Below are 275,057 nucleotides of genomic sequence, written 5' to 3'. Positions count from 1 at the left end.
CTGTCCCCAATACCCCTGTACCCATTGAATAGTCTCTCCTCAGTCCTGTTCGCCCAGGCCCTGCAAACACCAACCTTGTTGCTGTCTCCATGGACCTGCCTGGCTGGCCCTCTCACATAAAGGAAGCGTCCAACTGTGATCGCGTGTGTCTGACTCTTTTCTTCACACAGCACCTCGAGGTCCCCACACTGCAGACTTGGTCACGCCTGCTGTGGTCCTCCCTGCTCCTGTTCCCAGTTACCTCTCCCTGTGGATTCTCTCTAGCAAAGCGCCTCCTCAGCCCATGTGCCCTGAGCAGCATGGTTCCACAGTGGCACCTTGGGTCTCTCGATAAATTTTTTCAAAATCATCTGAAATCAAACCAACATCCAAAGTCCGACCTCCTGCATCAGGAGGGGACCCCACCATTTTGTCCGTGGCTTAGGGGTTATCAGGTCCCTAGGTGCCTTTTCAGAGGGACTGCCAGCTCTGCGAAGGGCAGCCTGCTCTCTCCTTCGCTGCTGCCATGAGAGCACCCACAGTCGTGTGAGGCCTCTGGGAGGCGTTCAAACTCTTTGGTGAGGTGTGGGTGAATCAATGAACCAAAGACAAAATCAGCTCCCCTGCCACAAATGGAACCAGATCTCTTGCACCAGCCCATGCCACCTTCTCCATAGGTCACTTTCTTTTAATACCCAGAATGACTTCCTGCCCCCAAAGTGCACAGGGAGGCCCCCTCTTCCACCCTCATGCTGGAATGCCACCCCTGACGAAAACGGCTAAGAGCCACTTAGCAGGGGAACCACTTGAAACCAGCCTGGACACATCCCCTGTCGGCATATCCTTGAGGGACATGTTGTACATTCCAGGGCTTTCCTCATGGAGATGTCTCAGGCAGCTAGTGGCCAATGGGAAGCTGGTTCTGGGACTCAACACTGAGAACTAATCATGGGCCCCACAGTGCCTGCCTCCCTTGGGCTCCCTGCAGAGTTAGGAGGAGCTCTGCCAAGTAGATTCCTGGCACGCCCTCTTCCACTAACCACAGATATGGTGAGGAGGGAGGGTGGGTGGGGGAGAAACAGCTCAAGGCAGCAAGGCAGTTGGAGATCCAGATTTGGGTGGGAGTCTCACACTACTTGGCAATTCTCTTCTTTCAGCAAGAATCTTGCCCAATATGCCCCATGGAGAAGCTTCTGGATTTCCTAAGAGAATGCAAGGAGGAGGATTGGCGGGAGGGGAGTCAGACTTGAGGCTTTAATTTGGGCCCGCAGTGGGGAGAGGAGAGTTTGGGTGTGAGGAGTGGTGAGATTCGTAATACTCAAAGTCTGGAAGGTCTTCCGGAAAGGTGAGAGACAAGGACACTTGTGGAAGAGCATGTGTGTGAGGCTCAGATGAAGCCATGGAGTTCAAGGGTTGGTTCTTCCCAGATGGGGCTACAGCCAGTGGGGCTCACGATCCATCGGAAGGTGTCATTCAGGTGTGAGTGGGGAAGATGCCTCTCTTTGGTTCGATAGTGATATCTAGATCCTGTCTCCACAGCTGCCTGAGAATTATAGGGATGACTTCACAGTGCACCTGGGACCACATTCCGCCATCATCCTGTGTGGATACGAGGTCATACATGAGGCTCTGTGGATCAAGCAGAGGCTTTCCCCAGCTGAGGGATCATTGCCATCACTGAGTCCACCTTCTAGAATCTGGTGAGTGGGGGACAGGGTGGGGACTGGGGACGTGGGGGTGCATGAGTCCTCTCAATCTTTCCTCCATGCTCCACCAATCAGGAGTGAGCTTCACCAATGGAAAGCTTTGGGAAGTCCTCCAGAGGTTCTGTCTGACCACCATGAAGGACTTTGGGAGGGGGAAGTGGTGTTTTGAGGAGAAAATCAAGTAGGAGGCTCAGAATTTGGTGATGAACTGTTTGGTGAGGATGAGCCCCTTGGGCTGGGCTGGGGGTCAGCAAGATGGGAACATTGAGGAAGAACATAACTGATAAGAGACTGGAACAGGGAGATGCAGGTGGATTCAGGGAGAGAGGGAAACAGAGTCGGTGAAGGGAAAAGGAGTGAGGAACATAGAGAGAGACAGAAGAGGGAGGGAGAGAGAAAAAACAAGACAGAGAAAAGCCAGGGAAGCAAAGATAGATCTAGAAAGAGAAATTCCAAGGAACAGATTTACACATGAAAAAGCTAAAGCTGGAATCAGGGGAGAAACAGAGGGTTAGTGAGTTGAAGGGGAGGGGGATCAAAGACAGAAGGTCACAGAAAAGAGATTGGACGGTCTCAAAAAAAGGGTCAGAGATGACTAGAGAGAGACACAGATGTGCAAAGGAAGTCAGACCAACACAGACACTGGAAGCAAAAGAGACAGAGAGGGACATAAAGAAAGGAAAACTTAGACTCAAAGGCCAAGTGATAGGTGGACTCTCCAGGAGACAGAGAAACCAACCTTATGGGGAAGATGGCGCCAGCCAGGTCAGAGTAACCTAGAAGGACAATGCAATGGAGGGGACATCCAGACCTCCACGATGGACCTCTCATGTCCAGGGACCTATCTGAACCTGGCCCTCCTCTTTCACTCCATCACGGCTGACATTATCCACTCCATTGCCTTTGGTGAACACTTCAATTACCAGGACCCCAAATTTCTACATCTGCTAAGTTTACTGAATGAAAATTCACCATCCTCAGCTCCTTCTACAGCCAGGTGAGGTCAAAGATTTCAGGATGGGCCAGGGATCTGGGTGGATGGACCCTGGGATGGAACTGGGTGCTCCCTGTCTAGAGCTCAGGAGCAAGAAGGCAGGAAGGGTTTGGATTTTGGAAGTGGAGGAGCTTATTTGATTCTCTCCCTCTGAGGAGAGTAACAGGCCCACAAGGCCCCTGCTAGCATCCACGGTACCTTTAAAAAAATTTTTTTTTAGTTGTTGATGGACTTTTATTTTATTCATTTATTTGTATGTGGGGCTGAGAATAAAACCTGGTAGAACTCTTGCCTTCTTTTAGAACTCAGCGTTAAGTGTTATATTTTTATGCACATTTTGTTTTGTCCAGAAACAAAATATCTAAATACACAGTGTCATGTTGCACAGATATACCTTTCAACCATACCTGAGCTAAATCTATAAGGGATCTCACGAAACCACGCAGGACACGGGAAATCACATAAGGGAGTTTATTAAACAAACAGAGTGTCTCCCTGCAGGGTAAGAGAGGAAATGAGAGGAAAAGAGAAAGGAAAGAGAAAGAGCAAACGTGCTAGAGAGAGTGGAAAGTGAGGAGGAGAAAGAAAGTGAATCAGGGGGAGAGAAGATGGTGGGGAAGCTATCTTTAAGAATCCTGCTAACGGGGACCAATAATGGAGAAGGATACTTGTAAGCTGACCAATGAACCAATAGCTAGCTAGGATGTTCACAGACTGACAGTAGTTGGGAGGCGGGGAAAATGGCTGTCCCAGAAAGGGCAGGGAGAGCAGCTTTCAGACTGACAAGCTAGGTTGTGATGCCACGGAAAGGGCGAGGGAGCAGCTTTGTATTACAGAATTGATGCTTTGGACACGGCTGATCTTTTTCATGGAGTTCACAGCTACTGATGAAATGAATTCCTCGTATATTTTTTCCCCTTTTTGAACAAATAACAAGCAGAAAGTCGAAGTGCAATTTAACGTTAATAAGAAGCTCAAGTAACACTTGGTCAAACTAGGTGAAACACAATCCATTCGTACAAATGAAGACTGGGATGTTGGATTTGTTACTCTCTGTGTAGTAAAGATAAGACAGACATTTATTATTGCCTGGTGTCTGCCAGACATTTCCCTTCCTATATATGATCAGAACTTGTTTGAAGTGGCCTTCGGGGTCTCAACTTTGCAAATATCCAATGATTGATAATGAAAACTGTAACCCCAGTGTCTGCCCATATGTCAATTCCGAATGTTTGCTCATCTTTACTGAAAACAGGCTCCCTCCACAGGGGGACAAAAAGAGAGTCATCTTGTATCCCCTTGAATGTGCCTACTGTCCGCTGGAAAAAAGGTGACCACCCTTAGTTGTGTTCATCAAATACAGCATGCAGAGCTCTGAAGACACAGCTTTCCCTTTTAATTAGTATATGTAGTATTGTTTACCAGTTTAGCTCCTTTCAGCACAGGAATGCTTTCTTGGGAATTATTGATTAGCATAGGCTTAAGACTGTCAAAGGGATTTCCAGAACAGTGAGTGTTAGAAACATTTTCTGCTTAGTTAGTCCTTTTGTTTGATGACAGTTATCCTGAATCATCATGAGTCAGACAATGAAAGTCCTCTTGATAGATGATAGATGAGTGTGTGTTTGTGTGTCTGGAGAGGTGTCCAAAAGTGTGACTTTTAAAATCTGTGGTGACAGTGGAGTACTACCGAGCCATAATGAACAACGACTTTATGGCATTTGCTGGTAAATGAATGGAACTGGAGACGATCGTGCTAAGCAAAACGCTCCAGTCCCAAATGATCAAAGGTAAAATGTTTTCTCTGATATGTGGAAGCTAATTCAAAATATAGGGGGGATTAAAAAAAGAAGAGAAGAAAGATTAGTGGAGAAGACCAAGGGGAAAGAAGGGAAGGAAGGAGGAATAGGAAAGGGAAAGACAGTGGAATGAGTCTGACCTAACGGTCCTATGTACATATGGGAACAGACCACCATGAATCCCACCATCATGTGCATTCGAAAGTCACTAGTTAAAAACATGTATAAGTGAATAGCAGAAAGTTCAGTAGAGACTAGGGAAGAAAACTGAGGGAGGGAAAAGGGGAGGGAAAGGGAAGATCTGGGGACTGAAGGAGAACACATCATATTCCATGCTTTCATAACTTTGTCAAAATGAAGCCTAATACTATGTATCACTTGGAAGTATCAATAGAAATAAATGTAAAAATCAGTGGTGTTTACAACCGTCCTGAGAGATGAAGCTGACTGGGCAGGAATGACATCAGATTGCTTTCCACAGCAGTCATGCAACACATGGAACAATGATTCCACAGCAATCTGATGGAACAGCAGTGTAGACACATTCCTGACCACAGCTGTGACCTTCTTCATCACATCACCTTTCATTCCTCAGGCCTCCCCTTGTTCTCCTCATCCCCAGGAGAGGTCAGGTGTGGCCACTGTCATTGAGACACACTCTGTGTACTTGTTCATAATTTGTACTATAAAAGGGAATGCAGGTATGGGTCACCTTGAGGGGCCTGGAGCAGAGCCCGGGAACTTGCTGGCATGCTTTTGGGGACAGGTGTTTGAAGGGTCCTTTGTGCAGAGTGTGTTCTTGGAGCCTTGTCAACCTTTCATATTCCATACCACAGTTATAGCACGTGGGATCTTGGCAGCAATCACAGTTGGTTGTGCCAAGTCGAATTTCACAATTTTTGTAGGAGGCACCAAGCTGACAGTTACCTTCCCCCAACTAGTGGATTTCTGCCCCATTGCCATGATCTACAATTTCCCAGTGTCAAAAGGTTCTGCTTTGCTGTTTGGATGTTGGAATGAGAATCCACCCATGGAAACATTTTGTTAAACCTACGTGTCTTAACAGTGGGCCTTCTCTGAGCCCTGGGCCAAGGCTTTTGAACATCTGTGGAGTTCCTCAGCTAGTCCCAGAGACCTTGCTCAGATGCAGGTTCTGGGTGTCAGGTCATAGGTCCAAGTCTGCATCATTTTCTTTGCCCTGAATGTCTGTGGCAGGAGTCGGCTGTTAGGTAAGTGCTCACTGCTTTCTGTCCACAGGTCTTTAGTGTGGATTTGCTGCTTCTGACATCACAAGTTCAGAGTTTCCATCATTTGTGGAATTGGCTGTGACCATCTCAGAGGTTCAGTCCGTGGTGGGCCACCTCCATAGCTAAGGACCAGAGGGGAGGCAGAGCATCATGATGGAAGGGCACAGCCAAGGAAAGTGTCTCCAGACCCGTCAGGGAGGAAGCAGAAAGCCCCTGGTGCCTTTTAAGGGAACTAGAAAATGGCAGCCCTCCCTTGAGGAAAACTGCTGCTTAAGTTCACTCATTATTGCACAAACCAGGAAGCTCTGCCCTGGGAGCTGTCAAGTCCTGGTGGCAGGCACACATGCAGGCTCCCGTTACCTGCTGACAACCTCTCCTATGTCTGGATCTGAGGTATACACGCCACCATCTCTGCACACATGTCACCCCTACTCCCTCCAGATGAGAAGATGAGTCAGGTTGGGTGTAGGAATTAGGTCTTCGAAATTGGATGACCTTTGGACGTAAGAGTGACTGGACAGCCTGCAGCTGGGCATGTGGCACCGCGTGTCCCCTGCATCATCCTCCAGTGTGACTCCGACCTGGCTGGTGCCATCTTCACTTGTGTGGTTGGATTCTCTGTCTCTCACTGGGTCTTTGCATCTATGTTTTTTTTTCTTCATTTCTCCCCCTCTGTGTCTCTTGAGCTTTGGGTGTCTGTCATTGGGTTGAGTTTCTCTCGTCATGCCTCTGAGACTGTGTGCATTCCCTTCTCTGCTCCTGTCTTCTGTCCCCCTTCATCCATACCTTCCTAATATTTGATGTCTTCCCTGAGTCTATTTCTAATGTCTTCTCCTTCATATACCCTTTAAGTGCAGGCCCCCAGTGGCCTAAGGACCTCCCACATGGTCCCACCTCCCACATGTTCCATCACCTCCCAAGGTCTCACCACCCTGGAGACCAAGCTTTAGACACTTGGGCTTTTGTGAGGAGACCCAAAGCATTATCCAGACCACAGCATATTGCTTTCTATCTTCATAGTGAGAGAACCACATTTCCTGACTCTTTCTGTGGTTAAGCAGAATACAACAGTACGCTCCTTTCTCTGTCACTTCTCTTTCACAGGTGGGTGGAGCTGTTGAGAATCAGGATTTCTCTGTGTCCAAGGTGGTCATTTTAAGACTTGAGGTGGGGGTGGAAAGGAATGCTCTTCTAACCGGCCATAACAAGGGTAAGGTCTTGTGCAGTGAGTGGTCTATGAGAAAACACTTGATCAAATCATCACTGCTTGAGGATGATGGGATCCTATACTTAGGAGATCCAAAAGATTCTACCAAAAGACTATTTCAGCTAACAAACAAATTTTGTAAAGAAGCAGGTTACAAGATCAACATACAAAAATCAATAGTTTTACTATATACCAATAATGAATCTTCTGAGAAAGAAATCAGGAAAACAATCCCGTCCACAATAGCCTCAAAACAAATAAACAAGCAAACACCCAGGCATGATTCTAATCAAGGAGTTGAAAGACCTCTACAATGAAAATATATAGCACATTGGAGAAAGGAATTGAGAAAGACCTCAGATAATGGGGAGACCTCCCATATTCATGGGTAGGCAGAATTAATACTGTTAAAAGGGTCATACTACCAAAAGCAATAAAAGACCCAGAACAGCCAAAGCAATTCTAAGTAAAAAAAACCAATGCTGGAGGCATCTCAATAACTGGTTTTAATTTATATTACAGATTTCTAGTAATAAACGCTACATGGTATAGGCATAAAAACAGATACATAGACCTGTGGTATAGAATAGACACCACAGAAACAAACTCACATGGATAGAGTCATCTGATCCTTGACAAGGTGCCCAAAATAGACATTGGAGAAAAGACAACCTTTTTAACAAATGGCGCTGGGAACACTGGTCATCCATATGTAGAAGAATGAGATTAGGCCCTTGTCTCTCACCCAGCACAAAATCTGCTCAAAATTGATCAAAGACCCAGGAGTTAGACCAGAAATCATGCAACTCCTCGGAAAAAATGTAGGGTCAACACTCCAACATACAGGCAAAGAAAGCAACTTTCTCAATAGGACCCTAAAGCTCAGGAAATAATGCCAATGAGTTAATAAGTGGGATGGCATCCAATACAAAGCTTCCACACAGCAATGGAAACAGTCAGGAATGTGAAGAGAGAACCTACAGAATGGAGAAAAATTTTACTAGCTACTCTTCTGACAATAGATTAATATCCAGGTTGTACGTAAAGAACTCAAAAAACTTAACACTGAAAGAACAAATAACCCAATTAAAGATGAACAAATGAACTAAACAGATGCTTCTCAAAAGAAGAAATAAAAATGGTCAACAAATACATGAGAAAATGTTCAATGTCATTAGTAAGAAGGGAAATGCACATCAAAACTAGACTGAGATTTCATCTCACGTGAGTCAGAATGGCAGTTGTCAAGAATACAATGATAATGAATGCAGAGTAGGTTGTGGAGAAAAAGGGAATACCTTACACTGTTGGTGGGACTGTAAATTAGTACAACTGCTATGGAGATCAGTATGGAGGTTCCTCAAATGACTAGGCATGGAGTCATACTATAGTGGAGCCATGTTTATAGCAGCACAATTAACAATAACCAAACTATGGAAGCAGCCTAGGTGTCCATCTGTGGATGAATGGGTAAAGAAAATGTGGCATGTATACACAATGGAGTTTTATTCAGCTATAAAAAGGAATGAAATGATGTCGTTTGCAGTGAAATAGGTGGAAATTGAGAACATCATGTTAAATGAAATAAGTCAAACTCTGAAGGTCAGGGGTTGTATATTTTCTCTTATATGTGGAAACTAGAGAGGAAAAAGAAAGGAAAAGTAGCAGTGGTCGGGATATCTCACAGAATAGAGAAAAGGGACCAGGGGGAAGCAGGAGGGAAGGAAAGGGGGAATAGTGGGGAATGATATTGGCCAAATTATATTGTGATATTGTGGTCATGTACAAATATGTAACAACCAATCCTGCCCTTCTGTAAAACTACAATGAACCAATAAAAATATGTCCAAAAATCCACTTTGCCACCTGTAAAGTTACTTTTTAGTTGAAAAATGCCTGTTTACAAACTACTTCCTGGGGTACAAAATACTTTGCAGTTTACAAATCACAGTTTTTTCCCTTGTACAAAGTACTTTATAATTTAGAAATAATTTTCCTACAAGTTTCTTTTTTTTTTTGCTTCAGAAATTTAAAAAAATTTTTCTTTTTAGATATACATGACAGTAGAATGTATTTTGACATATTGTACATACATGGAGTATAACTTCCCAATATTGTGCTAGTGCATGATGTGGAGTTTCACTGTTCATGTATTCATATATGAACATAGGAAAGTTATTCTGATTTATTCCACTATCTTCTCCATTCCTACCCCCACTCCTTTCCCTCATTTCTCTTGTCCCAATGTGGTGAACCTACACTCCTCCCTCCCTGCTGCTTATTGTGAGTCAGCATTTGCATATCAGAGAACATTTCAACTTTGGGTTTTGGGATTGGCTTATTTCACTTAGCATGATATTCTCCAATTTCACCCATTTGCCTGCAAATGCCATAATTTTATTATTTATGGGTGAATAATATTCCATTATATAAATATACCACAGTTTCTTTATCCATTCATCAATTGAGGGGCATCTAGGTTGGTTCCACAATCTGGCTATGGTGAATTGAGCAGCTATGAACATTGATGTGGCTGTATCTCTGCAGTAAGCTGATTTTAAGTCCTTTGGGTATAGGCCAAGAAGTGGGATAGCTGGGTCAAATGGTGGTTCCATACCAAGTTTTCTAAGGAATCTCCACACTGCTTTCCAGAGTGGCCGCACTAATTTGCAGCCCCACCAGCAATGTATGAGTGTACCTTTCTCCCCACATCCTCGCCAACACCTATTGTTGCTTGTATTCTTGATAATTGCCATTCTAATTGGGGTGAGATGGAATCTTAGGGTAGTTTTGATTTGCATTTCTCTTATTACTAGAGAAGTTGAACATTTTTTCATATGTCTATTGACTGCTTGTAGATCTTCTTCTGTGAAGTGTCTGTTCATATGCTTAGCCCATTTGTTGATTGGGTTATTTGTATTCTTGGTGTAGAGTTTTTTGAGTTCTTTACAGATTCTGGAGATTAGCGCTCTATCTGAAGTATGGGTGGCAAAGATTTTCTGCCACTCTGTAGGCTCTCTCTGCACGTTACTGATAGTTTCCTTTGCTGAGAGAAAGCTATTTAGTTTGAATCTATCCCAGTTATTGATTCTTGCTTTTATTTCTTGTGCTATGAGAGTCCTGTTAAGGAAGTCTGATCCTAAGCCAACAAGGTGAAGATTTGGACCTACTTTTTCTTCTACAAGATGCAGGGTCTCTGGTCTGATTCCAAGGTCCTTGATCCATTTTGAGTTGAGTTTTGTGCAGGGTGAGAGTTAGGGATTTAGTTTCATTCTGTTGCATATAGATTTCCAGTTTTCCCAGCACCATTTGTTGAAGAGGCTATCTTTTCTCCATTGCATATTTTTGGCACCTTTGTCTAGTATGAGAAAATTGTATTTAATTGGGTTTGTGTCCATGTCCTCTATTCTATACCACTGATCAACCTGTCTATTTTGGTACCAATACCATGCCGTTTTTGTTACTATTGCTTTGTAGTAGAGTTGAAGATCTGGTATTGTGATACCCCCTGCTTCACTCTTCCTGCTAAGGATTGTTTTAGCTATTCTGGGTTTCTTATTCTTCTAGATGAATTTCATGATTGCTTGTTCTATTTCTGTAAGTTACATCATTGGGATTTTAATTGAAATTGCATTGAATCTGTATAGTACTTTAGGTAGTATGGCCATTTTGACAATATTAATTCTGCCTATCCAAGAACATGGGAGATCTTTCCATCTTCTAAGGTTTTCTTTAATTTTTTTCTTTAGTGTTCTGTAGTTCTCATTGTAGAGGTCTTTCACCTCTTTTGTTAGATTGATTCCCTGGTATTTTATTTCTTTTGAGGCTATCACGAATGGGGTAGTTTTCCTAACTTCTCTTTCTGAAGATTCATCACTTATGTATAAGAATGCATTGGATTTATGAGCATTGATCTTGTAACCTGCTACTTTACTGAATTCACTTATGAATTCTAAAAGTTTTCTAGTGGAATTTCCTGGTTCCTCTAAATATATAATCATGTCATCCCCAAATAGGGATAGTTTGAGTTCTTCTTTACCTATTTGTATCCCTTTAATTTTTTTGGTCTGTCTAATTGCTCTGGCTAGAGTTTCAAGGACGATATTGAATAGAAGTGGTGAAAGAGTGCATCCCTGCCTTGTTCCAGTTTTTAGGGGGAATGCTTTCAGATTTTCACTATTTAGAATGATATTGGCCATGGGCTTAGCGTAGATGGCCTTTACAATGTTAAGGAATGTTCCCACTATTCCTATTTTTTTCTAGTGTTTTGAGCATGAAGGGATGCTGTATTTTATCAAATGCTTTTTCTGCATCTATCAAAATAATCATGTGATTCTTGACTTTAAGTCTGTTGATATGATTAATTATGTTTATTGATTTCCGAATGTTGAACCAACCTTGCATCCCTGGGATAAAACCCACTTGATTGTGGTGCACTATCTGTTTAATATATTTTTGTATGCGATTTGCTAAAATTTTGTTGAGAATTTTTGGAGAGATGTTCATTAAGGATATTGGTTTGAAATTTTCTTTCCTCGATGTGTCTCTGTCTGGTTTAGGTATCAGTGTGATATTGGCTTCATAGAATGAGTTTGGGAGGGTTCCCTCTTCTTCTATTTCATGGAATACTTTGAGGTGTATTGAAATGAGCTCTTCCTTAAAGGTTTTGTAGAACTCGACTGAGAACCCATCTGGTCCTGGACTTTTCTTTGTTGGTAGGCTTTTCATGACTTCTTCTATTTCATTACTTGAAATTGATCTATTTAAATTGTTTATATCCTCCTGGTTCAGTTTAGGTAATTCATATGTCTCTAGAAACTTGTTGATGTCTTCGAGATTTTCTGATTTGTTGGAGTACAGATTTTCAAAATAGTTTCTAATTATATTTTGGATTTCACTCGTGTCTGTAGTGCTATTTCCTTGTTCATTCCGAATTTTAGTAATTTGAGTTTTCTCTCTCCTTCTCTTTGTTAGTGTGGCTAAGGGTTTATCAATTTTGTTTATTTTTTCAAAGAACCAACTATTTATTTTGTTAATTTTTTCTATTGTTTCTTTTGTTTCAATTTCATTGATTTCAGCTCTGATTTTAATTATTTCTGTCTTCTACTACTTTTGGTGTTGTTCTGTTCTTTTTTTTCTTGGGCTTTAAGCTGTAGTGTTGTCATTTATTTGTTGATTTTTTCTTCTTTTATTGAATATGCTCCATGAAATAAATCTTCCTCTAACTACTGCTTTCATAGTGTCCCAGAGACTTTGATATGATGTGTCTTTGTTCTCATTTACTTCTAAGACTTTTTTTTATTTCCTTCCTGATGTCTTCTTTTATCCACTCATCGTATAATAGCATATTATTTAATCTCCATGTGTTGGAGTAGATTCTGTTTTTTATTCTGTCATTTATTTCTGATTTCAATCCATTATGATCTGATAGAATACAAGGTAGTATCTCTGTCTTCTTGTATTTGCTAACATTAGCTTTATGGCATAAAGTATGGTCTATTTTGGAGAAGGATCCATGTGATGCTGAGAAGAAAGCATATTTGCTTTTTGATGGACGGAATATTCTATATATGTCTATTAAGCCCAAATTATCAATTGTGTTATTGAGATCTATGATTTCTTTTTTCAAATTTTGTTTGGAAGATCTGTCCAGTGGTGAGAGAGGTGTGTTAAATTGCCTAGTATTATTGTGTTGTGGTCTATTTGACTTCTGGAGTTGAGAAGGATTTGTTTGACATACATGGATGAGCCAATGTTTGGGGCATAGATATGTATGATTGTTATGTCTTGCTGATTTATGCTTCCCTTAAGCAGTATGAAATGTCCTTCTTTATCCCTTCTGACTAACTTTGGCTTGAAGTCCACATTATCTGAAATGAGGATGGATACTCCAGCTTTTTTGGTGTGTCCATGTGCATGGTATGTTTTTTCCCATCCTTTCACCTTTAGTCTGTGGGTATCTTTTTCTATGAGATGAGTCTCTTGCCGGCAGCATATTGTTGGATTTTTCTTTTTAATCCATTCTGCCAGTCTATGTCTTTTGATTGATGAGTTCAGGCCATTAACATTCAGGGTTATTATTGAGATATGATTTGTATTTCCAGTCATTTGGCTCATTTTTGTTTTATGACATGCCTTGGTTTCTCCTTTATTTGGCTATTCCTTTAGGCTAGTTCCTCCCTTTGCTTATTTGCATCATTGATTTTCATCTCTTCCTCATGGAATATTCTGCTGAGAATGTTCTGTAATGCTGGCTTTCTTTTTGTAAATTCTTTTAGTTTTTGTTTATCATGGAAGGATTTTATTTCATCTCAAATCTGAAAGTAAGGTTTGCTGGGAATAAAATTCTTGGTTGGCATCCATTTTCTTTCAGGGCTTGATATATGTTGTTCCAGGCCCTTCTAGCTTTTAGTGTCTGGGTTAAAAAATCTGCTTATATCCTTATTGGTTTTCCCCTGAATGTAATTTGATTCTTTTGTCTTGCAGCCTTTAGAATTCTGTCTTTATTTTGTATGTTAGGTATTTTCATTATAATGTGCCTTGGTGTGGGTCTGTTGTAATTTTGTATATTTGGAGTCCTATAAGCCTCTTGTACTAGATTTTCCATTTCATTCTTCAGATTTGGGAAATTTTCTGATGTTATTATTTCATTGAATAGATTGTTCATTCCTTTGGTTTGTTTCTGTAAGCCTTCCTCAATCCCAATAATTCTCAAATTTGGCCTTTTCATGATAGCTCATAATTCTTGCAGATTCTGTTCATGCTTTCTTACCATCTTCTCTGGTCAACTTTGTTCTCAAGATTAAATATTTTGTCTTCAATGTCTGAGGTTCTGTCTTTCAGGTGTTCTATCCTATTGGTTATGCTTTCTATGGAGTTTTTAATTTGGTTTATTGTTTCCTTCATTTCAAGGATTTCTGTTTTTTTTTTTCAGTATCTCTAACTCTATTGAAATGATCTTTTGTTTTCCGTATTTGCTCTTTTAACTGTTGATTGGTGTGATCATTTAATGCCTGCATTTGCTCTTTCGTCTCATCCTTCAATGCCTGCATTTGATCTTTCATTTCCTCGTTTGCTTCTATGATTGTTTTAATTATGTACATTCTGAACTCTCTTTCTGACATTTCTTCTGCCATGCTGTCATTGGGTTTTATTGATATAGCATCTAGGTTTGTTTGGGACTTTTTCTTCCCTCGTTTTCTCATATTGGTCAGATATCAGTGGGACTCAGAGATATTGCAGATTTCCTCTATTGGCTTATAGTGTCCCTGTAGATTTCCAGTATATCACCTCCTAAACTTCAGTGGCCTGAAGTCTTGGAGGAACTTGATAATGCGTGCTTCCGTGCTTCCGAAGAAAGCTGCCCCTGGCCCGCTACTGAGTGTGGTATTGGGGGATGGGTGTGCTCAGAAAGCCTCTCACTAGGCGGGTCTTCTCCGAGAAGCCTGCTGTGGCCTGGGACTACCACCAGATGGAGCTGGGCTGCTCGGGAAAGCCTCTCGCTGCCCTGCCCTGGTCCGAGAGGCTGCCTGTGGACAGGACTAGGGCTGACACTGGGCACTGTGTGTGTGCGGAATGCCTCTCACTAGGCGGGTCTGCTCTGAGAAGCTGGCTGTGGATCAGGCTTGCAGCCGGATGGAGCTGGGCTGCTGGGGAAAGCCTCTCATCGCCCTGCCCTGCTCTGAGAAGCTGCCCACTGTTCCGGCCTGCTGCCCCGGCCAAGCTTTACCCAGTGGGAGCAACTCACTCCTCTCTGAGTTGTTCCGAGTCTCTCAATACCTCCCCTTCTTGAATCCTGAGTTCTGGAGTGACAGGAGATGCAGTCACCCTCTAGTCCACCATCTTGAATTCTAGTGCCGGGTTTTAATACAATAAAAATAAAATTGAAGAAGGCAGGAAGGGATGATTGCCTGCATTAGCCCTCTCCCATCTCCAGGCAGTGTAGTGTGAAGAGAAATGACTCTGCTTAATGAAGCCCAGGTCTTAGACTTGACCTACTAGGCACAGCAGAGAGTAGAGCTCTCCCAACCCCTACCTCCAGGTCAGTACTTGAGGACTGAGCCTCTGGACCTGCATGCATTAGTCAGGAGCTGACTGGCTCCATCACCCGACTTCCAGCCTTGGACAGCAGAGGAGGGAGTGTGTTTCACCTTCTGGATTGTAAGACATGACAACTAGCATGGGACATTTTCTTGGATCTCAGTGCTGGGCCCAAAACCAAGTGGGTCCTTTGTGGCCAAAGGACCATCTCCCCGACCTGTCCCTCAGACTTTGGCAGCACTCCTGGATCAGCACTAGCACACGGAACATCTAGACCAGTCCTGAGTTTAGGCAGAGATCTGTGTCCCAATGAGACAGACTGGTGATTTCACCTAAATTGCCACCATGTGCAGTGTGGGCCCCCACTACGTGCATTTCTGAGAGTGTGCATGTCCTTGCAGCTGAGACCCAGGAGTGATCCCACTTAATGTCAGAATGGTGGCCAAGGAACTGCCTTCATTAACACTATTCCAACTTCCAGCAGCATAGCATGATGCAAGAATCCATTTGCAGGAAGAAGGAGAGATTAGGAAGCCTAATGTTTTTTCTTAGATCCCATTGCTGGCCGGCTGAAACCTAACACTGCAGATCCCAACAGCATCTGTTCCCAGGGCAGTGCCAGTGGATGGAGCTTCTGGAACAACTGTGGGGCCAGGAAGAGACAAATGGAACAAGGCTGTTGGAATGCTATTCCAGCTGACATCACCTGGGGTTTGTTGCAGCAGTCTTGGGATAAAGCAGCAGGCCGCCCCTAGTGGTGTGGGCCCTGGTCCTCCCCACTGTTGCTCCTGGGCTGGGGGACCTGTGGGCCTAGAGTGTAACACAGCTTTGCAGTGTTTCTGTTCGCAGGTGTGGTGCAGGAGCCTGGGAGGGTCTTTCCACAGTGAGTCTCTGCACAGCTGGTGAGAACAGTGCAGTGTGCAGTCAGAGGCTGGTGCCTGCAGATGAGGTGTCTGGGTCTTCTCTGGCTGCAAGAAAGGCTTGTGGGATGGACTTCTGGTTTTAATCACTTCCCCAGTCCATGCGGTGCCCAAATAGCAACACGGGAAGAGAACAATCAAGGCAAAGCTGGCCTTAGAGTGCCATCTAGAATTGAAATAGTGGAGGTGACCACAGGCTTACAGAAAAAGGCAGCTGGCTTATGAAGACTGGAATAAATATCTAACCCTGCAGTGCCCAGATGAGGCCTCAGACAGCAAGCATCAGACATCTGGAAACCATGAGCTTTCAGGAAGCCTTGACTCACTAATCGAATGCCCGTCAGTCACAGTGAGGTGCCAAACTACTAGTGTGTCCAGTATGGGTGTCCTCTGCAACGGAAAAATATAAGCAACTGCTTTAGGAAACTCAGTGGGATTCAAGAAAACACACAGACCAATCCGCTACTCTGAGAAATTTAACAGAGATAACAGAGCAATGAAAAACATCAAACAAATCCTGGAGCTGAACAATATAGTTCGATGAATTAAGAACATGATAGGAGACATAGTTAATGGGCTAGAACAAACAGAAGAAAGATGAGTGAGCTCACAGTACAGAACAGCAATGGTAGAATTTTTTGCTGGATGTGGCAGCACATGGCTGTCATCCCAGTGACTTAGGAGCCTGAGGCAGGAGGACTGCAAGTGCAAAGCCAGCCTCAGCAACTTAGCAAGAACCTGTCTCAAAACAAACAAACAAATAAACAAAAAGGCAACAACAACAACAACAAAAAAACCCAGATTTTTTGAGTTTGGAATAAGGTTGCTATGCAGAATAACCTAAATATTTGGTCTTGATTCAGAAGCCCAACAGATTGCTAGACAAAAGCAAAAACTCAAAGAAAAAAAGCTTAATTCAGTACCTCACAAGTAGCATTTATATTTATAGCACCAAAGTGTGTTTTGAAATATCTCCTCTTTTGAATCCTGAGTCCTGGAGCAACATGAAATGCAGCCACCCTCTAGGGCACCATCTTGAAACCTCCAGTTTCTCCTTTAATTGACTATTTTATAGTGTAGTTCCTCCACTTGCTGGGTTTCACTTTTAGTGTATTTCTTTGTGAAATGTTTTATTTTGTATGTTTGTTAATGCAGGCTTTTTAGTTGTGAATTCTTTAGCTTTTGTTCTTTATGGAAGGTGTTTATTTCATCATCAACTCTGAAGCTTCATCTTGCTGGGTATAGCATACTTGGCTGGCATCCATTCTCTTTCAGAGTTTGGTATATATGATTTCAAGACCTCCTAGCTTTGAGGGTCTGAGTTAAGAAATCATCTGAATTCCAGTCAGTTTCTCTCTAAATACAACCCATTATTATTCTCTGGCAGCCTTTAAAATTGGATCCTTCTTCTATATGTCAGGAATTTTCATACTAATGTGCCTTCGTGTCTGTTGAAAGTTTGTATATATGGGTTTCTCTGTGCCTCCTGTATTTGATTTTCCATTTCATTCTTACATTTTGGGAAATTTTCAGACACTGTTTCATTGAAAAGTTTGTGGATTCCTTTGGTTTGTATCTCTGTGTCTTCATCTATCCTGACAAAACCTAAGTTTGTTCTTTTCATGTTAAACCATATTTCTTGGAAGTTCTGTTCATGGTCTCTTAACATCTTTTCTGCATGGTCAACATTGTTTTGATGATTATGTATTTTGTCTTCATTGCCTAAAACTCTGTCTTCCAAGTGATCTAGTCTGCTGGTGGTGCTTACCATTGAATTTTTAATTTGGTTTTATCAATTCCTTCATTTTTACTTTTTCTGCTTTATTCTCCCCACCCAGAATGTCTCTTTATTAAAGTGATCTTTCTTTTCTTATATTTTATCTCTTGTTTCACTCATTACATCATCCTTTATTTCAGAGATCAGTTTAACTATGAACATTCTAAATTCATTCTCTGACATTTATTCCACTATGATGTTATTGGATTCTGTTATTGAAGTATCTTGGTTTGTTTGAGGTGACTTGTTCCCTTTCTTTTTTGTGTTTCTTCTATATCTTGCCATTTTGAAAATCTCAAGACAGTCCAATTGAAAAGCAGAAATGCCGAGAGAGAGAGAGAGAGAGAGAGAGAGAGAGAGAGAGAGAGAGAGAGAGAGCGAGCGCACAAGAGAAACAGAGAGAGACTCCACTCTCCAGATACAAAATATATACCCCACAACCATTCCACAGTTCCCTCCTCCTCCAGCCACACCCTACCACTTCAATTAATCCCATCTGGGATTAATTCATTGATTAAGTTAAGACTCTTTCCTCCATTCTTCTTCTGAACCTTCCTGCATTGTCTCACATGTGAGCTTTTGAGGGACAACTCACATTCAAATCATAACACACATCAAGTACCTCTTTCTAACCAAACGTGGAAAAGTAGCTCTACTCGAGCATCCAGGCAAACTCACCCTCCTGATCTTCCACAAATTCTCACAACTACTGTAAGGAAGAACACTACCAGGATGGGATCACAGCAGGGAGATACACCTGAAAGTGCACAGCTGCTTGTCTCCTGCAGCTAGTAGGAAATAAATATCCTGTTGAAGCTTTTCCATGTTTCTCCATGTTGCACATCTGTGTGTGCTCTGATACGGACCCTAAATAGAGTCCAGTCTTTCTCCTTGCTTATCATTTCAATAAAAAAATAATATGTGGTGATAAAAGCAGATAGGAAATTAGGAACTTAAGGGTGAGTCTATTTAGAACAATACAAACATTTGAAATGGATTTTGATACTTCTTTCTTAGTAATTATCATTTCTCTTGGACTAACAGTGGTCATTTACCACTGGTAATACCCCTTCCTCTATTGTTTCCTTGCATCTTTCTCTCCCACCATCTCTATGCCTTCAGAGGCTGTCCTGAGTTCTTTCAGGGCTTCCTCTGAAGAACAAGAACTCTGCTCCAAGCTGAGTGGATCCTGATGGTGCTGCAGATGGGGGCTGTTAGCTCACTGTTCTCCTTGTGCTGAACGGCAAGTTCTTCTTCAATGTTTCCGGGTGTACATCTCCACAACCATGACAGACACACACATACAAACACACCTTTTTAAAACTTCACACTCCTTCCACACACAGAGCAACAACTGTACTTTCTAAGTTCACAGTCAAATGATCACTGAACTGTTGGCTCAGTCTCTGACCACATGACCTTATGTCCCAGACATTAGAAACCTGTATGCATTTGCTCTAAGAAAGGCAAACCACATTGATATAATAGAAATGAGATAGAGTCAGGAAGAAACATTGCAGATAATTTGATGATTTTTACCATGGAACTTGGAACTTGGAACAATTGAACTTTGTTTTTCTTTGGTGGGCTACTGATGGTTTGGCAGATCTCAGAGATGATGAAAGTGTTTCCTTTTGGGAGCTGGAATGGATCACCCTTCAACTGAATACAATTCTTCTTTGTTTTTTTCAGAAGGCCTTGGCATTTTGACTGCAGAGTGTGTGCAGGGCTGTACAGCAGTTGCTGTTCTTGGCACCTTCATGGCAGGTTGTCAGCACTCCTGTATCACTGTTTGTTGTTCTGCTTCCTCATGAGACAGGTTTGACCTTTCATTGGAAACTCCATGAATTTAAAAGTTGACACAATATGGTTTCAATTTTAACTATTAAGAACCCTACATTTAGAGTTTGCTTATGCTTTAAATTTGCACTTTATTGACTCAGTGATTTATGTCATTGTGTATGTATGTCCTCTACCTTGATAATTTCTCTCACTGATTCTTTAATTTGATTACAGTGAGGACACTAACCTTATTAGTGAGGTTGGCTAAAGTGATTCCACCTCTTGTGCTTGCCTTGAATATTCATTTTTTTAAAAAACAGTATTTCTTATGACATAAAATTATTTCTAACTTACCTTTTGTGATGAATAATTTTAGAATGACTTACTTGTGCATATGTTTCTCTCACTATTACACAAGGACAAAGAAGTGTGTTGTGGACATAGCCTGTACTTTCAGCTTCCTCCGTGACTGGTGATCCAAACTCTGGGAATATTGCTTCTCAATGAGGCGGATGCCTGAGGGAATTCACTGAAATGCAGCATTGGACAGTCAGACCCAAGGAGACCCAGAAATCCTTGTGTTTTAAAGAGACAAGAAAGAGTCCAGCAGAACCAAGCTGGTTGTGGTAGCAATGCTGGGTCACCACAGAGTGGAGGGGAAACACAAAGAGAAAGAGAAACAAAACAGAGAAATTTGACATAGGGACACTGGTAGGATAAAAAGGTGGTCTGAACTGAGGTGAATCAGAGGCTGCACAGCATGCTGGTGCTTGAAAAGTGTGCTGTGCTTCTCAACTTGGGATCAGAGAGCTGAGGGGTAACCAGTGTGTGGAGGTCGTGCCCAAGCTTGCTCTTGTGGGAAACTGGAGGTTGTTAAATATACTGCCAGATTGTCCCAGTCAGTGGTTTTGTGACGTAGGGTACACCTGGCAGAATACAACTGAAACGTTCACAGAGCAGAAGTATCTAAGGGAATTCAGGTCAGAGATAGGGAAGGGAGTTCAACTCACTTTCCTTTGAGTCTGGTGGCTGGCAAGGTCAACTGAAGAAGTTGGGAAATCAAATAGGTGGGCATGATTATATTGGAGACTAAGACTGGGAAGGCCATATTCACGGGTGATGGAGTATCTGAGGCCTGCTGAACCACTTCTAGTCAGGATTGTTGGATACCTTGCTTAGGAGTAGATTTATCCAGGAGGTGGTAGTAGGGCTATGAGCAATCCAGACCTCCAGCAGAGACAGGCATCTGCCTACCCTATGTCAGTGTTGATATAATTTCTCCAAAGTAAACACCACCAGACAAATTTAGAAGATTCTGATCAGAGCTGGACTCCAGCTACTGGAACTTCCCATTTAAAACTCTGCCTCAGTCCCACCCTGAGGGAGCATTGATCTAATCTTGTGTGGATAAAATGCTAACAGACGGTTCATCCCATTCCATTCTACTTTATACTGTTGAACAGGGAAACTGAAAGTCATTTCAGCCATTCTCACCTCCAGGCCACTTCAGCCAACAGCTTGGAGAGGGTTTCATAACCCCCATCCCTTGATGTATGGAAGGCATATCTGAAGAAGAAAAGGAAATGACCCTCTGGCATAGGCAATGAATATCCTTGTACACAATTTTGGTCACTTCATTGGAGACAATTCTTTCACTTTTCATTAAGAATTTTTTCTTGTAGTATTTACTGATTGGTTGTGTGTGTGTGCATACTTGAGCACACACCCTTTCTGGGAGACTTTGAGATTCTGGTGTGACACTGCAAGTTAATGGGGTAGATGTTTTGCACTTGAGCTACTCCCCCAAATTAGCTAAGAGACAGCGATCCTGACTCATCCTACTACACTTTCTTTTTTTAATGTTTTATGTTTCAACCATTTAGAAAAACTAGTTGATATATTTCTTCCCTCGCGAAACACGTTTTTATGGTTGTCAGTATTGCAGATGTCGTGGTAGATACCTGGGGTTTACTTTAGTGCTACATCTAGTTCACAACTGCTTGTTGTTGCTTTGTTAATTTATGACCCCATTGTTCCTATTTTTCTGGTTATTAAGAGTCATAGATGCCATAGTATGCACCTGGCATTTGCTTTACTGCTGTATATTGTGACTGCCATTGTTGCAGTTATTAATCTCCACTATTTCTGTGAGGTTTTGGGAACCACTGTGATACTAGAAGTTCATTGGGTAGTTCTTCTTCAGCTGAGCTACTTTCCCAGTCCAGCTAAGAGACAGTGAACTTTTTTCCATACACAAGCTAACCCTGCTCAAACAACAACAATAATTAACACATCACATAGTAGGGATGTAAACCCTAAAGCAATGACCAATTCTTGTTTCAGAATTTCTAGGGAGAGGCCTCTCTTCCCACTCACAGACATCTGCTCCTACAGCAACAGAAAAGAGAAATAACAGAAAGAGAAATACACGCTGTATGAAAGCACACTAATCACTACACACACTCACATATACAAGCACACACAAAACACAAAAGTACAAGAGAACTATGCTGCAAAACATTTTCCATAGGGAAATATACTGTACAATTCAAAACCATCGATATCCCAGAACACTTTACTACAAAATGGCTGTGTCTGAAAAGTGTCCTCACATAGTAGTGGAACTCAATCCAGTAGATCTCCACATAGAAATACAACAAATACTACAAAACAAGGTAACATGACACCTCCTAAGCTTCATTATTCATGAGCAGCTGACTCCAAACACATCGAAGTAAATAAAAGACTAGAAAAATAATTCAAAAGAACGACTATAAAAACTATTAATGAATTCCAAGAGAATATAGAAAAATACCCAGACAAATTAAGGAAGTCAGAAGAGGACATGAATGAAAAATTCAAAAAGGAGAAAAAGAGAATGAAAAAGAACCAAACCAAAATCTTGGAAAAGAAAAGTGTTGCAACAAAATTTAATTGAGAGTATCTTCAATAATGTTGATCAAATAGAAGTCATAATTTCCAAGCTGGAAGAGAAAATGATCTTCTTTTTATATACACATGGCATTAAAGAAGAGAGATAAGATAACCATGATCAGATATACGAGAATTCTGGGACAACATTAAGTGACCAAATGGAAGAGTTCTCAGAATTAAAGAGGAATCCAAGATACACGAGAATGGCCTGGGTAACCTTTTTAGTGAAATAAAAGCAGAAAAAAGATTGAAATCTTGGTAATGAGATGCACATTCAGATAAAGTAGTTTTTTTAAGAATTCCAACTATGGAAGATAAAAAAGAACCTCTCCATGATGCATTATGATTAATGTGCCTAACACACAGAGGAATAAAAGAATTGAATGGCCTCCAAAGAGAAGTATCAGAACACATCTAGAGGTATGTCAATCAGAATTACTTATTTTCTCAATAGAAACCAAAATCCAGAAGGGCTTGTGTCTTTTTTGAGACAGATTTCTCTTATTGAAATGTTCTGGGATATCAGATTGTTTTGAATTATTGAATGCATTTCCATGTGGGTTTGTAATATACATTTGCTAGTAGTTTTTTTCTGGTGATGAATGGTGTATTTTAATATAAGTTCTAAAACCCTGAAAGAAAAGAATTGCCAACCTGTATTTATATGTTTGGCAATACTGTCCTTTAGAATCAAAGGAGAAGCAAAACTTTCTAAGGTGGGCATAAAAAAATATGTTACTACTAAGCTACCACTCCAGAAAGTACCTAAAGAAATACTACAAATAGTAGCAATTAAAAACAAACTGCAGTGCTTGTGAGTAGACAAATATCTTTATAAGTTTGGCTAAGAAAATGATAAACAGGACTAATTTAAACAGAAATTAATCAAAATGATAGGACTTTATAAACATCTTTCTGTGATAATACTGAATGTAAAAGGGCTCAACTTCCAATGAAAAGCCAGACTTGTAGAATGAATTAAAAAACCAGACCCAAATATATGTTGTCAGAAAGTGATTAGTCTTATAGACAAAGACAAGCACAGGCTGAAAGTGAAAGGATGAAAAGTGATAATCCATGCAGATGGAGTCCCCCAAACAGGTAGAAGTAGCTATTCTCATATCCAATAAAAAATCTTTGAGGTAAAATTAAACAGAAGAGAGGAAGAAAGTCAGACCATAGTGGTGAAGAGAACATTCCAACAAGAAGCTTCGATAGCAAATATTTATGCCCCAAATGTTGGTATACCTAATTACATAAAATAAACACAGCCTCAGCATAAAGAACCAGATTTCAACACATCTCTATGACCAATAGATAGACCATGCAGACATAAAATTAGACCTAAAACACATTATATATTAGGTGGATTGAACAACATCTATAGCATATTTTATCCCAAAACATCCCAATTCAATTTCTTCTCAGGAGAACATCAATCACATTGGAGGCAAATCTGTGCTCCGAGAGCTCAGAGACTAGAAAAGGACTCATACAGAAACAGTGTGAGAGATGAGGGGGGAGGGAGAGAGTGACTGACCCCCAAGAGGGCAGATAAAAGTACTCAGACAGTGAGAGACACAGGAAAAGACAGGGAGAGAGTGTCCAGCTAACAGCAGTGTCCTGATGTCCCCAGTCACAGCCTCACTGCCTTTCTCCACCTCTTCCACCCCTGTCTCTGGGTCTCCCCTACTAGGTCTTTCCCATCCTCTCATTCTCTCTGTGTCTATGGCTGTCCCAAAAGAGGAGAAGTGAAGGAGAAAGACACTGAGCACCTGCAGGAAACACCACACCACCAGGCAGAAACAAACACAGGGCATCTTGTGGTCCAGGTGAAGTCATGATGATCAGACCAACCTTCAGAAAATGGAGATCATGTATGGAAATAGTTTTCAAGGCACAGCGCATGAGGCAATAAGGTCAGAAATCCTGGAGGGACGGGAAACAGAAGAGAGGACCCTACTACCATCTCAGGTTGTGACCTTGGCAGGGCCTCCCAATTGCAGTGCAGGAAGGAGGAACCCAGGGGAGTTCAGGTTACTAAGTTCCTAAAACAGTCACAACAATCACAAGGTAGCTAGTAAGACATGGAACAAAGTGGAACCATGAAACATATTTAATGTAAATGAAGTCAGAAAAAGAGAAACTAGGGAATAAAGAACGGATGGGACCAATAATTTGCATACAAATCATACCTAAACTCTATAATCATATTTAATGCAAATTATATAAACATCCATATCAAACACATTATTGGGGAAATGAATGTAATACCTAATACACAGCCTATAAGAACCACCCTTAAATACAGATTCATGATAAGTTATTCAGCAAACCAGGAATAAAGGAAATTCCTCAACCTCATGCAAGGTGCCTATAGAAAACCTGCAAGTATTGCCAAACTTAATGCTTGCCATGGTGTGTGTCTGGAATGTTCCCCAAAGCTCCACGGGTTAGGGTTGGTCCCCAGTATGGTGCTCTTGGCGGAGATGGAAACTCTAACAGGTGGGACCCACTGGGAAGTCTTTGAGGTATCAGGGTTTCCCTAGATTGGGAGCGTGGGACCCCTGCCCCTTCCCTTTCTCTTTTGACTGTTGGCCACGAGGTGAGTTTTCTGCTCTGCCTTCAGCTCCTGCCATGCTGCTCCAACCTCCAAATAGACCCTGGGTTTGATCCCAAGCACGTCTCAAAAAAAGAAATTGAGTTGTACATATGCTGAGCTGATTTTCACAAAGATGCAAAGCCAATTCAGTGGAGTAAGTACATTTTAAAACAAATATTTCTAGAAACTTTGGCATTTACATGCCAAGGGAGAAACTTTCATCCACATCCACACCTCATACAAGAAATGACTCACAATGGATCATAGAGCTGAAAGAAACCTCAAATATATGTTTCTGGAAGACACAGAATCAAACATTTTTTGGGTTAGGATGTTCAGGTATGACTTTCAAAGTACACTCCATGAAAAGAATGATAAGTTGAGCTTCAGTATAATCAAAACCTGAGCTCCTTAAAAGACACTGTTAACAGTTGGGTATGTCTGCAATCCCAGCTGCTGGGGAGGCTGAGGAGGATTGCATGTTTGAGGGTAGCCTCAGCAACTTAGTGAGACCCCGTCTAAAATATAAACATAAAAAATGTTCTCAGTGGTAATGTACCTCTTGTTTCAAACCCCAGTATCAAAAATAAATAAATAAATGAATGAAAAACTGCTAAGAAAATAAAGATGACATAGACTGGATGAAATATTTATAGATTCCCTATGTGGAAAGGCTTTCCTTGAGAATATAAAACTCAATAGGAAAACAAATAATCCAACTTATAAATAGACAAAAATAGACAAAAGCAAAGTTGTGTGTAGTTTTTTGGTAACAGGGATTGAACCCAGGGTTACTTAAACCCTAAGCCACATACCCAGTTCCCTTTATTTTCTATTTTGAAACAGGATCTTGCTAAATGACTTAGGGCCTCATCAAGGCCAGCTGAGTTTGGCCGCAAACCTGCAGTCCTGCCTTAGCCTCCCAAGCCACTGGGATTACAGGCATGAACCACCACCTCTGGCCCCAGCCCTTTTTATTTTTTATTTAGAGACAGGTCCTAAATGAGTGGCTTAGTGGCCTCCTTATGTTGTTGATGCCAGTTTTTTTTTTATTGTAAACAAATGGGACACATGTTGTTTCTCTGTTTGTACATGGCGTAAAGGCATACCATTTGTGTAATCATAAATTTACATAGGGTAATGTTGTTTGATTCATTCTGTTATTTTTTCCCTTCCCCCCACCCCTCTTTTCCCTCTTTTCCCTCTATAAAGTCCTTCCTTCCTCCATTCTTGCCCCCCTCCCTAACCCTATCTCTAACCCTAACACTAATCCCTCCCTCCCTCCATTATGTGTCATCATCCACTTATTAGCGATGTCATTTGTCCTTTGGTTTTTTGAGATTGGCTTATCTCACTTAGCATGATATTCTCCAATTTCATCCATTTGCCTGCAAATGCCATAATTTTATCATTCTTCATGGCGGAGTGATATTCTATTGTATATACATGCCACAGTTTCTTTATCCATTCACCAACTGAAGGGCATCTAGGTTGGTTCCACAATCTGGCTATAGTGAATTGATGAGCTATGAACATTGATGTGACTGTATCTCTGTAGTATGCTGATTTTAAGTCCTTTGGGTATAGGCCAAGGAGTGGGATAGCTGGGTCAAATGGTGGTTCTATTCCAAGTTTTCTAAGGAATCTCCACACTGCTTTCCAGAGTGGCTGCACTAATTTGCAGCCCCACCAGCAATGTATGAGTGTACCTTTCTCCCCACATCCTCGCCAACACCTATTGTTGCTTGTGTTCTTGATAATCGCCATTCTAATTGGGGTGAGATGGAATCTTAGGGTGGTTTTGATTTGCATTTCTCTTATTACTAGAGATGTTAAACATTTTTCCATATGTCTGTTGACTGCTTGTAGATCTTCTTCTGTGAAGTGTCTATTCATTTCCTTAGCCCATTTGTCAATTGGATTATTTGTATTCTTGGTGTAAAGTTTTTTGAGTTCTTTATATATTATGGAAATTAGTGCTCTATCTGAAGTATGATTGGCAAAGATTTTCTCCCACTTTGTAGGCTCTCTCTGCACATTACTGATAGTTTCCTTTGCTGAGAGAAAGCTTTTTAGTTTGAATCTATCCCAGTTATTGATTCTTGCTTTTATTTCTTGTTCTATGGGAGTCCTGTTGAGGAAGTCTGGTCCTAGGCCGATATGTTGAAGATCTGGACCTACTTTTTCTTCTGCAGGGTCTCTGGTCTGATTCCGAGGTCCTTAATCCATTTTGAGTTTAGTTTCGTGCATGGTGAGAGATATGGGTTTAGTTTCATTCTGTTGCATATGGATTTCCAATTCTCTCCAGCACCATTTGTTGAAGAGGCTAGCTGATGCCAGTCTTGAACTTGTGATCTTCCTGCCTCAGCCTCCTAAGCCACTGGGATTACAGGATGTGCCACCATGCCCCACATTGAAGTTCCTTTTTTTTCCTCCTTTCAGTTTTTATATATTTATATACCATGAAAACTTCATTGCACTTCAGATAAGGAAGAAACCCATCACCCTCTGCTCACAAGTTCCTTGTGTCTCTTTAATCCATTCCTTTTCCCTTCCCTGCCCCCATCACTAGGTCTCTTTTCTCTTTTCATTATAAATCAATTTGCATGTTGAGAATTGTACGTAATTGGAAACATGGAGTAGTCTTTATTGTCAGCCTTCTTTCATTCAGCACAATTTTGCTTTAAAAGGAAAGTTCCTGACAGACACTTCACTAAAGGTGACATATGCAGGGGAAGTCAGCAATGGAAAAGGTGCTCAGCATTATTACTATTTATTAATAAAGATAAAAATTGTAAAAAGTTTTCCCCACACTACAATCACACTGATTAAAATAAACAAAACCTTTGAAGGCAAATACTTTTTGGAGAGGTGAAGTTATTGGAACCCTCACAGTTGCTGGTGGGAAGATGAAATTAGAGAAGTACTTTTTTTGTGTCATGGCTTAGTAGATTCTCATGCAGTTCTTAGACCTATCATGTAACCCCACCTTCCTACAAGATGGCATTCACTGAAGAGAAAGGAATGCAATGTGCTTACCAATCCAGCTGGTAAACGTTCAAAAGCAGCTTCAATTCTACGAGTCCCAGGCAGAAAAATCTCCCTCATGTCCACTGAGTAGGGAGTGATCCCCCTGGGGTGTCTCCATACCCTGTTAAACGCTCAGCAGTAGAGAGGTACGAGCTGCTGATATTTGCAACAACAAGTGATCCTTCAACTAGCTACTTAGGGCTATTGTAAGAAATCTACAAACTTAGTGACTAAAATCAACCCAACTTCAATCTTTCACAGTTCTTGAGTTCACTAGTCTCAGACGAAGCTCATCGTACTAAAGTCAAGATGTTTGTGGGCGGGATTTCATGTGTAAGCCCAGTGTGGAGAGGTGTGCTTGCCTATTCCAGTCTCTCTGGCGTGATGACAACCCTGGCCGACCTGGATCCCCAGGGTCATTTCTTTATCTCCTGGTCCTTAATTTAACCATATCTGCAAAGCCCCTCTTGTCACATAAAGGAACAATCCCAGGTTCCAGGAATGAGGATGTACACATACATGGGTGGTCCTTCTTCCACCTACTGGGAACCTCGGAAGAGTGATATGGAAGGAGAAGGAGACTAAAAGGATACTGTATGATCCCATTTATAAATATGCAAGGACACATAACAAGGTGACCACAGCAGAAGAGTGGATGCCGTGGAGGGGTTGGAACAGGAGGAGGGAGGAGGTGCAGAAGGGAATGAGGATGGCTTAGAGCAGGTGTGCTCACCATCATGAATGTGGTCAAGGTTGCATTGATGTACGATATCTCAAATCTGGCCTAATTGTAGGTTTTGAATGCATGCGATGTATTGCACACCATTTATTACACAGTAAATCTGTAAAATTTTAGAGAATAATTCCAGCATCCTTTCAGAGATGAAAAGAAGCAGCTTTGCAGGTGCCAGCCCCACCTGACAGGCTTTAAAGGCTTCAGCAGCACAACAGGGCCGGTGGGGGAAGGTCAGGTGGACACAGGCCCTCATGGGTCCCTGAGCTGCAGGGACAGGAGGCAGCTAGAGCCTCTGTTCCTGTGTCTCTCAGTCTCCTCCTCCCTCTGGCTCTTCTCCTCTCTCTCTGTGAATCTTGCTCCTTCTCATTCTCTGGCTGTGTCTTTACATTATATACTTTTCTATCTTTTCCTCTTTATCTCTGTCTCTGAGATTCCTCCTCTTCCTGTCTCTGCCACTGATCCTCGCTCTCTCTTTTTAATACTGTATCTTTGAAATCCAGGGTCCTTAGTCAGAACCCTCAATTTTCTTCAAAAAAATCCTTCATTTATTTTCAGCTTCTATGAGTTTTACAGTGGAAATAACTGGTTGTCATAAGTCAATTGTACCCACATACTTGTAAGTTTCACAACAGCTGAATTGCATATTAAATTCTGCTATTAAAATAAAATTAAGTGTGAATTGGTTGGTCCACATAACATTTTGGGTTTAATGGCACGTGTGGCAAGGGGCTACCCCATGGGACAGTGTAGCTCTAAACTTCTGTGTGATCTTGGATAAGAGTATTGATTTGTGTTGCCTCCATCTCCTAAAATGGGGAGAACAACCGTACCTGAACCATTCCTAAGGGGTGAGAACTCAGTGGAAAGCACTCTTTGTTTCCCAATCAGTGCTTCCTGGGTCTGGAATGAGGACCCGTGGAACTCAGTGCCACCTGACCCAGCACAGCAGGAGCAAGATCCCGAGGTCATTCAGGTCCACGGTGGCATCTCTCCAAGGTCAGGAATGAGCAGGGTGCACTCTGCTGCTCCCTTCTTCCTGGGTCAGAAGAGTCTGGGGCAAGGCTGGGCCCAGCAGCTTGGACTTCAGACTCACATAAGAGCAGTGCCTTCACCTCAGCCTCAGCCATTGCATCTCCTCTGTCAGGCTCCTGGTGCGGGCGAATGGTTTGCATTGCTTAGTGAGTAAGGTGTAATAAAAGAGAGGGAAAGAGACAGGCAGATGTGGACACATTCATTCCTGTGTTGGTTAGTGAGGGCCTGACCTCCTGCTGGGGGCAGGGAGGGTGCAGAGGCACAGCGATGATGTAGACAGAACCAAGCACGTTGGACAGCACAAACTGGACCCAACTCTGGCTCCTAGAGTTCAGAGCCCAGAAGAGAACAGATTCAGAGTGAGCAGGGTGTGGGAGGGCAGAGAGGGCCACCAGAGGTGTATGAAAGTACTCGGCTAGTGAGAAACACAGGGGGAAACAGAGAGGAAGACAAATATCCAGCTTAGAGAGACACAGGGGTCCAAGAGGGATAGAGCTCTCCCCAGTTGTGTCCTTATGTCCTAGGTCAACCCTGCCTGGGTCTCCCCTACTATGTCTTTCTGATCCTTTCTGTTCCTCTCATCATCTCTGGGTCTATGGCTGTCCCAGAGGAGGAGAAATGAAGGAGAAAGACATTGAGCACCTGCAGACACACACGAAGGCAGAGACCAGGATTCACTTGTGCGCATGCACACACACACACAAACACAAACACACACACACGCACACACACACACAACACAGGACCAGCCCCAGCAGACACATACAGGAGTACATAGCACACACACAAATACAAACACAGGGCTTCTTGTGACCCAGATGAATTCACAGTGATCAGAGCAACCTTCCCAAAGAAACAACCACACGACAGAGGACTTGTTCTGAAAGCAGATTTCAAGGCACAGGGCATCATGCCATAAGGGCAGCGATCCCTGAGGGATGGGCCACAGAGACAGGAACCCGTGAGAGCCGCAGTGAGTGGCCTCAGCAGGGCCTCCTGCTCACCGTTTACACAGATGGTTCACAAACATGTTCCAAAATACCTATCACTTCTCCTATAGCCCAATTTCAGTATCGAATTTTAAAATTAATTTTATCTAAGTTTAAAATTAGAATCAAATTTAAGTGTCATGGAGCAGGTCACGTTGCAGGTGTTTGAGGCCCTGTGTGACAAGGTGACCCCACGTTGGACAGCATAGCTCTAACCCCCTGGGTCTGCTTGGGTGAGACTCTCAACTTCTCTTTCAGGCTCTTCAACTATCAAATGGGGATGACCACCACGACATGTCCCTCAAAGCGTAAGGACTCCATGAGTTACTCTCTAAGAGGAAGAAGCACTTGTTGTCTCCCCACCAGGAAGTCCTGGGCTGGCATGGTAACCCAGGCTTAGCGCCAGGTGACACAGCACAGCAGGAGCAAGGTTCTGGGGTCAGGAAAGTCTATGGCAGCACCTCTCCAATATCAGAGAAGCGAGTCCACTTGAAAAACATCACATTTCTCTGTCCTCTCCTCATGGGTCACTAGAGTGTGACTCAGATGTCAGGGTCAGGGTCCTGGTTCTGACAAAAGGTCTGCATCCCTTTGCTGCGTCATCACAGTGAAGAGATACTGGACTGCAGTGGAAACAATGAAGAGGAGGGAGAGACTGCAGAATGGGAGAGAATCTTTGCCAGCCACTGTTCTGATAGAGAATTAATATTCAAATTACACAAAGAACTAAATAAACTCAACATTAAAAAAATTACAAAAATCACAGCGGGCATGGTGGCCCAGGCCTGTAATCCCGTCAGCTTGGGAGGCAGAGGCAGGAGGACCTCCAGTTCAAGGTGAGTCTCAATAACACTGGGAAGCCCTGAGAAACTTGGCAAGACATGAGTCAAAATAAAATAAAAAAGGGATGGGGATGTAACTGAGTGGTAAAGTGCCTCTGGGTTAAATCTCCAAAGTACCAGTCTCTGCTCTGCCAAAACCTGCCCCCATCAAAACCCCAAAATCCCAAAACAAAAAACCCCAAACTCCAAAATAACCCATTCTATAAATGAGTGGATGGGCTGAACAGACACTTCTCAAATTAACACACACAAATGGTCAACAATCATATGAGAAAATGTCCAACCTCTTTAGCTGTCAGGAAAATACAAATCCAAACTACACTGAGATTTCACTCACTCCAGGTGAATGGCAGTCATCAAGAATACAAATAATACATGACGGCAGGAGTGTGGGGAAAAGACCCACTGATAACTGGTGGTAAGAGTGTAACTTAGTACAAGCACCATGGAACTCAATGCTGAGGTCCTTCAAAGACGAGGGATGGAACCACCACATGATGCAGCTCTTCCACTCCCCAGTATTTACCCAGAAGCATCAGAGTCAGCAGTCAGAGTGACTTACGCATACCAGACTCATCACAGTGCAATTCACAAGAGCTGAGTTATGGAACCAGCCTGGGCGTCTGTCAACAGGTAAACGCATAAAAAATGGTGGTCTCTGTGCGCAGTGAGATTTTGCTGAGCCACAGAAAAGAACTAAATTCCATCATTTGCAGGAAAAGGGGGTAAAACTTGAGAACACTATGTTGAGTGAGATAAACGAGACTCATAGGGACATGAGTGGAAGGTTTTCTCTCCTGTGGAAATTAGAGAGGAACAAAAATAGGGGTGAAGACTGAAGGGAAACCATTGGGCTATAGGAAGGGGAGTGGGAGGGAGGAAGAGAGGGTAAGGAGAAGTTTGGGGAGTCATATCGACCAAGTTACTTTACATGGGTGCATGAATGAGTTGCCATGAAGCCCACTGTTCTGTATGATTAATATGAACCAAAATATAAGGTTTATAAAAAGAATAATGTTCCCTTGTCTCTTCTCACTCATCCTTCATCCACTTTAAAGAGAAACAGGTGCATTTACTTTGTTTTATGTTTTCAGAATCATGGATCCAACCCAAGACCTCACCTGGTACCTCTGAGCCATGTCCCCAGCCTGAGAGATGTCCTTAGAGCAGAGAGGTGGAGAACCAGGCCCAGGCCTAGCACTGGGGATATAAAGTTTCTTTCTCATATTTGGCAAATATGGAGTGACCACCACAGAAACTGTGTGGGTGAAGGCTCACAGCAAAGATGAGTCAGACAGGAGCAGAGAAGCCTTCAAAACCTGGTGCACTCTTAGGGTTTGAGTGTCCCTGCCAAAGTTCATGCTGATAATTATTGCCACCATGACAGTCTTAAGAGATCACAGCTTGCAAAGCTATACAGAGTAGCGTCATAAGAACACATCCAATACGAGCAACAACAGGTGTTGGCGAGGATGTGGGGAGACAGGTACACTCATACACTGCTGGTGGGGCTGCAAATTAGTGCAGCCGCTATGGAAAGCAGTGTGGAGATTCCTTAGAAAACTTGGAATGGAACCACCATTTGACCCAGCTATCCCACTCCTTGGCCTATACCCAAAGGACTTAAAATCTGCATACTACAGAAATACAGCCACATCAATGTTCATAGCTGCTCAATTCACAATAGCCAGACTGTGGAACCAACCTAGATGCCCTTCAATTGATGAGTGGATAAAGAAACTGTGGTATATATATACTATGGAATATTACTCAGCCATAAAGAATGATAAAATTATGACATTTGCAGGCAAATGGATGAAATTGGAGAATATCATGCTAAGTGAGATAAGCCAATCTCAAAAAGCCAAAGGACGAATGATATCGCTAATAAGTGGAGGTTGACACATAATGGGGGGGAGGGAAGGGTTAGAGTTAGGGTTAGGGAGGGGGGCAAGTATAGAGGAAGGAACTACTGTATAGAGGGTAAAGAGGGGTGGGAGGGGTGGGGGGAAGGGAAAAAAATAACAGAATGAATCAAACAACATTGCTCTATGTAAATTTATGATTACACAAATGGTATGCCTTTACGCCATGTACAAACAGAGAAACAACATGTATCCCATTTGTTTACAATAAAAAAAAAAAAAAAAAAAAAAAAAAAAAAAAAACACATCCATAAGAAACTAGGGGAAACCTGAGTCTTTGCATAGTTCTCAACCCTACAAACACTTTGTTTTTTGCTCTATGAATATCTATATGATAAAGTTGTATTGATAATTTCGGCTCAGTAGGAGATTAATCAAAGGAGCTCATAGAAAAATATAACCATTATGATAATAGACTGTAATAAAAGTTATGTGTACGGTCTTTCTCTCAGAATATCTCATCTTAGTGTGCTTGCCCTTCCTGCGATGTGAGGTGGTGCAGCACGCAGGGGATGGGAAGAGGTGAGGTGAAGGACATAGAAATTGTGACGTAACCTCAGCTACTGATGAGCTGGTGATCAGTGGGAAGGTCATCACATGCACAGAAATGCCCACCAGCACCTTTGCATAGAAAATGTCCCCTCACAGGTCAAAAGCACACAAGCACACATGATAGCAAGCAGGCGTGGACAGATGTATGCCAGTATCATTGAGCAGACAAATCTCATGGACAGCTGTGCACCCAAACACACCCACACCCACAGGATACCCAACAACACATGCACCTTCACCCTCACATGCACTGTGTATCTCTTTCACAGAATCCCTGCCAACATGTAGGGAGGGGGTAGAGAAGAAGGGAGGGGACAGGTCACTGGGCCAACCAAGGAGGAAGTTTGTGCATCCAGCACCTCTGCTACCTTCACTCTCCTGGACGATGAGGAGAGGGAGGCGGGAGCAGATGGAGTTGCATAACTGAATGGGGAGGAGGCTTAGCATAAAAGGTCCAGCTGAGGCTGTTGCTGGTGGACAGCAGACAGACCTGGACCATGGAGCTCAGTGTCCTCCTCTCCCTTGCTCTGCTCACAGGCCTCTTTCTTCTGCTGGCCAGGGGCCGCCCAAAGGCCCGTGGCCACCTCCCACCAGGGCCCCGGCCTCTGCCCTTCTTGGGGAACCTTCTGCAGCTACAGAGAGGAGGCTTGCTCAGTTCCTTCCTGCGGGTGAGACACAGATGGATGGGTCCTGTGGTGGGCTGGTCTCTGCCTCTGTGTTTGGGGATCCCTCAGCAGGAGAAGCAAGGCCTCTTTCCAGCTCAGGGGTTGGTGGGTGGGGGACAGCAGGTGTGTGAAGGGCCCGAGCCTGAACCTTGATGGAGAGTGGTCAGATGGTCAGCTGCATCTTGCTCAGATGGAAGTGTGTGAGGGGCACTGTCCTCGAGAGGCAGGTGGATGTGCAGAGGTGTGGAGTGTGAGCCTTAGTGCACAGCTTCCCTCTCCTCTGCCACCCTCTGCTGTGTCCCTGGATGCCTGCCTGTCTCTGGAACAGGGGTAAAGGGCAGCAGCACCGGTCATATAGATATGATTTCTGCCAACAAGAGAGAGTGAAGGCTGGCCTGACTCAGTGCTGGGATGGAGGAGAGGCAAGGGGTGGGTCAGAGGTGCTTATTGATAATAAGTGTGATGCACCATACTAGGGTACACTCTGCATTGTGTACCAGGCTCTCTGTCACTGCTCCAATGTAAGCTTTCATGTGTAATTATTTACTTATTAATAATTAATCAGCATCCATGACCCCTCTTTCCAGTGGGAGAGCTGGAACCCTGACAGTAACTCCCAGCTCCTCTGTCCTTTTCCCCTGCCATGGAGCCACACTCCTGAATGAGCCTGTTTTTTTTTTTTTTTTTTTTTTTTTTAGTGCCTGCGGTTGAACCCAGTAGTGCTTAACCACTGAGCCACATCCTCAGCCCTTTTGATTTTTTATATAGAGACAGAGTCTTGCTAAGTTATTTAGGGCCTTTCTCAGTTGCTGAGCCTGGCTTTGAACTCATAGTCTTCCTACCTCAGCCTCTGGAGTCATTAGGGTTCAGGCAAGCACCACTGCACCTGGCCATATGACCCTCTCAAAGGGAGTTTCCTCGCCCTGCAGTCTTGGGCACCAACTGTGGCCACACTAGCTGGCCACACTCCAGCTCTCTGTGTCTTACTGCCTCCTGTCTCCATGAGAGTTGTTGATATGAGCAGTAGTCACAATTCTTTACAAATTCTGAAGGAAGTCAAGCTGACCAGGAAGTTCTTATGTGTCTAAAAGGAGGTTTCAAAAAGTCTTGGTGGCTTTGTAAGATAGTAGAGAAGTGGAATATGTTGGGAAGGGCCTTGGAGGAGTTTTTCACATCCTCTGGGGAAGGGTGGGTGCTGGCTGAGGTCTGCCGCCCCTGTTCACTGCAAGGTTCCAGGACTCTGGGTGCCCTGTGTGTTTATGGAGACAGTCTAGAGTATGCAAAATGCTTTAACATGTGGTTCTCACAGTTGGAGAGTTAAGGTTCTGTCCCAGTGACCCAAGGGTGTTACACCTGGTCCCTGCAGTGGCCATGTCTGGAGATGGTGAGTAAGGAGATCAGCACTGGTGGGACAGTGTGGAGTGGCCTGGATCTACTGCAGGCAGCTGCTCTCAGGAGGTTGCGTTGTTCCACTTGTAACTACTGTGATGACCGAATGAGTCAACCCAGTGCCCATGAATACCTGGAACTGTGGCATGTCCAGGGAGATAAGTGGCAGGACCTGCCCATGAGGAGTTGACAGTCTGGCTGCAGATATAAAATAACTGCAAGAATTAGTTAGGTAACGTTAAGGGTTCATCCTGGTGGCACTGAATACAAGCAAACAAGTAGGAGTCTTAAGATCATTCAGGGTCCAGAACAGGTTTATTCTGTCAGAATTGGACAGAGTGTAACGACTGCATGGAGTTAAGATCAGTGGGGAGGAAACACCCTTTCTGAGGGTGTTGGGGGGAAGGGGAGAAGGTATAGGCCCAGTGAATGAGGGCGTGACGTGAAGTAGAGAGGACTCAGGTGTGGAATGATGGCAGCCCAGGGAGCAATTGGCTGGTCTGAAGCTAGGAGCAGCAGTAAGAGAAAGAGTGGTCCAGCTGGCCGGGCAAGATGGTCCCTTGGTGTCTTAGTCTGTTTCCTCTTGCTAGAGCAACGTACCTGAGGCTGGGTACCGTATAGAGTAGCTCACAGTTTTGAAAGGTGACAGTCCAGGATCAGGTAAGTTCTGTTCAGCTTCTGGTGAGGGAAGCCTGAGCTATCTGACCACATGGTAGAAATGAAGAAATGGAAGTAGCCACATGCAGAAGAGGCCAATCCGCAAGAGTGGCCTCACTGATATCTCAGGAGCTAGCTCCTTCTCTGAGGGTGCCACCATGACCTAATTTCCTCCCCCAAGGCTGCACCTCTCCAGGTCCTGCCTCCTCTTAACTCTGCTCTACTGTGATCGACCTCATGATCCCTGGCACAGGAAATAGGTAAGAAGCCAGAGAGAACTGCCCCAGATGGAAAGCTCTGAATGCCAAATGCTGGTGAGCTCCTGGTGATCCCGAGAAACAAGCAGCACAGGTGGCCTAGGCACACTGCGTGTGTGTCTGCGGCCCGATTGGAACACAGTCGTCCATAGCCTATGAGCTTGCAGTGGTGCAATTCCAGACTGCCTGGCTCACCACCCTGCTGAGAGGACTGGGGCTTGTTGACACGCCCCTTAGAATAGTCTTCCAATGCTTCTGTTTGTGACTGGGGAAGCCCATGGCTGGTCCCCAAGGCAACTGGTGTGTGGAAGGTGGTTGTGTGGGCTTTTGTCCTCATGGGAGTGTTACCAAGATCAGCATGCTAAGGACGATAATATTCAGCTGGTCAGAGGGAGAGGCACAAAGATGCACTATAGTCTCCAACAAGTGTTGCCATTTTCCTTTTACTATCCACTTTCTTTTGGTTTCGATTTCATAGTGATGCTTCAATATTTCTACTATGATCAGCAAGGTTATGTGTGAATTTGCCCAGTTAGATTTTGTGGGGTGGTGATGAAAACATCTGATGAGAACAACTTAGAGGAGGAAAAGTTTATTTGTGGCTCACAGTTCCAGAGGTCTCAGTCCACAAATGGGTGACTCCATTGCTCTGGACCCAAGGTGGGGCAGCCAATCATGGTGGAAGGGTCTGGAGGAGCAAACCTGCCCAGGACGTGGTGGGGTTAGAAAGTAGAGGAGAGGGAAGAGGGCAGGGGGAAGGGACTGCAGGTCTAATGCACCCTTCCAGGACATGCTGCTAGTGACCCAACTGCTCTAACCACAGCCCACCTACCTACAGTTACCAGCCAGTGAGTCCATTCAAGCCAGGATCAGTGAATAGGTTACAGCTTTCATAACTGAATCATTTCACCTCTGAATATTTCTGCATTACCAGGAGATATTGTGGGAAATTTCACATCTAAAAGATAATAATTTCTGTTCTTTTGTGGGATTATTTCAGTATCAACAAATGACCACCTTTATTTGCTATAGAGGATTACCCCTAGGAATGCTCTACCACTGAGCCACACCTCAGCCCTTTAAAAAATTCATGTGTTTATTCATATTTTATGTATTTATTTATTTATTTCGAGTCAAGGTTGTACTCTGTTGCTTAGAGCCGTGCTCTGTTGCTGAGGTTGGCTTTGAATTTGCAACCCTCTTGCTTCATCCTCCGCAGTTGCTGGGATTAAAGGAACGTGCCACCACCCCTGACATCTAGGAACCAAAACAAAAACGGTTTTTGACACAGAACAGTGAGTAGTAAAGTGGACTCTTCTGTCGTCTTGTGATGATGACGCTTGCTATTTTAACTTGGACACTTGGTTGTCTTGGTTTTATGTCCCCCCTCTTTCTTTGCTTTTCTTGAGTCTGATCTGTTCCCTCTATTCTTTCATCTGCTCCTCCACATCTCTTGAGGACCTTTGGGTTTGACATGTCTGGTCCCCATTCTTCATTGTAGCAAAGCCTTCAGTTTTCTTGCAGGAAGAGCCCTGGGGAATTCGTATGAGGTCCTTTCAGGATTTTGGGTTGGTGGTCCTGGCTTCATGTTCTGAGGCATTCCTGGGGGACACAGACCCAGGCCTGCCCCCCTCTCTGAGTGCAGAGGCTGCGCGTGCATATCACTTCATTCTAATTGTTTTGCACGTATCACAAGGAATGAGCAACAATTAGTCCCTGCTGGATACAGACCCCCAGGATAGACTTCCCAGACTCATGAACTATAAGAAGTACATCTCACCAGTCATGGTGGTGCATGCCTGTAATCCCAGGAACCTCGGGAGGCTGAGCAGGAGGATCACAAGTTCAAAGCCAACCTCAGCAACTTGCTGAGCCCAGTCTCAAAATAAAATCTAAAACTTGCTGGGGATACGACTCCATATTAAGTGCTCCTGGATTCAATCCCTAGGACAAAAATGGAAACCGAAGAAAGAAAGAAAGAAAAGAAGAGAAAAAAGTACTTCTCTGTTCTCTTTGTTCTTTATCAATTATCCAGTCTCAGTCATTCTGAGATTCAATAAAAAAGAAAAAGACAAACAAAAAACAGACAAGCAATGTCAGGTAGACGAGCTATGATGGAAATAAAGCAGGTGACACTCTAGAAGGTGTGGGAGAAGTTTCAGATCACGAGGTCAGGGAAAGACGTGGTCCTGCTCTGTTTTGGACAGACCCGGAAGGGAGCAGATGTGTGGTAGCAGGTGCAGCAGGTGTTGTTGAAAGAGCCTGAATAGGAAGGAGCTCAGGGAACAGCAGAGAGGTTGATCAGAGCGGCCAAGGCATAAGGGGGCGACAGGAAGAAGCCAGAGAAGTGAGGGACCACGTGGTTTGTGGCTGTGTGGTCCAGGATGGAGACGGTGGTGTCATTCTAAGCGACATGGGGACATTGGCGGGCTTGTAGGGTCAGGGATATCAAGTAATTCACACTTAAATAGGATTGTTCTGACTTGGAGAACGGTGAAGCCAGGTAAAGGGGCGTATGAATGGAAGCAGAGAAGCCAGTGAGACTTTGCAGAGACCAGCGCAAGACAGGTTGAAGTAACCTCAGACATTTCTATGATTTATGACTCAAGTTTTTATTGCAGTTGAACATCATCGCAACATGTGCACAGCCTGCTGGGTGCAGAGGCGCACACCTGTAATCCCAACACTTCAGGAGGCTGAGGCAGGAGGATTGAAATTTCTAGGCCCGCTTTGGCAATGCAGTGAGACTCTGTCTCAAACTAAAAAATTAAAAGGGCCTGTGAATGTAGCTCAATGGTAGAGTGCTTACTGGCATGTGTAAGATCCTGGGTCCCATCCCCAATACCAACTCCTGCAGACCCAGGATGGGCACAGTTCAATGAGTTTTAATCACCTGAATACACTCATGTCACTGACATGCAGATCAAATACCAACAGGCCGTCCCGCAGGACACCACTCTGGTCCCCTTCTTGTGAATCTCCCCCCACTATCTGGAGACTCTGAGGGCCTGGTTTTGTGTGTTTGAACTCCATGTAAATAGAAGTGAATGTAAACCAAGTGTGCTTTTGTGTCTAATGGCTGCCACTGAGCATCCTTTCTGTGGTTTTCATAGAAGTCACTGGTTGTACCTTTAATTTGTTCATTCTCTGGACTGCATAATATTCCATTGCTGGCATCTCTTACTGTGTATTTACAATGAGAAGGCTCCTGTGAATGTTCAGATTGACTTTCTGGTGAAGACATGTACACATGTTTTGGGGCAGGTATTTGGGGGAGAAGATGCTGAGAATGTGCACATTTGGCTTCAAAAAGGACAGTTGACCTCCAAGGTTGATGGTTCTACATCTACAAATTCAACCAGTTGCAGATTGAAAATTGTGTAGAAAAAAATATTGATCATATAATAACTTTCTTTCTTGACAGCATTCTCTAAATAATACAGTACTATTTATATAGATTACATTCAATCAGGTTTATCAGTAATCTAGAGATAAGTTAAAGTTCACACAAGGATGCACATTCATTATATGCAAACACTACACCATCTTAAGTCCTTCAGATTAGCATTCGAGGGTTTTTGGGTTTCCACGGGCATCTTGGGACCAGATCCCTGGAGCTGCCAAGAGGTGACTCTACTGCCCAGAAGTTTCCCAATGGCTGATAGTATGGCTTTTACCATTTTGTGAGCACAGCTATAGGACCGTCACTGTCCCTTCACATCCACCAAGTGGGCGGGTCAGAGTTGTGAACTCAGGACATGGTCAGGAGGCAGAAAGCAGATTGAAGTTGGGTCACAGGAGGAATTTTTTGATTGAGAGGCCCAATCTCACCAAATCCAAGGGTACAGGCAGGATGATACTAGAGATATTTAATCACCTGTATGCTTAGGAACTGAACCAATCAGAGCAGACATGGCTAGACTGTGTACTGACCCTTGAGTGACTGGGTCCTAGGAAGGGCGATGGCAGCTGAGGGAGGAGGGTCTTGTGGGAGACACCTACGTACCAATCTGCATCTAAGCATCTCATGGTGTAACAACTGAGGTGTCTGGTGACTAATATCAACCCTGGTGTGGATGTGCTTGGCAGCTTCGAGAGAAATACGGGGATGTGTTCACGGTGTACCTGGGCCCAAGGCCTGTGGTCGTGCTGTGTGGGACAGAGGCCATACGGGAGGCCCTGGTGGACCAGGCTGAGGATTTCTCTGGCCGGGGAAAAATATCTGTCACTGATCCAGTTTTCCAGGGATATGGTGAGGACCTCGAAGACCCTGGGATGGGGAGGGTGGAAGATGGAACGTGGGAAAGGGGGGTCTGAGAAGGGAGGACAAGGGGTGGGGCCTGACCCAGTCTCCTTCAACTTCCTCTGCAAACCCTGCTTCACTTACATCCAGGTGTGGTCTTTTCCAATGGAGAACGCTGGAAAACCCTTCGGAGATTCTCTCTGGCCACCATGAGGGACTTTGGGATGGGAAAGCGAAGCATTGAGGAACGGATTCAGGAGGAGGCTCAGTGTCTGGTGGAGGAGCTGCGGAAATCCAAGGGTGAGAACCAGGGATGCACAGGAAAGAAGACATGAAACAGAGAGGGATGTGGGGTGCACAGCAATGGAAACACAGAGAGGTATGCATGGGCAGAAAAGGACAGAGACAGGGATGGAGAATCAGAGAGAGATGGGAATAGAGATGAATAGAGAAGGGATGTGGGAAACCAGGAGAGATAGGGGAAGAGAAGTGAGGCTTTTAGTGTCCAAGACAGACGAATGATTAGTAGGCTCTTACCTTGCATGCAGAAAAATCAATTTTTGGATTGCTCATATATGTCCACGTCAAAAATAGGACCTACATAAAAGAAAGCAAAGAGCAAGTACAGACATTTCCAAGTTATGAAGTGTGTTTCCCTTCCCTTGGGTGAAGTGCTGGTGAGCAAGGAGTCAGGAGCTGTGCTCTGCTCAGGGAAGCCCAAGGGCACTGCCGGGATTCTAGATTCTTCATAGCAGGGGGCATAGTTGGCAGGTCCACTGTCAGCTGTCCATCTCATCTGGACCAGGTCTTCATCATCTCTTATCAACACTTCTCGGGAGACTCTGAGACATCCATGTAGAAGCTGGAGGGAGTGAAAGGGACAGAGATTGATGAGGACAGAGGACAGAGTGACAGAGAGACAGGAAAGGAGAGGGATGGAGGGAAGAAAAGAAAGAGAAAAATGAGAGAGAAGAAGAGAATGAGAGAGATCAAAAGAGACAGAGGAAGAGAATCTGAGACAGACAATTGAGGGATAGACAGACAAGCCTCAGAGAAAGGTTCACAGAGGAATGAGAGAAAACAGCTGAGACCCAGAGAGAGGGTCACACTCACCTGAGGTCCTGGGCTCCCGACCCCTCCCTCTGCGCCTTGGAAACCAGGACTGTGCCTGCCAACACAGGCATCAGTGTGAGGCTTGATGAGATATGGGAAGTGAAGAATGATTCATGCAGGACCAGAGAGCCCCTGGGCTGGAGAGAAGAGAGGACGTGGGTGTGAGAGGGAGGGATGCAGCCATGGGGCTTTAAATCTGCACAAGGCATGGAGTGAACAAGGCCCTGCACCCTGCCTGGAGGCCTTTACTCTCTGAGCTCACACAGTCAGAGATGGGCTGAGAGGACAGTCAGGGTAGGATCCTGCAGCGCTGGCTCTGTCTCTGTGTACTTGGGTGTGACTCCTGCCCTTGGTAATGAGAAGCTGTGCAAGCTTCCATTACTCATCCTTCTGTCCACCTGTAAAGTGGAGGTAGTCATAGAAGAGCATCTCCCTTACAATATTTTGTGCAAACTGAATGAAAGCATAAGACCTGACACAGAGTCTGTGCCAGTGTGAGCTGTTAGGAATGTTCTACTTCAGAGCAGTAGAAGATGGGGCACCACATAGAGTGTCCCCAGGCTCTGGAGTCTCTGACCTGGGACCTGCTGCCTTGTCCTCCTAGGAGCCCTCCAGGACCCCACCTTCCTCTTCCAGTCCATCACCGCCAACATCATCTGCTCCATCGTCTTTGGAGAACGCTTTGACTACAAAGATCGAGAGTTCTTGCGGTTGCTGGACATGATCTATCAGTCATTTGCACTGATCAGCTCCTTCTCCAGCCAGGTGAGTGGCAGGAGGTGAGGAGGATGAGCGGGGAGGTGGGAAAGGGTGGTTTAATCTGTGGGCACAGAAATGCAATAGGAGCACATGGAGAGAGGGATGTTGAGACCTGGAGGAAGAGGTGGGGGAGGGAAAAGGGAGATGGAGAGAGAGAAATGGGAGAGAAGGGGAGGCTGAAAGACGGGGTCAGAAAGTCTCAGAAAAGGAGGGCTTGTCTGTTCCAGGATAGGCAGAATTGATAGGGTCCAAATGGTCATTGCTCTCTACAGAGCCAGTGCAATGCCCACCGACATGCCAGGTGGTATTTTTACTCAACTAGGGAAAACAATTCTCAAATTCATTTGGAAGATTAAAGACCCAGAATATCCAAAGCAATAATGAGTTAGAAGAGCAGCAGTGGAGGCTTCAGGATACCTGGTGTCAAATCACACTGCAGAGTGACAGTTAGAAACAGCATGGTGTTGGCGTTAGAACTCTCACCAAGACCTGTGGAAAGGAATGAAAGGCAGGAGACAACTCCACACAGACTGAGTCACCTGACACTTCACAAAGGTGACAAACATATAGGTTGGAGACATCTAACAAATGGTGCTGAGAAGACTGGGTGTCTATTTGCAGAACATTGAAAGTAGATCCCTATCTCTCACCCAAGACAAAAATCAACTCAACGTGGATCAAAGACCTATAGGAATTAGAGCAGAAACTTTGCAAGAACTAGAAGAAAATGTAGGAGCAGAAATCCAACACACTGGCTCAGGCATCGCCTTCCTTAACAAGAGTTCTAAAGCTCAAGATATAAAAAGCGAACAAGTGGGATCCACCATATGAAAACATTTCTGCACAGCAAAGAAAACTATTAAGAGCTTGAGAGAGAGAGAGCCTGCAGAATGAGTTCAAATCCTTGCCAGCTACTCCTCTGACAGGAGATTAATATCTAGAATATCTAAAGACCTCAAAAAGCAGCACCCTAAAAATAACTCAATGGGCAAATGGGCAAAAGATCTAAATATTCATTTCTCAAGAGAAAAAATAAAAATGGCCAACAAACACATGAAAAATGTTCAACATCCTTAGCAATCAGAGAAATGCAAATGAAAACTGCACTGAGATTTCCTCTCTCTCTAGGCAGAATGACAATCATCAAGAATACAAATAACAGAAATTGCTGGTGAGGATGTGGGGAAAAGGTCCACTGATGTATTTTTAGTGGCAAGGCAAATTAGAAGAAACACTTTGGAAAGTAGAATGGAGATTCCTCAAAAAATTAGGAGTAGAACGACCACATGACCAAGATTTCTCAGTCCCTGGCATTTATCCAAAAGCTCTAAAATCAGCATACTATAGTGAAACATGGATTCTAATGTTTGTAGAAGTGCAATGCACAGTAGTTATGCTATGGAACTAACCTAGGTGCCAATCAACAGACTAAGATAAAACAAATGTGGTATCTGTACACTGTGGAGTTTGACTCAGCCATAAAGTAGAATGTAATTATGTCATTTGCAAGTAAATGGATGGAATTGGAGAACATCATGTGAAGCGAAATAAGACAGATTCAGAAAGTTAAGGGTTGAATGCTTTTTCTTTCTTGAATGTAGAAGCCAAAGGTTGAGGGGAGAATGGATATTAAAAATGGGGGTGTCTGTCAAATACAGAAGGAAGACGCACACCTCTAATCTCAGTGGCTCCAGAGACTGAGGCAGGAGGATTGCAAGTTCAAAACCAGCCTCAGCAACTTAGTGAGTCACTTACAAGTCAATGAGATCCTGTCTCTAAATAAAATAAAACAAAGGGTTAGGGGTGGGGATCTGTGGTTAAGTGTCCCTGGGTTCAATCCCCAGCAGAAAAAAAGAAAGAAAGAAAGACCAACACAGCAGAAGGAAGTAGGTGAGAGGATGGAGAAGGGGAAGATCTGGGAAGCCCTAGGGCTGAAATCTACCAAATCCTGCTAGGTCTGCGTGCAAATACCACAACCAAACATACATATATATAAAGCAAATGAGAACTTAGGAGAAAGAATAAAGGAAAAGAGAGAAGAGAGAGGGACACAGAAGAGAAATTGATTCTGATGAGGGGTGGAGGAGGGAGAGAGAGACACAGAGAGAGAGATGGAGATACAGAAGAGAGAGAGAGGAAGACAGAGATTCCCCACTGAGGTGTTGGGGCCCTGGATGAGTCTGTGTCCCTGTTACCTGCTAACCCTAACCCTGGGCGCCCTCACCACCCCTTCCTTCTTGCAGGTGTTTGAATTCTTCTCTGACGTCCTGAAGCACTTTCCTGGCACACACAGGCAAGTCTACAAAAACCTGCAGGAAGTCATCACCTTCATCGGCCACAGTGTGGAGAAGCACCGCGCAACCCTGGACCCCAGCAACCCCAGAGACTTCATCGACTCCTACCTGCTCCGCATGGACAAAGTGAGGCCTGGGGAGGGGAGGGGGGAGCGAAAGGAAGATGAAGGGAAGGGAAGGAGGAACCGAAATGAGAGGGAGAGGGGACAGGGCGCAGGTAGATGGAGAAATACAGGGCAAGGGACAACAAGAAAGAGGGGAAGAGACCCTGAGAGGCAGAGGAGGCTGGGGGATGAAATCCGAGACACAAACCAAGGAGATGGAGAGAGACACCAGGCCAGGCAGAGTGAGGAGGCTGAGGGAGACAGAGACACGGGGTGTCCATGCTGAGAAGGAGGGGCCCCAGGGGCGAGACCCAGAGACAGAGGGAGGCCTGGCAGGCTAGGCGAGTCCTCAGTGGGCTCTGGCCCTGACCTGCCCCTCCCTATTCACCCTCCTCATCCAGGAAAAGTCCAACGTGCGCAGCGAGTTCCACCACAAGAACCTCACCATGACCTTGCTGTCCCTCTTCTTCGCTGGCACTGAGACCACCAGCACCACTCTGCGCTACGGCTTCCTGCTCATGCTCAAGTACCCCCATGTTGCAGGTGGGCCAGGGATGGGCGTGTGGGGAGGGTCCTGGGATCCCCTCTAGGGCTGCAGAGTGGGGGCTGGGGTCCTTCATGGATGAGAGGCAACCTGACATCCTTATCATGAGCTCTGCAGGCTCTGGATGGTCTCCCACTAAGCCAGTCCCATTGGTGATGGGTGAATGACAAGTCTGACAACCTGTTCTTCCAGTGCTTTCTCCCATCCACCGTCCATCTGTCCATCTTTTATTGCTTAATCCACTTGTACTTTCGCTGAGCGCTTCATGTGCAATTCATCCACATAGAATTTCCTTCATTTATTTGGATGAATTCATTCATGAGTTGATGCTATGCACAAGGAGAGTTGAATGATCTATCGGTCACTGGTGACCTGGCTCATTCATTATTCATTCAGTCTTGCAGGTCCCCACCCATTATTTTTTGAACTGGGTTTTTTTCCTCAATCCTTCTTTCAACCATCTTCTAATTCATTCCACATCCATTCTCCATCCAATCCCTCCTTTATCCACTAATGACAATTTCATTTATTCATCCCTCATTTTTCCTTCTACTCACCCGTACATTCATGTCTTTGTTTTACTTATTCACTATTTGGTCCGTTCACACAGTGCCCATAAATCTAACTTCCATGTGATTATTGATTCATTGCTTTGTCAAGAAATCATTTATTACTTGATAGTTTATTTGATCCATCTATTGATTGATATGCTGAACATACACATCCATTCATTGGTTTGTTTATTTCATTAATCATCAATCTTTCCATTCAGGAATAGATCTGTTATTTGATCATGCATTCATTTCTTTACCCAGTTCCTCTTGTATTAATCCACTGACCTAGTCCACTGTGATATTTATGAGGACTTGGCTCAGTGTTCACTTGTAATGAACACACACACACACACACACACACACACACACACACACACACATACTGGATCATTTTCTATTCATCCCTGAGGGTGCAGTTTTGCCAGGTGCTTATTTTGGATTTCTTAATCAAAAATTCTTTGTAAGGTTGTGGAGAATATGGGTGTGTATGTGCATGGGTGTGTGTATGTGTGCACGTGTGCCACATTCCTGAGGGTTTCTGTACAGGTCGGAGACAATTCATTAAATTACTTGAATGTGAAAGGGTTGGAAATCTGATGCTGTTGCTCTCTCTCCTCCCATCACCCCAGCTGTCTGCTCTAAAGTATATCAATGGTCTCAGCTTTTCCCATAGGATTTTCCCAGCTCACTGACCCCTGAAAACAGTGTCTCTGGGGAAATCTATGTGAAACGAGGCTCACAGTTCCCCTTTTTGGTGCAGAAAGGGTCCAAAAGGAGATTGAGCAGGTGATTGGCTCACACCGCCCACCAGCCCTAGATGACCACTCCAGGATGCCATACACAGAGGCGGTCATCCACGAGATTCAGAGATTCGCTGACCTCCTCCCCATTGGTGTGCCTCATGTGGTCACCAAGGACACTTATTTCCAAGGGTTCATCATCCCCAAGGTCAGTCCTACAGGCTGCCCATCTCTGTGTGGGCGCCCTCCATCCTCTCAGCACACCATCTCAACCTCTTGCGGGCTTTTCCATAGGGTCTCTGTGTTCTAACTTTTAGTTTGTTTTATCTATTTGTTTATTGTTTGTATGTGAGACCCAGGAAATGGCAGTATTTTTTTAAATGTAAAAGTACATTTATTCCTTCTTATATTTACCTTTTTTTATTTACTTATTTTTAAAATTTTAATTGAAAATCATAAATTTACATAGGGCAATGTTGTTTGATTCATTCTGTTATTTTTTCCCTTCCCCCACCCCTCCCACCTCTCTTTTCCCTCAATACAGTCCTTCCTTTCTCCATTCTTACCACCCGCCTTATCCCTAACCCTAAACCTAACCCTAACCCTAATGCTAACCCCTCCTACCCCCCCTTATATGTCCTAGTCCGCATATCAGCGAGATCATTCGTCCTTTAGTTTTTTGAGATTGGCTTATCTCACTTAGCATGATATCCTCCAATTTCATCCAATTGCCTGCAAATGCCATTATTTTATCATTCATCATGGCGGAGTAATATTCCATTGTATATATATGCCACATTTTCTTTACCCATTCATCAACTGAAGGGCATCTAGGTTGGTTCCACAATCTGGCTATGGTGAATTGAGCAGCTATGAACATTGACGTGGCTGTATCTCTGTAGTATGCTGATTTTAAGTCCTTTGGGTATAGGCCAAGGAGTGGGATAGCTGGGTCAAATGGTGGTTCCATTCCAAGTTTTCTAAGGAATCTCCACACTGCTTTCCACAGTGGCTGCACTAATTTGCAGTCCCACCAGCAATGTATGAGTGTACCTTTCTCCCCACATCCTCGCCAACACCTATTGTTGCTTGTGTTCTTGATAATCGTCATTCTAATTGGGGTGAGATGAAATCTTAGGGTAATTTTGATTTGCATTTCTCTTATTACTAGAGATGTTGAACATTTTTTCATATATATGTTGATTGCTTGCACATCTTCTTCTGTGAAGTGTCTGTTCATTTCCTTAGCCCATTTGTTGATTGGGTTATTTGTATTCTTCGTGTAGAATTTTTTGAGTTCTTTATAGATTCTGGATATTAGTGCTCTATCTGAAGTGTGAGTGGCAAAGATATTCTCCCACTCTGTAGGCTCTCTCTTCACATTACTGATAGTTTCCTTTGCTGAGAGAAAGCTTTTTAGTTTGAATCTATCCCAGTGGTTGATTCTAGTTTATATTTCTTGTGCTATGGGAGTCCTGTTAAGGAAGTCTGATCCTAAGCCAACAAGTTGAAGGTTTGAACCTACTTTTTTTTTTCTATAAGATGCAGGGTCTCTGGTCGGATTCCGAGGTCCTTGATCCATTTTGAGTTGAGTTTTGTGCACAGTGAGAGATAGGGATTTAGTTTCATTCTGTTGCATATGGTTTTCTAGTTTTCCCAGCACCATTTGTTGAAGAGGCTATCTTTTCTCCATTGCATATTTTTGGCACCTTTGTCTAGTATGAGAAAATTGTATTTATTTGGGTTTGTGTCCATGTCCTCTATTCTGTACCATTGATCTACCTGTCTATTTTGGTACCAATACCATGCCGTTTTTGTTACTATTGCTTTGTAATAGAGTTGAAGATCTGGTATTGCGATTCCCCTTGTTTCGCTCTTTCTACTGAGGATTGCTTTAGCTATTCTGGGTTTCTTATTCTTCCAGATGAATTTCATAATTGCTTGTTGAATTTCTGTAAGATAGATCATTGGGATTTTAATTGGAATTGCATTGAATCTGTATAGCACTTTTGGTAGTATGGCCATTTTGACAATATTAATTCTGCCTATCCAAGAACATGGGAGATCTTTCCATCTCCTAAGGTGTTCTTTAATTTCTTTCTTTAGTGTTCTGTAGTTCTCATTGTAGAGGTCTTTCACCTCTTTTGTGAGATTGATTCCCAAGTATTTTATTTTTTTTTCGATGCTATTGTGAATGGGGTAGTTTTCCTAATTTCTCTTTCTGAAGATTCATCACTTATGTGTAAGAATGCATTGGATTTATGAGCATTGATCTTGTAACCTGCTACTTTACTGAATTCACTTATGAGTTCTAAGAGTTTTCTGGTGGAATTTCCAGGTTCCTCTAAATATATAATCATGTCATCAGCGAACAGGGATAGTTTGAGTTCCTCTTTTCCAATTCATATCCCTTTAATTTCTTTGGTTTGTCTAATTGCTCTGGCTAGAGTCTCAAGAACGATATTGAATAGAAGTGGTGAAAGAGAGCATCCCTGCCTTGTTCCAGTTTTTAGGGGGAATGCTTTCAGTATTTCACCATTTAGAATGATAATGGCCATGGCTTAGCATAGATGGCCTTTAAATGTTAGGAATGTTCCCACTACCCCAATTTTCTCTAGTGTTTTGAGCATGAAGGGATGCTGTATTTTATCAAATGCTTTTTCTGTATCTATTGAAATAATCATGTGATTCTTAATTTTTACTCTGTTGATATGGTGAATGACACTTATTGATTTCCGGATGTTGAACCAACCTTGCATCCCTGGGATAAAACCCACTTGATTGTGGTGCACTATCTGTTTAATATATTTTTGTATGCGATTTGCTAAAATTTTGTTGAGAATTTTTGCATCGATGTTCATTAAGGATATTGGTCTAAAATTTTCTTTCCTCGATATGTCTCTGTCTGGTTTAGGTATCAGGGTGATATTGGCTTCATTGAATGAGTTTGGGAGGGTTCCCTCCTCTTCCATTTCATGGAATACTTTGAGGAGTATTGGAATGAGCTCTTCTTTAAAGGTTTTGTAGAACTCGGCTGAGAACCCATCTGGTGCCGGACTTTTCTTTGTTGGTAGGCTTTTGTTGACCTCTTCTATTTCATTGCTTGAAATTGATTTATTTAAGTTGTGTATGTCCTCCTCGTTCAGTTTAGTTAATTCATATGTCTCTAGAAACTTGTTGATGTCTTCGAGGTTTTCTGTTTTGTTGGAGTATAGATTTTCAAAATAGCTTCTAATTATGTTTTCTATTTCACTCGTGTCTGTTGTGATATTTCCTTGTTCATTCCGAATTTTAGTAATTTGAGTTTTCTCCCTCTTTCTCTTTGTTAGTGTGGCTAAGGGTTTATCAATTTTGTTTATTTTTTCAAAGAACCAACTATTTATTTTGTTAACTTTTCCGGGTGTTTCTTTTGTTTCAATTTTGTTGATTTCGGCTCTGATTTTAATTATTTCCTGTCTTCTACTACTTTTGGTGTTAGTCTGCTCTTTTTTTCTAGGGCTTTGAGCTGTAGTGTTAAGTCATTTATTTGTTGATTTCTAGTTCTTTTGTTGAATGCGCCCCATGAAATAAATCTTCCTCTAAGTACTGCTTTCATAGTGTCCCAGAGATTTTGATATGATGTGTCTTTGTTCTCGTTTACCTCTAAGAATATTTTTATTTCCCTCCTGATGTCTTCTGTTATCCATTCATCACATAATAGTGTATTATTTAATCTCCAGGTATTGGAGAAGTTTGTGTTTTTTATTCTGTCATTTATTTCTAATTTCTATCCATTATGGTCTGATAGAGTACAAGGCAGTATCTCTATCTTCTTGTATTTGCTAACAGTAGCTTTGTGGCATAAAACATGGTCTATTTTATAGAAGGATCCATGTGCTGCTGAGAAGAAAGTGTATTCATTTTTTGTTGGATGGTATATTCTATATAAGTTGGTTAAGTGTAAATTGTTGATTGTGTTATTGAGATCTATGGTTTCTTTATTCAATTTTTGTTTGGACGATCTATCCAGTGGTGAGAGAGGTGTGTTAAAATCGCCTAGTATTATTGTGTTGTGGTCGATTTGATTTCTGGAATTGAGAAGGGTTTGTTTGACGTACATGGATGGGACAATGTTCGGGGCATAGATATTTATGATTGTTATGTCTTGCTGATTTATGCTTCCCTTAAGCAGTATGTAATGTCCTTCTTTATCCCTCCTGACTAGTTTTTGCTTGAAGTCCACATTGTCTGAAATGAGAATGGATACTCCAGCTTTCTTGCTGTGTCCATGTGCCTGGTATGTTTTTTCCCATCCTTTCACCTTTAGTCTACGGGTATCTCTTTCTATGAGATGAGTCTCTTGCAGGCAGCAAATTGTTTGATTTTTCTTTTTAATCCATTCTGCCAGTCTATGTCTTTTGATTGATGAGTTCAGGCCATTAACATTCACGGTTATTATTGTGATATGATTTGTATTCCCACTCATTTGACTGATTTTTGTTTTTTGACATGATTTGGTTTCCCCTTTATTTGGCTATTCCTTTAGGCTAGTTCCTCCCATTGCTGATTTGCATCATTGTTTTTCATCTCTTCCTCATGGAATATTTTTCTGAGAATGTTCTGTAATGCTGGCTTTCCTTTTGTAAATTCCTTTAGCTTTTGTTTATCATGGAAGGATCTTATTTCATCGTCAAATCTGAAAGTAAGTTTTGCTGGGTATAAGATTCTTGGTTGGCATCCATTTTCTTTCAGGGCTTGGTAAATGTTGTTCCAGGCCCTTCTAGCTTTTAGGGTCTGGATTGAAAAATCTACTGATATTATTGTTTTCCCCCTGAATGTAATCTGATTATTTTCTCTCATGGCCTTTAAAATTCTGTCTTTATTTTGTATGTGAGGTATTTTCATTATGATGTGCCTTGGTGTGGGTCTGTTGTAATTTTGTATATTTGGAGTCCTATAAGCCTCTTGTACTTGGTTTTCCATTTCATTCTTCAGATTTGGGAAATTTTCTGATACTATTTCATTGAATCGATTGTTCATTCCTTTGGTTTGTTTCTGTAAGCCTTCCTCAATCCCAATAATTCTTAAATTTGGCCTTTTCATGATATCCCCTAATTCTTTCTGTTCATGATTTCTTACCATCTTTTCTGTTTGGTCAACTTTGTTTTCAAGATTAAATATTTTGTCTTCAATATCCGAGGTTCTGTCTTCCAGGTGTTCTATCCTACTGGATATGCTTCCTATGGAGATTTTAACTTGGTTTATTGTTTCCTTCATTTCAAGGATTTCTGTTTGGTTTTTCTTCAATATCTCTAACTCTTTATTGAAATGATCTCTTACTTCCCGTATTTGCTCCTTTTACTGTTGATTGGTGCGATCATTGAATGCCTGCATTTGCTCTTTCATCTCCTCGTTTGCTTCCCTGATTGTTTTAATTATGGACATTCTGAACTCCCTTTCTGACATTTCTTCTGCTGTGCTGTCATTGGGTTTTATTGGTATAGTATCTAGGTTTGTTTGGGACATTTTCTTCCCTTGTTTTCTGATATTGGTCAGATGTCAGAGGGACTTTGTGATATTGCAGAATTCTTCTATTGGCTTATAGTGTCCCTGTAGATTTCCAGTGTCTCACCTTCCTGCCTTCAGTAGCCTGAAGTCTTGGAGTAACTTGATAATGTAGTGCTTCCAAGGAAAGCTGCCCCTAGTCCGCTACTGGTTCCAGGACTTGGAGCTGTTTCTGTGTGGAAAGGCTCTCACTGGGGGGCCTGCTCTGAGAAGCTAGCCTGGAATGGCGCTTCCCGCCGGAGTGGGCGGGCTGCAGGCTGCTTGGGGAAGTCCCTGGCTGCCCTGTCCTGGTCCCTGAAGCAACCTGCGGGCAGGAACTCGCTGCCCTGGTTCAGGGACTTGAAGCTTGGTTCTGTGCAGAAAGGCTCTCACCGGGGGGCCTGCTCTGAGATGCTGGAGAATCTGGCCCTGTGGAGGGGCCCACCGCCGGAGTGCGCGGAGCTGCCTGGGGAAGACTCTAGCTGCTCTGCTCTACTCTAATACACCACCCGAATCCGGGCCTGCCGCCCGGGCAGCACTTCACCTGGTTGGGGAGACTCACCCCGTGGCTCTGTTTTAGTCTGAGTCTCTCAATGCCTCCCCTTCTTGAATCCTGGGTTCTGGAGCGACTGGAATGCAGTCACCCTCTAGTCCGCCATCTTGGATCCTCTAGTCCACCATCTTGGATCCTCTAGTCCACCATCTTGGATCCGCAACATTTAAACAAGTGTTTTTATTAGTGCATTAGAGTTATACATAACAGTGGGGTTCAGGGAGACATAACCATTCATACACTGAGTGTGATCTGATCCATTCTAGTACCCTTTGCTTCCTCTTACCCTCTTCTCCTCCTTCCACAGTTTCCACTCCTATTCCCTTCTGGTCTTCCTTCCACTTATTATTTTTTTTTAAAATGGTGCTTTATAAATACACATAAAGGTGCAATTCAGTGTGGTATATTCACATATGTGCAGAGCATAATTTTGTCAATTAGATTCTCCTGTTCCTCCTTTTTCCAGTTCCTCTTCCCTCCCCTTCAATCTCCTTCCTCTACTCCACTGATGCTCTCAGTTTTCATTGGACCTGCCCCCCCTTATTTTCCTTACTCTGCTCTAGCTTCTGCATATAAGAGAACATTCAACCCTTGACTCTGTGTCTGTCTTATTTCACTTAGTATGATGTTCTGCAGTTCCATTCATTTATTATCAAATTACACTCTTTCATTCTTCTTTATATCTCAGTAAAACTCCATTGTGTATATATACCACATTTTGTTCATCTGTTCATCTGTTGATGGGCATCTGGGTTGGTTCCATTGCATGGCTATTGTGAACTGCTCTGCTATAAACACAGATGTGCCTGCATCACTATAATATGCTGATTTTAGTTCTGTTGGACAAAGACCAAAGAGTGGGATACCTGGGTCACATGGTGATTCCATTCCCAGACTTTTGAGGAATCTCCATATTGCTTTCCAAATGGTTGCAGTAATTTTCAGTCCTACCACATTGTATGAGTATACTTTCCCCCCACATGCAGGCCAGCACTTATTATTACTTGTGTTCTTGATGACATGTCCTTTGATGTTTTAACCTTTCCTTAGAACACTGAAGTATACCCCATCCTAAGCTCTGCTCTCCACGACCCCCGTTACTTTGAAAAACCAGACGCCTTCAACCCCGACCACTTTCTGGATGCCAATGGGGCACTGAAGAAGAATGAAGCTTTTATTCCCTTCTCCATGGGTAAGCTGGACCTGCAATCTCTTGGCAGACACCAGAGGCAGGTCCCGTCCTCTTCTTGGGACAAAAAATGACAGGTTGTTGTTTTGTGAACACTTGTCCTATTTCAGTGGCTTTATCTGCACTGTCCTATTCCATCTTCTCAACCCTGAGAGGGGATGTGAGAAGTGAAATTATGACATAAGGCACATCTTGATTAGCAGGATCTTGGACAAGTGTTGGAAAACCTCTAGAGCTGAGCAAAGTAACCTTAAAATAAAAAAAAGCAACAAGTAAAAGTTAATGCAGCACTGAGTCCAGAGGAATAAAGAAAATGCATCCGACAAATCACATAAAGACACAGATTCTGCCCCAGGAAACTTATCGTCCTATAGCTGAGATAGACATTCATCAAAGTGTCCCAAATAATAATCCAATTAAAAGATTTAATGCCTGTCCTGAGCGAAGCACTGCCTGGCACAAAGGACACACCAACAGGGGCAAATATTATCATTAATCAGGCATTGGGAGCACCAAGAAGGAAATACTGAGTAATATTGGTGGGTAGGTGAGAAACAGCTCAGCTGAGAAACTGGGTTCCAAGCAGAGGCCTGGTGGGCGAGTGTTGATCAACTCCAGGAAAGAAGGTTTCAGGTCGAAGCAACAGCAGGGCAGAGCCAGGTGGCCCATTAGAGTAAGTGTAGGAAACTCTGGGAGTGGATTAGAAAGTGGCTGAGGGTCAGGAGCTCAGCTGGCTGGACCTCATATCCTGAAGCAGTGAAGTTTGAGAGAGTTCCACCTGAGCAGCAAGGCACATGGTGTTACAGACAGAAAGGAACCTACAAGCAGAAATAATAGGGTCTGTCCAGTTCCTCGTGGCTGCCTTTGGACAGATCTGAGCAGAGTGCAGTGTGCAATTGGCTGAAGCGCAGAGCTGGGATTGACTGAAGTGCAGGACTGGGATTGGCTGAAGCGTAGGGCTGGGATTGCTGAAGCGCAGAGCTGGGATTGGCTGAGCCTAGGTTACCTTTCCTTGGAATGTGCTGTCAATTAGGTTGCCATTTGTTTAATATTAATTTAGGGTGCAGGATACTCAGTGGGGTTTAGGCCAAATTTAAATTGAAGTTTCCACCTGAGAAAACCCCAACATCCCCGCTTCTCATCTTTTGGGGAGAAGGAAGGTCCCAGGAACAAGTTCTCAATGATGAGCCTCCTCATTAACTCTAGTGGTGCCGGCTCTGGTCCCGCCCCAGGTCTGTGGATGCGGACTTCAATGTCCTCATTCTGTCTTCAGTGAGAGCTGGGAACACCTGGGATAGTGGGTAAAGGTCAGCTCCCACCCAATTATTCTTCCCTAAGTTTAGAGAAAGGCAGAAACATAGAGAAGTAGGGACCAAAACAGCTAAGCAACGAGACGTTATGGGGACTAGACAGACAGAGGGACAGAAACACAGATAGAGACAGGGAGATCATGGCAAAGAGGAGACAGTCTGTGAGAGATGGAGGGTGAACCTGAGGTGATAGAGGAGAGAGAGAGAAGGGGAGAGGGAAGAAGGGGAGAAGTCTGGCCCCGTGCCCACATGGTGACCCTCTGTGCCCACAGGGAAGCGCATTTGTCTTGGTGAAGGCATCGCTCGCAATGAACTGTTCCTCTTCTTCACCACCATCCTCCAGAACTTCTCTGTGGCCAGCCCCGTGGCCCCCAAGGACATCGATCTCACTCCTAGGGAGATTGGTGTGGGCAGAGTACCCCCAACATACCAGATCCGCTTCCTTCCTCACTGAATGGGCTGAGGGAAGAGGGCCAAAGGATTCCAGGGTCATTGTTTCTACCTCTGTAGAGAATGACCCCCCATGGCCTCCACATCTTCCTGCCTGAGAACCAGCAGCCTCCCTGTCCTTGTTTGCATCAACAGAGGAAAGTCCCCTGTGTAGTCTTACTTCCTTCCCTCACGCTGTAGCTCTTCCAAGGCTCTCAGGCATTCTCCTTTCCTCTATTAATAGAATTGCAGAAGTCAGAAGCAAGCTTGAAGATAATCAAGCCCCTTCCTAGGTGTGCATATAGACACTGGGGGCAAACGGGAAACTGGGCTCTAGGTCTTTCTGAACTTCTGCCTCCCAGGCACAGCTCATGCCAAATAAATTCTCCCTTGCTCAGAATAAGTATGGTTCCATTTGTGCACTCCATGTGCTCCATCATCTGTGCTGAAGGGCTTTGCCTAAGACTGCTCTTGACTGCTCCCCCAGCAGCACCCTGTGGTGGGTGAGGTGACCATGCCCATTTTACAGAACAGTAAGAGAGGGAGGGTGGGAGTGTCCTCTCTGAGGTCACAGATTCTCCCCACAGTGCCTTCTTCAACATATATATACACACACATATGTATATTGAGATAACTCAACATAACCCAAACTTGGCCATTATGGAGTGTAGAATTTAGTTAATTCCCAAAGGTGTGCAAGTACCACCATCTCATTACTGATGTTCATGTCACTGCCCCCAATACCCCTGTACCCATTGAACAGTCTCTCCTCAGTCCCGTTCGCCCAGGCCCTGCAAACACCTACCTCGTTGCTGTCTCCATGGACCTGCCTGGGTGGCCCTCTCACATAAAGGAAGTGTCTGGCTGTAATTGCGTGTGTCTGAGTTTTCTTCACACAGCACTTTGAGGTCCCCACACTGCAGACTGAGTCATGCCTGCTGTGGTACTCCCTACTCCTGTTCCCAGCTGCTTCTCCCTGCAGTTTCTCTCCAGGGAAGTGCCTCCTCAAATCATGTGACCTGAGTAGCCACAGTGGCACCTGGATTCCTGGATACTTATTGGAAATCATCTGAAATCAAACCAACATGCCAAGTCTGACCTCCTGTATTAGGAGGGAACTCCACCATTTTGCCTGCGTTAACAAGTAGCTCAAGTAACACTTGGTTAAACTAGGTAAAACACAGTCCATTCATGCAAATGAAGACTGGAATGCTGGATTTGTTAGCCTGTGTGTAGTAAAGATTAGACAGACATTTATTACTGCCTGGTGTCTGCCAGACATTTCCCATCCTATATATGATCAGATCTTGTTTGAAGTGGCCTTTGGGGTCTCAATTTTGCAAATGTCCAATGATTGGTGGTGAAAGCTGTAACCCCAGTGTCTGCCCACATGTCAATTCCAAATGTTTGCTCATCTTTACTGAAAACAGGCTCCCTCCACAGGGGGACAAAAAGAGAGTCATCTTGTATCCCCTTGAATGTGCCTACTGTCCACTGGAAAAGGGGTGACCACCCTTAGTTGTGTTCATCAAATAAAGACACAGTTTTCCCTTTTACTTAATATATGCAGTACTGTTTTCCAGTTTAGCTCCTTTCAGCACAGGAATGCTTCCTTGGGGATTATGGATTAGCATAGGTTTAAGACTTTCAAAAAGATTTTCAGAACAGTGAGTGTTAGAAGAATTTTCTGCTTAGTTAGTCCTTTTGTTTGATGATAATTATCCTGAATCATCATGCTTCAGACCAGGAAAGTTCTCTTGATGGACAGTAGATGAGTGTGTGTTCGTGTGTCTTGAGAGGTGTCCTCAAGTGTGACTTTAAAATCCGTGGTGACAGTGGAGTACTACTCAGTAGTAATCAAGTAGGACTTTATTGCATTTGGTGGCAAGTGGATGGAACTGGAGACTATCATTCTAATCAAAATAAGCCACTTCCAAAATGTCAAAGGTCAAATGTTTTCCCTGATATGTGGAAGCTAATTCAAAAAAAGAAGAGAAGAAAGATTAGTGGAGAAGGCCTAGGGGAAAGAAGGGAAGGGAGAAGGAATAGGAAAGGGAAAGACAGTGGAATGAGTCTGACCTAACGTTCCTATGTACATATGGGAACAGACCCTCGTGAATCCCACCATCATGTGGGTTTGAAAGTCACTAGTTAAAAACATGTGTAAGTGAATAGCAGAAAGTTCAGTAGAGACTAGGGAAGAAAACTGAGGGAGGGAAAAGGGGAGGGAAAGGGAAGTTCTGGGGACTGAAGGAGAACACATCATATTCCATGCTTTCATAACTTTGTCAAAATGAAGCCTAATACTATGTATCACTTGGAAGTATCAATAGAAATAAATGTAAAAATCAGTGGTGTTTACAACCGTCCTGAGAGATGAAGCTGACTGGGCAGGAATGACATCAGATTGCTTTCCACAGCAGTCATGCAACACATGGAACAATCTGATTCCACAGCAATCTGATGGAACAGCAGAGTAGACACATTCCTGACCACGGCTGTGACCTTCTTCGTTGTGGAAACAGCCCTGTCACATGACCTTTCATTCCTTAGGCTTCCTCTTGTTCTCCTCATCCCCAGGAGAGGTCAGGTGTGGCCGCTGTCATTGGGACACACTCTCTATACTTGTTCATAATCTGTATTATAAAAGGGAATATAGGTACAGGTCACCTTGAGGGGCCTGGAGCAGAGCCAGGGAACTTGCTGGCATGCTTCTGGGGACAGGTGTTTGAAGGGTCCTTTGTGCAGAGTGTGTTCTTGGAGCCTTGTCAACCTTTCATATTCCATACCACAGTTATAGGACGTGGGATCTTGGCAGCAATCACAGTTGGTTGTGCCAAGTTGAATTCCACAATTTTTGTAGGAGGCACCAAGCTGACAGTTACCTTCCCCCAACTAGTGGATTTCTGCCCCATTGCCATGATCTACAATTTCCCAGTGTCAAAAGGTTCTGCTTTGCTGTTTGGATGTTGGAATGAGAATCCCCCCATGGAAACATTTTGTTAAACCTGCGTGTCTTAACAGTGGGCCTTCTCTGAGCCCTGGGCCAAGGCTTTTGAACATCTGTGGAGTTCCTCAGCTAGTCTCAGAGGCCTTGCTCAGATGCAGGTTCTGGGTGTCAGGTCATAGGTCCAAGTCTGCATCATTTTCTTTGCCCTGAATGTCTGTGGCAGGAGTCGGTTGTTAGGTAAGTGCTCACTGCTTTCTGTCCACAGGTCTTTAGTGTGGATTTGCTGCTTCTGACATCACAAGTTCTGAGTTTCCATCATTTGTGGAATTGGCACATGTGACCATCTCAGAGGTTCAGTCCGTGGTGGGCCACCTCCATAGCTAAGGACCAGAGGGGAAGCAGAGCATCATGATGGAAGGGCACAGCCAAGGAAAGCGTCTCCAGATCCGTCAGGGAGGAAGCAGAGAGCCCTTGGTGCCTTTTAAAGGAACTAGAAAATGGCAGCCCTCCCTTGAGGAAAACTGCTGCTTAAGTTCACTCATTATTGCACAAACCAGGAAGCTCTGCCCTGGGAGCTGTCAAGTCCTGGCTGCAGGCACACACGCAGGCTCCCGTTACCTGCTGACACCCTCTCCTATGTCTGGATCTGAGGTACACATGCCACCATCTCAGCACACATGTCACCCCTACTCCCTCCAGATGAGGACATGAGTCAGGTTGGGTGTAGAAATTAAGTCTTCAAAAAGCATGGATGTAAGGGTGACTGACAGCCTACAGCTGTGTATGTGGCACCGCGTGTCCCCTGCATCATCCTCCAGTGACTTTGACCTGGCTGGTGCCATCTTCACTTGTGTGGTTGGATTCTCTGTCTCTCACTGGGTCTTTGCATCTACGTTTTTCTTTCTTCATGTCTCCCTCTCCTTGTCTCTTGTGTTTTGTGTGTCTGTCTTGAACTGACACTCTCTTGTCATGCCTCTGAGACTGTGTGCATTCCCTTCTCTGCTCCTGTCTTTCTGTCCCCCTTCATCCATACCTTCCTAATATTTGATGTCTTCCCTGAGTCTATTTCTATGTCTTTTCCTTCATATATCCCCAGTGGCCTAAGAACTTCCCATATGGTCCAACTCCCACAACATGTTCCATCACCTCCTAAGGTCTCACCACCCTGGAGACCAAGCTTTAGACACTTGGGCTTTCGTGGGGAGACCCAAATCATTATCCAGACCACAGCATGTTGCTTTCTATCTTCACATTGAGAGAACCACATTTGCCCACTCTTTCTGTTGTTAAAGATTGTACAACATTAGTCTCCTTTCTCTGACACCTCTTTCACAGGTGGGTGGAGCTGTTGAGAATCAGGATTTCTCTGTGTCCAAGGTGTTCATTTTAGGACTTGAGGTGGGGTTGGAAGGGAATGCTCTTCTAATTAACCATAACAATAGTAAGGTCTCCTGTTGTGAGTGGTCTATTATTAAACACTTGGTCAAATTATCACCATTTGTCAATGATATGATCCTATACTTAGGAGATCCAAAAGGCTCTACCCAATAACTCTTTCAGCTAACAAACAGATTCAGTAAAGTAGTAGGTCACAAGATCATCATACAAAAATCAATAGCTTTGCTATACACCAATAATGAATCATCTGAGAGAGAAATCAGCAAGACAATCCCATCCACAATAGCATCAAAAAAACAAACAAGCAAACATTTAGGCATGAATCTAACCAAGGAACTGAGAACCTCTACAATGAAAATTATATAGCACACAGGAGAAAGAAATTGAAAAATACCTCAGGAGATGGAGAGATCTCCCATATTCAAGGATAGGCAGAAATAATCTTGTTAAAATGGCCATACTACCAAAAGCAATAAAAGACCCAGAACAGCCAAAGCAATTCTAATTCAAAAAAATAATGTTGGAGGCATCACAATAACTGACTTCAATTTACACTACAGAGATGTAGTAATAAAATCTACATGGTATAGGAATAAAAAGAAATATATTGACCAGTGGTGCAGAATAAAAACAGAATAAAAACCCATACAGATAGTTATCTGCTCCTTGTCAAAGATGCCAAAAACATACACTAGAGAAAAGGAACCTTTTTTAAAAAATGGTGCCGGGAAATCTGGTTATCCATATGTAGAAGAATGAGAATAGACCTTTATCTCTCACCCAGAACAAAAGTCAACTCAAAATTGATCAAAGAACCACGAGTTAGACCAGAAATCATGCAACTCCTAGGAGAAAATGTAGGGCCAACACTCCAACATACAGGCACAGAAAACAACTTCCTCAATAGGACCCTAAAGCTCAGGAAATAATACTGGTGAGTTAATAAGTGGAATGGCATCAAAGAAAAGCCTTCCACACAGCAAAGGAATCAATCAGGAATTTGAAGGGAGAATCTACAGAATGGGGAAAATCTTTGCTAACTACTCTTCTGACAATATATCAATATGCAGAATATATGAAAAGAACTCCAAAAATTAGGACCCTAAGAATAAATAACCCAAGTAATAAATGGGCAAATGAACTAAACCGAAGCTTCTCAAAAGAAGAAATACAAGTGGTCAACAAATACATGAAAAATGTTCAATGTCATTAGTGAGAAGGGAAATGCACATCAAAACTAGACTGAGATTTCATGTCTCATGAGTCAGAATGGCAGTTGTGAAGGACACAAACAATAATAAATGCAGGGAGGATGTGGAGGAAAAGGAATGTAGGTGGGACTGTAAATCATTACAACTGCTATGGAGATTGATATGGAGGTTCCTGAAACAATTAGTCATGGAGCCACCATATAACCCAGCTATACTACTCCTTGATATTTATCCTAAAGAATTAAAGCCATTATACTATAGTGGAGCCATGTTTATAGCAGCACAATTAACAATAACCAAACTATGGAAGCAGCCTTGCTGTCCATCAGTGGATGAATGGGTAAAGAAAATGTGGTATGAAGACACAATGAAGTTTTATTCAGCCATGAAAAAGAATGTCATTATATCATTTGCAGAGACATAGGTGGACATTGAGAATATCATGTGAAGTGAAATAAGTCAAACTCTGAAAGTCAGGAATTGTATGTTTCCTCTTATATGTGAAGGCTAGCGAGGAAGAAGGAAAGGAAAAGTGGTGGTGGTGGAGACATCTCATGGAATAGAGGAAAGGGACCAGGGGAAAGAGGAGGAGAGGAAAGGGGGAATACTGGGAAATGATATTGGCCAATGATACTGTGATATTGTGTGCACGCACAAATACATAACAACAAATCTTGCCATTCTGTACAACCACCATGCACCAATAAAAATATGGAAAAAAAAACCCACTTTTCCTCCTGTAAAACTACTTCTTAGTTTACAAACTCCTTGGTTTCCAAATTACCCAATGGGTTACAATATACTTTGCAGTTTACAAATCACATTTTTTGCCTTGTACAAAGTACTTTATAATTTAGAAAGAATTTTTCCTACAAGGTTCTTTTGTTTTTTTACTTTTGAACTTTAAAAAAAATTGTTCTTTTTAGTTATACATGACAGTAGAATGTATTTTCACATATTGTACATACATGGAGTATAACTTCCAATTCCCGTGCTTGTACATGATGTGGAGTTTCACTGGTCATGTATTCATATATGAACATAGGAAAGTTATGTCTTATTTATTCTACTATCTCATTCCCACCCAACTCCTTTTCCCCATTCCTCCTATCCCAATCTGGTGAACCTACACTCCTCCCTCCCTGCTGCCTATTGTGAGTCAGCATTCGCATATCACAGAACATTTGGCCATGGGATTTTTGGGATTGGCTTATTTCACTTAGCATGATAGCATCCAGTTCCATCCATTTACCAGCAAATGTCATAATTTTATTGGTCTTTATGACTGAGTAGTGTATGTATATCACATTTTCTTTACCCATTTATCTATTGAAGGGCTTCTTGGTTGGTTCCATAGCTTAGTAGACTGAGACAGACATTATTACCCTATGTGCATGTATGATTACATGAATGGTGTGTACCCCATTTGTGTACAATGAATCAAAGTGCAGTCCATAAAAATAAAAATTAATAAAAAAGCAAAGAAAAAATACATCAATTTCAACAATTGGAGAAATGAGTAGTGTTACAATGATTTATAGGAACTGGATGAACATTTCAGTATTATAAATAAAATTATGTGTTTTACATTTATGTGTAAATATCTTCTTTCAATTTTTCTTGACAGACTCAATAGACAGATTCAGCAGAAAATCAGGAAGATACAGTTGAACTCGACAGCACCATCAATTGAATAGATCCATTGACATTACACCCTGCCCTGTTGGCCACAGCAGAGCACACATTCTTCCTCAGCCTCCTTGCACCATTCCTGGAGAGCAGATTGCTTCTGGATTTTCAAATGCCACTCAAGAAATTTCAAGGAAAAGATATCATACAAAGTATGCTCTCAGAACACAATGGAATTAAAGAAGGAATCTGCAAGGTAAAGATGGCTAGTAGATCCCAAAATATTCAGGGATTAAACAACTCAGAGGAAATAAGATAGTCAGTGAAGGAAGCTTATGACAAATTTAAGAATAATTTGCACTGAATAAAAGTGAAATCACAAGGTAAAGTTTGAAGGATACAGCCACCATAATCCATAAGGGGAAATCAATATCATTGAATGGGTATATTAAAAAAGAAAAACTGAACTCCCTAACCTTTTTTTAAGCTTGAGAGAAAACAATGGGCAGGGACTGGATATAGGAATGAAGGAGAAATGGTAACAGTGAGTTTCATGGACTGAACTCAACCTTTCATTACACAGGAGGAAATTAACTCAGAAGACACGTGTGTGTGCATGCGTGTGCACAGTACACACACACACACACACACACACACACACACACACACACACAGATAAATCAATCTGTTCACTGTCATTTATACCAAGTAGTTAAATCTCAGGCATCATAGATTTCATGTCTGATTTCCCAGGAACTATTCAAGAAGGATCAAATATCCTTGACACATTGCATCCAGCTGGCATCCTGGGCCTACAAGGCATCCACACCATGTTTCTGGCAGTCTCCTTGTTTGTGATGCTCATCTCATTGCCTGGAAGTGAGCTGACAATAGGGGAAACCTGCCCCAGGCCCCACAGCCAGACTTTTCTTGGGAAACCTGCCACAGGTCTGCCATGAGACCCTCCTTTCAGGCTATCATGAAGTCAATCTGTCCACCTCGGGCTATAGGTGGATCCCACTAATCCTGTAGCCAGACAGAGACATGTGTGACTTCTAACACACAGACCTTTGGAAAAACAAACTCAACAAACTACAGAAGTATGAAATCCCAGAATATGTAACTCCTCAAGACACCTAGTCCTAGAATACTGGAATTTAGCCCTGATAATCTCAGGACATTAGAGTCATTATGTCTGAAAAGCATATGCACAAGAACCACTGGACTCTGGTAGTCTTAGAACTGTGAGTGTGAATATCATAAAGTCTCACCATTGTAGGAACAGAGAAGTGAGAGAAGAGTGAGTCTTGGATTCTAATGCAAGCCTGTCACTTTATAACTGAGGACACTGAGGCTGTTGGGGCGGGAGTGTTCTTCCAGGGTCACAGGAGTCTAGGTGTCTATACCTTTTCCCCAATAGCCCTTCCAAGCCCAGGATTTACACTTTACCTGTTATTCCTGTATTCGAGTCCCCCTGCACTCTAAACCTCTAAAATCCTTCCTTTGTCTCTGCATATCCTTCCAATCAGATTCTTCTGTGTCTCCCTTTACTAAAAGCACTGGAAGAAGTACAACTCTGTGCTCACTGTGTACACTGGTTCCCAGGCAGTAGCTGGTTTATGTGGGCTTGAAATGAAGGCAATCTGGCAGGACAAGCAGATGACTTCAGGGGCAGGGAGGAGATGCCTTGAGCAAACTGAAACTTCCAAGTTGCTGGGAGTGAAGGAAGACACAGGAGAGAAGGGTGTGATTGGAGGGACACATACAGACAAGCAAAAGACTTTAGTGGCTGAGAAGCTCAGGTGGGAAGCTATAATAGGGAGAGGTAAGTCCTGGGCTCACAACAATAAAGAAATATATATATACACTTACTGCATAGTGAGACTTTTGGTATCATTGAGTTTGTGTCCAGGTGTGAGGTTGTGTATTCCTGCATGTGTATATATCTAGGGAATCCCAGTACTGCTTAGATTCCTTATCCTTCCCATTTAACCTGGCAGGTTAGAGAAGATTCTGGATAGCACAGTATAGACATTCATATCCTGACCCTCTGGTGGTCCAGCACTCAGTTGGGCACAAGAAGGGGAGGCAGGAGCCTGACATGGACATTTTGGGAGGAGTAACCATGGCTCCTGGGGACTGATGGAGGATTCTTCCATCTCCCTTGTCTCTCCCTGAGAGTGCTTTGGGACTTTGTGATGGGAAAGTGGAACATTCATGAGTGGATCTAGAAGGAGATTGGTCTTCTATTGAAGGAATCATGGTATAAAACCCACCAGGCGTAGGGCCGTAAGGGGGATTGACTGGTTGTAGTGAAGTCAGTATCAGAAGGAAACCCTTAGGGAATGGCCACTATGGAATAGGAGGGGATGAGGAATGATTGGCTTTGCATTCACAGTCTTTCAAGTCAGGTTCCATGTTAAAAATTAGCATGAAAGAAAGAGACCTGATTGTACAGGGATCACCAACTTTTAGTGGATCTCAAGTGTGTGAGCACCAGAAAGGGTATATGGTGTCTGGGGATGTGTGAGTTACTGTCATTTTCAAGAGACAGGTTCACTATTACATGAGAGAATGCAGACCCAGTGCAATGAGAAATTCCACCCCACTGCAACACTTACCAGTGGAGGGACTCTGGTGAGTTACTGTAGATCCTCATCTAGGAAATGGGCATTCCTCACTTGAGACAACTGGAATTGAGTCCAAGGAAGAATACATATTATTCAAGTGTGATTTTTCAGTGTTTTTCTTTCACTAGTGACTGGCACCTAGTAGACTTTTAAAATCCTTTGAGGAAGTGAAATGAAGAGAAATTTGAAATTCATGGATCTTTAGAACCCTATCGTCTTAGAATGGATGGAATCTGAGGCATCAAAAAAGTAGCTGCCAGTGTTGAGCCTTCCTAAGAGGCAAGTCCTAGCTGAGCAAGAATCTTTGGTGCCCACTGAGTCTTACTAAAGTCCCAGTACAGTCTTGACCTTTCAGATGCTGATGAGGCAGCTGAGGCTCAGTAGGGTGGTCAAGCCAGATACTCTCCAGGCCTTCAGTACCTTACAGGTGTGACCAGGCTTTCCACCCTCATCTCTGCTGTAGGAAAGTGCATCCACCTTGAGAAGTCCCTGTCCCACAGGCAATTCTGTCACCTGTATCCTCCAGCACTTTTTCTTATGGATTCCTCCACCAGAGGATTGGGTGTAGGGAATATCTCCCAGAATTTTGAATTCTGTTTTATTGCCCACTGTTTTAGTCACCTTTTCCACTGCTGTAACTAACTGATCTGACCAGCACAATTATAGAGGACAAAAGGTTTTTTTGAGTGCTCAAAGTTTCAGAGTTCTTAGTCCATAGAAGTCTGGCTCCATTTCTCGGGGATCCAAGTGAGGCAGAACGTCATGGTTGAAGAGTGTGGCAGCGGGAAGCTGTTCACATCATCAGGTAGTAGAGAGAGAGAGAGTGAGAGACTCTACTCTCCAGATACAAAATATATACCCCACAACCACTCCCCAATTCCCACCTCCTCCAGCCACACCCTACCACTTCAATTAATTACATCTGGGATTAATTCACTGATGAGTTAGTACTCTTACCACCCAATCATTTCTCTTCTGAGCCTTCCTGTATTGTCTCATATGTGAGCTTTTGGGTGACATCTCACATTCAAAACATAATACACACCAAGCACCTTTTTCTAACCAAACATGGTAACGTAGCTCTACTGGAGCATCCAGGCAAACTCACCTCATCTCCCTCAAATTCTCACAACTGCTCTAAGAGAAGATACTACCAGGATGGGATCACAGCTGGGAGATACACCTGAAAGTGCACAGCTGCATGTCTTCTACAGCTAGTAGGAAATCAATACCATGTTCAAGTTTTCCATGTTTTTAGGTTACACCTCTGTGTGAGTTCTGATACAGACCCAAAATAGAGTCTAATCTTTCTCTTGCTTATCATTTTAATAATAAAAAGGTAATAATATGTGGTGTCAAAAGCAGCTAGGAAATTAGGAACTTAAGTATGCATCTCCACTTAGAACAATACAAACATTTGAAATGGATTTTGATACTTCTCTCTTAGTAATTATCATTTCTCCTGTACTAATAGTGGTCATTTACCACTGGTAATACTCAGAGGGAGAGGCTTTATCATTTTCTTGCCTCCACCTCTCCCACCATCTCTATGTCTTCAGAGGCTGTCCTGAGTTCTTTCAGGGCTTCCTTTGAAGAACAAGGACTTTGCTCCAAGCTGAGTGGATCCTGATGGTGCTGTGAATGGGGGCCGTAGCTCACTGATATCTTGCAGCTGAATGGCAAGTTTTTCTTCAATATTCCAGTGGTGCATGTCCACATCTGCGACAGACACACATACAAACACATGAGTAAAGCCTCACACTCCTTCCACACACAGAGGAACAACTGTATTTTGTAAATTCATAGTGAAATATCACTGAGCCCCACATGACCTTATGGTCAGGACATTAGAAACATGTATGCATTTGCTCTAAGAAAGGCAAAACCACATTGATATAATGGAAATAAGATAGAGGTAGGAAGAAACATCACAGAGAATTTGATGATTTTTACCATGGAACTTGCAATGATTGAACTTTGTTTTTCTTTGGTGGGCTGCTGATGGTTTGGCAGATCTCAGAGATGATGGAAGTGTTTCCCTTTGGGAGCTGGAATGGATCACCCATCAACTGAATTTGGTTCTTCTTGGGATTGTTCAGAAGGTCTTGGGATTTTGACTGCAGAGTGTGTGCAGGGCTCTCCAGCAGTCGGGGTTCCTGGTACTTTGATGTCGGGTTGTCGGCACTCCCCTATCACAGTTTGTGGTTCTGCTTTCTCATGAGACAGATTTGGCCTCTCTTTGAAAACTCCATGAGATTAAAAGTTGACACAGTATGGTTTCAATTTTGACTACTGAGAACTATATGTTATCTGTTTATACTTTGAATTTGCACTTTTATGACTCAGTGATTTATGTCATCATGCATGTATATGCTGTACATTCAGAATTGCATTCACTGATTCTTTAATTCGTTTACAGTGAGGACACTAACCTTATTAGTGAGGTTGGCTAAAGTGATTCCACCTCTTGTGCTTGCCCTTGAATATCATGTTTAAAAAAAAACAATATTCCTTATGACATAAAATTATTTCTAATGTTAGTGATGAATTTTGTGATGAATTATCATTTTAGAATGACTTACTTGTGCATATATTTCTCTCACTATTACATAAGGGGAAAGAAGTGTGTTGTGGACATAGCCTGTACTTTCAGCTTCCTCCATGGCTGGTGATTCAAACTCTGGGAATACTGCTTCTCAGTGAGGCAGATGCCTGAGGGAATTTACTGAAATGCATTGGGAGACTCAGACCCATAGAGACCCAGAAATCCTTGTGTTTTAAAGAGAGACAAGAAGGAGTCCAGCAGAGCCAAGCTGCTTGTGGTAGAAATACTTGGTCACCACAGAGTGGAAGAGCAACAAAAAGGGAAAGAAAGAGAAACATACCAGAGAAACTGACATAGGAACTCTGGTAGGATAAAAAGGTGGTTTGAACTGAGGTAAATCAGAGGCTGCACAGCATGGTGGTGTTTGAAAATTGTGCTTTGTTTCTCAACTTGGGAACAGAGCTGAGGGGAAACCATTGGGTGGATATCATGCCTAAGCTTGCTATTGTGGGAAAGTGGGGAATCATAGATATACTTCCAAACTGTCCCAGACAGTGCTTTTGTGGCTATGGTACATCTGGCAGGATGCAACTGAAATAGTCACAGGGAAGTATCTAAGGGGACTCAGGTCAGAGATAGGGAAGGGAGTACAACTCATTTTCCTTTGAGTCTGGTGGCAAGATTGGCTGAAGAGGCTGGGAAATCAAATAGGTGGACATGATTATATTGGAGACTAAGACTTGGAAGGTCATATTCATGGGTGATGGAGTATCTGAGGCCTGCTGATCCCCTCCGTGCAGGATGTTTGACTACGTTGCGTGTGAGTAGATGTATACAGGGAGTGGTGGTAGGAGTGGGGGCAATCCAGACCTCCAGCAGAGACAGGCATCTGGATGCCTTATGAGAGTGCTGATGTAGTTTCTCCAGAGTACATCCCACCAGACAAATTTAGAAGATTGTGATCAGAGCTGGACTCCAGCTGCTGGAACTTCCCATTTAAACTCTGCCTAAGCCCTACTGTGATGGTGCATTGATGTAGTTTTTGTGAATAAAATTCTAACAGATGGTAAATTCCATTGTGTTATACTTTATACTGTTGAACAGGGAAACAAAGTCATTTTAGCCATTCTCATCTCCAGACCCTTCAGCCAGCAGCTTGGAGAGGATTTCATAACCCCCATCCCTTGGTATAAGGAAGGCATATCTGAAGAAGAAAAGGAAATGACCCTCTGGCATAGGCAATGAATATCCTTGTACACAATTTTGGCTACTTGAGGGAGATTTCATTTTTCATTAAGAAATTTTTCTTGTAATATTTGCTGATTGGTTGTGTGTGTGCATGCTTGAACACACACCCTTTCTGGGATACATTGAGAATCTGGTGTGACACTGCATGTTCATGGGATAGATATTTTGCACTTGAGCTACACACCCAAATTAGCTAAGAGACAGTGATCCTGACTCATCCTACTACACTTTCTTTTTTTAATGTTTTATATTTTAACCATTTAAAAAACTAGTTTGTATATTTCTTCCCTCACCAAACATGTTTTTATGTTCATCAGTATTGTAGATGTCATGGCAGATACTTGGGGTTTACTTTAATGCTACATCTAGTTCACAACTGTTTGTTGCTGCTTTGTTAATTTATGACCCAACTGTTCCTATTTTTCTGGTTATTAAGAGTCATAGATGCCATAGTATGCACCTTGTATTTACTTTACTGCTGTATATTGTGACTGCCATTGTTGCAATTATTAATCTCCACTATTTCTGTGAGGTTTTGGGAACCACTGTGATACTAGAAGTTCATTGGGTAGGTCTTCAGCTGAGCTACTTTCCCAGTCCAGGTAAGAGACAGTGAACTTTTTTCCATACACAAGCTAACCCTGCTCAAACAACAACAATATTTAACACATCACATAGTAGGGATGTAAACCCCAAAGCAATGACCAATTCTTGTTTTAGAATTTCTAGGGAGAGGCCTCTCTTCCTATTCATGGCCATACACCCCTACAGCAACAGAAAAGAGAAATAACAGAAAGACAATACACACTGTATCAAAGCACACTTATCACTACACAAACACATATATGTCTATGCACACACAACACAAAACAAAGCAAAACTACAAGAGAAACTATGCTACAAAACCCATATGCAAATATGTTTTAAAATCCAGAACAATCCAATATCCCAGAACCCTTCACTAAGAGATTGCTGTGTCCTAACAATGTCCTCACATGAAGTGAAACTCAATTTCAGTAGATATCCACATAGGAATACAAGAAATACTATAAATCAAGGTAACATGACCCCTCCTAAGTTTCATTATGTACCAGCACCTGACTCCAAAGACATCAAAGTAGATAAAGGGCTAGATAAATAATTCAAAATAATGAATATAAAAAAGATTAATGAATTCCAAGAGAATGTAGAAAAATACCCAGGCAAATTAAGAAAGTCAGAAGAAGACATGAATGAAAAATTCAAAAGGGAGAGAAAGAGAATGAAAAAGAACCAAACCAGAATATCGAATAAGAAACATGGCACGATAAAATTCAATTGAAAGTATCTTCAATAATGTTGATCAAATGGAAATCATAATTTCCAAGCTGGAAAAGAAAATGGTCTTCTTGGCATATTCACATGGCATTAAAGAAGAGAGATAAAATAACCATGATCAGATGTACAAGAATTCTGGGACAAGATTAAGTGACCAAATTGAAGAATCATTAGAATTAAAGAGGACTCCACAATACAGGAAAAAGGCCTGGGTAACATTGTTAGTGAAATAAAAGCTGAAAAAGAAAATCAAATCTTGGTAATGAGAAGCACATTCAGATACAGGATAGAAGAGTAGAAAGAACCTCTCCATAATGCTTTATGATTACTGTGCCTAACATACAGAGGAAGAAAATAGTTGAATGGCCTCCAAAGAAAAATATCAGATCACGCATAAAGGTATGTCAATCAGAATCACTTATTTTCTGAATAGAAACCAAAATCCAGTAGGTATTGGTTTTTTATGACACAGATTTCTCTTAGTGACATGTTCTGGGATATAAGATTGATTTGAATTGTTGCATGTACTTTCATGTGGGTTTGTAATATACATTCCCTAGTAGTTTTTTTCTGGTGATGATTGGTGTCCTTTAATACAATGTGTATAGTGTTAGAGCTTGAAGAACTATTGAGATTGAGGTCTCCAGCCCTGAAAAAAATAATTGCCAACCTGTATTTCTATGTTCAGCGATGCTATCCTTTAGAATGAAAGAAGAAACAAAACTTCTAAGATGGGCATGCAAGAATATGTTACTACTAAGCCAGCACTCCAGAAAGTACCTAAGGAAATACTACAAATATAGCAATTAAAAACAAACTGCAGTGCTTGCGGATAGACAAATGTCTTTGTAAGAGTAGCAAAGAAAATGATAAGCAGGACTAATTTAAACAGAAATTAACCAAAATGATAGGACTTTATAAACATCTTTCTGTGATAATACTGAATCTAAAGGGCTCAACATCCAATGAAAAGCCAGACTTGTAGAATGAATTAAAAAACCAGACCCAAATCTATGTTGTCTGTAAGTGACCAGACTTATCAACAAAGACAAGCACAGGCTGAACGTGAAAGGATGAAAGGTGGTAATCCATGCAGATGGAGTTCCCCAAACTCATATCCAATAAAAAGCTATTCTCATATCCAATAAAAAAGATGTTGAGGTAAAATTAAGCAGAAGAGAGGAAGAAAGCAGACCATAGTGGTAAAGAGAACATTCCAACAAGAAGCTGTGACAGCAAATATTTATGCCCCAAATGTTGGTACACTTAATTACATAAAATAAACACAGGCTCAGCATAAAGAACCAGACTCCAATACTATAACACTGGGTGATTTCAACACATCTTTATGACCAATAGATAGACCATGCAGACTTAAATCAGACCTAAAACATATCATACATTAGGTGGATTGAACAGACATCTATAGAATATTTTATCCCAAAACATCCCAATTCATTTCTTCTCAGGAGAACATCAATCACATTGGAGGCAAGTCTGTGCTCCGAGAGCTCAGAGACTAGAAAAGGACTCATACAGAAACAGTGTGAGAGATGAGGGGGGAGGGAGAGAGTGACTGACCCCCAAGAGGGCAGATAAAAGTACTCAGACAGTGAGAGACACAGGAAAAGACAGGGAGAGAGTGTCCAGCTAACAGCAGTGTCCTGATGTCCCCAGTCACAGCCTCACTGCCTTTCTCCACCTCTTCCACCCCTGTCTCTGGGTCTCCCCTACTAGGTCTTTCCCATCCTCTCATTCTCTCTGTGTCTATGGCTGTCCCAAAAGAGGAGAAGTGAAGGAGAAAGACACTGAGCACCTGCAGGAAACAAAATAGCAGAGAGCAGGACACACACACACACACACACACACACACACACACGTATAGACTGGACCAGCACAAGCAGACACACACAGGAGCATGCACCACACCACCAGGCAGATACAAACACAGAGCATCTTGTGATCCAGGTGAAGTCATGGGATCAGACCAACCTTCAGAAAATGGAGATCATGTATGGAAATAATTTTCAAGGCACAGGGTATCAGGCAATAAGCTCAGTGATCCTGGAGGGATGGGAAACAGAAGAGAGGACCCTACTACCATCTCAGGTTGTGACCTTGGCAGGGCCTCCTAGCTGCAGTGCAGGAAGGAGGAACCCAGGGGAGTTCAGGTTACTAAGTTCCTAAAACAGTCACAAAATCACAAGGTAGCTAGTAAGACAGGGGACAAAGTGGAACCATGAAACCTATTTAATGTAAATGAAGTCAGAAAAAGAGAAACTAGGGAATAAAGAACGGATGGGACCAATAATTTGCACACAAATCATACCTAAACTCTATAATCATATTTAATGCAAATTATATAAACATCCAAATCAAACACATTATTGGGGAAATGAATGTAATACCTAATACACAGCCTATAAGAACCACCCTTAAATACAGATTCATGATAAGTTATTCAGCAAACCAGGAATAAAGGAAATTCCTCAACCTCATGCAAGGTGCCTATAGAAAACCTGCAAGTATTGCCAAACTTAATGCTTGCCATGGTGTGTGTCTGGAATGTTCCCCAAAGGTCCACGGGTTAGGATTGGTCCCCAGTGTGGTGCTCTTGGGGGAGATGGAAACTCTAGCAGGTGGGACCCACTGGGAAGTCTTTGAGGTATCAGGGTTTCCCTAGATTGGGAGCGTGGGACCCCTGCCCCTTCCCTTTCTCTTTTGACTGTTGGCCACGAGGTGAGTTGTTTTGCTCTGCCTTCAGCTCCTGCCATGCTGCTCCAACCTCCAAATAGACCCTGGGTTTGATCCCAAGCACGTCTCAAAAAAAGAAATTGAGTTGTACATATGCTGAGCTGATTTTCACAAAGATGCAAAGCCAATTCAGTGGAGTAAGTACATTTTAAAACAAATATTTCTAGAAACTTTGGCATCTACATGCCAAGGGAGAAACTTTCATCCACATCCACATCTCATACAAGAAATGACTCACAGAGCAGAAAGAAACCTCAAATATCATTTCTGGAAGACAGAGAATCAAACCTTTGTGCACTTGAATTGGGCTAGGATGTTCAGGTATGACTTTTAAAGCACAATCCCTGGAAGAAATGATAAGTTGAACTTTGGCATAACTAAAAACCTGAGCCCCTTAAAAGACACTGTTAAGCAGTGGGGCATGCATGTAATCCCAGCTGCTAGGGAGGCTGAGGCAGGAGGATTGCAAGTTTGAAAGTAGCCTCAGCAACTTAGTGAGAAACTGTCTCAAATTATAAACATAAAAAAATGTGACTTAGTGATAAAGTGCCTCTGTGTTCAATCCCCAGGATAAAAATATTGACACTGTTAAGAAAATAAAGAAGACACAGACATGGGAAAAAATTTGCAGATCATATATGTGACAAAAGGTTTATCTTCAGAATTTCTAAACAATTCTCAAAACTCAAGAAGAAAACAATCCAACTTAAAATAGACAAAAACAAAGTTGTGTTTTGTTGTTGTTGTTTTTGGTGACAGGAATCGAACCCGGGGCTGCTTAACCACTGAGCCACATCCCCTGTCCCCTTTCTTTTCTATTTTGAAACAGAGTCTTCCTAAGTTGCTTTGGGCCTTGTCAAGGCCAGTTGAGGTGGGCCTCAAATCTGCAATCTTCCTGCCTGAGCCTCCTAAGCCACTGGGATTACAGGATGTGCCACCATGCCCCTTTTTTTCCTCCTTTCAGTTTCTATATATTTCTATACCATGAAAACCTCATTGCACTTCAGATAAGGAGGAAACCCATCGCCTCTGCTCACATGTTCCTTGTGTCTCTTTGAATCCATTCCTTTTCCCTTCCCTGTCCCCATCACTAGGTAACCACTCGTCTCTTTCTGTCATTATAAATCACTTGGCATGTTGAGAATTTTATGTAATTGGAAACATGGAGTACTCTTTATTGTCAGCCTTCTCTCCTTCAGCACCACTTTTGCTTTAAAACGAAATTTCCTGACAGACACTTCAGTAAAGGTGACATATGCAGGGGAAGTAGGCATTATAAAAGGTGTTCATCATTATTATTATTTATTAATAAAGTTAAAAACTGTAACAAGTTTTCCCCACACAACAATTACACTGGCTAAAATGAAGAAAACCTTTGAAGGCAAATACTTTTTGGAGAGGTGAAGTTGTTGGAACACTCACAATTGCTGGTGGGAAGATGAAATTAGAGATTTACTTTGTTTGTGTCATGGCTTAGATTCTCATGCAGTTCTTAGTCCTATCACGTAACCCCACCTTCCTACAATGTGGCATTCACTGAAGAGAAAGGAATGCAATGTGCTTACCAATCCAGCCGGCAAATGTTCTAAAGCAGTTTCAATTCTACGAGTGCCAGGCAGAAAATCTCCCGCATATCCACTGAGTAGGGAGTGATCCCCCTGGGGTGTCTCCATACCCTGTTAAACCCTCAGCAGTAGAGAGGTATGAGCTGCTGATATTTGCAACAACAAGTGATCCTTCAACTAGCTACTTAGGGCTATTGTAAGAAATCTACAAACTTAGTGGCTAAATTCAACCCAATTTCAATCTTTCACAGTTCTTGAGTTCACTAGTCTCAGACGAAGCTCATCGTACTAAAGTCAAGATGTTTGTGGGCGAGATTCCTTGTGTGAGCCCAGCGTGGAGAGTGTGCTTGTGTCTTCCAACTTCTCCAGGTTGCCCGCTCTTCCTGACTGGTGGCACCTTCTTGACATTTCTGCAACTTCCTGCTTCCCCTGCCCACATCTCCCACAGTTCACTTGACCTTCTTGCCTCCCTCTTAGGAAGATCCTCATAATGACAACCCTGGCCAACCTGGATCCCCAGGGTCATTTCTTTATCTCCTCCTGGTCCTTAATTTAAACACACCTGCAAAGCCTCTCTGGCCAATAAAGGAACAATCCCAGGTTCCAGGAATGAGGATGTACACATATGTGGGTGGTCCTTCTTCCACCTACTAGGAACCTTGGAAGAGTGATATGGAAGGAGAAGGAGACTAAAAGGATACTGTATGATCCCATTTATAAAAATGCAAGGACACATAACAAGGTGACCACAGCAGAAGAGTGGATGCCGTGGAGGGGTTGGAACAGGAGGAGGGAGGAGGTGCAGAAGGGAATGAGGATGGCTTAGAGCAGGTTGTGCTCACCATCATGAATGTGGTCAAGGTTGCATTGATGTACGATATCTCAAATCTGGCCTAATTGTAGGTTTTGAATGCATGCGATGTATTGCACACCATTTATTACACAGTAAATCTGTAAAATTTTAGAGAATAATTCCAGCATCCTTTCAGATATGAAAAGAAGCAGCTTTGCAGGTGCCAGCCCCACCTGACAGGCTTTAAAGGCTTCAGCAGCACAACAGGGCCGGTGGGGGAAGGTCAGGTGGACACAGGCCCTCATGGGTCCCTGAGCTGCAGGGACAGGAGGCAGCTAGAGCCTCTGTTCCTGTGTCTCTCAGTCTCCTCCTCCCTCTGGCTCTTCTCCTTTCTCTCTGTGAATCTTGCTCCTTCTCATTCTCTGGCTGTGTCTTTACATTATATACTTTTCTATCTTTTCCTCTTTATCTCTGTCTCTGAGATTCCTCCTCTTCCTGTCTCTGCCACTGATCCTCGCTCTCTCTTTTTAATACTGTATCTTTGAAATCCAGCGTCCTTAGTCAGAACCCTCAATTTTCTTCAAAAAAATCCTTCATTTATTTTCAGCTTCTATGAGTTTTACAGTGGAAATAACTGGTCGTCATAAGTCAATTGTACCCACATACTTGTAAGTTTCACAACAGCTGAACTGCATATTAAATTCTGCTATTAAAATAAAATTAAGTGTGAATTGGTTGGTCCACACAACATTTTGGGTTTAATGGCACATGTGGCAAGGGGCTACCCCATGGGACAGTGTAGCTCTAAACTTCTGTGTGATCTTGGATAAGAGTATTGATTTGTGTTGCCTCCATCTCCTAAAATGGGGAGAACAACTGTACCTGAACCATTCCTAAGGGGTGAGAACTCAGTGGAAAGCACTCTTTGTTTCCCAATCAGTGCTTCCTGGGTCTGGAATGAGGACCCGTGGAACTCAGTGCCACCTGACCCAGCACAGCAGGAGCAAGATCCCGAGGTCACTCAGGTCCATGGTGGCACCTCTCCAAGGTCAGGAATGAGCAGGGTGCACCCTGCTGCTCCCTTCTTCCTGGGTCAGAAAAGTCTGGGGCAAGGCTGGGCCCAGCAGCTTGGACTTCAGACTCACATAAGAGCAGTGCCTTCACCTCAGCCTCAGCCATTGCATCTCCTCTGTCAGGCTCCTGGTGCGGGTGAGTGGTATGCGTTGCTTAGTGAGCAAGGTGTAATAAAAGAGAGGGAAAGAGACAGGCAGATGTGGACACATTCATTCCCATGTTGGTTAGTGAGGGCCTGACCTCCTGCTGGGGGCAGGGAGGGTGCAGAGGCACAGCGATGATGTAGACAGAACCAAGCACGTTGGACAGCACAAACTGGACCCAACTCTGGCTCCTGGAGTTCAGAGCCCAGAAGAGAACAGATTCAGAGTGAGCAGGGTGTGGGAGGGCAGAGAGGGCCACCAGAGGTGTATGAAAGTACTCGGCTAGTGAGAAACACAGGGGGAAACAGAGAGGAAGACAAATGTCCAGCTTAGAGAGACACAGGGGTCCAAGAGGGATAGAGCTCTCCCCAGGTGTGTCCTTATGTCCTAGGTCAACCCTGCCTGGGTCTCCTCTACTATGTCTTTCTGATCCTCTCTGTTCCTCTCATCATCTCTGGGTCTATGGCTGTCCCAGAGGAGGAGAAATGAAGGAGAAAGACACTGAGCACCTGCAGACACACACGAAGGCAGAGACCAGGATTCACGTGTGCACATACACACACACACACAAACACACACACGCAGACACACACAGGAGCACCCAGCACACACACAAATACAAACACAGGGCTTCTTGTGAACCAGGTGAATTCACAGTGATCAGAGCAACCTTCCCAAAGAAACAACCACACGACAGAGAACTTGTTCTGAAAGCAGATTTCAAGGCACAAGGCATCATGCCATAAGGGCAGCGATCCCTGAGGGATGGGCCACAAAGACAGGAACCCGTGAGAGCCGCAGTGAGTGGCCTCAGCAGGGCCTCCTGCTCACCGTTTACACAGATGGTTCACAAACATGTTCCAAAATACCTATCACTTCTCCTATAGCCCAATTTCAGTATCGAATTTTAAAATTAATTTTATCTATGTTTAAATTTAGAATCAAATTTAAGTGTCATGGAGCAGGTCACGTTGCAGGTGTTTGAGGCCCTGTGTGACAAGGTGACCCCACGTTGGACAGCATAGCTCTAACCCCCTGGGTCTGCTTGGGTGAGACTCTCAACTTCTCTTTCAGGCTCTTCAACTATCAAATGGGGATGACCACCACGACATGTCCCTCAAAGCGTAAGGACTCCATGAGTTACTCTCTAAGAGGAAGAAGCACTTGTTGTCTCCCCACCAGGAAGTCCTGGGCTGGCATGGTAACCCAGGCTCAGCGCCAGGTGACACAGCACAGCAGGAGCAAGGTTCTGGGGTCAGGAAAGTCTATGGCAGCACCTCTCCAATATCAGAGAAGCGAGTCCATCTGAAAAACATCACATTTTTCTGAAAAACATCACATTTCTCTGTCCTCCTCATGGGTCACTAGAGTGTGACTCAGATATCAGGGTCAGGGTCCTGGTTCTGACAAAAGGTCTGCATCCCTTTGCTGCGTCATCACAGTGAAGAGATACTGGACTGCAGTGGAAACAATGAAGAGGAGGGAGAGACTGCAGAATGGGAGAGAATCTTTGCCAGCCACTGTTCTGATAGAGGATTAATATTCAGATTACACAAAGAACTAAATAAACTCAACATTAAAAAAATTGCAAAAATCAGGGCAGGCATGGTGGCCCATGCCTGTAATGCTAGCAGCTTGGGAGGCTGATGTAAGAGAACCTCATGTTCAAGGCTAGTCTCAGCAACTTTGCGAGGCCCCAACCTTTGTGGCAAGACCCTGTGTCAAAATAAAAATTGTTTTCCATGGGGCGATCCAAGATGGCGGACTAGAGGGTGACTGCATCTCCAGTCACTCCAGAACCCAGGATTCAAGAAGGGGAGGCATTGAGAGACTCGGACTAAAATAGAATCACGGGATGAGTCTCCCCCACCCGGTGAAGCACTGCCCGGGCAGCAGGCACGGATTCGGGTGGTGTATTAGAGTAGGGTAGGGCAGCTAGAGTCTTCTCCAGGCAGCTCCGCGCACTCTGGCAGTGGGCTCCTCCACAGGGCCAGATTCTCCAGCATCTCGGAGCAGGCCTCCCAGTGAGAGCCTTTCTGCACAGAACCAAGCTTCAAGTCCCTGAACCAGGGCGGGGAGTTCCTGCCCGCAGGTTGCTTCAGGGACCAGGACAGGGCAGCCAGGGACTTCCCCAAGCAGCCCGCAGGTCCGGAGCTCTCCGGCAGGAACTGCATTTCCAGGCTAGCTTCTTGGAGCAGGCCCCCCAGTGAGAGCCTTTCCACACAGAGCCAGCTCCAAGTCCTGGAACCAGTAGCAGGCTAGGGGCAGCTTTTCTTGGAAGCACTGCATTATCAAGTTACTCCAGACTCCAGGCTACTGAAGGCAGGAAGGTGAGACACTGGAAATCTACAGGGACACTATAAGCCAATAGAGGAAATCTGCAATATCACAAAGTCCCACTGACATCTGACCAATATGAGAAAACAAGGGAAGAAAAAGTCCCAAACAAACCTAGATACTATATCAATAAAACCCAATGACAGCACAGCAGAAGAAATGTCAGAAAGGGAGTTCAGAATGTACATAATTAAAACAATCAGGGAAGCAAACAAGGAGATGAAAGAGCAAATGCAGGCATTCAATGATCGCACCAATGAACAGTTAAAGGAACAAATACGGGAAGTAAGAGATCATTTCAATAAAGAGTTAGAGATATTGAAGAAAAACCAAACAGAAATCCTTGAAATGAAGGAAACAATAAACCAAGTTAAAATCTCCATAGGAAGCACAATCAATAGGATAGAACACCTGGAAGACAGAACCTCAGATATTGAAGACAAAATATTTAATCTTGAAAACAAAGTTGACCAAACAGAAAAGATGGTAAGAAATCATGAACAGAATCTACAAGAATTATGGGATATCATGAAAAGGCCAAATTTAAGAATTATTGGGATTGAGGAAGGCCTAGAGAAACAAACCAAAGGAATGAACAATCGATTCAATGAAATAGTATCAGAAAATTTCCCAAATCTGAAGAATGAAATGGAAAACCAAGTACAAGAGGCTTATAGGACTCCAAATGCACAAAATTACAACAGACCTACACCAAGGCACATTATTATGAAAATACATAACATACAAAATAAAGACAGAATTTTAAAGGCTGTGAGAGAAAATAATCAGATTACATTCAGGGAGAAACCAATAGAATATCAGCAGATTTTTCAACCCAGACCCTAAAAGCTAGAAGGGCCTGGAACAATATTTACAAAGCCCTGAAAGAAAATGGATGCCAACCAAAAATCTTATTCCCAGCAAAACTTACTTTCCGTCTTGATGATGAAATAAGATCCTTCCATGATAAAAAAAAGCTAAAGGAATTTACAAAAAGAAAGCTAGCATTACAAAACATTCTCAGCAAAATATTCCATGAGGAAGAGATGAAAAACAACGATGCAAATTAGCAATGGGAGGAACTAACCTAAAGGAATAGCCAAATAAAGGGGAAACCAAATCATATCAAAAAACAAAAATGAGTCCAATGAGTGGGAATACAAATCATATCACAATAATAACCGTGAATGTTAATGGCCTGAACTCATCAATCAAAAGACATAGACTGGCAGAATGGATTAAAAAGAAAAATCAAACAATTTGCTGCCTGCAAGAGACTCATCTCATAGAAAGAGATACCCTTAGACTAAAGGTGAAAGGATGGGAAAAAACATACCATGCACACGGACACAGCAAAAAAGTTGGAGTATCCATCCTCATTTCAGATAATGTGGACTTCAAGCCAAAACTAGTCAGAAGGGATAAAGAAGGACATTTCATACTGCTTAAGGGAAGCATAAATCAGCAAGGCATAACAATCATAAATATCTATGCCCCGAACATTGGCTCATCCATGTACATCAAACAAATCCTTCTCAATTCCAGAAATCAAATAGACCACAACACAATAATACTAGGCGATTTTAACACACCTCTCTCTCCACTGGATAGATCGTCCAAACAAAAATTGAATAAAGAAACCATAAATCTCAATAACACAATCAACAGTTTAGACTTAACCGACTTATATAGAATACCAACAAAGAACGAATACACTTTCTTCTCAGCAACACATGGATCCTTCTCTAAAATAGACCATGTCTTATGCCACAAAGCTACTGTTAGCAAATACAAGAAGATAGAGACACTAGCATGTATTCTATCAGATCATAATGGATTGAAATTAGAAATAAATGACAGAATAAAAAACAGAAACTTCTCCAATACCTGGAGATTAAATAATACATTATTATATGATGAATGGATAACAGAAGACATCAGGAGGGAAATAAAAATATTCTTAGAAGTAAACGAGAACAAAGACATCATATCAAAATCTGTGGGACACTATGAAAGCAGTACTTAGAGGAAGATTTATTTCATGGGGCACATTCAACAAAAGAAGTAGAAATCAACAAATAAATGACTTAAAACTACAGCTCAAAGCCCTAGAAAAAGAAGGGCATACCAACACCAAAAGTAGTAGAAGACAGGAAATAGTTAAAATCAGAGCCGAAATCAACGAAATTGAAACAAAAGAAACACCCAGAAAAGTTAACAAAATAAATAGTTGGTTCTTTGAAAAAATAAACAAAATTGATAAACCCTTAGCCACACTAACAAAGAGAAAGAGGGAGAAAACTCAAATTACTAAAATTTGGAATGAACAAGGAAATATCACAACAGACACGAGTGAAATAGAAAACATAATTAGAAGCTATTTTGAAAATCTATACTCCAACAAAACAGAAAACCTTGAGGACATCGACAAGTTTCTAGAGACATATGAATTACCTAAACTGAATGAGGAGGACATACACAACTTAAATAAATCAATTTCAAGCAATGAAATAGAAGAGGTCATCAAAAGCCTACCAACAAAGAAAAGTCTGGGACCAGATGGGTTCTCAGCCGAGTTCTACAAAACCTTTAAAGAAGAGCTCATTCCAATACTTCCCAAAGTATTCCATAAAACAGAAGAGGAGGGAACCCTCCCAAACTCATTCTATGAAGCCAATATCACCCTGATACCTAAACCAGACAGAGACACATTGAGGAAAGAAAATTTCAGACCAATATCCTTAATGAACATCGATGCAAAAATTCTCAACAAAATTTTAGCAAATCATATAGAAAAATATATTTAAAAGATAGTGCACCACGATCAAGTGGGTTTTATCCCAGGGATGCAAGGTTGGTTCCACATCTGGAAATCAATAAATGTCATTCACCATATCAACGGACTAAAAATCACATGATTATTTCAATAGATGCAGAAAAAGCATTCGATAAAATACAGTATCACATCATGCTCAAAACACTAGAGAAAATAGGGAGAGTGGGAACATTCCTTAATATTGTAAAGGCCATCTATGCTAAGCCCATGGCCAATATCATTCTAAATGGTGAAAAACTGAGAGCATTCCCCCTAAAAACTGGAACAAGACAGGGATGCCCTCTTTCACCACTTCTATTCAACATTGTTCTTGAGACTCTAGCCAGAGCAATTAGACAAACCAAAGAAATTAAAGGGATACAAATTGGAAAAGAGGAACTCATACTATCCCTGTTCACTGATGACATGATTATATATTTAGAGGAACCTGGAAATTCCACCAGAAAACTCTTAGAACTCATAAGTGAATTCAGTAAAGCAGCAGGTTACAAGATCAATGCTCATAAATCCAATGCATTTTTATACATAAGTGAGGAATCCTCAGAAAGAGAAATTATGAAAACTACCCCATTCACCATAGCATCGAAAAAAATAAAATACTTGGGAATCAATCTCACAAAAGAGGTGAAAGACCTCGACACTGAGAGCTACAGAACACTAAAGAAAGAAATTAAAGAAAACTTTAGGTGATGGAAAGATCTCCCATGTTCTTGGATAGGAAGAATTAATATTGTCAAAATGGCCATACTACCAAAAGTGCTATACAGATTCAATGCAATTCCAATTAAAATCTCAATGATGTACCTTACAGAAATAGAGAAAGCAAGTATGAAATTCATCTGGAAGAATAAGAAACCCAGAATAGCTAAAGCAATCCTCAGTAGAAAGAGCGAAGCAGGGGATATTGCAATACCAGATCTTCAACTCTATTACAAAGCAATAGTAACAAAAACGGCATGGTATTGGTACCAAAATAGACAGGTAGATCAATGGTACAGAATAGAGGACATGGACACAAACCCAAATAAATACAATTTTCTCATACTAGACAAAGGTGCCGAAAATATGCAATGGAGAAAAGATAGCCTCTTCAACAAATGGTGCTGGGAAAACTGGAAATCCATATGCAACAGAATGAAATTAAACCCCTATCTCTCACCCTGCCCAAAACTCAACTCAAAATGGATCAAGGACCTAGAAATCAGACCAGAAACCCTGCATCTTATAGAAGAAAAAGTAGGTCCAAACCTTCAACCTCTTGGCTTAGGATCAGACTTCCTTAACAGGACTCCCATAGCACAAGAAATAAAAACTAGAATCAAACACTGGGACAGATTCAAACTAAACAGCTTTCTCTCAGCAAAGGAAACTATCAGCAATGTGAAGAGAGAGGATACAGAGTGGGAGAATATCTTTGCCACTCATACTTCAGATAGAGCACTAATTTCCAGAATCTATAAAGAACTCAAAAAACTCTACACAAGAATACGAATAACACAATCAACAAATGGGCTAAGGAAATGAACAGACACTTCAGAGAAGAAGATGTACAAGCAATCAATAGATATATGAAAAAATGCTCAACATCTCTAGGAATAAGAGAAATGCAAATCAAATCTACCCTAAGATTTCGTCTCACCCAATTAGAATGGTGATTATCAAGAACACAAGCAACAATAGGTGTTGGTGAGGATGTGGGGAAAAAGGTACACTCATACATTGCTGGTGGGGTGCAGTCACTCTGGAAAGCAGTATGGAGATTCCTCAGAAAGCTTGGAATGGAACCACCATTTGACCCAGTTATCCCACTCCTTGGCCTATACCCAAAGGACTTAAAATCAGCATACTACAGAGATACAGCCGCATCAATGTTCATAGCTCGTCAATTCACTATAGCCAGATTGTGGAACCAACCTAGATGGTCTTCAGTTGATGAATGGATAAGAAACTGTGGAATATATATACACAATGGAATATTATTCTGCCATGAAGATTGATAAGGTTATGGCATTTGCAGGCAAATGGATGAAATTGGACGATATCATGCTAAGTGAGATAAGCCAATCTCAATAAACTAAAGGTCGAATGATCTCGCTGATAAGCGGATGAGGACAAATAAGGGGGTGTATGAGGGTTTAGCATTAGGGTTAGGGTTCGGTTTAGGACTAGGGATAAGAAAGGTGGTAAGAATGGAGAAAGGACGGACTGTATAGAGGAAAAGAGGGGTGGGAGGGGTGGCAGGAAGGGAAAAAATAACAGAATGAATCAAACTATATTGCCCTATGTAAATTTATGATTTTTAATTAAAATAAATAAATAATAAATAAGATAGAGGAATATCATAGCACAAAGAAGCCTGGAAGTACCAAAAATAAATAAATAAATATAAACATAAAAAAAACCCCAGCAATGGATGGGGATGTAGCTCAGCAGTAAAGTGCCTTTGGTTTAAATCTTTAGAGCACCACCCCCTGCCCTGTGAAAACTGCCCCTGCAATAATATCCCCAAAATTAAAGAAAAAAATCCTTAACTCCAGAGAAATCCCATTCTATAAATGAGTGGATGGACTGAACAGACACTTCTCAAATTAACACACACAAATGGTCAACAATCATATGAGAAAATATCCAACCTCTTTAGCTGTCAGGGAAATACAAATCCAAACTACACTGAGATTTCACTCACTCCAGGTGAATGGCAGTCATCAAGAATACAAATAATACATGACGGCAGGAGTGTGGGGAATAGACCCACTGATAACTGGTGGTAAGAGTGTAACTTAGTACAAGCACCATGGAACTCAATGCTGAAGTCCTTCAAAGACGAGGGATGGAACCACCACATGATGCAGCTCTTCCACTCCCCAGTATTTACCCAGAAGCATCAGAGTCAGCAGTCAGAGTGACTTACGCATACCAGACTCATCACAGCGCAATTCACAAGAGCTGAGTTATGGAACCAGCCTGGGCGTCTGTCAACAGGTAAACGCATAAAAAATGGTGGTCTCTGTGCGCAGTGAGATTTTGCTGAGCCACAGAAAAGAACTAAATTCCATCATTTGCAGGAAAAGGGGTAAAACTTGAGAACACTATGTTGAGTGAGATAAATGAGACTCATAGGGACATGAGTGGAAGGTTTTCTCTCCTGTGGAAATTAGAGAGGAACAAAAATAGGGGTGAAGACTGAAGGGAAACCATTGGGCTATAGGAAGGGGAGTGGGAGGGAGGAAGAGAGGGTAAGGAGAAGTTTGGGGAGTCATATCGACCAAGTTACTTTACATGGGTGCATGAATGAGTTGCCATGAAGCCCACTGTTCTGTATGATTAATATGAACCAAAATATAAGGTTTATAAAAAGAACGATGTTCCCTTGTCTCTTCTCACTCATCCTTCATCCACTTTAAAGGGAAGGAGGTGAATTTACTTTATTTTATGTTTTCAGAGTCAGGAGTCCATTCCAGGACCTCTCCCATGCCAGGCAAGTGCTGCACTTCTGAGCCATGTCCCCAGCCTGGGAGATGTCCTTAGAGCAGAGAGGTGGAGAACCAGGTCCAGGCCACAGCACTGGGGATGGAAAGTTTCTTTCTCATATTTGGCAAATATGGAGTGACCACCACAGAAGCTGTGTGGGTGAAGGCTCAGAACAAAGAATGCAGACTGGAGCAGAGTGACCATCGAAATGTGGTGCCATCTTATGATTTGAGTGTCCCTGCCAAAGTTCATGCTGATATTTATTGCAACCATGACAGTCTTAAGAGATCACAGCTTTCAAAGCTATACAGAGTAAGAACACATCCATGAGAAACTAGGGGAAACCTGAGTCTTTCGATAGTTCTCAACCCTACAGACACTTTGTTTTTTGCTCTACGAATATCCATAGGATAAAATTTTATGGTAAGTTCAGCTTAGTAGGAGATTAATCAAAGGAGCTCATAGAAAAATATAACCATTATGATAATAGACTGTAATAAAAGTTATGAGTATGGTCTTTCTCTCAGAATATCTCTTTTTACTGTGCTCACCTTTCCTGCGATGTGAGGTGATGCAGCACGCAGGGGATGGGAAGAGGTGAGGTGAAGGACATAGAAATTGTGACGTAACCTCAGCTACTGATGAGCTGGTGATCAGTGGGAGGGTCATCACATGCACAGAAATGCCCACCAGCACCTTTGCATAGAAAATGTCCCCTCACAGGTCAAAAGCACACAAGCACACATGGTAGCAAGCAGATGTGGACAGATGTATGCCAGTATCGGTAAGCAGACAAATCTCATGGATATGCCCAACCACACCCAACCACACCCACACCCACAGAGAAAAGATGCAGCAACACACTGCATCACCCCCACATGCACTGTGTATCTCTTTCACAGAATCACTGCCAACATGTAGGGAGGGGGTAGAGGGGAAAGGAGGGGACAGGTCACTGGGCCAACCAAGCAGGAAGTGTGTGCATCCAGCACCTCTGCTACCTTCACTCTCCTGGACGATGAGGAGAGGGAGGCGGGAGCAGATGGAGTTGCATAACTGAATGGGGAGGAGGCTCAGCATAAAAGGTCCAGCTGAGGCTGCTGCTGGTGGACAGCGGACAGACCTGGACTATGGAGCTCAGTGTCCTCCTCTCCCTTGCTCTGCTCACAGGCCTCTTTCTTCTGCTGGCCAGGGTTTGCCCAAAGGCCCGTGGCCACCTCCCACCAGGGCCCTGGCCTCTGCCCTTCTTGGGGAACCTTCTGCAGCTACAGAGAGGAGGCTTGCTCAGTTCCTTCCTGCGGGTGAGACACAGATGGACGGGTCCCGTGGTGGGCTGGTCTCTGCCTCTGTGTTTGGGGATCCCTCAGCAGGAGAAGCAAGGCCTCTTTCCAGCTCAGGGGTTGGTGGGTTGGGGACAGCAGGTGTGTGAAGGGCCTGAGCCTGAACCTTGATGGAGAGTGGTCAGATGGTCAGCTGCATCCTGCTCAGATGGAAGTGTGTGAGGGGCACTGTCCTCGAGAGGCAGGTGGACGTGCAGAGGTGTGGGGTGTGAGCCTTGGTGCACAGCTTCCCTCTCCTCTGCCACCCTCTGCTGTGTCCCTGGATGCCTGCCTGTCCCTGGAACAGGGGTAAAGGGCAGCAGCACCGGTCATATAGATATGATTTCTGCCAACAAGAGAGAGCAAAGGCTGGCCTGACTCAGTGCTGGGACAGAGGAGAGGCAAGGGGTGTGTCAGAGGTGCTTATTGATAATAAGTGTGATGCACCATACTAGGGTACACTCTGCATTGTGTACCAGGCTCTCTGTCACTGCTCCAATGTAAGCTTTCATGTGTAATTGTTTACTTACTTTTTAAAAAAATTATTTTTATTGTAAACAAATGGGATACATGTTGTTTCTGTTTGTACATGAGTAACAGCATACCATTTGCGTAGTCATACATTTACATAGGGTAATGATGTTTGAATCATTCTGTTATTTTTTCCTTCCTCCCCACCCCTCTTTTCCCACTATACAGTCCCTCCTTCCTCCATTCTTGCACACCTCCCACCCCTATTATGTGTCATCATCCACTTATCAGTGAGATCATTCGTCCTTTGGATTTTTGAGATTGGCTTATCTCACTTAGCATGGTGTACTCCAATTTCATCCATTTACCTGCAAATGCCATAATTTTATTATTCTTTATAGCTAAGTAATATTGCATTGTATATATCTATATCTATATCTATATCTATCTATATGTCTGTCTGTCTGTCTGTCTATCTATCTATCTATCTATCTATATATCACAGTTTCCTTATCTATTCATCCATTGAAGGACGTCTAGTTTGGTTCCACAGTCTGGCTATTGTGAAACGAGCAGCTATGAACACTGATGTGGCTGTATCTCTGTGGTATGCTGATTTTAAGTCCTTTGGGTATAGGCTGAGGAGTGGGATAGCTGGGTCAAATGGTGGGTCCATTCCAAGTTTTCTAAGGAATCTCCACACTGCTTTCCAGAGTGGCTGCACTAATTTGCAGTCCCACCAGCAATGTATGAGTGTACCTTTTTCCCCACATCCTCTCCAATACCTATTGTTTCTTGTATTCTTGATAATCGCCATTCTAATTGGGGTGAGATGGAATCTTAGTGTAGTTTTGATTTGCAATTCTCTTATTACTAAAGATGGTGAACACTTTTTCATATGTTTGTTGATTAGTTGTAGATCTTCTTCTGTGAAGCATCTGTTCATATCCTTAGCCCATTTGTTGATTGGGTTATTTGTATTCTTGGTGTAGAGTTTTTTGAGTTCTTTATATTCTGGAAATTAGTGCTCTATCTGAGGTATGAGTGGCAAAGATATTCTCCCACTCTGTAGGCTCTCTCTTCGTATTGCAGATCGTTTGCTTTGCTGAGAGAAATCTATTTAGTTTGAATCTATCCCAGTTATTGATTCTTGTTTTTATTTCTTGTGCTATGGGTGTCCTGTTAAGGAAGTCTGATCCTAAGCCAACAAGTTGAATATTTGGACCTACTTTTTCTTCTACAAGATGCAGGGTCTCTGGACTGATTTCAAGGTCCTTGATCCATTGTGAATTGAGTTTTGTGTGGGTGAGAGATAGGGGTTTAGTTTCATTCTGTTGCATATGGATTTCCAGTTTTCCCAGCACCATTTGTTGAAGAGGCTATCTTTTCTCCATTGCATATTTTTGGCACCTTTGTCTAGTCTGAGAAAATTGTATTTATTTGGGTTTGTGTCCGTGTCCTCTATTCTGTACCATTGATCTACCTGTCTATTTTGGTGCCAATACCATGCTGTTTTTGTTGCTATTGCTTTGTAGTATAGTTGAAGTACTGGTATTGCGATACCCCCTGCTTCATTCTTCCTGCTAAGGATTGCTTTAGCTATTCTGGGTTTCTTATTCTTCCAGATGAATTTCACGATTGCTTGCTCTATTTCTGTAAGGCACGTTATTGGGATTTTAATTGGAATTGCATTGAATCTGTATAGCACTTTTCGTAGTATGGCCATTTTGACAATATTAATTCTTCCTATCCAAGAACATGGGAGATCTTTCCATCTTCTAAGGTCTGCCTCAATTTCTTTCTTCAATGTTTTGTAGTTTTCATTGTAGAGAACTTTCACCTCTTTTGTGAGATTGATGCCCAAGTATTTTATTTTTTTTTTTGAGGCTATTGCAAATGGAGTTGTTTTCCTCATTTCCCTTTCAACTGTTTCATTGCTTGCATATAAAAATTCTTTAGATTAATTCTTAGATTTATAGCCTGCTATTTTGCTGAATTCATTGATGAAGTCTAGAAGTTTTCTGGAGGAGGTTTTGGATCCTCTAAATATAGAATCATGTCATCAGCAAATAGTGACTGCTTAAGTTCCTCTCTTCGTATTCGTATCCCTTTTATTTCTTTGGTCTGCCTAATTGTTCTGGCTAGAGTTTCGAGGACAATGTTGAATAGAAGTGGTGAAGGAGGACATCCCTGTGTTGTTCCCGTTTTTAAACAGAATGGTTTCAGTTTTTCTCCACTAAGAATGATGTTGGCCATGGGTTTAGCATAAATAGCCTTTACAATTTTTAGGTATGTTCCTACTATCCCTATTTTTTCTAGTGTTTTAAGCATAAAGGGGTGATGTGTTTTGTTGAACGCTTTTTCTGCATCAATTGAAATAACCATATGATTCTTATCCTTAAGTGATTGATGTGATGGATTACGTTTATTGATTTACGGATGTTAAACCATCCTTGCATTGAGGGATGAACCCCACTTTATCGTGGTGCACAATTTTCTTAATATGTTTTTGGATACGATTTACCAATATTTTGTTCAGGATCTTTGCGTCTATATTCATCAAGGATATCAGTTTAGAGTTTTCTTTCCTTGAAGTGTCTTTACCTGTTTTGGGTATGAGAGTGATATTAGCTTTGTAGAATGAGTTCAGAAGGGTATGCTCCTTTTCTATTTCCTGGAATACTTTGAGAAACATTGGAATGAGTTCTTCTTTGAAGGTCTTGTAGAACTCGGCTGAGAATTTGTCTGGTCCTGGACTTTTCTTGGATGGTAGATTTTTTAATGGCTTCTTGTATTTCATTGCTTGATATTGACCTGTTTAAATTGTGTATGTCCTCCTGGTTCATTTTGGGAGGAGCATATGTCTCTAGAAATTTGTCAATGTCTTCGGTAGATTCTATTTTGTGGAAATACAGATTTTCAAAGTAGCTTCTCATTATGTTCTGTATCTCAGTGATGACTGTCGTGATATTTCCTTTTTCATCATGAATTTTAGTAATTTGATTTTTCTCTCTCCTTCTCTTTGTTAGTGTGGCTAAGGGTTTGTCTGTTTTGTTGACTTTTCCAAAAACCAACTTTTTGTTTTGTCAATTTTTTGAATTGTTTCTTTTGTTTCAATTTCATTGATTTCAACTCTGATTTTAATGATTTCCTGTCTTCTACTACTTTTGTTGTTATTCTGTTCTTCTTTTTCTAGGGCTTTGTGCTGTAATGTTAGGTCATTTAGTTGTTGACTTTTCATTCTTTTCTGGAATGCGCTCCATGCAATGAATTTTCCTCTTTGTACCACTTTCATAGTGTCTGAGATTTTGATATGTTGTATTGCCATTCTCGTTGACCTCTAAGAATTTTTTTTTATCTCTTCCCTGATGTTTTTTGTTATCCATGTTTCATTCAATAGCATATTATTTAGTCTCCAGGTGTTGGAGTAATTTCTGTTTTTTATTTTGTCATTGATTACTATTCTCAGTCCATTATGATGTGATAGAACACAAGGCAGTATCTCTATTTTTTGGCATTTCATAAGGGCTGCTTTGTGGCACAACATATGGTGTATTTTTGAGAAGGTTCCATGTGCTGCTGAGAAGAACATGAATTCACTTGTTGATGGATGGAATGTTCTATATATGTCTATTAAGTCTAGGTTATTGATTGTGTTATTGAGTTCTATGGTTTCTTTGGTTGGTTTTTGTTTGGAAGATCTATCTAGTGGTGACAGTGGTGCATTAAAGTCACCCAGAATTTTTGTGGTGTGGTCTATGTGATTCCTGAAATTGAGTAGGATTTGTTTGATGTACAGGGATGCACCAATGTTTGGTGCATATTTACTTTCATTATGTCTTCCTGATTTTGGTTCCCTTAAGCAGTATGAAATGTCCTTCTTTATCCCTTCTGACTAACTTTGGCTTGAAGTCCACTTTATCTGATATAAGGATGGAAACACCTGCTTTTTTACTGAGTCCATGTGCGTGGTAGGTTTTTTCCCTTCCTTTCACCTTTAGTCTGTGGATGTCTTTTTCTATGAGATGAGTCTCTTACAGGCAGCATATTGTTGGGTCTTCCATTTAATCCATTCTGCCAGTCTATGTGTTTTGATTGATGAGTTTAGGCCATTAACGTTCAGGTTTATTATTGAAATATGATTGGTATTCCTAGTCATTTGGCTTATTTTTGGTTTTTAAGTTGGCATGGTTTCTCCTTTGAGTGGTTTTTCTCTGAGGTAGTTCCTCCGTTTGCTGACCTCCATTGTTGTTTTTCATTTCCTCCTCATGGAATATTTTTGTTGAGAACATTCTGTAGTGCAGGCTTTCTTTTTTTTTTATTTTATTGTAAACAAATGGGATACATGTTGCCTCTCTGTTTGTACATGGCGCAAAGGCATACCATTTGTGTAATCATAAATCCACATACAGTAATGTTGTTTGATTCATTCTGTTATTTTTTCCCTTCCCCCCACCCCTCCCACCCCTCTTTACCGTCTATACAGTACTTTCTTCCTCCATACTTGCCCCCCTCCCTAACCCTAACTCTAACCCTAACATTAACCCTTCCCTCCCCCCCTTTATGTGTCATCCTCCACTTATTAGCGGTATCATTCGTCCCTTGGCTTTTTGAGATTGGCTTATCTCACTTAGCATGATATTCTCCAATTTCATCCATTTGCCTGCAAATGCCATAATTTTGTCATTCTTTATGGCTGAGTAATATTCCATTGTGTATATATACCACAGTTTCTTTATCCACTCATCAATTGAAGGGCATCTAGGTTGGTTCCATAGTCTGGCTATTGTGAATTGAGCAGCTATGAACATTGATGTAGCTGTATCTCTGTAGTATGCTGATTTTAGATCCTTTGGGTATAGGCCAAGGAGTGGGATAGCTGGGTCAAATGGAGGGTCCATTCCAAGTTTTCTAAGGAATATCCACACTGCTTTCCAAAGTGGCTGCACTAATTTGCAGCCCCACCAGCAATGTATGAGTGTACCTTTCTCCCCACATCCTCACCAACACCTGTTGCTTGTATTTTTGATAATCGCCATTCTAATTGGGGTGAGATGGAATCTTAGGGTGGTTTTGATTTGCATTTCTCTTATTACTAGAGATGTTGAACATTTTTTCATATGTTTATTGATTGCTTGTACATCTTCTTCTGTGAAGTGTCTGTTCATTTCCTTAGCCCATTTGTTGATTGGATTATTTGTATTGTTGGTGTAGAGTTTTATGAGTTCTTTATAGATTCTGGAGATTAGTGCTCTATCTGAAGTATGATTGGCAAAGATATTCTCCCACTCTGTAGGCTCTTTCTTCACATTACTGATAGTTTCCTTTGCTGAGAGAAAGCTTTTTAGTTTGAATCTATCCCAGTTATTGATTCTTGCTTTTATTTCTTGTGCTATGGGAGTCCTGTTGAGGAAGTCTGGTCCTAGGCTGACATGTTGAAGATCGGGACCTACTTTTTCTTCTATAATCTGCAGAGTCTCTGGTCTGATTCCAAGGTCCTTAATCCATTTTGAGTTGAGTTTTGTGCAGGGTGAGAGATATGGGTTTAGTTTCATTCTGTTGCATATGGATTTCCAATTCTCCCAGCACCATTTGTTGAAGAGGCTATCTTTTCTCCATTGCATATTTTTGGCGCCTTTGTCTAGTATTAGAAAGTTGTATTTATTTGGGTTTGTGTCCGTGTCCTCTATTCTGTACCCTTGATCTACCTGTCTATTTTGGTACCAGTACCATGCCGTCTTTGTTACTATTGCTTTGTAATAAAGTTGAAGTTCGTGTATTGCGATACCCCCTGCTTCATTTTTCCTGCGAAGGATTGCTTTAGCTATTCTGGGTTTCTTATTCTTCCGAATGAATTTCATGATAGTGCAGGCTTTCTATTTGTAAATTCTTTTAACTTTTGTTTATCATAGGGTTTTATTTCATCTTCAAATCTGAAGGTTAGTTTTGCTGGGTATAGGATTCTTGGTTGGCAACCATGTTCTTTCAGAGCTTGAAATACATTGTTCCAGGCCTTTCAAGGTTTTAGAGTCTGGGTTGAGAAGTGGGCTGCTATCCGTATTGGTCTACCCCTATATGTGATCTGATGCTTTTCTCTCCCGGCCTTCAAAATCCTATCCTGGATCCAAGATGGCGGACTAGAGGGTGACTGCATCTCCCATCACTCCAGAACCCAGGATTCAAGAAAGGGAGGCATTGAGAGAGTCGGACTAAAATAGAACCACGGGGTGAGTCTCCCGCACCCAGTGAAGCTCAGCAGGGCGGCAGGCCTGGATTCGAGCAGCTGATTAGAGTAGGACAGGGCAGATAGAGTCTCCTCCAGGTAGCTCTGTGCACGCTGGCGGTGGGCTCCTTCCACAGGGACAGATTCTCCAGCCTCGTGGAGCAGGCCCCCCAGTGAGAGCCTTTCTGCACAGAAGCAGTGCGGCCAGCTCTGGCCTGCCCACAGGTTGCTTCAGAGACCAGCACTGGGCACCAGGGACTTCCCCAAGCAGCCCAGCCCCCTCCGGCGGGAAGCGCCTCTCTAGGCTAGCTTCTCTGGGCAGACCGACCAGTGAGAGCCTGTCTACACAGAGCCAGCTACAAGTCCCCAAGCCAGTGGAGAACTCCGACCTGCAAGCAGCCTCTGAGACCAGGGCTGGGCAGCAAGAGACCTCTCCAGATCTCTCTCCCTGGAACCAGTAGCAGACTAGGGGCAGCGTTCTTCAGAAACACTACATTATCAAGTTAATCCAAGACTTCAGGCTACTGAAGGCTGGTGGGTAATACACTGGAAATCTACAGGGACACTATAAGCCAATAGAGGGAATCTACAATATCACAGAGTCCCACTGACATCTGACCAATATAAGAAAACAAGGGAAGAAAACGTCCGAAACAAACCTAGATACTTTATCAATAAAACCCAATGACAGCACAGCAGAAGAAATGTCAGAAAGGGAGTTCAGAATGTCCATAATTAAAACAATCAGGGAAGCAAACGAGGAGATGAAAGAACAAATGCAGGCATTAAATGAACGCACCAATCAACAGTTAAAAGAGCAAATATGGGAAGCAAAAGAGTTAGAGATACTGAAAAAAAACAAACAAACAGAAATCTTTGAAATGAAGGAAACAATAAACCAAGTTAAAAACTCCATAGAAAGCATAACCAATAGGATAGATCACCTGGAAGATAGAACCTCAGATATTGAAGACAAAATATTTAATCTTGAAAACAAGGTTGACCAAACAGAAAAGATGGTAAGAAATCATGAACAGAATCTACAAGAATTACGGGATATCATGAAAAGGCCAAATTTAAGAATTATTGGGATTGAGGAAGGCTTAGAGAAACAAACCAAAGGAATGAACAATCGATTCAATGAAATAATATCAGAAAATTTCCCAAATCTGAAGAATGAGATGGAAATCCAAGTACAAGAAGCTTATAGGACTCCAAATATACAAAATTACAACAGACCTACACCAAGGCACATTATTATGAAAATACCTAACATACAAAATAAAGACAGAATTTTAAAGGCCGTGAGAGAAAAGAATCAGATTACATTCGGTGGAAAACCAATAAGAATATCAGCAGATTTTTCAATCCAGACCCTAAAAGCTAGAAGGGCCTGGAACAACATTTACCAAGCCCTGAAAGAAAATGGATGCCAACCAAGAATTTTATACCCAGCAAAACTTACTTTTCGTCTTGATGATGAAATAAGATCATTCCATGATAAACAAAAGCTAAAGGAATTTACAAAAAGAAAGCCAGCATTACAGAACATTCTCAGCAAAATATTCCATGAGGAAGAGATGAAAAACAACAATGTAAATCAGCAACGGAAGGAACTAGCCTAAAGGAATAGCAAAATAAAGGAGAAACCAAATCATATCAAAAAACAAAAATGAGTCCAATGAGTGGGAATACAAATCATATCACAATAATAACCCTGAATGTTAATATCTTGAACTCATCAATCAAAAGACATAGACTGGCAGAATGGATTAAAAAGAAAAATCCAACCATATGCTGCCTGTAAGAGACTCATCTCATAGAAAGAGATACCCATAGACTAAAGGAGAAAAGATGGGAAAAAACATGCCATGCACACGGACACAGTAAAAAAGGTGGAGTATCCATCCTCATTTCAGATAATGTGGACTTCAAGCCAAAACTAGTCAGAAGGCATAAAGAAGGACATTACATACTGCTTAAGGGAAGCATAAATCAGCAAGACATAACAATCATAAATATCTATGCCCCGAACATTGGCTCATCCATGTACGTCAAACAAATCCTTCTCAATTCCAGAAATCAAATAGACCACAACACAATAATACTAGGCGATTTTAACACACCTCTCTCACTGCTGGATAGATCGTCCAAACAAATATTGAATAAAGAAACCATAGATCTCAATAACACAATCAACAATTTAGACTTAACCGACTTATATAGAATATACCATCCAACAAAGAACGAATACACTTTCTTCTCAGCAGCACGTGGATCCTTCTATAAATAGACCATGTCTTATGCCACAAAGCTACTGTTAGCTAATACAAGAAGATGGAGATACTACCTTGTATTCTATCAGATCATAATGGATTGAAATTAGAAATAAATGACAGAATAAAAAACAGAAACTTCTCCAATACCTAGAGATGAAATAATACACTATTATATGATGAATGGATAACAGAAGACATCAGGAGGGAAATAAAAATATTCTTAGAGGTAAACGAGAACAAAGACACATCATATCAAAATCTCTGGGACACTATGAAAGCAGTACTTAGAGGAAGATTTATTTCATGGGGCGCATTCAACAAAAGAAGTAGAAATCAACAAATAAACGACTTAACACTACAGCTCAAAGCCCTAGAAAAAGAAGAGCAGATCAACACCAAAAGTAGTAGAAGACAGTAGTTAAAATTAGAGCCAAAATCAAAGAAATTGAAACAAAAGAAACACCCAGAAAAGTTAACAAAATAAATAGTTGGTTCTTTGAAAAAATAAAATTGATAAACCCTTAGCCACACTAACAAAGAGAAAGAGGGAGAAAACTCAAATTACTAAAATTCGGAATGAACAAGGAAATATCACAACAGACACGAGTGAAATACAAAACATAGTTAGAAGCTATTTTGAAAGTCTATACTCCAACAAAACAGAAAACCTCGAAGACATCAACAAGTTTCTAGAGACATATGAATTACCTAAACTGAACGAGGAGGACATACACAACTTAAATAAATCAATTTCAAGCAATGAAATAGAAGAGGTCATCAAAAGCCTACAAACAAAGAAAAGTCTGGGACCACATGGGTTCTCAGCTGAGTTCTACAAAACCTTTAAAGAAGAGCTCATTCCAATACTTCCCAAAGTATTCCATAAAATAGAAGAGGAGGGAACCCTCCCAAACTCATTCTATGAAGCCAATATCACCCTGATACCTAAACCAGACAGAGACACATCGAGGAAAGAAAATTTGAGACAAATATCCTTAATGAACATCGATGCAACAATTCTCAACAAAATTTAGCAAATCATATAGAAAAATATATTTAAAAGATAGTGCACCACGATCAAGTGGGTTTTATCCCAGGGATGCAAGGTTGTTTCAACATCTGGAAATTAATAAATGTCATTCACCATATCAACAGACTAAAAGTTAAGAATCACATGATTATTTCAATAGATGCAGATAAAATACAGTATCCCTTCATGCTCAAAACACTAGAAAAAATTGGGGTAGTGGGATCATTCGTTAACATTGTGAAGGCCATCTATGCTACGCCTATGGCAAATATCATTCTACATGGTGAAAAACTGAAAGCATTCCCCCTAAAAACTAGAACAAGGCAGGGATGCCCTCTTTCACCACTTCTATTCAACATTGTTCTTGAGACTCTAGCCAGAGCAATTAGACAAACCAAAGAAATTAAAGGGATACGAATTGGAAAAGAGGAACTCAAACTATCCCTGTTCGCTGATGACATGATTATATATTTAGAGGGACCGGGAAATTCCACCAGAATACTCTTAGAACTCATTAGTGAATTCAGTAAAGCAGCAGGTTACAAGATCAACGCTCATAAATCCAATGCATATTTTTTGTCTTTTATTTTTTTTAAATTTTAATTAAAAATCATAAATTTACATAGGAAATAGTAACAAAAACGGCATGGTATTGGTATCAAAATAGACAGGTAGATCAATGGTACAGAATAGAGGACATGGACACAAACCCAAATAAATACAATTTTCTCATACTAGACAAAGGTGCCAAAAATATGCAATGGAGAAAAGATAGCCTCTTCAACAAATGGTGCTGGGAAAACTGGAAATCCATATGCAACAGAATGAAATTAAACCCCTATCTCTCACCCTGCACAAAACTCAACTCAAAATGGACCTCGGAATCAGACCAGAGACCCTGCATCTTATGGAAGAAAAAGTAGGTCCAAACCTTCAACTTGTTCGCTTAGGATCAGACTTCCTTAACAGGACTCCCATAGCACAAGAAATAAAAGCAAGAATCAACAACTGGGATAGATTCAAGCTGAAAAGCTTTCTCTCAGCAAAGGAAACTATCAGTAATGTGAAGAGAGAGCCTACAGAGTGGGAGAATATCTTTGCCACTCATACTTCAGATAGAGTGCTAATATCCAGAATCTATAAAGAACTCAAAAAACTCTACACCAGGAATACAAATAATCCAATCAACAAATGGGCTAAGGAAGTGAACAGACACTTCACAGAATAAGATGTACAATCAACAGATATATGAAAAAATGTTCATCTCTAGTAATAAGAGAAATGCAAATCATAACTACCCTGAGATTTCATCTCACCCCAATTAGAATGGCGATTATCAAGAACACAAGCAACAACAGGTGTTGGTGAGGATGTGGGGAAAAAGGTACACTCATACATTGCTGGTGGGGTTGCAAATTAGTGCAGCCACTCTGGAAAGCAGTATGGAGATTCCTCAGAAAGCTTGGAATGGAACCACCATTTGACCCAGCTATCCCACTCCTTGGCCTATACCCAAAGGACTTAAAATCAGCATACTACAGAGATACAGCCACATCAATGTTCATAGCTCATCAATTCACTATAGCCAGATTGTGGAACCAACCTAGATGCCCTTCAGTTGGTGAATGGATAAAGAAACTGTGGCATGTATATACAATAGAATATCACTCCGCCATGAAGAATGATAAAATTATGGCATTTGCAGGCAAATGGATGAAATTGGAGGATATCATGCTAAGTGAGATAAGCCAATCTCAAAAATCTAAAGGACGAATGTTCTCACTGATAAGCGGATGAAGACATATAAGTGGGGGTAGGAGGGGTTAGCATTAGGTTTAGGGTTAGGTTTAGGGTTAGGGATAAGGAGGGTGGTAAGAATGGAGGAAAGAAGGACTGTATAGAGGGAAAAGAGGGTTGGGAGAGGTGGGGGGAAGGGAAAATAACAGAATGAATCAAACAACATAGGCCTATGTAAATTTATGATTTTTAATTAAAATAAAAAAAAACTATCCTTATTTTGAATGTTAGGGATTTTCATTTTAGTAAGCCTTGGTTGGACCTGTTGTGATTTTGTGCATTTGGTGTTCTGTAAGCCTCTTGTATTTGATTTTCCACATCATTCTTCAGGTTTGGGAAATTTTCTGCTATTATTTCATTGAATAGGTTGTTCATTCCTTTGGTTTGTATCTCTGTGCCTTCCTCAATCCCAATAATTCTTAAATTTGGTCTTTTCATGATGTCCCATAGTTCTTGGAGATTCTGTTCATGATTTCTTACCATCTTCTCTGTTTGGGCAACTTTATTTTCAAGATTAAATATATTGTCTTCATTGTCTGAGGTTCTGTCTTCCAAGTGGTCCAGTCTTTTGGTGATGCTTTCCATTGAGTTTTTTATTTGGTTTATTGTTTCCTTCATTTCAAGGATTTCCATTTGGTGTTTCTTTTGAGAGTCTCTATCTCTTTGTTGAAATGATCTTTAGCTTCCTGCAGATGCTCTGTCAGTTTATTGGTATTATCATTCATTGCCTGCATTTGCTCTCTTATCTCATCCTTTTTTTCACAAATCATCTTAATCATGTATAATCTGACGTCCTTTTCTGACATTCCTTCCAACATACTGTCTTTGGATTCTATTACTATAGAATGTAGATTTGTTTGGATCATTTTCTTCTGTTGTTTTTTCATGTTGTTCATGTATCTTCCCCTCTATCAGTGGAGATCTGGGGCATTGCATATTTCCCCCTATAGGCTTATAGTGGCCCTATAGCTTTCCAAAACCCTTTCTTTAAGGGGAGATCCATATTAGCAGTGCCCAATTCAGACACTATGCAATCGAAGACCAAACAGCCCCTATGAGGACAATAAAAAAATTGTCATAATGAACAGAACAAGTTCAAATATTATCTTCAGTAAAGCAAGCAGATTTGCAATAAGGTCTGCAGTTTCAAATGGAGGACAAAGAGGATGCAGAGGGATGTAGAATGTGGCTGTTAATGGGATAACAAAAGAATACACAGAAGTTCTAGATAATAAAAAGGGTGAGAGTAATAAAAAGAAATTGGATGTCAGCATGCAAAAAAGGGAGAAAGAGACTCTGAGGGAACAGGTAAACAAAAGGAAAAGAGAGCAAGAAAAGTAAAGAAATAAAAACTTACAATTTTTCAATAAGGAGAAAAAAGAAAATCTACGGTATAACAGTCATATAGTAATGAAACCTCCCAGAGTTCAGTAGCCTGATGCAGGAGAGGTACCTCATAATGAGCTTCAAGCCTCCAGCAGGCGTCTCAGGATGGGTTTTGCCCCACCTTAATATTGGGGCTTCCAGGATTATCCAAGATGTCCACTCTGGCTTCCAAATGTGTTGGCAAATGGGGAGCTGCAGCTCAGGGTGTGGATGTGGTCAGCTGGAGGTCCTGGAGGCGGGATACCTTTGGTCAGGCAGGGGTCCTGGAGGTCGGGTGTGTTTAGTGTGGTTGTGGGATCCTGGAGGCCGGTTGCAATCAGTTGGTCTGGGGTCCCGGTGGTAGGGCACAGTCTGTTAGTCTGGGAGTCCTGTCAGCAGGGAGCAGTCAGTCAATGTGAGGGCCCCAGAGGCAGGGAGTGATTGTTTGGGCTGTGGAATCCTGCAGATACTGTAGCAGTGAACTTCCAGGCAACAGCAGGCAGCTGGTGCTCCACTGGCGGTTGGTGATCAGTTTGCTGACTGTTGTCGGAAGTTTGGGAGGTGAACCTCATGCGTTTGGTGTAGGATAGGTGTAAGGCAGATGATGGACAGGCCAGAAGCAGGCAAATGGCAGATGATAGGTGCCAAGAAACAGATATCCTCTGCTTGAAACCAGAGTTATGGAGCTACACAGAACACAGCCTCCCTCTAGTTTGCCATCTTGGATCTTCCTGTTTACTTCCTTATTAATAATTAATCAGCATCCATGACCCCACTTTCCAGTGGGAGAGCTGGAACCATGCCAGTAACTTCCAGCTCCTCTGTCCTTTTCCCCTGCCGTGGAGGCCACACTCCTGAAGCATGGGCCTGTTTTTAAATTTTTAAAATTTTAACTTTTTCTTTTAGTACCTGGGATTGAACCCAGTAGTGCTTAACCCCTGAGCCACAACTGTTGCCGCCCACAGCAACAATTCCGTGGGAATTTATTGGAGGTGGACTGGGAATGAACTACTTTTATCATCTTTATCTGGGCTACTTCCTTGCTTGCTTGTTCACTAGTTTATAGAGAAAGAGAGGCTTTGCTTAGAAGAAGAGAGACTTTGCTTAGAGGAAGAGAGGTTTTGCTTAGAGGAAGAGAGGTTTTGCTTAATTTTAGAGGTGCTATGCTTTCAGAGATCTGCTTCTTAGAGGTGAGTCACTTCTTGGAGGTGCGGGGTGCGGCGTACGGCGTGCAGCCTGCAGCCTGCGTCCAGCAACCTGCAACCTGTGACCCCCACCCAGGTGAAGAGAATGTCTTACATACCTAAGGCAGCCAATCAGCTTAGGATTAGCACAATTGAAGCACACCCCACGGTACCAATCAAGAAAGAATGAGGAATATCTGTTGACCACTAGCGCAGAGGAGACATTAACTAATTAGGCAGAAGGTCATAAGAGATCGCACCATATTAACACTAATTATGCGCCACCTCTTGGCTCAATGCCAGCTGCCATCTTAGAGCTGCTTAAACATGTCTCTGCATCTCCCCCTCTTTTAGTTAGTAAAAGGTGAAGAAAACTCTAATGGATGCGTGATGGCTATCACTACATCTGGATTGTTTGTGCCTGTCTCAGGTATCCACATGTCCTACTGACATTCTTTCCCATCATTGGATTACCCAGAAGCTTGATATTATTGTCTTGGCTCCTGTCTTAGGTTGATATGTCAGCCACACAAGACTTTCCCGTCCTTGACTACCAGCTGTCCATTTGAGACAACCAAGCAGTTCTGGCTTCTAAGGTGGCAAGTGCACATCATCTTGGTGTTTATCAATGGCTGAGTGATCATTAACTTGTCTGACAAATCTTGTTGGCACCCACACTGGAGAGGTTGCATCCTGTGGAAAGATACAAACAGATCCTCACCCCCATATTAACACCGGGTCTGGACCCTTCCACGTCCCTGTAAGAACATCTTTCCAGCAGGCTAGTGGTTTGTTTTGCTGATGAGGATTCCAATGTCTGTCTCCAGCAGAATAACCCTCTGAATCCATAGTTAAAAAATTTAAAGTAAAAAGAGCTATAGCCAATCGATCTCTGGGGGTAACCCAATCTTCCCCTTTTCGTTTTAAAAGCATGAGCTTAAGCATTTGATTAGCATGTTCCACTATGCCTTGGCCTTGAGGATTACAAGGAATTCCAGTTTTATGAGTAATTTGAAACTTGAGACAATACTGAGTAAAAGATGATGAAGTATAAGCAGGGCCATTATCTGTCTTAAGCATTTTAGGAATGCCCATAGCTGCAAAAGCTTGTAAGCAATGAAAGATAACATCTTTAACTTTTTCCCTGGAATGGAGAGAAGCAAAAATCAATCCTGAACATGCGTCAATAGACGTGAATAAATTTTAGTTTACCAAAGCTGGGATCATGAGTAACATCCATCTGCCACAAATGATTGGGTAAAAGCCCTCTGGGATTGATGGCTACATGTGGAACTGGAGAATGAATAACACAAGATTGGCATCCCTTAATAATAGTTCTAGCTTGTTCCTTAGTTATTTTAAATCTGCGTCATAATGTTGTCCTGTTAACATGAAATTCAGCATGAAATGGAACGGCCTGTTCTACTGAAGAAAATATAAAAATAGTTTGAGTTGTAAGATCAGCTTTATGATTACTGTCATGTAGAGGACCAGGCAAATTGGTATGAGCTCTTATATGTCCACATTTGGCTTCAACAAGGACAGTTGTCCTCCATGGTTGATGGTTATACATCTGCAAATTCAACCAGTTGTGGATTGATTTGTGTAGAAAAAATTATTGCACATATAATAACTTTCTTTCTTGACATTCTCTAAACAGTACAGTACAACAATTATTTACATAGGATTACATTCCATCAGGTTTCTCAGTAATCTAGAGATAAGTTAAAGTTCACACAAGGATGCACATTCATTATATGCAAACACTACACCATCTTAAGTCCTTCAGATTAGCATTCGAGGGTTTTAGGATTTCCAGGGGCATCTTGGGACCAGATCCCTGGAGCTGCCAAGGGGTGACTCTACTGCCCAGAAATTTCCCAATGGCTGATAGCATGGTTTTTACCATTTTGTGAGCAGTTATAGGACCGTCACTGTCCCTTCACATCCACCAAGTGGGTGGGTCAGAGTTGTGAACTCAGGACATGGTCAGGAGGCAGAAAGCAGATTGAAGTTGGGTCACAGGAGGAATTCTTTGATTGAGAGGCCCAGATCTCACCAAATTCAAGGGAACAGGCAGGATGATACTAGAGATATTTAATCACCTGTATGCTTAGGAACTGAACCAATCAGAGCAGACCTACCTAGACTGTGCACTGACCCTTGAGTGGCTGGGTCCTGGGAAGGGCAATGGCAGCTGAGGGAGGAGGGTCTTGTGGGAGACACCTACGTACCAATCTGCATCTAAGCATCTCATGGTGTAACAACTGAGGTGTCTGGTGACTAATATCAACCCTGGTATGGATGTGCTTGACAGCTTCGAGAGAAATACGGGGATGTGTTCACGGTGTACCTGGGCCCAAGGCCTGTGGTCGTGCTGTGTGGAACAGAGGCCATACGGGAGGCCCTGGTGGACCAGGCTGAGGATTTCTCTGGCCGGGGAACACTGGCCATCATTGAGCCTATCGTCCAGGGATATGGTGAGGACCTCGAAGACGCTGGGATGGGGAGGGTGGAAGATGGGACCTGGGAAAGGGGAGTCTGAGAAGAGAGGACAAGGGGTGGGACCTGACCCAGTCTCCTTCAACTTCCTCTGCAAATCCTGCCTCACTTACCTCCAGGTGTGGTCTTTGCCAATGGAGAACGCTGGAAAACCCTTCGGAGATTCTCTCTGGCCACCATGAGGGACTTTGGGATGGGAAAGCGAAGCATTGAGGAACGGATTCAGGAGGAGGCTCAGTGTCTGGTGGAGGAGCTGCAGAAATCCAAGGGTGAGAACCAGGGATGCACAGGAAAGAAGACATGGAACAGAGTGGGATGTGGGGTGCACAGCAATGGAAACACGAGAGGTATGCATGGGCAGAAAAGGACAGAGACAGAGATGGAGAATCAGAGAGAGATGGGAATAGAGATGAATAGAGAAGGGATGTGGGAAACCAAGAGAGATAGGGGAAGAGGAGTGAGGTTTTTAGTGTCCAAGACAGATGAATGATTAGTAGGCTCTTACCTTGCATGCAGAGAAATCAATTTTTGGATTGCTCATATGTGTCCAAGTCAAAAATAGGACCTACATAAAAGAAAGCAAAGAGCAAGGACAGACATTTCCAAGTTACGACGTGTGTTTCCCTTCCCTTGGGGGAAGCGCTGGTGAGCAAGGAGTCAGGAGCTGTGCTCTGCTCAGGGAAGCCCAAGGGCACTGCCGGGATTCTAGATTCTTCATAGCAGGGGGCATAGTTGGCAGGTCCACTGTCAGCTGTCCATCTCATCTGGACCAGGTCTTCATCATCTCTTATCAACACTTCTCAGGAGACTCTGAGACATCCATGTAGAAGCTGGAGGGAGTGAAAGGGACAGAGATTGATAAGGACAGAGGACAGAGTGACAGAGAGACAGGAAAGGAGAGGGACGGAGGGAAGAAAAGAAAGAGAAAAATGAGAGAGAAGAAGAGAATGAGAGAGATCAAAAGAGACAGAGGAAGAGAATCTGAGACAGACAATTGAGGGACAGACAGACAAGCCTCAGAGAAAGGTTTACAGAGGAATGAGAGAAAACAGCTGAGAGCAGAGAGAGGGTCACACTCACCTGAGGTCCTGGGCTCCCGAACCCTCCTTCTCAGCCTCGGAAACCAGGACTGTGCCTGCCAACACAGGCATCAGTGTGAGGCTTGATGAGATATGGGAAGTGAAGAATGATTCATGCAGGACCAGAGAGCCCCTGGGCTGGAGAGAAGAGAGGACGTGGGTGTGAGAGGGAGGGATGCAGCCATGGGGCTTTAAATCTGCACAAGGCATGGAGTGAACAAGGCCCTGCACCCTGCCTGGAGGCCTTTACTCTCTGAGCTCACACAGTCAGAGATGGGCTGAGAGGACAGTCAGGGTAGGATCCTGCAGCGCTGGCTCTGTCTCTGTGTACTTGGGTGTGACTCCTGCCCTTGGTAATGAGAAGCTGTGCAAGCTTCCATTACTCATCCTTCTGTCCACCTGTAAAGTGGAGGTAGTCATAGAAGAGCATCTCGCTGAGAAAGTTTTGTGCAAAGTGAATGAAAGCGTAAGACCTGACACAGAGTCTGTGCCAGTGTGAGCTGTTAGGATTGCTCTACTTCAGAGCAGTAGAAGATGGGGCACCATGTAGAATGTCCCCAGTCTCTGGAGTCTCTGACCTGGGACCTGCTGCCTTATCCTCCTAGGAGCCCTCCTGGACCCCACCTTCCTCTTCCAGTTCATTACCGCCAACATCATCTGCTCCATCGTCTTTGGAGAACGCTTTGACTACAAAGATCGAGAGTTCTTGCGGTTGCTGGACATGATCTATCAGTCATTTGCACTGATCAGCTCCTTCTCCAGCCAGGTGAGTTGCAGGAGGTGAGGAGGATGAAAGGGGAGGTGGGAAAGGGTGGTTTAATCTGTGGGCACAGAAATGCAATAGGAGCACATGGAGAGAGGGATGTTGAGACCTGGAGGGAGAGCTGGGGGAGGGAAAAGGGAGATGGAGAGAGAGAAATGGGAGAGAAGGGGAGGCTGAAAGACGGGGTCAGAAAGTCTCAGAAAAGGAGGGCTTGGCTGTTGCAGGATAGGTAGAATTGATAGGGTCCAAATGGTCAATGCTCTCTACTGCCAGTACAATGCCCACCAACATGACAGGTGGTATATTTACTCAACTAGGGAAAACAATTCTCAAATTCATTTGGTAGATAAAAGTCCCAGAATATCCAAAGCAATAATGAGTTAGAAGAGCAGCAGTGGAGGCTTCAGGATACCTGGTGTCGAATCACACTGCAGAGTGACAGTAAGGAACAGCGTGGTGTCGGCGTTAGAACACTCACCGAGACCCGTGGAAAGGAATGAAAGGCAGGAGACAACTCCACAGAGACTCAGTCACCTGACACTTCACACAGGTGACAAAATGCAGGTTGGAGACATCTAAAAAATGGTACTGAGAAAAGTGGGTGTCTGTTTGCAGAACATTCCAACTAGATTCTTATTTCTCACCCCACAGAAACATCAACTCAACGTGGATCAAGACCTACAGGAATTAGAGCAGAAACTTTGCAAGGGCTAGAAGAAAATGTAGGGACAGAATGCAACACTGGCTCAGGCATCACCTTCCTTAACAATAGTTCTAAAGCTCAAGATATAGAAAATGAAAAAGTGGAATCCACCATATGAAAAAGTTTCTGCCCAGCAAAGAAAACTATCTAGAGCATGAGAGAGAGAGAGCCTGCAGAATGGGTTGAAATCCTTGCTAGTTACTCCTCTGAGAGGACATTAATGCCCACAATAAGGAAAGACTTCAAAAAGCAACACCATAAAATAACCCAATTGATAAATGGGCAAAAGAGCTAAATAAACCTCTCTCAGGAGGACAAATAAAAATGGCCAACAAACACATGAAAAAATGTTTAACTTCGGTAGTAATCAGGAAATGCGAATGAAAACTGCACTGAGATTTCCTCTCACTCTTGTGAGAATGGCAATCATCAAGAATACAAATAACGGAAATTGCTGGTTAGGATGTGAGGAAAAGGTCGACTCGTGTATTTTTAGTGGCAAGGCGAATTAGAATGATCACTTTGGAAAGTATCATAGAAATTCCTCAAAAGATTAGAAATGGAAGCACCACATGACCCAGATGTCCCAATCCTTGGCATTAATCCAAAAGATATAAAATCGGCATACTATAGCGATACATGAATTTTAACATTTGTAGAAGTACAATTCATAATAGTTATACTTTGAAACTAATCCATCTGCTAATCAACAGACTAAGATGAAGAAAATGAGGTATCTGTACACATCTGGAGTTCTACTCAGTCACAAAAAAGAATGTAAACATATGATTTTCAAGTAAATGAATGGAACTGGAGAACATCATGTTAAGTGAAACAAAGCAGATTCAGAAAGTTAAGGGTTGAATGTTTTTTTCCTAGTATGTAGAAACCAAAGGGCAGGGAAGAATAGATATTAAACATGGGGTGACTGTCAAAAACAGAAGGAAGAACTGGACTACAGGTGGTGCACACCTGTAGTCTTATTGGCTCCAGAGGCTGAGGCAGGAGGATTGCAAGTTCAAAGCCAACCTTAGCAACTAAGTGAGACACTTAGCAAGTCAGTGAGATCCTGTCTCTCAATAAAATAAAATATAGGGCTGAGGATGGGGATCTGTGATTAAGTGCTCCTGGGTTCAATTCCCAAGGCCAAAAAACAAAAGGAAAGACCTGTAGAGTAGAGAAAAGGGATTGAGAGAGACAGAGAAGGGGAGGATGTGGGGAGTACTGGAGTTGAAATCTAAGGAATTCTGCTATGTCTGTGTACAAATGTATAATCCTGTATAATTATAATCCTGTATAATCCTAATGTATATCCTGTACTGATTAAGATAATGGTAGCACGAATAGAAAGGGGAAGGGTAGAGTAGAGGTAGTGGGTGTGGAGGGAGGGTGAAGGAAGGGAGGGTTCTGGGAATGAAATTGATCCAGTCACGGTTTGTGCATGTTTGAAAACGGCATAGGGAAGCACAGGGTAGGCATGAATTCAAGGCGCCAAAATGTTTAAAAAATCAAACAAACAAACAAAAAAAAAAAAACAAAAGAAAAAAGTGAAGAAGAACTTGGGAGAAAGAATAAAGGAAGAGAGGACAGAGAGACAGGGAAGAGAGGTTGATTCTGATGAGGAGTGGAGGAGGGAAGGAGGGAGGGAGAGAGGGAGAGAGGCAGAGAGAAAGAGAGGCAGAGAGAGATGGGGATTCCCGAGTGGAGTTGGGCCCTGGATGGCTCCCCCTCCCCATGACCAGCTGGCTCAGCCCTTGGGGGACCTCACTACCCCTTCCTTCATGTAGGTGTTTGAATTATACTCCGACGTCCTCAAGCACTTTCCTGGCACACACAGGCAAGTCTACAAAAACCTGCAGGAAGTCATCACCTTCATCAACCACAGTGTGGAGAAGCACCGTGCAACCCTGGACCCCAGCAACCCCAGAGACTTCATCGACTCCTACCTGCTCCGCATGGATAAAGTGAGGCCTGGGGAGGGGAGTGGGGAGGGAAAGGAAGATGAAGGGAAAGGAAGGAGGAACTGAAATGAGAGGAGGAGGGGACAGGACGCAGGTGGATGGAGAAATACAGGGCAAGGACAACAAGAAAGAGGAAAAGACCCTGAGAGGCAGAGGAGCCTGGGGGATGAAGACCAAGACACAAGCCAAAGAGATGGAGAGAGACACCAGGCGAGGCAGAGTGAGGAGGCTGAGGGAGACAGAGACACGGGGTGTCCATGCTGAGAAGGAGGGGCCCCAGGGGCGAGACCCAGGACAGAGGGAGGCCGGCAGGCGGGATGAGTCCTCAGTGGGCTCTGGTCCTGCCTGCCCCTCCCTATTCACCCACCTGATCCAGGAGAAATCCAACCCGCACAGCGAGTTCCACCACAAGAATCTCACCTTGACCTTGCTGTCCCTCTTCTTTGCTGGCACTGAGACCACCAGCACCACTCTGCGCTACGGCTTCCTGCTCATGCTCAAGTACCCCCATGTTGCTGGTGGGTCAGGGACGGGCGTGTGGGGAGGGTCCTTGGATCTTCTCTTAGGCTGCAGAGTGGGGGCTGGGGTCCTTCATGGATGAGAGGCAACCTGACCTCCTTTTCAGGAGCTCTGCAGGTTCTGGGTGGTCTCCGCTAAGCCAATCCTGTTGGTGATGGGTGAATGACAAGTCTGACAACCTGTTCTTCCAGTGCTTTCTCCCATCCACCATCCATCTGTCCATCTTTTATTGATTAATCCACTTGTACTTTCACTGATTGCTTTGTCTGCAATGCATCCATGGACATATAATTTCATTCATGAGCTGATGCTATGTACAAGGACAGTTGAGTGCTCTATTGGTCACTGATGACTTGGCTCATTCATTCCTTCATGCAGGCCCCCAGCCATTTTTTTTATGAACTGGGTTTTTTTTCCTTACTCTTCTATCAACCATCTTCTCATTCTTCCTACATGTATCCATCCATCCATTTCCACATTTAACCACTTAATGATTCCTTCATTTATTCATCCCTCTACACACCAATGCATTTATTCCTTTGTTTACTCATTCATGAATTGATCTGTTCACACAATGCCCATGAATGCAACTTGCATGTGATTATTGATTCATTGGGTTCACTGATTTATTTGTCAAGGAATCGTTTCTTAATTGATTGTTTATTTGATCCATCTATTGATTGATAAGCTGAACAAACACATTCATTCATTGGTTTGTTCAATGCATTAATTGTCAGTTTTTTTCACTCAGGAATTGATCTGTTGTTTTTTTATGCATTCTTGTCTTCATCCAGTTGCTCTTGGATTAATCCATTGACTTAGTCCACTGTGATAGTTGTGAGAATTTGGCACAGAGTTTTCCTGTAATGAACACACATATACACACACACACTCACACACACACAAACTGGATCATTTTCTATTCATTCTTAAGGGTGAAGTTTCAACAAGTTCTTATTTTGGAGTTTTTAATAAAAAATTCCTTGTAGGGTTGTGGTGGATGTGGGGTTCTGAGTGTGTGTGTGTGTGTGTGTGTATGTGTGTGTTTGTGTGTTTGTGCATGCACATGCCTGAAAGGTTTCTGAACATATAGGAGACAATTTATTGAATTACTTGAATGCGAAAAGGTTGGAAATCTCATGCTGTTGCTCTCTCTCCTCCCATCACCCCAGCTGTCTGCTCTAAAGTGTATCAATGGTCTCAGCTTTTCCCATAGGATTTTCCCAGCTCACTGACCCCTGAAAACAGTGTCTCTGGGGAAATCTATGTGAAACGAGGCTCACAGATCCCCTTTTTGGTGCAGAAAGGGTCCAAAAAGAGATTGAGCATGTGATTGGCTCACACCGCCCACCAGCCCTAGAAGACCACTCCAGGATGCCATACACAGAGGCGGTCATCCACGAGATTCAGAGATTCACTGACCTCATCCCCATTGGTGTGCCTCATGTGGTCACCAAGGACACTTATTTCCGAGGATTCATCATCCCCAAGGTCAGTCCTGCAGGCTGCCCATCTCTGTGTGGGCGTCCTCTGTTCCCCTAGCCCACCATCTCAACCTCTTGTGGGCTTCTCCATAGTACCTCCGTGTTTTAACTTTTAGTTTGTTTTACCTGTTTGTTTTTTGTTTGTATGTGAGAACCAGGGAATGGCAACATTTAAAAAATGTTTTTATTAGTGCATTAGAGCTGTAGATAACAGAGGAGTTTAGGATGAGATAATCACTCATGCATTGAGTATAAATTGCTCCATTCCATCCCCTGTGCTTCCCCTTACCCTCTTCTCCTCCCTCCACAGTTTCCACTCCTATATTCTAGTGGTCTTGCTTTAATTTGTTTTTTTTTTTTTTACATTGGTGCTTTATAAATACACGTAAAGGTGCAATGAGTATGGTATGTTCACATATGTGCAGAGCATGATTTTGTCAATTTGATTCTGCAGTTCCTCCCTTTTCCAGTTCCTCCTCCCTCCCCCTCAGTCTCCTTCCTCCACTCCACTGATGTCCTTTCTGTTTTCATTGGACCTGCCCCTCCACTTATTTTCCTTACTTTGCTCTAGCTTCTGCATATAAGAGAACATTGAACCCTTGACTCTGTGTCTTATTTCACTTAGTATGATGTTCTGCAGTTCCATTAATTTATTATCAACTTACACCATTTCATTCTTCTTTATATCTCAGTAAAACTCCATTGTGTATATATACCACATTTTCTTCATCTGTTCATCTGTTGATGGGCATCTGGGTTGGTTCCATAACATGGATATTGTGATGTGCTCTGCTATAAGCACAGATGTGCCTGCATCACTATAGTATGCTGATTTTAGTTCTGTTGGATAAATAACAGAGAGTGGAATTACTTGGTCACATGGTGATTCCATTCCCAGTCTTTTGAGGAATCACCATATTGCTTTCCAAAATGGTTGCAGTAATTTTCAGTCCCACCACATTGTATGAGTATACTCTCCCCACACATGCAGGCCAGCACTTATTATTACTTGTGTTCTTGATGACATGGCAATGTCCTTTGATGTTTTAACCTTTCCTCAGAACACTGAAGTATACCCTATCCTGAGCTCTGCTCTCCACGACCCCCGTTACTTTGAAAAACCAGATGCCTTCAACCCTGACCACTTTCTGGATGCCAATGGGGCACTGAAGAAGAATGAAGCTTTTATTCCCTTCTCCATGGGTAAGCTGGACCTGGGATCCCTTCTCAGACCCCAGGGGTAGGTCCTCTCCTCTCCTGCAGACAATGATAGGTGTTCGTTTGTGCAGCCCTTAGCACATTCCAGTTGGTTTACCTGCACTGTCCCATTCAATCTTCACTACAACCCCATGAGGAGACTTGAGAAGTGAGATGATGACCTAAGGCACCTCTTGATAAGCAGGACGTTGGATAAGTGGTGGAAAATCTCTAGATGTGAGCAAAGTAACCGTTAAAAAAGCAATAACTAAAAACTAATGCATGGCTGGAGATAAAGCTCAGTTCAGAGTGCAGCCTGTCAAAAACAAGGCCATATATTCAATTCTGAGCAGAGGAAAAAAAAAAAAAAAAAAAGGAGAGGGGAAAAACAGCAAGTAAAAATTAATGCAGCACTGAGTCCAGGGGACAAAAGGGAATGCATCCGACAAATCACATAAAGACACAGATCCTGCCCCAGGAAATTTATAGTCCGGCAGCTGAGATAGACATTCATCAGAGTGTCCCAAATAATAATCCAATTAAAAGATTTAATGCCTGTCCTGAGCTAACCAGGGCCTGGCACAAAGGACACACCAACAGGGGCATGTATTATCATTAATCAGGCATTGGGAGAACCAAGCAGGATATACTGAGTAATATTGGTGGGTAGGTGAGGAACAGGTCAGCTGAGAAACTGGTTTCCAAGCAGAGGCCTAGTGGGCGAGTGTTGATCAACTCCAGGAAAGAAGGTTCCAGGTGGAGGCAACAGCAGGGCAGAGCCAGGTGGTCCATTAGAGTAAGTGTAGGACACTCGGAATGGATTAGAAAGTGGCTGAGGGCCAGGAGCTCAGCTGGCTGGACCTCATATCCTGAAGTAGTGAAGTTTGAGAGAGTTCCACCCAGTAGCAGGACACATGGTGTTACAGACAGAAAGGAACCTACAAGCAGAAACAGCTGGGTTGGTCCAGTTCCACGTGGCTGCCAATGGTCAGATCTGAGCAGAGTACAGCGTGCAATTGGTTGAAGCGCAGGGCTGGGACTGGCTGAAGTAAAGGGCTGGGAGTGGCTGAGCCTCGGTTTTCTTTTCTAGGAATCTGCTCTCAGGTTCGGTTGCCATTTTTTTTTTTTTAATATTTACAAAGGGTGCAGGTTACTCCTTGGGGTTTTGGCCAAATTTAACTTGAAGGTCACCCGAGGAAACCACAAGGTCCAGGCTCCTCATTTTTTGGGGGGAGGTAGGATGGCCCCAGGAACAAGTTCCGAAATATAAATGTCATCAGTGACTCAAGTGGTGCTTGGCTTTGTGGATGCAGTCTTCAGTGTCCTCATTCTGTCCTCAGTGAGAGCTGGGAACACCTGGGGTAGTGGGTGAACGTGAGCTCCCCGCCCAATAGTCCTGTCCAGAGAGAGTTGTAGGGAAGTAAGGACTGAAACAAGTAAGCAACCGAGGCATTATGGGGATGAGACAGAGAGCGGACAGAGTCACCAATAGACACAAGGAGATCATGGCACAGAGGAGACAGTCTGTGCGAGACAGAGGGTGAACCTGAGACCACAGAGGAAGGGAGAGGGAGAGTGAGGGGGAGAGAAAAGAAAAGAGCAGAGCAGAGAAGAGAGGTGTGTGTGTGTGTGTGTGTGTGTGTGTGTGCGCGTGTGTGTGTGTGTGTGTGTGTGTGAGAGAGAGAGAGAGAGAGAGAGAGAGAGAGAGAGAGAGAGAGAAGGGAGAGAAGAAGGAGGAGGAGGAGGAGAGGAGGTTAGAGTGGTTTCTTCAGAGGGAGATGAAAAATATGATAGGGTCATAGAGGGATAAATAGATAGATGAGAGAGAGGTGGAATAGAGAAGGAATTTAGATGGAAGAAAGTAAAAAGAGAAGCATATATAAGAATGAACATGAAACAGTGCCTGTTCTGTATGTTTAATGCCCAGGATAGACTTTGCCTGGACAGAAAGAGGAAGTGAGCCAACAGAATGTGAGAGTCAAGGAGATGTCAGAAGGTGTCCAAAGAGAAGGACAGTCCTAGGATGGGGAGGGTGTGTGAGTGGGAGATAAAAAGCATTACCAGTCCTGGAAAAATGTGGGTCACAGAACCAGTTCCAGAAGAACCAGCCCAGACACCTGCCCTGAGTACTTCTATGTTCCCGTGTCCTGCCATCAGGAAATGCCAAGAGGACATGGACCCCTTTGCCAGATACATCCCTGCAGGCACATCTTTGCAGTGGCTGGAAAGGTGCAGGGGATGCCTGGAATCCCACCCTCCACTGGCCTTCCCGGGGCTGTCAGTTTGCATATGAGGAAGCATTGCAGCACCCGGATGCGCTGTGTCCCTGCCTGACTTCAGGCAGACTCTCTCCTCCTTCCCCTATAAACCTGTGGTCTGTAAACAACATGGGTTTTTCACACACCTCGGTGAATCCAGGGGAAGCATAGAAAACCTGCTCATGGGCCCTGGTCCCACTCAGAACTTTTATGAATAATTTTTTGAAAGATTCTCAAAGCTGGTGGTTTTCAGGTTAAACCAGAAGACAACTCAGAGACAGACATAACGCATAGTGCCAGAAACACACAGAGCCATGTTCTCAGAAGCAAAACAAAACCATAGCTAGTACTCTAGGACTCTGAACAGGAGACATGTGTTAAAGAGTGTCTACAATGACTAACTTTACCCTCATAGTAGCCTGTATGATGGTAGTATTCTCATATGAATAATGAAGAACACTATAAAATGTTCAGAAACATGTGCTCACTTGACCTACACACTCTGACACATCCACGCACAGCTGCATCCTTATCTCCTATGGAGCCAATGAACCATTGGTGATGAAACAAAAACTACATTTTCTTTCCAAACCAATGAACATGGCACAAGGTGTGCACCTGGTGTCAGATTTGGGACTCCCTGGGAGTCCATGCTGAATATCAGGTCCAAGGTCAAGCCTGTGATTATCCACTTCAGTGCACAGGTGCCTGGGCTTTGGGGTGTGGTGGGCAAGCACGTGTACTGGCCCCGTGCCCACATGGTGACCCTCTGTGCCCACAGGGAAGCGCATTTGTCTTGGTGAAGGCATCGCTCGCAACGAACTGTTCCTCTTCTTCACCACCATCCTCCAGAACTTCTCTGTGGCCAGCCCGGTGGCTCCCGAGGACATCGATCTCACTCCTAGGGAGAGTGGTGTGGGCAGAGTACCCCCAACATACCAGATCCGCTTCCTTCCTCACTGAATGGGCTGAGGGAAGAGGGCCAAAGGATTCCAGGATCATTGTTTCTATCTCTGTGGAGAACGACCCCCCATGGCCTGCACATCTTCCTGCCTGAGAACCAGCAGCCTCCCTGTCCTAGTTTGCATCAACGGGGGGAAGTCTCCTGTGTAGTCCTACTTCCTTCCCTCACGCTGTAGCTCTTCCAAGGCTCTCAGGCATTCTCCTTTCCTCTATTAATAGAATTGCAGAAGTCAGAAGCAAGCTTGATGATAATCAAGCCCCTTCCTAGGTGTGCATATAGACACTGGGGACAAACGGGGAAACTGGGCTCTAGGTCCTTCTGAACTTCTGCCTCCTAGGCACAGCTCGTGCCGAATAAATTCTCCCTTGCCCAAAATAAGTATGGTTCCATTTGTCGACTCCATGTGCTCCATCATCTCTGCTGAAGGGCTTTGCCTAAGACTGCTCTTGACTGCTCCCCCAGCAGCACCCTGTGGTGGGTGGGGTGACCATGCCCATTTTACAGAACATTAAGAGAGGGCAGGTGGGAGTGTCCTCTCTGAGGTCACAGAACCCAAATTCTCCCACAGTTTCTTCGTCCATATATATATAATATATATATAATATATCCATATATATTATATACACTATATATATATAGAGAGAGAGAGATAAATCAACATAACCCAAACTTGGCCATTATGGAGTATAGAATTTAGTTCATTCCCAAAGGTGTATGAGTATTGCCATCTTGTTCCTGATGCTCATGTCACTGCCCCCAAAACCCCTGTACCCATTGAATAGTCTCTCCTCAGTCCTGTTCGCCCAGGCCCTGCAAACACCACCCTCGTTGCTGTCTCCATGGACATACCTGGCTGGCCCTCTCACATAAAGGAAGCGTCCAACTGTGATCGCGTGTGTCTGACTCTTTTCTTCACACAGCACCTCGAGGTCCCCACCCTACAGACTCGGTCACGCCTGCTGTGGTCCTCCCTGCTCCTGTTCCCAGTTGCCTCTCCCTGTGGATTCTCTCTAGGAAGCGCCTCCTTAGCCCATGTGCCCTGAGCAGCATGGTTCCACAGTGGCACCTTGGGTCTCTGGATATTTTTTTGAAATCTTCTGAAATCAAACCAACATCCAAAGTCCGACCTCCTGCATCAGGAGGGGACCCCACCATTTTGTCCGTGGCTTACTGGTTATCAGGTCCCCAGGTGCCTTTTCAGAGGGACTGCCAGCTCTGTGAAGGGCAGCATGCTCTCTCCTCTGCTGCTGCCATGAGAGCACCCTCAGCCGTGTGAGGCCTCTGAGGGGCATTCAAACTCTTTGGTGAGGTGTGGGTGAATCAATGAATAAACACAAAATCAGCTCCCCTGCCACAAATGGAACCAGACCTCTTGCACCAGCCCATGCCACCTTCTGCATAGGTCACTTTCTTTTAATACCCAGAATGACTTCCTGCTCCCAAAGTGCACAGGGAGGCCCCCTCTTCCTCCCTCATGCTGGAATGCCACCCCTGACGAAAACGGCTGAGAGCCACATAGCAGGGGAACCACTTGAAACCAGCCTGGACACATCCCCTGTCGGCATGTCCTTGGGGGACATGTTGTACATTCCAATGCTTTCCTCATGGAGATGTCTCAGGCAGCTAGTGGCCAATGGGAAGCTGGTTCTGGGACTCAACACTGAGAACTAATCATGTGACCCCACAGTGCCTGCCTCCCTTGGGCTCCCTGCAGAGTTAGTAGGAGCTTTGCCAAGCAGATTCCTGGCATGCCCTCTTCCACTAACCACAGAAATCAAACAAACAAAATCGTCTGTGGTGCAAGAGGAGCAGAAGAACAGACAGCCAGCATAGAGGGGACTATGGTTCTGTCCAGCATCCCACTCTTCATTGTTCTCATTAGCCTCTTTCTTCTCTGGATCTGGGGCCGCCCCAACTCCAAGGGTCACCTGCCTCCTGGACCCTAGCCTCTTTCCTTCCTGGGGAACATTTTGCAAGTCCTTCCAGGAGGTGAGATTGGAGGGGGAAAGAGGAGGAAGGGATGGAATGGGGTTTATTATTTGGTTTATTGTCTCCTTCATTTCAAGGATTTCCGTTTGATATATTTTTTTTTTTTGAGAATCTCTATCTCTTTGTTGAAATGATCTTTTGCTTCCTGCAGGTGCTCTTTCAGCTTATTGGTATTATCATTCATTGCCTGCATTTGCTCTCTTATCTCATCCTTTGCTTTGCGAATCATCTTAATCATGTATAACCTGAAGTCCTTTTCTGACATTTCTTCTAACATACTGTCATTGTAGTCTATTTCTATAGAATCTAGGTTTGTTTGGATCATTTTCTTCCCTTGTTTTTTCATGCTGTTCATGTATCTTCCCCTCTTGCGCTGCAGATCTGGGATATTGCAGATTTTCCCCTATAGGCTTATAGTGGACCTATAGGTGTCCAAAACCCTTTCTTTAAGGGGAGATCAATATTAGCCTCACCCAAATCAGACACTATGCAATCCTAGACCAAATAGCCCATATGGGGATAATAATATCATGTAAAGAAGGGAGAAAGCGACTCTGATGGAACAGGTAAACTGAAGGAAAAGAAAGCAAGAAACGTAAAGAAATAAAAACATAAATTTTTTTTAAAAAAGGAGAAAAACGAATATCTACTGTATAATAGTCATATACTAATGATACCTCCCAGTGTTCAGTAGCCTGATGTATGATAGGTACCTGACAATGAGCTTCAAGCCTCCAGCAGGCGTCTCAGGATGGGATTTGCCCCACCTGAAGATGGGAGAAAAGGTTTCCAGGATTATCCAGGATGGCTGCTCTGGCTTCCAAATGTGATGGCAAATGGGGAGCTGCAGCTCAGGGGTGGACGTGGTCAGCTGGAGGTCCTGCAGACAGGATGCAGTTGGTCTGGCAGTGGTCCTGGAGGTCGGGTGTGTTTGGTGTAGTTGTGGGATCCAGGAGGCCGGGTGCAATCAGTTGGTCTGGGTTCCCAGTGATAGGGCCGAGTCAGTTGGTCTGGGGGTCCTGGCGGCAGGGAGCAGTCAGTTGATGTGAGGGCCCCAGAGGCAGGGAGTGATCGGTTGGGCTGAGGGATCCTGGAGACGGGACTCAGTCAGTCCGGCTAGGGGTCCTACAGGGCCTGGCTGTTGTCTCAAAATGGCGGCAGCCACGTGTAATCAAACCTGCAGGTACTGTAACATTGAACTTCCAGGCAGAAGTAGGCAGCTGGTTCTCCACTTGCGGTCAGCGGTCAATCTGCTGGCAGGTGTCGGATGATCGGGAGGTGAACCTTGAGCGTTGGGTGATGCATAGGGACAAGGCAGGTGATGGACAGGCGAGAGGCAGGCAAATGGCGGATGACAAATGCCTGACGGTGAGCAATCTGCTCTCAAAAAAGGCGTCAATATGTTGGCAGATTGCAAGTGATCACAGGAGACAAATAGGGTAAAGAGAAGGGGCCTGATATTATTTCATTGAATAGGTTGTTCATTCCTTTAGTTTGTATCTCTGTGCCTTCCTCAATCCCAATAATTCTTAAATTTGGTCTTTTCATGATGTCCCATAATTCTTGGAGATTCTGTTCATGATTTCTTACCATCTTCTCTGTTTGGGCAACTTTAGTTTCAAGATTAAATATATTGTCTTCATTGTCTGAGGTTCTGTCTTCCAAGTGGTCCAGTCTGTTGGTGATGCTTTCCATTGAGTTTTTTATTTGGTTTATTGTTTCCTTCATTTCAAGGATTTACATTTGGTGTTTTTTGAGAATCTCCATCTCTGTGTTGAAGTGATCTTTTGCTTCCTGTACTTGCTCTTTCAGCTTATTTGTATTATCATTCTTGCCTGCATTTGCTCTCTTATCTCATCCTTGGCCTCACGAATCATTAATCATGTATAATCTGACGTCCTTTTCTGACATTTCTTCTAACATACAGTCATTGGATTCTATTACTATAGAATCTAGATTTGTTTGGATCATTTTCTTCCCTTGTTTTTTCATGTTGTTCATGTATCTTCCTCTCTAACAGTGTAGATCTGGGATATTGCAGATTTCCCACTATAGGCTTACAGTGGCCCCTTTGTTTAAGGGGAGAGCAATATTATCAGTGCCCAATTCAGACACTATGCAATCCTAGACCAAACAGCCCCTATGAGGACAATAACAAAATTGGCATAATGAACAGAACGAGTTCAAATATTATCTTCAGTAAAGCAAACAGATTTGCAATAAGGTCTGCAGTTTCAAATGGAGGATAAAGAGGATGCAGAGGAATGCAGAATGTGGCTGTTAATGAGATGACAAAAGAATACAAAGAAGTTCCAGATAATAGAAAGGGTGAGAGTGTAAGCAAAAGAAATTGGATGTTAGCATGCAAAAACAGGAGAAAGAGACTCTAAGGAAACCGGTAAACAAAAGGAAAAGAGAGCAAGAAAAGTAAAGAAATAAAAAACCTAAAATTTTTCAATAAGGGGAAAAAAGAAAATCTAAAGTATAACAGTCATATAGTAATGAAACTTCCCAGTGTTCAGAAGCCTGATGCAGGCAAGGTACCTCATAATGAGCTTCAAGCCTCTAGCAGGCATCTCAGGATTGGTTCTGCCCCACGTAAAGATCGGGGCTTCCAGGACTATCTGAGATGGCCGCTCTGGCTTCGAAATGTGTTGGCAAATGGGGAGCTGAAGCTCAGGGTGTGAATGTGCTCAGCTGGATGTCCTGGATGCGGGATGCGATTGTTCAGGCAGGGGTCCTGGAGGTCGAGTGTGTTTGGTGTAGTTGTGGGATCCTGGAGGTGGGTTGCAATCAGATGGTCTGGGGTCCCAGTGATAGGGTGCAGTCAGTTGGTCTGGGGGTCCTGGCGGCAGGGAGCAGTCAGACAATGTGAGGGCCCCAGAGGCAGGGAGTGATTGTTCACCTGTGGGATCCTGCAGGTACTGTAGCAGTGAACTTCCAGGCAACAGCAGGCAGCTGGTGCTCCACTGACAGTCGGCGATCAGTTTGCTGACTGTTTTCAGATGATTGGGTGGTGAACCTCTTGTGTTGGGTGAGGATAGGTGTAAGGCAGGTGATGGAGAGGCCAGAGGCAGGCAAATAGCAGATGATAGGTGCCAAGAAACAGATATCTTCTGCTGGAAACCAGAGTTACGTAGCAACACGGAACACAGCCTCCCTCTAGTCTGCCATCTTGGATCTTCCTGTTTACTTCCTTATTAATAATTAATCAGCATCCATGACCCCACTTTCTAGTGGGAGAGCTGGAACCGTGCCAGTAACTCCCAGCTCCTCTGTCCTTTTTCCCTGTCATGGAGGCCACACTCCTGAAGCATGGGCCTGTTTTTAAATTTTTTTAAATTTTAACTTTTTTTTTTTTTAGTACCTGGAATTCAACCCAGTAGTGCTTAATCCCTGAGCCAAAACTGTTGCCGCCCACAGGAACAATTCCGTGGAAATTTATTGGAGGTGGACTGGGAATGAACTATTTTAATTATCTTTATCTGGGCTACTTCTTTGCTTGCTTGCTTGTTCCCTAGTTTATAGAGGAAGAGAGGCTTTGCTTAGAGTAAGAGAGGCTTTGCTTAGAGTAAGAGAGGCTTTGCTTAGAGGAAGAGAGGCTTTGTTTAGAGTAAGAGAGGCTTTGCTTAATTTTAGAGGTGCTACGCTTTCAGAGGCGCTACGCTTTGAGAGGTCTGCTTCTTAGAGGTGAGTTGCTTCTTGAAGGTGCGGGGTAAGGCATATGACGTGCAGCCTGCAACCTGCAGCCTGTGGTCCGAAACTGCCACCCAAGTGAAGAGAATGTCTTATATACCAAAGGCAGCTAATCAGCTCAGGGTTAGCACAATTGAAGCACGCCCCACGGTACCAAACCAGAAAGAATGAGGAACATCTGTTGACCACTAGCACAGAGGAGACATTAACTAATTAGGCAAAAGGTCATAAGAGATCTCGCCATATTAACACTAATTATGCGGCACCTCTTGGCTCAATGCCAGCTGCCATCTTAGAGCTGCTTAAACATGTCTCTGCACCCTCAGCCCTTTTTATTTTTTAATTTAGAGAGAGTCTCACTAAAGTTATTTAGGCCCTTTCTAATTACTGAGACTGGTTTTGAACTTGCAATCTTCCTGCTTTTTTCCCAAGCTGGTGGGGTTAGAGGTGAGCACCACTGCACCTGGCCATATGACCCTCTTGAAGGTACTTTCCTTGCCCTGAAGTCTTGGGCACCAACCGTGGCCACACTAGCTGGCCACACTCCAGCTCTCTGTGTCTTACTGCCTCCTGTCTCCATGAGAGTTGTTGATATGAGCAGTAGTCACAATTCCTTACAGATTCTGAAGGAAGTCAAGCTGACCAGGAAGTCTTATGTGTCTAAAAGGAGGTTTAAAAAGTCTTGGTGGCTTTGTAAGATAGTAGAGAAGTGGAATGTGTTGGGAAGGGCCTTGGAGGAGTTTTTCACATCCTCTGGGGAAGGGTGGGTGCTGGCTGAGGTCTGACGCCCCTGTCCACTGCAAGGTTCCAGGACTCTGGGTGCCCTGTGTGTTTATGGAGACAGTCTAGAGTATGCAAAATGCTTTAACATGTGGTTCTCACAGTTGGAGAGTTAAGGTTCTGTCCCAGTGACCCAAGGGTGCTATACCTGGTTCCTCCAGTGGCCATGTCTGGAGATGGTGAGTGAAGGAGATCAGCACTGGTGGGACAGTGGGGAGTGGTCTGGAACCTACTGCCAGCAGTTGCTCTCAGGAGGTTGCGTTGTTCCACCTGTAACTACTGTGATGACCAAATGAGTCAACCCAGTGGCCCTGAATACCTGGCACTGTGGCATGCTCAGGGAGATAAGTGGCAGGACCTGCCCATGAGGAGTTGACAGTCTGGCTGCAGATATAAAATAAATGCAAAAATTAGTTAGGTAACCTTAAGGGTTCACCCTGGTGGTACTGAACACAAGCCAACAAGTAGGAGTCTTAAGATCATTCAGGGTCCAGAACAGGTTTATTCTGTCAGAATTGGACAGAGTGTAATGACTGCATGGAGTTAAGATCAGTGGGGAGGTAACACCCTTTCTGAGGGTGTTGGGGGGAAGGGGAGAAGGAATAGGCCCAGGTGAATGAGGGCATGACATGAAGTAGAGAGGACTCAGGTGTGGAATGATGGCAGCCCAGGGAACAATTGACTGGTCTGCAGCTAGGAGCAGCCATAAGAGAAAGAGTGGTCCAGCTGGCCAGGCAAAATGGTCCCTTGGTGTCTTAGTCTGTTTCCTCTTGCTAGAGCAACGTACCTGAGGCTGGGTACCGTACAGAGTAGCTCACAGTTTTGGAAGGCGACAGTCCAGGATCAGGCAAGTTCTGTTCAGCCTCCGGTGAGGGAAGCCTGAGCTCTGTGACCACATGGTGGAAATGAAGAAATGGAAGTAGCCACATGCAGAAGAGGCCAATCCGCAAGAGTGGCCTCACTGCTATGTCAGGAGCTAGCTCCTTCTCTGAGGGTGCCACCATGACCTAATTTCCTCCCCCAAGGCTGCACCTCTCCTGGCCCTGCCTCTTCTTCACCCTGCTCTCCTGGGTATCGACCTCATGATCCCTGGCACAGGAAATAGGTAAGAAGCCAGAGAGAACTGCCCCAGATGGAAGGCTCTGAATGCCAAATGCTGGTGAGCTCCTGGTGATTCCGAGAAAGAAGCAGCCCAGGTGTCCTAGGCACACTGCGTGTGTGTCTGCAGCCCAATTGGAACACAGATGTCCACAGCCTATGAGCTTGCAGTGGTGCAATTCCAGAGTGCTTGGCTCTCCAAACTGCTGAGTCGACTGGGGCTTGTTGACACGCCCCTTGAAATAGTCTTTCGATGCCTCTGTTTGTGGCTTGGGAAGCCCATGGCTGGTCCCCAAGGCAACTGGTGTGTGGAAGGTGGTTGTGTGGGCTTTTGTCCGCATGGGAGTGTTACAAAGATCAACATCCTAAGGACGATAAAATTCAGCTGGTCAGAGGGAGAGGCACAAAGATCCACTACAGTCTCCAACAAGTGTTGCCATTTTCCTTTTACTATCCATTTTCTAGCTTTTGGTTTCAATTTCATAATGATGCTTCAATATTTCAACTATGATCAGCAAGGTTATGTGTGAATTTGTCCAGTTAGATTTTGTGTGGTGGTGACCAAAACATCTGATGAGAGCAACTTAGAGGAGAAAAAGTTTATTTGTGGCTCACAGTTTCAGAGGTCTCAGTCCACAAATGGCTGACTCCATTTTTGTGGGCCCAAGTGGGTCAGCCAATCATGGTGGAAGGGTCTGGAGGAGCAAACCTGCCCAGGACATGGTGGGGTCAGGATGTAGAGGAGAGGGAAGAGGGCAGGGGGAAGGGACTGCAGGTCTGATGCACCCTTCCAGGACATGCTGCTAGTGACCCAATCGCTCTAAACACAGCCCACCTACCTACAGTTACCAGCCAGTGAGTCCATTCAAGCCAGGATCAGTAAATAGGTTACAACTTTCATAACTGAATCATTTCACCTCTGAATATTCCTGCATTACCAGGAGATATTGAGGGACATTTCATATCTAAACCATAACAAATGCTGTTCCTTTGGGGATTATCTCAGTATTGTCAAATGACCCACTTTTTCTGCTATAGCGGATTGCACCTAGGGGTGCTCTACCACTGAGCCACATCCTCAGCCCTTTTAAAAATTCATGTGTTCATTCATTTATTTATGTATTTATTTATTTCAAGACTAGATTGTGCTCAGTTGTTTAGGCCTGTGTTAAGGTGCTGAGGTTGGTCTTGAATTTGCAATCCTCTTTCCACAACCACCCGAGTTGCTCAGATTAACAGCATGGGTCACCATACCTGGCATTGAAGAACAAATAGAAACCAAAAAACAATTTTTGACACAGATCAGTTATCAGTAAAGTGGTCTTAAGTAGTCTTCTTTTGATGATGAAAGAAGTATTTTAAGTCTGAATCTTGATTGACTTGCCCTTATGCTTCCCCCCTTTTATGCTTTTGTTGGGTCCAACCCCTTCCCTCCATTCTCTCATGTACTCCTTCCATGTGTTCAAGGCTGCAGGGTTTGGATGTGTTCTGCCCACATCCTGCTTGTGGAGGGAGTGGGTAACCATTGGAAGTGTGGGTCAACCGGCAATGAAAGCTAGGAGTAATATTAATAAAATAAAGACAAGAGGTGAGAGTTATATATATTTTCAAAGCAGGGGCATGATGGGTGGATCAGACCAGATGGGTCTGACCCTAACAAAGTGTAAAGCCCGTGCTTGCTTTATTTATAACAGCACAGACCAAAGGGGATCAGTAAATAGCTCCTTCAGGACAAAGAGGATAAATGTGGGGAAAACAGGTGTTTAGGGCTTGGTAGTTTATGCCCATCTCCTGATGGCTGTGAGCTGAGGCAGGGTGGCAGCATGATCTGGGCTTTCATGCCAGGGAATTCCACACAGGAGTTCCCAGAAAAGCAGCCTCCCTGCCTTACTGGCTCAAACCAAATCCATCGTTCACACACAGCTTCCAAGAGACTTGGCTGATCCCCATTCTTCATTGTAGCCAACTTTTCAGTTTTCTTGCAGGAAGAACTTGGGTAAAATCATATGAGGTCTTTTCAGGATTCTGTATGGATTATCCTTTGGCCTTGGTTGATTCAGGAATAGATTTCCTGTCTCGTATTTGGGGATTCTTATATTTCCAGTCAAGCAAGATTTACCCTGGGAAAGATCTTCCTGATCCCCAGATGTGGCCCTGGTTTTATGTCCTCAGGTATTCCTGGGGGACACAGACACAAGCCTGTCCTCCTTTCTAAGTTTTTTCCCATAGGCAGGGGCTTTGAGTTCATATAATTTCATTCTAGTTGTTTTGCATGTATCTCAAGGGATGAGGCTAGAATTAGTCCCTGCTGTATACAGACATCCCCTTGGTCTTAAACTTCCTAGACTCAAGATCTGTAAGAAGTACATCTTGCCAATAATAGTGGTGCACTTCTGTAACCCAGCAGCTGAGAAAGCTGAGGCAGGAGGACTGCAAGTTCAAAGCCAGCCTCAGCAATTTAGCAAGGCCCTAAGCAACTTGGCAAGACCCTGTCTCAAAATAAAAGTTTAGAAAGGCTGTGAATGTCACTCAGTGTTTACACACTCCTGGGTTTAAACCCTAGTACCCACCCTCCCAAAAGTACTGCTCTCTCTGTTCTCTCTGTTTTTATAAATTATCTAGTCTCAGCCATTCATGATAAAAAAGAAAAAGAAAAACTAAACAAAACAACAAAACAACGAAAACCAAAAATAAAACAAAAAAACAAACAAACAAAAAAACCAAAAAACAGACAAAGCCATGTTAGGTAGGAAGGAGCTATGATTAAAATAAAATGGAATGATATTTTAGAAAGTGTTGGGAAATATGTCAGATTGCATGGCCAGGGATTGACATGGACTTACTTTATTTCCTTAAAAAATTTTTTGTGGTTGTACAGATGCCTTAATTTAATGTTTATTTTTATGTGGTGCTGAGGATTGAAACTAGGCCCTCACACATGCTAGGTAAGCCCTTTTCCCCTGAGCCCCAGCCCATGGTCTTGCTATGTTTCTGGATAGACCCTGAAGGTAGCAGATATGTGGCAGCAGGTGCAGCAGGTGTTGTTGAAAGAGCACGAACAGGAAGGAGCTCAGGGAACAGCATGGAGGTTGATCAGAGTGGCCAAGGCATAAGGGGTGACAGGAAGAAGCCAGAGAAGTGAGGGACCACGTGGTTTGTGGCTGTGTGGACCAGGATGGAGACGGCGGTGTCATTCTAAGCGACATGGGGACATTGGAGGGCTTGTGGAGGTGCAGGGGTATTAACCAACTTACCTTTGGTGGGCTTGCTCTGATCTGGAGAGATGTGAATTCATTTTCAGGAGTATAAGAGTGGATGCAGGCAAGCCAGTGAGGACACATTGCAGACACCAGTGCAAGACAGGTCTCAGCCATTTCCGTGATTTATAACTCAAGTTTTTATTGAAGTTGTACATCACCATAACATGTGCATAGCCTGCTGGGTTCAGAGGCGCACACCTGTAATCCCAACACTTCAGGAGGCTGAGGCAGGAAGATTGAAAGCTCTAGGCCAGCTTTGGCAATGCAGTGAGACTCTGTCACAAAATAAAAAATAAGAAGGGCCTGGGGATATAGCTTAATGCTCGAGTGCTCGCCTAGCGTGTATAAGGTCCTGGGTTCCATCCCCAATACCTCTGCCCCAGACAGGATGTGCACAGTGCAATGAGTTTTCATCAGCTGAATGCACTCATGTCACTGACATGCAGATCAAATAGCAGTAGGGTTTTGGTCCCCCAGGATACCCATCTGGTCCCCTTATTATAAAGGGTGACCAGATTAATGGATTATCCTTTGGCTATGGTTGATACAGGAATAGATTTCCTGCCTCGTATTTGGGGATTTTTATATTTCCAGTCAAGCAAGATTTACCCTGGGAAAGGTCCCCTTATTATAAAGACCCCCAGTCTCCAGAGCCCTTGGTGGCCTGGTGTTCTGTGTATGAACTCCATGTAAATAGAAGTGAATGTAAACCAAGTGTGCTTTTGTGTCTAATGGCTGCCACTGAGCATTCTTTCTGTGATTTTCACAGAGGTCATTGGTTATAGTTTTAGATTGTTCATTCTCTTGACTGCATAATATTCCATTGCTGGCATCTCACAGTGTGTATTTACAATGAGAAGGCTCCTGTGAATGTTCAGATTGACTTTCTGGTGAACATGTACACATGTTTGGGGGCAGGTATTTGAGGAGAAGTTGCTGAGAATGTGCACATTTGGCTTCAACAAGGACAGTTGACCTCCATGGTTGATGGTTATACATCTGCAAATTCAACCAGTTGTGGATTGATTTGTGTAGAAAAAATTATTGCACATATAATAACTTTCTTTCTTGACCTTCTCTATACAATACAGTACAACAATTATTTACATAGCATTACATTCCATCAGATTCTCTCTGGCTACCACGAGGGACTTTGGGATGGGAAAGCAGAGCATTGAGGAACGGATTCAGGAGGAGGCTCAGTGTCTGCTGGAGGAGCTGCAGAAATCCAAGGGTGAGAACCAGGGATGGACAGGAGATAAGACATGGAACAGAGAGGGATGTGGGGTGCACAGCAATGGAAACACAGAGAGGTATGCATGGGCAGAAAAAGACAGAGACAGGGATGGAGAATCAGAGAGAGATGGGAATAGAGATGAATAGAGAAGGGTTGTGGGAAACCTAGAGAGATAGGGGAAGAGATGTGAGGATTTTGGTGTCCAAGACAGATGAATGATTAGTAGGCTCTTACCTTGCATGCAGGGAAATCAATTTTTGGATTGCTCATATGTGTCCAAGTCAAAAATAGGACCTACATAAAAGAAAGCAAAGAGCAAGTACAGACATTTCCAAGTTATGACATGTGTTTCCCTTCCTTTGGGGGAAGCGCTGGTGAGCAAGGAGTCAGGAGCTGTGCTCTGCTCAGGGAAGCCCAAGGGCACTGCCGGGATTCTAGATTCTTCATAGCAGGGGGCATAGTTGGCAGGTCCACTGTCAGCTGTCCATCTCATTTGGACCAGGTCTTCATCATCTCTTATCAACACTTCTCAGGAGACTCTGAGACATCCATGTAGAAGCTGGAGGGAGTGAAAGGGACAGAGATTGATAAGGACAGAGGACAGAGTGACAGAGAGACAGGAAAGGAGAGGGACGGAGGGAAGAAAAGAAAGAGAAAAATGAGAGAGAAGAAGAGAATGAGAGAGATCAAAAGAGACAGAGGAAGAGAATCTGAGACAGACAATTGAGGGACAGACAGACAAGCCTCAGAGAAAGGTTCACAGAGGAATGAGAGAAAACAGCTGAGAGCAGAGAGAGGGTCACACTCACCTGAGGTCCTGGGCTCCTGAACCCTCCTTCTCAGCCTCGGAAACCAGGACTGTGCCTGCCAACACAGGCATCAGTGTGAGGCTTGATGAGATATGGGAAGTGAAGAATGATTCATGCAGGACCAGAGAGCCCCTGGGCTGGAGAGAAGAGAGGACGTGGGTGTGAGAGGGAGGGATGCAGCCATGGGGCTTTAAATCTGCACAAGGCATGGAGTGAACAAGGCCCTGCACCCTGCCTGGAGGCCTTTACTCTCTGAGCTCACACAGTCAGAGATGGGCTGAGAGGACAGTCAGGGTAGGATCCTGCAGCGCTGGCTCTGTCTCTGTGTACTTGGGGGTGACTCCTGCCCTTGGTAATGAGAAGCTGTGCAAGCTTCCATTACTCATCCTTCTGTCCACCTGTAAAGTGGAGGTAGTCATAGAAGAGCATCTCGCTGAGAAAGTTTTGTGCAAAGTGAATGAAAGCGTAAGACCTGACACAGAGTCTGTGCCAGTGTGAGCTGTTAGGATTGCTCTACTTCAGAGCAGTAGAAGATGGGGCACCATGTAGAATGTCCCCAGTCTCTGGAGTCTCTGACCTGGGACCTGCTGCCTTATCCTCCTAGGAGCCCTCCTGGACCCCACCTTCCTCTTCCAGTTCATTACCGCCAACATCATCTGCTCCATCGTCTTTGGAGAACGCTTTGACTACAAAGATCGAGAGTTCTTGCGGTTGCTGGACATGATCTATCAGTCATTTGCACTGATCAGCTCCTTCTCCAGCCAGGTGAGTTGCAGGAGGTGAGGAGGATGAAAGGGGAGGTGGGAAAGGGTGGTTTAATCTGTGGGCACAGAAATGCAATAGGAGCACATGGAGAGAGGGATGTTGAGACCTGGAGGGAGAGCTGGGGGAGGGAAAAGGGAGATGGAGAGAGAGAAATGGGAGAGAAGGGGAGGCTGAAAGACGGGGTCAGAAAGTCTCAGAAAAGGAGGGCTTGGCTGTTGCAGGATAGGTAGAATTGATAGGGTCCAAATGGTCAATGCTCTCTACTGCCAGTACAATGCCCACCAACATGACAGGTGGTATATTTACTCAACTAGGGAAAACAATTCTCAAATTCATTTGGTAGATAAAAGTCCCAGAATATCCAAAGCAATAATGAGTTAGAAGAGCAGCAGTGGAGGCTTCAGGATACCTGGTGTCGAATCACACTGCAGAGTGACAGTAAGGAACAGCGTGGTGTCGGCGTTAGAACACTCACCGAGACCCGTGGAAAGGAATGAAAGGCAGGAGACAACTCCACAGAGACTCAGTCACCTGACACTTGACACAGGTGACAAAATGCAGGTTGGAGACATCTAAAAAATGGTACTGAGAAAAGTGGGTGTCTGTTTGCAGAACATTCCAACTAGATTCTTATTTCTCACCCCACAGAAACATCAACTCAACGTGGATCAAGACCTACAGGAATTAGAGCAGAAACTTTGCAAGGGCTAGAAGAAAATGTAGGGACAGAATGCAACACTGGCTCAGGCATCACCTTCCTTAACAATAGTTCTAAAGCTCAAGATATAGAAAATGAAAAAGTGGAATCCACCATATGAAAAAGTTTCTGCCCAGCAAAGAAAACTATCTAGAGCATGAGAGAGTGAGAGCCTGCAGAATGGGTTGAAATCCTTGCTAGTTACTCCTCTGAGAGGACATTAATGCCCACAATAAGGAAAGACTTCAAAAAGCAACACCATAAAATAACCCAATTGATAAATGGGCAAAAGAGCTAAATAAACCTCTCTCAGGAGGACAAATAAAAATGGCCAACAAACACATGAAAAAATGTTTAACTTCGGTAGTAATCAGGAAATGCGAATGAAAACTGCACTGAGATTTCCTCTCACTCTTGTGAGAATGGCAATCATCAAGAATACAAATAACGGAAATTGCTGGTTAGGATGTGAGGAAAAGGTCGACTCGTGTATTTTTAGTGGCAAGGCGAATTAGAATGATCACTTTGGAAAGTATCATAGAAATTCCTCAAAAGATTAGAAATGGAAGCACCACATGACCCAGATGTCCCAATCCTTGGCATTAATCCAAAAGATATAAAATCGGCATACTATAGCGATACATGAATTTTAACATTTGTAGAAGTACAATTCATAATAGTTATACTTTGAAACTAATCCATCTGCTAATCAACAGACTAAGATGAAGAAAATGAGGTATCTGTACACATCTGGAGTTCTACTCAGTCACAAAAAAGAATGTAAACATATGATTTTCAAGTAAATGAATGGAACTGGAGAACATCATGTTAAGTGAAACAAAGCAGATTCAGAAAGTTAAGGGTTGAATGTTTTTTTCCTAGTATGCAGAAACCAAAGGGCAGGGAAGAATAGATATTAAACATGGGGTGTCTGTCAAAAACAGAAGGAAGAACTGGACTACAGGTGGTGCACACCTGTAGTCTTATTGGCTCCAGAGGCTGAGGCAGGAGGATTGCAAGTTCAAAGCCAACCTTAGCAACTAAGTGAGACACTTAGCAAGTCAGTGAGATCCTGTCTCTCAATAAAATAAAATATAGGGCTGAGGATGGGGATCTGTGATTAAGTGCTCCTGGGTTCAATTCCCAAGGCCAAAAAACAAAAGGAAAGACCTGTAGAGTAGAGAAAAGGGATTGAGAGAGACAGAGAAGGGGAGGATGTGGGGAGTACTGGAGTTGAAATCTAAGGAATTCTGCTATGTCTGTGTACAAATGTATAATCCTGTATAATTATAATCCTGTATAATCCTAATGTATATCCTGTACTGATTAAGATAATGGTAGCACGAATAGAAAGGGGAAGGGTAGAGTAGAGGTAGTGGGTGTGGAGGGAGGGTGAAGGAAGGGAGGGTTCTGGGAATGAAATTGATCCAGTCACGGTTTGTGCATGTTTGAAAACGGCATAGGGAAGCACAGGGTAGGCATGAATTCAAGGCGCCAAAATGTTTAAAAAATCAAACAAACAAACAAAAAAAAAAAAACAAAAGAAAAAAGTGAAGAAGAACTTGGGAGAAAGAATAAAGGAAGAGAGGACAGAGAGACAGGGAAGAGAGGTTGATTCTGATGAGGAGTGGAGGAGGGAAGGAGGGAGGGAGAGAGGGAGAGAGGCAGAGAGAAAGAGAGGCAGAGAGAGATGGGGATTCCCGAGTGGAGTTGGGCCCTGGATGGCTCCCCCTCCCCATGACCAGCTGGCTCAGCCCTTGGGGGACCTCACTACCCCTTCCTTCATGTAGGTGTTTGAATTATACTCCGACGTCCTCAAGCACTTTCCTGGCACACACAGGCAAGTCTACAAAAACCTGCAGGAAGTCATCACCTTCATCAACCACAGTGTGGAGAAGCACCGTGCAACCCTGGACCCCAGCAACCCCAGAGACTTCATCGACTCCTACCTGCTCCGCATGGATAAAGTGAGGCCTGGGGAGGGGAGTGGGGAGGGAAAGGAAGATGAAGGGAAAGGAAGGAGGAACTGAAATGAGAGGAGGAGGGGACAGGACGCAGGTGGATGGAGAAATACAGGGCAAGGACAACAAGAAAGAGGAAAAGACCCTGAGAGGCAGAGGAGCCTGGGGGATGAAGACCAAGACACAAGCCAAAGAGATGGAGAGAGACACCAGGCGAGGCAGAGTGAGGAGGCTGAGGGAGACAGAGACACGGGGTGTCCATGCTGAGAAGGAGGGGCCCCAGGGGCGAGACCCAGGACAGAGGGAGGCCGGCAGGCGGGATGAGTCCTCAGTGGGCTCTGGTCCTGCCTGCCCCTCCCTATTCACCCACCTGATCCAGGAGAAATCCAACCCGCACAGCGAGTTCCACCACAAGAATCTCACCTTGACCTTGCTGTCCCTCTTCTTTGCTGGCACTGAGACCACCAGCACCACTCTGCGCTACGGCTTCCTGCTCATGCTCAAGTACCCCCATGTTGCTGGTGGGTCAGGGACGGGCGTGTGGGGAGGGTCCTTGGATCTTCTCTTAGGCTGCAGAGTGGGGGCTGGGGTCCTTCATGGATGAGAGGCAACCTGACCTCCTTTTCAGGAGCTCTGCAGGTTCTGGGTGGTCTCCGCTAAGCCAATCCTGTTGGTGATGGGTGAATGACAAGTCTGACAACCTGTTCTTCCAGTGCTTTCTCCCATCCACCATCCATCTGTCCATCTTTTATTGATTAATCCACTTGTACTTTCACTGATTGCTTTGTCTGCAATGCATCCATGGACATATAATTTCATTCATGAGCTGATGCTATGTACAAGGACAGTTGAGTGCTCTATTGGTCACTGATGACTTGGCTCATTCATTCCTTCATGCAGGCCCCCAGCCATTTTTTTTATGAACTGGGTTTTTTTTCCTTACTCTTCTATCAACCATCTTCTCATTCTTCCTACATGTATCCATCCATCCATTTCCACATTTAACCACTTAATGATTCCTTCATTTATTCATCCCTCTACACACCAATGCATTTATTCCTTTGTTTACTCATTCACGAATTGATCTGTTCACACAATGCCCATGAAGGCAACTTGCATGTGATTATTGATTCATTGGGTTCACTGATTTATTTGTCAAGGAATCGTTTCTTAATTGATTGTTTATTTGATCCATCTATTGATTGATAAGCTGAACAAACACATTCATTCATTGGTTTGTTCAATGCATTAATTGTCAGTTTTTTTCACTCAGGAATTGATCTGTTGTTTTTTTATGCATTCTTGTCTTCATCCAGTTGCTCTTGGATTAATCCATTGACTTAGTCCACTGTGATAGTTGTGAGAATTTGGCACAGAGTTTTCCTGTAATGAACACACATATACACACACACACTCACACACACACAAACTGGATCATTTTCTATTCATTCTTAAGGGTGAAGTTTCAACAAGTTCTTATTTTGGAGTTTTTAATAAAAAATTCCTTGTAGGGTTGTGGTGGATGTGGGGTTCTGAGTGTGTGTGTGTGTGTGTGTGTGTATGTGTGTGTTTGTGTGTCTGTGCATGCACATGCCTGAAAGGTTTCTGAACATATAGGAGACAATTTATTGAATTACTTGAATGCGAAAAGGTTGGAAATCTCATGCTGTTGCTCTCTCTCCTCCCATCACCCCAGCTGTCTGCTCTAAAGTGTATCAATGGTCTCAGCTTTTCCCATAGGATTTTCCCAGCTCACTGACCCCTGAAAACAGTGTCTCTGGGGAAATCTATGTGAAACGAGGCTCACAGATCCCCTTTTTGGTGCAGAAAGGGTCCAAAAAGAGATTGAGCATGTGATTGGCTCACACCGCCCACCAGCCCTAGAAGACCACTCCAGGATGCCATACACAGAGGCGGTCATCCACGGGATTCAGAGATTCGCTGACCTCATCCCCATTGGTGTGCCTCATGTGGTCACCAAGGACACTTATTTCCGAGGATTCATCATCCCCAAGGTCAGTCCTGCAGGCTGCCCATCTCTGTGTGGGCGTCCTCTGTTCCCCTAGCCCACCATCTCAACCTCTTGTGGGCTTCTCCATAGTACCTCCGTGTTTTAACTTTTAGTTTGTTTTACCTGTTTGTTTTTTGTTTGTATGTGAGAACCAGGGAATGGCAACATTTAAAAAATGTTTTTATTAGTGCATTAGAGCTGTAGATAACAGAGGAGTTTAGGATGAGATAATCACTCATGCATTGAGTATAAATTGCTCCATTCCGTCCCCTGTGCTTCCCCTTACCCTCTTCTCCTCCCTCCACAGTTTCCACTTCTATATTCTAGTGGTCTTGCTTTAATTTGTTTTTTTTTTTACATTGGTGCTTTATAAATACACGTAAAGGTGCAATGAGTATGGTATGTTCACATATGTGCAGAGCATGATTTTGTCAATTTGATTCTGCAGTTGCTCCCTTTTCCAGTTCCTCCTCCCTCCCCCTCAGTCTCCTTCCTCCACTCCACTGATGTCCTTTCTGTTTTCATTGGACCTGCCCCTCCACTTATTTTCCTTACTTTGCTCTAGCTTCTGCATATAAGAGAACATTGAACCCTTGACTCTGTGTCTTATTTCACTTAGTATGATGTTCTGCAGTTCCATTAATTTATTATCAACTTACACCATTTCATTCTTCTTTATATCTCAGTAAAACTCCATTGTGTATATATACCACATTTTCTTCATCTGTTCATCTGTTGATGGGCATCTGGGTTGGTTCCATAACATGGATATTGTGATGTGCTCTGCTATAAGCACAGATGTGCCTGCATCACTATAGTATGCTGATTTTAGTTCTGTTGGATAAATAACAGAGAGTGGAATTACTTGGTCACATGGTGATTCCATTCCCAGTCTTTTGAGGAATCACCATATTGCTTTCCAAAATGGTTGCAGTAATTTTCAGTCCCACCACATTGTATGAGTATACTCTCCCCACACATGCAGGCCAGCACTTATTATTACTTGTGTTCTTGATGACATGGCAATGTCCTTTGATGTTTTAACCTTTCCTCAGAACACTGAAGTATACCCTATCCTGAGCTCTGCTCTCCACGACCCCCGTTACTTTGAAAAACCAGATGCCTTCAACCCTGACCACTTTCTGGATGCCAATGGGGCACTGAAGAAGAATGAAGCTTTTATTCCCTTCTCCATGGGTAAGCTGGACCTGGGATCCCTTCTCAGACCCCAGGGGTAGGTCCTCTCCTCTCCTGCAGACAATGATAGGTGTTCGTTTGTGCAGCCCTTAGCACATTCCAGTTGGTTTACCTGCACTGTCCCATTCAATCTTCACTACAACCCCATGAGGAGACTTGAGAAGTGAGATGATGACCTAAGGCACCTCTTGATAAGCAGGACGTTGGATAAGTGGTGGAAAATCTCTAGATGTGAGCAAAGTAACCGTTAAAAAAGCAATAACTAAAAACTAATGCATGGCTGGAGATAAAGCTCAGTTCAGAGTGCAGCCTGTCAAAAACAAGGCCATATATTCAATTCTGAGAACAGAAAAAAAAAAAAAAAAGGAGAGGGGAAAAACAGCAAGTAAAAATTAATGCAGCACTGAGTCCAGGGGACAAAAGGGAATGCATCCGACAAATCACATAAAGACACAGATCCTGCCCCAGGAAATTTATAGTCCGGCAGCTGAGATAGACATTCATCAGAGTGTCCCAAATAATAATCCAATTAAAAGATTTAATGCCTGTCCTGAGCTAACCAGGGCCTGGCACAAAGGACACACCAACAGGGGCATGTATTATCATTAATCAGGCATTGGGAGAACCAAGCAGGATATACTGAGTAATATTGGTGGGTAGGTGAGGAACAGGTCAGCTGAGAAACTGGTTTCCAAGCAGAGGCCTAGTGGGCGAGTGTTGATCAACTCCAGGAAAGAAGGTTCCAGGTGGAGGCAACAGCAGGGCAGAGCCAGGTGGTCCATTAGAGTAAGTGTAGGACACTCGGAATGGATTAGAAAGTGGCTGAGGGCCAGGAGCTCAGCTGGCTGGACCTCATATCCTGAAGTAGTGAAGTTTGAGAGAGTTCCACCCAGTAGCAGGACACATGGTGTTACAGACAGAAAGGAACCTACAAGCAGAAACAGCTGGGTTGGTCCAGTTCCACGTGGCTGCCAATGGTCAGATCTGAGCAGAGTACAGCGTGCAATTGGTTGAAGCGCAGGGCTGGGACTGGCTGAAGTAAAGGGCTGGGAGTGGCTGAGCCTCGGTTTTCTTTTCTAGGAATCTGCTCTCAGGTTCGGTTGCCATTTTTTTTTTTTTTAATATTTACAAAGGGTGCAGGTTACTCCTTGGGGTTTTGGCCAAATTTAACTTGAAGGTCACCCGAGGAAACCACAAGGTCCAGGCTCCTCATTTTTTGGGGGGAGGTAGGATGGCCCCAGGAACAAGTTCCGAAATATAAATGTCATCAGTGACTCAAGTGGTGCTCGGCTTTGTGGATGCAGTCTTCAGTGTCCTCATTCTGTCCTCAGTGAGAGCTGGGAACACCTGGGGTAGTGGGTGAACGTGAGCTCCCCGCCCAATAGTCCTGTCCAGAGAGAGTTGTAGGGAAGTAAGGACTGAAACAAGTAAGCAACCGAGGCATTATGGGGATGAGACAGAGAGCGGACAGAGTCACCAATAGACACAAGGAGATCATGGCACAGAGGAGACAGTCTGTGCGAGACAGAGGGTGAACCTGAGACCACAGAGGAAGGGAGAGGGAGAGTGAGGGGGAGAGAAAAGAAAAGAGCAGAGCAGAGAAGAGAGGTGTGTGTGTGTGTGTGTGTGTGTGTGTGTGTGTGTGTGTGCGTGTGTGTGTGTGTGTGTGTGAGAGAGAGAGAGAGAGAGAGAGAGAGAGAGAGAGAGAGAGAGAGAGAGAAGGGAGAGAAGAAGGAGGAGGAGGAGGAGGTGGAGGAGAAGGAGAGGAGGTTAGAGTGGTTTCTTCAGAGGGAGATGAAAAATATGATAGGGTCATAGAGGGATAAATAGATAGATGAGAGAGAGGTGGAATAGAGAAGGAATTTAGATGGAAGAAAGTAAAAAGAGAAGCATATATAAGAATGAACATGAAACAGTGCCTGTTCTGTATGTTTAATGCCCAGGATAGACTTTGCCTGGACAGAAAGAGGAAGTGAGCCAACAGAATGTGAGAGTCAAGGAGATGTCAGAAGGTGTCCAAAGAGAAGGACAGTCCTAGGATGGGGAGGGTGTGTGAGTGGGAGATAAAAAGCATTACCAGTCCTGGAAAAATGTGGGTCACAGAACCAGTTCCAGAAGAACCAGCCCAGACACCTGCCCTGAGTACTTCTATGTTCCCGTGTCCTGCCATCAGGAAATGCCAAGAGGACATGGACCCCTTTGCCAGATACATCCCTGCAGGCACATCTTTGCAGTGGCTGGAAAGGTGCAGGGGATGCCTGGAATCCCACCCTCCACTGGCCTTCCCGGGGCTGTCAGTTTGCATATGAGGAAGCATTGCAGCACCCGGATGCGCTGTGTCCCTGCCTGACTTCAGGCAGACTCTCTCCTCCTTCCCCTATAAACCTGTGGTCTGTAAACAACATGGGTTTTTCACACACCTCGATGAATCCAGGGGAAGCATAGAAAACCTGCTCATGGGCCCTGGTCCCACTCAGAACTTTTATGAATAATTTTTTGAAAGATTCTCAAAGCTGGTGGTTTTCAGGTTAAACCAGAAGACAACTCAGAGACAGACATAACGCATAGTGCCAGAAACACACAGAGCCATGTTCTCAGAAGCAAAACAAAACCATAGCTAGTACTCTAGGACTCTGAACAGGAGACATGTGTTAAAGAGTGTCTACAATGACTAACTTTACCCTCATAGTAGCCTGTATGATGGTAGTATTCTCATATGAATAATGAAGAACACTATAAAATGTTCAGAAACATGTGCTCACTTGACCTACACACTCTGACACATCCACGCACAGCTGCATCCTTATCTCCTATGGAGCCAATGAACCATTGGTGATGAAACAAAAACTACATTTTCTTTCCAAACCAATGAACATGGCACAAGGTGTGCACCTGGTGTCAGATTTGGGACTCCCTGGGAGTCCATGCTGAATATCAGGTCCAAGGTCAAGCCTGTGATTATCCACTTCAGTGCACAGGTGCCTGGGCTTTGGGGTGTGGTGGGCAAGCATGTGCACTGGCCCCGTGCCCACATGGTGACCCTCTGTGCCCACAGGGAAGCGCATTTGTCTTGGTGAAGGCATCGCTCGCAACGAACTGTTCCTCTTCTTCACCACCATCCTCCAGAACTTCTCTGTGGCCAGCCCGGTGGCTCCCGAGGACATCGATCTCACTCCTAGGGAGAGTGGTGTGGGCAGAGTACCCCCAACATACCAGATCCGCTTCCTTCCTCACTGAATGGGCTGAGGGAAGAGGGCCAAAGGATTCCAGGATCATTGTTTCTATCTCTGTGGAGAACGACCCCCCATGGCCTGCACATCTTCCTGCCTGAGAACCAGCAGCCTCCCTGTCCTAGTTTGCATCAACGGGGGGAAGTCTCCTGTGTAGTCCTACTTCCTTCCCTCACGCTGTAGCTCTTCCAAGGCTCTCAGGCATTCTCCTTTCCTCTATTAATAGAATTGCAGAAGTCAGAAGCAAGCTTGATGATAATCAAGCCCCTTCCTAGGTGTGCATATAGACACTGGGGACAAACGGGGAAACTGGGCTCTAGGTCCTTCTGAACTTCTGCCTCCTAGGCACAGCTCGTGCCGAATAAATTCTCCCTTGCCCAAAATAAGTATGGTTCCATTTGTCGACTCCATGTGCTCCATCATCTCTGCTGAAGGGCTTTGCCTAAGACTGCTCTTGACTGCTCCCCCAGCAGCACCCTGTGGTGGGTGGGGTGACCATGCCCATTTTACAGAACATTAAGAGAGGGCAGGTGGGAGTGTCCTCTCTGAGGTCACAGAACCCAAATTCTCCCACAGTTTCTTCGTCCATATATATATAATATATATATAATATATCCATATATATTATATACACTATATATATATATATAGAGAGAGATAAATCAACATAACCCAAACTTGGCCATTATGGAGTATAGAATTTAGTTCATTCCCAAAGGTGTATGAGTATTGCCATCTTGTTCCTGATGCTCATGTCACTGCCCCCAAAACCCCTGTACCCATTGAATAGTCTCTCCTCAGTCCTGTTCGCCCAGGCCCTGCAAACACCACCCTCGTTGCTGTCTCCATGGACATACCTGGCTGGCCCTCTCACATAAAGGAAGCGTCCAACTGTGATCGCGTGTGTCTGACTCTTTTCTTCACACAGCACCTCGAGGTGCTACAGACTCGGTCACGCCTGCTGTGGTCCTCCCTGCTCCTGTTCCCAGTTGCCACTCCCTGTGGATTCTCTCTAGGAAGCGCCTCCTTAGCCCATGTGCCCTGAGCAGCATGGTTCCACAGTGGCACCTTGGGTCTCTGGATATTTTTTTGAAATCTTCTGAAATCAAACCAACATCCAAAGACTGACCTCCTGCATCAGGAGGGGACCCCACCATTTTGTCCGTGGCTTACTGGTTATCAGGTCCCCAGGTGCCTTTTCAGAGGGACTGCCAGCTCTGTGAAGGGCAGCATGCTCTCTCCTCTGCTGCTGCCATGAGAGCACCCTCAGCCGTGTGAGGCCTCTGAGGGGCATTCAAACTCTTTGGTGAGGTGTGGGTGAATCAATGAATAAACACAAAATCAGCTCCCCTGCCACAAATGGAACCAGACCTCTTGCATCAGCCCATGCCACCTTCTGCATAGGTCACTTTCTTTTAATACCCAGAATGACTTCCTGCTCCCAAAGTTCACAGGGAGGCCCCCTCTTCCTCCCTCATGCTGGAATGCCACCCCTGACGAAAACGGCTGAGAGCCACATAGCAGGGGAACCACTTGAAACCAGCCTGGACACATCCCCTGTCGGCATGTCCTTGGGGGACATGTTGTACATTCCAATGCTTTCCTCATGGAGATGTCTCAGGCAGCTAGTGGCCAATGGGAAGCTGGTTCTGGGACTCAACACTGAGAACTAATCATGTGACCCCACAGTGCCTGCCTCCCTTGGGCTCCCTGCAGAGTTAGTAGGAGCTTTGCCAAGCAGATTCCTGGCATGCCCTCTTCCACTAACCACAGAAATCAAACAAACAAAATCGTCTGTGGTGCAAGAGGAGCAGAAGAACAGACAGCCAGCATAGAGGGGACTATGGTTCTGTCCAGCATCCCACTCTTCATTGTTCTCATTAGCCTCTTTCTTCTCTGGATCTGGGGCCGCCCCAACTCCAAGGGTCACCTGCCTCCTGGACCCTAGCCTCTTTCCTTCCTGGGGAACATTTTGCAAGTCCTTCCAGGAGGTGAGATTAGAGGGGGAAAGAGGAGGAAGGGATGGAATGGGGTTTATTATTTGGTTTATTGTCTCCTTCATTTCAAGGATTTCCGTTTGATATTTTTTTTTTTTTTTGAGAATCTCTATCTCTTTGTTGAAATGATCTTTTGCTTCCTGCAGGTGCTCTTTCAGCTTATTGGTATTATCATTCATTGCCTGCATTTGCTCTCTTATCTCATCCTTTGCTTTGCGAATCATCTTAATCATGTATAACCTGAAGTCCTTTTCTGACATTTCTTCTAACATACTGTCATTGTAGTCTATTTCTATAGAATCTAGGTTTGTTTGGATCATTTTCTTCCCTTGTTTTTTCATGCTGTTCATGTATCTTCCCCTCTTGCGCTGCAGATCTGGGATATTGCAGATTTTCCCCTATAGGCTTATAGTGGACCTATAGGTGTCCAAAACCCTTTCTTTAAGGGGAGATCAATATTAGCCTCACCCAAATCAGACACTATGCAATCCTAGACCAAATAGCCCATATGGGGATAATAATATCATGTAAAGAAGGGAGAAAGCGACTCTGATGGAACAGGTAAACTGAAGGAAAAGAAAGCAAGAAACGTAAAGAAATAAAAACATAAATTTTTTTTTAAAAAAGGAGAAAAACGAATATCTACTGTATAATAGTCATATACTAATGATACCTCCCAGTGTTCAGTAGCCTGATGTATGATAGGTACCTGACAATGAGCTTCAAGCCTCCAGCAGGCGTCTCAGGATGGGATTTGCCCCACCTGAAGATGGGAGAAAAGGTTTCCAGGATTATCCAGGATGGCTGCTCTGGCTTCCAAATGTGATGGCAAATGGGGAGCTGCAGCTCAGGGGTGGACGTGGTCAGCTGGAGGTCCTGCAGACAGGATGCAGTTGGTCTGGCAGTGGTCCTGGAGGTCGGGTGTGTTTGGTGTAGTTGTGGGATCCAGGAGGCCGGGTGCAATCAGTTGGTCTGGGTTCCCAGTGATAGGGCCCAGTCAGTTGGTCTGGTGGTCCTGGCGGCAGGGAGCAGTCAGTTGATGTGAGGGCCCCAGAGGCAGGGAGTGATCGGTTGGGCTGAGGGATCCTGGAGACGGGACTCAGTCAGTCCGGCTAGGGGTCCTACAGGGCCTGGCTGTTGTCTCAAAATGGCGGCAGCCACGTGTAATCAAACCTGCAGGTACTGTAACATTGAACTTCCAGGCAGAAGTAGGCAGCTGGTTCTCCACTTGCGGTCAGCGGTCAATCTGCTGGCAGGTGTCGGATGATCGGGAGGTGAACCTTGAGCGTTGGGTGATGCATAGGGACAAGGCAGGTGATGGACAGGCGAGAGGCAGGCAAATGGCGGATGACAAATGCCTGACGGTGAGCAATCTGCTCTCAAAAAAGGCGTCAATATGTTGGCAGATTGCAAGTGATCACAGGAGACAAATAGGGTAAAGAGAAGGGGCCTGATATTATTTCATTGAATAGGTTGTTCATTCCTTTAGTTTGTATCTCTGTGCCTTCCTCAATCCCAATAATTCTTAAATTTGGTCTTTTCATGATGTCCCATAATTCTTGGAGATTCTGTTCATGATTTCTTACCATCTTCTCTGTTTGGGCAACTTTAGTTTCAAGATTAAATATATTGTCTTCATTGTCTGAGGTTCTGTCTTCCAAGTGGTCCAGTCTGTTGGTGATGCTTTCCATTGAGTTTTTTATTTGGTTTATTGTTTCCTTCATTTCAAGGATTTACATTTGGTGTTTTTTGAGAATCTCCATCTCTGTGTTGAAGTGATCTTTTGCTTCCTGTACTTGCTCTTTCAGCTTATTTGTATTATCATTCTTGCCTGCATTTGCTCTCTTATCTCATCCTTGGCCTCACGAATCATTAATCATGTATAATCTGAAGTCCTTTTCTGACATTTCTTCTAACATACAGTCATTGGATTCTATTACTATAGAATCTAGATTTGTTTGGATCATTTTCTTCCCTTGTTTTTTCATGTTGTTCATGTATCTTCCTCTCTAACAGTGTAGATCTGGGATATTGCAGATTTCCCACTATAGGCTTACAGTGGCCCCTTTGTTTAAGGGGAGAGCAATATTATCAGTGCCCAATTCAGACACTATGCAATCCTAGACCAAACAGCCCCTATGAGGACAATAACAAAATTGGCATAATGAACAGAACGAGTTCAAATATTATCTTCAGTAAAGCAAACAGATTTGCAATAAGGTCTGCAGCTTCAAATGGAGGATAAAGAGGATGCAGAGGAATGCAGAATGTGGCTGTTAATGAGATGACAAAAGAATACAAAGAAGTTCCAGATAATAGAAAGGGTGAGAGTGTAAGCAAAAGAAATTGGATGTTAGCATGCAAAAACAGGAGAAAGAGACTCTAAGGAAACCGGTAAACAAAAGGAAAAGAGAGCAAGAAAAGTAAAGAAATAAAAAACCTAAAATTTTTCAATAAGGGGAAAAAAGAAAATCTAAAGTATAACAGTCATATAGTAATGAAACTTCCCAGTGTTCAGAAGCCTGATGCAGGCAAGGTACCTCATAATGAGCTTCAAGCCTCTAGCAGGCATCTCAGGATTGGTTCTGCCCCACGTAAAGATCGGGGCTTCCAGGACTATCTGAGATGGCCGCTCTGGCTTCGAAATGTGTTGGCAAATGGGGAGCTGAAGCTCAGGGTGTGAATGTGCTCAGCTGGAGGTCCTGGATGCGGGATGCGATTGTTCAGGCAGGGGTCCTGGAGGTCGAGTGTGTTTGGTGTAGTTGTGGGATCCTGGAGGTGGGTTGCAATCAGATGGTCTGGGGTCCCAGTGATAGGGTGCAGTCAGTTGGTCTGGGGGTCCTGGCGGCAGGGAGCAGTCAGACAATGTGAGGGCCCCAGAGGCAGGGAGTGATTGTTCACCTGTGGGATCCTGCAGGTACTGTAGCAGTGAACTTCCAGGCAACAGCAGGCAGCTGGTGCTCCACTGACAGTCGGCGATCAGTTTGCTGACTGTTTTCAGATGATTGGGTGGTGAACCTCTTGTGTTGGGTGAGGATAGGTGTAAGGCAGGTGATGGAGAGGCCAGAGGCAGGCAAATAGCAGATGATAGGTGCCAAGAAACAGATATCTTCTGCTGGAAACCAGAGTTACGTAGCAACACGGAACACAGCCTCCCTCTAGTCTGCCATCTTGGATCTTCCTGTTTACTTCCTTATTAATAATTAATCAGCATCCATGACCCCACTTTCTAGTGGGAGAGCTGGAACCGTGCCAGTAACTCCCAGCTCCTCTGTCCTTTTTCCCTGTCATGGAGGCCACACTCCTGAAGCATGGGCCTGTTTTTAAATTTTTTTAAATTTTAACTTTTTTTTTTTTTTAGTACCTGGAATTCAACCCAGTAGTGCTTAATCCCTGAGCCAAAACTGTTGCCGCCCACAGGAACAATTCCGTGGAAATTTATTGGAGGTGGACTGGGAATGAACTATTTTAATTATCTTTATCTGGGCTACTTCTTTGCTTGCTTGCTTGTTCCCTAGTTTATAGAGGAAGAGAGGCTTTGCTTAGAGTAAGAGAGGCTTTGCTTAGAGTAAGAGAGGCTTTGCTTAGAGGAAGAGAGGCTTTGTTTAGAGTAAGAGAGGCTTTGCTTAATTTTAGAGGTGCTACGCTTTCAGAGGCGCTACGCTTTGAGAGGTCTGCTTCTTAGAGGTGAGTTGCTTCTTGAAGGTGCGGGGTAAGGCATATGACGTGCAGCCTGCAACCTGCAGCCTGTGGTCCGAAACTGCCACCCAAGTGAAGAGAATGTCTTATATACCAAAGGCAGCTAATCAGCTCAGGGTTAGCACAATTGAAGCACGCCCCACGGTACCAAACCAGAAAGAATGAGGAACATCTGTTGACCACTAGCACAGAGGAGACATTAACTAATTAGGCAAAAGGTCATAAGAGATCTCGCCATATTAACACTAATTATGCGGCACCTCTTGGCTCAATGCCAGCTGCCATCTTAGAGCTGCTTAAACATGTCTCTGCACCCTCAGCCCTTTTTATTTTTTAATTTAGAGAGAGTCTCACTAAAGTTATTTAGGCCCTTTCTAATTACTGAGACTGGTTTTGAACTTGCAATCTTCCTGCTTTTTTCCCAAGCTGGTGGGGTTAGAGGTGAGCACCACTGCACCTGGCCATATGACCCTCTTGAAGGTACTTTCCTTGCCCTGAAGTCTTGGGCACCAACCGTGGCCACACTAGCTGGCCACACTCCAGCTCTCTGTGTCTTACTGCCTCCTGTCTCCATGAGAGTTGTTGATATGAGCAGTAGTCACAATTCCTTACAGATTCTGAAGGAAGTCAAGCTGACCAGGAAGTCTTATGTGTCTAAAAGGAGGTTTAAAAAGTCTTGGTGGCTTTGTAAGATAGTAGAGAAGTGGAATGTGTTGGGAAGGGCCTTGGAGGAGTTTTTCACATCCTCTGGGGAAGGGTGGGTGCTGGCTGAGGTCTGACGCCCCTGTCCACTGCAAGGTTCCAGGACTCTGGGTGCCCTGTGTGTTTATGGAGACAGTCTAGAGTATGCAAAATGCTTTAACATGTGGTTCTCACAGTTGGAGAGTTAAGGTTCTGTCCCAGTGACCCAAGGGTGCTATACCTGGTTCCTCCAGTGGCCATGTCTGGAGATGGTGAGTGAAGGAGATCAGCACTGGTGGGACAGTGGGGAGTGGTCTGGAACCTACTGCCAGCAGTTGCTCTCAGGAGGTTGCGTTGTTCCACCTGTAACTACTGTGATGACCAAATGAGTCAACCCAGTGGCCCTGAATACCTGGCACTGTGGCATGCTCAGGGAGATAAGTGGCAGGACCTGCCCATGAGGAGTTGACAGTCTGGCTGCAGATATAAAATAAATGCAAAAATTAGTTAGGTAACCTTAAGGGTTCACCCTGGTGGTACTGAACACAAGCCAACAAGTAGGAGTCTTAAGATCATTCAGGGTCCAGAACAGGTTTATTCTGTCAGAATTGGACAGAGTGTAATGACTGCATGGAGTTAAGATCAGTGGGGAGGTAACACCCTTTCTGAGGGTGTTGGGGGGAAGGGGAGAAGGAATAGGCCCAGGTGAATGAGGGCATGACATGAAGTAGAGAGGACTCAGGTGTGGAATGATGGCAGCCCAGGGAACAATTGACTGGTCTGCAGCTAGGAGCAGCCATAAGAGAAAGAGTGGTCCAGCTGGCCAGGCAAAATGGTCCCTTGGTGTCTTAGTCTGTTTCCTCTTGCTAGAGCAACGTACCTGAGGCTGGGTACCGTACAGAGTAGCTCACAGTTTTGGAAGGCGACAGTCCAGGATCAGGCAAGTTCTGTTCAGCCTCCGGTGAGGGAAGCCTGAGCTCTGTGACCACATGGTAGAAATGAAGAAATGGAAGTAGCCGCATTCAGAAGAGGCCAATCCGTAGAGCGGCCTCACTGCTATGTCAGGAGCTAGCTCCTTCTCTGAGGGTGCCACCATGACCTAATTTCCTCCCCCAAGGCTGCACCTCTCCTGGCCCTGCCTCTTCTTCACCCTGCTCTCCTGGGTATCGACCTCATGATCCCTGGCACAGGAAATAGGTAAGAAGCCAGAGAGAACTGCCCCAGATGGAAGGCTCTGAATGCCAAATGCTGGTGAGCTCCTGGTGATTCCGAGAAAGAAGCAGCCCAGGTGTCCTAGGCACACTGCGTGTGTGTCTGCAGCCCAATTGGAACACAGATGTCCACAGCCTATGAGCTTGCAGTGGTGCAATTCCAGAGTGCTTGGCTCTCCAAACTGCTGAGTCGACTGGGGCTTGTTGACACGCCCCTTGAAATAGTCTTTCGATGCCTCTGTTTGTGGCTTGGGAAGCCCATGGCTGGTCCCCAAGGCAACTGGTGTGTGGAAGGTGGTTGTGTGGGCTTTTGTCCGCATGGGAGTGTTACAAAGATCAACATCCTAAGGACGATAAAATTCAGCTGGTCAGAGGGAGAGGCACAAAGATCCACTACAGTCTCCAACAAGTGTTGCCATTTTCCTTTTACTATCCATTTTCTAGCTTTTGGTTTCAATTTCATAATGATGCTTCAATATTTCAACTATGATCAGCAAGGTTATGTGTGAATTTGTCCAGTTAGATTTTGTGTGGTGGTGACCAAAACATCTGATGAGAGCAACTTAGAGGAGAAAAAGTTTATTTGTGGCTCACAGTTTCAGAGGTCTCAGTCCACAAATGGCTGACTCCATTTTTGTGGGCCCAAGTGGGTCAGCCAATCATGGTGGAAGGGTCTGGAGGAGCAAACCTGCCCAGGACATGGTGGGGTCAGGATGTAGAGGAGAGGGAAGAGGGCAGGGGGAAGGGACTGCAGGTCTGATGCACCCTTCCAGGACATGCTGCTAGTGACCCAATCGCTCTAAACACAGCCCACCTACCTACAGTTACCAGCCAGTGAGTCCATTCAAGCCAGGATCAGTAAATAGGTTACAACTTTCATAACTGAATCATTTCACCTCTGAATATTCCTGCATTACCAGGAGATATTGAGGGACATTTCATATCTAAACCATAACAAATGCTGTTCCTTTGGGGATTATCTCAGTATTGTCAAATGACCCACTTTTTCTGCTATAGCGGATTGCACCTAGGGGTGCTCTACCACTGAGCCACATCCTCAGCCCTTTTAAAAATTCATGTGTTCATTCATTTATTTATGTATTTATTTATTTCAAGACTAGATTGTGCTCAGTTGTTTAGGCCTGTGTTAAGGTGCTGAGGTTGGTCTTGAATTTGCAATCCTCTTTCCACAACCACCCGAGTTGCTCAGATTAACAGCATGGGTCACCATACCTGGCATTGAAGAACAAATAGAAACCAAAAAACAATTTTTGACACAGATCAGTTATCAGTAAAGTGGTCTTAAGTAGTCTTCTTTTGATGATGAAAGAAGTATTTTAAGTCTGAATCTTGATTGACTTGCCCTTATGCTTCCCCCCTTTTATGCTTTTGTTGGGTCCAACCCCTTCCCTCCATTCTCTCATGTACTCCTTCCATGTGTTCAAGGCTGCAGGGTTTGGATGTGTTCTGCCCACATCCTGCTTGTGGAGGGAGTGGGTAACCATTGGAAGTGTGGGTCAACCGGCAATGAAAGCTAGGAGTAATATTAATAAAATAAAGACAAGAGGTGAGAGTTATATATATTTTCAAAGCAGGGGCATGATGGGTGGATCAGACCAGATGGGTCTGACCCTAACAAAGTGTAAAGCCCGTGCTTGCTTTATTTATAACAGCACAGACCAAAGGGGATCAGTAAATAGCTCCTTCAGGACAAAGAGGATAAATGTGGGGAAAACAGGTGTTTAGGGCTTGGCAGTTTATGCCCATCTCCTGATGGCTGTGAGCTGAGGCAGGGTGGCAGCATGATCTGGGCTTTCATGCCAGGGAATTCCACACAGGAGTTCCCAGAAAAGCAGCCTCCCTGCCTTACTGGCTCAAACCAAATCCATCGTTCACACACAGCTTCCAAGAGACTTGGCTGATCCCCATTCTTCATTGTAGCCAACTTTTCAGTTTTCTTGCAGGAAGAACTTGGGTAACATCATATGAGGTCTTTTCAGGATTCTGTATGGATTATCCTTTGGCCTTGGTTGATTCAGGAATAGATTTCCTGTCTCGTATTTGGGGATTCTTATATTTCCAGTCAAGCAAGATTTACCCTGGGAAAGATCTTCCTGATCCCCAGATGTGGCCCTGGTTTTATGTCCTCAGGTATTCCTGGGGGACACAGACACAAGCCTGTCCTCCTTTCTAAGTTTTTTCCCATAGGCAGGGGCTTTGAGTTCATATAATTTCATTCTAGTTGTTTTGCATGTATCTCAAGGGATGAGGCTAGAATTAGTCCCTGCTGTATACAGACATCCCCTTGGTCTTAAACTTCCTAGACTCAAGATCTGTAAGAAGTACATCTTGCCAATAATAGTGGTGCACTTCTGTAACCCAGCAGCTGAGAAAGCTGAGGCAGGAGGACTGCAAGTTCAAAGCCAGCCTCAGCAATTTAGCAAGGCCCTAAGCAACTTGGCAAGACCCTGTCTCAAAATAAAAGTTTAGAAAGGCTGTGAATGTCACTCAGTGTTTACACACTCCTGGGTTTAAACCCTAGTACCCACCCTCCCAAAAGTACTGCTCTCTCTGTTCTCTCTGTTTTTATAAATTATCTAGTCTCAGCCATTCATGATAAAAAAGAAAAAGAAAAACTAAACAAAACAACAAAACAACGAAAACCAAAAATAAAACAAAAAAACAAACAAACAAAAAAACCAAAAAACAGACAAAGCCATGTTAGGTAGGAAGGAGCTATGATTAAAATAAAATGGAATGATATTTTAGAAAGTGTTGGGAAATATGTCAGATTGCATGGCCAGGGATTGACATGGACTTACTTTATTTCCTTAAAAAATTTTTTGTGGTTGTACAGATGCCTTAATTTAATGTTTATTTTTATGTGGTGCTGAGGATTGAAACTAGGCCCTCACACATGCTAGGTAAGCCCTTTTCCCCTGAGCCCCAGCCCATGGTCTTGCTATGTTTCTGGATAGACCCTGAAGGTAGCAGATATGTGGCAGCAGGTGCAGCAGGTGTTGTTGAAAGAGCACGAACAGGAAGGAGCTCAGGGAACAGCATGGAGGTTGATCAGAGTGGCCAAGGCATAAGGGGTGACAGGAAGAAGCCAGAGAAGTGAGGGACCACGTGGTTTGTGGCTGTGTGGACCAGGATGGAGACGGCGGTGTCATTCTAAGCGACATGGGGACATTGGAGGGCTTGTGGAGGTGCAGGGGTATTAACCAACTTACCTTTGGTGGGCTTGCTCTGATCTGGAGAGATGTGAATTCATTTTCAGGAGTATAAGAGTGGATGCAGGCAAGCCAGTGAGGACACATTGCAGACACCAGTGCAAGACAGGTCTCAGCCATTTCCGTGATTTATAACTCAAGTTTTTATTGAAGTTGTACATCACCATAACATGTGCATAGCCTGCTGGGTTCAGAGGCGCACACCTGTAATCCCAACACTTCAGGAGGCTGAGGCAGGAAGATTGAAAGCTCTAGGCCAGCTTTGGCAATGCAGTGAGACTCTGTCACAAAATAAAAAATAAGAAGGGCCTGGGGATATAGCTTAATGCTCGAGTGCTCGCCTAGCGTGTATAAGGTCCTGGGTTCCATCCCCAATACCTCTGCCCCAGACAGGATGTGCACAGTGCAATGAGTTTTCATCAGCTGAATGCACTCATGTCACTGACATGCAGATCAAATAGCAGTAGGGTTTTGGTCCCCCAGGATACCCATCTGGTCCCCTTATTATAAAGGGTGACCAGATTAATGGATTATCCTTTGGCTATGGTTGATACAGGAATAGATTTCCTGCCTCGTATTTGGGGATTTTTATATTTCCAGTCAAGCAAGATTTACCCTGGGAAAGGTCCCCTTATTATAAAGACCCCCAGTCTCCAGAGCCCTTGGTGGCCTGGTGTTCTGTGTATGAACTCCATGTAAATAGAAGTGAATGTAAACCAAGTGTGCTTTTGTGTCTAATGGCTGCCACTGAGCATTCTTTCTGTGATTTTCACAGAGGTCATTGGTTATAGTTTTAGATTGTTCATTCTCTTGACTGCATAATATTCCATTGCTGGCATCTCACAGTGTGTATTTACAATGAGAAGGCTCCTGTGAATGTTCAGATTGACTTTCTGGTGAACATGTACACATGTTTGGGGGCAGGTATTTGAGGAGAAGTTGCTGAGAATGTGCACATTTGGCTTCAACAAGGACAGTTGGCCTCCATGGTTGATGGTTATACATCTGCAAATTCAACCAGTTGTGGATTGATTTGTGTAGAAAAAATTATTGCACATATAATAACTTTCTTTCTTGACCTTCTCTATACAATACAGTACAACAATTATTTACATAGCATTACATTCCATCAGATTCTCTCTGGCTACCACGAGGGACTTTGGGATGGGAAAGCAGAGCATTGAGGAACGGATTCAGGAGGAGGCTCAGTGTCTGCTGGAGGAGCTGCAGAAATCCAAGGGTGAGAACCAGGGATGGACAGGAGATAAGACATGGAACAGAGAGGGATGTGGGGTGCACAGCAATGGAAACACAGAGAGGTATGCATGGGCAGAAAAAGACAGAGACAGGGATGGAGAATCAGAGAGAGATGGGAATAGAGATGAATAGAGAAGGGTTGTGGGAAACCTAGAGAGATAGGGGAAGAGATGTGAGGATTTTGGTGTCCAAGACAGATGAATGATTAGTAGGCTCTTACGTTGCATGCAGGGAAATCAATTTTTGGATTGCTCATATGTGTCCAAGTCAAAAATAGGACCTACATAAAAGAAAGCAAAGAGCAAGTACAGACATTTCCAAGTTATGACGTGTGTTTCCCTTCCCTTGGGTGAAGTGCTGGTGAGCAAGGAGTCAGGAGCTGTGCTCTGCTCAGGGAAGCCCAAGGGCACTGCTGGGATTCTAGATTCTTCATAGCAGGGGGCATAGTTGGCAGGTCCACTGTCAGCTGTCCATCTCATTTGGACCAGGTCTTCATCATCTCTTATCAACACTTCTCAGGAGACTCTGAGACATCCATGTAGAAGCTGGAGGGAGTGAAAGGGACAGAGATTGATAAGGACAGAGGACAGAGTGACAGAGAGACAGGAAAGGAGAGGGACGGAGGGAAGAAAAGAAAGAGAAAAATGAGAGAGAAGAAGAGAATGAGAGAGATCAAAAGAGACAGAGGAAGAGAATCTGAGACAGACAATTGAGGGACAGACAGACAAGCCTCAGAGAAAGGTTCACAGAGGAATGAGAGAAAACAGCTGAGAGCAGAGAGAGGGTCACACTCACCTGAGGTCCTGGGCTCCCGAACCCTCCTTCTCAGCCTCGGAAACCAGGACTGTGCCTGCCAAGCACAGGCATCAGTGTGAGGCTTGATGAGATATGGGAAGTGAAGAATGATTCATGCAGGAACAAAGAGCCCCTGGGCTGGAGAGAAGGGAGGATGTGGGTGTGAGAGGGAGGGATGCAGCCATGGGGCTTTAAATCTGCACAAGGCATGGAGTGAACAAGGCCCTGCACCCTGCCCAGAGGCCTTTACTCTCTGAGCTCACACAGTCAGAGATGGGCCCAGAGGAGTGTCAGGGTAGGATCCTGCAGCGCTGGCTCTGTCTCTGTGTGCTTGGGTGTGACTCCTGCCCTTGGTAATGAGAAGCTGTGCAAGCTTCCATTACTCAAACTTCTGTCCACCTGTAAAGTGGAGGTAGTCATAGAAGGGCATCTCGCTGAGAAAGTTTTGTGCAAACTGAATGAAAGCGTAAGACCTGACACAGAGTCTGTGCCAGTGTGAGCTGTTAGGATTGCTCTACTTCAGAGCAGCAGAAGATGGGGCACCACGTAGAATGTGTCCAGGCTCTGGAGTCTCTGACCTGGGACCTGCTGCCTTGTCCTCCTAGGAGCCCTCCAGGACCCCACCTTCCTCTTCCAGTCCATCACCGCCAACATCATCTGCTCCATCGTCTTTGGAGAACGCTTTGACTACAAAGATCGAGAGTTCTTGCGGTTGCTGGACGTGATCTATCAGTCATTTGCACTGATCAGCTCCTTCTCCAGCCAGGTGAGTGGCAGGAGGTGAGGAGGATGAGTGGGGAGGTGGGAAAGGGTGGTGTGCTCTATGGGCACAGAAATGCAATAGGAGCACATGGAGAGAGGGATGTCAAGACCTGGAGGGAGAGCTGGGGGAGGGAAAAGGGAGATGGAGAGAGAGAAATGGGAGAGAAGGGGAGGCTGAAAGACGGGGTCAGAAAGTCTCAGAAAAGGAGGGCTTGTCTGTTCCAGGATAGGCAGAATTGATAGGGTCCAAATGGTCATTGCTCTCTACAGAGCCAGTGCAGTGCCCACCAACAAGCCAGGTGGTATATTTACTCAAGTAAGGAAAACAATTCTCAAATTCATTTGGAAGATAAAAGACCCAGAATATCCAAGGCAATAATGAGTTAGAGGAGCAGCAGTGGAGGCTTCAGGATACCTGGTGTCGAATCACACTGCAGAGTGACAGTAAGGAACAGCGTGGTGTCGGCGTTAGAACACTCACCGAGACCCGTGGGAAGGAATGAAAGGCAGGAGACAACTCCACAGAGACTCAGTCACCTGACACTTGACACAGGTGACAAAATGCAGGTTGGAGACATCTAAAAAATGGTACTGAGAAAAGTGGGTGTCTGTTTGCAGAACATTCCAACTAGATTCTTATTTCTCACCCCACAGAAACATCAACTCAACGTGGATCAAGACCTACAGGAATTAGAGCAGAAACTTTGCAAGGGCTAGAAGAAAATGTAGGCACAGAATATAAACGGGCAAAAGAGCTAAATAAACATCTCTCAGGACGACAATAAAAATGGCCAACAAACACATGAAAAAATGTTTAACTTTGGTAGTAATCAGGAAATGCGAATGAAAACTGCACTGAGATTTCCTCTCACTCTTGTGAGAATGGCAATCATCAAGAATACAAATAACGGAAATTGTTGGTGAGGATGTGGGGAAAAGGTTGACTCATGTGTTTTTAGTGGCAAGGCAAATTAGAATGACCACTTTGGAAAGTATCATAGAAATTCCTCAAAAGATTAGAAATGGAAGCACCACATGACCCAGATATCCCAGTCCTTGGCATTAATCCAAAAGATATAAAATCGGCATATTATAGCGATACATGAATTTTAACGTTTGTAGAAGTACAATTCACAATAGTTACACTATGAAACTAATCTATCTGCTAATCAACAGACTAAGATGAAGAAAATGAGGTATCTATACAAAATGGAGTTCTACTCAGTCACAAAAAAGAATGTAAACATATCATTTGCAAGTAAATGGAATTGGAGAACATCATGTTAAGTGAAATAAGGCAGATTCAGAAAGTTAAGGGTTGAATGTTTTTTTCCTAGTATGTAGAAACCAAAGGGCAGGGGAGAATAGATATTAAACATGGGGTGTCTGTCAAAAACGGAAGGAAGAACTGGACTACAGGTGGTGCACACCTGTAATCCTATTGGCTCCAGAGGCTGAGGCAGGAGGATTGCAAGTTCAAAGCCAACCTTAGCAACTTAGTGAGACACTTAGCAAGTCAGTGAGATCCTGTCTCTAAATAAAATAAAATATAGGGCTGAGGATGGGGATCTGTGGTTAAGTGCTCCTGGGTTCAATTCCCAAGGCCAAAAAACAAAAGGAAAGACCTGTAGAGTAGAGAAAAGGGATTGAGAGAGAAAGAGAAGGGGAGGATGTGGGGAGTACTGGAGTTGAAATCTACTGAATTCTGCTATGTCTGTGTACAAATACACACTAATGTATATCCTGTACTGATTAAGATAATGGTAGCACGAATAGAAAGGGGAAGGGTAGAGTAGAGGTAGTGGGTGTGGAGGGAGGGTGAAGGAAAGGAGGGTACTGGGAATGAAATTGATCCAGTCACGGTTTGTGCATGTTTCAAAACGGCATAGGGAAGCACAGGGTAGGCATGAATTCAAGGCGCCAAAATGTTTAAAATATCAAACAAATAGAAAAGAAAAAAGTGAAGAAGAACTTGGGAGAAAGAATAAAGGAAGAGAGGACAGGGAGACGGGGGAGAGAGGTTGATTCTGATGAGAAGTGGAGGAGGGAAGGAGGGAGGGAGAGAGGGAGAGAGGCAGAGAGAAAGAGAGGCAGAGAGAGATGGGGATTCCCCAGAGTGGATTTGGGCCCTGGATGGCTCCCCCTCGCCATGACCGGCTGGCTCAGCCCTTGGGGGACCTCACTACCCAATCCTTCATGTAGGTGTTTGAATCATACTCTGACGTCCTGATGCACTTTCCTGGCACACGCAGGCAAGTCTACAAAAACCTGCAGGAAGTCATCACCTTCATCAACCACAGTGTGCAGAAGCACCATGCAACCCTGGACCCCAGCAACCCCAGAGACTTCATCGACTCCTACCTGCTCCGCATGGATAAAGTGAGGCCTTTGGAGGGTAGTGGGGAGCGAAAGGAAGATGAAGGGAAAGGTTGGAGGAACTGAAATGAGAGGGGTAGTGGACAGGGCTCAGGTGGATGGAGAAATACAGGGCAAGGGACAACAAGAAAGAGGAAAAGACCCTGAGAGGCAGAGGAGCCTGGGGGATGAAGCCCAAGACACAAGCCAAGGAGATGGAGAGAGACACCAGGCCAGGCAGAGTGAGGAGGCTGAGGGAGACAGAGACATGGGGTGTCCATGCTGAGAAGGAGGGGCCCCAGGGGCGAGGCCCAGAGACAGAGGGAGGCCGGCAGGCGGGATGAGTCCTCAGTGGGCTGTGGTGCTGACCTGCACCTCCCTCTCCACTTTCGGACCCAGGAGAAGTCCAACGCGCACAGCGAGTTCCACCAGAAGAATCTCACCTTGACCTTGCTGTCCCTCTTCTTTGCTGGCACTGAGACCACCAGCACCACTCTGCGGTACGGCTTCCTGCTCATGCTCAAGTACCCCCACGTTGCAGGTGGGCCAGGGACGGGTGTGTGGGGAGGGTCCTTGGATCTCCTCTTGGGCTGCAGAGGTGGGGCTGGAGTCCTTCATGGATGAGAGGCAACCTGACCTCCTTTTCAGGAGCTCTGCAGGCTCTGGGTGGTCTCCGCTAAGCCAATCCTGTTGGTGATGGGTGAATGACAAGTCTGACAACCTGTTCTTCCAGTGCTTTCTCCCATCCACCATCCATCTGTCCATCTTTTATTGATTAATCCACTTGTACTTTCACTGATTGCTTCGTCTGCAATGCATCCATGGACATATAATTTCATTCATGAGCTGATGCTATGTATAAGGACAGTTGAGTGCTCTATTGGTCACTGATGACTTGGCTCATTCATTCCTTCATGCAGGCCCCCAGCCATTTTATTTTTTTATGAACTGGGTTTTTTTCCTTACTCCTTCTATCAACCATCTTCTCCTTCTTCCTACATGTATCCATCCATCCATTTCCACATTTAACCACTTAATAATTCCTTCATGTATTCATCCCTCATTTATCCCTCTACCCACCAATGCATTTATTCCTTTGTTTACTCATTCACAAATTGATCTGTTCACACAGTGCCCATAAATGCAACTTGCGTGTGATTATTTATTCATTGGGTTTATTGTTTTATTTGTCAAGGAATTGATTCTTAATTGATTGTTTATTTGATCCATCTATTGATTGATAAGCTGAACAAACACATTCATTCATTGGTTTGTTCAATGCATTAATTGTCAGTTTTTTTCACTCAGGAATTGATCTGTTCTTTTATTTTGCATTCGTGTCTTCATCCAGTTGCTCTTGGATTAATCCATTGACTTAGTCCACTGTGATATTTGTCAGAACTTCCACAGAGTTTTCCTGTAATGCGCACACACACACACACACACACACACACACACACACACAAACACACACACACACACTGGATCATTTTCTATTGATCCTTGAGGGTGAAGTTTTAACAAGTTCTTTTGGAGTTTTTACGAAAAAATTCCTTGTAGGGTTGTGGTGGATGTGGGGGTCTGAATGTGTGTGTGTGTGTGTGTGTGTGTGTGTGTGTGTGTTGGTGCACACACGTGCCTGAAGGGTTTCTGAACATATAGGAGACAATTCATTGAATTACTTGAATGTGAAAGGGTTGGAAATCTCATGCTGTTGCTCTCTCTCCACCCATCACCCCAGCTGTCTACTCTAAAGTATATCAATGTTCTCAGCTTTCCCATAGGATTTTCAAGCTCACTGACCCCTGAAAACAGTGTCTCTGGGGAAATCTATGTGAAATGAGGCTCACAGTTCCCCTTTTTGGTGCAGAAAGGGTCCAAAAGGAGATTGAGCAGGTGATTGGCTCACACCGCCCACCAGCCCTAGAAGACCACTCCAGGATGCCATACACAGAGGTGGTCATCCACGAGATTCAGAGATTCGCTGACCTCATCCCCATTGGTGTGCCTCATGTGGTCACCAAGTACACTTATTTCCGAGGGTTCATCATCCCCAAGGTCAGTCCTGCAGGCTGCCCATCTCTGTGTGAGCGTCCTCTGTTCCCCTAGCCCACCATCTCAACCTCTTGTGGGCTTCTCCATAGTACCTCCGTGTTTTAATGTTTAGTTTGTTTTACCTATTTGTTTTTTGTTTGTATGTGAGAACCAGGGAATGGCAACATTTAAAAAATGTTTTTATTAGTGCATTAGAGCTGTAGATAACAGAGGAGTTTAGGATGAGATAATCACTCACGCCTTGAGTATAAATTGCTTCATTCCATCCCCTGTGCTTCCCCTTCCTTACCCTCTTCTCCTCCCTCCACAGTTTCCACTCCTATATTCTAGTCGTCTTGATTTAATTTGTTTTTTTTTTTTTTACATTGGTGCTTTATAAATACACGCAAAGGTGCAAAGAGTGTGGTAAATTCACATATGTGCAGACTATGTTTTTGTCAATTTGATTCTGCAGTTCCTCCCTTTTCCAGTTCCTCCTCCCTCCCCCTCAGTCTCCTTCCTCCACTACATTGATGTCCTCTCTGTTTTCATTGGACCTGACCCCTACTTATTTTCCTTACTCTGCTCTAGCTTCTGCATATGTTAGAACATTGAACCCTTGACTCTGTGTCTTATTTCACTTAGTATGATGTTCTGCAGTTCCATTCATTTATTATCAAATTACACAATTTCATTCTTCTTTATATCTCAGTAAAACTCCATTGTGTATATATACTACATTTTGTTCATCTGTTCATCTGTTGATGAGCATCTGGGTGGTTCCGTAACATGGATATTGTGAACTGCCCTTCTATAAGCACAGATGTGCCTGCATCACTATAGTATGCTGATTTTAGTTCTGTTGGATAAATAACAGAGAGTGGAATTACTTGGTCACATGGTGATTCCATTCCCAATCTTTTGAGGAATCTCCATATTGTTTTCCAAAATGGTTGCAGTAATTTTCAGTCCCACCACATTGTATGAGTATACACTCCCCACACATGCAGGCCAGCACTTATTATTACTTGTGTTCTTGATGACATGGCAATCTCATTTGATGTTTTAACCTTTCTTCAGAACACTGAAGTATACCCCATCCTGAACTCTGCTCTCCACGACCCCTGTTACTTTGAAAAACCAGACACCTTCAACCGCGACCACTTTCTGGATGCCAGTGGGGCACTGAAGAAGAATGAAGCTTTTATTCCCTTCTCCATGGGTAAGCTGGACCTGGGATTCCTTCACAGAACCCAGGAGTAGGTCCTCTCCTCTCCTGCAGACAATGATAGGTGTTCCTTTGTCCAGCCGTTAGCACATTTCAGTTGGTTTACCTGCACTGTCCCATTCAATCTTCACTACAACCCCATGAGGCGACTTGAGAGGTGAGATGATGACCTAAGGCACCTCTTGATAAGCAGGACGTTGGACAAGTGGTGGAAAATCTCTAGATGTGAGCAAAATAACCATTAAAAAAGCAATAACAAAAAACTGATGCAAGGCTGGAGATAAAGCTCAGTTCAGAGTGCAGCCTATCAAAAACAAGGCCATATATTGAATTCTGAGCAGGGGCGGGGGGAAGGAGACGGGAAAAAAAAGCACTGAGTCCAGGGGACAAAAGAGAATGCATCCGACAAATCACATAAAGACACAGATCCTGCCCCAGGAAATTTATTGTCCTGCAGCTGAGATAGACATTCATCAGAGTGTCCCAAATAATAATCCAATTAAAAGATTTAATGCCTGTCCTGAGCTAACCAGGGCCTGGCACAAAGGACACACCAACAGGGGCATGTATTATCATTAATCAGGCATTGGGAGCACCAAGCAGGATATACTGAGTAATATTGGTGGGTAGGTGAGGAACAGGTCAGCTGAGAAACTGGTTTCCAAGCAGAGTCCTGGTGGGCGAGTGTTGATCAACTCCAGGAAAGAAGGTTTCAGTCGAGGCAACAGCAGGGAATAGCCAGGTGGTCCATTAGCGTAAGTGTAGGTGTCCATTAGAGTAAGTGTAGGACACTCGGGTGTGGATTAGAAAGTGGCTGAAGGCCAGGAGCTCAGCTGGCTGGACCTCATATCCTGAAGCATTGAAGTTTGAGAGAGTTCCACAGAGTAGCAAGGCACATGGTGTTACAGACAGAAAGGAACCTACAAGCAGAAACAGCTGGACTGGTCCAGTTCTACGTGGCTGCCTTTGGACAGATCTGAGGAGAGTGCAGCCTGCAATTGGCCGAAGCACAGTGCTGGGATTGGCTGACATAAAGGGCTGGGAGTGGCTGAAGCGCAGGGCTGGGATTGGCTGAAGTAAAGGGCTGGGAGTGGCTGAAGCGCAGGGCTGGAGGTGACTGAGCCTCGGTTTTCTTTTCTAGGAATCTGCTCTCAGGTTCGGTTGCCATTTTTTTTTAATATTTGCATAGGGTGCAGGTTACTCCTTGGGGTTTTGGCCAAATTTAACTTGAAGGTCACCCGAGGAAACCACAAGGTCCAGGCTCCTCATTTTTGGTGGGGGGAGGTAGGAGGGCCCCAGGAACAGGTTCCCAAATATAAATGTCATCAGTGACTCAAGTGGTGCCCGACTTTGTGGATGCAGTCTTCAGTGTCTTCATTTTGTCTTCAGTGAGAACTGGGAACACCTGGGGTAGTGGGTGAAAGTGAGCTCCCCACCCAATAGTCCTGTCCAGAGAGAGTTGTAGGGAAGTAAGGACTAAAACAGGTAAGCAACAGAGATATTATGGGGTTGAGACAGAGAGGGGACAGAGTCACCGAAAGACACAAGGAGATCATGGCACAGAGGAGACAGTCTGTGCGAGACAGAGGGTGAACCTGAGACCACAGAGGAAGGGAGAGGGAGAGTGAGGGGGAGAGAAAAGAAAAGAGCAGAGCAGAGAAGAGAGGTGTGTGTGTGTGTGTGTGTGCGTGTGTGTGTGTGTGTGTGAGAGAGAGAGAGAGAGAGAGAGAGAGAGAGAGAGAGAGAGAGAGAGAGAAGGGAGAGAAGAAGGAGGAGGAGGAGGAGGAGGAGGAGGAGAAGGAAAGGAGTTAAGAGTGGTTTCTTCAGAGGGAGATGAAAAATATGTATGATAGGGTCATAGAGGTATAAATAGATAGATGAGAGAGAGGTGGAATTGAGAAGGAATTTAGATGGAAGAAATTAAAAAGAGAAGAAAATATAAAAATGAACATAAAACAGTGCCTGTTCTGTATGTTTAATGCCCAGGATAGACTTTGCCTGGACAGAAAGAGGAACTGAGCCAACAGAATGTGAGAGTCAAGGAGATGTCAGAAGGTGCCCAAAGAGAAGGACAGTCCTAGGAATGGGGAGGGTGTGTGAGTGGGAGATAAAAAGTATTAGCTAGTCCTGGAAAAATGTGGGTCACAGAACCAGTTCCAGAAGAACCAACCCAGACACCTGCCCTGAGTACATCTATGGTCCCGTCTCCAGCCATCAGGAAATGCCAAGAGGACATGGACCCCTTTGCCAGATACATCCCTGCAGGCACATCTTTGCAGTGGCTGCAAAGGTGCAGGGGATGCCTGGAATCCCACCCTCCACTGGCCTTCCCGGGGCTGTCAGTTTGCATATGAGGAAGTATTGCAGCACCCGGAAGTGCTGTTTTCCTGCCTGACTTCAGGTAGTCTCTCTCTTCCTTCCCCTATAAACCTGTGGTCTGTAAACAACATGGTTTTTCACACACCTTGGTAAATCCATGGGAAGCATAGAAAACCTGCTCATGGGCCCTGGTCCCACTTACAACTTTCATGAATAATTTTTTGAAAGTTTCTCAAAGCTGGAGGTTTTCAGGTTAAACCAGAAGACAACTCAGAGACAGACATAACGCATAGTGCCAGAAACACACAGAGCCATGTTCTCAAAAGGAAAAACAAAACAATAGGTAGTACTCTAGGATTCTTAACAGGAGCCATGTGTTAAAGAGTGTCTACAATGACTAACTTTACCCTCATAGTAGCCTGTATGATGGTAGTATTCTCATATGAAAAATGAAGAACACTATAAAATGTTCAGAAACATGTGCTCACTTGACCTACACACTCTGACACATCCACACACAGCTGCATCCTTATCTCCTATGGAGCCAATGAACCATTGGTGATGAAACAAAAACTACATTTTCTTTCCAAACCAATGAACATGGCACAAGGTGTGCACCTGGTGTCAGATTTGGGACTCCCTGGGAGTCCATGCTGAATATCAGGTTCAAGGTCAAGCCTGAGAAGCTCCACTTCAGTGCACAGGTGCCTGGGCTTTGGGGTGTGGTGGGCAAGCACGTGCACTGGCCCTGTGCCCACATGGTGACCCTCTGTGCCCACAGGGAAGTGCATTTGTCTTGGTGAAGGCATCGCTCGCAACGAACTGTTCCTCTTCTTCACCACCATCCTCCAGAACTTCTCTGTGGCCAGCCCTGTGGCTCCCGAGGACATCGATCTCACTCCCAGGGAGAGTGGTGTGGGCAGAGTACCCCCAACATACCAGATCCGCTTCCTTCCTCACTGAATGGGCTGAGGGAAGAGGGCCAAAGGATTCCAGGGTCATTGTTTCTACCTCTGTAGAGAACGACCCCCATGGCCTCCACATCTTCCTGCCTGAGAACCAGCAGCCTCCCTGTCCTCGTTTGCATCAACAGGGGAAAGTCCCCTGTGTAGTCCTACTTCCTTCTCTCACGCTGTAGCTCTTCCAAGCTCTCAGGCATTCTCCTTTCCTCTATTAATAGAATTGCAGAAGTCAGAAGCAAGCTTGAAGATAATCAAGCCCCTTCCTAGGTGTGCATATAGACACTGGGGGCAAATTGGGAAACTGGTCTCTAGGTCCTCGTGAACTTCTGCCTCCCAGGCACAGCTCGTGCCGAATAAATTCTCCCTTGCCCAAAATAAGTATGGTTCCATTTGTCGACTCCATGTGCTCCATCATCTGTGGTGAAGGACTTAGCCTAAAACTGTTCTTGATTGCTCCCCCAGCAGCACCCTGTGGTGGTTGAGGTGACCACACCCATTTTACAGAACAGAAAGTGAGGGCAGGTGGGAGTGTCCACTCTGAGGTCACAAAATCCAAATTCTCCCAGTTTCTTCTTCCATATATGTATAATATATATATATAATATATATCCATATATATTATATACACTATATATATATATATAGAGAGAGATAAATCAGCATAACCCAAACTTGGCCATTATAGAGTATAGAATTTAGTTCATTCCCAAAGGTGTATGAGTATTACCATCTGGTTCCTGATGTTCATGTCACTGTCCCTAATACCCCTGACCCATTGAACAGTCTCTCCTCAATCCTGTTCGCCCAGGCCTTGCAAACACCAACCTGGTTGCTGCTTTCATGGACCTGCCTGGCTGGCCCTCTCACTTAAAGGAAGTGTCCAACTGTGATCGTGTGTGTCTGACTCTTTTCTTCACACAGCACCTCGAGGTCCCCGCGCTGCAGACTCGGTCACGCCTGCTGTGGTCCTCCCTGCTCCTGTTCCCAGTTACCTCTCCCTGTGGATTCTCTCCAGGAAAGCGCCTCCTCAGCCCACGTGCACTGAGCAGCATGGTTGCACAGTGGCACCTTGGGTCTCTGTATATTGTTTTGAAATCTTCTGAAATCAAACCAATATCCAAAGACTGACCTCCTGCATCAGGAGGGGACCCCACCATTTTGCCTGTGGCTTACTGGTTATCAGGTCACCAGGTGCCTTTTCAGAAGGACTGCCAGCTCTGTGAAGGGCAGCCTGCTCTCTCCTTCGCTGCTGCAATGAGAGACCCACAGTCATGTGAGGACTCTGAGAGGCGTTCAAATTCTTTGGTGAGGAGGGGGTGAATCAATGAAACAAAGACAAAATCAGCACCCCCGCCACAAGTGGAACCAGACCTCTTGCACGAGCCCATGCCACCTTCTCCATAGGTCACTTTCTTTTAATACCCAGAATGACTTCCTGCCCCCAAAGTGCACAGGGAGGCCCCCTCTTCCTCCCTCATGCTGGAATGCCACCGCTGACTAGAACGGCTGAGAGCCACTGAGCAGGGGAGCCACTTGAAACCAGCCTGGACACACCCCCCTGTAGGCATGTCCTTGAGGGACAGGTTGTACATTCCAGGGCTTTCCTCATGGAGATGTCTCAGGCAGCTAGTGGCCAATGGGAAGCTGGTTCTGGGACTCAACACTAGAACTAATCATGTGACCACACAGTGCCTGCCTCCCTTGGGCTCCCTGCAGAGTTAGTAGGAGCTCTGCCAAGCAGATTCCTGGAACGCCCTCTACCTCCAGCCACAGAAATCAAACAAACAAAATCGTCTGTGTTGCAGGAGGAGCAGAACAGACAGCCAGCATAGAGGGGACTATGGTTCTGTCCAGCTTCTCACTCTTCATTGTCCTCATTAGCCTCTTTCTTCTCTGGATCTGGGGCCGCCCCAACTCCAAGGGTCGCCTGTCTCCTGGACCCTGGCCTCTTCCCTTCCTGGGGAACATTTTGCAAATAGACCCTTAAGGCTTTCTCAAGTCCTTCCAGGAGGTGAGATTGGAGGGGGGAAGGAGGAGGAAGGGAAGGAATGGGTTGAGTGGAAACAGCTCACGGCAGCAAAACTGTCGAGGGTCTAACTTGGGGTGGAAACCTTGGGGTGGAATTCTCTAGACCAGCTTAGGAATTCTCTTCCAGTCATGACTTGTCCCCACAAGGCTGTCAAAGAAGCTTCTGGAGTTCCTATGAGAATGCATGTAGGTGATAGCCTGGAGGGGGACTTTCTGATAGATTTGGGACTTTGAGTTGTGGTCCTGAAGTGGAGACAGGAGAAGTCCTGGAGATTTGGTGTGGAGATTACGATTCATAAAATTCAGAACAGGGAAAATTATTGAGAAAGCTGGAGAAGGATAGCCTGGGGAATGACATGGTGTGAGACTTGGATGAAGAGACAGAGTTCAAGTATGGCTTCTTCCATGATGGGCTTTCAGAAAGCAGGGTTCGGGCTCCATTGGAAGGAGTGGTCCAGGTGTCAGACCAGAAGGCCCTTCTCTTGGGCACAATAGTGAGATCTGGACCCTGTGTCCCCAGCTGCGGGAGAAGTATGGGGACGTCTTTACAGTGCATCTGGGACCCCGACCAGTCATCATCCTGTGTGGATATGAGGCCATGAGGGAGGCTCTGGTGGATCAAGCTGAGACCTTTTCTGTCTGACCACCATGAAGGACTTTGGGATGGGAAAGCAAAGTATTGAGGAGATATCAAGGCTCAGAATTTGGTGGAGGAGCTGGGAAAATCCCAGGGTGAGCACTAGGGGGCTCCACAAGACTCAGAGACAGGGACAGTGAAATGCAGAGACAGATTCAGGGAGGGAGAAGAGTGGGAGAATGAGTACACAGAAGGAGAAGAAATGGAGGAGGAAGGGAGAGAGACGGCAAGAGAGAAAATTTCAGGATACAGATCCTGAAAAATACAAGATCTAGTCATAGAAATTTCAAGGAAAAGATTACAAATGAAGGAGTCAAGGCTATAAGTAGAAGTGGAAGAGACACAAAATATTAGTGGGCAATGGAGAGAAGGATATGAAACGCAGGGAGAGAAAGAGAACTGACACAGTCTCAGAGAACAAATCAGAGAGAAGAAAGACAGAGAGACACAGACGTAGAAAGAAACTCAGACCAAGAGAAACACCAAAAAAATAATAATAAAAGAAAAATAAAATAAATAAAAGACACAGAGGGGGAGATGTGCAGAAAGAACAGCTTAGGCTCAAAGGCCAAGGAATAGATGGACCATTCAGGATACAGAGAAAGCAACCTCAGAGTGAATATAGTGCCAGCTAGTTCAGAGTCACCCAGAAGGACAGTGCAATGCAGGGGACATCCAGACCTCCATGATAGACCTCTCATCTCCAGGGACCTATCTGGACCCCACCCTCCTCTTTCACTCCGTCACGGCCAACATCATCTGCTCCATTATCTTTGGTGAACGCTTTAATTACCAGGACCCCAAATTCCTACGTCTGCTAAGTTTACTGAACCAAACCTTTACCATCCTCAGCTCCTCCTACAGCCAGGTGAGGCCAAAGATTCCAGGATGGGCCAGGGATCTGGGTGGGCAGACCCTGGCATGGGACCAGATTCTCCCAGTCCAGAGCTCAGGAGCAAGAAAGTGAGGTGGTTTTGGGTTTTGGAAGGGGAGGAGCTTATTTTAATCTCTCCCTTCTTCTGAGTAACGCCCACAAAGCACCTGCTAGTGTCCATGGTGCCTTTTTATTGAAAATTGGAAAATGGCATCCCTTCCTCTAGGAAAAATGCTCTTGAAGTCCATTCACTATTTCACAACCCAGGAAGCTCTGCCCTGGTGGTGTTCTGAATCCTGGCTATGGGCACACAGGCAGGTTCCCTTTACCTGCTCACGCACTCTCCTGTTCCTGAACTTTGAGGTACACATGACACCAGCCCTGCACACACTTCATCTCCTACACTCTCCAGGTAAGGGAAGAGTTAAGTTGGGGATAGGAATTAGGCCTGCAAAAATTATGGATGGTGAGAGATCTCAACTACACGGGAAGCTGAGGCAGGAGGATTATAAGTTTGAGCTCAGTCTCAGTAATTGAGGGACACTCTGTCTCAAAATAAAAAATAAAAAAACCTGGGGTTGTAGCTCAATGGTAAAGTGCTTCTGGGTTCAACCTCCAGTATAAATCCCCCCCAACACACACACACACACACACACACACACACACACACACACACAGAGTGGTTTGGACAGCTAGCAGCTGTGCTTGTGGCACTGTGCGCATGCCCACATGCATGTAGCGTGTATGATGTGCCCACACGTGCTCACCTGGGAAGCACAGTCACCTTTTCTACCAGCTTGGCTTTAGATGTCACAGTGTTGTGTAGGGCACAACTTCAAGGCTGCCAGTGCATGCCAAGGGTCTCAGCAGCAGGTTCTGTGATCTTCCTGTCTTGTCCTTAGGTGTTTGAACTCCTCTCGGGAATCCTGAAACATTTCCCTGGCCCCCATACTCATCTGTGCAGAATCATTCAAGAACTGAAAGATTTTATCACTGAGAACATTGAGAGGCACCAAGAAACCCTGGACCCCAGTGCTCCCCGGGACTTCATTGATTCCTTCCTTCTCCGCATGGACAAGGCAAGGCCAGCCGGGATTGGGGTTGGGTGGGAACAAGAGTGCGGGCCATCCTACTGACACTCAGCTGGTAGTTGGTGTGTTAAGTACGGGACACTTTTTACAGTTGGTGATCCAGCCACTGGCACAACCTCCAGGCCTCCACCTGGCTCTTCCTCAGCCTCCCCAGCAATGCCTTCTAAGACTTAGGAACTGAAGAGTTATCACTGGGCTCAATACCCTGCTCCCTCCCAATTCCTCTCATTCTGATTGGTCTGAGGACCCCTTCCGTGTTCTTATTGGTCCCAGTTTATGTCTGTTCTCACTGGTCTGGAAAATGCCATACAAAGTGTTAAATAGTTTCCTTATGATGTCTGAATAGACAGCTGCAGTGTCCAATCAGGAAGCAAAGATAACCAAGAACCAAAATGGTGATCACAAGGCCAGGACTTATTGAGTGTTTATTATAATCATAATATTAAACAACCCCGTGTGATGAACTGAGGCACAGAGAGGTTATGTTCTTGCCTCACAACACAACGTTGTGAAATGGCAGGACCTGAGTTTGAACCCAGGAATTCTGGCTCCAGGACCTATGCTATTGCTACTCTGTAGACCTTGAATAGAGGAAAGAGGAAATAAGGAAGTGGAAAACTGGTATAGGGTAATCTGGGGATAGGTGGGTAGAAAAGAAGAGCCTGAAACTGGAAATTTTTGCAAGGAGAGATGTTAAGGATTGTCAACCTTCACCCACAGGAACGATTTGTTCCCGAAAGTGAGTTCCACCATAAAAACCTCGTCCACACGGTGCTCTCACTGTTCTTTGCTGGAACAGAGACCTCCAGCACCACCCTCCGCTATGCGCTCTTATTGCTGCTGAAGCACCCGGAAGTCTTGGGTGAGCAGGTCCTGTATGTGTGTTAGGGGCAGGGGCGGCTTCACTGTGGTGGAAGGTGGTTGGTTAATGGGTAAAAACAGACTGTGATTCTGATGGGTCAGGAAAAAGAAAAAAATCCACCCCAGCACGGATGTACTAATTATAATAAATTGTAGCCACCGAAAGCAATTTGAGTTTGAGGAGGTACTTCACAGTTGACAAAATATTTTCATTCAAATGTAGTTCAGAAGTTACTTTTGAGCTTTATGGCATGTTTTCAATTTGTAAATGAGGTTTACAAAGCATCACAGGTCACAAAGCATTACCTTTCTACAAAGCATTTTGCAGTCTGCAAAATCACATGGCTCTTGATAGAAAACCTTGAGGTTCACAAGCAACTTAACAATTGGGAGTATATTTTTGATTTGTGATGAATTTAAAAGATTTTGATGCTTGTGCTGATGGTCCATAGAGCAAACTTGGAGAAACTCTCATCTCATCAAAACTGCTTCCACAGAAAGGGAAAGTGACTCATTTCAGATTGCATAGCAAGCCAATGAGAGAAAAGGACACGACATTAGTTCCAGGCACAACTCATTCTTAGTAAAAGAAGGAGGGTTTGACCTTAAGTGTTGAATCAATTTCCACTCAACCATCTTTACCAAGTGAACATGTCTCATAATTAGAGTGGAAGAATTAGACAGGACTTCTCCCTGAAGAAGGCGTTGACTTTCTCCTGATGGTTTCATTGAGAAGGAGTGATAATACCTTAATGAAGAGTTCTTAAGCCTCTTCCCCCAGCCTGCAGGCCACTCTTCAAATGCCTTTGTTGAGCCCCCTTGTTACCGTCACTGTTGTGACTCCTCCCAAATCCTCTCCATCTCAGAGGAAGTCCAGGCAGAGATTGACAGGGTCATCGGCAGCAAGCGTCTCCCAGCCCCTGAAGATAGAGCAAAAATGCCTTACACGGATGCGGTCATCCATGAGATTCAGAGATACAGTGACCTAACCCCAATCGGTATCCCACACTCCGTCATTCAGGACACCAACTTCCAACTTCCGAGGGTATCATCTCCCTCAGGTGAGATCTTCAGGGCCACAGAATCATGGATGGAGGGTGCCAGCTTATGATCCTTGTGTAGCCATGATAGTTCATGTCTCTGGTCACTGGGCTATATGGAAGATTTTTATTTTCTTATTTTTTATGGGGTGAAGGGGATTTTGGAAATAGAAAAGTCCTCCCCTTTCCATTCTTTCTTTCTTTCTTTCTACTTTTATTAGATGTTAGAGTTACTTTTGCTGAAGAAAGTAGCATATACTTATTAAACTTGTTCTATGGTGGAGCTGTCTTTCCTGTCCTCATCTTCCTCAACATCCTCTTTCATGAGAAGGTGCTGACAGTTTTTCATTTTTGCTTCCATATTTCCTTTAAGCTCATATAATCATATACCTGATAGACATGTATATGAAGGTCATCTCATGCTATATCTTATTTTGCACCTGTGTGGACAGTGTGGTATATCTCCTTTCATGCTCACACTTATGTTCATGCAAACACGCTTTGCTTGTTTTTTTTTTATTTTATGGTTCTGTGTGACTTCCTTTTTATAATTTAATAGTTGCACATCTTTAGATCAGTGCCTGTGGTTCTAACTCTTACTATTCTACCATGGTGTCCTGAGTCATTCCTGAGTTGGATGTATTTATTTATTTTCATGCAATGCTGAGACTCGAACCCATATGCAAGGCAAGTGCTCTGCCACTGAGCTACAGCCCCAGCCCAAGTTGGATGTATTTAGAGATGATGTTCACAATATCAAACCACCCAAATCATCAACTCATTGGATTAGATTCTGGCCCTAGTGATGGCATGGAGGTCTCTGTTGAGCCAGATGGGAACATGCAGTTGATGGATCATAAGGAAGTCCAAAGGGTCTTAGGGGAAGAGGGATCAGGGTGGTTGGTAGGGGTATGCAGAAGGCCCAGGACACAACTATTAATGAAACAGGGCAGAATTATTTCCATAATTTAGCTTCCAACTGCAGAGCCTTATCATGGGTAAAGTTTGTTGTCAACTGTGGATATACTGGAATTGATTCAGTCACACCTTACTAATGGCCATATGGATCTCTTGAATTTGATACCCTCTCAGAACACTACTGTGTACCCCGTCATGAGCTCTGTCCTCCATGACCCACGCCACTTTGAGAAGCCAGACACCTTCGACCCTGGACACTTTTTGGATGCCAAGGGCAAATTTAGGAAACGGGCAGCCTTTATTCTTTTCTCCATGGGTGACTTGCTCCCTTCTCACTTTTGAGACAGTTCTGTGTGATTTTCTCCCTTAGTTCACATCAAACACTGGGTGGAAAAGATGAGGATTCTGAAGGGAGATGGAAGAGAAAGATGGAGACTAAATTGGTGGTGGAGATAAAAGTAAAAAACCAAGGCACATGCACATGCATAAGCACAGGAAAACCAAACAAATGAATGACCTGTGATGGAGCACCTTTTGTACGCCAAGAATTGGGGAAGGCATTTTCATTTTTTTGTTACAAAAAACAACTATTATTAACTATTATTTTTTCCAGAAAGTAGTCAAGTTAAAGATGTAGACCACCTGTGATTCACCAACAAAATCATATTTGTTGGTATTATAGAGGGTGTTCTTCCAAATTTTTAATTACATGTGTTCACACATATGAAGTTAGTTGATGGATAGCTAAGAGCTAGCTAGCTAGGTAATAGGTAGGAAAGTGAAAGAAAGATTTAAAGAGAAGAAAAGAAAAGAGGTGGAAAAGATGTAAAGTGACAGAAAATATATCAAGCTGTTTTTTGTTAGTCAGTTGTTGAAATCTACACCCAAACCAAAGTGAGGGCCCCAGGAATTTAGGCCACAAAATTTAAGGAGTGCTCATGTTTAGTCATGTGAAGGTCCCTTTTCAATGATTTATCTAATAATTAAACTTTTAGCAACTGATTTGAAATGTATCATATACTAAAACTTTAAATTCCCTTAAGTATTCTTCTGCTTTATAGATGTTAGCCCATATCCATGCCAATCCACTGCCCTGTCTGTCTTTTCTAGCTGTACCATCTGTCTATTCCATGCCAATCATCAGGCTTTATAATATGTTTTTATATTTCACAGGAGTTAATCCTCCTCCATCACTCTGATTTTTCAGACTCCTATGGCTCTTCTAACTAATTTTTTTTTGGCCTTCAACTACACTCTGGTATTATTTTGTCAAGGTCCTCCAACCCCAGCCCCTTCCAAAACCCAGAGTGATTTTGTTAGAATTAATATAAATTTGTAGATGTTCAGGAAGCCTTTGGAATTTGGAAACGTCACATTATAAAATATACTAGATGAAACAGTGTGAGTCCCCATTCAGTCAGCTGTTATGTCACTTAGTATATCAGTTGTACTCGTTCTGTGTTTTAAATCTGAGTTTTTCACATTTCTTTCTAAATTTATTCCTGCATTTCAACCTCTAGGGGAGGTTTTTGCTACTGTTCATAGAACCTCTTCTCATGGTATTTTAAACTGCTTTAATTAGAATAACTGAAAGCCACTGATTTTTATGTATTTCTGCTATAATGAGGCAGTTTCCTGATACGTTTATCACTAACAGCTTTTCATAGGTTCTCTTGGGCATTCTAGATAGTTGATCATAGATAGCATCTGCAACTGATATTTTGACCTAATCCTTTCTTACATTAAATCCATATTTTGTTTTTTCCCTCACATCATGGACTTGCACTTGTCTGATTCCTAACATTAAGCAATAAATAAATAAATAAATAAATAAAAATCAGTTTTCTCTTTTAAGCTACTGCTGACCATGGTCTTTTTCAGACATTTTATGGCTAGTCTAGCACATATTTATCTCAGTTTTAAATCAAATTAAGGAAAAGACTCCTTCTGTTCCAGTTTTCCAAAAGTTTTTTTTTTTTTTTTTTTTTTAAGCTTTCAATCAGGATTTGGTCTTGAGTATTCTCAAGTCTATTCTCAGCTCCTGACAAGATGATCAAACTTTTTTCTTTGATTGATTATAAACATAGATGTGATAGAGTTGAATCATATGTTCCTCTGTAAAGGTGGAATCATAGAGGCTCAGTAGATCCGGGGCTTGCCCAAGGTCCCATGGGAGGCCGGGGCGGTGTCAGTCAGAGGAGCTACTGTAATCAACAACCCCAACGGCTCCAGAGCTCAAGGCCAAAAAGTTAATTTCAGGCTTACTGTTGTACCTACATCCCAACCAGGGGTCTGGACTCAAAATAACGTAGAGACTGGAGCCATTGGGGACTTTATCCTGCCGAGTGCAGAAACAAGGAAGAAATCACAAAACACATCAATTTATCCCACACTTTACTGGCCAAAGCAAGTCCATGCAAGTCCAAGCAAGTCCGTGACAGAGATGGTCAGATTCCTGAAGGATTATAGAGAGCTGAGAGGCAGCTCTCCAGGTTCCCTCCCTCTGCCCAGTACAGCACACAATTGATGCTCACCCGTGGGTATACCACGAGGACCCAAGTCTGGATTGTACACTAGGAGATCATGAGGGCTCCATCCAGGGGGACACTTCTGCAGTGGTTGATTCCACCTTGGGATATGAGTGCAGGATCTGAGAGTGAGGGTGTTGGGGCCAGGGTGCACAGAAGTGCCAACTGAGATGCTTCATAAGCATGACATGGCCGCCTGCCAATCAGAACTGTTACCACTGGTGTGCTGGAACAGGGTCTGGGAGGCTTACTGGGTTAGCTGCTGACTGGGGGTGGGCCTTAGGACCCGGGGGAGGGGCCATGGTGAGCCAGACCCGAAGCTTCGAGCAGTAACTGTATATCCTTTAGAAGTAGTTCGGTTTTCTAACAGCCAGTACAGATCTGCAAACAACCCACTGAACGTCAGCCTAGGAGGGAACCTTGCAGGTCTCAGCTCACCTATGCCTCTCTTGCTGCTTTGCATAGGATACATTAAGGAGGTTCTTCCATGATCTCCATAAAGCTTAGTTGATAATATATTCAATCAGAGACATACAGAGAAAGGGAATGTGAAAGAGGCAATGACAAGGGACCAGGAGATTCAGAGGAGATGGTACAGGGCAGTCGTGATGGGGTGGAACAGACAGGGATTGTGTACTCAGATTATTTGCATGGAGGACAAGAATATGAGCAGAAGTGCTTCATGTGTAAATGTATACAAATGAGCATGCAAATGTCCAGGAGGAATGGGCGCGGCAACTGGGTGCTTTCCTTCTCTTATGCCCCCAGGAAAACGCATCTGTCTGGGCGAGAGCCTGGCCCGCTCCGAGCTCTTCCTCTTTTTGACCTCCATGCTGCAGAGCTTCTCCTTGGGCTGTCCCAAGGCCCCAGAAGACCTCACTCCACAGGTGAATGGGCTGGGCAAGTTGCCCCCTGTGTTCCAACTCTGCTTCCTGCCCCGCCATAGAGAGAAAGAAGAGATGCAAATTTCTTCAGGATCCTTCCATGTGGTCCCCACCCCTGAAAAGAATGAGGCCACTTGAGCTCCTCCTTGTTCCCTCTCTGCTGTGGAAAGTGAGTTCTGTATTCTGTCCTCCATCCAGCATGCTGTGGTCTCCATTTACCTCCAAATAGCCTTGAAAGTTGACCAAGAGAAAAGGATCAAGTAATACCCTCAAGAGCTTAGTGCCACCACCCCTCTTTTTCTTCTGCCACAAAACTAATACAGTCCTTGATCGATCTGCTTCTTCAGTCTGAATCCGCAAATAAAGAAATTTTGCAACTCCATCTTGAGCTGACTTTTTATAAAAATAAGTATGAGTAAGAAGTACACATTAGCTGTTGTAAGCATTGGAGATTCTGGGATTCCTTGTTACTGCAGCATAACGTGGCAAAACTAGCTGATAGAATATTGCTGCAGGTGATACAGGGAAAGAAGAAAGAAGAACCTGTGGCAGCGAGCATCTCTTGGGAATGAGTCTCAATTCTTATCTGTCTTTGTATTTTCCATTACCTCCCACCAGTTGTTTTTTTTTTCTTCTTTTTTTATTTTAATTTATTTTTATTGTAAACAAATGGGATACATGTTGTTTCTGATTGTACACGGATTAACAGCATACCATTTGTGTAATTGTACATTTACCTAGGGTAATGATGTTTGATTCATTCTGTTATTTTTCCTCCCCCCCACCCCTCCCACACCTCTTTTCCCTGGACACAATCCCTCCTTCCTCCATTCTTGCCCCCCTCCCACTGCATATTATGTGTCATCATCTGCTTATCAGTGAGATCATTCACCTTTTGGATTTTTGAGATTGGCTTATCTCACTTAGCATGATATTCTCCAATTTCATTCATTTGCCTACAAATGAATGAATGAATGAATGGCTATTGTGAATTGAGCAACTAAAACATTGATGTGGCTGTATCTCTGTAGTGTGCTGATTTTAAGTCCTTTGGGTATAGGCCAAGGAGTGGGATAGCTGGGTCAAATGGTGGGTCCATTCCAAGTTTTCTAAGGAATCTCCACACTGCTTTCCAGAGTGGCTACACTAATTTGCAGCCCCACCAGCAATGTATGAGTGTACCTTTTTCCCCACATCCTCTCCAACACCTATTGTTGCTTGTATTCTTGATAATCGCCATTCTAACTGGGGTGAGATGGTTCTTAGGGTAGTTTTGATTTGCATTTCTCTTATTACTAAAGATGGTGAACATTTTTTCATATGTTTGTTGATTGATTGTAGTACTTTTTCTGTAAAGCATGTGTTCATTTCCTTAGCCCATTTGTTGATTGGGTTATTTGTATTCTTCGTGTAGAGTGTTTTGAGTTCTTCATATATTCTGGAAATTAGTGCTCTATCTGAAGTATGAGTGGCAAAGATATTCTCCCACTCTGTAGGCTCTCTCTTTGCATTGCTGATAGTTTCCTTTGCTTAGAGACAGCTACTTAGTTTGAATCTATCCCAGTGGTTGATTCTTGCTTTTATTTCTTGTGCTATGGGATTCCTGTTACGGATGAGTCTGATCCTAAGCCAACAAGGTGAAGATTTGGTCCTACTTTTTCTTCCATAATATGCAGGGTCTCTGGTCTGATTTCAAGGTCCTTGATCCATTGTGAGTTGAGTTTTGTGCAGGGTGAGAGATACGAGTTAGTTTCATTCTGTTGCATATGTATTTCCAGTTTTCCCAGCACCATTTGTTGAAGAGGCTATCTTTTCTCCATTGCATATTTTTGGCACCTTTGTCTAGTTTGAGAAAATTGTATTCATTTGGGTTTGTGTCCACGTCCTCTATTCTGTACCATTGATCTACCTGTCTATTTTGGTGCCAATACCAAGCTGTTTTTGTTACTATTGCTTTGTAGTAGACTTTAAGTTCTGGTATTGTGATACCCACTGATTCATTCTTCCTGGTAAGGATTATTTTAGCTAGTGTGGGTTTGTTAATCTTCCAGATGAATTTCACGATTGCTTGCTCTATTTCTGTGAGGTCCGTCATTGGGATTTTAATTGGAAGTGCATTGAATCTGTATAGCACTTTTGGTAATATGGCCATTTTGACAATATTAATTCTGCCTATCCAAGAACATGGGAGATCTTTCCATCTTCTAAGGTCTTCCTTAATTTCTTTCTTCAATGTTTTGTAGTTTTTATTGTAGAGATCATTTACCTCTTTGGTTAGATTGATTCCCAAGTATTTTATTTTATTTTTGAGGCTATTGCAAATGGAGTTGTTTTCCTCATTTCCCTTTCAGCTGTTTCATTGCTTGCGTATAAAAAAGCTTTAGATTTATTGTGTTGATTTTATAGCCTGCTACTTTGCTGAATTCATTGATGAGGTCTATAAGTTTTCTGGAGGAGGTTTTGGGTCCTCTAAATATACAATCATGTCATCAGCAAATAGTGACAGCTTAAGTTCCTCTTTTCCCATTTGTATCCATTAAATTTCTTTAGTCTGCCTAATTGCTCTGCCTAGAGTTTTGAGGAGAATGTTGAATTGAAGTGGTGAAAGGGCACATCATTGTATGGTTCCAGTTTTTAAAGAGAATGGTTTTAGTTTTTCTCCGTTGAGATTGGTGTTCGCCATGGGCTTAGCATAAATAGCCTTTACAATGTTCAGGTATATTCCTACTATCCCTCTTTTTTCTAGTGTTTTGAGCATGAAGGGGTGTTGTATTTTGTCAAACGCTTTTTCTGCATCAATTGAAATAACCATATGATTCTTATCATTAAGTCTATTGATATGATGGATTACGTTTATTGATTTATGGACGCTAAACCATCCTTGCATTCCAGGGATGAACCCCACTTGATCGTGGTGCACAATTTTCTTAATATGTTTTTGGATACAGTTTGCCAATATTTTGTTAAGGATCTTTGCATCTATATTCATCAAGGATATTGGTCTAAAATTTTCTTTCCTTAATGTGTCTTTTCCTGTTCTGGGTATGAAGGTGATATTAGCTTCATAGAATTAGTTCGGTAGGGTTCCCTCTTTTTCTATTTCCTGGAATACTTTGAGAAGTATTGGAATGAGTTCTTCTTTGAAGGTCTTGTAGAACTCGGCTGAGAATCCATCTGGTCCTGGGCTTTTGGTGGATAGTAGATTTTTTAATGGCTTCTTCTATTTCATTGCTTGATATTAACCTGTTTAAATCGTGTATGTCCTCCTGGTTCATTTTGGGAGGAGCATATGGCTGGTCTGCAGCTAGGAGTAGCAGTAAGACAAAGAGTGGTCCAGCTGGCCGGGCAAGATGGTCCCTTGGTGTCTTAGTCTGTTTCCTCTTGCTAGAGCAACGTACCTGAGGCTGGCTACCATATAGAGTAGCTCACAGTTTTGAAAGGTGACAGTCCAGGATCAGGTAAGTTCTGTTCAGCTTCTGGTGAGGGAAGCCTGAGCTAAGTGACCACATGGTGGAAATGAAGAAATGGAAGTAGCCACATGCAGAAGAGGCCAATCCGCAAGAGTGGCCTCACTGATATCTCAGGAGCTAGCTCCTTCTCTGAGGGTGCCACCATGACCTAATTTCCTCCCCCAAGGCTGCACCTCTCCAGGCCCTGCCTCCTCTTAACTCTGCTCTACTGTGATCAACCTCATGATCCCTGGCACAGGAAATAGGTAAGAAGCCAGAGGGAACTGCCCCAGATGGAAGGCTCTGAATGCCAAATGCTGGTGAGCTCCTGGTGATTCCGAGAAAGAAGCAGCCCAGGTGGCCTAGGCACACTGCATGTGTGTCTGCAGCCTGATTGGAACACAGATGTCCTCAGCCTATGAGCTTGGAGCAGTGCAATTCCAGACTGCCTGGCTCACCACCCTGCTGAGAGGACTGGGGCTTGTTGACACGCCCCTTGGAATAGTCTTCCAATGCTTCTGTTTGTGACTGGGGAAGCCCATGGCTGGTCCCCAAGGCAATTGGTGTGTGGAAGGTGGTTGTGTGGGCTTTTGTCCGCATGGGAGTGTTACCAAGATCAGCATCCTAAGGACGATAAAATTCAGCTGGTCAGAGGGAGAGGCACAAAGATGCACTACAGTCTCCAACAAGTGTTGCCATTTTCCTTTTACTATCCACTTTCTAGCTTTTGGTTTCAATTTCATAGTGATGCTTCAATATTTCTACTATGATCAGCAACGTTATGTGTGAATTTGCCCAGTTAGATTTTGTGTGGTGGTGACCAAAACATCTGATTAGAATAACTTAGAGGAGGAAAAGTTTATTTGTGGCTCACAGTTCCCGAGGTCTCAGTCCACAAATGGGTGACTCCATTGCTGTGTGCACAAGGTGGGGCAGCTGATCATGGTGGAAGGGTCTGGTGAGGAAACCTGCCCAGGACTTGGTGGGGTTAGAAAGTAGAGGAGAGGGAAGAGGGCAGGGGGAAGGGACTGCAGGTCTGATGCACCCTTCCAGGACATGCTGCTAGTGACCCATCTGCTCTAACCACAGCCCACCTACCTACAGTTACCATCCAGTGGGTCCATTCAAGCCAAGATCAGTGAATAGGTTACAGCTTTCATAACTGAATCATTTCACCTCTGAATATTCCTGCATTACCAGGAGATATTGAGGGTCATTTCATATCTAAACCATAACATGTGTTGTTCCTTTGGCAATAATTTAAGTATTGTCAAATGACCCACTTTTTCTGCTATAGCGGATTGCACCTAGGGGTGCTCTACCACTGAGCCAAATCCTCAGCCCTTTTAAAAATTCATGTGTTCATTCATTTATTTATGTATTTATTTATTTCAAGACTAGGTTGTGCTCAGTTGTTTAGGCCTGTGTTAAGGTGCTGAGGTTGGTCTTGAATTTGCAATCCTCTTTCCACAACCACCGAGTTGCTCAGATTAACAGGGATGGGTCACCATACCTGGCATCGAGGAACAAATAGAAACCAAAAAACAATTTTTGACACAGATCAGTTATCAGTAAAGTGGTCTCATTTAGTCTCCTTTTGATGATGAAAGAAGTATTTTAAGCCTGAATCTTGATTGACTTGCCCTTATGCTTCCCCCCTTTTATGCTTTTGTTGGGTCCAACCCGTTCCCTCCATTCTCTCATGTCTTCCTTCCCATGTGTTCAGGGCTGCGGGGTTTGGATGTGTTCTACCCACATCCTGCTTGTGGAGGGAGTGGGTAACCATTGGAGGTGTGGGTCAACCGACAATGAAAGCTAGGAGTAATATTAATAAAATAAAGATAAGAGGTGAGAGTTATATATATTTTCAAAGCAGGGGCATGATGGGCAGATCAGAGCAGATGGGTCTGACCCTAACAAAGTGTAAAGCCCACGCTTGCTTTATTTATAGCAGCACAGACCAAAGGGGATCAGTAAATAGCTCCTTCAGGGCAAAGAGGATAAATGTGGGGAAAACAGGTGTTTAGGGCTTGGCAGTTTATGCCCATCTCCTGATGGCTGTGAGCTGAGGCAGGGTGGCAGCATGATCTGGGCTTTCATGCCAGGGAATTCCACACAGGAGTTCCCAGAAAAGCAGCCTCCCTGCCTCAATGGCTCAAACAAAATCCATCATTCACACACAGCTTCCAAGAGACTTGTCTGGTCCCCATTCTTCATGGTAGCAAACTTTTCAGTTTTCTTGCAGGAAGAACTTGGGTAAAATCATATGAGGTCTTTTCAGCATTCTGTATGGATTATCGTTTGGCTATGGTTGATACAGGAATAGATTTCCTGTCTCGTATTTGGGGATTCTTATATTTCCAGTCAAGGAAGATTTACCATGGGAAAGATCTTCCTGATCCCCAGATGTGGCCCTGGCTTTATGTCCTCAGGTATTCCTGGGGGACACAGACCCAGGCCTGTCACCCTTTCTGAGTTTTTTCTCATAGGCAGGGGCTTTGAGTGTATATAATTTCTTTCTAGTTGTTTAGCATGTATCACAAGGGATGAGGTAAGAATTAGTCCCTGCTGTATACAGACATCCCCTTGGTCTTAAACTTCCTAGACTCAAGATCTGTAAGAAGTACATCTTGCCAATCACAGTGGTGCACTTCTGCAACCCAGCAGCTCAGGAACCTGGGGCAGGAGGACTGCAAGTTCAAAGCCAGCCTCAGCAATTTAGCAAGGCCCTAAGCAACTTGGCAAGACCCTGTCTCAAAAGAAAAGTTAAAAAAGGCTGTGAATGTCACTCAGTGTTTACACACTCCTGGGTTTAAACCCTAGTATCCACCCTCCCAAATGTACTGCTGTCTCTGTTCTCTCAGTTTTTATAAATTATCTAGTCTCAGCCATTCTTGATAAAAAAGAAAAAGAAAAACCAAACAAAACAACAAAACAACAACAACAACAAAAAACAGACAAAGCCATATTAGGTAGGAAGAAGCTATGATTAAAATAAAATGGAATGATATTTTAGAAAGTGTTGGTAGATATGTCCGATTGCATGGCCAGGGATTGACATGGACTTTCTTTATTTCCCTAAAAATTTTTTTGTGGTTGTACAGATGCCTTTATTTTATTTGTTTATTTTTATGTGGTGCTGAGGATTGAACCTAGGGGCTCACACATGCTAGGCAAGTCCTTTTCCTCTGAGCCCCAGCCCATGGTCTTGCTATGTTCCTGGACAGACCCTGAAGGGAGCAGATGTGTGGCAGCAGGTGCAGCAGGTGTTGTTGAAAGAGCCTGAACAGGACGGAGCTCAGGGAACAGAATGGAGGTTGATCAGAGTGGCCAAGGCATAAGGGGTGACAGGAAGAAGCCAGAGAAGTGAGGGACCACGTGGTCTGTGGCTGTGTGGACCAGGATGGAGACAGCGGTGTCATTCTAAGCGACATGGGGACATTGGAGGGCTTGTGGAGGTGCAGGGGTATTAACCAACTTACCTTTGTTGTGCTTGCTCTGATCTGGAGAGATGTGAATCCATTTTCAGGAGTATAAGAGTGGATGCAGGCAAGCCAATGAGGACACATTGCAGACACCAGTGCAAGACAGGTCTCAGCCATTTCTGTGATTTATAACTCAAGTTTTTATTGCAGTTGAACATCATCGCAACATGTGCACAGCCTGCTGGGTGCAGAGGCACACACCTGTAATCCCAACACTTCAGGAGGCTGAGGCAGGAGGATTGAAAGCTCTAGGCCAGCTTTAGCAATGCAGTGAGACTGTGTCACAAATAAAAAATAAGAAGGGCCTGGGGATATAGCTTAATGGTCGAGTGTTCACCTAGCGTGTGTAAGGTCCTGGGTTCCATCCCCAAAACCTCCGCCCCAGACAGGATGTGCACAGTGCAATGAGTTTTCATCAGCTGAACTCACTCATGTCACTGACATGCAGATCAAATAGCAGCAGGCTTTTGGTGCCCCAGGATACCCCTCTGGTCCCTTATTATAAATATTCCCCCAGTCTTCAGAGACCATGGTGGCCTGGTGTTCTGTGTATGAACTCCATGTAAATAGAAGGGAATGCAAACCAAGTGTGCTTTTGTGTCTAATGGCTGCCACTGAGCATCCTTTCTGTGATTTCCCAGAAGTCATTGGTTATAGTTTTAGATTGTTCATTCTCTTGACTGCATAATATTCCATTGCTGGCATCTCACACTGTGTATTTACAATGAGAAGTCTCCTGTGAATGTTCAGATTGACTTTCTGGTGAACATGTACACATGTTTGGGGGCAGGTATTTGAGGAGAAGTTGCCGAGAATGTGCACATTTGGCTTCAACAAGGACAGTTGGCCTCCATGGTTGATGGTTATACATCTGCAAATTCAACCAGTTGTGGATTGATTTGTGTAGAAAAAATTATTGCACATATAATAACTTTCTTTCTTGACCTTCTCTATACAATACAGTACAACAATTATTTACATAGCATTACATTCCATCAGATTTCTCAGTAATCTAGAGATAACTTAAAGTTCACACAAGGATGCACATTCATTATATGCAAACAATACACCATTTTATGTCCTTTAGATTAGCATTCAAGGGTTTTTGGGTTTCCAGGGGCATCTTGGGACCAGATCCCTGGAGCTGCCAAGGGGTGACTCTACTGCCCAGAAGTTTCCCAATGGCTGATAGTATGGCTTTTACCATTTTGTGAGCACAGCTATAGGACCGTCACTGTCCCTTCACATCCACCAAGTGGGCGGGTCAGAGTTGTGAACTCAGGACATGGTCAGGAGGCAGAAAGCAGATTGAAGTTGGGTCACAGGAGGAATTCTTTGATTGAGAGGCCCAGATCTCACCAAATCCAAGGGCACAGGCAGGATGATACTAGAGATATTTAATCACCTGTATGCTTAGGAACTGAACCAATCAGAGCAGACATGGCTAGACTGTGCACTGACCCTTGAGTGGCTGGTCCTGGGAAGGGCAATGGCAGCAGAGGGAGGAGGGTCTTGTGGGAGACACCTACGTACCAATCTGCATCTAAGCATCTCATGGTGTAACAACTGAGGTGTCTGGTGACTAATATCAACCCTGGTGTGGATGTGCTCGGCAGCTTCGAGAGAAATATGGGGATGTGTTCACGGTGTACCTGGGCCCAAGGCCTGTGGTCGTGCTGTGTGGGACAGAGGCCATACGGGAGGCCCTGGTGGACCAGGCTGAGGATTTCTCTGGCTGGGGAACACTGGCCATCATTGAGCCTATCGTCCAGGAATATGGTGAGGACCTTGATGTCAGTAGGACGGAGAGAGTGGAAGATGGGACGTGGGAAAGGGGAGTCGGAGAAGGGAGGAAATGGGGTGGGGCCTGTCCCAGTCTCCTTCAACTTCCTCTGCAAACCCTGCCTCACTTACATCCAGGTGTGGTCTTTGCCAATGGAGAACGCTGGAAAACCCTTCGGAGATTCTCCCTGGCCACCATGAGGGACTTTGGGATGGGAAAGTGGAGCATTGAGGAAAGGATTCAGGAGGAGGCTCAGTGTCTGGTGGAGGAGCTGCGGAAATCCAAGGGTGAGAACCAGGGATGCACAGGAGAGAAGACACGGAACAGAGAGGCATGTGGGGTGCACAGCAATGGAAACATGAGAGGTATGCATGGGCAGAAAAGGACAGAGACAGAGATGGAGAAGCAGAGAGAGATGGGAATAGAGATGATTAGAGAAGGGTTGTGGGAAACCAAGAGAGATAGGGGAAGAGGAGTGAGGTTTTTAGTGTCCAAGACAGATGAATGATTAGTAGGCTCTTACCTTGCATGCAGGGAAATCAATTTTTGGATTGCTCATATGTGTCCACGTCAAAAATAGGACCTACATAAAAGAAAGCAAAGAGCAAGTACAGACATTTCCAAGTTATGAAGTGTGTTTCCCTTCCCTTGGGTGAAGTGCTGGTGAGGAAGGAGTCAGGAGCTGTGCTCTGCTCAGGGAAGCCCAAGGGCACTGCCGGGATTCTAGATTCTTCATAGCAGGGGTCATAGTTGGCAGGTCCACTGTCAGCTGTCCATCTCATCTGGACCAGGTCTTCATCATCTCTTATCAACACTTCTCAGGAGACTCTGAGACATCCATGTAGAAGCTGGAGGGAGTGAAAGGGACAGAGATTGATAAGGACAGAGGACAGAGTGACAGAGAGACAGGAAAGGAGAGGGATGGAGGGAAGAAAAGAAAGAGAAAAATGAGAGAGAAGAGAATGAGAGATCAAAAGTAACAGAGGAAGAGAATCTGAGACAGACAATTAGAGGGATAGACAGAAAAGCCTCAGAGAAAGGTTCACAGAGGAATGAGAGAAAAGAGCTGGGACCAGAGAGGGTCACACTCACCTGAGGTCCTGGCTCCCGACCCCTCCCTTCCAGCCTCGGATACTAGGACTGTGCCTGCCAAGCACAGGCATCAGTGTGAGGCTTGATGAGATATGGGAAGTGAAGAATGATTCATGCAGGACCAGAGAGCCCCTGGGCTGGAGAGAAGGGAGGACGTGGGTGTGAGAGGGAGGGATGCAGCCATGGGGCTTTAAATCTGCACAAGGCATGGAGTGAACAAGGCCCTGCACCCTGCCCGGAGGCCTTTACTCTGTGAGCTCACACAGTCAGAGATGGGCCCAGAGGAGTGTCAGGGTAGGATCCTGCAGCGCTGACTCTGTCTCTGTGTGCTTGGGTGTGACTCCTGCCCTTGTAATGAGAAGCTGTGCAAACTTCCATTAGTCAACCTTCTGTCCACCTGTAAAGTGGAGGTAGTCATAGAAGAGCATCTCGCTGAGAAAGTTTTGTGCAAACTGAATGAAAGTGTAGGGCCTGACACAGAGTCTGTGCCAGTGTGAGCTGTTAAAAATGTTCTACTTCAGAGCAGTAGAAGATGGGGCACCACATAGAGTGTCCCCAGGCTCTGGAGTCTCTGACCTGGAACCTGCTGCCTTGTCCTCCTAGGAGCCCTCTAGGACCCCACCTTCCTCTTCCAGTCCATCACCGCCAACATCATCTGCTCCATCGTCTTTGGAGAACGCTTTGACTACAAAGATCAAGAGTTCTTGCGGTTGCTGGACATGATCTATCAGTCATTTGCACTGATCAGCTCCTTCTCCAGCCAGGTGAGTTGCAGGAGGTGAGGAGAATGAGTGGGGAGGTGGGAAAGGGTGGTGTGGTCTATGGGCACAGAAATGCAATAGGAGCACATGGAGAGAGGGATGTCGAGACCTGGAGGGAGAGCTGGGGGAGGGAAAAGGGAGATGGAAAAAGAGAAATGGGAGAGAAGGGGAGGCTGAAACATGGGGTCAGAAAGTCTCAGAAAAGGAGGGCTTGTCTGCTCCAGGATAGGCAGAATTGATAGGGTCCAAATGGTCATTGCTCTCTACAGAGCCAGTGCAATGCCCACCGACATGACAGGTGGTATATTTACTCAACTAAGGAAAACTATTCTCAAATTCATTTGGAAGATAAAAGACCCAGAATATCCAAGGCAATAATGAGTTAGAAGAGCAGCAGTGGAGGCTTCAGGATACCTGGTGTCGAATCACACTGCAGAGTGACAGTAAGGAACAGCATGGTGTTGGCGTTAGAACACGCACCGAGACCCGTGGGAAGGAATGAAAGGCAGGAGACAACTCCACAGAGACTCAGTCACCTGACACTTCACACAGGTGACAAAATGCAGGTTGTAGACATCTAAAATATGGTACTGAGAAAAGTGGGTGTCTGTTTGCAGAACATTCTAACTAGATTCTTATTTCTCACCCCACAGAAACATCAACTCAACGTGGATCAAAGACCTACAGGAATTAGAGCAGAAACTTTGCAAGTGCTAGAAGAAAATGTAGGGACAGAATGCAACACTGGCTCAGGCATCACCTTCCTTAACAATAGTTCTAAAGCTCAGGATATAGAAAATGAAAAAGTGGAATCCACCATATGAAATGGTTTCTGCACAGCAAAGAAAACTCTTAAGAGCATGAGAGAGAGAGAGCCTGCAGAATGGGTTGAAATCCTTGCTAGTTACTCCTCCGAGAGGACATTAATACCCACAATAAGTAAAGACATCAAAAAGCAACACCATAAAATAACCCAATTGATAAATGGGCAAAAGAGCTAAATAAACCTCTCTCAGGAGGACAAATAAAAATGGCCAACAAACACATGAAAAAATGTTTAACTTCGGTAGTAATCAGGAAATGCGAATGAAAACTGCACTGAGATTTCCTCTCACTCTTGTGAGAATGGCAATTATCAAGAATACAAATAACGGAAATTGTTGGTGAGGATGTGGGGAAAAGGTCGACTCATGTGTTTTTAGTGGCAAGGCAATTAGAATGACCACTTTGGAAAGTATCATAGAAATTCCTCAAAAGATTAGAAATGGAAGCACCACATGACCCAGATATCCCAGTCATTGGCATTTATCCAAACACATAAAAACGGCATAGTATAGTGATACAACAATTTTAACGGTGTGTAGGAGTACAATTCACAATAGTTACACTATGAAATTAATCTATCTGCTTATCAACAGATTAAGATGAAGAAAATGAGGTATCTATACACAATGGAGTTCTACTCAGTCACAAAAGAGAATGTAAACATATCATTTGCAAGTAAATGAATGGAATTGGAGAACATCATGTTAAGTGAAATAAGGCAGATTCAGAAAGTTAAGGGTTGAATGTTTTTTTCCTAGTATGTAGAAACCAAAGGGCAGGGGAGAATAGATATTAAACATGGGGTGTCTTTCAAAAACGGAAGGAAGAACTGGACTACAGGTGGTGCACACCTGTAATCCTATTGGCTCCAGAGGCTGAGGCAGGAGGATTGCAAGTTCAAAGCCAACCTTAGCAACTTAGTGAGACACTTAGCAAGTCAGTGAGATCCTGTCTCTAAATAAAATAAAATATAGGGCTGAGGATGGGGATCTGTGGTTAAGTGCTCCTGGGTTCAATTCCCAAGGCCAAAAAACAAAAGGAAAGACCTGTAGCGTAGAGAAAAGGGATTGAGAGAGAAAGAGAAGGGGAGGATGTGGGGAGTACTGGAGTTGAAATCTACCGAATTCTGCTATGTCTGTGTACAAATACACACTAATGTATATCCTGTACTGATTAAGATAATGGTAGCACGAATAGAAAGGGGAAGGGTAGAGTAGAGGTAGTGGGTGTGGAGGGAGGGTGAAGGAAGGGAGGGTTCTGGGAATGAAATTGATCCAGTCGCGGTTTGTGCATGTTTGAAAACGGCATAGGGAAGCACAGGGTAGGCATGAATTCAAGGCGCCAAAAATTTTTAAAATATCAAACAAATAGAAAAGAAAAAAGCGAAGAACTTGGGAGAAAGAATAAAGGAAGAGAGGACAGAGAGACGGGGAGAGAGGTTGATTCTGATGAGGAGTGGAGGAGGGAAGGAGAGAGGGAGAGAGGGAGAGAGGCAGAGAGAGAGGCAGAGAGAGATGGGGATTCCCCAGAGTGGAGTTGGGCCCTGGATGGCTCCCCCTCCCCATGACCGGCTGGCTCAGAACTTGGGGGACCTCACTACCCCTTCCTTCATGTAGGTGTTTGAGTTATACTCCGACGTCCTCAAGCACTTTCCAGGCACACACAGGCAAGTCTACAAAAACCTGCAGGAAGTCATCACCTTCATCAACCACAGTGTGGAGAAGCACCATGCAACCCTGGGCCCCAGCAACCCCAGAGACTTCATCCACTCCTACCTGCTCCGCATGGATAAAGTGAGGCCTTTGGAGGGTAGTGGGGAGCGAAAGGAAGATGAAGGGAAAGGTTGGAGGAACTGAAATGAGAGGGGGAGGGGACAGGACGCAGGTGGATGGAGAAATACAGGGCAAGGACAACAAGAAAGAGAAAAAGACCCTGAGAGGCAGAGGAGCCTGAGGGATGAAAACCAATTCACAAGCCAAGGAGATGGAGAGAGACACCAGGCCAGGCAGAGTGAGGAGGCTGAGGGAGACAGAGACATGGGGTGTCCATGCTGAGAAGGAGGGGCCCCAGGGGCGAGACCCAGAGACAGAGGGAGGCCCGGCAGGCGGGATGAGTCCTCAGTGGGCTGTGGTGCTGACCTGCACCTCCCTCTCCACTTTCGGACCCAGGAGAAGTCCAACGCGCACAGCGAGTTCCACCACAAGAATCTCACCTTGACCTTGCTGTCCCTCTTTGCTGGCACTGAGACCACCAGCACCACTCTGCGCTACGGCTTCCTGTTCATGTTCAAGTACCCCCACGTTGCAGGTGGGTCAGGGACGGGTGTGTGGGGAGGGTCCTTGGATCTCCTCTTGGGCTGTAGAGCTGGGGCTGGAGTCCTTCATGGATGAGAGGCAACCTGACCTCCTTTTCAGGAGCTCTGCAGGCTCTGGGTGGTCTCCGCTAAGCCAGTCCTGTTGGTGATGGGGGAATGACAAGTCTGACAACCTGTTCTTCCAGTGCTTTCTCCCATCCACCATCCATCTGTCCATCTTTTCTTGATTAATCCACTTGTACTTTCACTGATTGCTTTGTCTGCAATGCATCCATGGACATATAATTTCATTCATGAGCTGATGCTATGTACAAGGACAGTTGAGTGCTCTATTGGTCACTGATGACTTGGCTCATTCATTCCTTCATGCAGGCCCCCAGCCATTTTATTTTTTTATGAACTGGGTTTTTTTCCTTACTGCTTCTATCAACCATCTTCTCATTCTTCCTACATGTATCCATCCATCCAGTTCCACATTTAACCACTTAATGATTCCTTCATTTATTCATCCCTCATTTATCCCTCTACCCACCAATGCATTTATTCCTTTGTTTACAAATTCATGAATTGATCTGTTCACACAGTGCCCATAAATGCAACTTGCATGTGATTATTGATTCATTGGGTTTATTGTTTTATTTGTCAAGGAATCGTTTGTTTGTTTGTTCCATCTATTGATTGATAAGCTGAACAAACACATTCATTCACTGGTTTGTTCAATTCATTAATTGTCATTTTTTTTCACTCAGGAATTGATCTGTTTTTTTATTGTGCATTCGTGTCTTCATCCAGTTGCTCTTGGATTAATCCATTGACTTAGTCCACTGTGATATTTGTGAGAACGTGGCACAGAGTTTTCTTGTAATGAACACACACACAAACACACACACACACACTGGGTCATTTTCTATTCATCCTTGAGGGTGAAGTTTTAACAAGTTCTTATTTTGGAGCTTTTACGAAAAGATTCCTTGTAGGGTTGTGGTGGATGTGGGGTTCTGAGTGTGTGTGTGTGTGTGTGTGTGTGTGTGTGTGTGTGTGTTGGTGCACGCACATGCCTGAAGGGTTTCTGAACATATAGGAGACAATTCATTGAATTACTTGAATGTGAAAGGGTTGGAAATCCCATGCTGTTGCTCTCTCTCCTCCCATTGAAGCCAGAATTGGGAACAGGTAGTTAGTGTAGAAATAGGGGATCGGGTCAAATCGAGGAAATGGAGGCCATAAAATCATCTGCCTCTGGAAGTTGGAAACTGCCCCTGGAATGAATGGAATGTCAAGGATCTCCGGAGCCCATTGATTACCAAATTTACCTGCCTTTATCAAGAACTGCAAGCCAGGAACTGCTAATTAATGCCCCCTGGGCCCTTGCCTGCCTGAATCACCTTGGCCCTCCCCCTGCCCCTGGCTTTTCACTTAATGCAAAACCAGGCCTAGTCACGTAGGCAGGAAAGAGAGATAAGGGGAGGAGAGAACTGGAGAACAAAAGAGAATTTAACCTATAAAAGATGTAGGGTGCGCTCACTTCTTGGGACTTTTGAACATCAGCCATGGCCCCCTTCTCCCTGCTGGGAGAAGTCTGTATTATTAGCTTTAAATAAAACCTGCTTAATACGCTTGCCTTGGCGTGCTTCTCTAGTGTTCAATCTTCAACATTAGAAGGAGCAGAACTCGTCACCGGTAAATGGCGGTATCACCATCACCCCAGCTGTCTGCTCTAAAGTATATCAATGGTCTCAGCTTTTCCGATAGAATTTTCCCAGCTCACTGACCCCTGAAAACAGTGTCTCTGGGGAAATCTATGTGAAATGAGACTCACAGGTCCTCTCTTTGGTGCAGAAACGGTCCAAAAGGAGATTGAGCAGGTGACTGGCTCACACCGCCCACCAGCCCTAGAAGACCACTCCAGGATGCCATACACAGAGGCGGTCATCCACGAGATTCAGAGATTCACTGAACTCATCCCCATTGGTGTGCCTCATGTGGTCACCAAGGACACTTATTTCCGAGGGTTCATCATCCCCAAGGTCAGTCCTGCAGGCTGCCCATCTCTGTGTGGGCGTCCTCTGTTCCCCTAGCCCACCATCTCAAACTCTTGTGGGCTTCTCCATAGTACCTCCGTGTTTTAACGTTTAGTTTGTTTTACCTATTTGGTTTTTGTTTGTATGTGAGACCCAGGGAATGGCAACATTTAAAAAATGTTTTTATTAGTGCATTAGAGCTGTAGATAACAGAGGTGTTCTGGATGAGATAATCACTCATGCATTGAGTATAAATTGCTCCATTCCATCCCCTGTGCTTCCCCTTACCCTCTTCTCCTCCCTCCACAGTTTCCACTCCTATATTCTAGTGGTCTTGCTTTAATTTGTTTTTTTTTTTTTTAAATTGGTGCTTTATAAATACACGAAAAGGTGCAGTTTGGTATATTCACATATGTGCAGAGCATGATTTTGTCAATTTGATTCTGCAGTTGCTCCCTTTTCCAGTTCCTCCTCCCTCCCCCTCAGTTTCCTTCCTCCACTCCACTAAAGTCCTCTCTGTTTTCGTTGGACCTGACTCCCACTTATTTTCCTTACTCTGCTCTAGCTTCTGCATATATGAGAACATTTAACCCATGACTCTGTGTCTGTCTTATTTCACTCAGTATGATGTTCTGCAGTTCCATTCATTTATTATCAAATTACAAAATTTCATTCTTTATATCTCAGTAAAACTCCATTGTGTATATATACCACATTTTGTACATCTGTTCATCTGTTGATGGGCATCTGGGTTGGTTCCATAACATGAATATTTTGAACTGCCCTCTATAAGCACAGATGTGCCTGCATCACTATAGTATGATGATTTTAGTTCTGTTGGATAAATAACAGAGAGTGGAATTACTTGGTCACATGGTGATTCCATTCCCAGTCTTTTGAGGAATCTCCATATTGCTTTCCAAAATGGTTGCAGTAATTTTCAGTCCCACCACATTGTATGAGTATACTGTCCGCACACATGCAGGCCAGCACTTATGTTCTTGATGACATGGCCTTTGATGTTTTAACCTTTCCTCAGAACACTGAAGTATACCCCATCCTGAGCTCTGCTCTCCACGACCCCCGTTATTTGAAAAAACAGATGCCTTCAACCCGGACCACTTTCTGGATGCCCATGGGGCACTGAAGAAGAATGAAGCTTTTATTCCCTTCTCCATGGGTAAGCTGGACCTGGGATCCCTTCACAGAACCCAGGAGTAGGTCCTCTCCTCTCCTGCAGACAATGATAGGTGTTCCTTTGTCCAGCCGTTAGCACATTCCAGTTGGTTTACCTGCACTGTCCCATTCAATCTTCACTACAACCCCATGAGGCGACTTGAGAAGTGAGATGATGACCTAAGGCACCTCTTGATAAGCAGGACGTTGGACAAGTGGTGGAAAATCTCTAGACCTGAGCAAAGTAACCATTAAAAAAGCAATAACTAATAACTGATGCAGGGCTGGAGATAAAGCTCAGTTCAGAGTGCAGCCTGTCAAAAACAAGACCATATATTCAATTCTGAGCACAGGGGGAAAAAATCAGAGGGGAAAAACAACAAGTAAATATTAATGCAGCACCAAGTCCAGGGGACGAAGGAGAATGCATGCGACAAATCACATAAAGACACGGATCCTGCCCCAGAAAATTTATTGTCCTGCAGCTGAGATAGACATTCATCAGACTGTCCCAAATAATAATCCAATTAAAAGATTTAATGCCTGTCCTGAGCTAACCAGGGCCTGGCACAAAGGACACACCAACAGGGGCATGTATTATCATTAATCAGGCATTGGGAGCACCAAGAAGGATATACTGAGTAATATTGGTGGGTAGGTGAGGAACAGGTCAGCTGAGAAACTGGTTCCAAGCAGAGGCCTGGTGGGCGAGTGTTGATCAACTCCAGGAAAGAAGGTTTCAGGTGGAGGCAACAGCAGGGCAGAGCCAGGTGGTCCATTAGCGTAAGTGTAGGTGGTCCATTAGAGTAAGTGTAGGTGTCCATTAGAGTAAGTGTAGGAAAATCGGGTGTGGATTAGAAAGTGGCTGAAGGGCAGGAGCTCAGTTGGCTGGACCTCCTATCCTGAAGCAGTGAAGTTTGAGACAGTTTGTAGGAGGGCACATGGTGTTACAGACAGAAAGGAACCTACAAGCAGAAACAGCTGGGTTGGTCCAGTTCCACGTGGCTGCCTTTGGACAGATCTGAGCAGAGTACAGTGTGCAATTGGCTGAAGCCCAGTGCTGGGATTGGCTGAAGTGCAGGAATGGGATTGGCTGAAGTGCAGGACTGGGATTGGCCGAAGCAGAGTGCTGGGATTGGCTGAAATAAAGGGCTGGGAGTGGCTGAAGCGCAGGGCTGGGACTGGCTGAAGTAAAGGGCTGGGAGTGGCTGAAACGCAGGGCTGGGAGTGACTGAGCCTCGGTTTTCTTTTCTAGGAATCTGCTCTCAGGTTCGGTTGCCAGTTTTTTAAATATTTACATAGGGTGCAGGTTACTCCGTGGGGTTTTGGCCAATTTAACTTGAAGGTTACCCGAGGAAACCACAAGGTCCAGGCTCCTCATTTCCGGGGGGGGGGGGGGGGGGGAGAGTAGGTAGGAGGGCCCCAGGAACAAGTTCCCAAATATAAATCTCTTCAGTGACTCAAGTGGTGCCCGGCTTCACTGAAGTCTGTGGATGCAGACTTCAGTGTCCTCATTCTGTCTTCAGTGAGAGCTGGGAACACCAGGGGTAGTGAGTGGTTGAAAGTCAGCTCCCCGCCCAATAGTCCTGTCCAGAGAGAGTTGTAGGGAAGTAAGGACTGAAACAGCTAAGCAACAGAGATATTATGGGGATGAGACAGAGAGAGGGGACAGAGTCACCGGTAGACACAAGGAGATCATGGCACAGAGGAGACAGTCTGTGAGAGACAGAGGGTGAACCTGAGACCACAGAGGAAGGGAGAGGGAGAGTGAGGGGGAGAGAAAAGAAAAGAGGAGAGCAGAGAAGAGAGGTGTGTGTGTTTGTGTGTGTGTGTGTGTGTGTGTGTGTGTGTGTGTGAGAGAGAGAGAGAGAGAGAGAGAGAGAGAGAGAGAGAGAAGAAGGAGGAGGAGGAGGAGGAGAAGGAGAAGGAGGTTAGAGTGGTTTCTTCCGAGGGAGATGAAAAATATGATAGGGTCATAGAGGTATAAATAGACAGATGTGAGAGAGGTGGAATAGAGAAGGAATTTAGATGGAAGGAAGGAAAAAAGAAGAATATATAAGAATGAACATGAAACAGTGCCTGTTCTGTATGTTTAATGCCCAGGATAGACTTTGCCTGGACAGAAAGAGGAACTGAGCCAACAGAATGTGAGAGTCAAGGAGATGTCAGAAGGTGCCCAAAGAGAAGGACAGTCCTAGGATGGGGAGGGTGTGTGAGTGGGAGATAAAAAGCATTACCAGTCCTGGAAAAATGTGGGTCACAGAACCAGTTCCAGAAGAACCAGCCCAGACACCGGCCCTGAGTACTTCTATGGTCCCGTGTCCTGCCATCGGGAAATGCCAAGAGGACATGGACCCCTTTGGCAGATACATCCCTGCAGCCACATGTTTGCAGTGTCTGGAAAGGTGCAGGGGATGCCTGGAATCCCACCCTCCACTGGCCTTCCCGGGGCTGTCACTTTGCAGATGAGGAAGTATTGCAGCACCCAGAAGCGCTGTGTCCCTGCCTGACTTCAGGTAGTCTCTCTCCTCCTTCCCCTATAAACCTGTGGTTTGTAAACAACATGGGTTTTTCACACATCTCCGTGAATCCAGGGGAAGCATAGAAAGCCTGCTCATGGGCCCTGGTCCCACTCAGAACTTTTATGAATAATTTTTTGAAAGATTCTCAAAACTGGTGGTTTTCAGGTGGAAACCAGAAGACAACTCAGAGACAGACATAACACAATGCCAGAAACACACAGAGCCATGTTCCCAGAAGCAAAAACAAAACCATAGTAGTACTCTAGGATTCTTAACAGAAGCCATGTGTTAAAGAGTGTCTACAATGACTAACTTTACCCTCATGGTAGCCTGTATGATGGTAGTATTCTCATATGAAAAATGAAGAACACTATAAAATGTTCAGAAACATGTGCTCACTTGACCTACACACTCTGACACACTCACGCACAGCTGCATCCTTATCTCCTATGGAGCCAATGAACCATTGGTGATGAAACAAAAACTACATTTTCTTTCCAAACCAATGAACATGGAACAAGGTGTGCACCTGGTGTCAGATTTGGGACTCCCTGGGAGTCCATGCTGAATATCAGGTTCAAGGTCAAGCCTGAGATGATCCACTGCAGTGCACAGGTGCCTAGGCTTTGGGGTGTGGTGGGCAAGCACGTGCACTGGCCCCGTGCCCACATGGTGACCCTCTGTGCCCACAGGGAAGCGCATTTGTCTTGGTGAAGGCATCGCTCGCAACGAACTGTTCCTCTTCTTCATCACCATCCTCAAACTTCTCTGTGGCCAGCCCGGTGGCTCCCGAGGACATCGATCTCACTCCCAGGGAGAGTGGTGTGGGCAGAGTACCCCCAAAATACCAGATCCGCTTCCTTCCTCACTGAATGGGCTGAGGGAAGAGGGCCAAAGGATTCCAGGGTCATTGTTTCTACCTCTGTAGAGAACGACCCCCCATGGCCTCCACATCTTCCTGCCTGAGAACCAGCATCCTCCCTGTCCTTGTTTGCATCAACCAGGGAAAGTCCCCTGTGTAGTCTTACTTCCTTCCCTCATCCTGTAGCTCTTCCAAGCTCTCAGGCATTCTCTTTTCCTCTATTAATAGAATTGCAGAAGTCATAAGCAAGCTTGAAAATAATCAAGCCCCTTCCTAGGTGTGCATATAGACACTGGGGACAAATGGGGAAACTGGTCTCTAGGTCCTTCTGAGCTTCTGCCTCCTAGGCACAGATCATGCCGAATAAATTCTCCCTTGCCCAAAATAAGTATGGTTCCATTTGCCGACTCCATGTGCTCCATCATCTGTGCTGAAGGGCTTTGCCTAAGACTGCTCTTGACTGCTCCCCCAGCAGAACCCTGTGGTGGGTGAGGTGACCACGCCCATTTTACAGAACAGTAAGAGAGGGCAGGTGGGAGTGTCCTCTCTGATGTCATAGAACCCAAATTCTCCCACAGTTTCTTCTTCCATATATATTATATACAGTATAAATATATATAGAGAAAGATAAATCAACATAACCCAAACTTGGCCATTATGGAGTATTGAATTTAGTTCATTCCCAAAGGTGTATGAGTATTACCATCTTGTTCCTGATGTTCATCCACTCTCCCCAATACCCCTGTACCCATTGAACAGTCTCTCCTCAGTCCTGTTCGCCCAGGCCCTGCAAACACCAACCTCGTTGCTGCTTCCATGGACCTGCCTGGCTGGCCCTCTCACATAAAGGAAGCGTCCAACTGTGATCGCGTGTGTCTGACTCTTTTCTTCACACGGCACCTCGAGGTCCCCACACTGCAGACTCGGTCATGCCTGCTCTGGTCCTCCATGCTCCTGTTCCCAGTTACCTCTCCCTGTGGATTCTCTCTAGGAAGCTCCCCCTCAGCCCATGTGCCCTGAGCAGCATGGTTCCACAGTGGCACCTTGGGTCTCTGGATATTTTTTTGAAATCTTCTGAAATCAAACCAACATCCAAAGTCCGACCTCCTGCATCAGGAGGGGACCCCACCATTTTGCCTGTGGCTTACTGGTTATCATGTCCCCAGGTTCCTTTACAGAGGGACTGCCAGCTCTGTGAAGGGCAGCCTGCTCTCTCTCCTCCGCTGCTGCCATGAGAGCACCCTCAGTCATGTGAGGCCTCTGAGAGGCATTCAAACTCTTTGGTGAGGTGTGGGTGAGTCAATGAATCAAAGACAAAATCAGCACCCCCGCCACAAATGGAACCAGACCTCTTGCACTAGCCCATGCCACCTTCTGCATAGGTCACTTTCTTTTAATACCCAGAATGACTTCCTGCCCCCACAGTGCACAGGGAGGCCCCCTCTTCCTCCCTCATGCTGGAATGCCACCCACGCCGAAAACGGTTGAGAGCCACTTAGCACCTGAACCACTTGAAACCAGCCTGGACACATCCCCCTGTCGGCATGTCCTTGAGGGACATGTTGTACATTCCAGTGCTTTCCTCATGGAGATGTCTCAGGCAGCTAGTGGCCAATGGGAAGCTGGTTCTGGGACTCAACACTGAGAACTAATCATGTGACCACACCGTGCCTGCCTCCCTTGGGCTCCCTGCAGAGTTAGTAGGAGCTCTGCCAAGCAGATTCCTGGCACGCCCTCTTCCACTAACCACAGAAATCGAACAAACAAAATCGTCTGTGGTGCAAGAGAAGCAGAAGAACAGACAGCCGGCATAGAGGGGACTATGGTTCTGTCCAGCTTCCCACTCTTCATTGTCCTCATTAGCCTCTTTCTTCTCTGGATCTGGGGCCGCCCCAACTCCAAGGGTCGCCTGCCTCCTGGACCCTGGCCTCTTCCCTTCCTGGGGAACATTTTGCAAATAGACCCTAAAGGCTTTCTCAAGTCCTTCCAGGAGGTGAGATTGGAGAGGGAAGGAGGAGGAAGGGATGGAATGGGTTGAGTGGAAACAGCTCAAGGCAGGAAGACTGTCGAGGGTCTAACTTGGGTTGGACATCTTGGGGTGGACCAGCGTAGGAATTCTCTTTCAGTCATGATTTGTCCCCACAAGGCAGTCAAAGAAGTTTCTCGAGTTCCTATGAGAATGCATGTAGTTGATAGCCTGGATGGGGACTTTCTGATAGATTTGGAACTTTGAGTTGTGATCCTGAAGTGGAGACAGGAGAAGTCCTGGAGATTTAGTGTGGAGATAATGATTCATAATATTCAGAACAGGGGAAATTATTGAGAAAGCTGGAGAAGGATAGCCTGGGGAATGACATGGTGTGAGACTTGGATGAAGAGAAAGAGTTCAAGTATGGCTTCTTCCATGATGGACTTTCAGAAAGCAGGGTTCGGGCTCCATTGGAAGGAGTGGTCCAGGTGTCAGACCAGAAGGCCCTTCTCTTGGGCACAATAGTGAGATCTGGACCCTGTGTCCACAGCTGCGGGAGAAGTATGGGGACATCTTTACAGTGCATCTGGGACCCCGACCAGTCATCATCCTGTGTGGATATGAGGCCATGAGGGAGGCTCTGGTGGATCAAGCTGAGACCTTTTCTGGCCGAGGGCTCATTGCCATTACTGACTCCATCTTCCAGGGAACTGGTGAGTGGGGGACATAGTGGGGACTGGAGGGACCTGGGAATGCATGAGTCTTCCTAACATTACTTTTGTGCCCCACCAACCAGGTGTGAGTTTTGCCAGTGGAAAGTCTTGGAAAGTCCTCCAACGGTTCTGCCTGACAACCATGAAGGACTTTGGGATGGGAAAGCGAAGTATTGAGGAGAGAATCAAGGAGGAGGCTCAGAATTTGGTGGAGGAGCTGCGGAAATCCCAGGGTGAGTACTAGGGGGCTCCACAAGACTCAGAGACAGGAACAGGGAAATGCAGAGACAGATTCAGGGAGGGAGAAGAGTGGGAGAATGAGTACACAGAAAGAGAAGAGATGGAGGAGGAAGGGAGAGAGACAGCAAGAGAGAAAAGTTCAGGATACAAACCAAGATCTAGTCATAGAAATTTCAAGGAAAAGATTACAAATGAAGGGGTCAAGGCTATAAGTAGAAGTGGAAGAGACATAAAATATTAGTGGGCAATGGAGAGAAAGATATGAAAGGCAGGGACAGAAAAAGAACTGACACAGTCTCAGACAACAAATCAGAGAGAAGAAAGACAGAGAGACACAGATGTAGAAGGAAACTCAGACCAAGAGAGACACCAAAAAAAAAAAAAAAATTAAATAAATAAAAGACACAGAGAGGGAGATGTGCAGAATGAAAAGCTTAGACTCAAAGGCCAAGGAATAGATGGACCATTCAGGATACAGAGAAAGCAACCTCAGAGTGAATATAGCACCAGCTAGGTCAGAGTCACCCAGAAGAATTGTGCAATGCAGGGGACATCCAGACCTCCATGATAGACCTCTCATCTCCAGGAACTTATCTGGACCCCACCCTCCTCTTTCACTCCGTCACGGCCAACATCATCTGCTCCATTATCTTTGGTGAACGCTTTAATTACCAGGACCCCAAATTCCTACGTCTGCTAAGTTTACTGAACCAAACCTTCACCATCCTCAGCTCCTTCTACAGCCAGGTGAGGCCAACGATTCCAGGATGGGCCAGGGATCTGGGTGGGCAGACCCTGGGATGGGAGCAGATTCTCCCTGTCCAGAGCTCAGGAGCAAGAAAGTGAGGTGGGTTCAGATATTGGAAGGGGAGGAGCTTATTTTAATCTCTCCCTTCTTCTGAGTAACACGCCCACAAGGTGCCTGCTAGTGTCCATGGTGCCTTTTTATTGAAAATTATAAAATGGCATCCCTTCCTCTAGGAAAAATGCTCTTTAAGTTCATTCACTATTTCACAACCCAGGAAGCTCTGCCCTGGTGGCGTTCCAAATCCTGGCTATGGGCACACAGGCAGGTTCCCTTTACCTGCTCACACACACTCCTGTTCCTGGACTTTGAGGTACACATTACACCAGCCCTGCACACACTTCATCTCCTACACTCTCCAGGTAAGGCAAGAGTTAGGTTGGGGATAGGAATTAGGACTGCAAAATTCATGGATGGTGAGAGATCTCAACTATACGGGAAGCTGAGGCAGGAGGATTATAAATTTGAGCTCAGTCTCAGTAATTGAGGGATGCTCTGTCTCAAAATAAAAAATAAAAAGAGGTGGGGTTGTAGCTCAATGGTAAAGTGCTTCTGGGTTCAACCTCCAGTATGAATCCCCCCAACACACACACACACACACACACACACACACACAAACACACAGAGTGGTTTGGACAGCTAGGAGCCGTGCTTGTGGCACTGTGTGCATGCCCACATGCATGTAGTGTGTATGATGTGCCCACACGTGCTCACCTGGGAAGCACAGTCACCTTTTCTACCAGCTTGGCTTTAGATGTCACAGTGTTGTGTAGGGCACAACTTCAAGGCTGCCAGTGCATGCCCAGGGTCCCAGCACCAGGTTCTGGGATCTTCCTGTCTTGTCCTTAGGTGTTTGAACTCCTCTCTGGAATCCTGAAACATTTCCCTGGCCCCCATACTCATCTGTGCAGAATCATTCAAGAACTGAAAGATTTTATCACTGAGAACATTGAGAGGCACCAAGAAACCCTGGACCCCAGTGCTCCCCGGGACTTCATTGATTCCTTCCTTCTCCGCATGGACAAGGCAAGGCCAGCCGGGATTGGGGTTGGGTGGGAGTGAGAGTGGGGGCCATCCTACTGACACTGAGCTGGTAGTCGGTGTGTTAAGTACGGGACACTTTTTACAGTTGGTGATCCAGCCACTGGCACAACCTCCAGGCCTCCACCTGGCTCTTCCTCAGCCTCCCCAGCAATGCCTTCTAAGACTTAGGAACTGAAGATTTATCACTGGGCTCCATACCCTGCTCCCTCCCACTTCCTCTCATTCTGATTGATCAGAGGCCCCCTTCCGTGTTCTTATTGGTGCCAGTTTATGTCTGTTCTCACTGGTCTGGAAAATGCCATACAAAGTGTTAAATAGTTTCCTCATGATGTCTGAATAGACAGTTGCAGTGTCCAATAAGGAAGCAAAGATAACCAAGAACCAAGATGGTGATCACAAAGCTGGAAAAATAATTAAGCAATAGTGTTTACTGAGTGTTTAAAATCATAATATTAAACAACCCCATGTGATGAACTGAGGCACAGAGAGGTTATGTTCTTGCCTCACAACACAACGTTGTGAAATGGCAGGACCTGAGTTTGAACCCAGGAATTCTTTCTCCAGGACCTATGCTATTGCTACTCTGTAGACCTTGAATAGCGGGAAGAGGAAATAAGGAAGTGGAAAACTGGTATAGGGTAATCTGGGGATAGGTGGGTAGAAAAGAAGAGCCTGAAACTGGAAATTTTTGCAAGGAGAGATGTTAAGGATTGTCAACCTTCACCCACAGGAACGATTTGTTCCCGAGAGTGAGTTCCACCATAAAAACCTCGTCCACACGGTGCTCTCACTGTTCTTTGCTGGAACAGAGACCTCCAGCACCACCCTCCGCTATGCGCTCTTATTGCTGCTGAAGCACCCGGAAGTCTTGGGTGAGCAGGTCCTGTATGTGTGTTGGGGGCAGGGGCGGCTTTAGTATGGTGGAAGGTGGTAGGTTAATGGGTAAAAACAGACTTTGGTTCTGGTGAGTCAGGAAAAATAAAAATTCCACCCCAGCACAAATGTACTAATTATAATAAATTTAGCCGCTGAAAGCAATTTGAGTTTGAGGAGGTACTTCACAGTTGACAAAATATTTTCATTCAAATGTAGTTCAGAAGTTACTTTTGAGCTTTATGGCATGTTTTCAATTTGTAAATGAGGTTTACAAAGCATCACAGGTCACAAAGCATTACCTTTCTACAAAGCATTTTGCAGTCTGCAAAATCACATGGCTCTTGATAGAAAACCTTAAGGTTCACAAGCAACTTAACAATTGGGAGTATATTTTTGATTTGTGATGAATTTAAAAGATTTTGATGCTTGTGCTGATGGTCCATAGAGCAAAATTGGAGAAACTCTCATCTCATCAAAAGTGCTTCCACAGAAAGGGAAAGTGACTCATTTCAGATTGCATAGAAAGCCAATAAGAGAAAAGGACACGACATTATTTCCAGTCAGAACTCATTCCCAGTAAAAGAAGGGGAAAAAAAGAGGGTTTGACCTTAAGTGTTGAATTAATTTCCACTCAACCATCTTTACCAAGTGAGCTTGTCTCATAATTAGAGTGGAAGAATTAGACAGGACTTCTCCCTGAAGAAGGCGTTGACTTTCTCCTGATGGTTTCATTGAGAAGGAGTGATAATACCTTAATGAAGAGTTCTTAAGCCTCTTCCCCCAGCCTGCAGGCCACTCTTCAAATGCCTTTGTTGAGCCCCCTTGTTACCGTCACTGTTGTGACTCCTCCCAAATCCTCTCCATCTCAGAGGAAGTCCAGGCAGAGATTGACAGGGTCATCGGCAGCAAGCGTCTCCCAGCCCTTGAAGATAGAGCAAAAATGCCTTACACGGATGCGGTCATCCATGAGATTCAGAGATACAGTGACCTAACCCCAATCGGTATCCCACACTCCGTCATTCAGGACACCAACTTCCGAGGGTATCATCTCCCTCAGGTGAGATCTTCAGGGCCACAGAATCATGGATGGAGGGTGCCAGCTTATGATCCTTGTGCAGCCATGATAGTTCATGTCTCTGGTCACTGGGCTATATGGAAGATTTTTATTTTCTTATTTTTTGTGGGGTGAAGGAGATTTTGGAAATAGAAAAGTCCTCCACTTTCTGTTCTTTCTTTCATTCTTTTTACTTTTATTAGATGTTAGAGTTGCTTTTGCTGAAGAAAGTAGCATATACTTATTAAACTTGTTCTATGGTGGAGCTGTCTTTCCTGTCCTCATCTTCCTCAACATCCTCTTTCATGAGAAGGTGCTGACAGTTTGACATTTTTGCTTCCATATTTCCTTTAAGCTCGTATAATCATACACCTGATAGACATGTATATGAAGTTCACGTCATGCTATATCTTATTTTGCACCTGTGTGGACAGTGTGGTATATCTCCTTTCATGCTCACACTTATGTTCATGCAAACACGCTTTGCTTGTTTTTTTTTATTTTATGGTTCTGTGTGATTTCCTTTTTATATTTTAATAGTTGCACATCTTTAGATCAGTGCTTGTGGTTCTAACTCTTTCTATTCTACCATGGTGTCCTGAGTCATTCCTGAGTTGGATGTATTTATTTATTTTCATGCAATGCTGAGACTCGAACCCATATGCAAGGCAAGTGCTCTGCCACTGAGCTACAGCCCCAGCCCAAGTTGGATGTATTTAGAGATGATGTTCACAATATCAAACCACCCAAATCACCAACTCATTGGATTAGATTCTGGCCCTAGTGATGGCATGGAGGTCTCTGTTGAGCCAGATGGGAACATGCAGTTGATGGATCATAAGGAAGTCCAAAGGGTGTTAGGGGAAGAGGGATCAGGGTGGTTGGTAGGGGTATGCAGAAGGCCCAGGATATAACTATTAATGAAACAGGGCAAAATTATTTCCATAATTTAGCTTCCAACTGCAGAGCCTTATCATGGGTAAAGTTTGTTGTCAACTGCGGATATACTGGAATTGATTCAGTCACACCTTACTAATGGCCATATGGATCTCTTGAATTTGATACCCTCTCAGAACACTACTGTGTACCCCGTCATGAGCTCTGTCCTCCATGACCCACGCCACTTTGAGAAGCCAGACACCTTCTACCCTGGACACTTTTTGGATGCCAAGGGAAACTTTAGGAAACGGGAAGCCTTTATTCCTTTCTCCATGGGTGAGTTGCTCCCTTCTCACTTTTGAGACAGTTCTGTGTGATTTTCTCCCTTTGTTCACATCAAACACTGGGTGGAAATATGAGGATTCTGAAGGGAGATGGAAGAGAAAGATGGAGACTAAGTTGGTGGTGGAGATAAAAGTAAAAAACCAAGGCACATGCACATGCATAAGCACAGGAAAACCAAACAAATGAATGACCTGTGATGGAGCACCTTTTGTACGCCAAGAATTGGGGAAGATATTTTCATTTTTTTTGTTACAAAAAACAACTATAATTAACTATTATTTTTTCAGAAAGTAGTCAAGTTAAAGATGAAGACCACCTGTGATTCACCAACAAAATCATATTTTTTGGTATTACAGAGGGTGTTCTTCCAAATTTTTAATTACATGTATATTCACACATTTGAAGTTAGTTGATGGATAGCTAAGAGCTAGTTAGCTAGGTAATAGGTAGGAAAGTGAAAGAAAGATTTAAAGAGAAGAAAAGAAAAGAGGTGGAAAAGATGTAAAGTGACAGAAAATATATCAAGCTGTTTTTTGTTAGTCAGTTGTTGAAATCTACACCCAAACCAAAGTGAGGGCCCCAGGAATTTAGGCCACAAAATTTAAGGAGTGCTCATGTTTAGTCATGTGAAGGTCCCTTTTCAATGATTTATCTAATAATTTAACTTTTAGCAACTGATTTGAAATGTATCATATACTAAAACTTTAAATTCCCTTAAGTATTCTTCTGCTTTATAGATGTTAGTCCATATCCATGCCAATCCACTGCCCTGTCTGTCTTTTCTAGCTGTACCATCTGTCTATTCCATGCCAATCATCAGGCTTTATAATATGTTTTTATATTTCACAGGAGTTAATCCTCCTCCATCACTCTGATTTTTCAGACTCCTATGGCTCTTCTAACTAATTTTTTTTTTGCCTTCAACTACACTCTGGTATTATTTTGTCAAGGTCCTGCACGCCACCCCACCCCACCCCCCGCCGCCAAAACCCATAGTGGTTTTGTTAGAATTAATATAAATTTGTAGATGAATTGGGAAGCCTTTGGAATTTGGAAACGTCACATTATAAAATATACTAGATGAAGCAGTGTGAGTCCCCATTCAGTCAGCTGTTATGTCACTTAGTATATCAGTTGTACTTGTTCTGTGTTTTAAATCTGAGTTTTTCACATTTCTTTCTAAATTTATTCCTGCATTTCAACCTCTAGGGGAGGTTTTTGCTACTGTTCATAGAACCTCTTCTCATGGTATTTTAAACTGCTTTAATTACAATATCTGAAAGCCACTGATTTTTATGTATTTCTGCTATAATGAGGCAGTTTCCTGATACGTTTATCACTAACAGCTTTTCATAGGTTCTCTTGGGCATTCTAGATAGTTGATCATAGATAGCATCTGCAACTGATATTTTGACCTAATCCTTTCTTACATTAAATCCATATTTTGTTTTTTCCCTCACATCATGGACTTGCACTTGTCTGATTCCTAACTTTAAGCAATAAATAAATAAATAAATAAATAAATAAATAAATAAATCAGTTTTCTCTATTAAGTTACTGCTGACCGTGGTCTTTTTCAGACATTTTATGGCTAGTCTAGCACATATTTATCTCAGTTTTAAATCAAATTAAGGAAAAGTCTCCTTCTCTTCCAGTTTCACTAAAGTTTTTTTTTTTTTTTTTTTTTTAAGCTTTGAATCAGGATTTGGTCTTGAGTATTCTCAAGTCTATTCTCAGCTCCTGACAAGATGATCAAACTTTTTTCTTTGATTGATTATAAACATAGATGTGATCGAGTTGAATCATATGTTCCTCTGTAAAGCTGGAATCATAGAGGCTCAGTAGAGCGGGGCTTGCCCAAGGTCCCATGGGAGGCCGGGGCGGTGTCAGTCAGAGGAGCTACTGTAATCAACAACCCCAACGGCTCCACAGCTCAAGGCCAAAAAGTTAATTTCAGGAGTACCGTTGTACCAACATCCCAACCACGGGGCCTGGACTAAAGATAACGTAGAGAATGGAGCCGTTGGGGACTTGATCCTGCCGAGTGCAGAAACAAGGAAGAAATCACAAAACACATCAATTTATCCCACACTTTACTGGCCAAAGCAAGTCCATGCAAGTCCAAGCAAGTCCGTGACAGAGATGGTCAGATTCCTGAAGGATTATACAGAGCTGAGAGGCAGCTCTCCAGGTTCCCTCCCTCTGCCCAGTACAGCACACAATGATGCTCACCCATGGGTATACCACGTGGACCCAAGTCTGGGTTGTACACTAGGAGATCATGAGGGCTCCATCCAGGGGGACACTTCTGCAGTGGTTGATTCCACCTTGGGATATGAGTGCAGGATCTGAGAGTGAGGGTGGTGGGGCCAGGGTGCACAGAAGTGTCAACTGAGATGCTTCATAAGCATGACATGGCCGCCTGCCAATCAGAACTGTTACCACTGGTGTGCTGGAACAGGGTCTGGGAGGCTTACTGGGTTAGCTGCTGACTGGGGGTGGGCCTTAGGACCCGGGGGAGGGGCCATGGTGAGCCAGACCCGAAGCTTCGAGCAGTAACTGTATATCCTTTAGAAGTAGTTCGGTATTCTAACAGCCAGTACAGATCTGCAACCAACCCACTGAACGTCAGCCTAGGAGGGAACCTTGCAGGTCTCAGCTCACCTATGCCTCTCTTGCTGCTTTGCATAGGATACATTAAGGAGGTTCTTCCATGATCTTCATAAAGCTTAGTTGATAATATGTTCAATCAGAGACATACAGAGAAAGGGATTGTGAAAGAGGCAATGACAAGGGACCAGGAGATTCAGAGGAGATGGTACAGGGCAGTCGTGATGAGGTGGAACAGACAGGGATTGTGTACTCAGATTATTTGCATGGAGGACAAGAATATGAGCAGAAGTGCTTCATGTGTAAATGTATACAAATGAGCATGCAAATGTCCAGGAGGAATGGGCGCGGCAACTGGGTGCTTTCCTTCTCTTATGCCCCCAGGAAAACGCATCTGTCTGGGCGAGAGCCTGGCCCGCTCCGAGCTCTTCCTCTTTTTGACCTCCATGCTGCAGAGCTTCTCCTTGGGCTGTCCCAAGGCCCCAGAAGACATCGACCTCACTCCACTGGTGAATGGGCTGGGCAAGTTGCCCCCTGTGTTCCAACTCTGCTTCCTGCCCCGCCATAGAGAGAAAGAAGAGATGCAAATTTCTTCAGGATCCTTCCGTGTGGTCCCCACCTCTGAAAAGAATGAGGCCACTTGAGCTCCTCCTTGTTGCCTCTCTGCTGTGGAAAGTGAGTTCTGTATTCTGTCCTCCATCCAGCATGCTGTGGTCTCCATTTACCTCCGAATACCTTGAAAGTTGACCAAGAGAAAAGGATCAAGTAATACCCTCAAGAGCTTAGTGCCACCACCCCTCTTTTTCTTCTGCCACAAAACTAATACAGTCCTTGATCGATCTGCTTCTTCAGTCTGAATCCACAAATAAAGAAAATTTGCAACTCCATCTTGAGTTGACTTTTTATAAAAATAAGTATGAGTAAGAAGTACACATTAGCTGTTGTAAGCATTGGAGATTCTGGGATTCCTTGTTACTGCAGCATAACGTGGCAAAACTAGCTGATAGAATATTGCTGCAGGTGATACAGGGAAAGAAAAAAGAAGAACCTGTGGCAGCGATCATCTCTTGGGAATGAGTCTCAATTCTTATCTCACTTTGTATTTTCCATGTACCTCCCCACCAGTTCTTTTATTTTTCTTTTTTTTATTTTTATTTGTTTTTATTGTAAACAAATGGGATACATGTTGTTTCTGATTGTACACGGAGTTACAGCATACCATTTGTGTAATTGTACATTTACATAGGGTAATGATGTTTGATTCATTCTGTTATTTTTTCCTCCCCCCCCACTCCTCCCAAACCTCTTTTCCACAGTCTGGCTATTGTGAATTGAGCAGCTAAAACATTGACGTGGCTGTATCTCTGTAGTATGCTGATTTTAAGTCCTTTGGGTATAGGCCGTGGAGTGGGATAGCTGAGTCAAATGGTTGGTCCATTCCAAGTTTTCTAAGGAATCTCCACATCCCATCCATCCCATCCCATCCTTTCACCTTTAGTCTGTGGATGTCTTTTTCTATGAGATGAGTCTCTTGCTGGCAGCATATTGTTGTGTCTTCCTTTGTAATCCATTCTACCAGTCTATGTCTTTTGATTGATGAGTTTAGGCCATTAACATTCAGGGTTATTATTAAGAAATGATTTGTATTCCCAGTGATTTGGCTTATTTTTGGTTTTTAAGTTGGTTTGGTTTCTCCTTTGAGTGGTTTTACTCTAAGATACTTCCTCCCTTTGCTGACCTCCATTGTTGTTTTTCATTTCTTCCTCATGGAATATTTTGTTGAGAACATTCTGTAGTGCAGGCTTTCTACTTGTAAATTCTTTTAACTTTTTTTTTCTCATGGAAGGAATTTATTTCATCTTCAAATCTGAAGGTTAGTTTTGCTGTGTATAGGATTCTTGGTTGGGAATCATGTTCTTTCAGAGCTTGAAATATGTTGGTCAGGCCTTTCTAGCTTTTAGAGTCTGGGTTGAGAAGTCTGCTCCTATCTGTATTGGTCTCCCCCTATATGTAATCTGATGCTTTTCTCTCGTGGCCTTCAAAATCCTATCTTTATTTTGAATGTTAGGCATTTTCATTATAATGTGCCTTGTTGTGGATCTGTTGTGATTCTGTGCATTTGGTGTTCTGTAAGCCTCTTGTATTTGATTTTCCATTTCATTCTTCAGGTTTGGGAAATTTTTTGATGTTATGTCATTGAATAGGTTGTTCATTCCTTTGGTTTGTATTTCTGTGCCTTCCTCAATCCCAATGAGTCTTAAATTTGGTCTTTTCATGATGTCCCATAGTTATTCGAGATTCTGTTCATGATATCTTATCATCTTCTCTGTTAGGGTGACATATTTTCAAGATTAAATAAATTGTCTTCATTGTCTGAGGTTCTGTCTTCCAAGTGGTCTAGTCTGTTGGTGATGCTTTCCATTGAGTTTATTATTTGGTTTATTGTCTCCTTCATTTCATGGTTTTCCGTTTGGGTTTTTTTTTTTTTTTTTTTTTTTTTTTTTTAGTATCTCTATCTCTTTGTTGAAATGATCTTTTGCTTCCTGCAGGTGCTCTTTCAGCTTATTGGTATTATCATTCATTGCCTGCATTTGCTCTCTTATCTCATCCTTTGCTTTGCGAATCATCTTAATCATGTATAACCTGAAGTCCTTTTCTGACATTTCTTCTAACATACTGTCATTGTAGTCTATTACTATAGAATCTAGGTTTGTTTGGATCATTTTCTTCCCTTGTTTTTTGATGCTGTTCATGTATCGTCCCCTCTTGCGCTGCAGATCTGGGGTATTGCAGATTTCCCCCTCTAGGCTTATAGTGGCCCTATAGCTTTCCAAAACCCATTCTTTAAGGTTAGAAGAATACTAGCCTTACCCAAATCAGACACTATGCAATCCTAGACCAAATAGCTCATATGGGGATAATAATATCATGTAAATAAGGGAGAAAGCTACTCTGATGGAACAGGTAAACTGAAGGAAAAGAAAGCAAGAAACGTAAAGAAATAAAAACATAAATTTTTTTTAAAAAAGGAGAAAAATGAATATCTACTGTATAATAGTCATATACTAATGAAACCTCCCAGTGTTCAGAAGCCTGATGTATGAGAGGTACCTGACAATGAGCTTCAAGCATCCAGCAGGCGTCTCAGGATGGGATTTGCCCCACCTGGAGATGGGAGAAACGGTTTCCAGGATTATCCAGGATGGCTGCACTGGCTTCCAAATGTGTTGGCAAATGGGGAGCTGCAGTTCAGGGGTGGATGTGGTCAGCTGGAGGTCCTGGAGACAGGATGCAGTTGGTCCGGCACTGGTCCTGGAGGTCGGGTGTGTTTGTTGTGGTTGTGGGATCCAGGAGGCCGGGTGCAATCAGTTGGTCTGGGTTCCCAGTGATAGGGCCCAGTCAGTTGGTCTGGGGGTCCTGGCGGCAGGGAGCAGTCAGTTGATGTGAGGGCCCCAGAGGCAGGGAGTGATCGGTTGGGCTGAGGGATCCTGGAGACGGGACTCAGTCAGTCCGGCCAGGGGTCCTACAGGGCCTGGCTGTTGTCTCAAAATGGCGGCAGCCATGTGTAATCAAACCTGCAGGTACTGTAACAGTGAACTTCCAGGCAGAAGTAGGCAGCTGGTTCTCCACTTGCGGTCAGCGGGCAATCTGCTGGCAAGTGTCGGACGATCGGGAGGTGAACCTCGAGCGTTGAGTGATGCATAGGGGCAAGGCAGGCGATGGACAGGCGAGAGGCAGGCAAATGGCGGATGACAAATGCCTAACAGTGAGCAATCTGCTCTCAAAAAAGGCGTCGATATGTTGGCAGATTGCAGGTGATCACAGGAGACAAATAGGGTAAAGAGAAGGGGCCTGATATTATTTCATTGAATAGGTTGTTCATTCCTTTAGTTTGTATCTCTGTGCCTTCCTCAATCCCAATAATTCTTAAATTTGGTCTTTTCATGATGTCCCATAATTCTTGGAGATTCTGTTCATGATTTCTTACCATCTTCTGTGAGATCTGGGGTATTGCAGATTTCCCACTATAGGCTTACAGTGGCCCCTTTCTTTAAGGGGAGATCAATATTATCAGTGCCCAATTCAGACACTATGCAATCCTAGACCAAACAGCCCCTTTGAGGACAATAACAAAATTGGCATAATGAACAGAACGAGTTCAAATATTATCTTCAGTAAAGCAAACAGATTTGCAATAAGGTCTGCAGCTTCAAATGGAGGATAAAGAGGATGCAGAGGAATGCAGAATGTGGCTGTTAATGAGATAACAAAAGAATACACAGAAGTTCTAGATAATAGAAAGGGTGAGAGTGTAATCAAAAGAAATTGGATGTTAGCATGCAAAAAAAGGAGAAAGAGACTCTGAGGAAACCGGTAAACAAAAGGAAAAGAGAGCAAGAAAAGTAAAGAAATAAAAAACCTAAAATTTTTCAATAAGGGGAAAAAAGAAAATCTAAAGTATAACAGTCATATAGTAATGAAACTTCCCAGTGTTCAGAAGCCTGATGCAGGCAAGGTACCTCATAATGAGCTTCAAGCCTCTAGCAGGCATCTCAGGATTGGTTCTGCCCCACGTAAAGATCAGGGCGCCCAGGATTATCCGAGATGGCCACTCTGGCTTCGAAATGTGCTGTGAAATGGGGATCTGAAGCTCAGGGTGTGGATGTGCTCAGCCGGAGGTCCTGGATGCGGGATGGGATTGTTTAGGCAGGGGTCCTGGAGGGCTGGTGTGTTTGGTGTGGTTGTGGGATCCTGGAGGTGGGTTGCAATCAGATGGTCTGGGGTCCCAGTGATAGGGTGCAGTCAGTTGGTTTGGGGGTCCTGGCGGCAGGGAGCAGTCAGTCAATGTGAGGGCCCCAGGGCAGGTAGTGATTGTTTGTGCTGTGGGATCCTGCAGGTACTGTAGCAGTGAACTTCCAGGCAACAGCAGGCAGCTGGTGCTCCACTGACAGTCAGCGATCAGTTTGCTGACTGTTTTCAGATGATTGGGTGGTGAACCTCATGTGTTGGGTGATGGATAGGTGTAAGGCAGGTGATGGAGAGGCCAGAGGCAGGCAAATAGCAGACGATAGGTGCCAAGAAACAGATATCTTCTGCTGGAAACCGGAGTTACGTAGCAACACGGAACACAGCCTCCCTCTAGTCTGCCATCTTGGATCTTCCTGTTTACTTCCTTGTGAATAATTAATCAGCATCCATGACCCCACTTTCTAGTGGGAGAGCTGAACCGTGCCAGTAACTCCCAGCTCCTCTGTCCTTTTTCCTTGCCATGGAGGCCACACTCCTGAAGCATGGGCTTGTTTTTAAATTTTTTTAAATTTTAACTTTTTTTTTTTTTAGTATCTGGAATTGAACCCAGCAGTGCTTAACCCCTGAGCAACAGCTGTTGCCACCCACAGCAACAATTCCGTGGGAATTTATTGGAGGTGGATTGGGAATGAACTATTTTTATTGACTTTATCTGGGCTACTTCTTTGCTTGCTTGCTTGTTCGCTAGTTTATAGAGGAAGAGAGGCTTTGCTTAGAGTAAGAGAGGCTTTGCTTAATTTTAGAGGTGCTACGCTTTCAGAGACGCTACGTTTTCAGAGGTCTGCTTCTTAGAGGTGAGTCGCTTCTTGAAGTTGCGGGGTGTGGCGTACGACGTGCAGCCTGCAGCCTGCAGCCTGCGTCCAGCAACCTGCGATCCGAAACTGCCGCCCAAGTGAAGAAAATGTCTTATATACCAAAGGCAGCCAATCAGCTCAGGGTTAGCACAATTGAAGCACGCCCCACGGTACCAAACCAGAAAGAATGAGGAACATCTGTTGACCACTAGCACAGAGGAGACATTAACTAATTATGCAAAAGGTCATAAGAGATCTCGCCATATTAACACTAATTATGCGCCACCTCTTGACTCAATGCCAGCTGCCATCTTAGAGCTGCTTAAACATGTCTCTGCACCCTCAGCCCTTTTTATTTTTTAATTTAGAGAGAGTCTCACTAAAGTTATTTAGGCCCTTTCTAATTACTGAGCCTGGTTTTGAACTTAAAATCTTCCTGCTTTTTTCCCAAGCTGGTGGGGTTAGAGGTGAGCACCACTGCACCTGGCCATATGACCCTCTTGAAGGTACTTTCCTTGCCATGCAGTCTTGGGCACCAACCGTGGCCACACTAGCTGGCTACACTCCAGCTCTCTGTGTCTTACTGCCTCCTGTCTCCATGAGAGTTGTTGATATGAGCAGTAGTCACAATTCCTTACAAATTCTGAAGGAAGTCAAGCTGACCAGGAAGTTCTTATGTGTCTAAAAGGAGGTTTAAAAAGTCTTGATGGCTTTGTAAGATAGTAGAGAAGTGGAATGTGTTGGGAAGGGCCTTGGAGGAGTTTTTCACATCCTCTGGGGAAGGGTGGGTGCTGGCTGAGGTCTGACGCCCCTGTCCACTGCAAGGTTCCAGGACTCTGGGTGCCCTGTGTGTTTATGGAGACAGTCTAGAGTATGCAAAATGCTTTAACATGTGGTTCTCACAGTTGGAGAGTTAAGGTTCTGTCCCAGTGACCCAAGGGTGCTACCCCTAGTCCCTGCAGTGGCCATGTCTGGAGATGGTGAGTGAAGGAAATCAGCACTGGTGGAACAATGTGGAGTGGCCTGGATCCTACTGCCAGCAGCTGCTCTCAATAGGTTGCATTGTTCCACCAGTAACTACTGTGATGACTGAATGAGTCAACCCAGTGGCCCTGAATACCTGGCACTGTGGCATGCCCAGGGAGATAAGTGGCAGGACCTGCCCATGAGGAGTCGACAGTCTGGCTGCAGATATAAAATAACTGCAAGAATTAGTTAGGTAATGTTAAGTTTTCACCCTGGTGGTACTGAACAGAAGCAAACAAGTAGGAGTCTTAAGATCATTCAGGGTCCAGAACAGGTTTATTCTGTCAGAATTGGACAGAGTGTAACGACTGCATGGACTTAAGATCAGTGGGTAGGAAACACCCTTTCTGAGGGTGTTGGGGGAAAGGGGAGAAGGTATAGGCCCAGTGAATGAGGGCGTGACGTGAAGTAGAGAGGACTCAGGTGTGGAATGATGGCAGCCCAGGGAGCAATTGGCTGGTCTGAAGCTAGGAGCAGCCATAAGAGAAAGAGTGGTCCAGCTGGCCAGGCAAGATGGTCCCTTGGTGTCTTAGTCTGTTTCCTCTTGCTAGAGCAACGTACCTGAGGCTGGCTACCGTATAGAGTAGCTCACAGTTTTGAAAGGTGACAGTCCAGGATCAGGCAAGTTCTGTTCAGCTTCTGGTGAGGGAAGCCTGAGCTAAGTGACCACATGGTGGAAATGAAGAAATGGAAGTAGCCACATGCAGAAGAGGCCAATCCGCAAGAGTGGCCTCACTGCTATCTCAGGAGCTAGCTCCTTCTCTGAGGGTGCCACCATGACCTAATTTCCTCCCCCAAGGCTGCAACTCTCCAGGTCCTGCCTCCTCTTAACTCTGCTCTACTGTGATCAACCTCATGATCCCTGGCACAGGAAATAGGTAAGAAGCCAGAGGGAACTGCCCCAGATGGAAAGCTCTGAATGCCAAATGCTGGTGAGCTCCTGGTGATCCCGAGAAACAAGCAGCACATGTGGCCTAGGCACACTGTGTGTGTGTCTGCAGCCCAATTGGAACACAGACATCCACAGCCTATGAGCTTGCAGTGGTGCAATTCCAGACTGCCTGGCTCACCACCCTGCTGAGAGGACTGGGGCTTGTTGACACGCCCCTTGGAATAGTCTTCCAATGCTTCTGTTTGTGACTGGGGAAGCCCATGGCTGGTCCCCAAGGCAACTGGTGTGTGGAAGGTGGTTGTGTGGGCTTTTGTCCGCATGGGAGTGTTACCAAGATCAGCATCCTAAGGACGATAAAATTCAGCTGGTGAGAGGGAGAGGCACAAAGATGCACTACAGTCTCCAACAAGTGTTGCCATTTTCCTTTTACTATCCACTTTGTAGCTTTTGGTTTCAATTTCATAGTGATGCTTCAATATTTCTACTATGATCAGCAAGGTTATGTATGAATTTGTTCAGTTAGATTTTGTGTGGTGGTGACCAAAACATCTGATGAGAATAACTTAGAGGAGGAAAAGTTTATTTGTGGCTCACAGTTCCCGAGGTCTCAGTCCACAAATGGGTGACTCCATTGCTGTGTGCACAAGGTGGGGCAGCTGATCATGGTGGAAGGGTCTGGTGAGGAAACCTGCCCAGGACTTGGTGGGGTTAGAAAGTAGAGGAGAGGGAAGAGGGCAGGGGGAAGGGACTGCAGGTCTGATGCACCCTTCCAGGACATGCTGCTAGTGACCCATCTGCTCTAACCACAGCCCACCTACCTACAGTTACCATCCAGTGGGTCCATTCAAGCCAGGATTAGTGAATAGGTTACAGCTTTCATAACTGAATCATTTCACCTCTGAATATTCCTGCATTACCAGGAGATATTGAGGGACATTTCATATCTAAACCATAACATGTGTTATTCCTTTGGCAATAATTTCAGTATTGTCAAATGACCCCCTGTTTTTCCTATAGCGGATTGCACCTAGGGGTGCTCTACCACTGAGCCACATCCTCAGCCCTTTTAAAAATTCATGTGTTCATTCATTTATTTATGTATTTATTTATTTCAAGACTAGGTTGTGCTCAGTTGTTTAGGCCTGTGTTAAGGTGCTGAGGTTGGTCTTGAATTTGCAATCCTCTTTCCACAACCACCCGAGTTGCTCAGATTAACAGGGATGGGTCACCATACCTGGCATCGAGGAACAAATAGAAACCAAAAAACAATTTTTGACACAGATCAGTTATCAGTAAAGTGGTCTCATGTAGTCTCCTTTTGATGATGAAAGAAGCTATGTTAACCCTGAATCTTGATTGACTTGCCCTTATGCTTCCCCCCTTTTATGCTTTTGTTGGGTCCAACCCGTTCCCTCCATTCTCTCATGTCTTCCTTCCCATGTGTTCAGGGCTGCGGGGTTTGGATGTGTTCTACCCACATCCTGCTTGTGGAGGGAGTGGGTAACCATTGGAGGTGTGGGTCAACTGGCAATGAAAGCTAGGAGTAATATTAATAAAATAAAGACAAGAGGTGAGAGTTATATATATTTTCAAAGCAGGGGCATGATGGGTGGATCAGACCAGATGGGTCTGACCCTAACAAAGTGTAAAGCCCGTGCTTGCTTTATTTATAGCAGCACAGACCAAAGGGGATCAGTAAATAGCTCCTTCAGGACAAAGAGGATAAATGTGGGGAAAACAGGTGTTTAGGGCTTGGCAGTTTATGCCCATCTCCTGATGGCTGTGAGCTGAGGCAGGGTAGCAGCATGATCTGGGCTTTCGTGCCAGGGAATTCCACACAGGAGTTCCAAGAAAAGCAGCCTCCCTGCCTCAATGGCTCAAACAAAATCCATCATTCACACACAGCTTCCAAGAGACTTGGCTGATCCCCATTCTTCATGGCAGCAAACTTTTCAGTTTTCTTGCAGGAAGAACTTGGGTAAAATCATATGAGGTCTTTTCAGCATTCTGTATGGATTATCCTTTGGCCTTGGTTGATACAGGAATAGATTTCCTGCCTCATGTTTGGGGATTCTTATATTTCCAGTCAAGCACGATTTACCCTGGGAAAGATCTTCCTGATCCCCAGATGTGGCCCTGGCTTTATGTCCTCAGGTATTCCTGGGGGACACAGACCCAGGCCTGTCACCCTTTCTGAGTTTTTTCTCATAGGCAGGGGCTTTGAGTGCATATAATTTCATTCTAGTTGTTTTGCATGTATCACAAGGGATGAGGTAAGAATTAGTCCCTGCTGTATACAGACATCCCCTTGGTCTTAAACTTGCTAGACTCAAGATCTGTAGGAAGTACATCTTGCCAATCACAGTGGTGCACTTCTGCAACCCAGCAGCTCAGAAACCTGAGGCAGGAGGACTGCAAGTTCAAAGCCAGCCTCAGCAATTTAGCAAGGCCCTAAGCAACTTGGCAAGACCCTGTCTCAAAATATAAGTTAAAAAAGGCTGTGAATGTCACTCAGTGTTTACACACTCCTGGGTTTAAACCCTAGTATCCTCCCTCCCAAATGTACTGCTGTCTCTGTTCTCTCAGTTTTTATAAATTATCTAGTCTCAGCCATTCTTGATAAAAAAGAAAAAGAAAAACCAAACAAAACAACAAAACAAGAACAACAACAACAAAAAACAGACAAAGCCATATTAGGTAGTAAGGAGCTATGATTAAAATAAAATGGAATGATATTTTAGAAAGTGTTGGTAGATATGTCAGATTGCATGGCCAGGGATTGACATGGACTTACTTTATTTCCTTAAAAACTTTTTGTGGTTGTACAGATGCCTTTATTTTATTTGTTTAATTTTATGTGGTGCTGAGGATTGAACCTAGGGGCTCACACATGCTAAGCAAGCCCTTTTCCTCTGAGCCCCAGCCCATGGTCTTGCTATGTTCCTGGACAGACTCTGAAGGGAGCAGATGTGTGGCAGCAGGTGCAGCAGGTGTTGTTGAAAGAGCCTGAACAGGAAGGAGTTCAGGGAACAGCACGGAGGTTGATCAGAGTGGCCAAGGCATAAGGGGAAGAAGCCAGAGAAGAGAGGGACCACGTGGTTTGTGGTCAGGATGGTGATGGTGATTTCATTCTAAGCGACATGGGGACATTGGAGGGCTTGTGGAGGTGCAGGGGTATTAACCAACTTACCTTTGGTGCGCTTGCTCTGATCTGGAGAGATGTGAATTCATTTTCAGGAGTATAAGAGTGGTTGCAGGCAAGCCAGTGAGGACACATTGCAGACACCAATGCAAGACAAGTGTCAGCCATTCCATGATTTATAACTCAAGTTTTTATTGCAGTTGAACATCATCAAAACATGTGCACAGCCTGCTGGGTGCAGAGGCATACACCTGTATTCCCAACACTTCAGGAGGCTGAGGCAGGAGGATTGAAAGCTCTAGGCCAGTTTTGGCAATGCAGTGAGACTGTGTCGCAAAATAAAAAATAAGAAGGGCCTGTGGATATAGCTTAATGGTTGATTGCTCACCTAGCGTGTGTAAGGTCCTGGGTTCCACTGCGCTATGGCTTCCTGCTCATGCTCAAGTACCCCCATTTTGCAGGTGGGCCAGGGATGGGCGTGTGGGGAGGATCCTTGGATCTCCTCTTGGGCTGCAGAGGTGGGGCTGGGGTCCTTCATGAATGAGAGGCAACCTGACCTCCTTTTCAGGAGCTCTGCAGGCTCTGGGTGGTCTCAGCTAAGCCAGTCCTGTTGGTGATGAGGGAATGACAAGTCTGACAACCTGTTCTTCCAGTGCTTTCTCCCATCCATCATCCATCTGTCCATCTTTTCTTGATTAATCCACTTGTACTTTCACTGATTGCTTCATCTGCAATGCATCCATGGACATATAATTTCATTCATGAGCTGATGCTATGTACAAGGACAGTTGAGTGCTCTATTGGTCACTGATGACTTGGCTCATTCATTTCTTCATGCAGGACCCCAGCCATTTATTTTATGAAGTGGGTTTTTTTCCTTACTCCTTCTATCAACCATCTTCTCATTCTTCCTACATGTATCCATCCATCCATTTCCACATTTAACCACTTAATGATTCCTTCATGTATTCTTCCCTCATTTATCCCTCTACCCACCAATGCATTTATTCCTTTGTTTACTCATTCACGAATTGATCCGTTCACACAATGCCCATAAATGCAACTTGCATGTGATTATTGATTCATTGGGTTCATTGTTTTATTTGTCAAGGAATTGATTCTTAATTGATTGTTTAGTTGATCCATCTATTGATTGATAAGCTGAACAAACACATTCATTCATTGGTTTGTTCAATTCATTAATTGTCAGGTTTTTTTTTCACTCCGGAATTGATCTGTTGTTTTATCATGCATTCTTGTCTTCATCCAGTTGCTCTTGGATTAATCCATTGACTTAGTCCCCTGTGATATTTGTGAGAACGTGGCACAGAGTTTTCCTGTAATGCACACACACACACACATACACACACACACACACACACACACACACACTGGATCATTTTCTATTGATCCTTGAGGGTAAAGTTTTAACAAGTTCTTATTTTGGAGTTTTTAATAAAAAATTCCTTGTACGGTTGTGGTGGATATGGGGGTCTGAATGTGTGTGTGTGTGTGTGTGTGTGTGTGTGTGTGTGTTGGTGCACGCACATGCCTGAAGGGTTTCTGAACATATAGGAGACAATTTATTGAATTACTTGAATGTGAAAGGGTTGGAAATCCCATGCTGTTGTTCTCTCTCCTCCCATCACCCCAGCTGTCTTCTCTAAAGTGTATCAATGTTCTCAGCTTTTCCCATAGGATTTTCCCAGCTCACTGACCCCTGAAAACAGTGTCTCTGGGGAAATCTATGTGAAACGAGGCTCACAGATCCCCTTTTTGGTGCAGAAAGGGTCCAAAAAGATATTGAGCAGGTGACTGGCTCACACCGCCCACCAGCCCTAGAAGACCACTCCAGGATGCCATACACAGAGGTGGTCTTCCACGAGATTCAGAGATTCACTGAACTCATCCCCATTGGTGTGCCTCATGTGGTCACCAAGTACACTTATTTCCGAGGGTTCATCATCCCCAAGGTCAGTCCTGCAGGCTGCCCATCTCTGTGTGAGTGCCCTCTGTTCCCCCAGCCCACCATCTCAACCTCTTGTGGGCTTCTCCATAGTACCTCCGTGTTTTAACGTTTAGTTTGTTTTACCTATTTGTTTATTGTTTGTAGGTGAGACCCAGGAAATGGCAACGTTTAAAAAATATTTTTATTAGTGCATTAGAGCTGTAGATAACAGAGGGGTTCAGGATGAGATAATCACTCATGCATTGAGTATAAATTGCTCCATTCCAGTCCCCTGTGCTTCCCCTTACCCTCTTCTCCTCCGTCCACAGTTTCCACTCCTATATTCTAGTGGTCTTGCTTTAATTTTTTTTTTTACATTGGTGCTTTATAAATACACGTAAAGGTTCAAAGAGTATGGTATATTCACATATGTGCAGAGCATGATTTTGCCAATTTGATTCTGCAGTTCCTGCCTTTTCCAGTTCCTCCACCCTCCCCCTCAATCTCCTTCCTCCACTCCACTGATGTCCTCTCTGTTTTCATTGGACCCAACCCCCACTTATTTTCCTTATTCTGCTCTAGCTTCTGCATATAAGAGAACATTTAACCCTTGACTCTGTGTCTGTCTTATTTCACATAGTATGATGTTCTGCAGGTCCATTCATTTATTATCATATTACACAATTTCATTCTTCTTTATATCTCAGTAAAATTCCATTGTGTATATATACCACATTTTGTTCATCTGTTCATCTGTTGTTGGGCAGCTGGGTTGGTTCCGTAACATGGATATTGTGAACTGCCCTTCTATAATCACAGATGTGCCTGCATCACTATAGTATGTTGATTTTAGTTCTGTTGGATAAATAACAGAGTGGAATTACTTGGTCACATGGTGATTCCATTCCCAGTCTTTTGAGGAATCACCATATTGCTTTCCAAAATGGTTGCAGTAATTTTCAGTCCCACCACATTGTATGAGTATACACTCCCCACACATGCAGGCCAGCACTTATTATTACTTGTGTTCTTGATGACATGGCCTTTGATGTTTTAACCTTTCCTCAGAACACTGAAGTATACCCCATCCTGAACTCTGCTCTCCACGACCCCCGTTATTTGAAAAAACAGATGCCTTCAACCCCGACCACCTTCTGGATGCCCATGGGGCACTGAAGAAGAATGAAGCTTTTATTCCCTTCTCCATGGGTAAGCTGGACCTGGGATCCTTCTGAGACCCCAGGGGTAGGTCCTCTCCTCTCCTGCAGACAATGATAGGTGTTCGTTTGTGCAGCCCTTAGCACATTCCAGTTGGTTTACCTGCACTGTCCCATTCAATCTTCACTACAACCCCATGAGGCGACTTGAGAAGTGAGATGATGACCTAAGGCACATCTTGATAAGCAGGACGTTGGACAAGTGGTGGAAAATCTCTAGACGTGAGCAAAGTAACCATTAAAAAAGCAATAACTAAAAACTGATGCAAGGCTGGAGATAAAGCTCAGTTCAGAGTGCAGCCTGTCAAAAACAAGGCCATATATTCAATTCTGAGAACAGAAAAAAAAAAAAAAAGGAGAGGGGAAAAACAGCAAGTAAAAATTAATGCAGCACTGAGTCCAGGGGACAAAAGAGAATGCGTCCGACAAATCACATAAAGACACAGATCCTGCCCCAGGAAATTTATAGTCCTGTAGCTGAGATAGACATTCATCAGAGTGTCCCAAATAATAATCCAATTAAAAGATTTAATGCCTGCACTGAGCTAACCAGTGCCTGGCACAAAGGACACACCAACAGGGGCATGTATTGTCATTAATCAGGCATTGGGAGCACCAAGAAGGATATACTGAGTAATATTGGTGGGTAGGTGAGGAACAGGTCAGCTGAGAAACTGGTTCCAAGCAGAGGCCTGGTAGGCGAGTGTGGATCAACTCCAGGAAAGAAGGTTTCAGGTCGAGGCAACAGCAGGGCAGAGCCAGGTGGTCAATTAGAGGAAGTGTAGGTGTCCATTAAAGTGTAGGACACTCGGAATGGATTAGAAAGTGGCTGAGGGCCAGGAGCTCAGCTGGCTGGACCTCATATCCTGAAGTAGTGAAGTTTGAGAGAGTTCCACCCAGTAGCAGGGCACATGGTGTTACAGACAGAAAGGAACCTACAAGCAGAAACAGCTGGGTTGGTCCAGTTCCACGTGGCTGCCTTTGGACAGATCTGAGCAGAGTACAGCGTGCAATTTCCTGAAGCACAGTGCGGATTGGCTAAAGTGCAGGACTGGGATTGGGTGACGTGCAGGACGGGGATTGGCCGAAGGACAGTGCTGGGATTGGCTGAAGTTCAGCACTGGGAGTGGCTGAAGCGCAGGGCTGGGATTGGCTGAAGTAAAGGGCTGGGAGTGGTTGAAGCGCAAGGCTGGGAGTGACTGAGCCTCGGTTTTCTTTTCTAGGAATCTGCTCTCAGGTTCGGTTGCCATTTTCTTTTAATATTTAGGAAGGGTGCAGGTTACTCCTTGGGGTTTTAGCCAAATTTAACTTGAAGGTCACCCGAGGAAACCACAAGGTCTAGGGTCCTCATTTTTTGGGGGGAGGTAGGATGGCCCCAGGAACAAGTTCCCAAATATAAATCTCTTCTTTGACTCAAGTGGTGCCGACTTTGTGGATGCAGTCTTCAGTGTCCTCATTTTGTCTTCAGTGAGAGCTGGGAACACCTGGGGTAGTGGGTGAAAGTGAGATCCCTGCCCAATAGTCCTGTCCAGAGAGAGTTGTAGGGAAGTAAGGACTGAAACAAGTAAGCAACCGAGATATTATGGGGATGAGGCAGAGAGAGGGGACAGAGTCACCGATAGACACAAGGAGATCATGGCACAGAGGAGACAGTCTGTGAGAGACAGAGGGTGAACCTGAGACCACAGAGGAAGGGAGAGGGAGAGTGAGGGGGAGAGAAAAGAAAAGAGCAGAGCAGAGAAGAGAGGTGTGTGTGTTTGTGTGTGTGTGTGTGTGTGTGCGTGTGTGTGTGTGTGTGAGAGAGAGAGAGAGAGGAGAGAAGAAAAAGAAGGAGGAGGAGGAGAAGGAGAAGGAGGTTAGAGTGGTTTCTTCAGAGGGAGATGAAAAATATGATAGGGTCATAGAGGTATAAATAGATAGATGAGAGAGAGGTGGAATAGAGAAGGAATTTAGATGGAAGAAAGTAAAAAGAGAAGCATATATAAGAATGAACATGAAACAGTGCCTGTTCTGTATGTTTAATGCCCAGGATAGACGTTGCCTGGACAGAAAGAGGAAGTGAGCCAGCAGAATGTGAGAGTCAAGGAGATGTCAGAAGGTGTCCAAAGAGAAGGACAGTCCTAGGATGGGGAGGGTGTGTGAGTGGGAGATAAAAGGCATTAGCCAGTCCTGGAAAAATGTGGGTCACAGAACCAGTTCCAGAAGAACCAGCCCAGACACCGGCCCTGAGTACTTCTATGTTCCCGTGTCCTGTCATCAGGAAATGCCAAGAGGACATGGGCCCCTTGGCCAGATACATCCCTGCAGCCACATGTTTGCAGTGGCTGGAAAGGTGCAGGGGATGCCTGGAATCCCACCCTCCACTGGCCTACCCAGGGCTGTCAGTTTGCAGATGAGGAAGTATTGCAGCACCCGGAAGCGCTGTGTCCCGGCCTGACTTCAGGCAGTCTCTCTCCTCCTTCCCCTATAAACCTGTTGTCTGTAAACAACATGGGTTTTTCACACACCTCCGTGAATCCAGGGGAAGCATAGAAAACCTGCTCATGGGCCCTGGTCCCACTCACAACTTTCATGAATAATTTTTTGAAAGATTCTCAAAGCTGGTGGTTTTCAGGTTAAACCAGAAGACAACTCAGAGACAGACAGAACACAGTGACAGAAACACACCGAGCCATGTTCTCAGAAGCAAAAACAGAACCATAGCTAGTACTCTAGGATACTTAACAGGAGCCATGTGTTAAAGAGTGTCTACAATGACTAACTTTACCCTCATAGTAGCCTGTATGATGGTAGTATTCTCATATGAAAAATGAAGAACACTAAAAATGTTCAGAAACATGTGCTCACTTGACCTACACACTCTGACACACTCACGCACAGCTGCATCCTTATCTCCTATGGAGCCACTGAACCATTGGTGATGAAACAAAAACTACATTTTCTTTCCAAACCAATGAACATGGAACAAGGTGTGCACCTGGTGTCAGATTTGGGACTCCCTGGGATTCCATGCTGAATATCAGATTAAAGGTTAAGCCTGTGATGATCCACTGCAGTGCACAGGTGCCTGTGTTTTGGGGTGTGGTGGGCAAGCACATGCACTGGCCCCGTGTCCACATGTGACCCTCTGTGCCCACAGGGAAGCGCATTTGTCTTGGGGAAGGCATCGCTCACAACGAACTGTTCCTTTTCTTCACCATCATCCTCCAGAACTTCTCTGTGGCCAGTCCCGTGGCTCCCGAGGACATCGATCTCACTCCCAGGGGGAGATAGGTGTGGGCAGAGGACACCCAACATAGCAGATCCACTTCCTTCCTCACTGAATGGGCTGAGGGAAGAGGGCCAAAGGATTCCAGGGTCATTGTTTCTACCTTTGTAGAGAACGACCCCCATGGCCTCCACATCTTCCTGCCTGAGAACCAGCAGCCTCCCTGTCCTCGTTTGCATCAACAGGGGAAAGTCCCCTGTGTAGTCCTACTTCCTTCCCTCACGCTGTAGCTCTTCCAAGCTCTCAGGCATTCTCCTTTCCTCTATTAATAGAATTGCAGAAGTCATAAGCAAGCTTGAAGATAATCAAGCCCCTTCCAATGTGTGTATATAGTCACTGGGGGCAAACGGGGAAGCTGGGCTCTAGGTCCTTCTTAACTTCTGCCTCCCAGGCACAGCTCATGCTGAATAAATTATCCCTTGTCCAAAATAAGTATGGTTCCATTTGTCCACTGCATGTGCTCCATCATCTGTGGTGAAGGACTTTGCCTAAGACTGCTCTTAACTGCTCCCCCAGCAGCACCCTGTGGTGGGTGAGGTGACCACGCCCATTTTACAGAACAGTAAGAGAGAGTGGGTGCGAGTGTCCTCTCTGAGGTCACAGAACCCAATTCTCCCCGTTTCCTCTTTCATATATTTATAATATATATATAATATATCCATATATATTATATACACTATATATATATATGTAGAGAGAGATAAATCAGCATAACCCAAACTTGGCCATTATAGAGTATAGAATTTATTTCATTCCCAAAAGTGTATGAGTATTACCATCTTGTTCCTGTTGTTCATGTCACTGTCCCCAATACCCCTGTTACATTGAACAGTCTCTCCTCAGTCTCGTTCGCACAGGCCCTGCAAACACCAACCTCGTTGCTGCTTCCATGGACCTGCCTGGCTGGCCCTCTCACATAAAGGAAGTGTCCAACTGTGATCGCGTGTGTCTGACTCTGTTCTTCACACAGCACTTCGAGGTCCCCACACTGCAGACTTGGTCACGCCTGCTGTGGTCCTCCCTGCTCCTGTTCCCAGTTACCTCTCCCTGTGGATTCTCTCTAGGAAAGCACTTCCTCAGCCCATGTGCACTGAGCAGCATGGTTCCACAGTGGCACCTTGGGTCTGGTTCCAAAGGAGGCCATGAGGGAGGCTCTGGTGGATCAAACTGAGACCCTTTCTGGCCGAGGACTCATTGCCATTACTGACTCCATCTTCCAGGGAACTGGTGAGTGGGAGACATGAGGGGAGGGGACTGGAGGGACCTGGGAATGCATGAGTCCTCCTAAATTTACTTCTGTGTCCCACCAACCAGCTGTGAGTTTTGCCAGTGGAAAGTCTTGGAAAGTCCTCCAGCGGTTCTGTCTGACCACCATGAAGGTCTTTGGGATGGGAAAGCAAAGTATTGAGGAGAGAATCAAGGAGGAGGCTCAGAATCTGGTGGAGGAGCTGCGGACATCCCAGGGTGAGCACTAGGGGGCTCCACAAGACTCAGAGACAGGGACAGGGAAATGCAGAGACAGATTCAGGGAGGGAGAAGAGTGGGAGAATGAGTACAGAGAAGGAGAAGAGATGGAGGAGGAAGGGAGAGAGACGGCAAGAGAGAAAAGTTCAGGATACAAACCAAGATCTAGTCATAGAAATTTCAAGGAAAAGATTCAAATGAAGGAGTCAAGGCTATAAGTAGAAGTGGAAGAGACATAAAATATTAGTGGGCAATGGAGAGAAGGATATGAAATGCAGGGAGAGAAAGAGAACTGACACAGTCTCAGACAACAAATCAGAGAGAAGAAAGACAGAGAGACACAGACGTAGAAAGAAACTCAGACCAAGAGAAACACCAAAAAAATAATAATAAAAGAAAAATAAAATAAATAAAAGACACAGAGGGGGAGATGTGCAGAAAGAACAGCTTAGACTCAAAGGCCAAGGAATAGATGGACCATTCAGGATACAGAGAAAGCAACCTCAGAGTGAATATAGTGCCAGCTAGGTCAGAGTCACCCAGAAGGACAGTGCAATGCAGGGGACATCCAGACCTCCATGATAGACCTCTCATCTCCAGGGACCTATCTGGACCCCACCCTCCTCTTTCACTCCGTCACGGCCAACATCATCTGCTCCATTATCTTTGGTGAACGCTTTAATTACCAGGACCCCAAATTCCTACGTCTGCTAAGTTTACTGAACCAAACCTTCACCATCCTCAGCTCCTTCTACAGCCAGGTGAGGCCAAAGATTCCAGGATGGGCCAGGGATCTGGGTGGGCAGACCCTGGGATGGGAGCAGATTCTCCCTGTCCAGAGCTCAGGAGCAAGAAAGTGAGGTGGGTTCAGATATTGGAAGGGGAGGAGCTTATTTTAATCTCTCCTTTCTTCTGAGTAACACGCCCACAAGGCACCTGCTAGTGTCCATGGTGCCTTTTTATTGAAAATTAGAAAATGGCATCCCTTCCTCTAGGAAAAATGCTCTTTAAGTTCATTCACTATTTTACAACCCAGGAAGCTCTGCCCTGGTGGCGTTACAAATCCTGGCTATTGGCACACAGGCAGGTTCCCTTTACCTGCTCACACACTCTCCTGTTCCTGGTCTTTGAGGTACACAAGACACCAGCCCTGCACACACTTCATCTCCTACACTCTCCAGGTAAGGGAAGAGTTAGTTTGGGGATAGGAATTAGGACTGCAAAAATCATGGATAGTGAGAGATCTCAACTACATGGGAGGCTGAGGCAGGAGGATTATAAGTTTGAGCTCAGTCTCAGTAATTGAGGGACACTCTGTCTCAAAATAAAAAATAAAAAGACCTGGGGTTGTAGCTCAATGGTAAAGTGCTTCTGAGTTCACCCTCCAGTATAAATCCCCCCAACACACACACACACACACACATACACACACACACACACACACAGAGTGGTTTGGACAGGTAGGAGCCATGCTTGTGGCACTGTGTGCATGCCCACATGCATGTAGTGTGTATGATGTGCCCACACGTGCTCACCTGGAAAGCACAGTCACCTTTTCTACCAGCTTGGCTTTAGATGTCACAGTGTTGTGCAGGGCACAACTTCAAGGCTGCCAGTGCATGCCCAGGGTCTCAGCACCAGGTTCTGGGATCTTCCTGTCTTGTCCTTAGGTGTTTGAACTCCTCTCGGGAATCCTGAAACATTTCCCTGGCCCTCATACTCATCTGTGCAGAATCATTCAAGAACTGAAAGATTTTATCACTGAGAACATTGAGAGGCACGAAGAAACCCTGGACCCCAGTGCTCCCCGGGACTTCATTGATTCCTTCCTTCTCCGCATGAACAAGGCAAGGCAAGCTGGGATTGGGGTTGGGTGGGAACAAGAGTGCGGGCCATCCTACTGACACTCAGCTGGTAGTCGGTGTGTTAAGTATGGGACACTTTTTACAGTTGGTGATCCAGCCACTGGCACAACCTCCAGGCCTCCACCTGGCTCTTCCTCAGCCTCCCCAGCAATGCCTTCTAAGACTTAGGAACTGAAGAGTTATCACTGGGCTCAATACCCTGCTCCCTCCCACTTCCTCTCATTCTGATTGATCAGAGGCCCCCTTACGGTGTTCTTATTGGTCCCGGTTTATGTCTGTTCTCACTGGTCTGGAAAATGCCATACAACATATTAAATAGTTTCCTCATGATGTCTGAATAGACAGCTGCAGTGGCCAATCAGGAAGCAAAGATAACCAAGAACCAAGATGGTGATCACAAAGCTGGAAAAATAATTAAGGAATAGTGTTTACTGAGTGTTTAAAATCATAATATTAAACAACGCCATGTGATGAAGTGAGGCACAGAGAGGTTATGTTCTTGCCTCACAACACAATGTTGGGAAATGGCAGGACCTGAGTTTGAACCCAGGAATTCTGGCTCCAGGACCTATGCTATTGCTACTCTGTAGACCTTGAATAGCGGGAAGAGGAAATAAGGAAGTGGAAAACTGGTATAGGATAATCTGGGGATAGGTGGGTAGAAAAGAAGAGCCTGAAACTGGAAATTTTTGCAAGGAGAGATGTTAAGGATTGTCAACCTTCACCCACAGGAACGATTTGTTCCCGAGAGTGAGTTCCACCATAAAAACCTCGTCCACACGGTGCTCTCACTGTTCTTTGCTGGAACAGAGACCTCCAGCACCACCCTCCGCTATGCGCTCTTATTGCTGCTGAAGCACCCGGAAGTCTTGGGTGAGCAGGTCCTGTATGTGTGTTGGGGGCAGGGGCGGCTTCACTGTGGTGGAAGGTGGTTGGTTAATGGGTAAAAACAGACTTTGGTTCTGATGAGTCAGGAAAAAGGAAAAATCCACCCCAGCACAAATGTACTAATTATAATAAATTGTAGCAGCCGAAAGCAATTTGAGTTTGAGGAGGTACTTCACAGTTGACAAAATATTTTCATTCAAATGTAGTTCAGAAGTTACTTTTGAGCTTTATGGCATGTTTTCAATTTGTTAATGAGGTTTACAAAGCATCACAGGTCACAAAGCAATACCTTTCTACAAAGCATTTTGCAGTCTGCAAAATCACATGGCTTGTGATAGAAAACCTTGAGGTTCACAAGCAACTTAACAATTGGGAGTATATTTTTGATTTGTGATGAATTTAAAAGTTTTTTGATGCTTGTGCTGATGGTCTATAGAGCAAACTTGGAGAAACTTTCATCTCATCAAAACAGCTTCCACAGAAAGGGAAAGTGACTCATTTCAGATTGCATAACAAGCCAATGAGAGAAAAGGACACGACATTATTTCCAGTCAGAACGCATTCTCAGTAAAAGAAGGGAAAAAAAAGGAGGGTTTGACCTTAAGTGTTGAATTAATTTCCACTCAACCATCTTTACCAAGTGAACTTGTCTCATAATTAGAGTGGAAGAATTAGACAGCACTTCTCCCTGAAGAAGGCGTTGACTTTCTCCTGATGGTTTCATTGAGAAGGAGTGATAATACCTTAATGAAGAGTTCTTAAGCCTCTTCCCCCAGCCTGCAGGCCACTCTTCAAATGCCTTTGTTGAGCCCCCTTGTTACCGTCACTGTTGTGACTCCTCCCAAATCCTCTCCATCTCAGAGGAAGTCCAGGCAGAGATTGACAGGGTCATCGGCAGCAAGCGTCTCCCAGCCCTTGAAGATAGAGCAAAAATGCCTTACACGGATGCGGTCATCCATGAGATTCAGAGATACAGTGACCTAACCCCAATCGGTATCCCACACTCCGTCATTCAGGACACCAACTCCTGAGGGTATCATCTCCCTCAGGTGAGATCTTCAGGGCCACAGAATCATGGATGGAGGGTGCCAGCTTATGATCCTTGTGTAGCCATGATAGTTCATGTCTCTGGTCACTGGGCTATATGGAAGATTTTTATTTTCTTATTTTTTGTGGGGTGAAGGAGATTTTGGAAATAGAAAAGTCCTCCCCTTTCCATTCTTTCTTTCTTTCTTTTTACTTTTATTAGATGTTAGAGTTACTTTTGCTGAAGAAAATAGCATATACTTATTAAACTTGTTCTATGGTGGAGCTGTCTTTCCTGTCCTCATCTTCCTCAACATCCTCTTTCATGAGAAGGTACTGACAGTTTTTCATTTTTGTTTCCATATTTCCTTTAAGCTCATATAATCATACACCTGATAGACATGTATATGAAGTTCATGTCATGCTATATCTTATTTTGCACCTGTGTGGACAGTGTGGTATATCTCCTTTCATGCTCACACTTATGTTCATGCAAACATGTTTTGCTTGTTTTTTCTTTTATTTTATGGGTCTGTGTGACTTCCTTTTTATAATTTAATAGTTGCACATCTTTAGATCAGTGCCTGTGGTTCTAACTCTTACTATTCTACCATGGTGTCCTGAGTCATTCCTGAGTTGGATGTATTTATTTATTTTCATGCAATGCTGAGACTCGAACCCATATGCAAGGCAAGTGCTCTGCCACTGAGCTACAGCCCCAGCCCAAGTTGGATGTATTTAGAGATGATGTTCACAATATCAAACCACCCTAATCACCAACACATTGGATTAGATTCTGGCCCTAGTGATGGCATGGAGGTCTCTGTTGAGCCAGATGGGAACATGCGGTTGATGGATCATAAGGAAGTCCAAAGGGTGTTAGGGGAAGAGGGATCAGGGTGGTTGGTAGGGGTATGCAGAAGGCCCAGGATATAACTATTAATGAAACAGGGCAAAATTATTTTCATAATTTAGCTTCCAACTGCAGAGCCTTATCATGGGTAAAGTTTGTTGTCAACTGCGGATATAATGGAATTGATTCAGTCACACCTTACTAATGGCCATATGGATCTCTTGAATTTGATACCCTCTCAGAACACTACTGTGTACCCCGTCATGAGCTCTGTCCTCCATGACCCACGCCACTTTGAGAAGCCAGACACCTTCTACCCTGGACACTTTTTGGATGCCAAGGGAAACTTTAGGAAACGGGAAGCCTTTATTCCTTTCTCCATGGGTGAGTTGCTCCCTTCTCACTTTTGAGACAGTTCTGTGTGATTTTCTTCCTTTGTTCACATCAAACACTGGGTGGAAAAGATGAGGATTCTGAAGGGAGATGGAAGAGAAAGATGGAGACTAAGTTGGTGGTGGAGATAAAAGTAAAAAACCAAGGCACATGCACATGCATAAGCACAGGAAAACCAAACAAATGAATGACCTGTGATGGAGCACCTTTTGTACGCCAAGAATTGGGGAAGGCATTTTCATTTTTTTGTTACAATAAACAACTATTATTAACTATTATTTTTTCCAGAAAGTAGTTAAGTTAAAGATGTAGACCACCTGTGATTCACCAACAAAATCATATTTTTGGTATTACAGAGGGTGTCCTTCCAAATTTTTAATTACATGTGTTCACACATATGAAGTTAGCTGATAGATAGCTAATAGCTAGCTAGCTAGGTAATAGGTAGGAAAGTGAAAGAAAGATTTAAAGAGAAGAAAAGAAAAGAGGTGGAAAAGATGTAAAGTGAAAGAAAATATATCAAGCTGTTTTTTGTTAGTCAGTTGTTGAAATCTACACCCAAACCAAAGTGAGGGCCCCAGGAATTTAGGCCACAAAATTTAAGGAGTGCTCATGTTTAGTCATGTGAAGGTCCCTTTTCAATGATTTATCTAATAATTAAACTTTTAGCAACTGATTTGAAACGTATCATATACTAAAACTTTAAATTCCCTTAAGTCTACTTCTGCTTTATGGATGTTAGTCCATATCCATGCCAATCCTTGCCCTGTCTGTCTTTTCTAACTATACCATCTGTCTATTCCATGCCAATCATCAGGCTTTATAATATGTTTTTATATTTCACAGGAGTTAATCCTCCTCCATCACTCTGATTTTTCAGACTCCTATGGCTCTTCTAACTTATTTTTTTCTTTCAACTACACTCTGGTATTATTTTGTCAAGGTCCTCCTCCCTCCTCGCCCCTTCCAAAACCCATAGTGATTTTGTTAGAATTAATATAAATTTGTAGATGAATCAGGAAGCCTTTGGAATTTGGAAATGTCACATTATAAAATATACTAGATGAAACAGTGTGAGTCCCCATTCAGTCAGCTGTTATGTCACTTAGTATATCAGTTGTACTTGTTCTGTGTTTTAAATCTGAGTTTTTCACATTTCTTTCTAAATTTATTCTTGCATTTCAACCTCTAGGGGAGGTTTTTGCTACTGTTCTTAGAACCTCTTCTCATGGTATTTTAAACTGCTTTAATTAGAATATCTGAAAGCCACTGATTTTTATGTATTTCTGCTATTATGAGGCAGTTTCCTGATACATTTATCACTAACAGCTTTTCATAGGTTCTCTTGGGCTTTCCAGATAGTTGATCATAGATAGCATCTGCAACTGATATTTTGACCTAATCCTTTCTTACATTAAATCCATATTTTGTTTTTTCCCTCACATCATGGACTTGCACTTGTCTGATTCCTAACTTTAAGCAATAAATAAATAAATGAATAAATAAATAAAAATCAGTTTTCTCTTTTAAGCTACTGCTGACCGTGGTCTTTTTCAGACATTTTATGGCTAGTCTAGCACATATTTATCTCAGTTTTAAATCAAATTAAGGAAAAGACTCCTTCTGTTCCAGTTTTCCAAAAGTTTTTTTTTTTTTTTTTTTTTTTTTTTTAGCTTTGAATCAGGATTTGGTCTTGAGTATTCTCAAGTCTATTCTCAGCTCCTGACAAGATGATCAAACATTTTTCTTTGATTGATTATAAACATAGATGTGATAGAGTTGAATCATATGTTCCTCTGTAAAGGTGGAATCCTAGAGGCTCAGTAGATCCGGGGCCTGCCCAAGGTCCCATGGGAGGCCGGGGCGGTGTCAGTCAGAGGAGCTACTGTAATCAACAACCCCAACGGCTCCACAGCTCAAGGCCAAAAAGTTAATTTCAGGCTTACTGTTGTACCGACATCCCAACCAGGGGTCTGGACTCAAAATAACGTAGAGACTGGAGCCATTGGGGACTTGATCCTGCCGAGTGCAGAAGCAAGGAAGAAATCACGAAACACATCAATTTATCCCACACTTTACTGGCCAAAGCAAGTCCATGCAAGTCCAAGCAAGTCCGTGACAGAGATGGTCAGATTCCTGAAGGATTATACAGAGCTGAGAGGCAGCTCTCCAGGTTCCCTCCCTGTGCCCTGTACAGCACACAATTGATGCTCACCCGTGGGTATACCACGAGGACCCAAGTCTGGGTTGTACACTAGGAGATCATGAGGGCTCCATCCAGGGGGACACTTCTGCAGTGTTTGATTCCACCTTGGGATATGAGTGCAGGATCTGAGAGTGAGGGTGTCGGGGCCAGGGTGCACAAGTGCCAACTGAGATGCTTAATAAGCATGACATGGCCGCCTGCCAATCAGAACTGTTACCACTGGTGTGCTGGCACAGGGTCTGGGAGGCTTACTGGGTTAGTTGCTGACTGGGGGTGGGCCTTAGGACAAGGGGGAGGGGCCATGGTGAGCCACACCCGAAGCTTCGAGCAGTAACTGTATATCATTTAGAAGTAGTTCGGTATTCTAACAGCCAGTACAGATCTGCAAACAACCCACTGAACGTCAGCCTAGGAGGGAAACTTGCAGGTCTCAGCTCACCTATGCTCTCTTGCTGCTTTGCATAGGATACATTAAGGAGGTTCTTCCATGATCTTCATAAAGCTTAGTTGATAATATATTTAATCAGAGACATACAGAGAAAGGGATTGTGAAAGAGGCAATGACAAGGGACCAGGAGATTCAGATGAGATGGTACCGGGCAGTCGTGATGAAGTGGAACAGACAGGGATTGTGTACTCAGATTATTTGCATGGAGGACAAGAATATGAGCAGAAGTGCTTCATGTGTAAATGTATACAAATGAGCATGCAAATGTCCAGGAGGAATGGGCGCGGCAACTGGGTGCTTTCCTTCTCTTATGCCCCCAGGAAAACGCATCTGTCTGGGCGAGAGCCTGGCCCGCTCCGAGCTCTTCCTCTTTTTGACCTCCATGCTGCAGAGCTTCTCCTTGGGCTGTCCCAAGGCCCCAGAAGACATCGACCTCACTCCACTGGTGAATGGGCTGGGCAAGTTGCCCCCTGTGTTCCAACTCTGCTTCCTGCCCCGCCATACAGAGAAAGAAGAGATGCAAATTTCTTCAGGATCCTTCCATGTGACCCCCACCTCTGAAAAGATTGAGGCCACTTGAGCTCCTCCTTGTTCCCTCTCTGCTGTGGAAAGTGAGTTCTGTAGTCTGTCCTCCATCCAGCATGCTGTGGTCTCCATTTACCTCCGAATAGCCTTGAAAGTTGACCAAGAGAAAAGGATCAAGTAACACCCTCAAGAGCTTAGTGCCACCACCCCTCTTTTTCTTCTGCCACAAAACTAATACAGTCCTTGATCGATCTGCTTCTTCAGTCTGAATCCGCAAATAAAGAAAATTTGCAACTCCATCTTGAGCTGACTTTTTATAAAAATAAGTATGAGGAAGAAGTACACATTAGCTCTTGTAAGCATTGGAGATTCTGGGATTCCTTGTTACTGTAGCATAACGTGGCAAAACTAGCTGATAGAATATTGCTGCAGGTGATACAGGGAAAGAAAAAAGAAGAACCTGTGGCAGCGATCATCTCTTGGGAATGAGTCTCAATTCTTATCTCTCTTTGTATTTTCCATGTACCTCCCCACCAGTTCTTTTATTTTTCTTTTTTTTATTTTAATTTATTTTTATTGTAAACAAATGGGATACATGTTGTTTTTGATTGTACACGGAGTAACAGCATACCATTTGTGTACTTGTACATTTACCTAGGGTAATGATGTTGATTCATTCTGTTATTTTTCCTCCCCCCCCACCCCTCCCACCCCTCTTTTCCCTGGACACAATCCCTCCTTCCTCCATTCTTGCCCCCCTCCCACTGCATATTATGTGTCATCATCTGCTTATCAGTGAGATCATTCACCTTTTGGATTTTTGAGATTGGCTTATCTCACTTAGCATGATATTCTCCAATTTCATTCATTTGCCTACAAATGAATGAATGAATGAATGGCTATTGTGAATTGAGCAGCTATGAACATTGATGTGGCTGTGTCTCTGTAGTGTGCTGATTTTAAGTCCTTTGGGTATAGGCCAAGGAGTGGGATAGCTGGGTCAAATGGTGGGTCCATTCCAAGTTTTCTAAGGAATCTCTACACTGCTTTCCAGAGTGGCTGCACTAATTTGCAGTCCCACCAGCAATGTATGAGTGTACCTTTTTCCCCACATCCTCTCCAACACCTATTGTTGCTTGTATTCTTGATAATCGCCATTCTAACTGGGGTGAGATGGTTCTTAGGGTAGTTTTGATTTGCATTTCTCTTATTACTAAAGATGGTGAACATTTTTTCATATGTTTGCTGATTGATTGTAGTACTTTTTCTGTAAAGCATGTGTTCATATCCTTAGCCCATTTGTTAATTGGGTATTTGTATTCTTCGTGTAGAGTTTTTTGAGTTCTTCATATATTCTGGAAATTAGTGCTCTATCTGAAGTATGAGTGGCAAAGATATTCTCCCACTCTGTAGGCTCTCTTTGCATTGCTGATAGTTTCCTTTGCTTAGAGACAGCTATTTAGTTTGAATCTATCCCAGTTATTGATTCTTGCTTTTATTTCTTGTGCTATGGGATTCCTGTTACGGATAAGTCTGATCCTAAGCCAACAAGGTGAAGATTTGGACCTACTTTTTCTTCCATAATATGCAGGGTCTCTGGTCTGATTTCAAGGTCCTTGATCCATTGTGAGTTGAGTTTTGTGCAGGGTGAGAGATACGAGTTAGTTTCATTCTGTTGCATATGTATTTCCAGTTTTCCCAGCACCATTTGTTGAAGAGGCTATCTTTTCTCCATTGCATATTTTTGGCACCTTTGTCTAGTTTGAGAAAATTGTATTTATTTGGGTTTGTGTCCACGTCCTCTATTCTGTACCATTGATCTACCTGTCTATTTTGGTGCCAATACCAAGCTGTTTTTGTTACTATTGCTTTGTAGTAGACTTTAAGTTCTGGTATTGTGATACCCACTGATTCATTCTTCCTGGTAAGGATTATTTTAGCTAGTCTGGGTTTCTTAATCTTCCAGATGAATATCACGATTGCTTGCTCTATTTCTGTGAGGTCTGTCATTGGGATTTTAATTGGAAGTGCATTGAATCTGTATAGCACTTTTGGTTATATGGCCATTTTGACAATATTAATTCTGCCTATCCAAGAACATGGGAGATCTTTCCATCTTCTAAGTTCTGCCTCAATTTCTTTCTTCAATGTTTTGTAGTTTTTATTGTAGAGATCATTTACCTCTTTGGTTAGATTGATTCCCAAGTATTTTATTTTATTTTTGAGGCTATTGCAAATGGAGTTGTTTTCCTCATTTCCCTTTCAGCTGTTTCATTGCTTGCGTATAAAAAAGCTTTAGATTTATTGTGTTGATTTTATAGCCTGCTACTTTGCTGAATTCATTGATGAGGTCTATAAGTTTTCTGGAGGAGGTTTTGGGTCCTCTAAATATAGAATCATGTCATTAGCAAATAGTGACAGCTTAAGTTCCTCTTTTCCCATTTGTATCCATTAAATTTCTTTAGTCTGCCTAATTGCTCTGCCTAGAGTTTTGAGGAGAAAGTTGAATTGAAGTGGTGAAAGGGCACATCATTGTATTGTTCCAGTTTTTAAAGAGAATGGTTTTAGTTTTTCTCCATTGAGATTGGTGCTCGCCATGGGCTTAGCATAAATAACCTTTACAATGTTCAGGTATATTCCTACTATCCCTCTTTTTTCTAGTGTTTTGAGCATGAAGGGGTGTTGTATTTTGTCAAACACTTTTTCTGCATCAATTGAAATAACCATATGATTCTTATCATTAATTCTATTGATATGATGGATTACGTTTATTGATTTATGGACGCTAAACCATCCTTGCATTCCAGGGATGAACCCCACTTGATCGTGGTGAACAATTTTCTTAATATGTTTTTGGATACAGTTTGCCAATATTTTGTTAAGGATCTTTGCATCTATATTCATCAAGGATATTAGTCTAAAATATTCTTTCCTTAATGTGTCTTTTCCTGTTCTGGGTATGAAGGTGATATTAGCTTCATAGAATGTGTTCAGTGGTACCCTCTTTTTCTATTTCCTGGAATACTTTGAGAAGTGTTGAAATGAGTTCTTTGAAGGTCTTTTAGAACTCAGCTGAGAATCTGTCAGGTCCCGGGCTTTTCTTGGATGGTAGGTTTTTAATGGCTTCTTCTATTTCATTGCTTGATATTGACCTGTTTAAATTCTGTATGTCCTCCTGGTTCAGTTTGGGAGGAGCATATGTCTCTAGAAATTTGTCAATGTCTTTGGTAGATTCTATTTTGTTGTAATACAGATTTTCAAAGTAGCTTCTAATCATGTTCTGTATCTCAGTGGTGTCTGTCATGATATTTCCTTTTCCATCATGAATTTTAGTAATTTGAGTTTTCTCTCTCCTTCTCTTTGTTAGTGTAGCTAAGGGTTTGTCTAGTTTGTTTACTTTCTCAAAGAACCAACTTTTTGTTTTGTCAATTTTTTGAATTGTTTCTTTTGTTTCAATTTCATTGATTTCAACTCTGATTTTAATGATTTTCTGTCTTCTACTACATTTGCTGTTATTCTATTCTTCTTTCTCTAGGGCTTTGAGCTGTAATGTTAGGTCATTTAGTTGTTGACTTTTCATTCCTTTCTGGAATGCACTCCATGCAATGAATTTTCCTCTTAGTACTGCTTTCATAGTGTCCCAGAGATTTTGATATGTTGTATCATCGTTCTTGTTGACCTCTAAGAATTTTTGTATCTCCTCCCTGATGTTTTCTGTTTTTCATGTTTCATTCAATAGCTTATTATTTAGTCTCCAGGTGTTGGAGTAATTTCTGTTTTTTATTTTGTCATTGATTTCTACTCTCAGTCCATTATGATCTGATAGAACACAAGGCAGTATCTCTATTTTTTTGCATTTCCTAAGGGCTGCTTTGTGGCATAACATATGGTCTATTTTTGAGAAGGTTCCATGTGCTGCTGAGAAGAAAGTGAATCTGCTCGTTGATGGATGGAATATTCTATATATGTCTATTAAGTCTAGGTTATTGATTGTGTTATTGAGTTCTATGGTTTCTTTGGTTGGTTTTTGTTTGGAAGATCTATCTATTGGTGACAGTGGCGCGTTAAAGTCATCCAGAATTGTGTTGTCGTCTCTGTGATTCCTGAAATTGAGAAGGATTTGTTTGATGTACAGGGATACACCATTGTTTGGGGAATAATATTTACTATCGTTATGTCTTCCTGATTTTGGTTCCCTTAAGCAGTATGAAATGTCCTTCTTTATCCTTTCTGACTAACTTTGGCTTGAAGTCCACTTTATCTGATATAAGGATGGAAACCCCCGCTTTTTTACTGAGTCCATGTGTGTGGTAGGTTTTTTCCCATCCTTTCACCTTTAGTCTGTGGATGTCTTTTTCTATGAGATGAGTCTCTTACAGGCAGCATATTGTTGGGTCTTTCTTTTTAATCCATTTTGCCAGTCTATGTCTTTTGATTGATGAGTTTAGGCCATTAACGTTCAGGGTTATTATTGAGAAATGATTTGTATTCCCAGTCATTTGGCTTATTTTTGGTTTTTAAGTTGGCTTGGTTTCTCGTTTGAGTGGTTTTTCTCTAAGGTAGTTCCTCCCTTTGTTGACATCCATTGTTGTTTTTCATTTCTTCCTCATGGAATATTTTGTTGAGAACATTCTGTAGTGCAGGCTTTCTACTTGTAATTCTTTTAACTTTTGTTTCTCACGGAAGGATTTTACTTTCTCTTCAAATCTGAAGGTTAGTTTTGCTGGGTATAGGATTCTTGGTTGGCAACCATGTTCTTTCAGAGCTTGAAATATGTTGGTCCAGGCCCTTCAAGGTTTTAGAGTCTGGGTTGAGAAGTCGGCTGCTATCCTTATTATTCTCCCCCTATATGTAATCTGATGCTTTTCTCTCGTGGCCTTCAAAATCCTATCTTTATTTTGAATGTTAGGCATTTTCATTATAATGTGCCTTGGTGTGGATCTGTTGTGATTTGTGCATTTGGTGTTCTGTAAGCCTCTTGTATTTGATTTTCCATTTCATTCATCAGGTTTGGAAAATTTTCTGATATCATTTGTTTTCTTTTTTTTCAATTTATTTATTTATTTTTTTCCATATTGTTTTATTTTTTTTTTATTTTTTTTTATTGTAAACAAATGGGATACATGTTGTTTCTCTGTTTGTACATGGCGTAAAGGCATACCATTTGTGTAATCATAAATTTACATAGAGCAATGTTGTTTGATTCATTCTGTTATTTTTTCCCTTCCCCCCACCCCTCCCACCCCTCTTTACCCTCTATACAGTAGTTCCTTCCTCCATACTTGCCCCCCTCCCTAACCCTAACTCTAACCCTTCCCTCCCCCCCATTATGTGTCATCCTCCACTTATCAGCGATATCATTCGTCCTTTGGCTTTTTGAGATCGGCCTATCTCACTTAGCATGATATTCTCCAATTTCATCCATTTGCCTGCAAATGTCATAATTTTATCATTCTTTATGGCTGAGTAATATTCCATTGTATATATATACCACAGTTTCTTTATCCACTCATCAATTGAAGGGCATCTAGGTTTTATTTTAAACAAATGGGATACGTATTGTTTCCGTTTGTACATGGAGTAACAGCATACCATTTGCATATTCATAAATTTACATAGAGTAATGAAGTTTGATTCATTCTATTATATTTTTCATTCCCCCCACCTCTCCCACCTCTCTTTTCCCTCTATACAGTCCCTCCTTCCTAAATTCTTGTCCCACTCCCACCCCCCATTAAGTGTCATCCTCCGCTTATCAGTGAGATCATTCCTCTTTTGGCATTTTGAGATTGGCTTATCTCACTTAACATGATATTCTCCAATTTCATCCATTTGCCCGCAAATGCCATAATTTTATTATTCTTTATAGTTGAGTAATATTACATTGTATATATGTACCACAGTTTCTTTATCCATTCATCAATTGTAGGGCATCTAGTTTGGTTCCATATTCTGGCTAATGTGAATTGAGCCGCTATGAACATTGATGAGGCTGTATCTCTGTAGTGTGCTGATTTTAAGTCCTTTGGGTATAGGCTGAGGAGTGGGATAGCTGGGTCAAATGGTAGGTCCATTCCAAGTTTTCTAAGGAATCTCCACACTGCTTTCCAGAGTGGCTACACTAATTTGCAGCCCCACCAGCAATGTATGAGTGTACCTTTTTCCCCACATCCTCTCCAACACCTATTGTTGCTTCTGTTCTTGATAATTCCCATTCTAATTGGGGTGAGATGGAATCTTTGTGTAGTTTTGATTTGCATTTCTCTTATTACTAAAGATGGTGAACGTTTTTTCATATATCTGTTGATTGCTTGTACATATTATTCTGTGAAGTGTCTGTTCATTTCCTTAACCCATTTGTTGACTGGGTTATTTGTATTCTTCGTGTAGAGTTTTTTGAGTTCTTTATAGATTCTGGAAATTAGTGGTCTATCTGAAGTGTGAGTGGCAAAGATATTCTCCCACTCTGTAGGCTCTCTCTTTGCATTGCTGATAGTTTCCTTTGCTGAGAGAACGCTATTAAGTTTGAATCTATCCCAGTTATTGATTCTTGCTTTTATTTCTTGTGCTATGGGAGTCGTGTTAAGGAAGTCTGATCCTAAGCCAACAAGGTGAAGATTTGGACCTACTTTTTCTTCTATAAGATGCAGGGTCTCTGGTCTGATTTCAAGGTCCTTGATCCATTGTGAGTTGAGTTTTGTGCAGGTTGAGAGATAGGGGTTTAGTTTCATTCTGTTGCATATGTATTTCCAGTTTTCCCAGCACCATTTGTTGAAGAGGCTATCTTTACTCCATTGCACATTTTTGGCACCTTTGTCTAGTTTGTGAAAATTGTATTTTCTTGGGTTTGTGTCTGTGGCCTCTGTTCTGTACCATTGATCTACCTGTCTATTTTGGTGCCAATAACATGCTGTTTTTGTTACTATTGCTTTGTAGTAGACTTGAAGTTCTGGAATTGCGATACCCCCTGTTTCATTCTTCCTGTTAAGGATTGCTTTAGCTGTTCTGGGTTTCTTATTCTTCCAGATGAATTTCATGTTTGCTTGCTGTATTTCTGTGAGGTACATCATTGATATTTTAATTGGAATTGCATTGAATCTGTATAGAACTTTTGGTAGTAAGGCCATTATGACAATATTAATTCTGCCTATCCAAGATCATGGGAGATCTTTCCATCTTCTAAGGTCTTCCTTAATTTCTTTCTTCAGTGTTTTGTAGTTTTCATTGTAGAGATCTTTTACCTCTTTGGTTAGATTGATACCCAAATATTTTATTTTATTTTTTGAAGCTATTGCAAATGGAGTTGTTTTCCTCATTTCCTTTCAGCTGTTTCATCACTTGCATATAAAAATGCTGTAGATTTATGAGTGTTGATTTTATAGCCTGCTACTTTGCTGAATTCATTGATGAGGTCTAGACGTTTTCTGGAGGAGGTTTTGGGTCCTCTAAGTACAGAATGATGTGATCTGCAAATAGTGACAGCTTAAGTTCCTCTTTTCCTATTTGTATCCGTTTAATTTCTTTAGTCTGCCTAATTTCTCTGGCTAGAGTTTCGAGGACAATGTTGAATAGAAATGTTGAAAGAGTACATTCCTGTCTTGTTCCCATTTTTAAAGGGAATGGTTTCAGTTTTTCTGCATTGAGAATGATGTTGCCATGAGCTTAGCATAAATAGCCTTTACAATGTTCAGGTATGTTCCTACTCTCCCTATTTTTTCTAGTGTTTTCATCATGAAGGGGTGTTGTATATTGTCAAATGCTTTTTCTGCGTCAATTGAAATAACTATATGATTCTTATCCTCAAGTCTATTGACATGATGGATTACGTTTATTGATTTACAGATGTTAAACCATCCTTGCATTCCAGGGATGAACCCCACTTGATCGTGGTGTACAATTTTCTTAATATTTTTTTGGATACGGTTTGCCAATATTCTTTTAAGGATCTTAACATCTATATTCATCAAGGATATTGGTCTAAAATTTTCTTTCCTTGATGTGTCTTTTCCTGGTTTGGGTATGAGGGTGATATTAACTTCATAGAATGAGTTCGGTAGGGTTTCCTCTTTTTCTATTTCCTGGAATACTTTGAGAAGTATTGGAATGAGTTCTTCTTTGAAGGTCTTGTAGAACTCGGCTGAGAATCCGTCTGGTCCTGGGCTTTTGGTGGATAGTAGATTTTTTAATAGCTTCTTCTATTTCATTGCTTGATATTGACCTGTTTAAATCGTGTATGTCCTCCTGGTTCATTTTGGGAGGAGCATATGGCTGGTCTGCAGCTAGGAGCAGCAGTAAGACAAAGAGTGGTCCAGCTGGCCGGGCAAGATGGTCCCTTGGTGTCTTAGTCTGTTTCCTCTTGCTAGAGCAACATACCTGAGGCTGGCTACCATATAGAGTAGCTCACAGTTTTGAAAGGTGACAGTCCAGGATCAGGCAAGTTCTGTTCAGCCTCTGGTGAGGGAAGCCTGAGCTAAGTGACCACATGGTGGAAATGAAGAAATGGAAGTAGCCACATGCAGAAGAGGCCAATCTGCAAGAGCGGCCTCTCTGCTATGTCAGGAGCTAGCTCCTTCTCTGAGGGTGCCACCATGACCTAATTTCCTCCCCCAAGGCTGCACCTCTCCACTCCCTGCCTCCTCTTCACCCTGCTCTCCTGGGTATCGACTTCATGATCCCTGGCACAGGAAATAGGTAAGAAGCCAGAGGGAACTGCCCCAGAGGGAAAGCTCTGAATTCCAAATGCTGGTGAGCTCCTGGTGATCCCGAGAAACAAGCAGCCCAGGTGTCCTAGGCACACTGCGTGTGTGTCTGCGGCCCGATTGGAACACAGTCGTCCATCGCCTATGAGCTTGGAGCGGTGCAATTCCAGACGGCCTGGCTCACCACCTTGCTGAGAGGAGTGGGGCTTTTTGACATGCCCCTTAGAATAGTCTTCCAATGCTTCTGTTTGTGATTCGGGAAGCCCATGGCTGGTCCCCAAGGCAACTGGTGTGTGGAAGGTGGTTGTGTGGGCTTTTGTCCTCATGGGAGTGTTACCAAGATCAGCATGCTAAGGACGATAAAATTCAGCTGGTGAGAGGGAGAGGCACAAAGATGCACTACAGTCTCCAACAAGTGTTGCCATTTTCCTTTTACTATCCACTTTGTAGCTTTTGGTTTCAATTTCATAGTGATGCTTCAATATTTCTACTATGATCAGCAAGGTTATGTGTGAATTTGCCCAGTTAGATTTTGTGTGGTGGTGACCAAAACATCTGATGAGAACAACTTAGAGGAGGAAAAGTTTATTTGTGGTTCACAGTTCCAGAGGTCTCAGTCCACAAATGGGTGACTCCATTGCTGTGTGCACAAGGTGGGGCAGCCGATCATGGTGGAAGGGTCTGGTGAGGAAATCTGCCCAAGACGTGTGGGGTTAGAAAGTAAAGGAGAGGAAAGAGGGCAGGGGAAGGGACTGCAGGTCTGAGGCACCCTTCCAGAACATGCTGCTAGTGACCCATTTGCTCTAACCACAGCCCACCTACCTACAGTTACCATCCAGTGAGTCCATTCAAGCCAGGATCAGTGAATAGGTTACAGCTTTCATAACGGAATCATTTCACCTCTGAATATTCCTGCATTACCAGGAGATATTGAGGGACATTTCATATCTAAACCATAACATATGCTGTTCCTTTGCGGATTATTTCAGTATTGTCAAATGACCCCCTGTTTTTTTTATAGCGGATTGCACCTAGGGGTGCTCTACCACTGAGCCACATCCTAAGCCCTTTTAAAAATTCATGTGTTCATTCATTTATTTATGTATTTATTTATTTCAAGACTAGGTTGTGCTAAGTTGTTAGGCCTGTGTTAAGGTGCTGAGGTTGGTCTTGAATTTGCAATCCTCTTTCCACAACCACCCGAGTTGCTCAGATTAACAGGGATGGGTCACCATACCTGGCATCGAGGAACAAATAGAAACCAAAAAACAATTTTTGACACAGATCAGTTACCAGTAAAGTGGTCTCATTTAGTCTCCTTTTGATGAGGAAAGAAGTATTTTAAGGCTGAATCTTGATTGACTTGCCCTTATGCTTCCCCCGTTTTTTGCTTTTGTTGGGTCCAACCCGTTCCCTCCATTCTCTCATGTCTTCCTTCCTATGTGTTCAGGGCTGCGAGGTTTGGATGTGTTCTGCCCACATCCTGCTTGTGGAGGGAGTGGGTAACCATTGGAGGTGTGGGTCAACTGGCAATGAAAGCTAGGAGTAATATTAATAAAATAAAGACAAGAGGTGAGAGTTATATATATTTTCAAAGCAGGGGCATGATGGGTGGATCAGACCAGATGGGTCTGACCCTAACAAAGTGTAAAGCCCGTGCTTGCTTTATTTATAGCAGCACAGACCAAAGGGGATCAGTAAATAGCTCCTTCAGGACAAAGAGGATAAATGTGGGGAAAACAGGTGTTTAGGGCTTGGCAGTTTATGCCCATCTCCTGATGGCTGTGAGCTGAGGCAGGGTGGCAGCATGATCTGGGCTTTCATGCCAGGGAATTCCACACAGGAGTTCCCAGAAAAGCAGCCTCCCTGCCTTAATGGCTCAAACAAAATCCATCGTTCACACACAGCTTCCAAGAGACTTGTCTGGTCCCCATTCTTCATTGTAGCCAACTTTTCAGTTTTCTTGCAGGAAGAACTTGGGTAAAATCATATGTGGTGTTTTCAGCATTATGTATGGATTATCGTTTGGCTATGGTTGATACAGGAATAGATTTCCTGTCTCGTATTTGGGGATTCTTATATTTCCAGTCAATAAAGATTTACCCTGGGAAAGATCTTCCTGATCCCCAGATGTGGCCCTGGCTTTATGTCCTCAGGTATTCCTGGGGGACACAGACCCAGGCCTGTCCCCCTTTCTGAGTTTTTTCTCATAGGCAGGGGCTTTGAGTGCATATAATTTCATTCTAGTTGTTTTGCATGTATCACAAGGGATGAGGTAAGAATTAGTCCCTGCTGTATACAGACATCCCCTTGGTCTTAAACTTGCTAGACTCAAGGTCTGTAAGAAGTACATCTTGCCAATCACAGTGGTGCACTTCTGCAACCCAGCAGCTCAGGAACCTGAGGCAGAAGGACTGCAAGTTCAAAGCCAGCCTCAGCAATTTAGCAAGGCCCTAAGCAACTTGGCAAGACCCTGTCTCAAAATAAAAGTTAAAAAAGGCTGTGAATGTCATTCAGTGTTTACACACTCCTGGGTTTAAACCCTAGTATCCACCCTCCCAAATGTACTGCTGTCTCTGTTCTCTCAGTTTTTATAAATAATCTAGTCTCAGCCATTCTTGATAAAAAAGAAAAAGAAAAACAAAACAACAACAACAACAAAAAACAGACAAAGCCATATTAGGTAGGAAGGAGCTATGATTAAAATAAAATGGAATGATATTTTAGAAAGTGTTGGGAGATATGTCAGATTGCATGGCCAGGGATTGACATGGACTTACTTTATTTCCTTAAAAAAATTTTTGTGGTTGTACAGATGCCTTTATTTTATTTGTTTAATTTTATGTGGTGCTGAGGATTGAACGTAGGGGCTCACATATGCTAAGCAAGCCCTTTTCCTCTGAGCCCCAGCCCATGGTCTTGCTATGTTCCTGGACAGGCTCTGAAGGGAGCAGATGTGTGGCAGCAGGTGCAGCAGGTGTTGTTGAAAGAGCCTGAACAGGAAGGAGTTCAGGGAACAGCACGGAGGTTGATCAGAGTGGCCAAGGCATAAGGGGAAGAAGCCAGAGAAGTGAGGGACCACGTGGTTTGTGGTCAGGATGGTGATGGTGGTTTCATTCTAAGCGACATGGGGACATTGGAGGGATTGAGGAGGGTCAGGGGTATTAACCAACTTACTTTTGGTGTTCTTGCTCTGATCTGGAGAGATGTGAATCCATTTTCAGGAGTATAAGAGTGGATGCAGGCAAGCCAGTGAGGACATATTGCAGACACCAATGCAAGACAGGTGTCAGCCATTTCTGTGATTTATAACTCAAGTTTTTATTGCAGTTGAACATCATCAAAACATGTGCACAGCCTGCTGGGTGCAGAGGCACACACCTGTAATCCCAACACTTCAGGAGGCTGAGGCAGGAGGATTGAAAGCTCTAGGCCAGCTTTGGCAATGCAGTGAGACTGTGTCGCAAAATAAAAAATAAGAAGGGCATGGGGATATAGCTTAATGGTTGAGTGCTCACCTAGCGTGTGTAAGGTCCTCAGTTCCACTCTGCGCTATGGCTTCCTGCTCATGCTCAAGTACCCCCATGTTGCAGGTGGGCCAGGGATGGGCATGTGGGGAGGATCCTTGGATCTCCTCTTGGGCTGCAGAGTGGGGGCTGGGGTCCTTCATGGATGAGAGGCAACCTGACCTTCTTTTCAGGAGCTCTGCAGGCTCTGGGTGGTCTCCGCTAAGCCAGTCCTGTTGGTGATGGGGGAATGACAAGTCTGACAACCTGTTCTTCCAGTGCTTTCTCCCATCCACCATCCATCTGTCCATCTTTTTTTGATTAATCCACTTGTACTTTCACTGATTGCTTCATCTGCAATGCATCCATGGACATATAATTTCACTCATGAGCTGATGCTATGTACAAGGACAGTTGAGTGCTCTATCGGACACTGATGACTTGGCTCATTCATTTGTTCATGCAGGACCCCAGCAATTTATTTTATGAAGTGGGTTTTTTTCCTTACTCCTTCTGTCAACCATCTTCTCATTCTTCCTACATGTATCCATCCATCCATTTCCACATTTAACCACTTAATGATTCCTTCATATATTCTTCCCTCATTTATCCCTCTACCCACCAATGCATTTATTCCTTTGTTTACTCATTCACGAATTGATCCGTTCACACAATGCCCATGAGTGCAACTTGCATGTGATTATTGATTCATTGGGTTCATTGTTTTATTTGTCAAGGAATTGTTTCTTAATTGATTGTTTATTTGATCCATCTATTGATTGATAAGCTGAACAAACACATTCATTCATTGGTTTGTTCAATTCATTAATTGTCAGTTTTTTTTTCACTCAGGAATTGATCTGTTGTTTTATTATGCATTATTGTCTTCATCCAGTTGCTCTTGGATTAATCCATTGACTTAGTCCACTGTGATATTTGTGAGAACGTGGCACAGAGTTTTCCTGTAATGCACACACACACACACACACACACACACACACTGGATCATTTTCTATTGATCCTTGAGGGTAAAGTTTTAACAAGTTCTTATTTTGGAGTTTTTAATAAAAAATTCCTTGTACGGTTGTGGTGGATATGGGGGTCTGAATGTGTGTGTGTGTGTGTGTGTGTGTGTGTGTTGGTGCACGCACATGCCTGAAGGGTTTCTGAACATATAGGAGACAATTTATTGAATTACTTGAATGTGAAAGGGTTGGAAATCCCATGCTGTTGTTCTCTCTCCTCCCATCACCCCAGCTGTCTTCTCTAAAGTGTATCAATGTTCTCAGCTTTTCCATAGGATTTTCCCAGCTCACTGACCCCTGAAAACAGTGTCTCTGGGGAAATCTATGTGAAACGAGGCTCACAGATCCCCTTTTTGGTGCAGAAAGGGTCCAAAAAGATATTGAGCAGGTGACTGGCTCACACCGCCCACCAGCCCTAGAAGACCACTCCAGGATGCCATACACAGAGGTGGTCTTCCACGAGATTCAGAGATTCACTGACCTCATCCCCATTGGTGTGCCTCATGTGGTCACCAAGTACACTTATTTCCGAGGGTTCATCATCCCCAAGGTCAGTCCTGCAGGCTGCCCATCTCTGTGTGAGTGCCCTCTGTTCCCCCAGCCCACCATCTCAACCTCTTGTGGGCTTCTCCATAGTACCTCCGTGTTTTAACGTTTAGTTTGTTTTACCTATTTGTTTATTGTTTGTACGTGAGACCCAGGAAATGGCAACATTTAAAAAATATTTTTATTAGTGCATTAGAGCTGTAGATAACAGAGGGGTTCAGGATGAGATAATCACTCATGCATTGAGTATAAATTGCTCCATTCCAGTCCCCTGTGCTTCCCCTTACCCTCTTCTCCTCCGTCCACAGTTTCCACTCCTATATTCTAGTGGTCTTGCTTTAATTTTTTATTTTACATTGGTGCTTTATAAATACACGTAAAGGTTCAAAGAGTATGGTATATTCACATATGTGCAGAGCATGATTTTGCCAATTTGATTCTGCAGTTCCTGCCTTTTCCAGTTCCTCCTCCCTCACCCTCAATCTCCTTCCTCCACTCCACTGATGTCCTCTCTGTTTTCATTGGACCCGACCCCCACTTATTTTCCTTATTCTGCTCTAGCTTCTGCATATAAGAGAACATTTAACCCTTGACTCTGTGTCTGTCTTATTTCACTTAGTATGATGTTCTGCAGTTCCATTCATTTATTATCATATTACACAATTTCATTCTTCTTTATATCTCAGTAAAATTCCATTGTGTATATATACCACATTTTGTTCATCTGTTCATCTGTTGTTGGGCAGCTGGGTTGGTTCCGTAACATGGATATTTTGAACTGCCCTTCTATAAGCACAGATGTGCCTGCATCACTATAGTATGCTGATTTTAGTTCTGTTGGATAAATAACAGAAAGTGGAATTACTTGGTCACATGGTGATTCCATTCCCAGTCTTTTGAGGAATCACCATATTGCTTTCCAAAATGGTTGCAGTAATTTTCAGTCCCACCACATTGTATGAGTATACACTCCCCACACATGCAGGCCAGCACTTATTATTACTTGTGTTCTTGATGACATGGCCTTTGATGTTTTAACCTTTCCTCAGAACACTGAAGTATACCCCATCCTGAACTCTGCTCTCCACGACCCCCGTTATTTGAAAAAACAGATGCCTTCAACCCCGACCACTTTCTGGATGCCCATGGGGCACTGAAGAAGAATGAAGCTTTTATTCCCTTCTCCATGGGTAAGCTGGACCTGGGATCCCTTCACAGTCCCCAGAGGTAGGTCCTCTCCTCTCCTGCAGACAATGATAGGTGTTGGTTTGTGCAGCCCTTAGCACATTCCATTTGGTTTACCTGCACTGTCCCATTCAATCTTCACTACAACCCCATGAGGCGACTTGAGAAGTGAGATGATGACCTAAGGCACCTCTTGATAAGCAGGACGTTGGACAAGTGGTGGAAAATCTCTAGACATGAGGAAAGTAACCATTAAAAAAGCAATAACTAAAAACTGATGCATGGCTGGAGATAAAGCTCAGTTCAGAGTGCAGCCTGTCAAAAACAAGGCCATATATTCAATTCTGAGCAGAGGAAAAAAAAAAAAAAAAAGGAGAGGGGAAAAACAGCAAGTAAAAATTAATGCAGCACTGAGTCCAGGGGACAAAAGGGAATGCATCCGACAAATCACATAAAGACACAGATCCTGCCCCAGGAAATTTATAGTCCTGTAGCTGAGATAGACATTCATCAGAGTGTCCCAAATAATAATCCAATTAAAAGATTTAATGCCTGTACTGAGCTAACCAGTGCCTGGCACAAAGGACACACCAACAGGGGCATGTATTGTCATTAATCAGGCATTGGGAGCACCAAGAAGGATATACTGAGTAATATTGGTGGGTAGGTGAGGAACAGGTCAGCTGAGAAACTGGTTCCAAGAAGAGGCCTGGTGGGCGAGTGTGGATCAACTCCAGAAAAGAAGGTTTCAGGTCGAGGCAACAGCAGGGCAGAGCCAGGTGGTCAATTAGAGGAAGTGTAGGTGTCCATTAAAGTGTAGGACACTCGGAATGGATTAGAAAGTGGCTGAGGGCCAGGAGCTCAGCTGGCTGGACCTCATATCCTGAAGTAGTGAAGTTTGAGAGAGTTCCACCCAGTAGCAGGGCACATGGTGTTACAGACAGAAAGGAACCTACAAGCAGAAACAGCTGGGTTGGTCCAGTTCCACGTGGCTGCCTTTGGACAGATCTGAGCAGAGTACAGCATGCAATTGGCTGAAGCACAGTGCAGATTGGCTAAAGTGCAGGACTGGGATTGGGTGACGTGCAGGACGGGGATTGGCCGAAGGACAGTGCTGGGATTGGCTGAAGTTCAGCACTGGGAGTGGCTGAAGCGCAGGGCTGGGAGTGACTGAGCCTCGGTTTTCTTTTCTAGGAATCTGCTCTCAGGTTCGGTTGCCATTTTCTTTTAATATTTACGAAGGGTGCAGGTTACTCCTTGGGGTTTTGGCCAATTTAACTTGAAGGTCACCCGAGGAAACCACAAGGTCTAGGGTCCTCATTTTTTGGGGGGAGGTAGGATGTCCCCAGGAACAAATTCCCAAATATAAATCTCATCAGTGACTCAAGTGGTGCCCGGCTTTGTGGATGCAGTCTTCAGTGTCCTCATTTTGTCCTCAGTGAGAGCTGGGAACACTTGGGGTAGTGGGTGACAGTCAGCTCTCCGCCCAATAGTCCTGTCCAGAGAGAGTTGTAGGGAAGTAAGGACTGAAACAAGTAAGCAACCGAGGCATTATGGGGATGAGACAGAGAGGGGACAGAGTCACCGATAGACACAAGGAGATCATGGCACAGAGGAGACAGTCTGTGAGAGACAGAGGGTGAACCTGAGACCACAGAGGAAGGGAGAGGGAGAGTGAGGGGGAGAGAAAAGAAAAGAGCAGAGCAGAGAAGAGGTGTGTGTGTTTGAGTGTGTGTGTGTGTGTGTGTGTGTGTGAGAGAGAGAGAGAGAGAGAGAGAGAGAGAGAGAGAGAGAGAGAGAGAGAGAGAGAGAGGAGAGAAGAAAAAGAAGGAGGAGGAGGAGGAGAAGGAGGTTAGAGTGGTTTCTTCAGAGGGAGATGAAAAATATGATAGGGTCATAGAGGTATAAATAGATAGATGAGAGAGAGGTGGAATAGAGAAGGAATTTAGATGGAAGAAAGTAAAAAGAGAAGCATATATAAGAATGAACATGAAACAGTGCCTGTTCTGTGTGTTTAATACCCAGGATAGACTTTGCCTGGACAGAAAGAGGAAGTGAGCCAGCAGAATGTGAGAATCAAGGAGATGTCAGAAGGTGTCCAAAGAGATGAACAGTCCTAGGATGGGGAGGGTGTGTGAGTGGGAGATAAAAGGCATTAGCCAGTCCTTGAAAAGTGTGGGTCACAGAACCAGTTCCAGAAGAACCAGCCCAGACACCGGCCCTGAGTACTTCTATGTTCCCGTGTCCTGTCATCAGGAAATGCCAAGAGGACATGGACCCCTTGGCCAGATACATCCCTGCAGCCACATGTTTGCAGTGGCTGGAAAGGTGCAGGGGATGCCTGGAATCCCACCCTCCACTGGCCTACCCAGGGCTGTCAGTTTGCAGATGAGGAAGTATTGCAGCACCCGGAAGCGCTGTGTCCCTGCCTGACTTCAGGCAGACTCTCTCCTCCTTCCCCTATCAACCTGTAGTCTGTGAACAACATGGGTTTTTCACACACCTCTGTGAATCCAGGGGAAGCATAGAAAACCTGCTCATGGGCCCTGATCCCACTCACAACTTTCATGAATAATTTTTTGAAAGATTCTCAAAGCTTGTGGTTCAGGTCAAAACCAGAAGACAACTCAGAGACAGACAGAACACAGTGACAGAAACACACCGAGCCATGTTCTCAGAAGCAAAAACAAAACCATAGCTAGTACTCTAGGATACTTAACAGGAGCCATGTGTTAAAGAGTGTCTACAATGACTAACTTTACCCTCATAGTAGCCTGTATGATGGTAGTATTCTCATATGAAAAATGAAGAACACTATAAAATGTTCAGAAACATGTGCTCACTTGACCTACACACTCTGACACACTCACGCACAGCTGCATCCTTATCTCCTATGGAGCCACTGAACCATTGGTGATGAAACAAAAACTACATTTTCTTTCCAAACCAATGAACATGGAACAAGGTGTGCACCTGTTGTCAGATTTGGGACTCCCTGGGATTCCATGCTGAATATCAGATTAAAGGTTAAGCCTGTGATGATCCACTGCAGTGCACAGGTGCCTGGGTTTTGGGGTGTGGTGGGCAAGCACGTGCACTGGCCCCGTGCCCACATGGTGACCCTCTGTGCCCACAGGGAAGCACATTTGTCTTGGTGAAGGCATCGCTTACAACGAACTGTTCCTCTTCTTCACCACCATCCTCAAACTTCTCTGTGGCCAGTCCCGTGGCTCCTGAGGACATCGATCTCACTCCCAGGGAGAGTGGTGTGGGCAGAGGACACCCAACATACCAGATCCACTTCCTTCCTCACTGAATGGGCTGAGGGAAGAGGGCCAAAGGATTCTAGGGTCATTGTTTCTACCTCTGTCGAGAACGACCACCATGACCTCCACATCTTCCTGCCTGAGTACCAGCATCCTCCCTGTCCTTGTTTGCATCAACAGGGGAAAGTCCCCTGTGTAGTCCTACTTCCTTCTCTCACGCTGTAGCTCTTCCAAGCTCTCAGGCATTCTCCTTTCCTCTATTAATAGAATTGCAGAAGTCATAAGCAAGCTTGAAGATAATCAAGCCCCTTCCAAGGTGTGTATATAGTCACTGGGGGCAAACAGGGAAGCTGGGCTCTAGGTCCTTCTGAACTTCTGCCTCCTAGGTACAGCTCATGCTGAATAAATTATCCCTTGTCCAAAGTAAGTATGGTTCCATTTGTCCACTCCATGTGCTCCATCATCTGTGGTGAAGGACTTTGCCTAAGACTGCTCTTAACTGCTCCCCCAGCAGCACCCTGTGGTGGGTGAGGTGACCATGCCCATTTTACAGAACAGTAAGAGAGGGCGGGTGGGAGTGTCCTCTCTGAGGTCACAGAACCCAATTCTCCCAGTTTCTTCTTCCATATATATATAAGATATATATAATATATCCATATATATTATATACACTATATATATATATATATATATATGTAGAGAGAGATAAATCAGCATAACCCAAACTTGGCCATTATAGAGTATAGAATTTAGTTCATTCCCAAAGGTGTATGAGTATTACCATCTCGTTCCTGTTGTTCATGTCACTGTCCCCAATACCCCTGTTACATTGAACAGTCTCTCCTCAGTCTCGTTCGCACAGGCCCTGCAAACACCAACCTCGTTGCTGCTTCCATGGACCTGCCTGGCTGGCCCTCTCACATAAAGGAAGTGTCCAACTGTGATCGCGTGTGTCTGACTCTGTTCTTCACACAGCAGTTCGAGGTCCCCACACTGCAGACTTGGTCATGCCTGCCGTGGTCCTCCCTGCTCCTGTTCCCAGTTACCTCTCCCTGTGGATTCGCTCCAGGAAAGCACATCCTCAGCCCATGTGCTCTGAGCAGCACGGTTCCACAGTGGCACCTTGGGTCTGGTTCCATATGAGTCCATGAGGGAGGCTCTGGTGGATCAAGCTGAGACCTTTTCTGGCCGAGGACTCATTGCCATTACTGACTCCATCTTCCAGGGAACTGGTGAGTGGGAGACATGAGGGGAGGGGACTGGAGGGACCTGGGAATGCATGAATCCTCCTAAATTTACTTCTGTGTCCCACCAACCAGCTGTGACTTTTGCCAGTGGAAAATCTTGGAAAGTCCTCCAGCGGTTCTGTCTGACCACCATGAAGGACTTTGGGATGGGAAAGCAAAGTATTGAGGAGAGAATCAAGGAGGAGGCTCAGAATTTGGTGGAGGAGCTGCGGACATCCCAGGGTGAGCACTAGGGGGCTCCACAAGACTCAGAGACAGGGACAGGGAATGCAGAGACAGATTCAGGGAGGGAGAAGAGTGGGAGAATGAGTACACAGAAAGAGAAGAGATGGAGGAGGAAGGGAGAGAGACGGCAAGAGAGAAAAGTTCAGGATACAAACCAAGATCTAGTCATAGAAATTTCAAGGAAAAGATTACAAATGAAGGGGTCAAGGCTATAAGTAGAAGTGGAAGAGACATAAAATATTAGTGGGCAATGGAGAGAAGGATATGAAAGGCAGGGACAGAAAAAGAACTGACACAGTCTCAGACAACAAATCAGAGAGAAGAAAGACAGAGAGACACAGATGTAGAAGAAAACTCACACCAAGAGAGACACCAAAAAAAAAATTAAATAAATAAAAGACACAGAGAGGGAGATGTGCAGAAAGAAAAGGTTAGACTCAAAGGCCAAGGAATAAATGGACCATTCAGGATACAGAGAAAGCAACCTCAGAGTGAATATAGTGCCAGCTAGGTCAGAGTCACCCAGAAGGACAGTGCAATGCAGGGGACATCCAGACCTCCATGATAGACCTCTCATCTCCAGGGACCTATCTGGGCCCCACCCTCCTCTTTAACTCTGTCACAGCCAACATCATCTGCTCCATTATCTTTGGTGTACGCTTTAATTACCAGGACCCCAAATTCCTACGTCTGCTAAGTTTACTGAACCAAACCTTTACCATCCTCAGCTCCTTCTACAGCCAGGTGAGGCCAAAGATTCCAGGATGGGCCAGGGATCTGGGTGGGCAGACCCTGGGATGGGAGCAGATTCTCCCTGTCCAGAGCTCAGGAGCAAGAAAGTGAGGTGGGTTCAGATATTGGAAGGGGAGGAGCTTATTTTAATCTCTCCCTTCTTCTGAGTAACACGCCCACAAGGCGCCTGCTAGTGTCCATGGTGCCTTTTTATTGAAAATTAGAAAATGGCATCCCTTCGTCTAGGAAAAATGCTCTTTAAGTTCATTCACTATTTCACAACCCAGGAAGCTCTGCCCTGGTGGCATTCCAAATCCTGGCTATTGGCACACAGGCAGGTTCCCTTTACCTGCTCACACACTCTCCTGTTCCCCGTCTTTGAGGTACACATGACACCAGCCCTGCACACACTTCATCTCCTACACTCTCCAGGTAAGGCAAGAGTTAGTTTGGGGATAGGAATTAGGACTGCAAAAATCATAAATGGTGAGAGAAGATCTCAACTACATGGGAGGCTGAGGCAGGAGGATTATAAGTTTGAGCTCAGTCTCAGTAATTGAGGGACACTCTGTCTCAAAATAAAAAATAAAAGAGGTGGGGTTGTAGCTCAATGGCTTCTGGGTTCAACCTCCAGTATGAATCCCCCCAACACACACACACACACACACACACACACACACACACACACAGAGTGGTTTGGACAGTTAGCAGCCGTGCTTGTGGCACTGTGTGCATGCCCACATGCATGTAGTGTGTATGATGTGCCCACACGTACTCACCTGGGAAGCACAGTCACCCTTTCTACCAGCTTGGCTTTAGATGTCACAGTGTTGTGCAGGGCACAACTTCAAGGCTGCCAGTGCATGCCCAGGGTCCCAGCACCAGGTTCTGGGATCTTCCTGTCTTGTCCTTAGGTGTTTGAACTCCTCTCGGGAATCCTGAAACATTTCCCTGGCCCCCACACTCATCTGTGCAGAATCATTCAAGAACTGAAAGATTTTATCACTGAGAACATTGAGAGGCACCAAGAAACCCTGGGCCCCAGTGCTCCCCGGGACTTCATTGATTCCTTCCTTCTCCACATGAACAAGGCAAGGCAAGCTAGGATTGGGGTTGGGTGGGAATGAGAGTGCGGGCCATCTTACTGACACTGAGCTGGTAGTCGGTGTGTTAAGTACGGGACACTTTTTACAGTTGGTGATCCAGCCACTGGCACAACCTCCAGGCCTCCACCTGGCTCTTCCTCAGCCTCCCCAGCAATGCCTTCTAAGACTTAGGAACTGAAGAGTTATCACTGGGCTCAATACCCTGCTCCCTCCCACTTCCTCTCATTCTGATTGATCAGAGGCCCCCTTACGGTGTTCTTATTGGTCCCGGTTTATGTCTGTTCTCACTGGTCTGGAAAATGCCATACAACATGTTAAATAGTTTCCTCATGATGTCTGAATAGACAGCTGCAGTGGCCAATCAGGAAGCAAAGATAACCAAGAACCAAGATGGTGATCACAAAGCTGGAAAAATAATTAAGCAATAGTGTTTAGTGAGTGTTTAAAATCATAATATTAAACAACACCATGTGATGAAGTGAGGCACAGAGAGGTTATGTTCTTGCCTCACAACACAATGTTGGGAAATGGCAGGACCTGAGTTTGAACCCAGGAATTCTGGCTCCAGGACCTATGCTATTGCTACTCTGTAGACCTTGAATAGCGGGAAGAGGAAATAAGGAAGTGGAAAACTGGTATAGGGTAATCTCGGGATAGGTGGGTAGAAAAGAAGACCCTGAATATTTGCCAGGAGAGATGTTAAGGATTGTCAACCTTCACCCACAGGAACGATTTGTTACCGAGAGTGAGTTTCACCATAAAAACCTCGTCCACACGGTGCTCTCACTGTTCTTTGCTGGAACAGAGACATCCAGCACCACCCTCCGCTATGCGCGCTTATTGCTGCTGAAGCACCCGGAAGTCTGGGTTGAGCAGGTTCTGTATGTGTGTTGGGGGCAGGGGCGGCTTCACTGTGGTGGAAGGTGGTTGGTTAATGGGTAAAAACAGACTTTGGTTCTGATGAGTCAGGAAAAAGAAAAAATCCACCCCAGCACGGATGTACTAATTATAATAAATTGTAGCCGCCGAAAGCAATTTGAGTTTGAGGAGGTACTTCACAGTTGACAAAATATTTTCATTCAAATGTAGTTCAGAAGTTACTTTTGAGCTTTATAGCATGTTTTCAATTTGTAAATGAGGTTTACAAAGCATCACAGGTCACAAAGCAATACCTTTTTACAAAGTATTTTGCAGTCTGCAAAATCACATGGATCTTGATAGAAAACCTTGAGGTTCACAAGCAACTTAACAATTGGGAGTATATTTTTGATTTGTGATGAATCTAAAAGATTTTTGATGCTTGTGCTTATGGTCCATAGAGCAAAGTTGGAGAAACTCTCATCTCATCAAAACGGCTTCCACAGAAAGGGAAAGTGACTCATTTCAGATTGCATAGCAAGCCAATAAGAGAAAAGGAAACGACATTATTTCCAGTCAGAACTCATTCCCAGTAAAAGAAGGGGAAAAAAAGAGGGTTTGACCTTAAGTGTTGAATCAATTTCCACTCACCCATCTTTACCAAGTGAACTTGTCTCATAATTAGAGTGGAAGAATTAGATAGGACTTCTCCCTGAAGAAGGCGTTGACTTTCTCCTGATGGTTTCATTGAGAAGGAGTGATAATACCTTAATGAAGAGTTCTTAAGCCTCTTCCCCCAGCCTGCAGGCCACTCTTCAAATGCCTTTGTTGAGCCCCCTTGTTACCGTCACTGTTGTGACTCCTCCCAAATCCTCTCCATCTCCGAGGAAGTCCAGGCAGAGATTGACAGGGTCATCGGCAGCAAGCGTCTCCCAGCCCTTGAAGATAGAGCAAAAATGCCTTACACGGATGTGGTCTTCCATGAGATTCAGAGATACAGTGACCTAACCCCAATTGGTATCCCACACTCCGTCATTCAGGACACCAACTTCCGAGGGTATCATCTCCCTCAGGTGAGATCTTCAGGGCCACAGAATCATGGATGGAGGGTGCCAGCTTATGATCCTTGTGTAGCCATGATAGTTCATGTCTCTGGTCACTGGGCTATATGGAAGATTTTTATTTTCTTATTTTTTATGGGGTGAAGGAGATTTTGGAAATAGAAAAGTCCTCCCCTTTCCATTCTTTCTTTCTTTCTTTCTACTTTTATTAGATGTTAGAGTTACTTTTGCTGAAGAAAGTAGCATATACTTATTAAACTTGTTCTATGGTGGAGCTGTCTTTCCTGTCCTCATCTTCCTCAACATCCTCTTTCATGAGAAGGTGCTGACAGTTTTTCATTTTTGCTTCCATATTTCCTTTAAGCTCATATAATCATATACCTGATAGACATGTATATGAAGTTCATGTCATGCTATATCTTATTTTGCACCTGTGTGGACAGTGTGGTATATCTCCTTTCATGCTCACACTTATGTTCATGCAAACATGTTTTGCTTGTTTTTTTTTATTTTATGGTTCTGTGTGATTTCCTTTTTATATTTTAATAGTTGCACATCTTTAGATCAGTGCTTGTGGTTCTAACTCTTACTATTCTACCATGGTGTCCTGAGTCATTCCTGAGTTGGATGTATTTATTTATTTTCATGCAATGCTGAGACTCGAACCCAGTGCCTCACACATACTAGGCAAATGCTCTGCCACTGAGCTACAGCCCCAGACTAAGTTGGATGTATTTAGAGATGATGTTCACAATATCAAACCACCCTAATCACCAACACATTGGATTAGATTCTGGCCCTAGTGATGGCATGAAGGTCTCTGTTGAGCCAGATGGGAACATGCGGTTGATGGATCATAAGGAAGTCCAAAGGATCTTAGGGGAAGAGGGATCAGGGTGGTTGGTAGGGGTATGCAGAAGGCCCAGGACACAACTATTAATGAAACAGGGCAGAATTATTTCCATAATTTAGCTTCCAACTCCGGATATACTGGAATTGATTCAGTCACACCTTACTAATGGCCATCTGGGTCTCTTGAATTTGATACCCTCTCAGAACACTACTGTGTACCCCGTCATGAGCTCTGTCCTCCATGACCCACGCCACTTTGAGAAGCCAGACACCTTCGACCCTGGACACTTTTTGGATGCCAAGGGCAAATTTAGGAAACGGGCAGCCTTTATTCCTTTCTCCATGGGTGAGTTGCTCCCTTCTCACTTTTGAGACAGTTCTGTGTGATTTTCTCCCTTTGTTCACATCAAACACTGGGTGGAAAAGATGAGGATTCTGAAGGGAGATGGAAGAGAAAGATGGAGACTAAGTTGGTGGTGGAGATAAAAGTAAAAAACCAAGGCACATGCACATGCATAAGCACAGGAAAACCAAACAAATGAATGACCTGTGATGGAGCACCTTTTGTACGCCAAGAATTGGGGAAGGCATTTTCATTTTTTTGTTACAAAAAACAACTATTATTAACTATTATTTTTTCCAGAAAGTAGTCAAGTTAAAGATGAAGACCACCTGTGATTCACCAACAAAATCATATTTTTTGGTATTACAGAGGGTGTTCTTCCAAATTTTTAATTACATGTATTCACACATATGAAGTTAGTTGATGGATAGCTAATAGCTAGCTAGCTAGGTAATAGGTAGGAAAGTGAAAGATTTAAAGAGAAGAAAAGAAAAGAGGTGGAAAAGATGTAAAGTGACAGAAAATATATCAAGCTGTTTTTTGTTAGTCAGTTGTTGAAATCTACACCCAAACCAAAGTGAGGGCCCCAGGAATTTAGGCCACAAAATTTAAGGAGTGCTCATGTTTAGTCATGTGAAGGTCCCTTTTCAATGATTTATCTAATAATTAAACTTTTAGCAACTGATTTGAAATGTATCATATACTAAAACTTTAAATTCCCTGAAGTCTACTTCTGCTTTATGGATGTTAGTCCATATCCATGCCAATCCATGCCCTGTCTGTCTTTTCTAACTATACCATCTGTCTATTCCATACCAATCATCAGGCTGTATAATGTTTTTATAATTCACAGGAGTTAATCCTCCTCCATCACTCTGATTTTTCAGACTCCTATGTCTCTTCTAACTAATTTTTTTTCTTTCAACTACACTCTGGTATTATTTTGTCAATGTCCTCCACACCCCGCCCCCCTTCCAAAACCCAGAGTGTAAATTGGTAGATGAATCGGGAAGCCTTTGGAATTTGGAAACATCACATTATAAAGTATACTAGATGAAACAGTGTGAGTCCCCATTCAGTCAGCTGTTATGTCACTTAGTATATCAGTTGTACTTGTTCTGTGTTTTAAATCTGAGTTTTTCACATTTCTTTCTAAATTTATTCCTGCATTTCAACCTCTAGGGGAGGTCTTTGCTACTGTTCATAGAACCTCTTCTCATGGTATTTTAAACTGCCTTAATTAGAATATCTGAAAGCCACTGATTTTTATGTATTTCTGCTATTATGAGGCAGTTTCCTGATATGTTTATCACTAACAGCTTTTCATAGGTTCTCTTGGGCTTTCCAGATAGTTGATCATAGATAGCATCTGCAACTGATATTTTGACCTAATCCTTTCTCACATTAAATCCATATTTTGTTTTTTCCCTCACATCATGGACTTGCACTTGTCTGATTCCTAACTTTAAGCAATAAATAAATAAATAAATAAATAAATAAATAAATAAACAAATAAATAAATCAGTTTTCTCTATTAAGCTACTGCTGACCGTGGTCTTTTTCAGACATTTTATGGCTAGTCTAGCACATATTTATCTCAGTTTTAAATCAAATTAAGGAAAAGTCTCCTGTTTTTTTGTTTTTGTTTTTTTTTTTTTAAGTTTTGAATCAGGATTTTGTCTTGAGTATTCTCAAGTCTATTCTCAGCTCCTGACAAGATGATCAAACTTTTTTCTTTGATTGATTATAAACATAGATGTGATAGAGTTGAATCATATGTTCCTCTGTAAAGCTGGAATCATAGAGGCTCAGTAGAGCGGGGCTTGCCCAAGGTCCCATGGGAGGCCGGGGCGGTGTCAGTCAGAGGAGCTACTCTAATCAACAACCCCAACGGCTCCACAGCTCAAGGCCAAAAAGTTAATTTCAGGCTTACCGTTGTACCGACATCCCAACCAGGGGGCCTGGACTCAAAATAACGTAGAGACTGGAGCCGTTGGGGACTTGATCCTGCCGAGTGCAGAAACAAGGAAGAAATCACAAAACACATCAATTTATCCCACACTTTACTGGACAAAGCAAGTCCAAGCAAGTCCGTGACAGAGATGGTCAGATTCCTGAAGGATTATACAGAGCTGAGAGGCAGCTCTCCAGGTTCCCTCCCTCTGCCCAGTACAGCACACAATGATGCTCACCCGTGGGTATACCACGTGGACCCAAGTCTGGGTTGTACACTAGGAGATCATGAGGGCTCCATCCAGGGGGACACTTCTGCAGTGTTTGATTCCACATTGGGATATGAGTGCAGGATCTGAGAGTGAGGGTGGTGGGGCCAGGGTGCACAGAAGTGCCAACTGAGATGCTTAATAAGCATGACATGGCCGCCTGCCAATCAGAACTGTTACCACTGGTGTGCTGGCACAGAGTCTGGGAGGCTTACTGGGTTAGCTGCTGACTGGGGGTGGGCCTTAGGACCCGGGGGAGGGGCCATGGTGAGCCAGACCCGAAGCTTCGAGCAGTAACTGTATATCCTTTAGAAGTAGTTCGGTATTCTAACAGCCAGTACAGATCTGCAACCAACCCACTGAACTTCAGCCTAGGAGGGAACCTTGCAGGTCTCAGCTCACCTATGCCTCTCTTGCTGCTTTGCATAGGATACATTAGAGAGGTTCTTCCATGATCTTCATAAAGCTCAGTTGATAATATGTTCAATCAGAGACATACAGAGAAAGGGATTGTGAAAGAGGCAATGACAAGGGACCAGGAGATTCAGAGGAGATGGTACCGGGCAGTCGTGATGAGGTGGAACAGACAGGATTGTGTACTCAGATTATTTGCATGGAGGACAAGAATATGAGCAGAAGTGCTTCATGTGTAAATGTATACAAATGAGCATGTAAATGTCCAGGAGGAATGGGCGCGGCAACTGGGTGTTTTCCTTCTCTTATGCCCCCAGGAAAACGCATCTGTCTGGGCGAGAGCCTGGCCCGCTCCGAGCTCTTCCTCTTTTTGACCTCCATGCTGCAGAGCTTCTCCTTGGGCTGTCCCAAGGCCCCAGAAGACATCGACCTCACTCCACAGGTGAATGGGCGGGGCAAGTTGCCCCCTGTGTTCCAACTCTGCTTCCTGCCCCGCCATAGAGAGAAAGAAGAGATGCAAATTTCTTCAGGATCCTTCCATGTGGCCCCCACCTCTGAAAAGAATGAGGCCACTTGAGCTCCTCCTTGTTCCCTCTCTGCTGTGGAAAGTGAGTTCTGTATTCTGTCCTCCATCCAGCATGCTGTGGTCTCCATTTACCTCCAAATAGCCTTGAAAGTTGACCAAGAGAAAAGGATCAAGTAACACCCTCAAGAGCTTAGTGCCACCACCCCTCTTTTTCTTCTGCCACAAAACTAATACAGTCCTTGATCGATCTGCTTCTTCAGTCTGAATCCGCAAATAAAGAAAATTTGCAACTCCATCTTGAGCTGACTTTTTATAAAAATAAGTATGAGTAAGAAGTACACATTAGCTGTTGTAAGCATTGGAGATTCTGGGATTCCTTGTTACTGCAGCATAACGTGGCAAAACTAGCTGATAGAATATTGCTGCAGGTGATACAGGGAAAGAAGAAAGAAGAACCTGTGGCAGCGATCATCTCTTGGGAATGAGTCTCAATTCTTATCTCACTTTGTATTTTCCATGTACCTCCCCACCAGTTCTTTTTTTAATTTTAACTTATTTTTATTGTAAAAAATGGGATATATGTTGTTTTTGATTGTACATGTACTAACAGCATACCATTTGTGTAATCATACATTTAGCTAGTGTAATGATGTTTGACTCATTCTGTTATTTTTTCCTTCCCCCCACCCCTCCCACCCCTCTTTTTCCTCTATACAGTCCCTCCTTCCTCCATTCTGGCCCCCCTCCCACTGCCTATTATGTGTAATCATCTGCTCATCAGTGAGATCATTCACCTTTTGGATTTTTGATATTGGCTTATCTCACTCAGCATGACGTAATCCAATTTCATCCATTTGCTTGCAAACGCCATAAGTTTATTATTCTTTATAACTGATTAATATTCCATTGTATATATATACCACAGTTTCTTTATCCATTCATCCATGGAAGGACATCTAGTTTGGTTCCACAGTCTGGCTATTGTGAATTGAGCAGCTTAAACATTGATGTGGCTGTATCTCTGTAGTATACTGATTTTAAGTCCTTTGGGTATAAGCCGAGGAGTGGGATAGCTGGGTCAAATGGTGGTTCCATTCCAAGTTTTCTAAGGAATCTCCACACTGCTTTCTAGAGTGGCTACAATAATTTGCAGCCCCAGCAGCAATGTCTGAGTGTATCTTTTTCCCCACATCATCTCCAACACCTATTGTTGCTTCTATTCTTGATAATCGCTATTCCAAGTGGGGTGAGATGGATTCTTAGTGTAGTTTTGATTTGCAATTCTCTTATTACTAAAGATGGTGAACATTTTTTCATATGTTTGTTGATTGATTGTAGAACTTCTTCTGTAAAGCGTGTGTTCATTTCCTTAGCCCATTTGTTGATTGGGTTATTTGTATTCTTCGTGTAGAGTTTTCTGAGTTCTTCATATATTCTGGAAATTAGTGCTCTATCTGAAGTATGAGTGGCAAAGATATTCTCCCACTCTGTAGGCTCTCTCTTCTCATTGCTGATAGTTTCCTTTGCTGAGAGACAGCTATTTAGTTTGAATCTATCCCAGTTGTTGATTCTTGCTTTTATTTCTTGTCTATGGGAGTCCTGTTAAGGATAAGTCTGATCCTAAACCAACTAGGTAAAGATTTGGACCTACTTTTTCTTCTATAAGATGCAGGGTCTCTGGTCTGATTTCAAGGTCCTTGATCCATTGTGAGTTGATTTTTGTGCAGGGTGAGAGATAGGGGTTTAGTTTCATTCTGTTGCATATGGATTTCCAGTTTTCCCAGCACCATTTGTTGAAGAGGCTATCTTTTCTCCATTGCATATTTTTGGCACCTTTGTCTAGTCTGAGAAAATTGTATTTATTTGGGTTTGTGTCCATGTCATCTATTCTGTACCATTGATCTACCTGTCCATTTTGGTGCCAATAGCATGCCTTTTATGTTACTATTGCTTTGTAGTAGACTTGAAGTTCTTGTATTGTGATACCCCCTGTTTCATTCTTCCTGCTAAGGATTGTTTTAGCTATTCTGAGTTTCTTAATCTTCCAGATGAATATCATGATTGCTTGCTCTATTTTTGTAAGGTACATCATTGGAATTTTAATTGGAATTGCATTGAATCTGTACAGCACTTTTAGTAGTATGGCCATTTTGACAATATTAATTCTGCCTATCTGTTGGGGGCTGTGCCATGTTGGCAGAGCCGGGATGACGCCTGATCACATCGGCAGCAAGGAGGTTAATTGACATAAGCACACTCAGGTGATTTTCTTGTCCACGCACACAATGTATGTGCACGTGTTCTCGAGCACTAATTGCCTGGTCAGAGCGTCTTGCCTAATCTTTGCGTAAGAGGCGTGACCCTGTGTCCTGAAGGTGATATAAGCATTGGCAGAGCGAGACAGAGAGACAGCAGCCATTAGAAGCAGCCAGAGGGAAAAACACGGACAGCAGCCATTAGCAGAAGAAAAGCAGTAGCAGAAGACACGCGGCGCGGCAGTAGCCAGAGAAAACACGCACAGCAGCCATTAGCAAAAAAGGCAGAAGAACGAACACAGCAGCAAGTAGGGGCAGTGGCGGAAGGCAGATTGTGGAACGGAGAACTGAGACACATCACTAGGGCACCTTAGGTAGACACACCCTTAGTTCACAGGATGCAGGACTTTAAGGCGTGGCAGGCCTCTCCCCTTTTAAGCTCTAAGAAAAGCCTGTCTTTCTTTCAAAGTTTCTCTCTTAAGCAAAGTTTCTTTCTCTCTGATAAGCGCGGTCTCTCTCTCTCTCCTCTCAAAGCAAGTAAACCTCATTTCCTCTATCCTCTATAAACAAGCAAGAAAGCAGTGCACCAAAGAGAAAGATAGAAGTGCCTCAGTTTCCACTCCACCACCCATAAGACCCGTGCAAGTTGTTGCTGCAGGCGGTGACAAATATCCACGGATTTTGGAACCGCAAAGAGCCAGCGACGCCTATCCAAGAACATGGGAGATCTTTCCATCTTCTAAGGTCTTTCTCAATTTCTTTCTTCAATGTTTTGTAGTTTTTATTGTAGAGATATTTTACCTCTTTCGTTAGATTGATTCCCAAGTATTTTATTTTTTTTTGATTTTATAGCCTGCTATTTTGCTGAATTCATTGATGAGGTCTAGAAGTTTTCTGGAGGAGGTATTGGATCCTCTAAATAAAGAATCTTGTCATCAGCAAATAGTGACAGCTTAAGTTACTCTTTTCCTATTCGTATCCCTTTAATTTCTTTAGTCTGTCTAATTGCTCTGGCTAGAGTTTCGAGGACAATGTTGAATAGAAGTGGTGAAAGGGGACATCACTGTCTTGTTCCAGTTTTTAAAGGGAATGGCTTCAGTTTTTCTCCATTAAGATTGATGTTCGTCATGGGCTTAGCATAAATAGCCTTTACAATGTTCAGGCATGTTCCTACTATCCCTATTTTTTCTAGTGTTTTGAGCATGAAGGGGTGTTGTATTTTGTCAAATGCTTTTTCTGCATCAATTGAAATAACCATATGATTTACGGATGTTAAACCATCCTTGCATTCCAGGGATGAACCCCACTTGATCGTGGTGCACAATTTTCTTAGTATGCTTTTGGACAGAGTTTGCCAATATTTTGTTAAGGACCTTTGCATCTATATTCATCAAGGATATTGGTCTAAAATTTTCTTTCCTTGATGTGTCTTTTCCTGTTCTGGGTATGAGGGTGATATTAGCTTCATAGAATGAGTTTGTGAGGGTACCCTCTTCTTCTATTTCCTGGAATACTTTGAGAAGTATTGGAATGAGTTCTTCTTTGAAGGTCTTGTAGAACTCAGCTGAGAATCTGTCTGGTCCTGGGCTTTTCTGGGATGGTAGGTTTTTAATGGCTACCTCTATTTCATTGCTTGATATTGATCTGTTTAAATTCTGTATGTCCTCCTGGTTCAGTTTGGGAGGAGCATATGTCTCTAGAAATTTGTCAATGTCTTTGGTAGATTCTATTTTGTTGTAATACAGATTTTCAAAGTAGCTTCTAATTATGTTCTATATCTCAGTGGTGTCTCTCATGATATTTCCTTTTTCATCATGAATTTTAGTAATTTGAGTTTTCTTTCTCCTTCACTTTGTTTGTGTAGCTAAGGGTTTGTCTATTTTGTTTACTTTCTCAAAGAACCAAGTTTTTGTTTTGTCAATTTTTTGAATTGTTTCTTTTGTTTCAATTTCATTGATTTCAACTCTGATTTTAATGATTTCCTGTCTTCTACTACATTTGCTGTTATTCTGTTCTTCTTTTTCTAGGGCTTTGAGCTGTAATGTTAGGTCATTTTGTTGTTGACTTTTCATTCCTTTCTGGAATGCACTCCATGTAATGAATTTTCCTCTTAGTACCACTTTCATAGCATCCCAGAGATTTTGATATGTTGTATCGTCATTCTCATTGACCTCTAAGAATTTTGTTATCTCTTCCCTGATGTTTTCTGTTATCTATGTTTCATTCAATAGCATATTATTTAGTCTCCAGGTGTTGGAATAATTTCTGTTTTTTATTTTGTCATTGATTTCTACTCTCAGTCCATTATGATCTGATAGAACACAAGGCAGTATCTCTATTTTTTTGCATTTCCTAAGGGCTGCTTTGTGGCATAACATATGGTCTATTTTTGAGAAGGTTCCATGTGCTGCTGAGAAGAAAGTGAATCTGTTCGTTGATGGATGGAATATTCTATATATGTCTATTAAGTCTAGATTATTGAATGTGTTATTGAGTTCTATGGTTTCTTTGGCTGGTTTTTGTTTGGAAGATCTATCTAGTGTGACAGTGGTGTATTTAAAGTCATCCAGAATTGTGTTGTCGTCTATGTGATTCCTGAAATTGAGAAGGATTTGTTTGATGTACAGGGATGCACCATTTTTTGGGTCATAAATATCTACTATCGTTATGTCTTCCTGATTTTGGTTCCCTTAAGCAGTATGAAATGTCCTTCTTTATCCCTTCTGACTAACTTTGGTTTGAAGTCCACTTTATGTGATATAGGGATGGAAACCCCCGCTTTTTTAATGAGTCCATGTGTGTGGTAGATTTTTTCCCATCCTTTCACCTTTAGTCTGTGGATGTCTTTTTCTATGAGATGAGTCTCTTGCAGGCAGCATATTGTTGGATCTTCATTTTTAATCCATTCTGCCAGTCTATGTTTTTTGATTGATGAGTTTAGGCCTTTAATGTTCAGGGTTATTATTGAGATATGATTTGTATTCCCAGTTATTTGGCTTATTTTTGTTTTTTAAGTTGGCATGGTTTCTCTTTTGAATGGTTTTTCTCTAAGATAGTTCCTCCCTTTGCTGACCTACATTGTTGTTTTTCATTTCCTCCTCATGGAATATTTTGTTGAGAACATTCTGTAGCACAGGCTTTCTATTTGTAAATTATTTTAACTGTTGTTTATCATGGAAAGATTTTATTTCAAATCTGAAGGTTAGTTTTGCTGGGTATAGGATTCTTGTTTGGCAACCATGTTCTTTCAAAGCTTGAAATATGTTGATTCAGGCCCTTCTAGCTTTTAGAGTGTGGGTTGAGAAGTCAGCTCCTATCCGTATTATTCTCCCCCTATATGTAATGTGATGCTTTTCTCTCGCAGCCTTCAAAATCCTATCTTTATTTTGAATGTTAGGCATTTTCATTATAATGTGTCTTGGTGTGAATCTGTTGTGATTCTGTGTATTTGGTGTTCTGTAAGCCTCTTGTATTTGATTTTCCATTTCATTCTTCAGGCTTGGGAAATTTTCTGCTATTATTTCATTGAATAATTTGTTCATACCTTTGGTTTGTATCTCTGTGCCTTCCTCAATCCCAATAATTCTTAAATTTGGTCTTTTCATGATGTCCCATAGTTCTTGGAGATTCTGTTCATGATTTCTTACCATCTTCCTTATTTGGGCAACTTTATTTTCAAGATTAAATATTTTGTCTTCATTGTCTGAGTTTCTGTCTTCCAAGTGGTCTAGTCTTTTGGTGATGCTTTCCATTGAGTTTTTTATTTGGTTTATTGTTTCCTTCTTTTCAGGATTTTCCATTTGGTTATTTTTTGAGAATCTCTATCTCTTTGTTGAAATGATCTATATCTTCCTGCAGGTGCTCTTTCAGCTTATTGATATTATCATTCATTGCCTGCATTTGCTCTCTTATCTCATCCTTTGCTTCGTGAATCATCTTAATCATGTATAATCTGAAGTCCTTTTTTGACATTTCTTCTAACATACTGTCATTGGAATCTATTAATATAGAATCTAGATTTGTTTGGATCATTTTCTTCCCTTGTTTTTTCATGTTGTTCATGTATCTTCCCCTCTGGCAGTGCAGATGTGGGATATTGCAGATTTTCCCCTAAGGCTTATACTGGCCCTATAGGTTTCCAAAACCCTTTGTTTAAGGGGAGATCAATATTAGCAGTGCCCAATTCAGACACTATGCAATCCTAGGCCAAATAGCCCCTATGAGGACAATAACAAAATTGTCATAATAAACAGAATGAGTTCAAATATTATCTTCAATAAAACAAACAGATTTGCAATAAGGTCTGCAGTTTCTAGTGGAGGACATAGAGGATGCAGAGAGATGTAGAATGTGGCTGTTAATGGGATAAGAAAAGATTATACAGAAGTTGTAGATAACAGAAAGTGTGAGAGTGCAATCAAAAGAAATTGGATGTTAGCATGCAAAAAAGGGAGAAAGAGACTCTGAGGGAACAGGTATACAAATGGAAAAGAGAGCAAGAAAATTAAAGAAATAAAAACTTAAATTTTTGTATAAGAAATAAAAAGAAAATCTACAGTATAACTGTCATATAGTAATGAAACCTCCCAGAGTGCTGTAGCCTGATGCATGAGAGGTACCTGACAATGAGCTTCAAGCCTCCAGCAGGCATCTCAGGATGGGATTTGCCCCCACTGAAGATCAGAGCTACGGCTTCCAGGATTATCCAAGTTGGCCGCTCTGGATTCCGAATGTGTTTGCAAATGGGGAGCTGCAGCTCAGGGTGTAGACATGGTCAGCTGGAGGTCCTGGAGTTGGGATGCGGTTGGTCAGGCAGGGGTTCTGGAGGTCGGGTGTGTTTGGTGTGGTTGTGGGATCCTGGAGGCCGGGTGCAATCAGTCAGTCTGGGGTCCTGGTGATAGGGTGCAGTCTGTTGGTCTGTGGGACCTGGCGACAGGGAGTAGTCAGTTGGTGTGAGGGTCCCAGAGGCAGGGAGTGATCAGTTGGGCTGAGGGATCCTGGAGATGGGGCTCAATCAGTCCAGCCAGGGGTCCTACGGGGCCTGGCTGTTGTCTCAAAATGGGGGCAGCCATGTGTAATCAAATCTGCAGGTACTGTGACAGAGAACTTCCAGGCAACAGCAGGCAGCTGGTGCTCCACTGGCAGTCAGCGATCAGTTTGCTGACTGTTGTCGAATGATTGGGAGGTGAACCTTGTTGGGTGTTGGATAGGTGTAAGGCAGGCGATGGACTGGCCAGAGGCAGGCAAATGGGCATATGATAGGTGCCTGACAGTGAGCAATCTGCACTCAAAAAAGGCATTGATATGCTGGCAGACTGCAGGTCTTCACAGCAGACAAATGGTGTAAACACCAGGGAATCGATAAGCAGCCAAAACTGCCTCACCAAGAAACACATATCCTCTGCTTGAAACTGGAGTTACGGAGTGACAAGGAACACAGCCTCCCTCTAGTCTGCCATCTTGGATCCTCCACCAGTTCATTTTTAAAACACATTAATTGTATTTTATTATTACATGAGGAAAGAAAGATGTTCCTGGAAAACAATGGAGAATCTGAAAACAGACCCATATATGTTTAAAAATTTACAATATTCTAAAAATAAATAAAACCCCCCATTTTACAATATTAATGCAACTAAGTGCAAGTGGGTTCAAAATCTACACATTTAAAAACAAAATTTTAGAAGTATAAGAACAAAATGCAGTATAGTTTTTATGATATTGGATAATAAATACTTTACAAAGCAGGAGAGAAAAACCAAGAAATGGCAAAGAAAACTATTAATCTTGTATTATTTCTTTACTTTTCTTTCTGTGAATGCAAATATTTGTGGCTTCTTTTTCTTGCAATTTTAAGGCCAACAATGACCTCTTTCTCTTTTGTTTATCTCTGTTTGAAACTACTAGTATACTGCTTTTGTTTCTGTTAAAAAGGGTAATGATCACTTTGATTCATATTCTGTTGACAAAAGCAAACCCCACATTAGTTTCATGCTGCTACAACCAAGATCCTCAGGCAACTCAGTTATAAACATAAAAAGTTTAAAATCTCCTGCTTTGGAGATTTAACATCATGGAGACTGCCTTGGCTCACTTTCAGGGAGGATAGAGGATGGTGGCACATTGCTGCAGGAATGTATGAGATAACATCTTGAGCCAGGAAGCAGGGATAGAGAGGGGGTGAAGAGAGGGGGGGGGGAGATGACAGAAGGCAGGTGGGTGTACAGCCCCCTACAAGTGCAGGCCTCCAGTGACCTAAGGACCTTCCACATTGAGGCTCCATGTCCTAAAGGTTTTGCTACCTCCTTCTAGTGCCAGCCTGTGGACCAAGACTTGCACACTTAGGCCTTTGGGAAACACCTGAACCAATATCTAAACCATAGCACATGGCTGTGTCACTTCATAGTGAGAGGGGAGATGTAATTTTGACAGGTGTCTGGAGGGAGGAAGATGGGAATATTGGTGCATATCCTAAATGATTAACATAAGCTCTTCACAGTCTCTGGAAGTTCACCTCAGAAAGCAAGAGTCAGCCCGAGAGCCACACTTTCTCTACTCTTTCTGTGGGTAAAGTCAGGGACCAGTGTCTGTCCCCTTTCTTTAATGACACCTCTTTCAGAGGCAGTTGTGGCTGTTGGGAACCATGATTTCTCTGTGACCTTGGTGGTCACTTTAGGACTTGAGGTGGGGTGGACGGGAGTGCTATTTTAATTGGTCATAACAATAGTAACGTCTCCTGCAGTGATTGTCACAGGAGAAAACATTTGGCCACTTGTGAAACCACTTTTTGGTTTACAAATGCCTGGTTTACTACCTCATGGGTTTCCATATACTTGGCTATTTACAAATCACATTTTTTCCCCATGTACAAAATATTGTAAAATTTAGAAAGAGTTTTGTTACAAAGTTGTTTCTTTCCACATTCTTTTTGTGTGCCAAGTACTTACAAATATGAAGTGTCTTAGATTTTGGATTTTAAGGTACAATGGCAGGGGGGTGACAGAGCAAGATGGCAGCTTAGTCAAATCATTTAGCCAACATCTCTTCCCAGACACTCCAATGTGAACCTCTATTCATGAACCAAACTTCACAAGCACTAAGGAAACCAGGTGGTTAGAGACCACAGTGACTGGCCTTAGTATAATGAAAAGAGGACTGAAGAAGGCAGGAAGGAAAGATCTGCCTGGGTCACCCCTCCCCCATCTCCAAGCAATGCAATGTGGAGGCAGGTGCATCTGCTTAGGGGAGGGAGATGGCATTAAGATGAAGCCTTACACTTGACACTCAGTATCAGGCTTAGTAGAGTGGAACACTCCAGGCCAGTACCTGGGCCCCTGGGAATGTTTAGCTGGGGGACTGATGACCTCTACTACTTCTCCTCCAGCCTGGGATAGCAGAGGAGAGAGCAATAGTGCACCTGCCTGGTGGCAGGGTTACAAGAAGTAGGTAAGCTGAGAGAGAGAGAGAGAGAGAGAGAGAGAGAGAGAGAGAGAGAGAGAGAGAGAGAGAGAGAGAGAGAGATTGAGAAAGTGAATCTGAGGTCTGGTATGACCCATTTTGACAATGTTAATTCTGCCTATCCAAGAACATGGGAGATCTTTCCATCTTCCAAGGTTTTCTTCAATTTCTTTCTTTAGTATTCTGTAGTTCTCATCATAGAGGTCTTTCACCTCTTTTGTTAGATTGATTCCCAAGTTTTTTTTTTTTTGAGGCTATAATGAATGGAGTGGTTTTCCTAATTTCTCTTTCAGAGGATTCATTAGATTTATGCATTTTGATTTTATATCCTGCTACTTTGCTGAATTCATCTATTAGTTCTATAAGTTTTCTATTGGAGTTTTTTGGCTCCTCTAAATATAGAATCATGTCATCAGCAAATAGTTATAGCTTGGGTTCTTCTTTCATTATTCATATCACTTTAATTTCTTTGGTCTGTCTAATTGCTCTGGCTAGTGTTTCAAGGGCAATGTTGAATAAAAGTGGTGAATGAGGGCATCCCTGTCTTGTTCCAGTTTTTAGAGGGAATTCTTTCAGTTTTTCTGCATTTAGAATTATGTTTGCCATGGGCTTAGCATGGATAGCCTTTACAGTGTTGAGGTATGTTTCTACTTAAGAAGGGGAAATTACTCGACCAGTTACCTAGTTTAAATATGCGTGTTCCTACCACAGCTTCTAGTCCTCCAGAAACAGCATGGTTACTCCTCCTGGGAAGGGAGGATTAGAAACAGCAGAGAGAAAAGTGTGCTCCTACATAACTTGGCTGCTCCCTGCCCAGGCAGTGCCCCTCACGGTCAGGCCATCAAGATGAGGGGAAAAATAGCATGAGAATTGGAAACACCATGGCACAGGCTATGGGGATTTAAAAAAAATGCTTAGGAGCACATCTGAAAATGTAAAGAGAGTTTGGGCTGTAATGGAAACTTGCTTTCATTTGGACCAAGATGTTGATTTATGCATTTTGGGAGATATAATCATAGGGCTTAGAACTGCTATTAAGAATTTTAAATCTAAGAGTCAGAAATATTCATCCTCCAGAAACTCTTTGTCTTCAGGGAACATATTAAAAGAGTTTTTAGTAGATAAGCTGTTCCCTATGGACAAAGAAATACTGAAGGTTGGGGGCTAAATCTCTAATCAGAAGAGTGGAGAGCATTCAAAGTCAAAGGAGGATGAGTTAGCATGGAACCTCTGTAATTTGCATTTTAACTGTTTTGTTCTAGTTCAAGCCAGAATTGAGGACAGGCAGTTAGTGTAGAATAGAAAATCTGGTCAAATTGACCAATTTGAGGCCATCAGAGTCTGGGAAGATGGAAACTGCCCCTGGAAGATTGGAATGTCAGTGTTTTCAGAGCCCCTTTGATCACCAAATTTACCTGCCTCACTACCCCTCCCAAAATGCTGCAGGCAGGGATTTGTTAATTAATCTATCCTGGGCCCCTCCCTGAATGTCCATTTGGCCCTTCCCTCTGCCATCTACATCTCACCTTTTTTTGCCATGTCACTAGCAACTCCTGGGCCTAGTTGCATAGGCAGAAGGGATAGAGGTGGGGAGGTAAGAACAGAACAAAGGAGACCCTGGTCTATGGGGGATGTAGGATGCTCTCACTTCTTGGTATTCAAGATCATTCAGTCAGTCCCAAACATTTCAAGGATATTACAAAATTGGTACATGGCCCTGATCAATCCTTAGATGAATTCCTCCAGCTTGCATATTCCATTTATTTTTATAATAGAGATCAAGAGGAAAAGAAAGAAAGGGAGCATAAAGATAAGAAAAATAACTTATTAAAGATCATTCAAAACCTCAAATGACAGAAACCTTTAATGCCTTGCAGCAGCCCATGAAATTCACCCATTTTAGGAGTTCAAAAGTTAACTGCCTAGTTCAAAATCTTAGAATAATTAATGAAGTAGTAATTTCCCTCTACCCTGTAGTTCTTAATCCATGTACTCTCTTATCTGAAATTCTATCTGCTGCTTGGTTTACTATGTTAGATTTAAAATATGCCCTTCTCTGAGTACTGTAGACTCCCAATTACAATATCTGTTTGCCTTTGAGGAACCAGATAGTGGATCTCAACTAAACTGGACAGTGTTGCCTCAAGAATTTGGAGAGAGCCCTCACCTGTTTGGACAAACCCTAGCTAAGGACTTAACAAAATTCAGAGATAAAACATCTGTAATTTTTCTCCAATATGTAGATGACATCCTTTATGTGCTACCACATAGGAGAAATATCAAGGCCATTACAGAGCTCCTAAACTTCTTAGCTGATAGGGATTACAAGATATCAAAGAAAAAAGCTTAATTATGCCATCAACAGGTTAAATATTTAGGATTGCAACTGTCTCAAGGAACTCACAAGCTAGGCCAGGAAAAATAACTATCTTAGGAGAATATCATCTGCCCAGACCATAAGGCAACTTGGGCTTCCTAGGGATAACTGTATACTGCAGACCTTGGATTTCTAGGTATAGGGAATTAGCTAAGCCTCTTTATAGCCTCTTTAAAAAACTACCTTGATGTGAAACATGCTAAATATTTTTAAAATATCAAAAAGGGGACTTACTTCCAGCCCCTGTGCTCAGCTTACCTAAGGAACAAGATTTAACCTGCTTTCCATTGAAAGGAAAATAACCCTAAAAATATTCACCCTAAACTACTGGATAGGCATCCATGGACAAACCAGGTCAATATCCAATGGCATATCTCAGTAAGAATCTTAGTGTAGGTGCTTCATTCTCAAAAGTAATGGAAAATAAGGACTCATAAATTTCTTTGACATCCAAACCTGTCCTGAAAATAAGAAATGGTTAAAATACCCTAGGCATCAAGTTTTTGAGGGAACTAGTAATCTCTCTTTCTCAGCTCCTTTCAGATCTCGGTGAAGGCTTACATTGAAATGTAAATGGAAGAAGCCTGCAGTCTCAATAGGAGACCAGTCTCAAACCAAAGGAAAAAAAAGGGGGGTGGTCTCCCTGAACTCCAGCTAATCTAAACTAAAAAGTAAATTGTATGGAGTTTTACTAAAAAATTTAATGGCTGTGTTATTTTCCAGGACTTTTTCTTTTTCTTAAATTCTATATTTTTGAGCTCATGACTTTTTTTGATCAGTACTATATTTTATTCATAAACTAGAACTATATTTTTATTCAAAAAATAGAGTTTTTGAACATCTGTTACATTGCAATGGAGGTTCACCTATAAAAAGCTACAAGGTCTTTGCTTTTGTGTTATGTGTATATTGTGTTGTCTGATACCATGTTGTCTGTCTATATATGTGGGTCCAAATATCATGTACATATATGAAAATTGATATATAATGAGTCCTCATGAATTAAAATGGATCCAGATACCTTTAATTCATGTGATTTTAAAAGGTTCAATTTAAATTGGGTAAACAAATGAAAGTAAAGTGTCTTTAAAATTGCTTAATGCAAAAGTCTCTAGCTGTTCAAACTAATAGAATGTTGATATCTATAAAATGTCTAATATTAATTGTTTCTAGGACTTTTCTTCAACAGGAAAAAGGTGGCAGATACTGTTCAATACACTTGTCTGATATCTTGGTTTTTACAGTAAAATAATTAGATTTGACATGTATGAGATTACTCAAATGTGTTTGTTAGAAATATCTGATTAATTTACAAAATTTAAAATGCTTACTGCAACATTGAGTACTCTTAACTCCTTAAATTCCATGGGGTAACAAAAACATTATTGGTGTTTTAATAGATTGGTAAATAAAAGAGGTTTAAAATTGCTTCATGTAATTGCTAAAACAAGGTTATTATAAGTTAAGTCCTAACAGGTATGACCATATATACAAAAGGATCCAAAAGTTTCAACTATGTTTCAATTAAAGTACTATAAATAACATAAAATATTTCATCTTATTTAAATGGAGTAATTTAACTTCAAAACATTTCTTAAGAATTGTTTCAGAATGTGAACAAAAAGGGGTCAACAGATAGGAAAGAGAAAAATAAAAGGTTCTAGGTATGAAAATATATTTAGTAGAAGGAAAAATGTTTCTGGATAGGGAAGTCTGTGTGATAAAATACATGAGGGTCTAAGTAAGTGCTGAGAAATTCTGTGTGTAAATAAAGGGCAAATTTTAACAAGTTTGTGTGTAACTAAGTTGGTTATATGTATGTGAGACAATCAGTTAAATCTACTTAAAGTTTTTCCTAAGGACAAATACTAATATACTGATATAAACCAAAATTTAAGCCATATGTTAAAATGACTAGGATTTCTTTAAAACACTGATTTACTCTTAACATTGTGTTTGTTAAGTATTATTCTACAGAACAAAAAGTCTTAAAAATTGGGGTTTGCACAATTATGGTTAAACAACAACTGTTATGGTATTATATAGTACATTACAAAGCCTAAAATTTTCCTTAAAAACTAAACTTGGTTAATATAAAAATATCAAGGTAATTGTAGAGTGGCCACTCTTCTTTGTATATCAAAAATATGTTCATATCTTCCAGGTATACAAGTATTTAAAGCAGAAAATTTATCAAACTGTTGTTCTCTAAATTAAAGTTCTCTGTAATGGTAATTTTAAACTTATAAGAATAGCAAATTTTATTGGCAATTTATTTATATCATCTAATGTTCTATAATGGGACCTCATCAATAGGATATATGTAAAATTTTATGTTACCTTCTACACTGTGATAAAAATGTAAATGTATTTCTAAAAGTTAGTGAGATCCTGATTTGTTTAAAGGATAATATCTTGAAACATAAAAGCATTTTGTCACTTTGCCACACAAAAGGAAAGTTAAAAGCTCTCTCAGACTCTCCTTGATTCCTATTTTAGATGGAATGTCATATTGTGTTGACTCACATTCATATAGACTCAGGAAACAATATACCTAAACTTTGTAAAATGACATTTAATGAGGAAGCAAAGATTAGCTTCAGAACTAGAACACCTAAGATTTGTGAAAAGCCCCACCTTACCTGAAATAAGGCTCTGCCTCCCACCTTACTGCTTGTTAGAATAGTTCCAAAATAATCCAGACTTCAGCTTATTTAAAGTTATATTCAAAAGATTGTTTTTTTTTTGTTGTAAAATTACTGTTAGGTCAAACAGGGGATATAATGTATAACTTGGTCAAAATTCAAGACAACTATTACACAAATTCAATATGTTTTTATTGTTAATTCCATTTTGCATTTTCCTTGTAAACTCTATACTGTTGCCTGATTAATGTTTTGCAGAAGTACTATTTCAAGGACAACCTAAATTAATTTGAGATAAGCCATCATCTATAGGACAGATTAGATAATATAGATTCCAGTTAAATAAAAGGGGGTAAATAACTGTAAAGTTATAGACATTGAATTTAAAGTCCCATACTTACTTTATGAGTTGTGAGACTGGCTTGCTGAATGTTTAAGATCAAACTTAGAGATCAAGACTAAAATAAAGAGGCCAACAAAACAAGTACTTGGCTCTTGCCCTCAGAGTCAGCCTGAATCCAGGGAATAAGAGAACTTCTCTAAGGACCTTTGCAACTCTGTGCCACATGACCTCCCGATCAGGGAGATTGATAAGACCACTACAGGATGAAAAGCCCATTAGTGCACCTGATGCAAACAAGGGCCATTGGAAAAGGGAGATATTTCTGATGCTTTCAAGGTAAGCCACTTCATCAAGGAGACCCTACCTAGTGAATGGCACTAAAAGAGCTAAGAAACTGCTCTCAAGTTCCCCATGAGTGACCCCTGTGGGAACTCAGCTGACTCTTAACAGACAGGAACAGGTCAATTTGACCTGTGAAAACCAAAACATAGCCATTCTTGGGCATTTTTAAAAGAAACAAAAGTTAAATGTAACTTAAGATATACACTTGTGTTAGCCCCCTAGAATAAGAACAGAGAAAACTCAACATGTTATTTCTCATTGTCCAGCTGCTTTTGCAGTATTAGGCTGTCCATTACAGATCAAAACTGATAATGATCCAGCTTATACTACTTCTTCTTTTCAACAGTTTTGCCACCAATTTTGTATTGAACACAAAACAGGTATTCCTTATAATTCTCAAGATCAGGCCATTGTAGAAAGAGTCCATTTATCTATTAAACTATAATTACAAAAACAAAAAGGGGTAGATAAGACCCCACAGATAACCTTAATCATGCCTTGCTTGTTTTAAACTTTCAAAATTGTGGTTCTGAAGATCACATGGTAGCTGAGAGACATATGTCTTCTGCTATGACAGGTCCATTGGGTCTAGTTTGGTGGAAAGACTTACAGGACAGTGGAAAGGACCAGATCCAGTAATAGTGCAGGCCAGAGGCCATGCTTCTGTCTTTCCAGAAGGAGCATTCCACCCTATTTTGGTACCTATATGTGCCATCAAGCATGGAGGACCTAGAGAAAAGGTTTAAATGGTTGCAAATCAAACCAGAAACATCAGCCTGACCTCCAGGGAGAACAGGAAGTCAATGAGGAAGAACCAAGTGAACCAAATACTCCACCTGTCATTATGGGGACAAATGAGAAATTTGATTCAACAGGCTGAATGGATGATTGAACAATAAGGAGAAGTTAAATCTTCATTACAATGTTTGTAGCCATGTTAGCTCTATTGAGCTGTCAGGTTGCCATACCCTCAGAACCAAGAGCTGGGGCATCAAAGCTGCTCTCAGAACCAAGATCTGGAACCTCAAAATAACTTCCCATCATTTGCATTTTAAAAAATTTTAAAATGGGGAGATGTGGGAAGCCATCCTTAACTAGCAGAATCAGATGGTTCCTTGTCTAGTTTCCCTGAGAAAATAACTCCTCTAACTCCACCCTGGTCTGTCCATCACAGAAGAAGATCCTCCTAGTCTTGCCCCCCTTTACCTGTGTGTCTATAAATAAAAGTGAGTTGGGCTACTCCATGTTGATAGAGGTCAGAGCTGTGACCAGACCCATGACATTCCCTCTCATTTAAAAGGAGTATTGCCTCTTGTGTGTTTACTGATTAGATAAGCTTATGGGTAATTGATTGATTTATAGACAACATCATCCTCCAGCAGTTAACCCTTTTCTCATCCAAGTGGGATGTGGCTAAGAGAACCCCACAGAACAGTTTTTCCAGGTGGGCACAACAGGGCCCTCTATTGCATGACCATCCTAGGGAGTTCATAGGTTCCTTTGGAGTATCTTTAGATTCTGGAACTTACTGTCCTCCAAATTTAAAGGTCACATCTCTAGAGTTCTCAGTTCTCTCTCTTGTCTCAGGAGTGTAAGGGTTAATATAACAGATGGAGCCAGATTGTGTGGGTGCTGGATTCTAGTTACTAGCTACTACTGGAAACTTTGAGAAGGGACTTCAGTTCTTTGTGTGCCTTCTCGGTGCTTTTTCAAGGTGTAGATAATAGTAGGGCTTTCCATAGAAGGGCTGTTGTGGGGATTAACTGGATATGGGCAAACAACGTAGGAGGTGTCTGGGATAGTCAGGGTTCCTTAAGTGACAGCTGTAATCCTTATCATTGAGACTGTGACTTTGGGCTTGCGGTAGCACAGTACATCATTGTGTGGTCACATAATGAAGGAGAGCTGCTAGGGAGAGGAAGAGGAAGGCAGGGAGGGGGAAGAGACATACACACATGTTGGGGTCCAGATTCTCAATATTCCTTTCAAGGACATGTCCCTGTGGACTGAACCTCCTCCAATTAAGCCCCACACTTTAAAGGTTCAACCATTTCCCAACAGTACCATGTAAGGACTGAGTCTTTAATATATGGGCCTTTTGGGGGATATTTCAGTTGTGATGGATAGTAAGAGGGACCTATGCCAGTGTGCATTGTCTTGGGACTGACTTTTAAAGTGGTTAATGTTGAATCCAGAAAAGTTCCCTCTTCTTTTTGGCCTCAGTTTCTCATTATCTATATATACCGCATATTCTTTATCCATTCATATCTTGGAAGGCACCTGGGATGGTATTATAACTTGGCTCTTGTGAATTGCACCACTATAAACATAGATGTGCCTGTATCACTATAGTGTACTTATTTTAGTTCTGTTGGATAAATGGAATATCTGAGTCACATGGTGGTTCTATACCTAACCTTTTGAGGAATCTCCATACTGCTTTCTAGAATGGTTGTACTATTTTGCAGTTCTACAAATAGTATGTGAGTGTACCATTTTCCCCACGTACTCACTAGCATTTATTATTATTTTTATTCTTTTAAAATTTTGTTTTTAGTTATAAACTACAGTAGAATCTATTTTGAGATATTTATACAAACATAGAACATATCTTATTTTAATTAGGACCCCTGTCTTGTGAATGCACACAATGTTAAGATTAACTGTGGTATATTCATATATGTACACAGGAAAGT

General features: G+C 43.6%; 6 protein-coding genes and 1 pseudogene across 10 annotated transcripts; all 7 read left to right on the top strand.

Moving 5' to 3' along the window:
- Nucleotides 1-34,555: 34,555 nt before the first annotated feature.
- On the top strand, nt 34,556-188,431 carry LOC306648341 (cytochrome P450 2B4-like). Of its 2 annotated transcripts, XM_079118400.1 has the most exons (9): nt 34,556-34,761; nt 41,151-41,313; nt 41,455-41,604; nt 43,022-43,182; nt 45,420-45,596; nt 45,976-46,117; nt 47,433-47,620; nt 54,539-54,680; nt 56,260-56,901. In XM_079118400.1, the coding sequence occupies exons 1-9, from the start codon at nt 34,591-34,593 to the stop codon at nt 56,439-56,441; spliced, it is 1,476 nt and encodes a 491-aa protein (XP_078974526.1). In that variant the 5' UTR covers nt 34,556-34,590; the 3' UTR covers nt 56,442-56,901. The 2 variants fall into 2 exon arrangements, with proteins under 2 accessions (XP_078974526.1, XP_078974527.1); XM_079118401.1 differs by lacking the exons at nt 54,539-54,680; nt 56,260-56,901 and adding an exon at nt 188,309-188,431.
- LOC306648342 (cytochrome P450 2B4-like) lies at nt 87,388-138,531 on the top strand. 3 transcript variants are annotated; one of them, XM_079118403.1, is made up of 10 exons: nt 87,388-87,618; nt 104,303-104,465; nt 104,607-104,649; nt 127,366-127,472; nt 128,889-129,049; nt 131,537-131,713; nt 132,087-132,228; nt 133,535-133,722; nt 134,774-134,915; nt 137,971-138,531. In XM_079118403.1, the coding sequence occupies exons 1-10, from the start codon at nt 87,448-87,450 to the stop codon at nt 138,150-138,152; spliced, it is 1,476 nt and encodes a 491-aa protein (XP_078974529.1). In that variant the 5' UTR covers nt 87,388-87,447; the 3' UTR covers nt 138,153-138,531. The 3 variants fall into 3 exon arrangements, with proteins under 3 accessions (XP_078974529.1, XP_078974530.1, XP_078974528.1); XM_079118404.1 differs by lacking the exon at nt 127,366-127,472 and having other exon boundaries at nt 87,389-87,618; nt 104,607-104,756; XM_079118402.1 differs by lacking the exons at nt 127,366-127,472; nt 128,889-129,049; nt 131,537-131,713; ... (2 more) ...; nt 134,774-134,915; nt 137,971-138,531 and adding exons at nt 106,172-106,332; nt 108,820-108,996; nt 109,370-109,511; ... (1 more) ...; nt 112,058-112,199; nt 115,233-115,793 and having other exon boundaries at nt 87,390-87,618; nt 104,607-104,756.
- Nucleotides 148,795-161,072, top strand: LOC306647690 (cytochrome P450 2B4-like; the record flags this gene model as incomplete). Its single annotated transcript, XM_079117198.1, has 8 exons — nt 148,795-148,850; nt 150,100-150,206; nt 151,624-151,784; nt 153,983-154,159; nt 154,535-154,676; nt 156,006-156,193; nt 157,250-157,391; nt 160,498-161,072. 8 exons carry the CDS (start codon nt 148,795-148,797, stop codon nt 160,677-160,679), a joined length of 1,155 nt encoding a protein of 384 aa, XP_078973324.1. The 3' UTR covers nt 160,680-161,072.
- On the top strand, nt 162,481-171,921 carry LOC306648343 (cytochrome P450 2B4-like; annotated as a pseudogene). Its single transcript, XR_013766947.1, has 8 exons — nt 162,481-162,689; nt 163,227-163,438; nt 164,051-164,211; nt 165,120-165,296; nt 166,029-166,170; nt 167,036-167,230; nt 168,302-168,443; nt 171,424-171,921. The product of XR_013766947.1 is annotated as a cytochrome P450 2B4-like (transcript).
- A 5,168-nt stretch (nt 188,432-193,599) lies between the features above and the next one.
- Nucleotides 193,600-247,824, top strand: LOC306648499 (uncharacterized protein). Its single transcript, XM_079118694.1, is given in 20 exon segments — nt 193,600-193,822; nt 194,349-194,511; nt 194,595-194,744; nt 195,338-195,498; nt 196,406-196,582; nt 197,331-197,472; nt 198,346-198,533; nt 199,604-199,745; nt 202,749-202,999; nt 214,758-215,000; nt 220,597-220,687; nt 220,775-220,924; nt 221,525-221,685; nt 222,595-222,771; nt 223,521-223,662; nt 242,721-242,908; nt 243,954-244,002; nt 244,005-244,094; nt 247,226-247,292; nt 247,294-247,824. Coding segments are annotated over 20 exon segments (3,015 nt in total). The 5' UTR covers nt 193,600-193,651; the 3' UTR covers nt 247,406-247,824.
- LOC306648360 (cytochrome P450 2B6-like) lies at nt 224,111-229,414 on the top strand. The gene is made up of 3 exons (XM_079118444.1): nt 224,111-224,726; nt 225,799-225,940; nt 228,924-229,414. The coding sequence occupies exons 2-3, from the start codon at nt 225,820-225,822 to the stop codon at nt 229,181-229,183; spliced, it is 381 nt and encodes a 126-aa protein (XP_078974570.1). The 5' UTR covers nt 224,111-224,726; nt 225,799-225,819; the 3' UTR covers nt 229,184-229,414.
- A 674-nt stretch (nt 247,825-248,498) lies between the features above and the next one.
- LOC306648498 (cytochrome P450 2B4-like) lies at nt 248,499-257,236 on the top strand. The gene is made up of 8 exons (XM_079118693.1): nt 248,499-248,587; nt 248,675-248,824; nt 249,411-249,571; nt 250,474-250,650; nt 251,392-251,541; nt 252,324-252,596; nt 253,641-253,782; nt 256,733-257,236. The coding sequence occupies exons 1-8, from the start codon at nt 248,503-248,505 to the stop codon at nt 256,990-256,992; spliced, it is 1,398 nt and encodes a 465-aa protein (XP_078974819.1). The 5' UTR covers nt 248,499-248,502; the 3' UTR covers nt 256,993-257,236.
- Nucleotides 257,237-275,057: the final 17,821 nt, after the last annotated feature.

Source organism: Sciurus vulgaris (assembly GCF_902686455.1).
Source record: "Sciurus vulgaris genome assembly, chromosome: 17".
Classification (NCBI taxonomy): Eukaryota; Metazoa; Chordata; class Mammalia; order Rodentia; family Sciuridae; genus Sciurus; species Sciurus vulgaris.
Note: the sequence above shows the minus strand (reverse complement) of the source record. Positions and strands in the feature narration are given on the sequence as shown.

Excerpts from the sequence above, each read along its gene's own strand:
- LOC306648341 (XM_079118400.1), top strand. The coding sequence starts at position 34,591 with ATGGAGCTCAGTGTCCTCCTCTCCCTTGCTCTGCTCACAGGCCTCTTT. Across the intron at positions 41,605-43,021 it reads GGAGCTGCGGAAATCCAAGG|GAGCCCTCCAGGACCCCACC; the intron begins GTGAGAACCAGG and ends TTGTCCTCCTAG. Across the intron at positions 46,118-47,432 it reads CAAGTACCCCCATGTTGCAG|AAAGGGTCCAAAAGGAGATT; the intron begins GTGGGCCAGGGA and ends TTTTTGGTGCAG.
- LOC306648342 (XM_079118403.1), top strand. The coding sequence starts at position 87,448 with ATGGAGCTCAGTGTCCTCCTCTCCCTTGCTCTGCTCACAGGCCTCTTT. Across the intron at positions 129,050-131,536 it reads TCAGCTCCTTCTCCAGCCAG|GTGTTTGAATTATACTCCGA; the intron begins GTGAGTTGCAGG and ends TCCTTCATGTAG. Across the intron at positions 132,229-133,534 it reads CAAGTACCCCCATGTTGCTG|AAAGGGTCCAAAAAGAGATT; the intron begins GTGGGTCAGGGA and ends TTTTTGGTGCAG.
- LOC306648360 (XM_079118444.1), top strand. The coding sequence starts at position 225,820 with ATGAGCTCTGTCCTCCATGACCCACGCCACTTTGAGAAGCCAGACACC. Across the intron at positions 225,941-228,923 it reads CTTTATTCCTTTCTCCATGG|GAAAACGCATCTGTCTGGGC; the intron begins GTGAGTTGCTCC and ends TTATGCCCCCAG.
- LOC306648498 (XM_079118693.1), top strand. The coding sequence starts at position 248,503 with ATGAGGGAGGCTCTGGTGGATCAAGCTGAGACCTTTTCTGGCCGAGGA. Across the intron at positions 249,572-250,473 it reads TCAGCTCCTTCTACAGCCAG|GTGTTTGAACTCCTCTCGGG; the intron begins GTGAGGCCAAAG and ends TCTTGTCCTTAG. Across the intron at positions 253,783-256,732 it reads CTTTATTCCTTTCTCCATGG|GAAAACGCATCTGTCTGGGC; the intron begins GTGAGTTGCTCC and ends TTATGCCCCCAG.